This window comes from Oncorhynchus clarkii, chromosome 7, assembly GCF_045791955.1.
Source record: "Oncorhynchus clarkii lewisi isolate Uvic-CL-2024 chromosome 7, UVic_Ocla_1.0, whole genome shotgun sequence".
In the NCBI taxonomy this organism is placed as follows: domain Eukaryota; kingdom Metazoa; phylum Chordata; class Actinopteri; order Salmoniformes; family Salmonidae; genus Oncorhynchus; species Oncorhynchus clarkii.
Genome location: NC_092153.1, coordinates 39247215 through 39511286, shown reverse-complemented (window position 1 = coordinate 39511286; position 264072 = coordinate 39247215). Strand labels below are relative to the sequence as shown.

Below are 264072 nucleotides of genomic sequence, written 5' to 3'. Positions count from 1 at the left end.
TGAATTTATTTGCAAATTATGGTGGAAAATAAGTATTTGGTCAATAAAAGTTTCTCTCAATACTTTGTTATATACCCTTTGTTGGCAATGACAGAGGTCAAACGGTTTCTGTAAGTCTTCACAAGGTTTTCACACACTGTTGCTTGTATTTTGGCCTATTCCTCCATGCAGATCTCCTCTAGAGCAGTGATGTTTTGGGGCTGTTGCTGGGCAACACAGACTTTTAACTCCCTCCAAAGATTTTCTATGTTGTTGAGATCTGGAGACTGGCTAGGCCACTCCAGGACCTTGAAATGCTTCTTACGAAGACACTCCTTCATTGCCCGGGCAGTGTGTTTGGGATCATTGTCATGCTGAAAGACCCAGCCACGTTTCATCTTCAATGCCCTTGCTGATGGAAGGAGGTTTTCACTCAAAATCTCACGATACATGGCCTCATTCATTATTTCCTTTACACGGATCAGTCGTCCTGGTCCCTTTGCAGAAAAACAGCCCCAAAGCATGATGTTTCCACCCCCATGCTTCACAGTAGGTATGGTGTTCTTTGGATGCAACTCAGCATTCTTTGTCCTCCAAACACGACGAGTTGAGTTTTTACCAAAAAGTTTTCTTTTGGTTTCATCTGACCATATGACATTTTCCCAATCTTCTTCTGGATCATCCAAATGCTCTTTAGCAAACTTCAGACGGGCCTGGACATGTACTGGCTTAAGCAGGGGGACACGTCTGGCACTGCAGGATTTGAGTCCCTGGCGGCGTAGTGTGTTACTGATGGTAGGCTTTGTTACTTTGGTCCCAGCTCTCTGCAGGTCATTCACTAGCTCCCCCGTGTGGTTCTGGGATTTTTGCTCACTGTTCTTGTGATCATTTTGACCCCACGGGGTGAGATCTTGCGTGGAGCCCCAGATCGAGGGAGATTATCAGTGGTCTTGTATGTCTTCCATTTCCTAATAATTGCTCCCACAGTTGATTTCTTCAAACCAAGCTGCTTACCTACTGCAGATTCAGTCTTCCCAGCCTGGTGCAGGTCTACAATTTTGTTTCTGGTGTCCTTTGACAGCTCTTTGGTCTTGGCCATAGTGGAGTTTGGAGTGTGACTGTTTGAGGTTGTGGACAGGTGTCTTTTATACTGATAACAAGTTCAAACAGGTGCCATTAATACAGGTAACGAGTGGAGGACAGAGGAGCCTCTTAAAGAAGAAGTTACAGGTCTGTGAGAGCCAGAAATCTTGCTTGTTTGTAGGTGACCAAATACTTATTTTCCACCATAAATTGCAAATAAATTCATTAAAAATCCTACAATGTGATTTTCTGGATTTTTTTCTCTCATTTTGTCTGTCATAGTTGAAGTGTACCTATGATGAAAATTACAGGCCTCTCATCTTTTTAAGTGGGAGAACTTGCACAATTGGTGACTGACTAAATACTTTTTTGCCCCACTGTATATATACTGTATGTAATATAAGTATACATATATGTATACAAACACACATGTATGTATATACACACACACATATGTATACATATACACATGCATAAATGTGTGTGTGTGTGTGTGTGTGTATATATATATATATATATATATATATATATATATATGTATGTGTATATATGTATATATATGTATGTGTATATATGTATATATATATTCCTGTAAAAACACAAGTCAACTTTTAAGTTCATTGGTCCCCCATATTGTGTGTTGGTGTACACTATGTGTGCGATCTGCCTTTGTGCACCATTTAACCCTGATTCTCCTGTTTCCTACCTCCCAAATCACCCCTTCCCTTCTCCCTACCTTCCTGCTGCTACCCAAGTCCAGCACCTTGAACATGAACTATTTTCAACATGTGGGGATTATAGGAGCGGTTTTATTTAATAAGGATAAAATAACAGCAACAAAAAAAAACAGAAAGAAAAAGTTGAGGAAGCAAAAGATAGACATGACACACACAGAGTCCGGCCTTCATCACTTACTGTATGCCTTCACATCCCTGTCTTTTCCCCCGCCACCTCTCCTCTCTCCCAGCCTCCGAGCTTTCATTATGTCTGTCTTTATTTTACTGCTGGACTATTATTCTTGTACAGACTGAAAAATGTATTATTTTGTACAACTTTATTGAAAAAAAAAAACTTGTAGAAGATCCCTGTGCCTTGATCACGACTACGTGTAAAATGAGCTAAGATGTAAGGTATGTTTCACTGCGCTGTACAGCTAGGCAGGCCTCAGCCGCCCCCTGTGATGGTGCACCCTGGGTAGGGGTGGGGTCGGGGGATGAGGCTGCCGTCTGTTGCTTAGTTTCCATTTTCCCACATTTGTTTGTTCGTTTATTAATTTGTTTTTCTTTACTTTCCTCTGGTTTATATAAAATAGGATTTAAAGAAGAACAATAAGCAGACATGCCACCCTAATGTTGTAAAATATTGAACTCTACCACAATTTAATATATATAAAATATATTTCAGATTGTATATTTTATGTACACTGAGTGTACAAAACATTAAGAACACATTCAAACATTCAAAACAACCTCAATTTGTAGGGGCATAGACTCTACAAGGTGTCAAAGGCATTCCACAGGGATGCTGGCCCATGTTGACTCCAATGCTTCCCACAGTTGTGTCAAATTGGCTGGATGTCCTTTGGGTGGTGGCCCATTGTTATACACATGGGAAACTGTTGAGTGTGAAAAACCCAGCGGCATTGCAGTTCTTAAAAATCTCTCTTTCACCTGTCTCCTCCCCTTCATCTACAATGATTGATGTGGATTTAACAAGTCACATCAATAAAGGATCATAAGCTTTCACCTGGATTCAACTGGTCAGTCTGTCATGGAAAGAGCAGGTGTTCCTAATGTTTTGTACACTCCGTGTATATGTTGTCTATAGTATCTCCGTTGTGAGCTCTCCCCAGGCTGTCTTTGCTTTTCGTCACCGACATCAGCCTACATTGTCAGAGGGGGAATCTTTTTATTTATTTTTTAAAGCTTTAACTCTTCTTTTTTTTTAATGGAGAGGCAAATATCCAAATGCAAAACATTGCTTGTTTCTACATAAACCAAACTCTTTGCTTAAAACAATGAAGAAAAAGATTTTGTGCAGAGGCTCAGTCCCATTTCTTTTTGTAAGCTGCTATTTTCCGTCATCTCCACATTCTTCAAACTGAGCCTCCTTTATGGCCGCAGCCTTGCCCTACTACCAGATCACAACCACGATGACCCTCTCTGTATTAAGGAAAGTTACAGTACCCCAACGGCCCGGACACCTTCAGCCATATGACTATACTCGGTCATGGCTCTGTCTCTTACTAGCGCATAGCAGTATTTATGTATTTATTTGTCAACTTTTGCCAGATTTGGACATGAGAGTACACCAAGCCCCACTCTTGAGGCATAGCCTTGCCCTTTTCAAATAGTGGCACTGTGACAGTGGTGGGAAACCAGGTTTCAGCTATTACGTTCATTTAGTATGTTTACCTTGATGTCTCCTCTGTTTTCCTAGCCTAACTCACTGCAGCAGTAAGTGAGTGTAATTTTAGCACCAAAAACCACCTGGCGTTTTCTATTTTTACATGGAGTGTTTTCAATGTATGTTGCTTTTCCATGTGTCTAGTACTTCCTGTACATTTTGTACAAAGACTTCAATTACAGCTGTAAAAGCAGAGTGTTACACTGTCTGAGTAAATGGGATGGGAGGGTTTGTGGGATAGATAATGAGTTCACCCCATCGAAGCTGTAAATTCACTTACCATATGTGCTGGTGTTAGGTGAATGAAAGATGAAAGAACAATATAAAGATGTTGACTATAACCAGTGGTCGGCTATAGAATGGCTTCTTCCAAAAACAACCCCAGGTCCTTAACCTCTTTGGGGTTTGCAGATCTGAAGGGACTGGATAGGTGTAAAACTAGGTTATTATACTGTGATTCTCAACTAGTCTTCCGATTGGTCTAGGGGAGCTTTCGGGTTATGTCCACTCATTTCATAACTGCAAGACTAGAGGGGTGAGGGGTTGTTTTTGGACAGAGTCTCAAAGACAAAGGCTCTCTATAGCTCTATGGTGTCCTGAATTGATGGTGTATAGATGATCATCAATGCTGTGAGGCAGTTATAATCTGTTTGTCCAGTCAACTGTCAGCTTGACAAACAAGATCAGCAAACCTTCAAAATGGCCTTCATGGTAGATAACAGTCTCTGTTGCATGTTGCCACAGGCACATAAGATGCAACATTTAGGAACGGGTCTATTCTTCAGTAGTCTGAACTATTATAACTTTAAAACGTAAGTGTGGAGGATGAAACTAGTCTTGTTGCTCTCCTGGCAATTACTTGAACAAAGAACAAAACAGATATTTGATCAGCTGAATATTAGTGTATTATGAGGCCAAGAGTGCAACTAAAGCGACTTTCATTCCCTGATCACCTTTTCTTCATCTGTACTGATTTCAAAACATTGGAGCGCTCATAGCAAATGCCCAGTAGGCACTAGGCAGGTATCCAACACAATACATTCACCTCTGTTAAGATGAAGTAGATGAAGGATTTAAAACTATTTACATTCATCCCATGTGATGTGTAAAGAAGCGGGTTTAATTGAGTGAAAGCTAAACATATGAATGAAAGTCGATTTAGTTGCACTCTTGGCCTCATAATACAATAATATTCAGCTGTTTAAATATCTGTTTTGTTCTTTGTTCAAGTAATTGCCATCACAATAGTCACCATAGGGTCATCATTATACAACAATCTTCATTATACTCAGTCTGGCTATTTTGCCTAACTTTGACTTTCTCAAGTTAAGACCAAAGTTCCTCGGAACAACAATTATTTTGAAGGCAGAGGACACCCGATTGACTTTTTACTGGTTGTCTCACAACCTAGCCAAAAGATGGAGCTAATCACAAGCCCAAGCATCATCTTGGAAGAAAAAAAAAGTTATTTCGAAGTCCCGCCCACTGGTCCCTCGACTGGTCGTCACTAGTTAACACAGCCACTATGTCATAATTATGACTAAACACCGCCCCTTTCTAAAATGTATCTAATTAAAATCTGATTTTAAACCTAACCTTCACCCTAACCGCATTGCTAACATCATGCCTAACCCTACATTTAAATTAAGACTAGCGTGTTTCCAATAGACACAGCCACAATCACAAAGTCAAAATTGCCTAAAAAAAAAAACGGCTTTGGGGGTGTTAATGTAGTTATAAGGCAGTGTGGTTATGTTTAAAAAAATCGGATTGTAAAAAAATGTAAGAAAATCAATTGTAGAAATATGCGGGGGCTTTTACTTGGTGGCTGTGTTAACTAGTGACAACGGCTGTAGTGGGCTGCCCAGGCTTCCAGGCTTTGCGGGTGAAAACATGGCAGGCATGAGTGCGGCGGGTCCTCGGTCGGCCTCTGCCGGACTGGTTCAACAAGGACTTAAAGAAGCCCTGATTGATACGTTAACGGCTATCCTGTCCCCGGTTCAAGAAGTGCGAGCAGCCGCTGAGGAGCAAATAAAAGTGTTGGAAGTGACAGAGGGTAAGTTAAGCATGGACTCTAGTATTGCTAGACCAGCTGATGTTAAGAGAGTGAAATGACATGATCGATAAATTCCATGCATATGATGGGTCTGTATTGAAAGATAAATGCTAGCTACTGTACAGCAGACAAAACATTACTGTCATGATGGCTTGTTCTGATAAAACAATATAAGATGTTCGATTCTCTCCAAATGGCTAGCAAGTGGCGCAAATGAGTGTAGTTAGCCTATTCCCAACTAGCTACCTAAGTTAGCGGCTAACAAGTTAGTTAGCTCTCTCTCTCTCTCTGTGTGTGTGTGTGAGAGTGAGAGAGAGTGTCTGCCTCCAGCATTCTTGATTGCTAGCTAATTTAGCAGCAATTTGATTCCACTCTGTGTTGTTGTAACTAGCATCCACACACATGATGGCGGATCAATTCAACCAGGGATAATCTATTTGAACTGCCTCCAATTAAAATGGCAAGTTAACTAATACGTGCAACTAATAGTTAGCTAGGTGGAACTGACTATAAGCAGCCAGTAAGACTTGATAGCTAGCTAGTAATTTTCATTCGTGAGATCTTATTTCGAGCTCAGAGCCCTGCTTGCCACTTGGAATTCTAGAAGGGTGACCGGTGGTAGGATGAATCGATTGTCAAGGCTTTGAAATCGTTTTAGGGTCGCTATTGCAACCATTCGATCTGGAAAGTTTTCCGAGAATATGATGCCTTGCGGATTCCGGCCTTTGAAAACTGACGGCATCAGTCGTTTTGACAACTATGCTTTTTTCATGTTTTAATACCCCCCCCCCCCCCCCCCCCCCCCCCCCCCCCCCCCCCACCCCCCGGAAAAACATTGTTTCATCTCAATACTCCACAAGCCCTTACCCTACTATCCTATGCGTGTTGAATGACTAGCTACCATATTCTTATTTAGCTATATAATAAAGTACAGTAGCTACCCTAAACCAGTTTGCCAGTTAATCCAAAATAGAGTGGGGGGGGGGGGGGGGGGGTGAATATAGAGACAGTGTGTACAGTGCCTTTGTCTGTGGCGTTCCTCTCTGACATGGCTAAAAAGGCTGATTGTGCAGGCTGTCTGTCAGGATCCACTGCAGTGTCACAGCAGCAAGAATGGGCCCAGCAGGCCTCTTTCTGTGGGAGCTGCTCTATGTATGGAACATTGTCTCCTCGACTTTGATGTCACTCAGTTAAAGCTGGGGACAGAGTGGTGGGTCGTTGCAGGGAAGAGGGGATGAGTCCGACTGACGAGCATAAAACCCTTTGGAAGAGTTCTCCAGTGCTTTTTGTAAATGTTCAAAGGTGCTTAGAATTGTCGATGAGTCGGTCATGAGTCAAATCATATGGACATTTTGTGTCCCCCCTCTCCCCCATGACATGGCTAGTGTGCTTTCAAGAGTGTCTGTATGCCTGATGATCTGTCCACTGTGTTGATGTTGCTCAATTTGTGTTGTAGAGTTTGGAGTCCACCTTTCAGAGCTAACTGTGGATCCTCAGGGAGCTCTGGCCATTCGTCAGGTTAGTTAGCAGAACATTTTTAGTTATATGGTGTATGACTACTTCTCAGCATCTCCTTCACACTGCTATATCTATCATTCAATTAATTCATTATACTGTATGTGTTCAGTTGGCCTCAGTCATCCTGAAGCAGTATGTGGAGACCCACTGGTGTTCCCTGTCTGAGAAGTTCAGGCCCCCAGAGACCACAGACCGGGTAAGCAAAGCGACATGTCATTCTTTCAACTAGCCTAGTTGAAATGGATCATTGTCAATGGCTAGCTATTTCAAAACAGTGAGGAGGATTTAATAAACAGCTAATGCTGCCTAAATTACCCCCTCTCTCACTCTCCCCCCCTCTCTCTCTCTCTCCAGGCCAAGGCAGCCATCAGGGAGCTTTTGCCTGGGGGTCTCAGGGAGGCCATCAGTAAGGTGCGGTCCAGCGTGGCCTACGCTGTGTCTGCCATCGCCCACTGGGACTGGCCCGAAGCCTGGCCTCAGCTCTTCACCCTTCTCATGGACTTGTTGGTCAGCGGCGACGTCTGCGCAGTGCACGGGGCCATGAGGGTCCTCACAGGTAAGGACACACGCATCCCCAATTCCAAATTGACCTCTCTTCTTGTGCTCCGTTTCTATTTGCTCCGTGTATTCACTTCATCCCTCTGGCCTTTTCTCAAAGAGTTTACACGTGAGGTGACAGATACTCAGATGCCTCTGGTGGCCCCAGTAATTCTGCCTGAGATGTACAAGATCTTCACCATGATGGAGATCTACAGCATCCGTACCCGCTCCAGAGCCGTGGAGATCTTCACCACCTGTGCCTACCTTATCTGTGCGATAGATGAGCTGGAGAAGGGTGCGGCCAAAGCCCTGATCTTCCCCGTAGTGCAGCAGTTCACGGAGGCATTCATTCAGGCCCTGCAGATGCCTGATGGACCCTCCTCAGACAGCGGCCTCAAGATGGAGGTCCTCAAGGTGAGAAGATGACCACAGAAGGATTTATACTCCCATGGACCTATACAGCCAGATGTTGTAGTTTTGGGATCCGGAGGCCAAATCTTATCAGTTGTCCTGATCCATCCAACTCTCCACCTTTTTACCTCGTCCCCAGGCTGTGACTGCTCTAGTGAAGAACTTCCCCAAACCCATGGTTTTGTCCATGCAGCAGATCCTGCCCATTGTCTGGAACACCCTGACAGAGAGTGCTGCTTTATATCCTTCACAATGCAACTATGTCCTCTGCTCTTTCATCTAGAGGTCGACCGATTATGATTTTTCAACGTCGATACCGATAACGATTATTGGAGGACCAAATCAAATCAAATTTTATTTGTCACATACACATGGTTAGCAGATGTTAATGCGAGTGTAGCGAAATGCTTGTGCTTCTAGTTCCGACAATGCAGTAATAACCAACAAGTAATCTAACTAACAATTCCAAAACTACTGTCTTGTACACAGTGTGAGGGGATAAAGAATATGTACATAAGGATATATGAATGAGTGATGGTACAGAGCAGCATAGGCAGATACAGTAGATGGTATCGAGTACAGTATATACATATGAGATGAGTATGTAAACAAAGTGGCATAGTTAAAGTGGCTAGTGATACATGTATTACATAAGGATACAGTCGATGATATAGAGTACAGTATATACGTATGCATATGAGATGAATAATGTAGGGTAAGTAACATTATATAAGGTAGCATTGTTTAAAGTGGCTAGTGATATATTTACATCATTTCCCATCAATTCCCATTATTAAAGTGGCTGGAGTTGAGTCAGTGTCAGTGTGTTGGCAGCAGCCACTCAATGTTAGTGGTGGCTGTTTAACAGTCTGATAGCCTTGAGATAGAAGCTGTTTTTCAGTCTCTCGGTCCCAGCTTTGATGCACCTGTACTGACCTCGCCTTCTGGATGATAGCGGGGTGAACAGGCAGTGGCTCGGGTGGTTGATGTCCTTGATGATCTTTATGGCCTTCCTGTGACATCGGGTGGTGTAGGTGTCCTGGAGGGCAGGTAGTTTGCCCCCGGTGATGCGTTGTGCAGACCTCACTACCCTCTGGAGAGCCTTACGGTTGAGGGCGGAGCAGTTGCCGTACCAGGCGGTGATACAGCCCGCCAGGATGCTCTCGATTGTGCATCTGTAGAAGTTTGTGAGTGCTTTTGGTGACAAGCCAAATTTCTTCAGCCTCCTGAGGTTGAAGAGGCGCTGCTGCGCCTTCTTCACAATGCTGTCTGTGTGAGTGGACCAATTCAGTTTGTCTGTGATGTGTATGCCGAGGAACTTAAAACTTGCTACCCTCTCCACTACTGTTCCATCGATGTGGATAGGGGGGTGTTCCCTCTGCTGTTTCCTGAAGTCCACAATCATCTCCTTAGTTTTGTTGACGTTGAGTGTGAGGTTATTTTCCTGACACCACACTCCGAGGGCCCTCACCTCCTCCCTGTAGGCCGTCTCGTCGTTGTTGGTAATCAAGCCTACCACTGTTGTGTCGTCCGCAAACTTGATGATTGAGTTGGAGGCGTGCGTGGCCACGCAGTCGTGGGTGAACAGCCGATACCGATTAATCGGACGATTTTTTTTATTATTATTTTTTTTGTTGTTGTAATAATGACAATTACAACAATACTGAATGAACACTTATTTTTTAACTTAATATAATACATCAATAAATTCAATTTAGCCTCAAATAAATAATGAAACATGTTCAATTTGGTTTAAATAATGCAAAAACAAAGTGTTGGAGAAGAAAGTAAAAGTGCAATATGTGCTAACGTTTAAGTTCCTGGCTCAGAACATGAGAACATATGAAAGCTGGTGGTTCCTTTTGACATGAGTCTTCAATATTCCCAGGTAAGAAGTTTTAGGTTGTAGTTATTATAGGGACTATAGGACTATTTCCCTCTATACCATTTGTATTTCATTAACCTTTGACTATTGGATGTTTTTATAGGCACTTTAGTATTGCCAGTGTAACAGCATAGCTTCCGCCCCTCTCCTTGCTCCTCCCTGGGCTCGAACCAGCAACACAATGACAACGGCCACCCTCGAAGCAGCGTTACCCATGCAGAGCAAGGGAAACAACCACAGGCTCAGAGCGAGTGACGTTTGAAACGCTATTAGCGCACGCTAACTAGCCAGCCATTTCACTTCGGTTACACCAGCCTCATCTTGGGAGTTGATAGGCTTGAAGTCATAAACAGCGCAATGCTTGATGCACAACGAAGAGCTGCTGGAAAAACGCACGAAAGTGCTGGTTGAATGAATGTTTTCGCGCCTGCTTCTGCCTGCCACTGCTGAGTCAGATACTTGTATGCTCAGTCAGATTATATGCAACGCAGGACACGCTAGATAATATCTAGTAATATCATCAACCATGTGTAGTTAACTTGTGATTATGATTGATTGATTGTTTTTTTTATAAGATAGCACAGTTTTACCAGCAACTTACCTTGGCTTACTGCATTCGCGTAACAGGCAGTCTCCTTGTGGTGTGCAACGAGAGAGAGGCAGGTCGTTATTGCCTTGGACTAGTTAACTGTAAGATTGTATCCCCCGAGCTGACAAGGTGAAACTGTCATTCTGCCCCTGAACGAGGCAGTTAACCCACCGTTCCTAGGCCGTCATTGAAAGTAAAAATGTGTTCATAACTGACTTGCCTAGTTAAATAAAGATTAAATAAAGGTGTAAAAAAAAAAAAATCTGTAAAATCGGTGTCCAAAAATACCGATTTACGATTGTTATGAAAACTTGAAATCGGCCCTAATTAATCGACCATTCCGATTAATCGGTCGACCTCTACTTTCATCTTATTGTAGCTCGTTGTCTTCGTTCCCTTTTGGTTCACATCTGTCAATAATGAGCTGTTATCTTCACTCTGCCTTAAAAAAACATTTTTTTTAAATTAAATGGGAGCTAGCGAGCCCACCTAGCTGTAGAGAATGGTCGATGTCCTGAGAATGGGGGTTTCCTTAACCGGGTGTGCACTTATGTCAGAACAGAAGTCAACTACACAGAGGAGGTAGACGATCCCATTGACTCTGACGGTGAGTACGTCCTTATCCCATTCACATCTTTACTGGCTGTATATGTACTTTTGTTTTCTCTCCAATTGTCGAATAAATGAAATCAACCTACGTGACACGGGCTGATCTCGATATGAGTCGTCTTGGTTGAGATTCGAGGTATTTATTTGTGTGCATTTTTCTCCCAGGTGAGGTTCTGGGCTTTGAGAACCTGGTGTTTAGTGTCTTTGAGTTCATCCACACGCTGCTGGAGAACAGCAAGTTCAAGAGCACAGTGAAGAGGGCTCTGCCTGAACTGATCTACTACATCATTGTCTACATGCAGATCACTGAGGATCAGGTACAAACAACCTCACCCGTGTGTGTGTGACATTTTTAAGAGAATCAGTGTTTGTCAACAACAAAAAAAAAAGACATCATTTGGTATCGTGTATGTGTTCTTCATCCGTAGTAATTTCTCTGTAGATCAAGGTGTGGACGGCCAACCCCCAGCAGTTTGTAGAGGACGAGGATGACGATACCTTCTCCTACTCCGTCAGGATCTCAGCCCAGGACCTGCTGCTGGTGAGAACTTCACGTGGGACACTAACAGTTTGGGCAAATCTGAAATGATACCTTATTTCCCCATATGGTGCACTCCTTTCTGTGGCTCTAAGTTTTAACCCCTCATGAAAGAATATCCCCACACGCAGACTGCTACCATTCCATGTGTAGGTTCTGGTCGATGTGACCTTTTAGGAGACGTCACAAAAAAAAATAAAAAAATCCCCTCAATTCAACTGTCCTCTTCCAACAGGCTGTGGCGACAGAGTTCCAGAACGAGAGTGCGGCAGCGTTGGCGGCGGCAGCGACAAGACACCTGCAGGAAGCGGAGCAAGCCAAGAACAGTGGCAACGAACACTGGCGAGGACCACACACACACACCGGCTGCATGACAATAGACAGCGGTTGTCTCTCAGAAGTCATTATTGGCTTCCTCTTCTTGTCTCCTGTTTGTCCTATGCACTGACCTGAAAACACAGGCTAGGTGAAATCAGAATGGATGCCTTTCAGGAATTTGCTTTCATCTCTCCAGGTATTTTTTTTTTTAATGTCCGTGCAGACTGAGGAAAGGAGACAAGGAGGAGACCACTTGACTATTGAGATGCACCCCATAGCTAAACAATCACCATGCAGTCAGACTCTAGGTCTGCTCTCTCCTCACCCCTGTGTTATCCCGTCCTGCAGGTGGAAGGTCCATGAGGCGTGTTTGTTAGCTCTGGGCTCAGTGAAGACCATCATCACAGAAAACGTGAAGAACGGCCGGGTTCAATTTGATATGCACAGCTTCCTGGCTAACGTCATCCTGGCTGACCTCAACCTCGCAGGTTAGTCTGTCTGGGATCTCTTGCTCAGCTCCTGGGCAGCAGTGTTTGGTTACAGTGCCTTCGGGAAGTATTCAGGCCCTTTTACTTTTTCAAAATTTTGTTAGGTTACAGCCTGATTCTAAAATTGATGTTTTTTTCCCTCATTAATCTACATACAATACCCCATAATGACAAAGCAAAAACAGGTTATCAATTTTTGCTAATTTATTAAAAATAAAGAACTTAAATATCACATTTTACATAGTTAATCAGACCCTTTACTCAGTACTTTGAAGCACCTTTGGCAGCGATTACAGCATCGAGTCTTCTTGGGTATGACGCTACAAGATTGGCACACCTGTATTTGGGGAGTTTCTCCAATTCTTCTCAAGCTCTGTCAGGTTGGATGGGGAGCGTTGCTGCACAGCTATTTTCAGGTCTCTCCAGAGATGTTCGATCGGGTTCAAGTCCAGGCACTGGCTGGGCCACTCAAGGACATTCAGATACTTGTCCCGAAGCCACTCCTGCATTGTCTTGACTGTGTGTTTAGGGTCGTTGTCCTGTTGGAAGGTAAACCTTTGGCTCTGTCTGAGGCCCTGAGCGCTCTGGAGCAGGTTTTCACCAAGGATCGCTCTGTACTTTGCTTCGTTCATCTTTACCTCGATCTTCTGGAAGGTTCTCCCATCTCCACAAAGGAACTCTAAAGCTCTGTCAGAGTGAGCATCGGGTTCTTGGTCACCTCCCGGACCAAGGCCCTTCTCCCCTGTTTGCTCAGTTTAGGTGGTTCCAAACTTCTTCCATTTAAGAATGATTGAGGCCACTGTGTTCTTGTGGACCTTCAATGCTGCAGAAATATTTTGGTACCCTTCCCCAGATCTTTGCCTCAACACAATCCTGTCTCTACAGACAATTCCTTTGACTTGATGGCTTGGTTTTTGCTCTGACATACACTGTCAACTGTTGGATCTTATACAGACAGGTGTGTGCCTTTCCAAATCATGTCCAATCAATTGAATTTACCACAGGTGGACTCCAATCAAGTTATAGAAACATCTCAAGGATAGTCAAAGGAAACAGGACGCACCTGAGGTGAATTTCGACTCTCATACCAAAGGGTCTGAATACTTATATAAATAAGGTATTTCTGTTTTTTTCTTCTTTTTTTTTTTTTTTTTTTTTGCTTTGTCATTATGGGGTACTGTGTGTAGATGGCTGAGGATTTAAAACTAAATCTATTTTAGTATAAGGCTGTATGTAATGTAACATTGTGGAAAAAGTCTAGGGGTCTGAGTACTTTCGGGAAGGCATTGTATGTTCTTGTCTGACAGTGGTCAAGATATCAATGAAGTGGAGGGTGGCGCAGTGGTTAAGGGTGCTGTACTGCAGCGCCAGCTTTGCCACCAGACTCTGGGTTCGCACCCAGGCTCTGTCGTAAACCGGCCGCGACCGTGAGGTCCGTGGGGCGACGCCCAATTAGCCTAGCGTCATCCGGGTTAGGGAGGGCTTGGCCGGTAGGGATGTCCTTGTCTCATCGCGCACCAGCGACTCCTGTGGCGGGCTGGGTGCAGTGCGCGCTAACCAAGGTTGCCAGGTGCACGGTGTTTCCTCCGACACATTGGTGCGGCTGGCTTCCGGGTTGGATGCGCGCTGTGTTAAGAAGCTGTGCGGCTTGGTTGGGTTGTGTATCGGACGCATGACTTTCAACCTTTGTCTCTCCCGAGCCCGTACGGGAGTTGTAGCGATGAGACAAGATAGTAGCTACTAAACAATTGGATACCACAAAATTGGGGAGAAAACGGGGTAAAAATAAAAAAAATATATCAATGAAGTGGAGAAACTATAACCTGCATACATTGCAGCAGTGGACTCTGGAGTTTTGAACGTGGCTCACGGTACAGTATGTGCCTACCTAGCTTAACTGTAAGTCGCTCTGGATATTGAAATGTAGCTATGTAGCTAATGTAGCTAACTCGTTCCCCCCCCAGCGGCCTCTCCGTTCCTGCTGGGCCGTGCCCTTTGGGCAGCCAGCCGCTTCACAGCAGCCATGACCCCTGAGCTCATCCAGCAGTTCCTCCAAGCCACCGTCAGTGGCCTGCACGACAGCCAACCCCCCTCGGTCCGCATCTCAGCTGTACGCGCCATCTGGGGGTGAGTGAGATCAACACCTTAAAGGGAAAATCCATCAAAAACGCTAATAAAATATATATATATTCGTTATATTCGTATTTTTTTTAAATATAAAAAAAATAAATCATTCCACAATTGATACATTACCAAAATGTTTTCCATATCAGCAGTGAAGTTTTAACGATATTGGACATTCGAGAAGTAGTGTCACTTGCGTCATGATGATGTGGCCAGTGACTGTATCAACAGTGGACTAATGGGTGACGTTTAAGAAAGCTTAAACTTCTGTAGTTCACACATACTGTACAGAGCAGCTAGAGGTTCTGTCCCTCCAGTCATAATAACAATAAGCTAGATCAAGTAAAAGCAGTGATGGCATAGATGGATGGATACATGCCTCTCGAGTTTGTCACACAACTAGCATTACAACAAAAACAACATCACAGTAAGTGTGTATGTATGCAGGTGGTAAATGTGTGCGTACGTGTGCTCTTCTCAGGTACTGTGACCAGCTGAAGCTGTCACAGAGTACCCACGTGCTGCAGCCGTTCCTGCCTGCTGTTCTGGACGGGCTGGTGCAGCTGGCAGCCCAGTTCAGCTCTGAGGTTCTCACCCTGGTCATGGAGACCCTGTGTATTGTCTCCACTGTGGACCCAGCCTTCACCACCAGCGCAGAGAACAAGATCTGCCCCCTCACCATCGCCATCTTCCTCAAGTATAGTAACGGTGGGTAACTAACCTTGGCAGTTGGCACTCATTTAGTTCCTAATTGAGTCCGATAGACCGATTTTGAGGTATTACTGTATGGCTTACATCTATCCAACCTTTCAAATGAAAACTTGTGCCACCATATCTAACTCTCCTGTCCTCTCCCCAGACTCAGTGGTGGGGTCTCTGGCCCAGGACATCTTTAAGGAGCTGGCCCAAATCGAGGCTTGCCAGGGACCCATGCAGATGCGCCTCATCCCCACCCTGGTCAGCATTATGCAGGCCCCCCCTGACAAGATCCCCTTTGGCCTGTGTGCAGTAAGTCCACTGTGTGGAAGTCCTTAATTTACATCAGCATTATGCGTCAAGACTAACTCAGTAGCCTTGTGGTGAGTGTCTGCTCTGAGATTGGAAGGTGGGGAGTTCGATCCCTGGCTAAGTCATACCAAAGACTGTTAAAATGGGGCCCGCTGCATCTCTGCTTGGCACTCCTAAGAGAACAACCGATAATGATTTTCTAGGGCCGATGGCTGATATTCAATATTATCAAATGTGACATTTTGTGTAACATTTCCCAGAGACGGCCATGTATGCATACATTTTTAAATCAAACAATATATTTGGCTTTGGTAAAAAAAAAAAAATCTAACTGCATAACATAATGGTAATAGTTGTATTTGATGAACTGGGTCAATTTTAAGATTGCATAAGCCTACTCACTATCCAGGTGACTGCATATTCAGTAGGAGTGTGTCCACGTATTGAGTTATTGATGACGATCTGTTTGCCTTCCATTTGAAACTTATATTCAATCCAAAATCAAATTTGATGGTCGCATACACCTATTTAGCGGATGTTACTGCGCGTGTAGTGGAATGCTTGTTCCTAGCTCCAACAGTGCAGTAATATCAAACAATACACACACATCTGAGTGAAAGAATGGAATTAAGAAATATATAAATATTAGGACGAGGTGTGTGTGTGTGTGTGTGTGTGTTCGTACGTACCAGTCAAAAGTTTGGACACCTACTCATTCAAGGGTTCTAATTTATTTCTACAGTGTAGAACAATAGCTAAGACATCAAAACTATGACATAACAGACATGGAATCATGTAGTAACTCAAATAAGTGTTAAATAAATCAACATGTATTTTAGATTCTTCAAAGTAGAAACCCTTTGCCTTGACGACAGCTTTGCACACTCTTGGCATTCTCTCAACCAGCTTCATAAGGTGTGACTTGTTAAGTTCATTTGTGGAATTTCTTTCCTTCTTAATGCATTTGTGCCAGTCAGTTGTGTTTTGACAAGGTAGGGGTGGTATACAGAAGATAGCCCTATTTGGTAAAAGACCAAGTCCATATTATGGCAAGAACAGCTCAAATACGCAAAGAGAAATGACAGTCCATTACATTAAGACATGAAGGTCAGTCAATCTGGAGCATGTCAAGAATTTTGAAAGTTGCTTCAATTGCAGTCGCAAAAACCATCAAGTGCTATCATGAATCTGGCTCTCATGAGGACCGCCACAGGAAAGGAAGACCTGGAGTTACCTCTGCTGCAGATGATAAATTCATTAGAGTTAGGAGCCTCCAGAAATTGCAGCCCAAATAAATGCTTCACAGAGTTAAAGTAACAGACACATCTCAACATCAACAGTTCAGAGGAGACTGAGTGAATCAGGCCTTCATGGTCGAATTGCTGCAAAGAAACCACTACTTAAGGACACCAATAAGAAGAGACTTGCTTGGGCCAAGAAACATGAGCAATGGACATTAGACCAATGGAAATCTGTCCTTTGGTCTGATGAGTCCAAATGAGAGATTTTTGGTTCCAAACATCGCATCTTTGTGAGACACAGAATAGGTGAATGGATGATCTCTGCATGTGTAGTTCCCACCGTGAAGCAATGGAGGAATAGATGTGATGGTGCTTTGCTGGTGACACTGTCAGTGATTTATTTCGAATTCAAGGCACACTTAACCAGCATTCTGCAGCGATACACCATCCCATCTGGTTTGCGCTTAGTGGGACTATCATTTGTTTTTCAACAGGACAATGACCCAACACACCCCCAGGCTGTGCAAAGGCTATTTGACTAAGAAGGAGAGTGATGGAGTGCTTCATCAGATGACCTGGCCGCCACAGTCATCCAAATGAGATGGTTTGGGATGAGTTGTACCGCAGAGTGAAGGACCATATACATTGATTGTTTTAAAGCAAAACGGAACAATTTAAAGTAAAATATATTGTAAGTCCTGTTCAGCAGGAATAGCCAGATGCATTGTCTCAGGTAGCTTACTTTTATTCCGGTAAAACACCATTTTCAACATAGAAAATGACACCGGTTGTCACTCAAATAATAATTCCTAGTATCGTGCAAGCCGTTTTAGGATTTGATTGCTGAAGGTGCCGCGCAGATGTGCAAGACCAGGAACAGGCCGCCTACCTTGCGTTGATCAGTGCACGAAGCTGGACAGATTGCGCAGTGTGACTAGGCTGCTGATATTACCTGGGGTTGTTCGGCATCCAAAATTACTTGTAGATCAATGACTATCAGCACAGTTACATGTAGTTCGAAACTGAAGGTGTTTTCAGAAGGTAGAAAGAATGTAAAAAAGAATTGTGGTGTTCCAGCGATTTTTGTTACGTTTTGAATTGATTTTCTGACCGAAGTATGCTACATTTGGATCAGTTTGTTGTCCCCGGACCAACTTAGCCTGACAACTCACACAATTTAGCATTTCGTTCGCTACATACATAGTCTGAGACTACAACCATTGAAGTCGTTTGTGGTGACAAGGGACGTTGTCCTCAGCGATTGGATATTCTCTAACCAATCAGATGATCACATTTTCTAACCGCCGCTTTACCTATGTATGTTCGGACTCTGGCCCAACCCATCGGTTTCTGGACCAATCAGACGGCCCGGCCGGAATGTGTTAGCATTGAGTGACTGATCGGGGTGGTACTCGGATTCATACTCATTGCAGAGAGTATACTAATGTCTGTGGCATGGCATAGCGTTTGGCCGGAGCAAGGAGTCTGGGTAGCCAGGCAATGGACCAATACACTTGTATCTTTAAACCTTTTGAATTGGGGTCTGATTTATCGTGAATCGTTACATCCCTATTGACTGTCAACTTTTAGGGTCCCAGTCAGTCATATTTTGACAGTTGTCTCCTGTGCCCACGCCCCCCCCCCCCCCCCCCCCCCCCCCCCCCCCCCCCAACCTCCCTGACAGACAGCCATAGACATCTTGACCACAGTGGTCAGATACACCAAACCCCCGCTCTCTGAGATGCTGGTCTGCCAGGCCTTCCCTGTGGTGGCCCAGTGTACCCTCCGCACAGATGACAACACCACCATGCAGGTACACAGACTGAGAAGGGCCCAAATATGTTAATCCCAACTCTATTTTGTATACCTTTTTTAAAATATTTTATTTCTCTCCTGTATATATCAATTCATGGAAATGAACTCAAACCCCCTCCTTTTCAGAACGGTGGCGAGTGTCTGCGGGCGTACGTGTCGGTGGCCCTGGAGCAGGTGGGCCAATGGAGGGACATGGAGGGCCACAGTGGTCTGTGGTACGTGATGCAGGTGGTCAGCCAGCTACTTGACCCTAGGACATCAGAGTTCACTGCCGCCTTCGTGGGCCGCCTGGTGTCTACGCTGATCGCCCGCGCCAGCACCGAGCTGGGAGAGCAGCTGGACCAGATCCTCAGAGCCATCCTCAGCAAGATGCAGCAGGCCGAGACACTCAGTGTCATGCAGGTAGAACAAAATCTCTCCGTCTGTCACTCTCTGGAACTGACCCCTCTAAATCCATCGGTGGAATTCAGTGGGTTCTGGGATGTTGAGGTGTCAACATGTCAAGCTTCCAGCATTCAATTGATTTTTATCTGTTGTATAGCGCCTTGCATCATGGTTATTCAGTGATTGCTCTTTTGCCACCCATATAGACTCTGCTAACATTGGACTCCTCTCCCCAGTCTCTGATCATCTCTCTCCTCTCCCCAGTCTCTGATCATGGTGTTTGCCCACCTGGTCCACTCTCAGCTGGAGCCTTTGTTGGAGTTCCTGTGCAGTCTGCCGGGCCCCACGGGGAAACCGGCCCTGGAGTTTGTCATGGCCGAGTGGATGAGCCGACAGCACCTCTTCTATGGACAGTATGAGGGCAAAGTTAGGTGAGAGCTTAGGGTTGGCCCTGGAGCATCCACTCTCCCCAAGATGGATGAAAAAGTAGAATATGACTGTTGTCCACCGGTTGAAGCAAATGTGTGTTCCTCTCTGTACTCCCCTTTCCACCTTTTTATTACTAGGGATTTGAACTGTTAAACGCTAAGAATCTATTCATTATTTTGTTTGATTATGACGTTTGTTTCCCCTTCTCCTGTGTTGTCCCTGTTTTAGTACGGTAGCCCTGTGTAAGCTTCTGCAGCACGGCCTCAACACAAACGACAAGCGTCTCCAGGACATCGTCGTCAAGGGTGAGGAGCTCTTGGGCCCCGACGAGGGCATCCGCACACGCTCCAAATCTGCCAGGAGTAAGACCAATACAGATATCCTCTTTGTCATTAGCTGTTTATCTAAGCATTTAGTCAAATATAAGAGAATCAACGACAACAAAAATTCTATACATTTGCCCAAGAAAATTACATTGCCTATATGAATGAATGCTCCCATTCTCTGGCCTAGTGTATGATAAGGAATGTATTTGCTTCATTGTTAATGTTTTTGTTGGTGGTCTACACGTTGATGGTATGCACATATTCGTGTTGCTATAAGGTCTCGGTCTCATTTTCTCCAGATCCAGAGAAGTGGACCAACGTTCCGTTGCTAGTGAAGGTCTTTAAGTTGATTGTCAATGAGCTGTCATCAGTGGTGGAGGCCAACGCAATCAGAGCTGCCGCAGCAGACTGGAGTCCAGGTGATGCGTTGCAGCTATGTAACAGCCGCGCATGTCAATTTCTCTCTTTGGCCTTGAGGGGATAGTTCAGACAAATTTACAAAATGATATACACTGAACAAAAATATAAATGCAACGTATAAAATGTTGGTACCTTGTTTCATGAGCTGAAATTAAAGATCCCAGAAATGTTCCATATGCACAAAAAGCGTATTTCTCTCAAATGTTGTGCACAAAAGTATTTACATCCCTGTTAGGGAGCATTTCTCATTTGCCAAGATAATCCATCCACCTGACTGTTGTGGCACATCAAGAAGCTGATTTTTAAACGGCATGCTCATTACGCAGGTGCACCTCGTGCTGGGGGAAATAAAAGGGTCACTCTAAAATGTGCCGTTTTATCACAACGCCACAGATCTCTCAGGTTTTGAGGGAGCGTGCAATTGGCATGCTGACTGCAGGAATGTCCGCCAGAGATTTGAATGTTAATTTCTCTACCTTAAGATTCCTCCAATGTTTTGGAGAATTTGCCAGTACTCCCAACTAGCCTCACAACCGCAGACCACGTTTAAACCACGCCAGCCCAGGATTGCCACATCCGGCTTCTTCACTTGCGGGATCGTCTGAGACCAGCTTCCCCGTACCGGGTAGTATGGCGTCGTGTGAACGAGCTGTTTTGCTGATGTCAACGTTGGGAACAGAGTGCCCCATGGTGGCAGTGGGGTTATAGTATGGGCAGGCATAAGCTACGGACAACGATCACAATAGCATTTTATCGATGGAAATTTGAATGCACAGAGATACCGTGAAGAGATCCTGAGGCCCATTGTCGTGCCATTCATCCGCCGCCATCACCTCATGTTTCAGCATGATAATGTACACAATTCCTGAAAGCAAAAAATGTCCCACTTATTCCACGGCATGCATACTCACCAGACATGTTGAGCATGTTTAGCATACTCTGGATCGACGTGTACGACAGCGTGTTCCAGTTCCCGCCAATATCCAGGAACTTCGGACACAGCCATTGAAGAGGAGTGGGACAACATTCCACAGGCCACAACCAACAGCCTGATCAACTCTACGCAAAGGAGATGTGTTGCGCTGCATGAGGCAAATGGTGGTCACACCAGATACTGACTGGTTTTCTGACCCACGACCCTACCTATCTATGACCAACATTAATATCTGTATTCCCAGTCATGAGAATTCCATAGATTAGGGCCTAATGAATTTATTTAATTTGACTGATTTCCTTATGAACTGTAACTCAGTAAAATCTTTGACATTTTTGCATGTTGTGTTTTTTTAATATATTTTTGTTCAGTGTATTTTTATTCCCTTACTTAGAGTTGAAAGCAGTTTTGAAAGCCGTGTCAGACTCATGTCTTTATTTGGCCGGAAAATACCCTCCTGTCTCTTAATCGTATGACCTTGGTGTTGTCTGTTGAAAATGTTGTCTCTGATAACTGTATGTATTTTTTAGTATTATGAAATCAATTGGGCCCCATTTGTATCTGATCCCGAAGTGTTTTTTTGTTACTGCAGATTCAGTAGGAATGTGGGAGGAGGAGGAAGAAGAGGAGGAGGATGAGGAGGATGAAGGGCTGGCCGGGCAGCTTCTCTCTGACCTCATCGCTTCCAACAAATATGGTGAACTTCCCTCTCAGACTCTTCCAGATGTCTACTCAATCAGTGCACTAGGCAAGCAGATGTTTTGTAGCTCTATCTGCCATGTTTCACAGGTATCAAATAGTTTTTTGTCCCCCCCCCCCCCAGATGAAAACTACTATGAGGAGGATGAGGAGGAGGATCCAGATGCCTTGAAGGACCCCATATATCAGATAGACCTCCAGGTAATGCTAATCTACTCATTTTTAAATTTAGATCTCACAAACATGACTAGTTAGGGCAAATGTGCTTGTGCTTTTTTTATTTGTCCTTGAGGAGATTGATCAAGTTAAATTGAACAGATTTCAATGGTCTGTGGCGTTTTGGGGTTGTATTTTAATGTCTTAACTTCACTTTTTAAATAAACGTTCTTGTGCTTTGTGTTTTTAGGCCTACCTGACAGATTTCCTGACCCAGTTTGCCCACTCTCCGTGCTACAGCATGTTCTCTGGCCACCTCAACGATGCTGAGAGGCGAGTCCTGCAGTCTATCAGCATCTAAACCTGCCCCCATCACCCCCTTCCCTACATCAACCCTACCATAACTCTCTTGTCCAATCCCTCTCGCTCACCAGCCAATTACCAACCCCTGAGTGGGGGAAAGGCTCTGATTGGCCAGGTGGTTGTTGATGCTTTACCTCCATCTCCAACAGAGGAACATGAACGGACAGGGGAGAAGAGACAGACTTGCACTTACCCATGAGAGTCTTCTGACTGAAAGGATGGCCAGGAAAAGACTGCAGATTTGTGAAGGTTGAGGTTAAATTTAGGGGAGTGAGGGACACCCAGGTTTGTTCCGAGAGAGGACTGGGAGACAGTTGTGGAGTGACCTCCTTAGTGTCTCCTCGCTCCTTTGCCCTATTGGACTTGTTGGGATGTGAGGGGGGTTGATGTTTTACAACGGGAGAAGCAGGCAGGGCAACTATGATATATGAACTGTCTTTACTGTGTCCCATTTGTAACTCAATCCACTTATTTTTGTGTGTCTGTAAAAAAAATATATTATGTAACCTTCCAAGAGGCAAAAGAGACTTAATGATGACGGAAAGACTAAATTAACATTGGCGGCCTTATTGACTTCTGATTGGGATGAAAACCTTGAGGTCTTCCGGTCCCCACTAGTGTCTGGGTGGGTATGAGGGATTCACACTGTTTCCATGGTGACTCAAAGCCATGTAATTTCGTTGTACCCACTGGAGTTGGAATGAAAGTCTAAATAAAAGTCCCAACAGGACACCATTTTAAGTTTCCATTGTTATTTGGTCACTTTCCCAGGAAGTGAAAATGTGATTTACAATGAATGGAAAGTTGCCATACACAATTCTAAATATAATTGTTAGTTCTTAGTTGACCCTGCTTGTAAATGGGGGCTTTTGTGGAAGAGAATGGAAAATGCAGGACAGTTATTACTATTTTTGGTGTTTTTTGTGATTGCATTTATTAAAAATTTGCATCAATAATAGAAATATGCAACACCTGAAAGAATTGGAAGAACACAATTTTGAGGATTGGATATAAAACAACCATTGTACTGGAAATACTGATTTTTGTTCTGTAAACTACTGGCCTAGGATAACTTACTTTTAGGTGGTATGCTGTATTCAAATGAGTAATGGTCAGCTCAGCTGTCACTGAAGCCAACAAAGAGGTTTCTCATCCTGTGTGCTGTGAACAGAATGCTATCTTCTAAAAATGCCAGTTGGAGTAATGTGCAGTGCATTATTTCCACCAGGAGGCCGGGGAGGCGCTAAGGAATCTCATTGGTCTCATCTGACCCCTGGGTGAACAGCGTCACAGGCGATGTGTCATTCTACCCAGATCTTGTTGATCACTAACCTCATTCCCTCCCGTCTGTCATGCAATTCCACAACTAGAGCATGATTATAGAGAGATTATCATTTGCAGCGGCGTATGGAGCAAAATAGCTGTTAAAGCTGCCAGTGGTTTTGCTCAAAAATCGACTTTTTCATCATTTTGGACAGTATGTTCACAGTAGGCAAAATGTCCCTTATCGCTATGGCTCTGCCAGTGATGACCGTCCTCCTCTCCTCCTGGCAGGGTAAGTCTTGACGATGGTTCTTGGTTTTTCGAACAGGCCGCGGCACTACGATACATTTCTGGATACAGTTTACACGTGTTGCAAGAATGTATCCATAAATTGTAGCGGTAGACGAATCCACTAGAGACATGGGGCTAATGTATCCAGATAATGCCTCGACGTTCTAAGGGGTGTCCAGACATGATGCATTTTTTCCGGATGTGTCACCTATATTTATTATAGACCTTAATGTATGTTTTGTGTTTTTATTTATTCAAGAATTTCCAGTGCTTGTCTCGAATGAAATGCGAAACGCACGATAGCCAAATAGTCTCACGCCTACATAGACAACTGTTATTCTGGCCTATATTTGGTCATTTTATCTCGAATATATGTGCCGTTCATTAAGTATACATAATGTTTATTAATCACAAAATAGTCTAACCCGTATTCGAACCCAGTGATGTCAAAGCAATGAATAATTGTCAGAAGTGATCAGGGGAACATCAAATTTAAATTTGATTAGATACACGAAATCAATTGATCAATCCATCGACTGTTACATTATTCATTTAATTATATTTACAGTATATTGCACTAAATGGGGACTGACCTAATTTAAATGAACATACTTTCATATGACATGGACTCAGATTCCTTTGTAGTTGGTTCTAGTAATGGGCATTCCGAGTATTTTCGGTGAGCCGGCCTATTTGGCTCCTTTCATGTAAAAGAGCCGTCTCATTTGGCTCCCGAATGGCTTTTCGTTCAAAATCGATCGATCTAGGACCAAAGAAAAAAATGCAGATCTCTAAAGTAAAGCCCCCAAAGTAGGCTACCATTATGTCAGATCGTGAAATGCGCGTTCACGTATTGTTTTTGTCCTGAGTACTGATTAGATCACCTGGATAATTTATTTTTCATTTTTAAGGATCTGCTAAATGAGCGTGGACTAGAATGATTCGCTCTCCCCACTATTTACAGTTTCTGTAGTGAGGATTCACCCTCATTAGATACTTGTAACTAATCTACAGGTAATCGTTGTTTTGAGCTCAAAGCAGAAGTAACTATGTAAAATGAGGGAGCCAAACGAACGGCTGTTTCACCGATGCTATTCGGTTCCCGACGTTCAAAAAAGAGCTGTTAGTTCGCGAACCAACACATCCCTAGTTGATTAATCTGTAGTCACTTAGACCAGAAGGAAATTACATTAATTTGGGAGGTAGTGGGGCACCTATGCAAGTGGCATAATTACCTATAACCCTTTTATTTATTTTTATTTCACCTTTATTTAACCAGGTAGGCCAGTTGAGAACAAGTTCTCATTTATAACTGTGACCTGGCTGATTACACTTGAGACTACTCAGTGGACTTAATATATTTAGTGAGACACCAAATAGCCCATTGGCTCCATCTCAACACATAATTACTGTGTAATTACACTTGGAGGTTGAAGAATGACACAGTAAAAATGTTCAGTGGTTACATGCATTAGGCTGTCCTGTAGGGCCTGACGCTATATGTCCGTCAGGTGCATTCAACTCTGACCCTATGAGATCCGGAGCCTGCTGGGTTTCTGTTCTACCCTCAAACTCAACTCTGGACCTTGAAGCCAGTTCCACTGCATTTTTTTTATTTGTTCCCCTCCAATCAGGGACTGATTTAGACCTGGTACACCAGGTGTGTGCAATTAATTATCAGGTAGAACAGAAACCCAGCAGGCTCCGTATCTCGTAGGGTCAGAGTTGAATGCACCTGACCTATGTATAGCATCGGGCCCTATACAGGGCAGCCTAACGCACATAACCACTGAACATTTTTACTGTGTCATTCTTCAACCTCCAAGTGTAATTACAGAGTAATTATGTGTTGAGATGGAGCCGATGGGCTGTTTGGTGTCTTACTAAATATATTAAGTCCACTGAGTAGTCTCAAGTGTAATCAGCTTTCTTTTGCCTCCGTCAGTCCACCCTTCTGAATCTGTCTTGTCTGGCTCTGTCTGTTTCTCCTTGTCGGTATCTGCAGTAGGTGCCACTGATGACTGCTTGTGGTACGTGGATAAGAATGGTACGTGGCACAACGGTATCCCCTGTCCCCCGATGACCTTCTGTTGTGGGAATTGCCACAAGCGCTACTGTTGCCTGGACGGCCTCAAGAGGATCACTGAGAGGGAGCAGAAGCGTTGCGTGCTCTTCCAGTTCAGGTGTGTGTTTGCGTGACTGGCTCACTAAATGTCAGAGTACACATGGGTCATATTCTGCTAATTGATTACATTGCTACCCTCAGCACTATATTTCTCTCTGAGAAACCGCCCAGAAGCGGCCCTCTTCCAGGGGGGCCGGAACTGATTGAATCGGCCCTGAATCGTGTGCCGGACTCGGCCCGGAGTCAAAATGAACGATTGCCCAGAATCGGCCCAAGTACATCGTTTCCGTCTAACAGAATTCAGCTGACTTTGCCAGCATCTTACCAGAATCCACCCAGAAGTGTCCAGATGCTAATTTAAATAAATGTATATAAAATTACCCGATTTTAGTAATTTTAAATATTACTACTATACATTTTATACATACAAATAAACCCATCCACAAAAAAAAACATTTTATCCTGGAGGAAACACCATACACCTGGTGACCGTGTCAGCGTGCATGCGCCTAGCTCGCCACAGGAGTCTCTACAGCGTGATTGGACAAGGACATCCCGGCCCTCCACGAACTCGGACAACGCTGGGCCAATTGTGCGTCGCCTCATGGGTCTCCCGGGCGCAGCCAGCACGGACCTCAAACGAGCATCTGTAGAAACACAGTTTTGTACAGTTAAATACTACAATACTACACAGGACTCTTAAAGAATGTCTTTAAAATGTTAATTGTATTTTCTGATCACAGAAACAATGAGGATTGTAAAATTATGAAATGTTAATTAGATAAAGCAACCCATGTAATTATCCGACAGAGAGTCGCCCCGAGCCTCAAGTAATACATTTGGGCCAGATAACTCACACCGGAATCGGCCCGAGCTCAATCCCTGCATCCTAGCCATAAGTAATACTGCCGAAGGTGGCCCAGGCTCGGGCCACATGATGTCGGCCGAGTCTGAAGCTCGATCCAGTGTGCTAGCTGGGCATGTATCAATACAGTTTAGTGGTCACTCTGTATTCCCTCTCGGAGATTGGTGTAATGTTGAGGTAAGTGACCTTGCATCTGAGAGGACACAACACTACAGATTTTTTTCACACCATAAAAAGCTTTCATCATCACTTAACACCACTGAGCACACTGGGAGCAGTAACACCCAACTGGAGATCAGGGTGGTTTCCAGTAGGGAGAAGATGTGATTTTAAAAATGTATTTCACCTTGGAGTGAAACGGAGGTACTTTTTTAAAACTTTGTGGTATCCAAATGGTAGTTACAGTCTTGTCTCATCACAGCAACTCCCGTACAGACTCGGGAGAGGCGAAGGTCGAGAGTCGAGCCCAGACTCGAACCAGGATCTCTAGTGGCACAGCTAGCAATTGTGATGCAGTGCCTTAGACCACTGCGCCACTCGGGAGGCCTTTAACTTGTCTTTGACTCATTGTTTTTGCTTTCCGTTCGTCCTAATGAGCATGACCCAGTTTGAAAACACCATTAAGGTGAAGCAGAAGAGTCCTCTGCACCTACTACTATACTGAAATAAATATAAACGCAACATGCAACAATTTCTACGATTTTGCTAAGTTACAGTTCATATAAGGAATTCAGTCAATTGAAAAAAATTCATGAGGCCCTATTCTATGGATTTCGCATGACTGGGAATAAGGATATGCATCTGTTGGTCACAGATAGACAAGGCATGGATCAGAAAACCAGTCAGTATCTGGTCGGCCCGAGCTCAATCCCCGCATCCTAGCCATAAGTAATACTGCCGAACATCTCCTTCGCATAGAGTTGATCTGGCTGTTGGTTGTGGCCTGTGGAATGTTGTCCCACTCCTCTTCAATGGCTGTGCGAAGTTGTTTGATATTCTCGGGAACTGGAACACGCTGTCGCACATGTCTATCCAGAGCATCCCAAACATGCTCAATGGGTGACATGTCTAGTGAGTATGCAGGCCATGGAATAACTAGCTTCCAGGAATTATGTACAGATCCTTTTGACATGGGGCTGTGCATTATCATGCTGAAGCATGAGGTGGTGGATGAATGGCACAACAATGGGCATCGGGATCTTGTCAAGGTATTCAAATTGCCATTGATAAAATGCAATTGTGTTCATTGTCCGTAGCTTATGCCTGCCCATACCATAACCCCACCGCCACAATGGGGCACTCTGTTCACAACGATGACATCAGCAAACCGCTCGCCCACATGATGCCATACATGCGGTGTGCTGTTGTGAGACCGGTTGGACGTACTGCCAAATTTAGTAAAACAATGTCGGCTTATGGTAGAGAAATTAACATCCAATTCTCTGGCAACAGCTCTGGTGGACATTCCTGCAGTCAGCATGTTAATTGCACACTCCCTCAGAGCTGCACATTTTAGAGTGGCCTTTTATTGTCGCCAGCACAAGGTACACCTGTGTAATGATCATGCTGTTTTAATCAGCTTCTTTACATGCCATACCTGTCAGGTGGATGTATTATCTTGGCAAAGGAGAAATGCTCACTAATAGGGATGTAAACAAATCTGTGTGCACAGTTTGAGAGAAGTAAGATTTTTGTGCGTATGGAACATTTATGGGATATTTTATTTTAGCTCATGAAGCATAGGATCCAACACTTTACATGTTGCGTTTATATTTTTGTTCAGTGTATGTTACGGGAGGTCAGAGATCTGGCAGTGTGGTGCCAGGACAACAACTTTTCCCTCAACGTCATCAAGACAAAGGAACTGATCATGGACTACAGGAAAGGGAGGCCCGAGCATTCCCCCATTCACATCGACAGGGCTGTAGTGCAGCGGGTCGAGAGCTTGAAGTTCCTCGGTGTCCACATCACTAAGGATCTATCATGGTCCAAACACACCAACACAGTCGTGAAGAGGGCATGACAACGCTTCTTCCCCCTTAGCAGGTTAAAACGATTTGGCATGGTCCCTCAGGTCCTCAAATTATACAGCTGCACATTTTGAGAGCATCTTGACTGGTTGCATCACCGCTTGGTATGGACTCTGCTTGGCATCCGACCGCAAGGCGCTACAGAGGGTGCACCAAGTCTGGAACTAACAGAACCCTGTACACCCTCCCCTCCCCCCAGTGATAAGACTAAATAGTTAGTCTGGATAGCAATTTGGTTAACTATTTTACTATTTGCATTGACCCTTGTTGCACTAACTTTTTTGACTCATCACATATGCTGCTGCTGCGGTTTATTATCTACCCTGTTACCTAGTCACTCTATTCCTAGTTATATGTACAGTTGAAGTCGGAAGTCCAACACTTAGGTTAGAGTCATTAAAACTCGTTTTTCAACCACTCCACAAATTCCTTGTTAACAAACTATAATTTTGGCAAGTCGGTGAGGACATCTACTTTGTGCATGACACAAGTCATTTTTCCAACAATTGTTTACAGACAGATTATTTAACTTATAATTCACTGTATCACAATTCCAGTGGGTCAGAAGTTTACATACACTAAGTTGACTGTGCCTTAAAACCGTTTGGAAAATTCCAGAAAATGATGTCATGGCTTTAGAAGCTTTTGATAGGCTAATTGACATCATTTGGGTCAATTGGAGGTGTACCTGTGGATGTATTTCAAGGACCACCTTCAAACTCAGTGCCTCTTTGCTTGACATCATGGGAAAATCTAAAGAAATCAGCCAAGACCTCAGAAAAAAATTGTAGACCTCCACAAGGGAGCAGTTTTCAAACACCTGAAGGTACCACGTTCATCTGTACAAACAATAGTACGCAAGTATAAACACCATGGGACCACGCAGCCGCCATATCGCTCAGGATGGAGACACGTTCTGTCTCCTAGAGATGAACGTACTTTGGTGTGAAAAGTGCAAATCAATCCCAGAACAACAGCAAAGGACCTTGTGAAGATGCTGGAGGAAACGGCTACAAAAGTATCTATATCCACAGTAAAACGAGTCCTATATAGACATAACCTGAAAGGCCACTCAACAAGGAAGAAGCCACTGCTCCAAACCGCCATAAAAAAGCCAGACTACGGTTTGCAACTGCACATGGGGACAAAGATCATACTTTTTGGAGAAATGGTCTGATGAAACAAAAATAGAACTGTTTGGCCATAATGATCATCGTTATGTTTGGAGGAAAAAGGGGGAAGCTTGCAAGCCGAAGAACACCATCCCAACCGTGAATCACAGAATCATGTTGTTGTTGTGCTTTGCTGCAGGAGGGACTGGTGCAATTCACAAAATAGACGGCATCATGAAGAAGGAAGATTATGTGGATATATTGAAGCAACATCTCAAGACATCAGTCAGGAAGTTAAAGCTTGGTCGCAAATGGGCTTTCCAAATAGACAATGATCCCAAGCATACTTCCAAAGTTGTGGCAAAATGGCTTAAGGACAACAAAATCAAGGTATTGGCGTGGCCATCACAAAGTCCTGACCTCAATCCTATAGAACATGTGTGGCAGAACTGAAAAAGTGTGTGCGAGCAAGGAGGCCTACAAACCTGACTCAGTTACACCAGCTCTGTCAGAAGGAATGGGCCAAAATTCACCCAACTTATTGTGGGAAGCTTGTGGAAGGCTACCTGAAACGTTTGACCCAAGTTAAACAATTTAAAGGCAATGGTACCAAATACTAATTGAGTGTATGTAAACTTCTGACCCACTGGGAATGTGATGAAAGAAATAAAAGCTAAAATAAATAATTATCTTCTATTATTCTGACATTTCACATTCTTAAAATAAAGTAGTGATCCTGACTGACCTAAGACAGGGAATTCTTACTAGGATTAAATGTCAGGAATTGTGAAAAACTGAGTTGAAATGTATTTGGCTAAGGTGTATGTAAACTCCCGACTTCAACTGTACATATCTACCTCAATTACCTCATACCCCTGCACATCATCTCGGTACTGGTACCCCGTACCAAGTTATCGTTACAGATTGTGTATTTATTAATTGCATTATTACCTGTTATTACTTTTCTATTATTTCTCTATTTTCTTTCTCCATTGTTGGAACGGGACCTTAAGTAAGCATTTCACTGTTAGCCTACACCTGTTTTTTACGAATCATGTGACAAATACAATTCATAACGCTTCTTAGTTTAAGAGTGCTGATATAGGATCAGTCACCTCTGACCATGTCGTCGTATTCATTATGATCTAAAAGGTCAAACTGATCCTAGGACAGCACCCCTATACTATAAGACGCTTTGTGAATAGCTGAGCTGAGGCAGAGATGGGACTGGATAGCAGTTTATGAACCTTGGAACTATGGGGTCACAGGGTAACTCTGTGGATGAAACAGTTGGTAATTGCTGTGTTGATACTTTTGCACGTAATGTTAGAATGAAGTAGATCATGTGTTGATATTACTCTGTGGAAGCTTTTAGAAAGAGTCTGAGGTGGTTTCCCCTCCCTTCCTCTCCTAGCCCTACCACCATCGCTGGTATTGCTTCGTCCATCCTGCTCTTCGTGGCTATCATTGCTACCATGGTGTGCTGCTTCATGTGTTCCTGCTGTTACCTTTACCAGCAACGACAGCAGCGTGGCAGGACTCCCTATGACGGTAGCATGATGGATAATTGCTAACAGAATGTGTTAATATGACAGATGATGTGTGTATACAATGTGGTGTTTTTCGCAAAATTGTCATTTGGAATTGCAGTTGGGAAGGGTTTGAAGTCTGCCTGCTTTTGAATGTTATAATGTCAGACGGAGTTATAATGTCAAAATAATTTGGGACTTATACAAGGCGAAAATGGGGATGGGGGGGTTCTTTGAATTAGTGCGATCATCACAGTATACCGTATTCCTATATTGACTCAATTATATGCTTCAACCTCAGCCCAGCACATCCCAATGGCCAGCTACCCTGTGGAGCCCATGTATGACGCTTACGGCAAGCCGCTGGTGATGGGACATCCTGATTATCAGCACCCTGGTTACCCAATGGCACCTCAGTATTCTGGCATGCCCCAGCCATACCCCATGATGCAACCCGGGCCATTCCCCCCGTACCCCATGGCAGACCCTGGCTACCCTCAGGGAGGTAAGAGGACAACCTGAAACACCTTTATGATCACTACTGAGTGATGTGATTTGTAGACGAATGCCATATCAGTGTCTGAAGAGTAAACACAATCCTGAAGCACATTTTTTAGAAAAAGACAGATAATTGTATTCTATGTCACAGTTGAAGCTTTTACTGTTGTGTGTGTTGCAGCACCCCCTCCTTACTCCCCGCCACAGTACACTCCCCACCCCGGTCACTGATGGGATGAAAGCAAGTACTGTACATGGAGAGGAGAAACAAACTAAGCACTGCTTCAAGATGAGAAGGCGACCACAAGAAGGCAACCATGGCTCCGGCTCTCCTAGCGGTTGCCTCGTGAAAGATAACCAGAGGCACTTTATTGTCCTTTATTTTCTACGTCCTTTAAAGGAACAGGAGCATATGCTGAGTTGGGGGTTCTCCTGTCTGTCCTGGCACTGAACTTGATTCCTACTGACAGTCTAATGTGGAAAATGTCACACCATTCCAAAGTGAGGTTAACCCACCTGCATCCTTCATCCGTGCACTTACTCTGACATCTATCCCTCGCAATTAGCGTAACCCAAGACGGCGTTCTTCAAGGTCACATGCTTTGTTTGACATGAATTCTCTGCTTAAGACGTTTGACTTGAGGAATGGTGAACGTCTGTCTATCACATGTTTGCTTGGCTTTAATCCGGTAGTGGACAGAGCGAGGGTCATACCTGAAGATAACAGGGTGTGCATGAGAGCTGGTTGACTCTTATCTGTTGTATTAAAGTCAGAATGCTCAGAAGAGTTGACGGCTCCTCTCGCTCTGTCAGACCCCTTTTAGTCAGCTCTCTGTGGGGATTTCTTTGTTAACTCATGCTCAGCTTGTCTTCTGTAATAGATTAACATTTACTTTATATATATTCGAACGTCAGTTAGACAGTACATGTTCTGCTACATACCAATTTGTCATGGTACTCAAGTTGTCAGAAATACGTTTATTTATGAGTGGAATCTGTGGGAATGTTAATTTTCAGTAATATATCCAGCCAATATTTAACTTAAATAACACATCTGAGCCTCGTGTCATCGTGAATTCAAGGAACTGTTTCAAGACACATTTTGTCGACAATATTTGAACATGTCTTATTATTGTTGTAACAGACACAACTTTTTTTAGAAATGTTTGACCATGAAATGCTTCGAGCATTTCCTCACACTGTCTTTATTTTTGGCTATGATCTTTTTCTCTGAGCCATTGTTGTGCCCCTTGTAGGATGTTGGAACTGTACAGTAGAGCCTGACGTGTTGAGCATGTTGTACAGTTTACTATTAGTAACCACTGAAGGGCTCGTCCCAGGTCAAATGTGTCGGATCAGGTGACATTCTATTTTACCCACCCTGAGATTCTTAACAGATTTTTCTATGGAATCATTTTGAGAGTTTTAGCATATTTGTTCAGAGAGGAATGATGAAGCAATCGTGCAATAGATATACAGATTCTTCTTGGCCAGCCCGTGTTTAAACGTGTCAATGTAAAACAGTGACATACTCTTATTCATAAACCCTATTGATATTTTATTATTTGAATTGGATTACTGTAATGTTTATTGTCAACATGTAAAGTGTACATGTTGTGGGTTGAGAACGTTTGAACTGTTTAGAATTTCTGCATACATTTGACCTAGAGTGTGAGTCTTACTAATAGATCAAGTTGACCCTGATTTTAAACAAATAACACAAAAACAATTGTACCCTTTAATTTCTTTATTGAGAAAATTGATCCAACATTACATTTCTTCGTTGGAAAAAGTATGTGAACCTCTTAGATTAATCATCTGAATTAAGTGTATTAAAGTAGTCAAAAGTGTAGTATTCGGTCCCATATTCCTAGCATGCAGTGACTACATCAAGTTTGTGACTTTATAAACTCCTGGGATGCATTTGCAGTTTGTTTTGGTTTATGTTTTGCCCAACAGAAACGTGGCGGCTTGTCTTTTTGGAGTCACTTTTATTTTTAGGTAAGAATAGAGCATGTTTTTGAACGTTTCCACATTCATGTGGATGCTACCGCCATGATGGATAATCATGAATAGATCATGAATGATGTTAAGTGAGAAGGTTACAAACGTCTTATCTACTCAATTAAAAATACAATTACTCCAGTCATCATTCCCCATTCGGTTACTATTGGGAAGAACATCATCCAAAACCCGACAAAAACAAACTGCAAATGCATCCAGAGTTTTTGTAGTCACAAGCTTGATGTAGTCATTACATGCTAGGAACCAAATACTATACTTTTGACTACTTTAATACACTTAATGCAGATGATTAATCTAGAGGTTCACATACTTTTCCTAACAAAGAAATTGAATGTTGGATCAATTGTCTCAGTAAAGAAATTTAAAAGTACAATTGTTTTTGTATTATTTGATTTGGTTCACATCTATTATGACATTTTAGGTAAAAATGTAAGCAGAAATACAGAAAATCACAAGTTCACAAGCACATAATTGAAAAAAACTTTCTAAATTTTGAATGCAAATTTTTTTTGGTGTACATTTTACCAGAGCGTAAATCACATTTGTTACTAGTAGAACAGTTCCCAGCTCTTACTTGTTGGTTGTCTGTTGTTTAATGGATGGTAAGACATTGTAATACAATAAGTGCTATGTTTTTTTTCTTTCGAATAACATAAATTATAACTTTGAAATGTAAAATCCAGCAGACTACTGTCGTGTATTGCATGGTGCACTTTCAAATAGTTAACAAACAAACAACCCTTTTGATGTCAATGATATCATTACTGTGAGTGTGTGGAACTTGAGTTTATTAGGAGAAGTTTGGGTGATGACGCCCTCTTAGAGGTGGATTCTGAATCTAGTTGGAAGGCAGAAAAGTAAGTATTGGCTTTCAAACCCAGTCAATTTATAATTGAATGAATCAAATTGCGGAGGCTATGACAGTAATGCAATTTTACTACAGCATTTTGACCACTAGATGTCCTTAAAATTGATACTTTGCAGCCAAGTGAAAAATCTGTTTTACATTAAAAAATATATTTGTGAACTATGTCCTATGAACACGATGTTGCACTTTGTTGTAACAATTTTCTTACGTATTTTGTAGTCATTAGCTTGTTATTAGTTATTAGCTCATTCAACTATGTCATAAAACACCTCAATAGAATAGACACCTCTTCAAAGCCTACAAATTCAACTTTCATTGTTTAAACAAAAATATATAATTGTCTGTGTTCATTGAACACCAAACCCTCTTGGAACTAATGCTGTAATCATGAAAGAGGAAGTAGCACTGTGTTATACCATGCTTTGGCATTTCTCATAAACTCAGCCCTTCCCATTGCCTTTAAAGGACTATGTACCCTGCACTAAATATGGACATGCAGTTTCAAAGGATTTCAAAGAATGTCCCAGCCTTTCAGACCAACTTTCATGATAGACTAACACACTCCATACTGGTACCCTGACTGCAAGCCCAGTCTCAAGTCCTCCCTCTTAGCACCAGGATTGAGGCCTCTGGTGGCTTCTCAGTGAGACGGACACCACCTTCGGCCCATGGGGAGATTCTGCAGGCTCCTACACTAGGAAAGCACACTTTTCTAAAGGAGACACCGTACAGCTTGTAGGCTACGAACTCTTTTCATCTGTTCTGCTGTGAGGGTGTTTTCTTCTCCAGCCAGAGGCGACCATGTCCAGGAGGAAGGTGAGGGGACTGACGCGGACGGGGCGGCAGGTGAGCGAGGACCCTGACCTGGATGTCCTTTTGTCCAACCTGTCCCCTGAGCAGATTGAGGAGCTGGAGAAGGAGGTATTGGTGGCCCCCAACCTGGATCCCAATGAGGAAAGAGCCATAGAGCAGCCTGCCACTAACACTGTCCGGGACCGGGATGCTAAGCTGGACAGCCGGGAGTGTCCAGGGAAGCTCAGCCAAAAGGAACAGTCTATTGAGGTATGATTACTAAACGTCGAGTCATACAGTGGAACTCCCCCACAGTTCATGTTTATTATGTGTGAGACAGAGTTGGCCTGAAGTCCACCTTGTGAGATGTTTTACTGACACAATCTGTCACCTTAATTGTTTATCCTATGTTTTTCTACCCGGTTGATCCCTTACCTGCCTCTTTTGCTAGGGTATGTTTAATCTCAGGGATACTGACAAAATTGATTGTGGTGGAAGTTAATCACATCCTCTCAGACAGACATCCGCTCCACCCGTTTCACTTATTTACTCTTATACGGTAACAAGCCTCATTCTGGTCAATAGGACTGGCTGTTGGAAACCAGATAAAGAAATTACAATTCAAAAATGTCTGAAAGATAGTTCCTTTACGTTCCTGTTCCTTAAACGGGTATTTTAATGATCCTTCTGAAATATTCCCCTGCCAACTGGATGTTCCAGCAGTTCATAAACGGTGCTCCGCTGCTGTTCGTTCTTATGGCAGGAAAAAAAACACTCACGTATACCTTTCACATTCTTCGCACAAGTCCCCTTTGGTAAACAGAGAAAATGCTTAAAGATGCAGCCATCAAAGCAATCTTGTGCACAGTGTCACCTGATTTTGCTATCGCTTTGTAGTTTATAGGTCAACGATGAGTTTGAGTTTGTTTTTAGTGGACAGCTTTTTTTGACGCAGGGCCCCGCCGGGTAGGGAAAAACAGAGCCAGGGGATAACTGTTGGACGTGTATAGAGAAGAGCACTTCAAATGATGGATCCGGGGCTCTGTGGAGCTCCTTAATCCCGGCATGATGGAATTCCTTGGTTGATTGCTCCTGTGCTGCTCAATGCCTTTTAAGGAAACATCTGCCAGGGCTGCAGTCTCGAGCAAACCAAACAGATGGAGCAAGGCTCACAACTGAAACACTCAGAGTAGCTGCTCCGCAAATGCATTTCTGCACTACTAACAGACTCCCCCCGTGCACACTGTAAACACGCGGTGTCTATCGTCAAGTTTACATTACACGCTGTGGTCTTATGTCATGGCTTATGTCGTACTGTGCTCTCCATGCCAACAAGTTATGCTTCACACATAGACAAGTTGAGCACAAACAAAGACTCGTTTGAATACCTGATATTTCTCGAGAACACGAATGAACTAAATGCATGTTTTTGTGTAAATCGTTAGAAACAGCAAAGGCAAGGTTAGGTCATCATGGACACAAACTGATTTGTAGCTGGTGGACAGGCGTATGATTAGTCATGTTGATAGGGCTGTTGGTGGTCATGCAGTGATGACCATAACAGGCAAGGCACATTACGACTGAGAACACATCACTCTAATTGGATTTGACAGTAGAAAACGATTAGATTCTTGTGTAGATTATTGAAAGTCATGTAAGTGTATGCTTTTCCGATTCACTTCATGTGGAAACGTCCCTATGTCATGTTTCTTCTCCTGCAGGGGGAACCCAAGAAGGAGAGCCGGAAACAAGAGTACCTGAGGAAGATGGGCCTGAGTCAGGAGGGGAAAGAAGGAAGGGGGATCAGAAGGCAATCAAGTATCACAACAGAACGAGTGAACAAGATGGAGGAGAGAAATGACAAAAGACCAGACCGCACTAAAGAGGACAGGGTCAGCCTGTCCAATAGATATAGGACAGAGGAGAGCAAAGACAAAGAAGTGAAAGAGACCCCTAGAGAAAGATTCAGGAGAGAAGAGAGGAAGGACGCTGAAGTGAAAGACACAACTGGAGACAGATCCAGGAGAGAGGAAAGTAACGACAGCGATGTAAAGGATACAACTCGAGAAAAATACAGAAGAGGGGAGAAGAGGGACGGTGATGTTAAAGAAACGGCTAGAGACAGATTCGGGAGACAGGAGAGTCGGGACCGTTTAGAGAAAGGGGATGCCAAGGAAAGGGAGAGGAACGAGGACAACAAGCTTATGGAGACAAGAGACAGGAGGTTGAGCACCAGTAATAAGACAAAGGAAATGATCTCCAAGTTACAAGAGAAGAAAGAAAACGAGGCGATCAAGGGGAAAGAAAGAAAAGAGGATATGAAAAAAAGAGATGAGAACAAGACAAGGGGACTTGTGTCAAAGTTTGTGGAGAAGCAAAGTCGGGTTGAAGAGAGTCAAACAGACGATAAAAAAAACAGAGTGGAAGAGAAGGACAAGCCAGGGAAGGACAAGTCTGACTCGAAACTTGAGAGACAACAGTCGCCAGCCGAGAAGGAGAGCGGAAGTGAGAAGCAAGTGGAGAAGGAAGATCCCAAGGAGAAAGCGAAAGAAGACGGTAAGGAGAATAAGAAAGATGTGGGGTTAAAGCGTAAGGAAAGTATAAAAGAGAAAGATAGGAGGAGTATTAGAGACAAGGAAAGAGAAGAGAAAAGGGAAACTGAGGAGAAAAGGGGAAAAGATGCAAACGAAGGACTAAAATCCAGCAAGGGTGAGGAACAGCGTGGGAATTGTGTGACGAACAAGAGCACACCGAGCAAGACCAAAGTAGAGGAAGAAGAAGACGAGGACTCCAGCATGTTCAGTGACCTCATAGAGCAAGTTTGCAGCAACGACCCCACCATGACAGAGCTCAACGTGAACAACTCGGAGGTCATCAAGGCTAAAACACTCATCCAGTTTGCAGAGGCCTTGAATAAAAACACCCACATTAAGACTTTTGCCCTGGCCAACTGCCGTGCTGATGACCACGTGGCCTACGCCATTGCGGGCACCTTACGCACCAATACGTCTATCACAAGCATCAACCTGGATTCCAACCTTCTCACCCCCAAGGGTATAATGGCCCTGATCCAGGCCTTGCAGAAAAACACTACACTCACCGAGCTGCGCTTCCACAACCAGAGACACATCTGCGGAGGCAAGACAGAGATGGAGATGACCAAGATACTGAAAGACAACACCACCCTCCTGAAGCTGGGCTACGGCTTTGAGCTGGCCGGCCCACGCATGACCATGACCAACATCCTGAGCCGCAACATGGACAAGCAGCGACAGCGGCGCCTACAGGAGCAGAAGCTGGCCCAGGCCAACGGTGAGAAGAAAGGGATGCTGGAGGTGCCCAAGACTGCTGGGGGATTCCTCAGGGTTTCCCCCAAGGCTTCCCCTAAACCCTCCCCACACCCCTCACCAATGCCCTCCCCAAAGTTGACTCAAAAAAGAGGACCAGGAGGGGGCCCTCCTCCACCCCCTCCTCCTGGGGGCCCACCCCCACCTCCACCCCCCATGCTGGACATAGACTCCCTGCGAAACTCCCTGACGCCCGCATCACAGAGGAAGATGGATGATAAGGCCAACAAAGCCGGTGGTACGAACTCTAGGGACCAACTCCTGGACTCCATTAGGAATACCAATATGAAGAAACTGAAGAAGGTAAGATGGGGCAAAGATCCATTGCTGATAGACATTGAAAGAGTTAGGGTTGGCAGGGATGCTCAGTCACAGATTGTAACACATTTATACGTAACTTCAGAAAGTATTCACACAACCCTTGACTTTTTCCACATTTTGTTGTGTTACAGCCTGAATTTAAAATTGATTACATTTAGATTTTGTGTCACTGATCTACACACAATACCCCATAATGTCAAAGTGGAATTTTGTTTGTAGAAATGTTTTAGAAATGAATAAAAAATGTAAAGCTGAAATGTCTTGAGTCAATAAGTGTTCAACCCCTTTGTTATGGCATGCCTAAATACGTTTAGGAGTAAAGATGTGCTTAACAAATTGCATAATAAGTTGCATGGACTCATTCCGTGTTCAATAATAGTGTTTAACATGATTTTTGAATAACTACCATATCTCTGTATCCCACACATACAATTATCTGTAAGATCCCTCAATCGAGTAGTGATTTTCAAGCACAGATTCAACCACAACGACTAGGAAGTTTTTTTCAATGCCTCACGAACAAGGGCGCTGATTGGTAGATGTGTAAATAATTCTAAAGCAGATGCTGAATATCTCTTTGAGCAAAGTTATTAATTAGGATTTGGATGGTGTATCAATACATTCAGTCACTACAAATATACAGACATCCTTCCTAACTCAGTTGCCGTATAGGAAGATAACTGCTCAAGGATTTCACCATGAGGCCAATGGTGATTTTAAAACGGTTACAGAGTTGAATGGTTGTGTTATGAGAAAACTGAGGATGGATCAACAACAACGTAGTTACTCCACAATACTAACCTAAATGACAGAGTAAAAAGAAGGAAGCCTGTACAGAATAAAAATATTCCAAAACATGCATCCTGTTTGCAACAAAGCACTTAAGTAATTCTGCAAAAAATATGGCAAAGAAGTTACATTTTTGTCCTGATTACAAAGTGTTATGTTTGGGGCGAATCCAACACAACACATCACTGAGTACGACTCTTAATATTGTCAAGCATGGTGGTGGCTGCATCATGTTATGGGTATGCTTGCCATCGGCAAGGACTTGGGAGTTGTGGGGAAAAAATAAACAGAATAAGCACAGGCAAAATCTTAGAGAAAATCCTGGTTCAGTCTGCTTTCCAACAGACACTGGGAGAATAATTCATACTTCAGCAGAACAATAACCTAAAACACAAGGCCAAAGCTACTTAAATTTGCTTTGAAAATCTATGGCAAGACTTGACAAAGGCTGTCTATTAATGATCAACAATCAATTTGACAGAGCTTGAAGAATTTTTAAAATAATAACTGTCAAATATTGTACAATCCAGGTGTGCAAAGCTCTTAGACTTACCGAAAAAAGACTCACTGGTGTAATCGCCGTCAAAGGTGCTTCTACAAACTATTGACTCAGGGGTGTAAATCCTTATGTATATTGGTTCCATTTTCAATAAATTTGCTAAAATATCTGAAAACATGTTTTCCCTTTGTCAGTATGGGATATTGTGTGTAGATGGGTGAGAAAGAAATCTGTTTAATCCATTTTGAATTCTGGCTGTAACACAACAACATGTGGAATAAGTCAAGGGGTACGAATACTTTCTGAAGGCACTGTATATGCATACAGTATCCATACACTCTCCCCTCTCTTCCTACAGGTTGCGGTACCAAAACTGTTGCAGTAATCCCCTGGAATGGAGAGTGAAAGCCAAGGAAGAGGAAGGACACAGATCTCACGGAGGATCGAAACTCCAACACATCCCACGCACAGACTGACACCCAGTCTTACCACTGTGCTGCGGGATGGATAAGGCAGGCAAGCAGAGAGTGAAAATTGAGATTTCTATTGGATGTACAGCCTTCACTGTGCCACGAGTTCTCTCCTCAAACTTAACACTGGACTGCAGGGACCCCGTGGAGGGAGAAGAGGGCAGAGTTTTGCAGCAGGACGTGCCCTGGGGTCCTAGTTGTCTGCCATTGTCTGTGTTGATGCTTTTCCTGTCATTTGCACTAGATTATGAAGCAGTTCATAAGGTGACAAAAGCATATGATATGTAAGATGTGGGGGCGTGTACAATTCTATAAAAAAAAAATATATACAAAACTACTTTAACATTCATTGAAATATTGGATGGTAATTTGACATTTTATTTGTTTGTGGAGGGAATCACTTGGAATTTTGCCCAAACTGCTGATTCTCCATGGCATATTATCAGGGAATTCAAATGGGGTTCGATTTCAGCAATTCACAGGGGGAGAAAGGGTGGTTTGTAATGTGTGTCATTGCCATATCTCAAGACTGACATCTCAGGCAAAGTTTTACACATAAAAAGCAACCTAGAATCCCAGTCTTCTTAGAAAGACTCAGGAAGGAAGTAAAGTTTTTGGGGGATTTAAGTATGGTCAACCTTTAAGTACTAACAAAGTTATACAACAACGTTTAGTAATAACAATGTTATTTATAAATATATTTTCATACATTTTGCTCAAAATAATGATTCTAACATAGAAAGAAATGAGAATGTCAAAAGCAAAGAAAACAAATCACAGAATACTATATACAGCGACAACAATGCAAACATATTCCAGGCTAGATGTCTTACTACAAGTCAAGTCTTACGACTAAAGATTTTAAAACAGTTTATTTTATTACCATGGCAGAGCAAAATGAATGTCTCTTTCAGTGTGATGATATTGTACAGAGCGGTTTGCCACTCTAAAAGTGACTATTGACTATTGCATGCATAATGTGGTTTCTGTTTCATTTTGGACTTCATTAATATGTTACAGAGCCTATAAAAAAAGTAATGGTATGTTTGCAATTAAAAGTGTCATATAATACACTTTATTATAATAACTTCACAATCAAGTACATCTTCAAAAAAAAATAACATGAAGATACAGGATGGAGACACATCTGTCCATTATTTGATGGTAGTCTAATACAGTACAGTAGGCAACTGATACATTTACTGTATTTTGTTTGAATGTTTAACCTGTACATACAATATTTTCCTTTCAGGTGGACATTTCCTCGGTTTTCAATGTAATATATCTTAATAATACAATTTATACTGCTTGAGAAATATTAAGTTGTCTATGTCAGTCTGTCTATTGATTGGTTGACGGAATCAGAAATTATTTCCAAAATCTATATAAGATATGTTGTCTCAGTAGAGCCCTGTAACCTGCAAAGATATTGAAACTGATGTGAGAGGACATTTTGTGACCAAATGCACAATTCTGTGTGCCACGCCAAGTATAAGATGTCAAATAGATTATAATGAAAGGTTTGTGTGCACACACACAGAGCAATGAAGTGTACCTTAGCAAAGCTAATGATCTAATGCACTGTTGTGTGTGTGTGTATTTCAATCTGATTTCCATTTCTGCACACGTCTGGCTGACAACACTAAATGGAATGTGATCTTTAGTGAGAGAGAGTATACACTGTTTCCAACAGATTCACACCTACAAGATCATGTCCTTCACACAACTGACAAAAGAGAGGGAACTTAACTATCTACTTCTAGTAGTGAATATGTGTTACCATGTTTTGACATCTGACACTGGGGGTTGAGAGGGATAGCGACAGGCCAGTTTACGTCTTGACTGCCTCGGCATCCACGAAATGCCTATATTTGGTCATTTCTCAATGAAGACTTGCACAGTGATTCATTCCTTTCTTGTTCTTAATAATGGGAGGTGGGCCAGCGGTCTGTCTGGCTCTCCCCATGAACACTGGGCTGATGGGGAGAGGGAATGGAGGAGAAGGGGGGGTGGGGGTGGGGGGGGGGGGGGGTAGTAGGAAAAAATCTGAAAAGATGTAGATTATTGGATTAAATGCAAACAGTGGGCTATTCCTGAATCTCCTAAGAAATTATTGCCTTTTGTAATTACACTTCATATGAGCTTTTCCTAACCTCTGGCCTGAATCATTTAAATGAGAGAATAAAGAAAGAGTTTGGTTTTTGGAGAGCATTTAAACAAAAAGTACTTGGAGAACTAGCTGGAAAACTAGAATATCAATTCAAATCTAAAAGGGACACAAGTTGTTTTCTGGCCATAGGGCCCCGAGTTTTTCCTTTGCTTATTTCTATTTTAGTGACAAGTTATCCGTGAAGATAAAACAATAGAAATAAAAAATATATAGCTGTGAGCAGCAATGAATGGGGTTCACAGGATGACAGAAAGGACACAAGATCAACTGAATAACAAAGCAAGCACTCTATAATGTAAGAAATATCTTCCTTTATGTGCAATCCAGTATAAATACAAAATCTGGAGTGAAGCTGACATATGGTTCATGAGGAGAAGAGGAATGCAGATGATTTTGTGCATTATTGCCATATATGCAAAGAATTAGTTAATAGTTCCTTTTTTAAAAATATAAATACCAAATTCAGTGTGGTTCGCCTTAGGGACGTCCATGATAGCGATGACAAGTTTCAAGTGGAGTGGATTTACAGTGGTTTAAATGGACATTTGTAAATAACTCAGCCATCTTTTGACCAATCCCTTAGCTTTTCTCAAACAAAGTTTAGTGTAATTTTATCCTATAGTTTATGAGAATATGTATTTTTTTAGCATATTAGCATATGTGCTAATATGCATCTACTGGTGTAGTGTGGCCATCTTTGAATCCGAAAGACCACATTTTTACTTTTAGTCAATGAGAAGATTTTTTATGGTTATTTTAAGCATTAGCGTTACATAGTCAAAAAGGGGAATTGTTAATAGTTTCCTTATTCTTTCCAACAAAATATGGTTCATGGTAATGTCTTTGATTACCTGAAAAAGTTCCAAGTTGATAAGCCATTGTGAAGTGGAATTACAAAGGATTCAACTAACCAAGTCTTTTCTGTAAAGCCCTAATAAAGATAAAATAATGCACAAAGAAAATACGTTTTTATTTATTTTGTAATGTTTGGGTGGCAGGTAGCCTAGTGGTTAGTGTTGGGCCAGCAACTGAAAAGTTGCTAGATCAAATCCCCAAGCTGACAAGGTAAAAATGTGTCATTCTGCCTCTGAACAAGGCAGTTAACCCACTTGCCTAGTTAAATAAAGGTTAAATTTAAACATTTAAAAAATAAAACATGTCATCTTCCTTCGGTTGTTTGGTGCTTTCAAGATAACTGGGAACTCTGTAAAAAAACGAGGTCAAATAATGACGTCAGTGATCTCAGGTTAGAAAGTCAGAACTCTAGAAAGTGGCCCGAGCTTTTGACTTGAAATTCCCAGTCCTGAAAGCACTGAAGTCGGAGATTTCCCAGTTCCAAGTTGTTTTGAATGCACTGAAGTCAGAGATTATCGAGTTCCCAGTTGTTTTGAACGCGGCAATTACGTCAGAAGGGAACAGTGAAAGAACAAAATGGAGGAATACGCACGGGAGCCATGGTGAGTGAAAGCATCTAGTGAACTAAATTGCAACACAGTGTTGCTGGTGTCGTAACAGCACAGCGATATAATCTGTTAAAATATACATGAAATATATATTTAATCCAAACGAATATTTTAAACCCCTAAACCGTCCGACTCCGAAGATGCTAGCTAGCTGAGTTGCTAGCCCACTTCAGTGACCTTGTTGAGCGTTCAGACGCTGCAGTTTGATATGTCAAACGTTTAGCTGTAATTTCACGTGTATATTGTGTGATACACATTATTCACCACAAATTAATATGAATAATTCCCACATATGCTTAATAACTAGCTAATGCCCATGTAGTTAGCCCTGCTGCTAGCTCAATCAATTTACAATGTATGATGTAACGACACGTCTGCATGCTCCCTCATACGAAAGCATATATATGAAGTAATTATCAGACACCGATAGTAAGTTAATGATAACCGTTAGTCCACTCGCTAATGTGATATGCTAGCAATTGCAAGGGCTAAAGTTGCTCAGATAATGTGCTGTGTTATTAGCTACCTTTCAAGATTCTACAGTTGCAAGTTAGCTAGGTAACTAACCTACTAGCACAACTTTGCTACTAGTGTTGTCACGATACCAGGCCAAGTATCGCGATACAATGGGGAAGGGGGCATATTTCAGATATGGAACGCAACGCAATGTGCTTTACAGGAGTAAAATAAAAGCTGAAATATTTACTACAAGGAATAACTAAAATAATGACACAAACTGAACAATTTAAAAGCACCCTAAGGAAAAGCAAAGCTAAAAATATGTTTTAAGATATCGTTTAAATATGTCCACAGTTTTAGCCCCCCTCAGGTTCTGCGGCAGGCTATTCCAGAGGCTGGGGACATAATAACTAAAGGCTGCCTCCATGCCTCTTGGGCATTGGGATAGTTAAAAGGCCAGTACCAGAGGAACTGAGGGACCTACTGGGTACATAACTTAAAAGCATGTCTGACATGTATTGGGGAAGGAATATACATACAATTAATTATGCATGTCCTTGTGGCAGTAAGAGGAAAACACAGTATGAAATCTTCTTTACTCTTCAGTTAACACACACACACACTTTCCCTCACACACTTGGTGGTACCACCGCCTTCGCCCTACCAACACGGTCAGAAGTCACGTGTCTGAAGTCACGTGTTGCTGACAAAATCGTGGGGGACTTCCAGAGAGTGGTGAGGAGATCAATAAACCCATCAACTTTGGGAACACACCCGCGACTTGAGTGATGCAACTCATATTCTCAATTTCAGTAATAAAAAGAGCAAGAAATTCAAATGAATGTCGTTTTACGAAATATAACAGTAACCGTTAAACATTTAATTTAATTAAACGTGTCAGGTCTCGACATCATACATAAACAAATGCACATGTCGTATAAATAGGCACGCCACTCCATTATTTTGTGTGAAATTGTGCAAACCAAAAAATTACGCCGTGCCTTATGGGATTCCACTTCGCTATGAAGCCGGCAGCGGTGCAGGCTCAGTCAAAGTGCCTACCGGAGGGGCTAATTAGCCCCTACACCCTCGATAATTTTCACTCCCTCCGCTTTGGGACACTTCTGCAAATGAAAGAGGCGAGGGCAGAGAGGGATTTGGGATTTAGCCACTCTGTCTCCCTCTCTCAAAAGCACACACACCACTCTCTCATCCACAAACATACACACACTACTCCCAACTTAAAAATCAATCCACAAACGATACCCCATAATGACAAAGCAAGAACATGTTTTTAGAAATGTTTGCAAAAAAAAACAGAAATACCTTTACATAAGTATTTAGACTCTTTGCTATGACACTTGGAATTGAGCTCCTTTTTCCATTGTTCATTCTTGAGATGTTTCTACAACTTGATTGGAGTCCACATGTGGTAAATTCAATTGATTGTACATGATTTGGAAAGGCAGACACCTGTCTGTATTAGAGGTCGACCGATTATGATTTTTCAACGCCGATACCGATTATTGGAGGACCCCCCCAAAAAAGCAGATGCCGATTTAAAAAATACAAATGCTTTTTATTTTTTTTATTATTATTTTTATTTTATTTATTTGTAATAATGACAATTACAACAATACTGAATGAACACTTATTTGAACTTAATTATTTTTTAAATTATTTTATTTATTTGTTATTTTACCAGGTAAGTTGACTGAGAACATGTTCTCATTTGCAGCAACGACCTGGGGGATGAATGAGCCAATTGTAAACTTAATATAATACAATAAAATCAATTTAGCCTCAAATAAATAATGAAACATGTTCAATTTGGTTTAAATAATGCAAAAACAAAGTGTTGGAGAAGAAAGTAAAAGTGCAATATGTGCCATGTAAGAAACCTAACGTTTAAGTTATTTGCTCAGAACATGAGAACATATGAAAGCTGGTGGTTCCTTTTAACATGAGTCTTCAATATTCCCAGATAAGACGTTTTAGGTTGTAGTTATTATAGGAATTATAGGACAATTTCTCTCTATACCATTTGATTTCATATACCTTTGACTATTGGATGTTCTTATAGGCACTTTAGTATTGCCAGTGTAACAGTATAGCTTCCGTCTCTCTCCTCGCCCCTACCTGGGCACGAACCAGGAACACATCGACAACAGCCACCCTCGAAGCAGCGTTACCCATGCAGAGCAAGGGGAATAACTACTCCAAGTCTCAGAGCGAGTGACGTTTGAAACGCTATTAGTGCGCACCCCGCTAACTAGCTAGCCATTTCACATTGGTTACACCAGCCTCATCTCGGGAGTTGATGGGCTTGAAGTCATAAACAGCGCAATGCTTGAAGCACAGCTGCTGGCAAAATGCACGAAAGTGGTCTAAGGCACTGCATCGCAGTTGTGCCACTAGAGATCCTGGTTCGAGTCCAGGCTCTGTCGCAGCCGGCCGCGACCGGAAGTCCCATGGGGCGGAGCACAATTGTCCCAGCGTTGTTCGGGTTAGGGGAGGGTTTGGCCGGCAGGGATGTTCTTGTCGCGCTCTAGCAACAGCTGTGGCGAGCTGGGCGCAATGCACACTGACACGGTCGCCAGGTGTACAGTGTTTCCTCTGACACATTGGTGTGGCTGGCTTCCGGGTTAAGTGGGCATTGTGTGAAGAAGCAGTGCGGCTTGGCTGGGCTGTGTTTCAGAGGTTGCGTGGCTCTCGACCTTCGCCTCTCCCAAGTCCGTACGGGAGTTGCAGCGACGAGACAAGACTGTAATTACCAACTGGATACCATGAAATTGGGGTTGAAAAGTGGTACGTTTTTTTTCTTCTTTTTTTTAAATAAACAAAGTAATGAGTAAAGGGTTGGAATTCTTATGTAAATGTGATATTACAGTTTGCTAAAATAAAAAAATAAAAACCTTTGAGTGAAGACTGGTAGGGGATGAGTCTGGCTGATCACAGCTGCCACACGTGAGCTGCGCCTGAAAGTGATGTGGGCATTTTTGGACTGGTGCATACAAGAGACTAGTTGCTTAACACATTTTTATCACAGGCGACAGCTGGATCTTTGGATCGGTAGGGCCGAAAAGTGTGGTAGTGTCATATAAAACGGCACTATGGTATTCTAAAATGTTGTTATAAATATCATTACGTTTTGGTACCGTGATATTACCGTGGTACCGGTGTACATTGCAACACTAGCCTACCGTTATCTAACATTACTAGGTGGCAATCACACACTTTTAATAGCCAGTTGACACAAGCCTTCAGGCTACTTTACACTAGCTAGCTATGTATCATGCATTTAAATGCACCTATGACTGAAGCAAACTGGCTTTACCTGTGTGTTTATCTGCCTGTTTGTGTTCATTGACGTACTGTGTTTTTTCAGTCCGTGGAGAATCGTGGACGACTGTGGGGGTGCTTTCACCATGGGGGCCATTGGAGGAGGGATCTTCCAGGCTGTCAAGGGCTTTAGAAATTCACCTGCAGTAAGTTCAGCCATGCCAATAAATTCCCCCATGTGCAAAAGGACACTGAACAAAAGTATAAACGCAATATAAAGTGTTGGTCCCATGTTTCGTGAGCTGAAACAAAAGACCCCAGAAATGTTCCGTACGCACAAAAAGCTTTACTCTCAAATTTGGTGCACACATTTGTTAACATCTTTGTTAGTGAGCATTTCCCAAGATAATCCATTCTCCTGACAGGTGTGGTATTTCAACAAACTGATTAAACAGCATGATCATTACACATGTGCAACTTGTGCTGGGGACAATGAAAGGCCACTCTAAAAGGTGCAGCTTTGTCGCACAACACAATGCCACAGATGTCTCAAGTTTTAAGGGAGCGTGCAATTGGCATGTTGACTGCAGGAATGTACACCAGAGCTGTTGCCAGAGAATTTAATGTTAATTTCTCCACTACAAGCCGCCTCCAACTTCGTTTTGGAGAATTTGGCAGTACGTACAACTGGCCTCACAACCACGTGTAACCACGCCAGCCCAGGACCTCTACATCCGGCTTCTTCACCTTGTTGTCGTCCCAGCCACCCGGACGGTTTATGAAAATGCTGTGGGTTTGCACAATCAAAGAATTCTTGAACCAACTGTCAGAAACCATCTCGGGGAAGCTCATCTGTGTGCTCGTCATCCTCACTAGTATCTTGACCTGATTGCAGTTCAGTGTCGTAACCGACTTCAGTGGGTAAATGCTCACCTTCGGTGGCCACTGGGACGCTGTAGAAGTGTGCTCTTAACAGATGAATCCCGGTTTCAACTGTACCGGGCAGGTGGCAGACAGCTTGGATGGTGTTTTGTGGGCGAGCGGTTTGCTGATGTCAATGTTGGGAACAGAGTGCCCCATGGTGGGGTTATGGGTTGGGCAGGCATAAGCTATGGACATCGAACACAATTGCTTTTTATCGTTGGCAATTTGAATGCACAGAGATACCGTGATGAGATCCCGAGGCCAGTTGTCGTGCCACTCATCCGCCACCACCCCCCAAGTCACAAGGATCTGTACATAATTCCTGGAAGCTGAAAATGTCCCAGTTATTCCATGGCCTGTGTCATGTAAAAATCTAGACGGAGTGAAAATGTTTCCAGTCAATAATTGAACGCGTCTGTGTGGATTACTGAGCTTGTGAAGCTGTTTCTCTCACACCCCCTCACCCTGGATTTGGCTAGGTAACAAGCATAATTAGCTGGTTGGCTTGTTCTTAGAGGTGTGCAGTCTTAACTTGTTTGCATAGCTAGCTAACTAAGAAATGTATGCACTGTCAATCGAAAACGTAGTCGCCCAAGTCTTTGCAATGGCAAAAAATCTCTCCTCACATAACCCTCAGCACTTTGACATGCGATTCCGTGTATTTACATGCTGACCTCACACCTCAACAAGCTTGTGATTGGTCAAAGTCAATACTCCTGGCCACCATTGATTGACAGATGTGGACATGCGGATTTGCTTCACACCCAAGATTTGAGGGAGGGTGTGAGAGAAACATCTGCATGTGCTCAGCTATCCACATAAAGCGATGGCATGCATTTATTGAACTGGGATCTTTTTCATACTGGGAGAAATTTCATAGCATGACGTCACAATCAGAACGGTTGGAAACTAATTCACGCTAGGAAGATGTTTACATGACAGCATGTATACTCACCAGAAATGCCACCAATTGAACAATTTTGGGATGCTCTGGATCGACGTGTACGACAGTGTGTTCCAATTCCTGCCAATATCCAACAACATTGCACAGCCATTGAAGCGCAGTGGGACAACATTCTACAGGCCTATGCGAAGGAGATGTCGCTCCTGCATGAGGCAAATGGTGGTCACACCAGATACTGACTCGTTTTCTGACACACGCCCCTACCTTTTTTAAGGTATCTGTGATAAACAGATGCAAATCTGTATTCCCAGTCATGTGAACTCCATATATTAGGGCCTAATGAATTTATTTCAATTGACTGATTTCCTTATATGAACTGTAACTCTGTAAAAAAAAAAATGAAATGGTTGCATGTTGTGTTTTATATTTAGCTAGCCTATGGGATAGGAAGGAACAGTTAAGTCAATTAGAGAACTGTTTGACTGAATTTTGTACTGTGCTGAATGGGTTGGGTATAATGAGGTGTGAAGAATGAGGAGTTTTGATGCCATCTTCTTTTTGTTCTCAGGGGATGAGCCACAGATTGAAAGGTAGCATGACAGCCATCAAGACCAGAGCCCCACAGTTGGGGGGTAAGTACACGTCAAGTTCAAGCCTATTTGGCTCTTTTGTTCTCAGACTGCAAGTCATTGTTCCTTGCTCTGTCTGAAACCGCGTGAATTATGTTATGTTGTATTGTAGGTAGCTTTGCAGTATGGGGAGGCCTCTTCTCCATGATTGACTGTGGGTTGGTAAAGGTACGGGGGAAAGAGGACCCCTGGAACTCCATCACAAGCGGGGCCATGACTGGAGCCATCCTTGCAGCAAGAAGTGAGTGATAGTTTCACATTTTAAGACAGGCATTGCTGTGAAGGGGCCCTCGCGCTGTTTTTCTGTCACACTTTCACACACATACTCATACAAACAAAATTGCCCTTATACAGCTATCTTACAATAACCTTTGCACAAAGTTCACCATTGGTTCCTTGTTGAACACACTTAATGTATTTCCGCATGCTTAACATACAACATGGGCTTGTAAATTCAGGGCATTCACGTAGACCCAGTGTTTGTTCAATGTGAATTTAGTTTTCTTTTGTTGATTTACTGTAAAGACTAATTGCTAGTCTGTTGTACTGATTCCTTTATTGTTTGTCCTCAGATGGACCAGTGGCCATGGTAGGCTCTGCTGCAATGGGAGGTATACTACTGGCATTGATAGAGGGAGCTGGAATCCTGCTCACTAGATTTGCTTCGTCACAGTTCCCAACTGGTCAGTGTGCCTCTCTGAGGAATGCTGTCTTATTCTGTAGTTGATTTACAGGGCTACAATGAAGGGTTATAGGGAGTGCAAATGTTTTATTTAATTTATTGAACCTTTTATTTAACCAGGTAAAACCCATTTGAGGTTAAAAACCTATTTTGTGAGGACGACCTGGCAAGAAAGCAAAACAGGGAAATAGCTGCGCGTCCATAAAACATTACAGAATACAGAGTATACACAAAACACAAAGTGTCACAAGTTAAAGATACAATTGAAGATTAGAAACAACTGCAGTTATCACAAACGGTGTTGTCGATCAGAGTCTTAAAAACAGGCAAGGACACTAACTCCCCTAACTTTACAACCTTCTGAAGCATGTTCCAGGATGACAGGGCATTATGGGAAAAATATTGTCCCATCTCAGTTCTAGCCTTAGGAACATACAAGGACAGTGGCAACTGTGAACGAAGACTATATTGAGTGACTGATCTGGTCAGTAAGGAACAGAGATACAACGGGAGTTGTCCCATCAATGCTTTGTTGACAAAAGTGTAGGAGTGCTTTAGCCTCCTGGTGGAGAGAGAGGTCCATTGCACCATAGCATACAAATCACAGTGATGGGTAAGTGAACTTGCATTTGTAATAAATCTTAAAGCACCATGATTAACTGTGTCCAGAGTTCAAGGTACTTGCTGAGGCCTTCATATAGACAATATCACCATAATCCAGCACTGATTTAAAAAAAAAAAAAAAAAAAAGTGCTTTGAACAAGTTATTTTCTGACTTACATTGAAAAGCAAGATTTATTCATGAAATAGAAACTCAATTTCAACTTCAGTTTCGTAGTCAAGTTATCAATGTGTTGTTTAAAATTCAACTTTTCATCTAACCACATCCCAAGATACTTAAAGGAGGAGAACCTATCAATTTGCTGGCCTGTTATACACTGCTCCAAAAAAATAAAGGGAACACTGAAATAACACATCCTAGATCTGAATGAATGAAATATTCATATTAAATCGTTTTTTCTTTACATAGTTGAATGTGCTGACAACAAAATCACATAAAAATTATCAATGGAAATAAAATTTATCAACCCATGGAGGTCTGGATTTGGAGTCACACTCAAAATCAAAGTGGAAAACCACACTACAGGCTGATCCAACGTTGATGTAATGTCCTAAAAACAAGTCAAAATGAGGCTCAGTAGTGTGTGTGGCCTCCACGTGCCTGTATGACCTCCCAACAACACCTGGGCATGCTTCTGATGAGGTGGCGGATGGTCTCCTGAGGGATCTCTTCCCAGACCTGGACTAAAGCATCCGCCAACTCCTGTACAGTCTGTTGGTGGATGGAGCGAGACATGATGTCCCAGATGTGCTCAATTGGATTCAGGTCTGGGGAACGGGCGGGCCAGTCCATAGCATCAATGCCTTCCTCTTGCAGGAACTGCTGACACACTCCAGCCACATGAGGTCTAGCATTGTCTTGCATTAGCAGGAACCCAGGGCCAACCACACCAGCATATGGTCTCACAAGGGGTCTGAGGATCTCATCTTGGTACCTAATGGCAGTGAGGCTACCTCTGGCGAGCACATGGAGGGCTGTGCGGCCCCCCAAAGAAATGCCACCCCACACCATGACTGACCCACCGCCAAACCGGTCATGCTGGAGGATGTTGCAGGCAGCAGAATGTTCTCCACGGCATCTCCAGACTGTCACGTCTGTCACGTGCTCAGTGTGAACCTGCTTTCACCTGTGAAGAGCACAGGGCGCCAGTGGCGAATTTGCCAATCTTGGTGTTCTCTGGCAAATGCCAAACGTCCTGCACGGTGTTGGGCTGTAAGCACAACCCCCACCTGTGGATGTCGGACCCTCATACCACCCTCATGGAGTCTGACCGTTTGAGCAGACATGCACATTTGTGGCCTGCTGGAGGTCAATTTGCAGGGCTCTGGCAGTGCTCCTCCTTGCACAAAGGCGGAGGTAGCGGTCCTGCTGCTGGGTTGTTGCCCTCCTACGGCCTCCTCCACTTCTCCTGGTGTACTGGCCTGTCTCCTGGTAGCGCCTCCATGCTCTGGACACTACGCTGACAGACACAGCAAACCTTCTTGCCACATCTCGCATTGATGTGCCATCCTGGATGTGCTGCACTACCTGAGCCACTTGTGTGGGTTGTAGACTCCGTCACATGCTACCACTAGAGTGAAAGCACCGCCAGCATTCAAAAGTGACCAAAACATCAGCCAGGAAGCATAGGAACTGAGAAGTGGTCTGTGGTCCCCACCTGCAGAACCACTCCTTTATTGGGGGTGTCTTGCTAAATGCCTATAATTTCCACCTGTTGTCAATTCCATTTGCACAACAGCATGTGAAATTTATTGTCAATCAGTGTTGCTTCCTAAGTGGACAGTTTGATTTCACAGAAGTGTGATTGACTTGGAGTTACATTGTGTTGTTTAAGTGTTCCCTTTATTTTTTTGAGCAGTGTAGTTCGAATTTGCAAGTGAGTCCATCTGTTTACTTTCAGGAAATAGAAAACCATAAACTTTGTTTTCCTTTCATTGAGCACAAGTTTCAATTGAAACTCAGATTTTATACCCTTCTGAGCTACACACTGTGTTCTGTCAGAAAGGTAGTTTTGGAACCAATCCAATGCATCAACACTTAAACCAACCTTTTTTAGTCTTCAACAGCTGGGCATGGCAACAGTGTCGAAGGCCTTCGATAAGTCAATAAAAAGTGATGTTCTGAGCATCCAGAATATCACCTACAACCTTACTAACAGCAGTAATTGTACTGTGCTTGGCTCTCAAAATTCAAAAGGCACTCGCACATCTGAGCAAACCTTTTGCAGGTGCATGACAACAGTTGAACAAGATGAATGAAAATGGAAACCGCACACTGCTCTTGATAGTATCACTGATCTTTATTTAATAAGCTTACGTTTCGGCCTCACGGCCTTTGTCAGAGCTTTTGTGAATTTTTTAAAATTAGCACCCTCATGTAGACCTAGCCCCACCCACATCCGTTCCACACATGGAAACGGGTTGGAGGCGAAGGAAATTGAGATAAAACTGAGTAATTTTGAAGAAAGTCTTTCAACTGTGAGTTCACAAGTTTTTCTCAAACTTTTGCCAAAGCAGACAGTTTAGATATGCGACGATAGTTATCCAACTGGATCTCCACCTTTATGTAAAGGCGTGACATAGGCTGCTTTCCAGACTTTTGGAATGGTATTACTCACCAATAAAATGTTTAAAATATGAGTGAGGGGGGCAGCAATGATCTCTGCACCAATTTTGACAAAATACGGGTTTAATTCACCCGGGCCAGCTGCTTTCTTAATATTAATAGATTTGAGTTCCTTTACAACTTCTGAAAGCTCAGTCTCAGTAAAATGAAATGGATGAACCATAGGCCGACATGTGGCAGTTTCATTCACCGCCTCATTTGAGATGTTAGGTAGGAGATCATTATCAAATAAATGCCCAGCTTTAGCAAAATGCTCATTGAACATGTCAAGTTTATTCTTCTCAGTCACATCCAATGAATTTGAGGTCAATTTCAGCGCAAGACCAGAGGAGTTTGTGTTAGCATTCATGGATTTAATGGTTTTCCATAATTTCGGCGGATTATTGAGGTTTGCCTTGGTAGATTCGTAGTAGAAGCCTGATTTGTATTTCCGTATTAGCACGGTGCACTTATTTCTCAGTGCCCTGAATAACTGCCATTCAGTCTGGGAATTACCCTTTCTGGCTTTGGCCCATTGTGTATTTCGTTTTTTGGATCAAATCAGATAATTAACCTGTAAACGAGATTGTCTCTACCTCTTACCTGGTACTTTTTGAGAGGGGTGTGTTTATAGAATGAAAATAGGAGAATACCTCTTCGATATCTGTAATAAGTGCAATCATATCCCAGTTGCATGCATAAAGTTCATGCAGGAATGCCTGCTCACCGAACTGCCTAAAATTTCATTTGACTATGAACCGAGAGGGCACGTCCAGAGTAATGATGCTAGCTAGATGGGCGGGCAGGTGTGGGCAGCGATCGGTTGAAGAGCATGCATTAAGTTTTACTTGCATTTAAGAGCAGTTGGAGGCCACAGAAGGAGAGTTATATGGCATTGAAGCTCTTCTGGAGGTTTGTTAACACAGTGTCCAAAGAGGGGCCAGAGGTATACAGAATGGTGTCGTCTACGTAGAAGTGGATCAGAGAATCACCAGCAGCAAGAGCGACATCATTGATGTATACAGAGAAAAGAGTCGGCCTAAGAATTGAACCCTATGGCGCCCTCATAGAGATTGCCAGAGGTACGGACAACAGGCCCTCCGATTTGACACACTGAACTCTATCAGAGAAGTAGTTGGTGAACCAGGCGAAGCAGTCATTTGAGAAACCAAGGCTGTTGAGAGTCTGCCGATAAGAATTAGGTGATTGACAGTTGAAAGCCTTGGCCAGGTCGATGAATACGGCTGCACAGTATTGTCTTTTATCGATGGCGGTTATGATATCGTTTAGGACCTTGAGCGTGCAATCCAACCTACAGTCGTCTGATACACCAACGTTTTTTAGCCAGACCAAACCCTGTAGATGAGAGTTTTTTGAGCATGTCACAGTAGGAGTCAAATGGTAACACAATGTGATCCTTCTGAAAGACTACAGCTGCTATACCATCAGTTAAAGTAGGGTGTAGCGGTATCTCTGGGTTAGGGAGATTTGTTTTTGATCATTTAGACTTTGCAATGAGCCATAACCCATGTAAAGCAGCAATAAAAACCATTTGTACAAAAATACACTTTTTTTTACCACCGAATCCAACAATTCACTAAAACAAAAATAAATAAATATATTCTGAGTCAATCTTTTGAAACCTTAAATTCCCTAAAAATGTTAAGCTGTTTCCTACAGGTCTAGTAGAGTTAGAAAGCAAGTGTGTGCCTGAGCGTTGTTGCCTTTAAAACGGTCAGCGCGTTCAACAGCCGCTGCAGGAATGTACCGACATGTATTTCGCCCAATGTGTGGGTCTGGTCAATGCACCCAGTCGCCTTGCAGTAGACTACAGCACAGTGAGGCAGAGCGGGCACAGTGGCTAGTCCACCCAGCAGGGGTATCCTGGGCTAGGAAGCCCAGCGCATCTAGACGTTATGTCACAGCGCAGATACCGACCTCCAGTTTCCACCGCACAGCAAGGCAAGAGTGGAGTCAGAAGATTCCGGTAGAATGGCGAAACACAGATTTAAAAAAAAAAAAAAAAAAAAAAAAAAAAACTGACCATCGAAGAGTATCCAAGGCTAGTCGGCCCAACGTGTCTGGACCGTCAGTCACAGCACAGATGTATACTCTCTCGACTTTCAGGAAGAGCACCACACCTGCTTGATCTCCTGTAGAAACCAGCAGATGTCAATTTAACGCTTTGATCCTGTAGGATTTTAGATTTTGTCTGTTGTTTAATGACAAGTCTCGCAGCCTATAACAGTTTTGCTAAGTAATAAAAACTCGGAACACTTGAAAGAAACAGTGTTACACAACACGCTCAGCAAAACTGCCATGCCGCCATCTTGAATTGGATAGTGTTATTTATATTGAACATGGACAAATGACTGCTTACTGCCAAGTCGTCTTATTAATGTATTATCTCTGATGTCATCTCTCAATTCTTCCCTTTTCTATAGGTCCCCAGTTTGCTGAGGAGCCAGCCCCCATGCCTGCCCCCTCCTATGGAGGAGACTACAGACAGTACCAGTGAGAAGTTCCTCTCACCCTCTAGGCCTTTTTGAAGTTACAATTAGGAAATTGAGGAAATTTTTACGCAATTACAATTGCACCTAACATTATGGACTGGGTCAGAGAACTGAAGGGCAAATTCACACTTTTTTTCCAGAGCCGATGTACAGATTTGCCTTTTACCATCCTCAGCCTTGTCAGTTGTGTTTAGTTCACCCTAAATTGGTTAAAATATCTGAACGAGGGAAAAGCTTGTGGGTTTGTGCAATCATACATGCATGTATACCCTGCAAGTGTGACAGATAAACTAGAGCTGGTGTTGAGTCAAGCTCAGTGCCATCGCTGTCAATGTCCAGTCAAAGATTGATTCTATCAAACTTGTATCATGTCTTTCATGTGTATATAAAGGCTTTCCTGCATGTATTTGGCATGTATTGCTTATTTGCCTTATTGTTCATCGTATCCTGTGCTTGTGCGTGCCGTTTTGTAAATGAAATAACTAGGCTGGTATTTCATTGAACGGTATAAAAGGCAAATATTCATTATGCTGTCCCTGAAATCTTAGGTTTTATAATGACTTATTTATTTTTTTGGTAGTTGATAATTAAATGCTTTATAGTTTAACACCAAGAGAGAAGCAAATTACTGCTGGCAAAGGATGACCTCAAACCTCACCAATTGCTCAGTGGTCCTCATGAAAGGGGTTGATACAATTTGTCTGAATGACAGAAGAATAAAAGTTGTCAAATAAAATGTCATTTTGTAGCTTTTGTTTAACTTTCAAATTATCACAAAGTGCTACTTTATTTCCCCTTAAACTTTTTGACACTGAAAAGATTTGAAATGGTCTTTGTTGGTGTATGGTTATTGAGTGTGCTCTTAAACATATATTTTAGGATTGTGTTTCAGCAGGGCTGGAGCAAAGCCTGCACACCCAGTACATCTCCTGGATGAGGGATAATAATAAATCATTCCACTTGGTTAATATAACCTCACATCTTTTCACACCATTTGCTTTGGTGTTGAGTGGCTGACGTTATTCAGAAGCTACTGGCATCTCGGCCTGGAGAGCTCTTTCTCAAGGACTAAAACCAGAAAACCCAAAGGTGTCACCAATAGAGGGCAGTATACACTAGAATATCCTGAAAGATTTGTCCATGTCAGTTTTCTTTTCAGTAAAAAGTGAGGTGGCGCACACCCAGAGATAATTATTTAGTGTAGAGGTGCTGACTAACAGCGAATAAACTGTAAGCTATAAAAATAGAGTCGCACACTCTATATATAAACTCCCAGTAATTTATTGGGTAAAACACCAACGTTTCGGCATCACTGTGCCTTCTACAGGTTAATGTCATGAATGCTTGAACCAGGTTATGTCCACAAACAGTGCAATTTAGTGCAACCAATGACAATAGTGAAGGGTGTGTTATAATTATTAGGTTGATTAGAATGAATTGAGTGAAACTGTTGAAAGACAATCGTTTACAGCATATAGAATATATTAGGCTATTCTCATATGGAACATAATTTGATATTGTACATAATATTAGCATCAACATACATTAGTGTTTAATTTCATTGACACATATTTCTAATTGTTTCCATTTTTTTTTTTTTTTTACATGTAATCTTTTGGTTCAACCATAATGCATTGTAAGCATCATCAACAGGGAGAACATATTGGGTATATGCTGATAAGCTGTAGAAATAATATATTAATTTATAAGACTTCGTAAAAAAAAAGAGAGAATAAAGAAGAATTGTTCATAAGAAGGACCTGAGATCAAAGTCAATATTCAGACCACTAGGGGTCAATGTTTTTAGACAGGATATCCAGTAGGACTCCCTCTAGTAGTAGGATCTCGACGTTAACCTGCTCTCTTTGGTAGAGTAATATGCTCAATGCCTGTATATTTGAGGGAGGAGATAGGATGGTTAGCTTCAACAAAGTAAGCTGCTACTGGATAGTCAAGTGTCCTTACACCTGATTGAGCTGCGGTGTTCAGCTATGTGTTTTAATTGTCTTTTAATTTGTCCTATGTGGGCCTTCCCACATGAACAGGTGATGAGATAGATTACTCCCTTTATCTTGCATGAGATGATACCCCTAACAGGGATTTTTCAACCTGTACGTGGATGTCTGAAGAAGGATGTTTTTGTAGTGAAATTGTACTGTGTGCATGAGCCATATTTGTAGTTCCCTTTTGGAATGGGTGTCAAGAGTGTCTGAGTGGGCTCAGGGGGCATGTCAGACCTCACCAAGCTATCCCCAATATTGTGACCACGCTTATAGACCACCAGTGAGGGTTCCTTGAAGAGGTGTGCAGTTTTTTTTGTCAGATTGTAGAGTACGCCAGTGCTTTTTCAGGATTGCTTTCATTTTCTCCGAACACTTGGTGTAATTAGTGCAGAAGATTGTTGCGTTGTTTTCAGTGTTGGTTAAAGTACTCAATTGTATACTTGAGTAAAAGTAAAAATACCTTAATATAAAATGACTCAAGTAAAAGTAAAAGTCACCCAGCAAAATATTACTAGAGTAAAAGTCAAAGTATTTGTTTTTTAAAAGTACTTAAATATCAAAAGTAAATGGAATTGCTAAAATGTACTTAAGTAGTCAAAGTCAAAGTATAAATCATTTCAAATTCCTTATATTAAGGAAACCAGACGGCACACTCAGGGGCACACTCAGACATAATTTACAAATGAAGCATTTGTGTTTAGTGAGTCTGCCAGATCAGATGCAATAGGGATGACCAAGGATGTTCTCTTGATAAGTGTGTGAATTGGACAATTTTCCTGTCAAAATGTAACGAGTACTTTTGGGTGTCAGGGAAAAAGCATGGAGTAAAAAATACATTATTTTCTTTCCGAATGTAGTGAAGTAAAAGTAAAAGTTGCCAAAAATATAAAAAGTAAAGTTCAGATACCCTCCCAAAATATTTAAGTAGTACTTTCAAGTATTTTTACTTAAGTACTTTATACCACTGGATGTTTTTATTATTTGGTTTAGTTTTGAGCAATTCTTCTCTTGGTTTTTGAGATATTTTCATAATTGCAGCATCAATTTTTTGCCTCTCATTTTCATTTATCTGTCATTTTCTTAGCATTGCTGTCATTGGTGGCTACATATTTGTTTAACCCTGCATAACTGGCTATATGGTCAACCATTCTTGGGGGGAAGGGGATACATACTATCCGCACGTAGCAGGGTATTGCGGTCTGTGGGCTTTGTGTATAATTCTGTATGTAATGTACCATTCTCTTTGATGATCCATAGTTTATTTTTCTCTCATCAGTCTGCATGGTGATATTGAGATATTTTATAGCTTATTTTCAGTGAAATGGACTACCAGGGGTTGTTTGCGGTTAATGGGCTACGCCCACTTTTCATCCTCATAATCCTTATCTCCAGCACCAAACTGTGAAAATGGCGCATATCTGTCATTTGTCATTAAAAATATAAGATCCTAAAAAATGCTTCTCTGTGACATCAAAGTGTCGGGTAGAACCTTTTAACACTATATTTCTGTAGAAATGCACCGTTTTCACATATGTAGACACTGGTTTGGTGCTGAAGATAATGCATATGAGGTTGAAAAGTGGTGGAGTTGCCCTATAACTTGTGAGAATTTTTCTTTCTTTATTTACCTGTAACGCACACCTGTCCTCAGCTACAGGCAATTTGAAATGCAGTTGGATAAAAAAATGATCTGTTTGTAGAGGAGCATGATAAAAAGTTGCCTGTCACCACTGTCACACACCATCTTCATTCTCTTTAGGCAATCTGAACATCCATCCATCAATGTGCCTCTAACTCTTTCTGCAGTAACTAAGTTGTCTGGGACTTGAAGACTTGTTACTATACTACTATGGCTACGGATAAGGCTGAATTAATTGTAGTAATAATGAGTGAGAAAGTTACAGAGGCATAAGTATCATATCCCCCCAAAAATGCTAACCACCCCTGTTATTGTAATGGTGAGAGGTTAGCATGTCTTCGGGATATTTGTGCGTCTGTAACTTTCTCAAGGACTATGTACACCCGATATGGATGAAAATACCCTCAATTTAAAGCTGACAGTCTGCACTTTAACCTCATAGCCATTGTATCATTTTAAATCCAAAGTGCTGGAGCACAGGGGCCAAAACACAACACTGCAAACCTATGCTTTACCTCCTGTATGCCACATCCTCATTTATATTCATTTGCTGGGTGCTTATATTAGTCCCATTTCAACACATGCACAAGTGTGTATTAATATGCATGTGAATTGGAAATATATATTTAGCATATCCCAACTTTCCCTGAGATAATATCGGAGAGTGGGACCACAGCCAGGGTCTGCCATTACCAACGGCGACCCTGGAGCAATAAGGGTTGCTCGAGGGCACATCGACAGATGTTTCACCTCGTCTGCTCGGGGATTCGAACTAAAGCAACCCAACACTCTAACCGCTAGGCAAGGCTACCTGATTTTGATAATAAGATTGACATATTTGCATAAATGCTTTGGCTGAGTTAACTGATTGGGTTTGTCAGGGGTCATAGGGCCATGATGTTGATGAAAAATAAATCCTGCATGGAACATATATCCATAAATAAGTGAATATTATAAAGCATTGCAATTATGAGCTGTGAATTACCCAATGTATTTTTTGTTGTTGTATTGTCCTCTACCACCACAAAAGGAACCAGTGCAAAATTTGACATTGCCCTTTTAAGAAAACCGAGAAATAGTTTGGAATGACGTCTACTGCGCACTGAGGCCGGGGACACAGACCGTGGCGGAGTGGAGCGAGCGAGAAACGGTGAGTGTAAAAAGGCTAACTTTGTTTTTTGCTAACAGGGCTGTCAAAAAGCCACCTGCGGAAACATGTTTGGCCAAACAATTTGAGATAAATTACAGAGGAATGCGTGGCACGGTGAATATGTTGCATTTAGCGACTGAGATTAGGAATTTGCACTCACTAAAAACTGCACTCCCATTTTTAAGTCAAGGCCAGGCGGAAGGGCAGGTAACGTTAGCTAGCTAAAGGGTTACGAAAAACAGTCTACATTTTGTTGGATAGGGTAGATAACAAACTTAGAATGTATTTTAACATAACTATCCAAAGATGTGCATGCTGGTTTATGTTTTGTATTGTGTGCGGAGGCTTAGGAATGCATGCAGTTAGCTAGCTACGTTAGTTCGTGAAGTCGACCAATCAGTCGCGTGCTAGTTTGCTAACTATTAGCGTGGTACCTAACAAGCTAGCTAGTGAACTGGCATTGGCATTTTTAATTAGTTTTACATCTACGTAAATGTGCTACTACACAAGTGTAGTCGTTACTCTATTTAGCTGTAACGTTATTCAGTTGAGCTAATCAAGCTCGGTTGTTAGCTAGTTGACCTGGGTCAACTGATAGTTAGCAAGAGAAATGAGCTAGCTGTCGGTTGTTAGCGGTGATTTAGCTAGCGGTGTTTGTAGGCTCGGGGTTTGTAAGCTAGCTGGCCAGGGTGCAAGCGGTAACGTTAGCTAGTTAACAGTAGTGCGCCAAATCATTAGTTTGGGACTGGATACCAGTTTCTTTAGCTAACATGCCACTCATGTCATTTGGCAACCAGGCTACCAAATCATAGTACAGTCACAATAATATTTAGGTTGACATGGTGGATGTCTGTTATTCTGATGAATACCGAACAAAAATATAAACGCACCATGCTACAATTTCAAAGATTTTACTGAGTTACGGTTCACAGAAGGAAATCGGTCAATTGAAATAGATTCATTAGGCCCTAATCTATCGATTTCACATGACTGGGAGTACAGATAAACATCAGTTGGTCACAGATACCTTAAAAACTAGGGGGGTGGATCAGAAAACCTGTCAGTATCTGGTGTGACCACTGTTTGCCTCTTGGGGCGTGACACATCTTCACAGAGTTGATCAGGCTGTTGATTGTGGCCTGTGGAATGTTGTCCCACTCCTCTTCAAATGGCTGTGCTAAATTGCTGGATATCAAATGTTATTTGTCAGGTGCGTGGCATAAAACAGGTGTAAGACCTTACCGTGAAGTGCTTACTTACAAGCCCTTAACCAACAATGCAGTTCAATAAATAGTTAAGAAAATATGAACTAAATAAACACAAGTAAAAAGTAACACGAGAAATTGATAACAATAACGAGGCAATATACAGGGGGTACCGAGTCAATGTGCGGGGGTATGGGTTAGTTGAGGTCATTTGTACATGTAGGTAGGGGTAAGGTGACTAAGCATAGATAATAAGCAGCGTGTAGCAGCAGTGTAAAAACAAGAGGGGGGGGGGGGGTCAATGTAAATAGTCCGGGTGGCCATTTGATTGAATTGTTCAGCAGTCTTATGGCTTGGGGGTAGAAGCTGTTAAGGAGCCTTTTGGACCTGGACTTGGCGCGCCGGTATTTCTTGCCATGCGGTAGCAGAGAGAACAGACTATGACTTGGGTGACTGGAGGCTTAAACTATTTTTTGGGGGCCTTCCTCTGACATGCCTAGTGCAGTGGTTCTTAAACTTTTTATAGTCCCGTACCCCTTCAAACATTCAACCTGCAGCTGCTTACCCCCTCTAGCACCAGGGTCAGCACACTCTCAAATGTTGTTTTTTTGCCATCATTGTAAGCCTGCCCCACACACACTATACAATACTTTTATTAAACATATGAGTGAGTTGTCACAACCCGGCTCGTGGGAACTGACATAGAGCTCTTATAGGACCAGGGCACAAATAATAATACATTTTGCTCTTTATTTAGTCATCTTACATATAAAACCCTATTATTCACAATTTTTGAATAACAAACTCCACAGGTTAATGAGAAGGGTGTGCTTGAAAGGATGTGCATAACTCTGCAATGTTGTATTGGAGAGAGTCTGTCTTAAATCATTTTCCACACACTCTGTGCCTGTATTTAGTTTTCATGCTAGTGAGGGCTGAGAATCCACTCTCACGTTGGTATGTGGTTGCAAAGGGCATCCGTGTCTTAACCACGCAATTTGCCAAGGCAGGATACTCTGAGCGCAGCCCAATCCAGAAATCTGGTAGTGGAGGTTGATTAAATTAAATTTTTCACAGAACTGCTTGTTTCAATTTTGATGAGGCTCTCTTGTTCAGATATCGTTAAGTGGACTGGAGGCAGGGCATGAAAGGGATAACAAATCCAGTTGTTTTTGTTGTCGTTCTGGGAAAGTACTTGTGTAATTGCGCACCCAGCTTGCTCAGGTGCTTCGCTATATCACATTTGACATTGTCCATAAGCTTGAGTTCATTTGCACACACAAAATCATACAATGATGGAAAGACCTGTGTGTTGTCCTTGTTAATGCAGACAGAGAAGAGCTCCAACTTAACCTCAATTTTCTCCCACATGTTGAATGTAGTTGCAGAGAGTGTCTGTAATCCTAGATTCAGATCATTCAGGCGAGGAAAAAACATCACCCAAATAGGCCAGTCATGAGAAACTCGTCATCATGCCAGCGGTCAGACAAGTGAAAATTATGGTCGGTAAAGAACTTTAAGCTTGTCTCTCAATTTATTTATTTATTTTTTTAAACATGTCAATATTTTGCCCATAGATAACCAGCGCACTTCTGTATGTTGTAATAGTGTTACATGGTCGCTGACCATATCATTGCATAATGCAGAAAATACACGAGAGTTCAGGGGCCTTGCTTTAACAAAGTTAACCAATGTCCAAAACGTATTTGAAGCTGTCAGGCATTTCCTTGGCAGCATAGAATTCACTGGCTTGTGTATGAAGCAATAATTATTTCAAAACATCTCCTGCCATGTCACTGATGCGCCATGAAACAGTGCAGGTGTAGCACTGCTGGTCATAGCAGTACTACCAGTAGAGCTGGTATGCCTGTCTATGGATGCGGGCCTTACTTTTTTTGAACCATTTATCCATTTTCGAGTGAACGGAATGAGCAGCAGCTACCTTTTGATTACATACGGACCTTTAGTGGAATTCCAGAGAGAGAGTAACAGTTAATGTGATTGGATGTTAATTATTTTATACCATAACCTCACCTCCACCATGAGGCACTCTGTTACAACGTTGACAACGCTAGCCTACACAACGCCATATGTGGTTTGCGGTTGTGAGGCCGGTTGAACTTGCTGCCAAATTCTCTAAAACTATGGTAGAGAAATTAACATTCAATTAAATCGTAACAGCTGTGGCATTGTTTGACAACTGCACATTTTAGTGGCCTTTAATTGCCCTCAGCACAAGGTGCAACTGTAATGCTCATGCTATTTAATCAGCATTTTGGTATGCCACACATCAGGTCAATGGATTCTCTTGGCAAAGGAGAAATGGTCACTTAAGAGGATTGTAAACAAATTTGTGCACAACATTTAACTCTTTCTTTTTGTGTGTGTGTGTGCATATGGGACATTTCGGCATCTTTTATTTCAGCTCTTGGAACATGAGACCAACAATTTACATGCTTGTGTTTATATTTTTGTTCAGTGTAGGCGAGGCCACTACTAAGCCACTACTCCCTTCTGTAGAACAGCTAATGTTAGGAGCGTGGCACTGGCAGGAATTAACGTTATAGCACTGACTGGATGTGTGGTAAATATTAGTTGCTCATTTCAAACATTCAGTCGCTAGCTAGGCATCCATGTGTTTGACAGCTTTCAGACTAGTCCCTTCAACTAAGCCAGCCTCTCTTACATTTCACATAAATTGAACATGAACCATTAAATGCTTTTTTTTTTTTTTACAGTACTAGGCCTGGTATGCAGTACTATTCTGCTATGCATCATACACCAAAAGGTTTTTGCCCCTGGGAGATAAAGCATGCATCACTGTCATCCTGTGGCCTGAATCTGCAAACATTAGGATAAGATCTAGGCTTTAACTTAACTTAACCGGCTTACGTCCCTCTCCTCAGAAGTTTCCAAGTCAACATTGCAGTTTGTGTCCTGAACAGGAACAGAGAGTGAAAAGCTATTTTGATGTTTCTTTCCGTTCTGACTTCTCAGACCGTAACCCAATTTCACTTCTGTTTTTTTCTCTATTATTTACATCTACACAAATTTGAATCGACTTGTTTCCAGTCCTAAACAATGTGGTTGTGAACATAATTTGAATGACTACTGTGTGAAGGGAAGTCAGCAAAGAGAGATGTGGATTTTAGGGATTTTGAGGGATTAGTGTTGCTGACTAGTTGACTCAACGCTTGAGAATAGGCCTACTCCAATTGATGAGGCAAAAGAAAGGTCTGAGTCTGTAACTTTCCTAATTAAAGCCACCTAATTTTTAGCATTGGAATGAATGACCATCCACATGACTAAATTGGAACGAGAAAATGAGAAACAAATGGGCTCGTGATTGAGTACTACTGGTAGCCCAGGAAACCGGATGTGTGGTGTCACAGCTCACCGTTAATTTAACGCCACATGTGGTGTTCTCAAATCCGTATCAGCAGTTCTTCGTTTTTTACATCTACCAGTTGCTACAGCCTTGGTTAAATACAATGACTTACTTGCCCAAAGTTTAGAGTGGAGGTGGCCCTTAACCTCAAAAATAACCCTAAAACCTCTAGGCCTGCTATGAGCCAGAAAAGTCACCACATTAGTTAGTAGCCTAGATGGAGATCATGTGTTTCTATGTTCTGATGGCAGATTTTCATTTATGGATTTCAATGGGGCTCTTAATAAAAAAGAAAATTGAAGGGCCCGTTTGGAATTGTGCAAATAAACTGTAGTTCATAAAAGGATCATTTAGATTCTGTTCTTCTGACCTTATGATTTTGTTTTTCCCCCCTGTCATTTCCTGATATCTTAGTTGGGGGATTTCTGAGGTGAAGTTGTTTGCGTAATAACGGAAGACATGAAACATAATCTCACCAATTTTGAAAAGTATTACTTTGAGTACATTAAGCACCTTTTCGGGCACTCTTAAATCCTGAACCACAAGTGGTTGACTCAAACTGTATTCAGTGCCTGCTTTGCCAGCAGAGGATGAGGGCAGCATAATGACAATTTCTATAATTAATATGCAAGTGCAAAGTGAGGCCTTGCATGATGGGAGTGTGGTTTCCACTGGCAACACTGGTCTGGAGAGATATAGGAACCTGCCTGTCAAATGTGGTGCTGAGTCAGGGCCAGGCGCAGTGACTGCTCACTATCATTGTCAACGGATTAGTAAATTCTCCTCACAATACCCCAAATAGCCTGCTGAAGTCTGAAGCTTGCTAAATGTCGGAGCACTAATCTGCTACTAAGGTATGAATATTTACGAAATGTCAACTGTTGTTTCCATCCTTAATCCATATAGTGTTTAGATTTTGTCTAATTTGTGACTCGGCTAAGAGGGGAGCACACTATGGAGTCTCTCGCTCTTTCTCAGCAACTCTTCTTCCCAGTTTAAGCCTTACATGGAAACATACCTCTGTCCATAGAGAGTGAGTTATATGGTGCTGATGTCATGGTTTCAGTGTGTTTGTGGTGCGTGGCTCACTCTCCTTATTTGTTAGTTACTACAGGGGAAAATACTTAGGCTATTTGTTTTGTGGGGAGAGATATTGAGGAACGACTAGGGGGTTGAGGTTCAGTTAAATAATTTCCTTACATGGCCTTGTGCGTGAAAGCGTGCCGTGCACGTAACGCAGTTAATGGACTGCCGTAGAGAGCACTGTGAACGTTTCTGAGTTGTAAGGGGCTCAGTCAGAGAATGCATCATTACTGGAGCAGGCTTTCTCAGGATAGTCACATCAATTCAAAAGTAGTTGTAGTTTACATCAGACTTTTTAAAGTTGTTTTTCATACATCATTTGAAGTGAAACGTGTATTACGCTACCAGTGACATTAAATCCACACCAGCATGCATCAACACTTATAATACTAATACCTAAGTCTCTGGACTTTACTGTCCTCCTCTACCTTTGCAGTTTTCACTTGTCATGGATTACATTTTTCACAGCTCATGACTTGTGGAACAAAAGTTCCACTGACAGGTAGACTTTCTTCTCAAAGTGCATAGACAAGTGGGAGTGTGTACTTTCCCTTGCTCCTAAAAATAAATAAATAACTCCTGTATGATGAGGATTAGTCTCTTCACCATAAATTATTCATTGGTCTCATATCCCATGGGGCTGTCTGTCTCTTGTGACTTTAGTCAGGAGCTGACGGTCTCTGTAGGAGGTGTTCCTGAGTATTTAGCCCTAGAGGGCATGTTGTCAATGGAAGGACCCCACAAATCCCAAATGGACGGCATTGTGGTTGTTTCTTAATTGTCTTGCGTTAACAACAGATGGCAGGGCCCCAGACTAACATTTTCCCCCGGTGACAGTGGTGCCACAAAGTTTTTCAGTTGTTGGCACCAGCCGATGACATGGTAGCTTTATTATTTTATTTTCATGTTGTGATTCAACTGTTATACTGATATATTTTACTGTTTTAATAGGGCTCCAGAATGTTCTGATAAATGTAATGTCCCAAAAAAGGTTGCAGTTGTAGCCTACCACCCAATGAGGCCTATGTAATGTGCCTAATTATTTTGCGCACTACGTATCTCAAAGCCATATCAAATATCTTGGTTGTAAAATGTTTGCTATTGAGCACAAAATTGAGAGCTGAAAAAAAAATCTAAACTATACTTACCGAAAGCTGAGAACCTCCTTTCTTCAACTGTGACAATGTGTTAGCTGTGTTTTTTATTTCTTTTTTAAATATTTTTTTTCTCCCCCGGCAAAGGAGAGCGGCTCACTCAACAAAGCAGCAGGCCCCAGCGAAACGGGGGCGGGCAGACACTTTCATGAGGATAATGTACTTTACGGTTTAACCAAATAATGGTTTAGCCTTCTAAAAAATAAAAAAAAAGTGACTTGAGTTAGGTGACCATGTAGAATGTGCAACTCGTACCAACCCAGTCTTTTAAACATTTCACTCGCACAGCCATGTCAGTCGCTAAATGCGACTAAATGGTCTGTCTTGAGCCCTTTTTTGTATACTGCAGCAAGATGGGAAAGATGGGCCTACAGGTTGACCCATTGGGCAAGCCCATGTGCTGCATGCCAATGGATTTCAGTTTCTGTATTCATAGACTGAGTCTGACATGGTGTGCAGCATGACGGCCAGATGGTTGTCCTAGGAGCAGGCGGCCAAACCCAAACTTCTCCCTTCACACCCACAGCTGGTTTGTGTTAGCTAGAGGATGGGGTCATAAACTCCTCCTGACCTGTTCCACTGGAGCTCCGCTTATGGGTGTTGCCATTGTTATGCCGCGACTTGTCCCGACCATACTATGATCTTATTGGGAGAGAACTGATATTTCTGTTTTTACAATTTTCTCTTTTTCTCCTGCCTGTGCAGACTGTTGGGCTGTCCCGTGAAGAGATCCTGCCATGCGTGAATACAAGCTAGTGGTGCTAGGCTCGGGAGGCGTGGGCAAATCCGCTCTGGTGAGTATTTCACTGGAGGTGGGCCATCTACATTTTTGTAATTTAGCAGATGCTCTTAACCAGAGTGACCGACAGTAGTGCTTGCATACATTTTCATAATTTTTCGTGCTGTCCCCCGATTGGAATTGAACCGACAACCCTGGCGTCGCAAGCGCCATGCTCTACCAGCTGAGCCGCACGTGACCATCTCGGCTTAGTCCAGATGTCTGTCTTATGTACCAACTAGCACAAGCCAGGGTTATGCAAATCCAGGCCTCAAGATCCACAGCACCATCCTTGAATATTCCTGTGTTGTGAGTTGTTGATCTGACTTGTTTGTGGCCCATGTTCTCTCTTACAGACAGTCCAGTTTGTACAGGGAATCTTTGTGGAAAAATATGACCCAACAATAGAAGACTCCTACAGAAAGGTACGTGTCCCGTAAGGGAGGAATTGCCAGGGAATAAGCTGATTGCTTTCAGCTGGTCTGTGGGTCAACAACCTGTTGTGCTCTTTCTTTCTCACCCTCTTGTTTTTTTTTCTCCACTGCAGCAAGTGGAGGTAGATGGACAGCAATGCATGCTTGAAATCCTCGACACAGCCGGCACAGTAAGTTAATGTTGCTCAGCTCCACAACTCTGTTATCCAGGCTAAACCCTGAGTGTATATTTCTTTAAAGACATGCTCCGGTACTTTGGTGACTAAGAAAATATTTTTTAACCCCCCCGCTTGAGGCTAGATGTGTCAATGTGTAGTTCATACATGCATAATCTATGAGCAGTCAATGAGCTTTAGCCCCTCGCATTTGAGTGACAGCTAGCAAGAGGCCTGCCCAGCATTATCCAATAAGGTTGCAGGGCGGACTCCAACGGCTCAATGGGCACCGCAGAGAGAGGGAGTGAAAGCAATGATGTTGTGCAAATATCTGTGACGATGTACGACAATTTCAGGGACCCTTTTGGCTCATGAGTGCTACTTTCAGAACTACTGGCTAAAAACTATTTAAAAGTACCAGAATCTCTTTAAATTATTTGCTGGGCTTCCAAGGCTAATATTGAAGCGCCTTGGGCCTCCACTGACAAGTCAGTTGAGCTGTGATGTCTAGCAGCAGCATAATGCATGTATTAAGTAGAACTCTTTTGGGGGGGGGGGGGCTTATGAAATTGATCAGGGGAATAGAGGTCTTATTAACTATGACATCAGAACTCATGATACTTCTTTCCCCTGCCTGTCTTACAGGAGCAGTTCACTGCAATGAGAGATCTGTACATGAAGAATGGTCAGGGCTTTGCCCTGGTGTACTCCATCACAGCACAGTCCACGTTCAACGACCTGCAGGACCTGAGGGAACAGATCCTCAGAGTGAAGGACACCGAAGATGTGAGTAGCTACCTTGGATTATAACTAGACCACATGATCAGGGGAAACTCCTGGCCCTAGTTAAAACCAACCATTATTTGCCACAGCACTATATAACATTTACCCATGATCATGAGCTAGTCTTTGCGGTGTGATGACAACTGAGCTCATGCAGCAAGAATGAGAGAAGGAAATATTATTACAACCCCTCCACATTAACCACGGTCCCATTTCTTGGCACTCCCTCCTTGTGTTTGGAGTATCGGAGTGACACTTCATAGTCCCCTGGCCTCAACAGATACTCACTCAGCAGGATGATGCCCTTTTTTGGTGATCTGTATAACACCCTTTCCTCTCAAGCTTTCTCTTTCCTGTACTCTCTCTCCCTTTCTGTGTGGGCGGGGCTAATGTCTCCGTGTGCCAATAAATCCCCCTGTTCTTTGTTATGACTGGCAATTTTTTATTTTTTTTAATCACTTGTCAGTTACTCGTTGTTTCCCAGCTGGCTTGTGGTCCGTGTGGTCTGGCCCGAGGTGGGTGATTTCCGACGGTTTCCACTGAAAGTCCCTAGTCATCAGAAACACAGGATGGGCCGGGGAGACTGTTTTTTTATTTTTTTTAGGCAGTTCAGATTAGAAAGCCATTGCATGATGGAGGTTAGGGATCGATTGTAGGATCACTGGCTGTCAACAGGGAAGAAGGCCCGTTCCATCCCTTTGCTCAGTGTTTTCTCTCGAAATACTCCCAAGACTCAACACTTGTGCATATCTGCCAACTACCGTACTGCAGCTCTCTGTGGTAGCTATCATTCTACTGACAATTTAAGCTTTTCGTTTCTTTCATTGCCCCTTGTAGGAATGCATGACCAACGGAAATGCTTTGGCCCCCCCCCCCCCCCCCCCCCCCAAAGAAGGGATGGATTCTTGGTTGAATTTGGGCAGGCCAGTGCTGCTCAGCCATTACCATTCCAAGTGCTTGATGGGAATGCCACACACCATTTACTACTACAGTGTTGGAGAATGTGGAGACGGCGGGGAGGGCTCATGGTCTAGCCAGGCTCGATTTTAAAGACACTATGTCCATACGGAACACACATGCTACAAAACAGAACCCACACGGCAAGGCTCTGAATAGGTGCTCAGAATATTAGTCCCACTATATAATACACTTTGAGGATTTTTGGTAGGATTCCTTTCAAGCTACAATGTGTTACAATGTAAACTTTCAGATTATGCAAGTGTTTAACTCCGTAGACAATTTTACCAGAGCAAACCTGGACACCAAATCCCATTTCCTTGAATGGTAACAAGGACACCCATAAGGTGGTGAATGAAGTGATGGGACTAGTATCGGCTTTTCTCATGTAAAAAATGTTTTCCCCCTTCCATCACACGACTAGCTTACACAAGAGGTCTTGTGACTCCTGCTGTCTAAGTCCTTGTCTGTTCAGCTGGAGTAGTAGGTTAATGCCTGACTTGTGATTTCGCCATGTGTACGTCTCGGTGTGGCTCATGGACACAGGCTTAACTTCCCTCCCTGCCTTCCTCCATGTTGCTGACTGGGGATGTTCTACAGCTACTTTCTTCCCTATCTGGCGTTAGCTAGCCTGGAAATGCATATACCTCCGGTTCTACTCTGACTTTAGGGCAACCGTCGTTCAACGGCCCCGTCTAAGGGTTTGTTTGGATTTGACACTTCACGGAGCTACCGCCATGGAGCTAGGCCAAACTGCTTCCTGTCGTCTGCCCTTACAGCCCTGTGAGAGAGGGCACTTGCCCCGAATAGGGTGAAGTTGCCCCCAGACACTGTTCTGAGTTCAGTTTTACGTTCCCGCATCATCTGCTCCCCCTAATGGTTAAAGTTAGGCTCTGCGGAGGAGAAGTTGATCCCAGATCTGTGTTTTTGGGCAACTTTTACACAGAGCTGCTGTTTTATAGACTTTTCAGTAAGGCATCAGAGTGGGGAGAGATTAGGGAACTCAACCCAGCATCCTTTATTCTCTCTCTGATCTCACCTTGATATGATGTACTGCTCCCCGGACACACACACACAGTCTGCCATGGTTTCATTCCATGGAGCAGCTGGAGCATGGAATGCAATGCAAACAGAGGGAAGCAGGCAGGAAGCCGATTTCTATCCTGCGTGGGCGGGGCTGCCATTGTTTCTAGACTAACTCCCTAAACAGCCAGAACACACTGTCAGGATGGGTGTGACAGACCCACACACATACACCTTGTATTGATTAGGGATGGGAATTGCCAGGTAGCTCACGATACAATATTATTACCATACTTATAGTTGAAGTCGGAAGTTTACATACACCTTAGCTAAATACATTTAAACTCAGTTTTTCATAATTCCTGACATTTAATCCTAGTAAAAATTCCCAGTCTTAGGTCAGTTAGGATCAACACTTTAGTTTAATGTAAAATGTCAGAATAATAGTAGATAATTATTTCAGCTTTTATTTCTTTCATTACATTCCCAGTGGGTCAGAAGTTTACATACACTCAATTAGTATTTAGTAGCATTGCCTTTAAATTGTTTCTTGGGTCAAACGTTTCAGGTACCCTTCCACAAGCTTCCCACAATAATTTGGGTGAATTTTGGCCCAATCCTCCTGACAGAGCTGGTGTAACTGAGTCCGGTTTGAAGGCCTCCTTGCTCGCACACGCTTTTTCAGTTCTGCCACACATGTTCTATAGGATTGAGGTTAGGGCTTTGTGATGGCCACTCCAATACCTTGACTTTGTTGTCCTTAAGCCATTTTGCCACAACTTTGGAAGTATGCTTGGGATCATTGTCTATTTGGAAGACCCATTTGCAACCAAGCTTTAAGCTTTAAGACTGATGTTTTGAGATGTTGCTTCAATATATCCACATAATTTTCCATCCTCATAATGGCATCTATTTTGTGAAGTGCAGCAGTCCCTCCTGCAGCAAATCACCCCCACAACATGATGCTGCAACACCCGTGATTCACCGTTGGGATGGTTCTTCGGCTTGCAAGCCTCCCCCTTTTTCCTCCAAACATAACGATAGTCATTATGGCCAAACAGTTCTATTTTTGTTTCATCAGACCAGAGGACATTTCTCCAAAAAGTATGATCTTTGTCCCCATGTGCAGTTGCAAACTGTAGTCTGGCTTTTTTTATGGCGGTTTTGGAGCAGTGGCTTCTTCCTTGCTGAGCGGCCTTTCAGGTTATGTTGATATAGGACTTGTTTTACTGTGAATGTAGATACTTTTGTACCTGTTTCCTCCAGCACCTTCACAAGGTCCTTTGCAGGTGCTTTGGATTGATTTGCACATTTCGCACCAGGGTACGTTCATCTCTAGGAGACAAGGCGTCTCCTTCCTGAGCGGTATGACGGCTGCATGGTCCCATGGTGTTTATACTTGCGTACTATTGTTTGTACAGATGAACGTGGTACCTTCAGGCATTTGGAAATTGCTCCCAAGGATGAACCAGACTTGCGGAGGTCTTCAAAAAAATGTTTCTGAGGTCTTTGCTGATGTCTTTAGATTTTACCATGATGTCGAGCAAAGAGGCACTGAGTTTGAAGGTAGGCCTTGAAATACATCCACAGGTACACCTCCAATTTACCCAAATGATGTCAATTAGCCTATCAGAAGCTTCTAAAGCCATGACATCATTTTCTGGAATTGTCCAAGCTGTTTAAAGGCATAGTCAATTTAGTGTATGTAAACTTCTGACCCACCGGAATTGTGATTAAGTGAAATAATCAATCTGTAAACAATTGTTGGAAAAATGACTTGTGTCATGCACAAAGTAGATGTCCTAACCGACTTGCCAAAACTATAGTTTGTTAACAAGAAATTTGTGGAGTGGTTGAAAAACTAGTTTTAATGACTCCAACGTGTGTGTAAACCTCTGACTTCTATATGTATTGCGATTTGATGTTCCAAACATATTGTTCACTATATGTCCGTCAGAGAGACAAGATGGAGCATGAGAACATTTGTTTTGTTCCGTCATGGAAATAGTGCTTGGCTCACTATTTTAATCAAGCAAAAGGATGAGAAATACTGGAGTTTTGGTGCTGACTAGCGCCCCCACTTTAATTTTTTTATTTAACCTTTATTTAACTAGGCAAGTCAGCTAAGAACAAATTCTTATTTACAATGATGGCCTAGGAACAGTGGGCTAACTGCCTTGTTCAGGGGCAGAACAGCACATCCGTGTCCGGTTCAAATCGATACTTGGAGTCAAAGTATCGATTTTATAATATTGAATTGTGTAACTATAGATTATTCAACCATATTTTTTTTTTGTTTGGTCCCGGTGAAATGCTTTAACATTTTTGATGTTATCCCTCATCCATGTCCTGTTCTCTTCTCTCCCAGGTGCCGATGATCCTGGTGGGGAATAAGTGTGACCTGGAGGATGAGCGGGTGGTGGGCAAGGAGCAGGGTCAGAACCTGGCCAGACAGTGGAACCACTGTGCCTTTTTAGAGTCCTCCGCAAAGTCAAAGATCAACGTCCTTGACGTGAGTACTGACAATCAAACTGCTGACTAGTGATATGAATTTATATGGTTAACTATGCCTTTATGTGTCAAAGCACTTAGCAATGGTTTTGTGTTTGCAGATCTTCTATGACTTGGTCAGACAGATAAATAGGAAAACGCCTGTGGAAAAGAAGAAAGCGAAAAAGAAATCAAACTGTGTCCTGCTCTAAAGGTCCCCTCCCCTCCACCCCGCCCTGCAGCAGCTCTGAGCCAGGTGAGTAGGTGACTAACAACACGGGTAGACTCTAATTACCTGACTGGTACACCTTAACCCTTATTACTGGACCTACAAGGAGCACAACATTCTTCTCAACTCACAATATGCCCCTGCAATTTGGGATTTGTTTAATCTATAGTTATTAATACATGCTTTGTTTTTTGTTTTTTAATGGCCACGACTACTATTCTGTCAGTTGATTTTTTTTTTCTCGTCATTTGATGGAATCGATAGGGCCTGAGAGCATTCATGGAACGTTGACTGCTCACTGTCATTAACTTAGGGTAGACTGCTCCCTGGACAGTAGACTGTGCCATCTGCTGGTAGTGGGGATGTGCATATTTCCCTTTTTAAGGCGACACAATACAGGAACGATTCCTTTTAAGTTTGAAACGGTTCTGTGTGATTTGTTTTGATTAGGCAACGAATCGATGCAATTTGATGGACTAACATTTGTTGCATAAACACTACTTTCCATTTTAAGTTCAAATCTTTTGCGGATGGCGCTCATGAGCTGGGCCTCTGAGCCAAATGTAGGCACCTGAGCTGAGCCATAAGGGATGCATCTACCACCCCACCACCACTATCAGATTAGGGGGCAGGCAATGTAGACAGTTTTGTCTGCCACTTTGGTTCTGAAATCGCCCACTAATTAACTTGTCGTTTACAATATATATTACTATGTGGCCAAAAGTATATGGACACCCCTTCAAATGAGTTGATTCTGCTATTTCAACTACACCTGTGTATAAAATCGAGCACACAGCCATGCGATCTCCATAGACAAACATTGGCAGTAGAATAGCTCAACTGAGAAATTGGTAGGCTACACAAGCTCACAGAACGGGACCGTCATGTGCTGAAGAACGTAAAAATCGTCTGTCCTCGGCAGAGCAGCCACACACAAGCCTAAGATCACCTTGCGCAATGCCAAACGTCAGCTGGAGTGGTGTAAAGCCCCCCCCCTCCATCGAATTCAGGACCAGTGGAAATGCGTTCTGATGAATCACGCTTCCCCATCTGGCAGACTGACGGACGAATCTGGGTTTGGTGGATGCCAGCAGAATGCTACCTGCCTGGCTACGTAGTGCCCGCTGTAAAGTTTGGTGGATGAGGAATAAGGGTTTGGGGCTGTTTCATGGTTTGGACTAGGCCCCTTGGTTCCATTAGTTAAATTCTTGATGATCCCGTGCTTCCGACATAGTAGCAACAGTTTGGGGTTAGGCCCTTTCCTCTTTCAGCATGACAATGCCCCCGTGCACAAAGCGAGATCCATAGAGAAATGGTTTGTCGAGATCAATGTGGGAGAACATGACTGGCCTGCACAGAGCCCTGACCTCAACCCCATCAAACACCTTTGGGATGAATTGGAACGCTGACTGCGAGCCAGGCCTAATTGCCCAACATTAGTGCCTGACCTCACTAATGCTTTTGTGGATGAATGGAAGCAAGTCCCCGCAGCAATGTTCCAACATCTAGTGGAAAGGCTTCCCAGAAGAATGGAGGCTGTTATAGCAGCAAAGGGGGGACCAAATCCATATTAATGCCTGTGATTTTGGAATGAGATTTAACGGGCAGATGTCCACATACTTTTGATCATGTAGTGTATATATGAGCGTAGCTTTGGTTTTCCCCCTCATCTCAAAATTGAATGGTTTTGGACTATTTACGGAGCGAGTTTATTTTCTGTCATATAAAAATGACCACAAACACGGATTGTTTTAAAACAAAACTACCAAAACTATTTCTGATGATGACCCTGAACAAAAATCTATTGTAAGCCCCGTTCAGCAGGTATAGCAAGATGCGTTGTCCCAGATTTCTTACTTTAATTCTGGTGAAACAGTTTAACAGTGCACGATAACAATAACCTAGAAAATGACATAGGCTTTATTAGTTGAGTGACAACCTAAATTCGCTCAAGCCATTTTCGCATTTGAATGCTGAACGTCCCGTGCAGATGTGCACGATCAGGAACAGGCTGCCTACCTTGTGTTGATCAGTGCATGAAGCTGGTCACGGTGCACAGTTTTTCCAGGCTACTGTTATTGCCTGGGATTGTTCGGCATGTAGATCAATGATTATGAACAGTTTGACACTAAAGGAGTGGATGCATCCGGTATTTTCGGAAGGTATAAAGAATATAATATGAGAAATATTAGTGAACTGGTGAAATTTCTGACCCATGCTTACATTTGGATCGGTTTGAGGTCTGCGGACCGAAGCACTCACTACTTACGCATTTGAATCGGGGACCCATGCATATCAGTGAATCGTTACACCAGACTATCAGCTAGGGATGTAACTGTCCACATACACATGACTATCTCATTCTTCACCAGGTTTATAGGGTAGTTAATCTGTTGCTCAATAGAGTCCTACAGTGAGGGGACAGAAGTCCAGCAGCCCCCAGTCAGTCTGTCTCCGGTCGGCTATGCCACCAAGAGCACTGACCCACCGTTTTAGACTAGTAGAGCAGCCAGACTGGGATGGACGGGGGAACGGCAGGGGTGGGGTCAGGCGGAGGTGTCAACCTAGGGGTCAAACAGGGAAATGGTTCCAATCGTTTTTCCACCCTTCATTTTTCCCTTTTGGGGATTTTAGAAACACTTCAAGTTAGGGCTGTGTTTTATGTAGGCTTACCCTGGCGTGACATTTTGATAAACATGTAAATCTCTCTAGGACAAGGTGACTTTATTATCAATATATTCAGCTCCATTTACTCTCAGATTAGAAAATTCTATTAACATAAAAGTAGGCATCATGCAAGTCTACAAATCCCTGCATCTCCGTCATCTGTAGCTGACACCTTTGCTCATAGTTATTGTCAATTTAAAACTTGCACAAGATGGCTCACAACTGTCAATTTTAAAGTTTTGACAAGTTAATAATTACTACATTTAGCCAACATTAGATATTTATTCTAGAGATTCTTACCTTTGCCTCTACTCGGCAGTCTCGTCCAGATCGTGGCATTTGTAGTTGTTTATGATAGCTAATTAGCATTTCATTTTTGGTGGGTGAATACAGGGGAATGTATTGATAAGTTACATTGTCCTAGAGGGATTTACACTGCTGTCAACATCGCGCCAGGGTAAGCCTACACAGAACACCGCCCTTATTTTAACGCTTTCTAAAATCCCCTATGGGGAAAAATGAATGGTGGGGAAATGATTGGAACTATTTCCCTGTTTGACCTCTGCATTTATTGGGTAGTAATGACTCCTACTGTGGTGCTCTATATGGCGAGGTCTTCTCCTGACTCCACATAGCCCTTCTGCCATATTTCCTATACCTGCCGTCCCTTCAATTCTGAATGGTTAGGGCAGTTGTCCCCATGCCCCTCTACTCACTGTATTACATGGCCAAGCTTCTTTCCCAAGCTTGCCTTGCCTACACAGGAATTAAATCATCAACATGTATCGATCACATCTTTACAAATGCTGCAGAAATGTGCTTAAAAGCACTATCCAAATCCATAGGATGTGTAGTGATCATAATATAGTAGCCATATCTTGGAAAACCAAGTTCCAAAGGCTGGGCCTAATATAGTGTGTAGGAGGTCATACAAGAAGTTCATATGTCGATGATGTAAAGAATATTTGCTGGTGTGTAATGTGTAGCAACCAGATGCTGAACTTGACGCGTTTATGAAATGACTTATTCCAGTTACTAACTTTTTTTATTTTTTTATTTTACCTTTATTTAACTAGGCAAGTCAGTTAAGAACAAATTCTTATTTTCAATGATGGCCTAGGAACAGTGGGTTAACTGCCTGTTCAGGGGCAGAACGACAGATTTGTAGCTTGTCAGCTCAGGGATTTGAACTTGCAACCTTCCGGTCACTAGTCCAAAGCTCTAACCACTAGGCTACCCTGCTTGGCGTAACCCTGGATTGTAAACTGTCATGGTCAAAACATATTGATGCATAAGATGTGGAGAGGTCTGTCCATAATAAAGCGATGCTCTGCCTTAACACTGTCAACAAGGCAGGTCCTACAGGCCCTGGTTTTGTTGCACCTTGACTACTGTTTAGTTGTGTGGTCAGGTGCCACAACAGGGCAGCACGGCTGGACCTTGGATGTACACAGAGGGCTAATATTAATAATATGCATGTCAATCTCTCCTGGCTCAAAGTGGAGGAGAGTGACTTCATCACTCATTTTATTTATGAGCAACATGTTGAATGCAAGACATGCCACAAGGGGTCTCATCAGTCCCCAAGTCCAGAACAGACTATGGGAGGCACACTACTACATAGAGCCATGATTACATGGAACTCTATTCCACATCAAGTAACTGACTCAAACAGTAAAATTAGATTTGAGGGGGAAAAAACAGATAATAAACACCTTATGGAACAGCGGGGACTGTGAAGTAACACACGTTTGCATACACACACACAATAACATACTCACTATACATGCACTTTACTACTGTAGATTTTTGGTGTAGTAAGGGCCTGAGGGCACACAGTGTGTTGTGAATGTATTGTAATGTTTTAACATTGTATAAACTGCCTTAATTCTGCTGTACTCCAGGAAGAGTAGCTGCAGCAAATGGGGATCCATAATAAATATACACTGATGGAGAGCAGAAAAATGCACTCCAACTGGCCAACAGAGGGCAGCACTTGCTCATTGATATATTATAGGACAATCCTTTGAACGAAATCACGTTTTATACCTTACGTTTAATCTTTGCCCCCCCCTTCCTCTCCCCTCTCTCCACCTATAGAATGCTGTAATGAAGAACTGTTGCCCAGATTGGACCGTGCCAGCATTCCCCCGCCCCCTCCCCATCAGCCATAAACGGTGAGGACACAAACAGCTGACCGCTGATTCGCTAGTATCAAAGCAGGACACAATGAGAGAGACGACTTGTTTCTATCTCACTCAGACTCCTCTCTGATCCGTCATCGGTGAACCCTGAAGGACAATCTTCATTCCCCACATCCTGAACCACCATGAACTCTGAAAGTCTCTGAAATGGGAACGTGTCCATGGTCCGGTCGACCGAAAGCCCACTCCTCCTTTTTGAGAGTGTAAAAGCGATTACCTACTAAGAAAGATAATAACTTCACTTCAGTATTTTACATCTTTGCAATATAGTGTATTTGGAGACATGGAAGTTGACTTCAGTTGTATGATTATAAATATCTTCAGACAGCATGACCACATCTGTTATTAAGTGTAAATGTTTTCAAGTGTGAAATCAAATGGAAGTAAGAACTTTTTTTTTTTATAGCCATACACCTGTTTCTCCATGCCAGTCATGTCAATGGTGGTAGATCAAGGTCCGTATATGTATTTTGGTTTCCCCTACATCCATGGACTTTCTCTTCTGCAAATATCTCTGATGTGACTTAATTTTATACTCAGTCACTGGGATATCATAGTTCCCATAATATATTCAAATGCCATTATTTTTTTTTTGCATAAAAATGCTTCAGAAGAATGGGTATTTTATAGAAGAAATATGCGGGGAAATAAGGATTGATTTCTGTCTCTTGAAGCTGAAATATATACTAAACCAACTCTAATAATGCTTCTTGTGTTTTTCTGTCAAATGATGTTCCAGCTTTTATGGATTAAATTTTAGTACATTTTCAGTATTTTGGTCATTGTATTTTGTGGATTTAACTCGTCTGACTTCATAATCGTACAGTATCATGTACAACCAACCCTATGATAATCCGAGCTAAAATTGGATGGGTACCCAGTGGAATGTCGTTCCACCACTAATTAGGAGGAAACCGTTGCACGGTGGCAATTTAATACAAAGCTATACACTACCGTTCAAAAGTTTGGGGTTACTTAGAAATGTCCTTGTTTTTGAAAGAAAATCACATTTTTGGTCCATTTTAAATGATGTAAAATTGATCAGAAATACCGTGTAGACATTGTTAGTGTTATGTAATATCTACGTAGGCATACAGAGGCCAATTATCAGCAACCATCACTCCTGTGTTCCAATGGCAAGTTGTGTTAGCTAATCCAAGTTTAGCATTTTAAAAGGCAAAATAAACGATCATTATAAAACCCTTTTGCAGTTATGTTGGCACAGTTAAACTGTTCTGATTTAAAGAAGCAATAAAACTGGTCTTCAGACAAGATGAGTATCTGGAGCATCAGCATTTGTGGGTTCAAATAGGCTCAAAATGGCCAGAAACAAAGACCTTTCTTCTGAAACTCGTCAGTCTGTTCTTGTTCTGAGAAATGATGGCTATTCCATGTGAGAAATTACCAAGAAACTGAAGATCTCGTACAGCGCTGTGTACTACTCCCTCCACAGAACAGCACAAACTGTCTAACCAGAAACTAGAAAGAGTGAGAGGCCCTGGTGCACAACTGAGCAAGAGCACTTCAAATTAGCCGAATTTAGCCGAATTACTGAAGAGCTCAGTGACTTTCAACGTGGCAGTCAAAGAATGCATACTTTCCAACAAGTCAGTTTGTCAAATTCCTGCCCTGCTAGAGCTGGACTGGTGAACTGTAAGTGCTATTATTGTGAAGTTAGAAATGTCTAGGAGCAGCAACAGCTCATCCATGAAGTGGTAGGCCACAAGCTCACAGAACGGGACCGCTGTAGTGCATAGCGTGTACAAGTTGTCTGTTCTCGGTTGCAGCACTCACTACCAAGTTCCAAACTGCCCATGGAAGCAACGACAGCACAAGAACTGTTCATCAGGTGCTTCATGAAATAGGCTTCTGTGCGGCTGATCGGTCATGGAAAACCAAGATCACCATGCGCAATACCAAGCGTTGGCTGGAGTGGTGTAAACCTCGCCGCCATTGGACTCTGGAGCAGGGAAAACGTGTTCCCTCGAGTGATGAATCACGATTCGCCATCTGTCAGTCCGATGGACGAATCTGGGTTTGGCAGATTCCAGTAGAATGCTACCTCTCCCAATGCATAGTGTAATGGTCTGGGGCTGTTTTCCATGGTTCGGGCTAGGCCCCTTAAGTTCCAGGGAAGGGAAATCTTGCAAACAATGACATTCTGCACCATTCTGCGTTTACAAGTTTGTAACAGCAGTTTGGGGAAGGCCCTTTCCTGTTTCAGCATGACAATGCCCCTGTGCACAAAGTGAGGTCCATACCGAAATGGTTTGTCGATATCGGTGTGGAAGAATTTGTCTGACCTGAATGGAGCCCTGATGTCAACCCCATCAAACACTCTTGGGATTAATTGGAACGCATGCTGCGAGCCAGGCCTTATCGCCCAACGTCAGTGCCCAACCTTACTAATGCTCTTGTGGCTGAATGGAAGCTTGGAAGTAGAAGTCCCTGCCGCAATGTTCCAACATCTAGTGGAAAGGTCACCCAGAGGGGTAGAGGCTGTTATAGCAGCAAAGGCGTTACCAACTTCCAAAAATGAATACCTTAGATTTTTGAATGAGATGTTCATCGAGCAGGTGTCCACATACTTCTGATCATGTACTGTAGCTTAATGTCACTTTAATTGCTCTCCTGACTGCTTGTTCAACCCTGTGCCTTAAACAAACGGTAACCATGTCACTTACCATGGTTGACCACCAGGGGGTACTCTGAGCTTAAAAAGGCTGTGCCTAATAGGCCTATCTATATACAGTGTCTCTGGTAAAAGGTTTATAGCCGTCTGACCATCCCCCTCACACCCATTTACCAAGAGGGTCTGGATTAGTAGACTGAAGGAGAATATTTGTGTGTAATTTATTCAGAAAACAGATTGTGAGCGTACATGTACAGTGCATTCGGGAAGCATTCGCACCCCTTTTTACCACATTTTGTTACGTTACAGCATTCTAAAATGGATTAAATAAATACATCCTCATCAATCTACACACAACCCCATAATGGCAAAGTGAAAACAGTTTTTTTTAAATGGGTGCAAATTTATTACAGAACAGAAATACCTTACGGACATAAGTATTCAGACCCTTTGAGACTCGAGATACACCGGAGGTAAATTCTGTTTCCATTGATCATCCTTGATGTTTCTACAACTTGATTGGAGCCCACCTGTGGTAAATTCTATTGATTGGACATGATTTGGAAAGGCAGACACCTGTCCATGTAAGGTCCCACTGTTGACCGTGCATGTCAGAGCAAAAATTAAGCCATGAGGTCGAAGGAATTGTCCGTAGAGCTCCGAGACAGGATTGTGTCGAGGCACAGATCTGAGGAAGGGTACCAAAACATTTATGCAGCATTGAAGGTCCCCCAAGAACACAGTGGCCTCCATTCTTAAATGGAAGAAGTTTGGAACCACCAAGACTCTTCCTAGAACTGGCCGCCTAGCCAAACAGCAATCGGGGGAGAATGGCGTTGGTCATGGAGGTGACAAAAGATCCCGATGGTCACTCTGACAGAGCTCTAGAGTTCTTCTAGGGAGATGGGAGAACCTTCCAGAAGGACAATCATCTCTGCAGCACTCCACCAATCAGGCCTTTATGGTAGAGTGGCCAGACGGAATCCACTCCTCAGTAAAAGGCACATGACAGCCAGCTTGGAGTTTGCCTAAAGGAATCTAAGACCATGAGAAGCAAGATTCTTTGGTCTGATGAAACCAAGATTGAACTCTTTGGCCTGAATGCCAAGCGTCACATCTGGAGGAAACCTGGCACCATCCCTATGGTGAAGCATGTTGGTGGCAGCATCATGCTGTGGGGATGTTTTTCAGTGGCAGTGGCTGAGAGACTGGTCAGGATCGAGAGAGAGAGGTGAACAGAGCTAAGTTCAGCGAGATCCTTGATGAAAATCTGCTCCAGAGCGCTAAGGACCTCAGACTAGGGCAAAGGTTCACCTTCCAACAGGACAACAGCCCTAAGCACACCCAAGACAAGGCAGGAGGAGTGGCTTCGGGACAAGTCTCTGAATGTCCTTGAGTTGCCCAGCCAGGGCCCAGACTTGAACCCGATCGAACATCTCTGGGGAGACCTGAAAATAGCTGTGCAGCGACGCTCCCCATTCATCCTGACAGAGGTTGAGGATCTGCAGAGAAGAATGGGAGAAACTCCCCAAATACAATGTTATTTGTCACATGCCGAATACAGCAGGTGTAGACCTTAGTGTGAAATGCTTACTTACAAGCCTTTAACCAACAATGCAGTTCAATAAATGGAGTTAAGAACATATTTACTAAATAAACTAAAGTAATTAAAATGTAAGAAAGTAAAATTAAAAAGTAACACCATGAAATGACATAACAATAACAAGGCTATATACAGGAGGTACCGGTTCGGGGGTACAAGTTAGTTGAGGTAGTTTGTACATTTAGGTTGGGGTAAAGTGACTATGCATAGGTAATAAACAGTGAGTAGCAGCAGTGGAGAAACAAAGGGGGGGGGGGTCGATGTAAATAGTCCGGGTGGCCATTTGATTAATTGTTCAGCAGTCTTATAGCTTGGGGGTAGAAGCTGTTAAGGAGCCTTTTGGACCTAGACTTGGCACTCCGGTACAGAGTACAGGGTCCGAATATTGATGTCAATATATTTCATTTTGTATTGTATGTATTTTTTGGTGCAAAATATTTTAACCAGTTTTTGCTTTGTCATTATGGCGTATTGTGTGTAGCTTGATGAGGGGGGGGGACAATTTAATCCATTTTAGAATATGGCTGTAACATAACAAAATGTGGAAAAAGTCGAGGGGTCTGAACCCTTTCTGATTGCGCTGTATATGAACTACATTCCTTTGAATGGGATGCACATCTTCCCTGTTGCACTGCAAGTCATTTCCAATCCCACATGGTTTGAAATTGCACTTTTGTTTACATGACTTACAAGTCTAAGTACAGGACTGCAGTCTATGGTTGTTGGTAAAGCAATGCAACATAAAAATAACACTATGCTCAAGTGTTTTTGTGGAACTCATCCGTATGAAACAGCTTCCTGACTTAATCCTTTGTTATTCATATAGAGAGATTAATACAGAAATATTTGTTTACTTGTATTTTGAAGTATGAAAAAACAAAGACATCAGCCAGACCCAGCGCTTGCTGACGTCCCAGTCTGCTGTATCTGTTTCCTAGTCAGGGTTCTTTGGTCACCTCCCTGACCAAGTCCCTTCTGCCCCCGATTGCTCAGTTTGGCCAGGTGGTCATCTCTAGGTAGAGTCTTGGTGGTTCCAAACTTCTTCCATTTAAGAATGATGGAGGCCACTGTGTTCTTGGGGACCTTCAATGCTGCATAAATGTTTTGGTAACCTTCCCCAGATCTGTGCCTCGACGCAATTTTGTCTCGGAGCTCTATGGTCAATTCCTTCGACCTCATTGCTTGGTTTTTGCACTGCGCTGTCGGCTGTTGGACCTTATATAGACAGGTGTGTGCCTTTCCGAATCATGTCCAATCAATGGAATTTACCACAGGTGGACTCCAAGTTGTAGAAACATTTCAAGGATGATCAATGGAAACAGGACACACATGAGCTCAATTCAAGTCTCATAGTAAATGGGCTGAATACTTACGTAAATAAGGTATCTGGTATCTGGTATTCTGTTTTGTATTAAGTTTACCCAAATTTCGGAACTGTTTTTTGCTTTGTCATTATGGGATATTGTGTATAGATCAATTTTAAAATAATGCTGTAACGTAACAAAATGTCAAGGGGTCTGCATACTTTCTGAATGCACTGTATATTAAAAGTGCGTCACAAATATATTTATGGATTATGTATGCTCTAGCTAGCACACATGAAGTAGTGAAACCTGATTTGCAAGCGCTCTGCGGTCCTTTCTCTCTGGATGCTTTAGGGTAGGTTAAAAATGTGACCTTTTGTTGAAAAGGAACAAATGCATCTTGTTTTACAGAACGGCACATTTTAACATTTTCTCAGACTACTGTACGGTATTGTATTCCCCTCTTTCTGTTTGCACGGCAATCCCTCCTTGACTGGGAATAAGTGAAGACCCTGCCCAACAGCCAAACAGTTTGGCCAGATGAATTCTCTATTTTAAAGAGGAACATCTACAGTGATTACTAAGCACCCCTCTCAAGGTTCCCCAGCCCATTATAAGATTACATGTAATAATGCCTCCCATTTTCATGGCTAGATCAATTAACAGATTAGTGACTGTGAACTATGGCTTGGGGAGCCTGGGCAGGGATAGAGATGTTCGGTGTGTCTAATGCACTTTCCGAAGAGATGGTGAATATGATCCTGACTGTAGGCAGATAAAGGCAGTTGGAAGTGGAGTATTAGGTGAGCCACGGGGGGGCTTTCTTTTTGTCTCTCACACACCATCATACTCTCTCGCTGTCTCACTCTCAGAAATATCCTCCAAATTCAATCCACACGTGCAACGCTGTGTCTTGGTGAGGATTGTGGCAGAAGATGGCTTCTTTTGTGTTGTTGTAAAGCGCTTTTCTCACACCAAAGGCACAAAAAAAAAACCATAATTAAAAAAGCAAGAAATATCAGTTGTCCTTGAAAGCTTTTCTGAACAGCAAGGTCTACAGCTGTGCCTTAAATGAGGACAGACTGAAGCCCTAATAGTGTTTGGAAGTGTGTTCCACAGCCGCAGAGCTGCGCAACTGAAAGCCTCATCACCCATAGTTTATAGTCTGTTGAAGTGACACTGACCTGGAGAAGCAAAGAGTGCATGTGGGGCAGGAGGGTAGAATGAGGTCAGACAGGTACTTGGGTCCAGGGTTTTGGATAGCTTGGTAGGTGTGAACCAGGATTTTGTAGATATTTTTATTGTTATGCTGCCATCTTATGGCTGTTGCTAAACTTTTGCATATTGTTTTGGGTAAATTTACTGGAACATTATCTCTGCAATATGACCTACTGTTGTCCTTAGGAAACCTCTCGCTCACTTTCCTGCCACTGTAAGCGGAGATGCTCATCAACTGTGGGGGAGTAATTGAACAGGGATGATGTCTTCCTCAGACATTTCTTCTGCTTGTGTTATGACTGCAAGGTCAAAATGCACTATAGGGCCCTATAGGGCCTCAACTCTGTACCTTGAAGCCAGTACCACTGCATTTTTTAATTGTTCCCCTCTTATCAGGGCCTGGTTAAGACCTGGGACACCAGGTGTGTGCTATTAATTATCAGGTAGCACAGAACCAGTAGGCTCTGGACCTATAGGGTAAGAGTTGAGTACCCCTGCTCTAGGTTGTCCAGAGTGGGTGAAAACACACTTTGGTGCTGACATTTCAGTTCCTTATGTTATAAAATGCATTTTACAAAGACAAATATGATTCTTCGTGTTCTAAATTGTTCAGTGGGTTCTTCCTCTAATATTAACATATGAAAAAGTTGTTTTTCGTAATCTAATACATTCAATAATTAGCACAGAGCTCAGTTTTCTCGCAGTGACTTGAGGATTTTACATGTGGTGGTTGTCTCCAAAGTTGTTTCCGCGCAGCGGCGTAGCCACGGCCTACCCAGTTCGATCTCAGGCCTACCCCCCCAAAACATCCAGAAATTACTCAATATACATTTTTATTTGTATTTATTTTATTACATTTTTAAAAGAAACACATGTGCGATTTATTTTCGACAGGTAATTTTAATATAATGTAACAAAGGAATAGTCCGTGACAATCAAGTTGGCTTCCGACTATTGTCATATACATATATATGTAAACATTCATACACATAGCTCATATATTATACAGAGCCAAGCCAAACCGCCTGACTCAAGTCATCTTACTTACCCCTGCTAAAACAGGAACCAGCTCACTCACCCAGCAATAAAACTAGGGGGGGGGCCTCAGCTCTGTTGTCTTACCACCCCAGGAAACAAAGACATTCCATCGCAAGAACACATACACCCAGCCATAAAACTGACCCCCTCTGTTCTCTTCTTTCATGACCCCCTCTGCTCTCCTGTATCAGATTTCCAGATACACAAATATCTCCTTGTATAAACACACATCTCAACCCCCTCTACTGGTCGGGTGCTCAGAACAAGACTCTGCTGTGCATCAATGAGGCTCCTGCTCTGGGTAGAGCAGGCCCGCCTCCATCTCTTCAGGACCAGTCAGAAGACCACCACGACAAGACTCCACCTACATCATTCTATGTATAAAAACTGTTGTAACCTTTGTCTAAGTCCCTTTTTCACCTGACTCACTTAATGAGTTATATGAACTAGGTCCGTGCACGTAAAACGGCAGGACAAGATATATTTTGACTCATTAAAACTGCCTTTTGTTACAACTGAAATCCACTCTGTCCAGCGTCCGTGATTTGGTCTCGACTCTCCAGTAATTGAACATCAACACTATTGGTTACATAAAATAAGAAATCATACGTTTCACCTGAACAATGTCACGTGGCTAAACTTTGTAGCGCATAATCTAGCAAGCTCTACCACGCTAGCTTACTCAAATTGACTCACCAGCTAAAGTAATTTAGTAGTTCTAGCAATGGCAAACAAAATGTAGATCGCTAGGTTTAAAAAAAAAAAAAAGACGTCTGGAGGAAAAGGAGTGTGTGCCAGAAAATTATTTGGATCAATCTACCGATAGCTTCCAGAATGAGACATTAACAGGTGGCGCCAGGATAGAAACAACCGCAATCGCCATCACAACCGCCAATGCCAAATTGCCAACCCCACCGTCTCCTCTCGTTCTTGATGCTGCGGGCGGGGTGAACCTGCAGTAGGTCCACCGACAGATTTGTCTGCTGTTGATGAACCAGCCTGTCAACCAAAGCTAGCAAAGTTCCCTTCAAGTATGATAAATGGCAAGTCACACTGCTTCTCTTCAAGGTGGTATGACCAGTTCGTCTGGGTTGAGTACAGTAAAGCAAAAGATACCATTTATTGTACGTTTTTGTAGGCACTTTCCTGGAGCAGATGTCGAATTCAGATTTATAAGAGATGGATTTAAAAACTGGAAACTCACAAGAAATGCTTGCTGCAAACACGAAAATAGCAAATGACATGCTAGTGCCCTTGCAAAATTTGAATCCTACAAGGCCACCCATGGGCCTAGAAGTCGTGGGGCTGTGTTGAACCAAGTACATGGTGTTGCAAACATGGATTTTATAGAAAGAAACCGTGCACATGTTAAAGTGGTCATAGATATTGTTCTAATGTGTGCAAAGCAGGATATTCCACTCAAAGTGCGTAGAGAAATCGAAGAGGCAACCATCTCCAGGAAGAGGGTTAGGCAGCCCTGCTGTAAACCAGCCACCTGAAACAAAGTCATACTGTGATGTAAGGGGTGGGAAGTTTGTACATTGTAAATCAATGATGTCCTCAGAAATGGGCGAGACCGTAGTTCATTAGAAGGCCACCTCTTGTTCCAGTCAGTTTACCCTCCACTGAGATACGCACACAACTACTGTAGCCTATATTATAGATTAAACTAATCAAAGTTTCCTTTAACCCTCAATGGTACTAATTAGTTGTGAGGTGTTAGAATCAAATAAAATCACATTTATTTATATAGCCCTTCGTACATCAGCTGATATCTCAAAGTGCTGTACAGAAACCCAGCCTAAAACCCCAAACAGCAAGCAATGCAGGTGTAGAAGCACGGAATGATTTGATTAATTCGCATGCATGGGAATCACTGTAAATACAGTAATTACAGTTCCTCTGTGTAATGTGTTTGATTACCTCATTTCACCCCAGTAGAGTTTTTTAGACCAGATGTGCCAGACAAGCATCAGACGGCTGGTCTGATGATGCGGGTGCAGGGGGTCCTGTTACATTCTGACGAATCCCTTCTATCCTGAGAGCCATTAGACTGCGTCATTCATTGACCTTTTTTTTTTTTCCATCTCCAATTTTGATATATGATCCCCTTTTTCCCCTCCACACAGCACTGTCTTGTGTTCTTTCTCTCTCTCTTTTGTCCTCTCAAGCTCTCTCTCAAGCTCTCTCTTTTTGGGGTTTTGAAATCAGCAAAAGCAATAGAACACAGCAGTCAGCAGTGATTAATTGGTTAATTGGTTCATCTCTAAATGTCAATACCTCATTAAGAGAGGCGCACTCTTCATCTGCTGTGAACCCATTCCATGATTACCTCATCCTCCCATAGTTGCTCCCCTTGTCTATCCGTGGGGGAGGATGGAGGGGGGTGTCCATATCAATTGCTCCCAATGCCTGCCTGCCTCAATAATGTCTGCCCTCCCTCAGAGGCCAATCTAACCGTGTCCTTTCCACTGTGATGTATGGCTCAGGCAATAGCCTGTACAGACCGTTCCAAGACTTTTAATCACTGATCATGGCAGTAGCTCAACGACGATGACACATTACAAATACTAAATGGTATATTGTCTCTGGGTTCCACAGGGAAACGTGATGTGGTGTTCACTCTGTTTGCCAGCTAACAGCCACCAGCTAACAGCCACCTACGGCTGAGAGCTGACCCTGGGCTGATCTTTGGAGTATTGCGGTCCTCTAGTGATTGACACGCTCTGCTGTTGGAAATGCAGATTGGCTTTACTACTCTCCCTCGTCCCTCTCTCACTCCTTCTCTACCTTCTCCCTATACTTTATCCCTCCACTTTATCCCTCCTTCCTTTCCATACCTCCCTCTCTTCCTCCTACCTTTCACTGTCCTCCCTCTCCCACCCTCACTCCCTCCCCATCTTCCTCTCCCTGAACTTGACTCAGGGCTGCAGACTTGAGCCTTGATTTAAACCCTCAACAAAGGCTACGTATCTATATCTGCTGCAGAGCTGCACTTAAATACTGGTGTCTCACCAGACACAGAATAAAACTCAATACTCACACCCACCCTCCTTTCTATGGAAACCCTATCCCTCTGGTATTGGTTTGTCTGCCTATGCTAGAGAGGCATGCCCTTTGCAGAGTTGTGTTTGTGGGTTGAGACTAGGACAGGGTAAGGGACAATGGGAAAACAGGATGGGGGCTGGGGCACGTTTCCTGAAATGAGGGAAATGCAGCTTGAAGCGTGAAATTCAAGTCTTTCCGAGTCCTTTTGGAAGTCTCTGCTCTGGTTCCCTGTTGTGCTCATCTGTTTTCCTGTTCTGTCGAGTTGCAGTCAGGTCTCTGGGAATAATGAATGGACTCCAGCTACGCTGTCCCACAGACACACACCCCCTGCCTCTGTCACCCTCTTCTCTCTGGTCAGGCATAGGAGGAGGAGAGGGGGGTGCGTTGAAACAGAGACAAAAATGATTTATTTTGTGGGGGGGGGGGCTGTGTTTTAGCTTCCAGCTGTGGACATAGATTTTGGGTTTATAAAAGATTTGGCTGGTGATTATTACCATGCTCTGTTGATTAAGTTATTCATGTTTAGGTATATTAGAGCCATAGTAACCTCTCCCTGGGCGTTTTACAATTTTGTTGTAGCCCTGAACTAGCTCATCTGATTCACCTATTCAAGGGCTTGGTGATTAGTTGACGAGCATGAATCGGGTGTGCTAGCACTGAAATTAATCAAATACTGAAACGGCTGAGGGTCCCGAGGAGACGTTTAAGAACCACTGCTATCGTACATCAACCCGTTGGCGTTATTAAGGTATACCCAAACATATCTTGCACATACAGCCCCCTGGACCTCTCATCAAAGTATGTGCTGCAGTGTCACTCTGAGTATGGCTTTATCCCTGAAACACACTCATTGTCAGTAGCTGCAGGTGTGAATGGGAAAGAGGAGTGGACATTGTTAACAACAAAGGACTGGATGGCTACTGTCTGAGAGGCAGTCATGTGTTTGAGTCATTCTGGGGGGGCCGAATGAGGATTTGGCAAACTGGCGTATGATCACAGAGTCTCTCCCCCTCACCTCTCCTCCCAGCTGTAGCTACATCAGAGATATTCACTCCCCATGCGGCGTGTGTGTGGCTAAGCATCAGAGACGTCTGTGCACCCCGCTGCTTGTCGGGGAATGGTCACAGACTGTATAACACAGAGCTCAGGGTTTACATTATGGGTAACCATTACATTAACATTTTAGTCACAGTACTTAGTAGTGAGTGCATACATTTTTCATACTGGTCCCCCGTGGGAATCAAACCCACAACCCTGGTGATGCAAGCGCCATGCTCTACCAAGTGAGCAAAACGCGACGACCTCTGCATAAGTCATGTATCACAGTAGACATACAGTGCTTTCGGAAAGTATTCAGACCCCTTCACATTCTCCACATTTTGTTACGTTGCAGCCTTATTCTAAAATGTGTATATATATACAGTGGGGCAAAAAAGTTTTGACACACCTACTCATTCCAGGGTTTTTCTTTTTTTTTACTATTTTCTACATGGTAGAATAATAGTGAAGACATCAAAACTATGAAAGAACACATGGAATCATGTAGCAACCAAAAAAGTGTTAAACAAATCAAAATATATTTTAGATTCTTCAAAGTAGCCACCCTTTGCCTTGATGACAGCTTTGCACACTCTTGGTATTCTCCCAACCAGCTTCATGAGGAATGCAGTCTTGAAGGAGTTCACACATATGCTGAGCACTTGTTGGCTGCATTTCAAAACCGCACTATGGATTTTATCCCAATAGCCAGAAGGAGGAGAAAAGGGAAGCATTGAACTACAGAAATTCAGCCGTGGTAATATATACATTTTGACAATAGATATTCCGCTGGTTAAAACAACTAGGATATTTATTAGTCCATCTACTAAGGTTGGATTGAATTAATTTGAGCATTCTGTTAAAGTTTCTCACAATGGTTTTATGTAAGGAAGGAAAAAATATTGATTCCCAAATATTTAAAATGGGAAACGATCGGGATTCTATAATTAGAGATGTAAGTCCTCCATCCAGGTCTTGAGCGGCAGTCGGGCCAATTTGGTTCGATTTATTTTATAACTAGAGATAAGCTGATTTTGTCTATGATATTCAAAACTTTTGGGAGGGATTGAGATATATTGTCGGCGTATAGTGAGATGACGTGATCTGTAGAATTGAGAGATATTGATGTAATTTCTTTCAATTGTAAAATCTTCTGGGCCATGGATTCCATAGACAATAAAAATAGCGGAGGTGAGATGGGATCACCTTGCCTGCTATCTCTAGTTATTCTGAAGGGAACCTGCACCGAATACAACTGGTGTAGACTTTATCGTGAAATGCTTGCTTACAAGCCCTTCCTAATGGTGCAGAGTTTAAAAATTAAACAGTAACACAAGGAATACAATAAAATACACAACAATGGAGCTATACAGAGGGAATTCCAGTACCAGATCAATGTGCAGAAGTACAAGGTATTTGAGGAGGAGTAGCAGCAGCATATGATGTGTGTGTGTGTGTGTCTAATGCATATGTATGTTTATTTGTATTGTGTCGGTATGCGTATGTATGTGTGCATGTGAATGTGTGTGGGAGTGTCAATGTAGTGGGTGTGAGTGAGTGTGTGTATGTCTGTATGTGTGTATATATAGGGTAGTGAATGTGCGTAGGGTTAGTTCAAGATATTTTGAGTACCATTAATTGACTATTTAGTAGTTTGGCTATTTAGCAGTCTTATGGGTTGGGAGTACAAGCTATCTTGGACCCTGTTGGTTCGAAAGCCGATGCTCTGGTACAATTTGCCGGATATTAGCAGTCTATGGCTTGGGTGGCTGGAGTCTTTGGCAATTTGTCAGGCCTTGCAAGATATAGAGGTCCTGCAAGATATAGAGGTCCTGGATGGCAGTGAGCTCGGCCCCAGTGATGTATTGGCCTGTCCACATCACCCTCGGTAGCGCATTGCGGTCAAGGGCAGTGCCTTTGCGATACCAGGCGGTGATGCAGCCAGTCAAGATTCTCTTGATCGTGCAGCTGTAGAACTTTTTGAGGATCCGAGGTCCCGTGCCAAATCTTTTCAGCCTCCTGAGGGGGAAGAGGTGCTGCCGCGCCCTCTTCACGACTGTGTGGGTGTGTGTGGACCATGTTAATGTCTTAGTGATGTGGACACTAAGGAACTTGAAGCTCTCGACCCGCTCCACTACAGCTTTGTTTTTTAAACAGAGGGATTGGTATATACAGTGAACAAAAAAATAAATGATTTTTTTTTCTAATGCACACAAAAAAAGTTTGTCCCGTGTTTTATGAGCTAAAATAAAATATAGAAATGTTTCATACTCACAAAAGCTTATGTCTCACAAACTTGGCAATATATTTGTTTACATCAATGTTAGTGAGAATTTCTCCTTTGCCAAGATAATCCATCCACCTGACAGGTATGCCATATTAAGAAGCTGATTAAACAGCATAATCATTACACAGGTTACCTTGTGCTGGGGACAATAAAAGGACACTCTGAAATGTGCAGTTTTGTCACACAACACAATGCCACAGATGTCTCAAGTTTTGAGGGAGCGTGCAATTGGCATGCTGACTGCTGGAATGACCAATAGAGCTATTGCCAGATAATTGAATGTTCTGAAACAAAGCTGAAAATGTCCCAGTTCTTCCAGGGCCTGCATACTCACCAGATGTCACCCATTGAGCATGTTTGGGATGCTCTGGATTGACTTGCACCGCAGCGTGTACCAGTTCTCGCCAATATCCAACAACTTTACACAGCCATTGAAGAGTGGAACAACATTCCAGTCAACAGACTGATCAACTCTATGCGAAGGACATGTCACGCTACATGAGGCAAATAGTGGTCACACCAGATACTGTCTGGTTTTCTGATCAACGCCCCTACCTTTTCTTAAGGTATCTGTGACCAACAGATGTGTATCTGTATTCCCAGACATGTGCAATTTATAGATTAGGGCCTAATGAATTTATTTCAATTGACTGATTTTCTTATATGAACTGTGACTCAGTAAAATCTTTGAAATTGTTGCCTGTTGTGTTTATTTTTGTTCAGTATAGTATTTGAATCATATTAGGTGAACTCTTATTTTGATCACACAATACAATTCTACTGTGTCCTGTTTCTGTCCTAGATGGTCAGAAACACATAAAGCAATTGGTACTGTTGTGTTTTTGGCTGTATCTGAGAAGGAGCCGAGGCTGACTGAGTCATCTGGCACAGCCATCAGAGCTCATAGTCAGTGCTTACGCCCCAGGGATAACCAACCTCCCTCTGAGCCTTTGAGCTCAACTCACTGCATGGGCTTTGGCCACATTATTCCCCCCCTGTTAAAAAAGTCAATTTTAACCCTAATGACTGCCTACCCTGCCCGCATGCTGCTCTCGTTTTGGTTGCTTTGTCAACACAAATAAAAAGTCACATGAAAGAACCTCTCATAAACAACAACGCTCCAATACAACATAACACAGCCCCCCTCCTCATTTAACTCCCGGAAGCCGCAGGGTCCATGTTGATGGCCTTTTCTAGAGCTGTGTAAACAAACAGCGAGACACTTGCCCCCCTACCTCTGCTCTGGTCTCCCCACTGAAGGGAACACAGCATGAGCATAGAGGGGAAGGAGGGAGGGAATCTGGGGGATTGAGGTTAAAGGGGGAGGGGTTAGACCAACGCCCTCTGTACTGAAGCTACAGTTCGGTTCTGCTGCAGTTGTGAGGAGGAAGACTGTGGCCTCTCTAATCCAGCCATGGATGGTAAGGCAGCTGGGATAGAATGATGGAAGGAAGGAGAACGAGAGAGTGAAAAAAAGAGAGGATGTTTAAGGAGCTAGGTTGGGGGTGGGGTGAGGAGTCGAGAGCACCCTTCTCACACGAACACATCTCCTGCAGAAAGCCAGCACTTCTCTCCTCTGGGGCTCAACAAGACATGGTACATTCACCGGAAACCCCTTCCTGTCCAATGATATGCTTCACACGTTGTTCGAATCAGATGAAACCATGTTGATACACACTGAGGTAACATGAAACCTCAAATCAACTAAATAAAATATTATTTGTGCATTTGCACTGAATAAAATGGGTGTAGACTTTACTGTGAAATGCTTGCTTACGAGCCCTTCCCAACGATGCATATTTAAAAAAAATAATAAAACAATAACACGATGAATAAAATACACAAGAATAAAGATATATACAGGGAGTACCAGTACCATATCACTGTGCAGGGGTACAAGGTATTTGAGGTGGAGATGTACGTAAAGGCAGGGTGAAGTGACCAGTAAAATAAAGAATAAAATAAACAGCAGCATATGATGAATGTATGCGTGTGTGGCAAAGGGTATATGTGTGTGCGTGTGCATGTGGGTTTGTGTTGAAGTGTCAGTGTAGTGATGATGGTGTTTCTGTGTGTCATGACCAGCCTGTCAAAGCGCCTCATAATTACACATGAGTGCTACCGGACGAGAGTCAGATTATTCTATTTCACAAAAGTTCTGAACCTGTCTAAAGAATGTAAATTAAAGATAAATATTTTTGCTATGATTATTATTATACTATTGATCGATTGACTATGACTTTTTAAATCATCCAGCAGAGCTATTTGCAGAGTTAGCTCCAGGTAAATGTTGCAATTCTTCAGCCATTCCTCAACATGTGACCAAAAACAAGCTACATATAGAAGGTACCAAAACAAATGATCTAATGATTCTATCTCTTCGCAGCAAAATCCGCAGAGCTGGGATGGTTGTATACCCCATATACAGTTGAAGTCAGAAGTTTACATAGACTTAGTCATTAAAACTCGTTTTTCAACTACTCCACAAATGTCTTGTTAACAAACTATAGCTTTGGCAAGTCGGTTAGGACATCTACTTTGTGTATGACACAAGTCATTTTCCCAACAATTGTTTACAGACAGATTATTTCACTTATAATTCACTGTATCACAATTCCAGTGGTTCAGACGTTTACATACACTAAGTTGACTGTGTCTTTAAACAGCTTGGAAAATTCCTGAAAATTATGTCATGTCTCTAGAAGCTTCTGAAAGGCATATTGACATCATTTGGGTCAATTGGAGGTGTACCTGTGGATGTATTTCAAGGCCTACCTTCAAACTGAGTGCCTCTTTGCTTGACATCATGGGAAAATCAAGACCAAGACCTCCACAAGTCTGGTTCATCCTTGGGAGCAATTTCCAAACGCCTGACGCTACCACGTTCATCTGTACAAACAATAGTGCTCAAGTATAAACACCATGGGACCATGCAGTCATCATACCGCTCAGGAAGGAGACGCGTTCTGTCTCCTAAGTTAATCTATTTTAAGGCAATGCTAACAAATACTAATTGAGTGTATGAAACTTCTGACCCACTGGGTATGTGATGAAAGAAATAAAATATGAAATAAATCATTCTCTCTACTATTATTCTCATATTTCACATTCTTAAAATGAAGTGGTGATCCTAACTGACCTAAAACAGGGAATATTTACTAGGATTAAATGTCAGGAATTGTGAAACACTGGGTTTAAATGTATTTTGCCAAGGTGTATGTAAACCTCCGACTTCAACTGTATGTAACATTCTATTAGTTGCAAGAATTTTGTACAATAATTTAAGTTTAGAAACTCAATTTTGAATCCGGTGTCGTTTTGTGTGTCAGTTCATAAAACATGTGCCATGAAATCGGTACATCAAAAATTTCTTCCCAACTATTTTGCAATCTATATTGCAAATCTATATTGCAATCTATATTGCTGTCAATTTTTTGGTCCTTAAATGAAACTGGAATACTTTTTTATTTATCACAATTTTCTTTAACCAATTTTGGTCTTTCAAGGATAGGGGGGCGCTAGCGTCCCACTTGGGCAAAAGCCAGGGAAAATTTGCGCAACGTCACTACAAAATATCTCAAAAGTTACCTGTAAACTTTGCCAAAACATTTCAAACTACTTTTGTAATACAACTTTAGGTATTTTTAAACGTTAATAATCGATCAAATTGAAGACGGGTCTATCTGTTTTCAATACAGGACAACAACAAACTGACGCTACTTTTCAAGTCTTGCGCAACTCTCAACAGTGTTACACTTTTCAAGATGGCCGTACTTCTTCATTTCACAAAGGAATAACCTTAACCATTTTCCAAGGACTGGTGACATCCAGTGGAAGTGGTAGGAACTGCAAACAAGTGCCTTATAAGTATAGTTCCCCAATGAAAGCTCATTGAATAGACAGTGACTTAAAAAATAAATAATTCTGAATGGTTAGTCCTCTGGGTTGTGCCTGCTACATAAGTTCTGTTATACTCACAGACATGATTCAAACAGTTTTAGAAACTTCAGAGTGTTTTCTATCCATATCTACTAATAATATGCATATCTTATATTATTGGCATGAGTAGCAGGAAGTTGAAATTGGGCATGCTATTTATCCAAAAGTGAAAATGCTGCCCCCTATCCCTTAAGAATTAATGCAGGGCCGACAAGTTCCTTACTTCCTTCCCCCTCCACTTACCTCTTCTATTTTTTTGCAGTAATGCTGCAATTAGTTGGTTGTAATTTTGGGTAGAGCATTTCCATATATTTTTATTTGCTGCATGTGTAACATAACTCCAACAGTCCTATTTATGACATCATTTACAAAGATTATACCGTTTTTAAACATTTTATAAAAAATAATGTTTTTTGATGAGTTAGTATACTTGAGTTTAACCATAATATTTGTTGTAATATTTGTTATGTCCTTTCTGGTGGATTAAACTGAAATTGCAACCAACTTTCTGTGGCTTGTTTTAAAAATAGCGATATTTTGGAGATTATTTCATTTTTAAATAACCGAAAGTGAGAGGTTTTAATCTGAATAAAGGGCCATTCTTGAACATGGGGTGAGCCATTCTTACTAATATGCAAAAGAACCCGTTTGGATTTAAGTTTAACTTTTTGTATGACTGAAGCCTTTAGTGAGAGGTCTAATGCTTTAATATTGAATAACTCCTTCCCCTCTGAATTCATATTCATTATATAAGCCTATTTTATTTTGTCTGGCTTACCGTTCCAAATACCATTTTATTGGTAAACTACACAGCAAAAGTTGTATTTTTTTGTGATCCAGTATGTAATATAGCACACACATCATAATTTGGTTGTAAAAATTAATTTGGTTGTACATGAATCATCAGCGCACAATGACACCTTTGTTTTTAAACCCTGGATTTCTAGCCCTTGATATTATTGTTGGATCTGATTTTAATAGCTAACATTTCAATGGCCAAAATAAATACATATGTAGATAGTGGACAACCTTATTTTACTCCTCTTGACAGTTTAATACTTTCTGAGATGTAGCCATTATTTACTATTTTACACCTAGGGTTACTATACATAACTTTAACCCATTGTATAAGACATTCTCCAAAATGTTAATATTCCAGGCCTTTATATATACATTCCAGTCATACTTATCAAAAGCCTTTCCAAAGTCAGCTACAGTGCCTTGCGAAAGTATTCGGCCCCCTTGAACTTTGCGACCTTTTGCCACATTTCAGGCTTCAAACATAAAAATATAAAACTGTATTTTTTTGTGAAGAATCAACAACAAGTGGGACACAATCATGAAGTGGAACGACATTTATTGGATATTTCAAACTTTTTTAACAAATCAAAAACTGAAAAATTGGGCGTGCAAAATTATTCAGCCCCCTTAATTAAGTTAATACTTTGTAGCGCCACCTTTTGCTGCGATTACAGCTGTAAGTCGCTTGGGGTATGTCTCTATCAGTTTTGCACATCGAGAGACTGACATTTTTTCCCATTCCTCCTTGCAAAACATCTCGAGCTCAGTGAGGTTGGATGGAGAGCATTTGTGAACAGCAGTTTTCAGTTCTTTCCACAGATTCTCGATTGGATTCAGGTCTGGACTTTGACTTGGCCATTCTAACACCTGGATATGTTTATTTTTGAATCATTCCATTGTAGATTTTGCTTTATGTTTTGGATCATTGTCTTGCTGGAAGACAAATCTCCGTCCCAGTCTCAGGTCTTTTGCAGACTCCATCAGGTCATCTTCCAGAATGGTCATGTATTTGGCTCCATCCATCTTCCCATCAATTTTAACCATCTTCCCTGTCCCTGCTGAAGAAAAGCAGGCCCAAACCATGATGCTGCCACCACCATGTTTGACAGTGGGGATGGTGTGTTCAGGGTGATGAGCTGTGTTGCTTTTACGCCAAACATAACGTTTTGCATTGTTGCCAAAAAGTTCAATTTTGGTTTCATCTGACCAGAGCACCTTCTTCCACATGTTTGGTGTGTCTCCCAGGTGGCTTGTGGCAAACTTTAAACAACACTTTTTATGGATATCTTTAAGAAATGGCTTTCTTCTTGCCACTCTTCCATAAAGGCCAGATTTGTGCAATATACGACTGATTGTTGTCCTATGGAAAGAGTCTCCCACCTCAGCTGTAGATCTCTGCAGTTCATCCAGAGTGATCATGGGCCTCTTGGCTGCATCTCTGATCAGTCTTCTCCTTGTATGAGCTGAAGGTTTAGAGGGACGGCCAGGTCTTGGTAGATTTGCAGTGGTCTGATACTCCTTCCATTTCAATATTATCGCTTGCACAGTGCTCCTTGGGATGTTTAAAGCTTGGGAAATATTTTTGTATCCAAATCCGGCTTTAAACTTCTTCACAACAGTATCTCGGACCTGCCTGGTGTGTTCCTTGTTCTTCATGATGCTCTCTGCGCTTTTAACGGACCTCTGAGACTATCACAGTGCAGGTGCATTTATACGGAGACTTGATTACACACAGGTGGATTGTATTTATCATCATTAGTCATTTAGGTCAACATTGGATCATTCAGAGATCCTCACTGAACTTATGGAGAGAGTTTGCTGCACTGAAAGTAAAGGGGCTGAATAATTTTGCACGCCCAATTTTTCAGTTTTTGATTTGTTAAAAAAGTTTGAAATATCCAATAAATGTCGTTCCACTTCATGATTGTGTCCCACTTGTTGTTAATTCTTCACAAAAAAATACAGTTTTATATCTTTATGTTTGAAGCCTGAAATGTGGCAAAAGGTCGCAAAGTTCAAGGGGGCCGAATACTTTCGCAAGGCACTGTATGAATACCAGGCCTGGTTTCCCAGATTTGCCATAGTGTTCTATTGTTTCCAGTACTTGTCATATATTATCTCCAATGTATAGTCGATGTAAAAAAAACGGTCTAATTAGGATGAATAATATCTGACAATACCTTTTAAATTCTATGCGCTATGCATTTTGCTAGAATTTTTGCATCACAACACTGAAGTGTAAGGGGCCTCCAATTCTTTAAATGGACCGGATATTTATATTTAACACTTGGGTCCTGTTTCAGTAATAATGAAATCAGACCTTCTTGTTGAGTATCTTACCATTGTTATAGGATTGGTTAAACATGCTAATACTGGTCCTCTGAGTACATCAAAAACGGTTTGGTATTTCTCTACTGGTATGCCATCCAGCCCAGGAGTTTTCCCGGACTTAAAGGCTTTAATTGCATCAAGATGGAGCCAAACGAAAACATATGCTTTGCTTGACCTCTGGAGTCTGCAAAATATTATTTGGGAGCAATGTATATGCCAATTATTTGATGTTCACTATATTTTTTATAATATATTACACTTGATCTTTCTTGTAAGTTCCTCCATATCTTTTTGTTTTTCCTCTACATATTCTGTTGCCTCTATGGTACAGTTTTTATTGCTATCTATCTGTAGTGTTAGTCCCTCTATCAACACTTTTGGTGCCACATTTAAAAGTGTCCCATACAATAAGGGGATCTGCTGTATGTTATGTCAGAAAAAAATCAGTTAAAAATGATTCTGTCCTGGTTAAAAACAAGTTGTCATTCAATAGGCTTTGATTAAATTTCAAGTCCACGTGGAAATTCTAGCTTATATGCCAATTATTTGAGCCTCCGCCATGAACAGTGGGGCCTCCGCCATGAACAGTGGGGCAAAAAAGTATTTAGTCAGCCACCAATTGTGCAAGTTCTCTCACTTAAAAAGATGAGAGAGGCCTGTAATTTTCATCATAGGTACACTTCAACTATGACAGACAAAATGAGGAAAAAAAATCCAGAAAATCACATTGTAGGATTTTTAATTAATTTATTTGCAAATTATGGTGTGCTCCATGTGCTCGCCAGAGGTAGCCTGACTGCCATTAGGTGCCGAGATGAGATCCTTAGACCCCTTGTGAGACCATATGCTGGTGCGGTTGGCCCTGGGTTCCTCCTAATGCAAGACAATGCTAGACCTCATGTGGCTGGAGTGTGTCAGCAGTTCCTGCAAGAGGAAGGCATTGATGCTATGGACTGGCCCGCCCGTTCCCCAGACCTGAATCCAATTGAGCACATCTGGGACATCATGTCTTGCTCCATCCACCAACGTCACGTTGCACCACAGACTGTCCAGGAGTTGGCGGATGCTTTAGTCCAGGTCTGGGAGGAGATCCCTCAGGAGACCATCCGCCACCTCATCAGGAGCATGCCCAGACGTTGTAGGGAGGTCATACAGGCACGTGGAGGCCACACACACTACTGAGCCTCATTTTGACTTGTTTTAAGAACATTACATCAAAGTTGGATCAGCCTGTAGTGTGGTTTTCCACTTTAATTTTGAGTGTGACTCCAAATCCAGACTTCCATGGGTTGATAAATTTGATTTCCATTGATAATTTTTGTGTGATTTTGTTGTCAGCACATTCAACTATGTAAAGAAAAAATTATTTAATAAGAATATTTCATTCATTCAGATCTAGCATGTGTTATTTTAGTGTTCCCTTTTTTTTTGAGCAGTGTAGATCTAAGCCCCTCTGTTTGTTATTCATCTTTACACAATTGATCCGTCCAATAAGAGAAATTGATAAATCCTACCATCTATCCAATTCTTCCCCAACCTTTTTGAGAAGAGGAGTATGGTTCAGTTGATATGTCTTCATAATTTCAGAAGGAATTTTCAATCCAATATATATAATTGTCTGAGGTTTCCAAGAAAACGGCTGGTCTAAGATTGGGTTCTGCATAGCTGCCCTGTTAAAAGGCATAATTATACTCTTCGATAGGTTTATTTTATATCCCGAAAAGGTCCCATATTCTTTCAGGATGTCAACTAATGTTCGGAGTTAAACTTCTGTTTTAGTGAGGTAAAGTAAAATGTCATCAGCATATAGCGAGACCAGATGTTCATGCTCTCCTATACGAACACCGTGGATGGATGAGATGAGATCTAGTGGCTCTATAGCCAAAGAAAAAATGGAGAGGACTAACGGGACAACCCTGTCTTGTGCCACGTGATAGGGGGAACTGTGAGGAAACGTTTCCATTCGTCAGGATCTGAGCTACCGAACATTTATACAGTAATCTAATCAGACCTACATACTTAGGTCCAATATTCATCCTCTTCAAACAGGTAGTTCCATTCTATGCGGTCAAAAGCTTTTCCGCATCTAATGAAGCCGCCACTACAGGTTCTTGGTCATTCTCTACATAATGCATAATACTAAATAATCTTCTGATATTATCAGGAGATGAACGGTTTCTTACCAAGCCTGTTTGGTCCATATCAACCAAGTCTGGAAGAACCTTATCTAGTCTAAGAGCTATGAGTTTCGCAAGAATCTTATATGAAGTGTTCAATAAAGATATTGGTTCATACGACCCACAAAGCAGAGGATCTTTCCCAGGTTTTAACAAAACTGTGATCAGTGCTTGATCAAGTGTGTCTGAGAGCTTTTCTCTCTCTATGGCATAATTAAACATATTGCAAAGAGGTTCAATTAGTTTGGGTAAAAAGGATTGATAGAATTCAATAGGGAATCCGTCCAACCCTGGTGGTTTTCCCCCATCAGTGTTGAAAATGGATTCCTTAATTTCCTCAGATGTAATCTCTTTCTCCAAGTGCTCTCTATCCTCATCAGCTAACGTTTGTAAATTGAGTTTGTTCAAAAACTCATGCATTGTAGCAGGGGCATCCCCTTCAGACTTGTGCAATGTTTCATAAAACTCCCTAAAGACAAGATTCATTTCCTCAGGACTGTGAACAACTGTGTTATTGGGTAGCTTAATACAGCAAATAACTCTACTAGCATCCTTTTGCCTTATCTGCCAAGCAAGCAACTTACCTGCTTTATCTCCATGTTCGTAGTAGTTTTGTTTTGTTCTCCTAAGAGCATTTTGCGCTTTATGAGTCGTCAGGGTGTTATTTTCCAATCACTTTGAGTCTATTCCTTTTCCAGATCTCTAATTTCGTTCTTCAAAATTACGTTGAGTGTATACAACTTTAAATCATGAAAGTATAAAATAGTAAACATCTCGTGAGCTAATACCCTGACCCTACCACAAACCCACCCAACTCCCTACCCAACTGAGGGAGTTAAAGAACCCATACCCTTAGACGCTAGTCTTTAAGCTAGATGTACCTGCTATGCATAGCATCGCTCGAATTAGGTTCATTCTAAATGATATGTATATGGAATTAGAAGTAGATTGACTGTTCCTTGTAACATGAAAATATTGTTAGTTTAGTAACAAAATACAATTTGAACCAAAGTGACAAACATCGGCAACAATAATGACCGGACTATTTAGCCCCACTGGAGCATGTCTCAACAACAACAACAAAAACAAAAACAGAGTTCATAGTCACCAACAGAGCCTACCCACACACCCAAATGTCAACCAATCGGCATTCCTCAATGCGCCCTGAAACCTGTGCCGCGTGGCGACAAAAGCGATGACCACAAACGCAGCGCAGGAAAAAAGACATCAAACTGTGAATTATAAATAAAAACCTTTACCAGACGATAACTATCATCCCTCAAATATAAAATAGGGACACGTAGTTAAACAATCACCATCCTCCTGAGTTCACCCTCCCCCCAAAATATTATATAGACACTCGTATGCACACACACAAGTGTTAAGCTATCAGCTAGCTGGCAATTAGGCGGCCAGCCAGTGAGTAGTTTATCCCTGCCTCGGTATCACTAACGCCAGCATACATCTCTAACAATAAACAAGCCAGCAAACGTAATAGTAGCTAAACTTCCCTGAAGTAATATAAACAACATAGTTAGGCTTGAAACCCAGTCAAAAGCCACATAACTATCTAACCAAACCCGACTGGACCTCTCTGCGTAAAATAAAAGTGTACAGCAAAAATGTAACTACCTGGCATAGTGTGGATGTAGCTATAGTTACACCCTTGTAAACGTAGCGAGCTGGCTAAATAGCACAGTCAACATTAGCTATGATCCAACTTTACCTCGTCAGTCATTATCGCGCTAGGCATCTAGCCAGCCAGCCATCTAGCCAGCCAGTTGATCATTTGAGTCATTTCGTTGTTTCCTCATGTGCTAACAGTTCACTATCAACTGTATCCAAGTTCAAAAGACAGTTCCTCATGATGTAGCAGATGTGAGCAAGTCAGGAAGTTCTTTCCTCGAGTAAGTATCTTCATCTTCAAGTCAAATGTGCCCTCACCATTCTTGGTTTTGATCCACAAAGTCACTTGGTTGCGCAGGCCGTATGCCAAGCCAGCCTGACGCAGAAGTGTCTTCAGTGGGGAGAAAGCCATCCTCCTCTTGGGAGAAAGATCCGGAAAGATCATGACTCTGGCATCTCTGTACTTGAGCTCTCCCTTTGCTCAGGCAGCAGGGAGGATGCGAACAGTGTCCTGGTACCATAGAAGTTTAATGACAAATGCCCTGGGTGCAACCTGGCCAGGCAGCCGCCTCCGTAGGGTGCGATGGGCACTCTTGATCTCCAGTGGGTGCACGGAAGGGGGAAGATCCAGAATTTTGGGAATCCATTCCTGTAGAAAGGAGATCACGTCTCTTCCCTCCATGGCCACTGGGAAACCTTGAAGTCTCAAATTCGAGCGCCTTTGGAAATGTTCGTAATAATCAAATTACTCATTGAGTTTAGAGTACTTCTTGTATTTTTGATCCACGTCTTTGCAGACATCCAGGATGGCAGCCTGGTGGTCAGCATGGTCTTTTTATAACTTTGTCACTCGTCCATCTCTATTCTGAACAATTCTGGTGCTTCTTCCAAGCTAGCATCCGCCGAGGCCGAAAAAGGGCTGTCAGAGGGGGGGCATTTTTCCATGCCTCATCTGAGGCTTTGACATATTGGGCATCTTTTGTTTTGGCGATACAATATATGTTTTAACTTCCAACTCAGTATTAACGAACAGGTAAATCGTGTCAAAATGCCTTAACATTTTTCAAAGTTCGAGGACGCTACGCAGACGCGTCTTGTTAGAGCTTCGCCATTGCCGGAAGTCATCACCCAATGACCACTCTGACAGAACTACAGAGTACCTTGGCTGAGATGGGAGAACCTGCCAGAAGAATAACAGTCTCTACAGCTTTTCACCAATCTGGTCTTTATGGGAGAGTGGCCAGACAGAAGCCACTCCTGAGAAAAAGGCACACGACAGCCTAGTCTGTCGTGTGCAGAAGGTAGCCTAGTGGTTAGAGTGTTGGGCCAGTAACTGAAAGGTTGCTTGATCGAATCCCTGAGCTGACAAGGTAAAAAAATATGTTGTTCTGAACAAGGCAGTTAACCCACTGTTCCTCGGTAAGGTGTCATTGTAAATAAGAATTTGTTTTTAACTGACTTGCCCAGTTAAATAAAGGATAAAACAAAATGGTTACTCTTTGGCCTGAATGCAAAGCACTATTATGTCTAGAGAAAACCAGTTACAGCTTGTCACACGTCTAACACCATCCCTACCAATATAACATGGTGGTGGCTATGGGGATGCTTTTCAGCAGCAGGGACTGGGAGACTGGTAAGAATAGAGGGAACAATGAATGGAGTCAAATATAGCCAAATCATTGATGTTTTAGGCTCCGTTTATTGTTCCCTCTATCCTCATTCCTAATTGGCATATATCACTCTACACCACTCCACCTGATAGTTGATGTGCGGTGAGCGTTCTGGCACAAAAATGGGTGCTGCACATTGGTGAAGGATGAGGTTAGTTTTCCCCTTACTATGTAAAGCGCTTTGAGTACCTCCGTTGGTAGAAAAGCGCGATATAAATACAATCAATGATTATTTATGAGAACCTGCTTCAGAGTGCAAACGACCTTAGACTGGGGCAAAGATTTATATTCCAACAGGACAATGACCCCAAGCATACAGCCAAAGCAATGCTAAAATGGCTCCAGAACAAGAATGTGAAAGTCCTTGAGTGGCTCAGCCAAAGCCTAGATTTTAATCCTATTGAAAATCGATGGAAGAACTTGAAGATTGCTGTTCACCACGATCCCCATCTAACTTAACAGAGCTTGAGAAATCTGCAAGGAAGAATGGGAGAAAATCCCCAACTCCAGATGTGCAAAGCCGATACAGACATACCCAAGACGACTCAAAGCTGTAATCGCCGCCAAAGGTGCTTCTACAAAGTATTGACTCGGGTGTGAATATTTATGTAAATGAGATATTGCATCCCAAGCATGCTAACCAATGTTGTGGTCAATTCTGTTTAAATTTCAGTCAATTTAGAATGTAAACCAAATTCAAAATTTTCCGGCATTGAATATAATTGAAATTATAATTGAAATGTCTGTATACTTCATGTTCGTGGTTGTACTGACAAAATACAGTTCAGCTGTAGAAATACATTAAAAGTTATTTCCACTAGCAGGCGTAGCAGGAAAAATGCTGTGAAACAAGAGGTTGTAAGTTCAAATTCCAGGCAGTAGCCGTGCGTGGGTAAAATCACTGGGGAAGCCAAGTCAGGGACAAAAATACATATTATACTGTTACCAATAAATATGCATCTTAAAAAAGTAGTAGGGGCGGGGCTCAGAAAACCAGTCAGCATCTGATGCGACCACCATTTGCCTAACTCAGCACGACACATCTCCTTCGCATAGAATTGATCAGGCTGTTGCTTGTGGCCTATGGAATGTTCTCCCACTTCTCTTGAATGGCTGGGTGAAGTTGCTGGATACTGGCAGGAACTGGAACACACTGTGATACACGTCGATCCAGAGCATCCCAAACATTCTCAATGGGTGACATGTCTGGTGAGTATGCAGGCCATGGAAGAACTGGGACATTTTTAGCTTCCAGGAATTGTGTACAGATGCTTGTGACAAATTTGAGAAATAAACATTTTTGAGAAATAAGCTTTTTGTGCATATGGAACATTTATGGGATATTTTATTTCAGCTCATAAAACATGGAACCAAACCTTTACATGTTGCATTTATATTATTGTTCAGTGTACAACCTACAGTACCAGTAAAAATGGCCACACTTACTCATTCAAGGGTTTGTCTTCATTTTTTAAAACTTTTTCTATATTGTAGTGTAAAATAATAGTGAATACATCAAAACTATGAAATAACACATATGGAATCATGTAGTAACCAAAAAAGTGTTAAACAAATCTAAATGCATTTTATATTTGAGATTCTTCAAATTAGCCACCCTTTGCCTTGATGACAGCTTTGAACACCCTTGGCATTCTCTCAACCAGAACTTGTTGGCTGCTTTTCCTTCACTCTGCGGTCCAACTCATCCCAAACCATCTCAATTGGTTTGAGGTCGGGTGATTGTGGAGGCCAGGTAATCTGATGCAGCACTCCATCACTCTCCTTCTTGGTCAAATAGCCCTTACACATGGTTTTGATGTCTTCACTATTATTCTACAATGTAGAAAATAGTCCAAATATGAGTAGCTGTATCCAAACTTTTGACTGGTACTGTATATGTTGTGATAATTGTGTTGTTCGCTCTATAGCATTTTTGTTCATATACCACCGTGATATATAGGACTAAGGCCGTGATAATAAGAAGACAACAGTCACAGAGTGGCAGAATAAATTCAACCACACGCGTTTGTTTCATCACAAAACCGTAGAGCAACCTCTGTCTGGCGAAGTCCACAAAGCATATAGCATATAACAAACAGTTACATGACTTACAGCAGGGGTATTCAATTCTTACACTACAAGGTCTTGGGCCTGCTGGTTTTCTGTTCCACCTGATAATTAATTACACCCACCTGGTGTGCCAGGTCTAAATCAGTACCTGATTAGAGGGGAACAATGAAAAAAAGCAATAGAACTAGCTTCGAGGTCCAGAGTTGATTTTGAGGGACCTACAGTATGGTCAAGACAATTTCCGAAACTTTCAGACTACTAAACAACTATTGATTTAGAACCACAAAGAGTTACCGATAGTCGCAAAGGAAACAGGATCTGCCTCCACTATTCCTGGAATAATTTCAACTTCAACATTTAAACATCAAATCACCTATGCTACGATGATGTGGCTGTCCATGGTACTGATTTGTGTGTGCGTGCGCATGTGTATGTGTGCGAGCAAGTAGAAAAACATGTTGACTTATCCTACTTGTAGAGGAACGCCAATGCCATCCTCCTCTCTTTCATATTGCCGAAATGATCTATGACCTTGTCATACATTACACTCTTTTAGCTTTTCTTGTCCCAGACTACCTAGCTAAAATGCTTACTTGCTAGCCTAACTTTCTTTCATGGGCAGTTTAGCCTACTACATCTAGCTACATCTTGAACTTCCATCCTCTCAGGCCAGGGGCACGATGTATGAATTGATGAATTTATGGATGGACTAGACAATCACTTTATTATCATTGGCCAGTACAGAGAATTAAGTAAAACTACAACTCCAAATCCCTATCTTCATCCGTGGCTAATATAGGACAAGGCAGATATTAGCTAGCTAGCCACCAGAGGACAACGACACAAAGAGATGCAACAATTCATGTTTTTTCTGTCAATTATGTTTTGCTTTTGATGTGATGTGATTTGTGTGGAGCCAAATCCAACTCAATATTAGGAAGATGTATATGGGCTGCATGATATGACTATAGGCTATTGACTTTTTTAAAAGTTACAATAAAAACTTGAGCTCTGTTCCTTGCCTCAGGCTGCACATCCTGTTCGCTCATCAAGTGATCATATTTTCATCCCAGACTTCTCAATTTAACCTTGTCTTTACTAATATAGAGAATTTGTTTAGATTTAGAAGGCCCTTTATCAAATAGGTAGGAACAGTGGCAGGGGGGAAAATACATGTCATCAGTATGCAATTGGAGGCCGCTTTCCCGCAGTGTAAATCATGCTGGGTAGGCTACTCCGGTTTTAGCAGTTGAGAAATAGGCCTAAATACAGTATCAGCTAGGAACCTCATCTTTTTAGTGGCAAACATCAAAACTCTGCTTTCACTTGGGATTGCATATAGAAATGTCTGTGCTTATAAGAACACTTCTTTAACTTCACGCAACAACCACTGTTTTATGGGCATGCAGTCTCTTGCTGCGCGACAGGTGATAATCTCGGAAACATTGATAGTAAGATGTTTTCACAATGAAACATATTTAACATATTTAATTAAACTGTTGTCAGCCCCTATCTCTGCGCGCTCGAGAAAGTAACGAAGGAGTGAGAGGAAGAGATGGAACATGGTGGTGAGATATTCTGTTAGCCTATTAATTATGAAAATAGAAAAAATGCCCTGTTACTAGGCTATTCAAATTCAAATACAAATTCATTATAATTGTAGGCTAACTCTGTAAGCCACCCTGCATAATCAATTAACCAACAGCATCGCCTAGGCCTAAACGTTTTCTCCCAGACTCATGGATAGAACATTTGGAGCATAGCTGTCACGCTCGTCGTAATGAGTAGACCAAGGCGCAGCGTGAGTAGAGTTCCACATATTTTTAATAAACCGAAACTCAGCAAAGCAAAATAAAACAAACAAGCACAAACGAAACGTGAAGCTACTTGTGCACACAGGCAACTATCCGTAGACAAGATCCCACAAGCACAATGAGGAAGATGGCTACCTAAATATGATCCCCATTCAGAGACAAAGATAAACAGCTGCCTCTGATTGGGAACCATATCAGGCCACATTTCACCTAGATGACCCACCCAAGTCACTATCACGCCCCAACCAACACAGAGAATAAACAGCTTACTATGGTCAGGGCGTGACAATAAAATAAGGTAACCAGTCTATCCAGTATGCATAATAATACAGTCCACACTCAAAGGTGATTACTAGAATTTGTTTAATTTTGGAGTATAGGCTGCTCGACCAATTATGTACCAAAGACATCTTAAATGTGTTTCTTTGTATGTTTTTCTGCCATGCGTAATATGTGGTAGGCTCTTAGGCTATGTATTGTATAACGGCACAATCTTTATTTTCATTCTTGTTTTTTGGGGCATACAGGCATATGCGTATGCATGGGTGTTCTCCATGCAACTTCTAAAATGCTTTGAATTCATCATCACCTTAGAAAGCGCTGTCCATTTCCTTGTGTTTGGCTTTGAAACAACATCCACATCAACCATGTTTTACACTTAGTTTCAACCTGCTTGTTGAAGTTCTTTCTTCAAATTGATCCCAGTGAGGTTCTAAAATGTGGTCTAATGGTGAATTGTAAAAGCATTATACTGTTTTGATGACAAGTGCTTGTGATTTTCGATTGTATTTGCACTGATGTCCGAGTGGTTAGAGGGACAATAGAGCACTGAGTGCCAGGCCATTAGCGACCTGATGGTCGATAGCAAGTTGAGTACTACCAACGCATGTCCAGAGTGCATAAGAAGAGATTACCGTGACTGTGGAATTTGACTGTGGTCATGACACATGACTGCAGGTGTGGCAGGAATATGGTCACAGCAACAGCCCTAGCGCCAGGACCTTTCGCAGTTGAGTTCACTCAGTTTAGCTCAATACTAATTGGCTATTATTTTAGTTTTTTATATCAAGGGAGGCCAATTTCTCGCTGGCTTCCTTTGCTAATGAATTCAATGCTATGGGCGACAACAATGTCATACACTTTTAGGCCAGACAGCCTCAGACACATGGGCTGCACATACTGAGACAGGGGGCTACTGTTTCGCTCGCTCGGATGCTTTCTCCTGTGAGATACATTGAGCCTCTTGCGAATGAAAGGAAAATGATGAAACACCGAGACGAAAGATACATTATTATTATTTTGTGTTTTGGCTGGCTTCCCTTGGCGTTCACGAATACACACCACTGATCCTAGCCAAGGACAAACTGAATAATAATTACTGTATAAATAAACATACACAATGTAGTCATGTATGTCAGTGTGTTAGATATGTAAGTTGGAAAAACTGCATGTTGGAAGCACTGTCAGTGTGTCATGATGACACATTTTTGTTTGCAGGGCATCACCTGTGAAAATGCTAATCCACATTTGGAAGGTTATGTCATCACGTGCACATCTACATGTGAAGCTTCATGTGAAATATCAACATGTGAAGTGTTCCAAAACACATGGTTTCACATGATTTCACATGATTTCACATGATTTCACATGTGCGAAATATGTGGAAATGTCACATCGTTTTTTTGTAAGGGTTCTCTCATCTGCTACCACCTCCACTTCCCTTCTGGGTGCATCTCAGCTCACTCTGGCAGGTTCAAAAACATTCTTCTGATGTGGCACCTGTATGCCCCTCCAAAGGTCACAGACAACATTGTGATACAATACGAGATTCAATATTTTTTTTTTTACTTAGAAGAAAGACTCATCAGGACATAATGGAGAGCCCTTAACCTCAGAACGCAATAAAAATACGCTGAGTTGCTATTAGATTTGTAAACCAGGAAGAATGAGGAATAGGGGCCCAATGGTTTAGACTCTCAAAAAACATTCGGTCAATATGTGGAGCAGGGCTGTTGCTTTCAATGAAAAATCATTGATATCTCAACACCAGGGACAATTCCATCCATCTTCTTAGCAGTCCTGTCACTCCACCTTGACTAAAAGGTCAATACGAACCTCCTCCGTGTTTTAAATAGATAGTGGTTTCAATTAAAGCTTCCATCGCATGAATTTTTCTTTTTGCAGCGGTTGTAGCCTTGTCTAATGGGTTGGTGTTCTAGGTTTGTGCACCTTAGCTGAAGAAGAGTAGAGCCAGCATTCAACCAGCACTGGCTCTCTCTGCATGCTGTGCTGTGACAGCCAGCGTCCTCACATATGCATGTACAGAGGGAAAAGGTTGCACTGAAAAACTAGTAAACGTCAACCATTAAATGTTTCATGGCCGTGCCGGAGCTGAACTTTCGGGATGCTGGTTAGCGGGAACAAACAAGCATGAGGCAGGAAGAGAGTGCTGTTTGCTGTGGCCGCATGAAACAGTCAGCTAATGGAGAGTGGAGAGGAGGAGGCATGGCATTTTCTCCAGGGTCTCCAGGTCTGCTATAAACAGAGTTTGTGTGTGCATCACTGAATCACACAAAAACATTCAGGCTTTTTTCCCCTGTGATATTTATAAACCTGGGAGCGGACGATAAGAGCCATCTCGACATGCGAGTCGAGCTGAGACCAGAGAGTAGTGTTCTCCTTCTCCCGGAGGAGCATCGGGATCGAAGAGGCTGCCGAATCACACAGTATGGCCTGTATTCAGGCCAAATGGAACTCAGTATCCGAGCCGATGATGCATTGCTAACATAGCGCTAAAACAGGGGATGCTTTATCAGGGTAGATTTGTAGTGTTGTTTGAGTGGCACTTAGCTGTTTATCAATGTTCTGCTACTACGTCTGAGAACCCATTTAATTTCAATCTGTTGAGGGAGCTGAACAGTAAATGGTCTGACTCATTGAGATTCTAGCCACATACATTTCTCTGGTCTCAGTTTAGCAATGTTGCATTGAGACTGTAGTGCCCTGTAAAAGCCATGCAGCCACAGCAGCAGCTGGGCTGGCTCATACAGTCAGAGCCTGAGCCATAGGGGTTAAGGTTGTAACCCGCATCTTTAATTTGAGATATATCCGGGGGACTTAATAACAGGCCTGTCTGACACTGATGTACACTGACGGCCATTCATTACCCACACAGCCCCTCCGCTCGCTGCCCTCCACCCTGTGCCCACCAACCTCCCACGCCAACCCCCTCCTCAGCCTGCCTCCTCACGGCCAGTGGTGAATGCCTCATCTCATCCCATCACAGAACCATCCTCCCAACCCACCATGCGGTTAGAACCAGAGGCTGCTGTGGGCATTGCATCGGTCTGCCGACTATGAATAGAATAGTAGAGGGAGGATATCAGCGTAGAGAGGAGAGTCCAGATGGGTTCTCTCTCTGTCACATCTTATCGATGTGGGTTATGATGAGGTAACGGTGGTCGTCCAGTTTACTCTGTGGGCTGTAGCTCCCGCATGAGTCCTGGTTGGGAGTGTCTCTATTTTTTCGGAGATTAAAGCCCCCTCTCCATCACTGCTGTTTTGTCTCTGTGACCAGATGAGGAATAGATGAGGAATTACAATCCCAATATGACTCTACATTCTAGAGGCTGTTGCTTTTTATTTATTTTTTACAAATGTGGCCGTGAACTCTATGCTGGCCATAAAGACAAACAGGAGTTGAGGGGTAGGCCATAGCTAGGGCCGTGTATTGAGCCTTCAGCAGTCTGTGCACGCATATCAATGAATAACCATTTAGGTAAATGACTGCACACACATTACACAAGGAGTTAGAAGGTCAGGATCTTAGGCACAGCGTTTGATCCTAGGGGAGTTGGGAGTAGGGTTTCAAAATTCCAGGAACTTTCCATTCGTTCCATGGTTTCCCAGACATCCTGGTTTTCCCTTGCTTATTCCCTCCCGATTCCGGGAATCCTCCAACTGGGATTTTGGGAAAACCAGGGAATTTATTGACAGTTCTTGCTTTGCGACCCCAGTTGGGAGTGGATCAAGCACGGTTCCATATTAAGGGTGAAGTACGAGTTACAAGGCAGGTTAAATGGCTTACCAGGATCCCCCCCATATTGAGACCTAGTACTACAAGGCTGTGCTATTGTCTACGAGCTGTACTGTAGGTCGGTCTCTTCACATGATCTAGGCTATTTATGGCCATATAGTGGGGCGGGTGACTAAGATCCTCTGCTCGCTGCGTGACGTAACCAGGCACGATGATGCTCAGCTCTGCTCGAGCTCCCGTTTGCTTCGCGGGGATTGGCTAGCCGGGATACTGATCCAGTACCATGTACGTGTTCTCCTCAAGCCCTCAAGTTCTTCCTCTCCACGGGGACCTACTAGAGCAGAAACGATGTTCCTGCATGCGTGAGGCAGCCAGCCCCCGCCATACTCCTTTCCCGAGGAGGTTCTGTGACATCAGACAGAATTGGGTCTGTGATTAGTAGTGGTGGGCATCAAGGCTCCAAGCCTGATGGATTGTGAGGCCGCAGTAGAACAACCAGGGTCCTGTTCTTTTTAAAGGGCACAGTGGAGGGATCCCCCAGGCCAGGCGTGCTGAGTCACACGGCTCCCAGTCAGCTCTGCCTACATGTCAACACAACCAAATGTCAACATTTCCAAACACACAGCTGGAAGCCTAGTTATATAGTGATAGTATAATGAGATACAAGTCTTTTTGTGGCAAACGGTAAAGATGCAGTTTGTAGAATGGGCGTGTATAGTGTTTATATATTGGAGAATGTGTGTATATTGTGCATACAGTGTACATGTTGCATGTATGGAGTTATGTATGGAATCTGCTAGTTGTGTCTGTACTGTGTTTATTATTTAAGATTTTGTCCTAAAGCTGAGATCTGCTTGAGGTGAAACAGCGCCACTAGTCGCCCCGATGCATTTGTTAAGAAGTACCTACTCTGCTGTTCTATCGCGCGGGCAATGATGTCTGAGGGAAGAAAAGCAGCATTCGTTGTTTGAAGTAACGTCTTTGTTGTTGTAATATCGCAAACGGACGTGGGGGTTTCACCACTGCGGATTCCAGCTTTAACGGTCTGTTCTTCATTGTGCACTGTAGTTGCAGATGGACCCATCTGGCAAGCTGATTTCTGTGTCTTTGCTGGAAGCCCTTAGGCAGCACAGTGAGTCCCCAGAGTGAAAACCCAGCTCCCTGTCATCCTCTCTACTCCACCATGCTGCTGCTAAGAGGAAATGTGAGAACCCGATAGTAGAGAACCCTACTGTGTAATAAGGTACAAGCAGATACATTGATTTGGGAAGGGCAAGCTTGACCCAATGGCTTGGAAAGCTTGGCCCCCTGCTTGTGAAGGGTAAGCTCGGCCCAGTGGCTTGGGAAGGGTAAGCTTGGCCCAGTGACTTGGGAAGGGCAAGCTTGGCCCAGTGACTTGGGGAGGGCAAGCTTGGCCCAGTGGCTTGGGGAGGGCAAGCTTGGCCCAGTGGCTTGGAGAGGGCAAGCTTGGCCCAGTGACTTGGGAAGGGCAAGCTTGACCCAATGGCTTGGGAAGCTTGGCCCCCTGCTTGTGAAGGGTAAGCTCGGCCCAGTGGCTTGGGAAGGGTAAGCTTGGCCCAGTGGCTTGGGGAGGGCAAGCTTGGCCCAGTGGCTTGGGGAGGGCAAGCTTGGCCCAGTGGCTTGGAGAGGGCAAGCTTGGCCCAGTGACTTGGGAAGGGTAAGCTTGGCCCAGTGGCTTGGGGAGGGCAAGCTTGGCCCTCAGTGCAGCGTCAATGTCAGGGGTGTGGTCTCCGTGCAATTCCATAATGTCACTTTAACCTGTGACGGAATGCACATCATTGACAGTAATTCACTTGCATGTTATCGATAGACAAGAATCTCTGCACATACAGCGGAAGCACTCCGCTCCCATCCTGTGGCACTTAGCGTGTATCTGGGAACACACCAAGCACCACCACAGTCATCAAGCTCGACAATCTCTCTTTCATTCACTACTGTACATTACTCCCTTAAAAGCCTCTCCTGGCTACGCTTCAGGATGCATGAACGCAAAGCGTAGAGGCAAACGTGTGGTGACAGCGAGTGGAGCCTGTCCGCTCAATCTGGAGGAGTCGCTCTGCTCAACGTCACAGCATGAGAAGCAGAGCGAATGGCTGAACAGAGTGGAGCGTGTCGTAAAACCAAAACTGAAAAAGCACCAAGAAACAGAAAAGTGGCCTTCAAAGACCTTAAAATGATCTCGCGCCAATAAAATCACACAACCGAGCAGCCAGTGAGGAGCCTGAGTCGTTGTCCTCTGTTGAACAAGTCAGTGTACCGTTGAGTAACCGTCAGCAGTGATGCTGGGTGTGAGACAATTTAGGAGATTATTTCCATTTTAATCTGGATTAATGAAGGGGGCTGAGGAGCTGCCTTTGGGCCGGGGCCATTTCATCTTTAGCGAGGAGGAAATAGGTCTCAGAGGGACGAGGGGATGTGTGAACGCAAACAGACACTTTAAAGTAGCTAGACAACCCACCGAGATAAGACCAGCTAAATACGAGGCTCAATTATTTAGCGTTCATGGGGTTTAATAGAACTGGAAGAGTTTGTGGGCGTTGGGGGAAATTGAGGCCTTGCCGGGGTGAGTTTTAAAACAATGGCCGCTGAGCCGAAGCCACAGGGGTCACTTCTAATCTGTGTTGTCGTTCATTCGCACCTCGGAGAGGTTGGAGAGAGAGACCTCTTCCTCTTCCTGCTCACCTCACATTCACCACCGTCCGGGTTCAGACTGAGGACTGCCAGGACGCACATTATCAAACTAGTTACTGTTTACTGATCACTATCACTCTTTCAATTTGTGTTGCTTTCTGAGGTTACTTTTTAGTTCATGCTTTTTTAGTTCAGGCGTCTTGGTTCAAAGCGTTTGTACATATGCTGCAAGTTGGTACAGATCTCTTAAATTGGAGAAGACTGCTCAGTAACATACTTCTAAGTGCAAAACTAGAATAATTTCCAGTATAGTTTTTTTCTTTGATGTGAGAATTGAAGTCAACAATACTTACCACCAAATACAGTCTCTCAGACTCATTTGCACTTCAAAGCATTTGAAATTGGGAGAAAAGTCTCTCACTTGTGTATCAACATACTATGCTGGCGGAAGACTCAACATGATCTTACATTTGTGAACATACGGATGGAATTCCTCACGTTGTTGAGAATTTGACAGCGAAGCAGATGAAATAATCTTATCATTCACGAGTTTCACCTGTCAGAGCCCCTGTCCGTCCTAACTCCTCTCGTTCTGGGGACCCGTTATCATTATGTGACACTCAGATCGGCATAGCCGTAAGTATTAGCTCAAAAGATGGCACATATTCTTCTGTTTCCCAATGTATTCAAACACAAGTAGCATAGAGCACTAGCCAGAAGCCAAAACATGTTGATATGTCAGAACATGTTTGTTTTGGTAATATGAGATTGTGTCTGTTCTGTTTTGCATGCATCCTTAAATCAAGAGAGAGTGGGAAAAAAATCAGATTGTAAAATGAACATGCACTGCAAGAGGCCAGATGGCAAATCCTAAAAGAATCGACCCAGATTTAACTCTTGCTTTTATCCCCTCTAACTTTACTTCCTTGGTCTGCAGTCTTTTATTTCCAAAAGTACAGCATGGGTATTTACATGCTATTGCAAATGAACTGTGGTTTGCTAGCCTGCCTGCCTAGCATATGTGTACGTATCGTGTGGGAGTTTTTTTTTTTTTGTGCAAAAAAAAGGAGCTTAGATTCTGAGCTTCTCGGAGCTGACAAATATAACAGTGAAATGTGAGCACATTACAGGGAGAGGAGACAGAGTTGTTGGTTGAACAGCTGAGGAGTCTATTTATTGAAAGACCAATGTTGGGATGTGGGAATCTGAGCCAACATGGATCCCAGGCAGCATGGCTAACCCCCCCCCCCCCCCAGTAACATGATAATCCCTCCACTCACTATAAACTAATGCTTTTAATATCATCATCTCTTCATTTCCATCAATACATTAGGGGAGGAAGGTCAAAGCTTAACTACTATAAGCTGTGAGGGAGGCTGCTTGCCTCTTGCAAGGGGTTATATGTGTTTCTTGCAGGCTTGTATACCGAAGCTGTGTGGGTTAAGCATTGTACCCCAGATCTGTGATCAGGCAGGGCTGTGGCCGGGGCTAGCCTAGGCAGGGCTGTGAGAGAGCGACAGCTGCCTAGCAAGAGGTTGGAGAATGGAGGGAAATGGGACGGGGGGTGGGGGGGGGGGTCAGCAAGCATCCATTGCTTCTCACCCAAAGGAAAACTGGAACCAGGAGAAAGGGATGACAGTTGCAGCTGTCCCCTCCTCACACACACACACACACACACACACACACACACACACACACACACACACACACACACACACACACACACACACACACACACACACACACACACACACACACACAGAAAGAGCCCCCCAGTTTCCATCCAACACTGCACCTGGAAGTGGACGACTAGCCTACTGTAGCAGCTCAACTGTAATCCTCCTCCCCCTTCCTATTCCCATGCCGATGACTGTATATTGTATTGCATCTCACGATCTACTACAGTCTTTTTCATCTGGAATGCTCACTGACCTGCTCTAAGAACGTCACGTAATGCTGCAATGTGTTTCTGTTAGCAGCTGTTGTGAATGTGTCTTTTTACGCGAAACAGGGCTTTATACTTGATACAGTAGTGTTCCATTTATACATCAATGTCAAGCGCATTGGCATCACCTCTGCTTTCTGTAAGGTGTATTGGACAATGAGCCGTGCACTGCCCTAATGGTGCCCTTCAGAAAGTAAAGCATTGGGTATACTATATACACTGCTCAAAAAAATAAAGGGAACACTTAAACAACACAATGTAACTCCAAGTCAATCACACTTCTGTGAAATCAAACTGTCCACTTAGGAAGCAACACTGATAGACAATACATTTCACATGCTGTTGTGCAAATGGAATAGACAACAAGTGGAAATTATAGGCAATTAGCAAGACACCCCCAATAAAGTAGTGGTTCTGCAGGTGGTGACCACACACCACTTCTCAGTTCCTATGCTTCCTGGCTGATGTTTTGGTCACTTTTGAATGCTGGCGGTGCTTTTCACTCTCAGAGATCACCAAGATTGGCAAATTCGCCACTTGCCTGTGCTCTTCACAGATGAAAGCAGGTTCACACTGAGCACATGTGGCAGACGGGACAGTCTGGAGACGCCGTGGAGAACGTTCTGCTGCCTGCAACATCCTCCAGCATGACCGGTTTGGCGGAGGGTCAGTCATGGTGTGGGGTGGCATTTCTTTGGGGGGCTGCACAGCCCTCCATGTGCTCGCCAGAGGTAGCCTGACTGCCATTAGGTACCGAGATGACATCCTCAGACCCCTTGTGAGACCATATGCTGGTGTGGTTGGCCCTGGGTTCCTCCTAATGCAAGACAATGCTAGACCTCATGTGGCTGGAGTGTGTCAGCAGTTCCTGCAAGAGGAGGGCATTGATGCTATGGACTGGCCCGCCCGTTCCCCAGACCTGAATCCAATTGAGCACATCTGGGACATCATGTCTCGCTCCATCCACCAACGCCACGTTGCACCACAGACTGTCCAGGAGTTGGCGGATGCTTTAGTCCAGGTCTGGGAGGAGATCCCTCAGGAGACCATCCGCCACCTCATCAGGAGCATGCCCAGGCGTTGTAGGGAGGTCATACAGGCACATGGAGGCCACACACACTACTGAGCCTCATTTTGACTTGTTTTAAGAACTTTACATCAAAGTTGGATCAGCCTGTAGTGTGGTTTTCCACTTTAATTTTGAGTGTGACTCCAAATCCAGACCTCCATGGGTTGATACATTTGATTTCCATTGATCATTTTTGGGTGATTTTGTTGTCAGCACATTCAACTACGTAAAGAAAAAATTATTTAATAAGAATATTTCATTCAGATCTAGGATGTGTTATTTTAGTGTTCCCTTTCTTTTTTTGAGCAGTGTATAATGCTTGTGGATAAGTTGCTGTGTTTGAGCGTCATATAGTGGTTCTGGAGAAGAGAAAGAGAGAGTCAGAGAATCAAAGTGTGCCTGCCTGTATGTTTATTTATTTAAAACGCTGACGGGCGTCGCGGTACAGATTTAGACGTACTTTTCCCTGAGTTGAAGCACAGGAGATGATTCGCTTCACACTAACCAAATAGTAAGTCATGCTACAGCACTTAGGCCTATAGAGAATGCAGGGAGTAGAGTAGAGCAGGTCAAATCCCAGAACTATTCTGAGAAAAGGGAAAGCTTGATCATAGTCTCACAGGGTATACTGTATGTGGTAAATCTGCTGTTACCATTATATAACAACAAAAAATACCCCCCCCCCAAAAAAAACGAATAACTATTTCAAATCTAAACATAGCCAGACAGACTAATTGGTTTGAAGTATGTTGGGGGTGTTAAAAAAAATCACCCAATAAAAACGGGTCACCGATCAAAGGGTACATTTATGTTCGGAACATACAAATTACATTTCCAGTCGAGGAACCAGAGTGGCGCGTCTTTTTTCAGAAAACAGTTTAATTTACAAAGAGTCAGTGACAGTTTTACACCCAGTAACACTTTGAGGTTCGCAGAACCACAGTTTTAACAACAGCGCTAAAAATGACAATTACAGTTGTAAATATGAAGAAGACAGGCAGAGAGGCTCTTCTAGCATAACAGGCTTCGTAGAGGCGGTCCGTCCACGTGTGACCAACTGAACATAATCCCACCTGAATATTGAAAAACCTGCCATATGTGCATAGCGATATTTAACAAATCAAATTCACGTCAAATCAAATTCATGTCTGTCGAATGCATGGATGGGGTGATGTTTCACATCAAATCAACTCCTCGAGCCACTCTTATTACTGAGAGCTGAGGATTGCATTTGCATACCATATGTCTTCTAAAATAAGATAAATAGTCCTCGTCACTTCAGTGATTTCACTGAGGAATTGATGTGGAGCTCAGCTCTGGGAAATAACGGTAAAGGTTGCGCCATACTGCTCTGTGAAATCTCCCCGAAACGCCTCAATTTCTTTCATAAAGAGAGCTAAGACCAACCACATATCTACTGGGTTCAATCTTCCTCTCTTTAAGACCCTTTAAATGAAATGAACACAATGGCTAATAGACTTTGTTGACGTCATTAACATGCTCATTAACACGTTCTCCTGTGGTTCTAGGCGCAAAGAGAAAACATATGGCTGACTTCATTAGGTATAGTACTGTATGTACATGTGGAAGGATTCACTGTAAACATTCTCCTCCTCAGTCCTCTGCTATCTTGAAATCTCCAGGCCCTGCTTAGCATTAGATACATATTACACACATATGCAACGGCCGCATCGCAGTTTAGGGTTGATTGGGAAAACGCTTGACAGCCTACGCTGAATGACTGCACCTCTTGTCTGTGCTGCTGGCTTGTCCTTATGTAACTGTAGGCAACCAGATGGCACACAGCTCTCTCTCTCTCTCTCTGCCATGTGTAATACGCTAGCCAGCAGAATTGGCTGTAGAGTCAAGATGTGCCATCATGTCTACAAGGCAAGAGATAACCCTATCCTGGAGTGGCTTTGTGTGTGTAGGTGGCTGGTGAACGGTGAAGGTGTAACGGAGGTGGTTTGGAGACCAAGGATATGTGACGAGTAACCTTGCCTGAGACCTGAAGACTTGTGCTAGCTCCCCAAGCTAAAGCCTAGGCTTTACCTCGGCGGGCTAGAACAGTCTTGTGGCGCACAGAAGATCCAGGTTCAAACCCAGTCGGTCACACAGGCCACATCCCGATCCCTGAGTGAGGTTGATGTGACAATATTAGACCCTTGTGTATTCATCCAGCTGTCTGACTCTGGGCAACGAGGCGAAGAAGCACCTGTGGTCATGTTTAGTGGCAGTTCAGTGACAACTGTTTCACAACGTCACAGATAAAACATTTACTAGAGCCCATGCAGTACGTGTAACAGCTGTGTTCTATTGCTAGATTGAAGTACGAGATGAGACATGAGGGTGGGGATACACTTGGGTGGGACCTACAGCAGCATTCAAACATAATGAAACAGAGTTGAGGTGTGAACCATGACGATGGAATTCAGAGCATTATCTGAGCATCATGTCTATATCGAAGTACCATCTATCGTATAAGTCCAGGGCACTTACGGACTCATTCAAACCCTAAGAATTTTTTTGGTGAACCCATCTATAAGAGGAAGTCCTGCTTACTCTCTCAGTCACAGGTCTTAGGTCTTAGGATTGTCAGACAAACAGTTGCCCTGATAATCTCTCTGTTGGGAAATAGTGTGGATGTTCATTCCTCAGTCAGTCCATTCTCTGAGTGGAGACAGACAGACACACAAACCTCCCAGAGCTCCCAGCCAAATCCCCAACACCTGCCACCACCCTGGAGCAGCGTCAGCATCAGACCCACACAGCCGTGTTGTAGTCAAACAAGGGCTGCATTTTCTCCACTCTGGCCTCCTGTCTCCACTCTTGTCTCCTGTCTATGTAAATCTCTGAGAACTGGCTCTGGCTCTGGCTGGGTCTCTCCTCAGCCAGCTGGGGACATGGCCGGCCCTTACCCTGCTGCTGCTGTCCTACACCTGCCCAGAACGGGAGGTAGAAGCTTCCCTTGGCCTGCTGCTTGGCCACTTTCTTGGGCCTCTTGAAGAGTTTGGCCTCCTGGCTCTCTGGGACCATCCAGCCTGGTCTCTCCTTCAGGAGCTTGTCCCTGTCGGGCCTCACACTGCGCAGGAACCTCTTGAAGATGTTGGTGGTCAGAGAGAACTTCCTGCAGATCTCCTGGGAGCGGCTGAGACGGAGAGGGTGGGCTGGGGAGTCGGGCCTGTCGGCTCCGTCTGCCCCCACACAAACACCCCCAATCATCTCCTCCTTCTCCAGCTCAGGCAAGTCCAGCCAGTTGCCCACCAGGTCGGCGAAAACGTTGTCCCCTAGGACCAGGGGCTGCCGGTTGCGGCTGCGGCTCATGAGCGAGGAGGTCCAGTCGCTGGAGTCGTCCATGCTGTCCTGGGAGTAGTCGCTGTCCAGCGAGGGGCCTTCCCTGGATAGGCTGTAGAGGATGCCAGGCAGATCCACCACCTGGGCTGGGTGAGCCGGCTGCTGATGCTGCTCTGGAAACACTTGGCTAAGACGTGGGCCACAGTACTCCACCTGTGGGGCCGTGTATCCTGACACTCTGCGGGGGAGAGGGAGAGGCTGGCTCTCACTCTCAGTCTCCAATGTCTCCAGGCTGGAGGAGGAAGGAGAGGTGCCCAGGCTGCTCCGGTGCCCCACCCGGCTCTGCTGCTGCTGCTCCTCCCGACCAGTTGTCCAGTCCAAGGGGGGCCTGTGAGTCTCATCGTGGCCAGGGCCGAGGGTAGGCTTGAGGCTGGGGATAGGGCAAGGGCCACATGTGTCTGCTGTTGGTGGTGGGGCCGCCCTTTGGATTGGCCTCCCTGAGATGTCTAGTTGCTCCAGCACTGTCTGCACTTGTAGAAGCTTGAGTTCCTGAAGAGCCCCCATCATGGAGTTCATCTGAGCATGGAGGCCATCTCCTGCCTCCTTCATAGACACCTGTAGGGAAAGAGAGGGGAGAGGGAGAGGGGGGGAGACAAAAACAACAGGGAAATGGCCAGTTAGCGTCACCCGCAAAACTCATCCATTCAAGCACTTCTATAACACATCTATAACCCTCTGTCAAACACTGACCAGTGTTTACATTGCCCCTCTACGGTTGAACTTAGTTAGATCACAGCACCGCTTAGGACAAATGAATGAACTCAAAGACGAACCAAAATGTACACATGGTACTAACATATTTACCCCTCACCAATAATGATTTGTTTTCCATATCTCCATTGGTGTTGCTACAGTTTATCTTTATTCTGTGCTTTGAGGCCACTCATGTTTTTTTGTTCGGTCACATGACCCGTTTTGAATGACAGGGCCCCCATATGGCTTGCGTATGTGAGAGGACCCTGTCGCTCAGCAGCTGTAGGGAGGAGTATCTCTGGCTTCATCTCTCCCACGCTCTTTCTTTTTCTCTCTCTCAAACTACTCTCTCTCTCTGTTCCAGCATCCTGTGGGACTGAGCTTATGTCATGTGACCAAGCTATAACCGTTTCCCCCGCAGCCAAGCAGTCCCTGAGGCAATAGCGTGTCTTTAAAAATGAAGCCATGCACCCGGACTTACTTTGAACTTGGCTGTTGATATGACAGACGTGTCTTCGGGAATTAAGAATACACCGTTGCGAATGCTCCTCCTTAAAACGCAAAACTGTGTGATGTTACAGAAATAGAACAACACTAAAAAAGCATTTCAATCCACGCTGATATCGTTTGGAGAATGCCATGTTGCAGTTGAACATTTGAATAAGGGATTGGAATAACAGATCATATTTCAGTAGTCTGACCAACTGTGCTTTGACTGTTTTCACTGTCTCTCTGAATAGAGACAGCCTTCACTCAAGGACAGCTAATACAGCTGGGTAATAGAATTGGTCCACCATACCAACAATGTAACATTGTTTGTGTGCACTCTATAAGATTGCTCCAACTCACAGTAGATTGCAAACATCCGAACAAGTTGGATAAAATGCTGTTCAATTAAATGAAATATAGAAAACATCAACTTTATACCTCGCTCTACACGTCCAAGATATTAAATCTATCCATCAGTCTAAGATCCTAATAAATCAACTTACCTTGTTATAACTTTTACACAAGTCTGTTCCTCTCTCTTGGCTGCTCTGTCAGTCCGTCTCTACTCTCCACTCTCACCTTTCAAACAGCCCTTCCTGCCAACCCCTATATGTAGCCCCTGCCAATCAGGGCCAGTCTCTGTCCTGGCAGCCAATCAGTTGTGTCTGTCTAGACGTTAATCCCTAACCGTGGGGGTGGGTTCACTCAAGCACGCATTATTGACAAAGACTGGGTGAGAGTCAGCAGCAGTGGAAGTGGTGTTTGGGGTAACAGCAGTGTGAGTTGGTGTGGGGGGGGTGAGTGTTATGGCGGCCTTGCCATATGTTTAGATGTCTAGAGGGATTCAATTATTGAAGAACAGGAGGGGGGATGGGTATCATAAGTAGCAAGGTCAATGATATTGTACTAGTTGACCGTGGTACACATAAGTGCCAAGTGGGAAAGCATTGGATCAGTAACTTCAGTAACTAACACACTAGCAAACAACAGACAGGAAAGTATCAGCAAGAAGTGATTGAGATGTGAGAGGCGGACATAATAATCTGCAGTACGTCCTGATGTATAACGTCACAACATATTTACAATATGTTAATAACATGTGGTAATACTTAATACAAAGAGCGATCTCGTAAATCATATTTTTTTAAAGAAAACCTGCAGGCCTACATCAAAAGAATAAATCAATATAATTTGCCTGAAAAATCATTCAACATTTTGCAGACACTCTTGTTTTAGAACTGATAAGACAACATGGTCAATCGCTCAACAGTTGCAAGAGCCACTGTACTGACCAACCCTAAACTAGCCTTTCATCCCTTCATATTCAAACAAAGAAAATGATGCACGAAGAAGCACTTGAAAAGGTCTCACAGAAGATCTCGTAATCCATACGCAGCTCAGCTGACATTTCCACCGAAAAATGAAACGCAACATCAGCAGAGAGACAAAAGGAGTCTTTGTTCCTGAGTAGCCATTATAGAAGGTGAGGGTAATTGGAACAATGAGGTTGTCTCTGTGTTCTCCTGCGGTTCTAGGCGCTAAAACATATGGCTGACTTCATTAGGTGTAATTAGCCGGAGTCTTTAGAAGCTGGTGAACAGGCTTTATATAATTACTGTTTACCTCAAACCACATCAAGGTTCAACCAGCATTGCCACATGGTGCACACGGTTGGGTTTTTCCCGATTATCTCCATAAAACAACATGTGGAATTGTCAATAACATTACGTCAGAATCATTCGAAAGATTACATCACAAGGGGCTGAAGTTGCCCTTCTACAGCTGTACTGCAACCTCTTGTCAGGAGATTCTACCATTCCTATTCACATGGAATCTATCTGGCTGACTTGTTCATGCATGCTTACTCCTCAACATGCAATCCTTCTTCCCTCCCAAATACACTCATCCGCTCCAATTATCCAAAAGCACACGGCGTTTACTCCATTTGGCTCTCTTAAATGATTCACAATGTCCTCAAAGGCTTCAGCCCCACTGTTGACTTCACTGTGCCAACTAAGGCACTTAATTGACCTCACATGACCCCAAAACTTTGCGTCCCAAATAGGTCAGACGAGCTGGAATCAGCTTTCTGCCTGATCAAATCAAGTCACATTTTTTTTTTGGACTGACTGTCTCCCCAGGGCAGTGTACTCTCAGTGTACTCTCCCACCCCAAATGTTTACTGTATTGTGTTGCAGAGACGGCTTGAGTCAGTGGTTCATAGAAATGTGCTGATAACAGATCTTAAACTCAGCAAAGGGAGAGGGAAAAGGTTCCTTTTTTGGGGGGGGGGGGACTGCAGTGCATCGAACACTGTCTCTCTGGTACCATTAGCTTATTAAAACCATATCTCAAATACTGAAGCTAAGTCAGCAGCTTTCTGTAATGTTAGTGTGTTAGCATCACTTCAGCAGTTTGATCCGTCAGGGTCTACCTGTAGACTGTAGACAGTTGGTTAGCGACTGAAAACGTATTAGGAAGTAAAAAGTGCAGGTTAAGGACAATCCAGCCATCCTCAGGCAACAAATGCAGTGATGCAAACGGACCGTAATTGGCAATTAAGTTCTGAATGCTTCAAATGTGGGGAGTAATCACTGGCAGTCCGGAATTAATGTTGGATGATTACCCATTAAAAGTTATGTCTCTGAAAAAGGCTATGAGGTGCCACGTCATATCAAGTGTGCAAAGGAGCGCTCAACAACTATCACACAGTTAACATTTGCGCTAGTCTTTGAATATGCATGAATGTGAATTAAGTCCCACCCAGCATAAATAAATTAACACTATCTTTGCACTCGGTTGAGATTAGGGTCGCGGCTCTTGAGTGTTCTCTCCTCATTCAGTTGAGGGGGAAACAAAATGTGAGCAAGCGTGACGCATTTGTTACGGTGAAATCTGTCTCCCTGGCCTCCCGGGTGGCGCAGTGGTTAAGGGTGCTGTACAGCAGCGCCAGCTGTGCCACCAGAGACTCTGGGTTCGCGCCCAGGCTCTGTCGTAACCGGCCGCGACCGGGAGGTCCGTGGGGCGACGCACAATTGGCCTAGCGTCACCCGGGTTAGGGAGGGTTTGGCCGGTAGGGAAATCCTTGTCTCATCGCGCACCAGCGACTCCTGTGGCGGGCTGGGCACAGTGCGTGCTAACCAAGGTTGCCAGGTGCACGGTGTTTCCTCCGACACATTGGTGCGGCTGGCTTCCGGGTTGGATGTGCGCTGTGTTAAGAAGCAGTGGGTTTGTTGGGTTGTGTATCGGAGGACGCATGACTTTCAACCTTCGTCTCTCCCGAGCCCATACGGGAGTTGTAGCGATGAGACAAGATAGTAGCTACTAAAACAATTGGATACCACGAAATTGGGGAGAAAAAGGGGTAAAAAAAAATCTAAAAAAAATAAGAAAAATAAATCTGTCTCCCTACACGCCCTACACGTCCACAGAACCCTAAACTGGATTCATTTAACAAATAAACAGCACCCAAACACATTTCTTTAAGTGGCAGTTCAGCCTGATAAAGGAGTGTCAACTAAACACATGTACTTCATGTCATGAATTTAAAAGATTCAGTGTTGATGGCCAGAGGTAGGAGAAATGAGAGGCCAAGGAAAGGTTATCAAACCCTGGGCTATTAGAGAGGGCATGTATCTCTCTCACACACGCACACACCTCTTATTGAGTATGAATGGTAGGTTGTATTGGTCAAGGGCACTACTGGGATCTGTATCCAGGGAATACAGACCATGCCTCTGTACTGCCCATATAGCAGAGCCCTGTGGTGGGGTGAGCCAGGGCTCTACGCTGCCCATAGACCAGAGGTGGGGTGAGCCAGGCCAAGCCTCCTGGGGCCCTTTAACACTGGGAGGTGGTCTAATGGGCAGTTTCCTGGCCCTCGCAGACCTTGTTTCTGCCTTAAATGATAAAGCTGGAAGGGAGCAGTGGGTTGCTTAAGCCTTAGAGAACATCAGCGACATCTTTGAAAGATTGTTTTTGAACAGAAGTCTGTAGATGTTGCGTGCTGTGCAAGTGCTCACCAAAATCCCTAACAATAAAAATAGAAGACTTTACTCGATCATTGTACTGCAAACGCTCAAGATAATTGTAATGACCTACTACCATGACATTCGTTATGTAGGTCTTGAGCAACTTGTTTATGTTTTCGGGGTTGAATCATTTATTTTTCACTGTGAACCGCTTCCATCCGGTCTCAACGATCGCATCATGCAAACCACCTGCCAATGTGACCCTGGGCAATTTTAGCCAAGGGGAAGGAAGGAAGGAACCGGCTGGAGAATGGAACCACAAGAGATGCTCCAAACAAACCAACTGAGACCACTGCTCCGTACCACCACTATCCCTACGCCCTGAAGGTAACCGAGAACAAGGAGTCTCCGTGAGCACAGTAGCTCGGTTCACCACCTCAGGACGTAACGGCATTGGCATAGTTGTTCTCTCAGAAGTTCCATGACCTCACAGCTCACACACACCCTCCCTAGAATAGCATTCCAAGCTGACAGATGGTTATGTTTGAAATGTCTCGAGGCAAATAAAAGATAAAGAAGAACCATAAAAGTGAAATTAGTGTTAGTATCGATGTCAAAAGCTTTGATATCCTTTGATGCGCTGAAGTTACGTCACCATGCAGATGTTCAGGAGGTACTCGGGGGGGGGGGGGGGGGGGGGGGCATTAGTTGCCTTGAAAAGGACTGAATTTTTGCATGACACGTGATGTGTCATCGCCGTTGTGCTTAGCCAATGTTGCATTGTTATACACCCAAGAATTGGTTTTGCCATACAGGACTTTCACGTGAAATCAAATCAAACTTAATTTGTCACATGCGCCCAATAGAGCAGGTGTAGACCTTACCGTGAAATGCTTACAAGCCCTTAACCAACAATGCAGTTTAAAAAAGTTACTAAAATATTTACTAAATAAACGAAAGTAAAAATGAATAAAAAGTAACACATTAAAATAACAATAACGAGGCTATATACAGGGGGTACCAGTACCGAGTCAATGTGCGGGGGTACAGGATAGTCGAGGTAATTTGTACATGTAGGTAGGGGTAAAGTGACTATGCATAGATAATAAACAGCGAGTAGCAGCAGAGTAAAAATAATGTGTGTGTGTGGGGGGCTTTCCTCTGACACTGCCTAGTATATAGGTCCTGGATGGCAGGAAGCTTGACCCCAGTGATGTACTGGGCCGTACGCACTACCCTCTGTAGCGCCTTATGGTCAGATGCCATACCAGGCAGTGATGCAACCATTCAGGATGCTCTCGATGGTTCAGTTGTAGAACTTTTTGAGGATCTGGGGACTCATGCCAAATCTTTAATCTCCTGAGAGGGAAAAGGTGTTGTCGTGCCCTCTTCACGACTGTCTTGGTGAGTTTGGACCATGGTAGGTCGTTGGTGATGTAAACTTGAAGCTCTCAACCCGCTCCACTACAGCCCCGTCGATGTTAATGTTTTCGATGTTTTCCTGTAGTCCACGATCAGCTCTTTTGTCTTGCTTACATTTTTGTCTCTGATCTCCTCCCTATAGGCTGTCTCATCGTTGTCGGTAATCAGGCCTACCACTGTTGTGTCGTCAGCAAACTTAATGATGGTGTTGGAGTCGTGTTTGGCCACTCAGTTGTGGGAGAACAGGGAGTACAGGAGGGGACTAAGCACACACCCCTGATGAGCCCCAGTGTTGAGGATAAGCATGGCAGACATGTTGCCTACCCTTACCACCTGGGGGCGGCCCGTCAGGAAGTCCAGGATTCAGTTGCAGAGGGAGGTGTTTAGTCCCAGAGTCCTTAGCTTAGTGATGAGCTTTGTGGGCACTATGGTGTTGAAAGCTGATGATAAAACAGTCCATAGCATGATATATATAACATTCACAATAAGATGATTAGACTTAGATAATTAGGCTAAGCTACAGTCCTTATTCTATTCCATTAGTTTCTATTCTATTATTTTCTATTCTATTCTATTGCTCTTATTCACACCCCCTTGCTTGTTCTCTGTACTGGTATAATGGTAAATGGGGATTCAGGGGAACCAGCGTAGGCAGACACAGACAGACATGTGGGAACTTTGGCATCGGCAACACCTTAGGGGTACAAGACACTCCAACAGATTGTGCTCTGCATGGTACAGGAGTGGACAGACTCAGGGAGAGTTTAAAAAAAAAAAACTTGCATCTGCTCTCTGTTTCTGCTTCATCACAGGGATGACAGACTCCCTCTTCTTTTGGGTTTGCAAACTGTGATATGGCAACCATCACTTCACACAACACGCCATACCATGGCTCCCTCCTGTTGTGATCAGAGTGCCAGGCCAGTTGACAGACGTGGAGCTAATTCAGTGCAGACAACCCAGAAGCCACAGAAGTGTCATGTTACAGACCGTGCATGCCTTGCCCTGGGCATGTGGGTTAAAGAACATTCTACCCGTTTGAAGAGCGTTCCAATAGGAGTTGTGCCAGTTAATGCTGCTTTGAAAATGCTGTGTGTGCATCTGCCAAAAGATCTGGAACATGAGCAGTGAGAACCCAGAATGTGGAGCGTACACTTCAAACTGAGAATACAGTTTTTTTCCCTGGGTATCTTTAATCACAGAGTCCCCAACAACGGCCCTATGAAAACAGAATAGATTTACAGCAATAGCCTATCTATTTCAGAAGACTGTCTTCAAAACCCATCACAGTGTCAAGGGAGTGTATAGCCTAGACATGCCTCTGTGTATGAAAGTTAGAAATATTAATAAAGCAATGTTAAAGCTGCAATGTGTAACATTTTAGGCGACACCTCCAAATTCACATAGCAATGTGATTTACAGACTGTCATTCTCATTGAAAGCAAGTATAAGAAGCGGTAGATCTGTTCTATGTGCGCTACTTCTATGCTTCCCTTTAGTTAAGTTTCGTTTTTTTTTTATGTCTTTTACTTTCGGGTTTTGTACACCAGCTTCAAACAGCTGAAAATACAATATTTTTGATTATTGAAAAATATATTTCACAGCGGTTTAGATGGTACAATGATTCTCTACACTTGCTTTGTCACATAAACTGAAATTAGGCAAACTGTTAGAATCTTTGCAACCAGGTAATGGCTGAGCAATTTCTGCATATTGCACCATTAATATAGGCAGCAGTTGAATATATGAAGTTTCATACCAAAACACTATATATCCATTTTCAGAAATGTTGATAAATTAGCTTTTATTGTTTAAAGAAATTATGAAAGATTGGTGTGCTTTTTCGACATCTAATCATGACATGGGGTTGTTCAACATGTATTTGTTTAAAATCTATCACTTATGTTTTCTTGCTAAATGCTATATATGCGCATCATTCTCAGATAAAGAAGTAGTACTGCTTGGTTTTACAGTCAAATGTAACAAATAACTAAAGAACTGTACAAATGCTACATTTGTGACATCAATGTTTAAAAAGTGTTTTACAAAATAATGAAATACAGTAATATGAGATCTGTATGTAAAACATGTACCTTTGACATTGTAGTCATTTAGCAGATGCTGTTATCCAGAGCGACTTACAGTAAGGGCATTCATCTTAAGATAACGTGAGACAAGCACATATCACAGTCAAATATATAGGATGCAAACATTCCATTCCAGCTAAACAATGGATATATAGCATTTTGCACACAAAAAAACAACATTTCATACACATCTAAAATCTATGAATGAAAAATCTGAGAACAGTAATTTTTTTTACACACACATGAAAGTACCCATAAGCAATCATGTCTGACTAAAAAACACTATTGCAGAAAATTGTTGGCCATAGCGTTTTGGAAATAGTCTTCATAGAACACTGAGCATCTCATGGAAAGAAAAGAGAGCAGGAAACTGCTTGACCATTCATTAGACTGTACCATTTCATCCCGTCCATCCCAGGCGCATGAACAACAAGAATCATAGGATCGAATGTTCGAACTGAGCATTTGATTTGCTTGAGTTAACTTATTTACAAACGTCAATGGAACTATGCCGTATTATGCAACCTCAGCTGTATAACAACTAAATATGAATAACTAAATATTATAATTGATATTTTCGTAGCTGTTTACTTATTTTGTGACCCAGTTGCATTGGCATTAAAAATGTCCAAAACACGCTACATCTGAATGCATATACTAAAATTGGATATCAGAACAACAGTTGAAGTAGAAACAGAAAACAAACATTGTATAATCAGAAAACTCAAATAAGATGACATACCAGTTCCTGCTTCAGACGTCTCAAGCAAGTATCCATATTTTTGCGCTCTGACATGTAAAGCTGTCGTTCCATTTTTGTAAACGTAAGTAGGCTTTTTCAAATAAAATACTTGCTCATTATTTCAAGCATGCCTATCACAAAAGTCACATAGTCTAAGCTATTCAATTGTCAGCGTCATGATGATGGAACAAGCTAAAAACGCCAAGCTTGTTCTGGAATGCGCGCCCTCGTCTAGTTTTGGATGTGGGATTCCAAAAGCACAAACTCTCGAATCTGTCGCTCTGTGTTGGGTATATTTACTCCAAATATGATTGATTGTTTAGTCCTAAAGATTATTTAGGTTTGCACGATTGCCTGTCGATATCTCTGACTTGTCATCCCCTGCTTTGTAACCCATTCTTCTTCTCATTCACGGGGAGCGCTTACGTTGACCACTCAATTTCCTCCAATGAGATTGCGATGTTTATTTTTCCTTGGCACTGTGCTGACGTTATAGCTGTAATGAAAAAAAAGAGAATATATTTGCAATGGACTTTATGAGTTATGGCCATGTGGTATTAAAATAACTCAATCTACATTTAATTTGAAATATAAAGTAGTTAGGCGTTGACAGTGTTTTAGACTAGAGAAAATACACATTTGAACGAACTAGCAATTGCACTGGCGTGTCGACACCTGCTCGTTTGAAATGATTGAAATGTAATTGTATCAGTGGAGACTGCTGAGGGGAGGACAGCTCATAATAATGGCTGGAATGGAGTCAATGGAATGGTATCCACATGGAAAATGCTTATTTGATACCATTCCGTTTACTCCATTCCAGCCATTATTATGAGCCGTCCTCCCATTGGCAGCCTCCACTGAATTGTATATATTCTCCAAGGACGGGATGCAACACTGGACCAAAAATGTGTACAACTCAAAGCCTCCACTTTCGATACACAGATGATGATTGGTTGGGTTGGGTTACGCATTGAATTGGTGTTCCTCAGAAAAATAAACAAAAAAATGCATAATTCACATGACCAGTGCTGGTGTCCTGCCACGCAAGTCATACACACAACATTTCCTAGTCATTGTATGCACTGCAAAAAGGTAGGAAGGTAGGTAGTGGCCTAGCGGTTAAGAGCATTGGGCCAGTAACCAAAAAGATGTGGATTCGAATCCCCAGGCTGACTAGGTGTAAAATCTGTTGATGTGCCCTTGAGAAAGACGCTTAACCCCAATCACTCCTGTAAGTTGCTTTGCTATATGACTAGAACCTCAAAGGGTCTGCTAAAATGAGCAGCACATACTGTCGGTTATCTCAGGAGGGCAAAGTATTGTCACCCTCACAGTCAGCAAGGAAGCACCTGAGCGACAGTCCTTTGTTGTGTGACCCGGATACAATTACTCATTGGAGGAATGAAGGGGTTTGATCCTGTAAATATCCTTCTCTTGCAGAATTGAGACACTTGGACCAGACTTCAGAAATGGAACTTGGATTTCGGAGCTCCAGAGCTCCTTGTGAATGACCTGATTCCATCTAAATTAGTACTGTTATCGTCTTGTATCTTCCACATGTTGGGCTTTCCCAGATGGATGAGAGGAGGAAGTAGCTCTGACTTCAATTCCAAAAGCAAGGAAAGGGGGCTGGATGTATAAATAAATCATCTGAAACATCGGTGTACTTTAGGGAGAAGAAGAGAGGCTGCCTTCAACACGCTGTCTCTTTTTATTAGACAGCTTGATTTCCCACTGTTGTTATTACAGTATTATGCAAATATGTTTGCATTCATTCGTGTGCAAGGAGAAGCTCTGTTACCCTTGTTGGGTTTATGTCTTTATGCAGAGTTTCTTGCCCAGCAGCGTAGTGTAATGTATGTTAAATATGACAACCTGACTTTCTTTTAATGAAGAATGTGAACCCATGCCTGACCCTGACCTGCAGCTGCCCTCCTGCATGTCCCCACTTCCCCCCAGCTGTCCCCAGGACTATGCCGTCTGTGGAAACTTATCCAGTGCCAGACCACACAGCACACACTACCGCAGACACATTCAGCAGCAGCAACTGTTCTCCATACACTATCCCACTGCAAAGCCAAAGAGCATGCTTTTATATAGCGTTAATTGAGTTGAGTATTGGGAAGTGCATCTTGTCTTCAGTTTCTTGCCAACCACCTGCTTCAAACCCAGTTCTATGTACTCGTCTTTCTGGTATTAAATGGGTCACTGCATCAGCCACTCCCCGTTTGGCGAGTTGAGGGTCACACTTAGTCAACAGTTTGTGCCCAGATATCAGCATGCTGCTTAGTTAGCATTCATTTGTGACGCATTGCAGTAGTAGCCTCTGAGTCTTTTTCAATTTATGTGCTCTGTGCTGAACTGTTGTGTGAGCTAGAACCAGGAGCCAGATTGTCATAATTTTACGTTGGAGTGCATGCTCACCCAGTTTGAGCTAAATTGGCCCTATTCGCCATCATAGTCTTGCCCAGTTTCTCCTCATCATCACTGACTGTTCCTGGATTAAGCGAATTGATAGGGACTGATCAGATGTTACCTTGTTTTGAAATGAATAGGATCTCCACAAACAACTTTCTAAAATGTAGGAACGTTGGCGCAATGGTTGAAGACAAGCCTGACCCCTTGTGGCTATAATGGGAATAACACAGTTTGAGATTGAACGAGAATTCTAACCATTTCAACCATGAAATGAATCATTTAAACCACAAAGAGGAAAAACACATGCAAAATATCTTCATATGTCTCTCCACTAGTAATAATTTATAATCATTGCCTCTGAATTTATGGTTTTCATTGAATTCTCTTCAGTTTTCTCTCTCATATACTTAACAAACTGATCAGTAGTTGTGTGGTCACACTGTCAAGTTAGCCACAATCTGACCACATAGAGTTGGAGATATGCAATGACTGCATGGCCGGTTCTACGGGTGGCAAAGCCGAGCATGGAACCCCCAGATGGAATTTGTGCCCCCATGAACTTAACAAATGGTATATGAATTACCTTGCCTGGTTTTGCCAATGTAGCACTGCTGGGCCTGCCAGTAGAGGCTATATGCCGTGTGTGCTCATTATCTGAGGAGGGGGGGATGTAAATATATTTAGTAGTTAAAATCCCAAAATGCATTCTGATTGGCAGTGGTGTAAAGTACTTAAATAAAACTACTTTAAAGTACTACTTAAGTAGTTTTTTTGGGTATCTGTACTTTTCTTTACTATTTATATTTTTGACAACTTTTACTTTTACTTCACCACATTCCTAAAGAAAATAATGTACTTTTTACTCCATACATTTTACCTGACAGAGTGGGAGGGTCGTCACATGGGTGTCAGGTAAAATGTATGGAGTAAAAAGTAATTTTCTATTCATGTATCTTTACTTTTACTCAAGTATGACAATTGGGTACTTTTTCCACCACTGTTGATTGGGCACCTAGCCATGCAATGTCATAAGGCACCGCTTTCATTACCTTGTTTAGGAAGCTCATTGGGTCCCAAGGCATTTTTTTCTCACACACAAACTAGGATTCCATCCAATTTGCAACAGATTTTCATGCAAATATTCTAAAATATCCACATTTACCCACCAGAGAAGAGTTTCCATCAAACTGATTTATGGTGAATGAAGGTCTGTGCGTGATGACATAGGGCATATAAAAACAACATTTGCGGTTTTCCATGTACCGAATGAAAAATACAAGTTAAATGGGTTTCCAAGCTAATTTTCAACACAAATGATGATTTTTGTCACAAAAACTGTTGTGTTATATTATAGCAAAGGCAACTACTAGTCTTGGCACGTGTGCTCTAGCCAACAGTTCGCAAACACAGTGCATCTGGGCCAAGCATCGGTCATCATTACACCAGAATAAGATATTTATTGGAAATGAGCATCAAGCTCATCACGGTGCACTTTCACCATCCTGTGAATTTCATCATCATTTATCTTTTCTGTTGCCTAATAAACTGTATGCATCCCTGACGAGTCATAGTAGGAGAACCACACAACATGTCATCATGTGACTCCAAGTTTACTTTGATATGATGGTTATTATATCAATATTTGCACATAAAAGCATTTCCACCAACATTTCTCGCATCTTTAATTTTTTCCAACACAAAAAGTTCCCACTTTGTCTAGCGTATTTTGTTTTGTCGACATTTGCAAATTTTACCAAAAAAAATCTGTTTCCATCAGGCCTGTAATTACATTTTTTTCCCCGACATTGTATAGTTCTGTTGGTTGGGAGTCTCTGACTACCTGAAGGGCCCATCATTGGTAACTTTTTGTATATAAAGTGGTTCTTCTGAGACTCCTCCACTACCTCAGCTCACTTATTAATTGGAGATCCAGAAATGTTCAGTCCCGCTCTCTGGACTGACTTATTCTGGGGGTCCTGTGGATCTCCACTGAGCTGTGGGGAAAAATGCTTTTAGTTTTTATGCCCCCAGCTCATAGAATAGCCTTCAGGCCACCTTGAAGCTAGACTAGCTGGTCTCCATTGGACAGTTTAGATACATTTTGAGGGAGATAATATGTGATAGTTGTTTGTTTTGATGAATCTTGCGGGTATTTATTGTATTGTGTTGTTGTTATGTTGCTTTATGTTGTATTGAATTGTGTGTTCGTGTTCACAGCGCTCCGTTAAGAATGAGACCCTGGCCTCAATGGTGACCTCCCTGTCTAAAGAAAAGTAAAACATTTAAAAGTAGTGGGAGAACCACACAACATATCATCGGGTGCCTCCGAGTTTACTTCGATATGACGGTTATTATATCAATATTTGCGCATAAATGTTTTTTTACACGCCATTTCTCGCATGATACATTTTATCGACACAAAAAGACACCTTATACTGTATGTTGAATTAACAAATTGTCTGTTGGCATTCATAAATTGCAACGCATATCCTGTTTCCATCAGCCCAGACTGTTTTCATGAGTCAGGTCATTCATCAGCATGAAATGTTTGGATGGAAACCTGGTTAGAGAGGGGGAAAGTTCACTTTTACAGACAGCTACAGCTATAGGCAACCTAGTAAATACTAGCATTGTTAAGTTTTGGTAGCGGCTTTAGGAGCCTAGAAGCAAATCTAATATCCACCCATCCCCCAAGCCACCTGCTGACCAACGAGATCGAGAACAGCCAGGGCTTAGCACCAGGATCACGAGGGTAACATCACAACCAGCACCCGCACCTCCGTTACCCTTGCCACTAGCACCTGAAGGCCTGTTGAATCTAACCAGAACTGAACTCGTGGAGGCAGAGTTTGTGTCTCACACATGCTTGCAAAGTGTACAAATCTATTTATAGATTTGCTCATACTGTGGAGCTGATCTGTGCGTGTCGGTAGGCGCAAATTATGTGTAGGCCTACAGCAACATATACAAGTGTATGTGATAGTGGGGCGCATATCTTTCTTGTGTATTCAATAAAACGACGGTTGTTGATGTGTACGGCTAAATTCAAAATACATTTTGTTTTACATTTGAACAGTAGTAGGACCAATCTACCATGTTTTATTAGGGCTATAAAGCAACACTAGTTTGAGCAAAAGAAGCTCACAAGCCAGGTTTGGCTGGCAGATGTAAATCTTTATCTGACACTAGTGTCATGATGTGGCCCTTTCTGGGTATAGATCGTGGCTTCCCCCTCTCTCTCTCCTACACCCAGGTTCTGTTATCTCAGGCCATAAATTCCTGGCGGAGACGTTCTCCCCCGGTCATGCAGAGAAAAAGACACAGAAAAAACAAAGGATTTCACATGGCCGAACTCCTAAATCCTCCAAATGGGAAAATGAAGCAAAATGTCCACTTGTGAGAAGGTGGGAACGGTCCGTGGACACTTAAGGGATGGGTATGATGAGTGCGTTTCATTTGGTGACCTCAGAGAGGACAGGAAACACACATAACTGTCACGGCTTTCTTCCTGGGAAGGAGAGGCGGACCAAAACGCAGCGTGGTTATAGTTCATGGTTCTTTAATCAGAAAAACTCAAACATGAACAAACTACAAAAACAATAACCGTGAAAACCGTAACAGTCCTAACTGGTGCATAAAACACAGAAAGGAAACAAATCACCCACAAAAATACCCAAAGAATATGGATGCCTAAATATGGTTCCCAATCAGAGACAACGATAAACACCTGCCTCTGATTGAGAACCACTCTAGGCAACCATAGACTTACCTAGACAACTAAACTGAACACAACCCCATTAATCTAATAAACCCCTAGACAAGACGAACACAATAAATCACCCATGTCACACCCTGGCCTAACCAAAATAATAAAGAAAACAAAGATAACTAAGGCCAGGGCGTGACAGTACCCCCCCCCCCCCCCCCCCCCCAAAAGTGCGGACTCCCGGCCGCACACCTAAACCCATAGGGGAGGGTCTGGGTGGGCGTCTGTCCATGGTGGCGGCTCTGGCGCGGGACGTGGACCCCACCATAGTCTTAGTCCATTTTTTATAGTATCCTAGGAACGACGACCCTCACTGCCGACCTAGGATTGGCAACCCTACTAAAATGGCCCCACTGGACTGAGGGGCAGCTCCGGACTGAGGTAGCTCAAGACTGAGAGGTAGCTCAGGCTGGTTGGCGGCTCTGGAGGATCCTGGCTGACTGGCGGCTCTGGAGGATCCTGGCTGACTGGCGGCTCTGGACAGGCGGGAGACTCTAGCCGCTATGGACAGGCGGGAGACTCTAGCCGCTCTGGACAGGCGGGAGACTAGCCGCTCTGGACAGGCGGGAGACTAGCCGCTCTGGACAGACGGGAGACTCTAGCAGCTCTGGACAGGCGGGAGACTCTAGCAGCTCTGGACAGGCGGGTTCCCAATCAGAGACAACGATAAACACCTGCCTCTGATTGAGAACCACTCTAGGCAACCATAGACTTACCTAGACAACTAAACTGAACACAATAAATCACCCATGTCACACCCTGGCCTAACCAAAATAATAAAGAAAACAAAGATAACTAAGGCCAGGGCGTGACAATAACTATATCTCTGAATGTGTACATTTCTCAATTATGGGGTTTGCATCTAATTCTTGTATAAAATTAATGAGTCTAGATGAAACTATTTGTGAAATTATGTAATGTGATTTAAACATTTAATGTGAAATAATTGTATTCCCTTTCAAGTTTAACTAAGTCATTGGCCCGCCCCCGTGAGTACAGACATGATCAGGCGTCATAGACCCGCCTTTTCTGCTGTTACAAATAAAAGACCCTCCTGAACAAATCCTCTTGAGACCACATGTACATCAGTGTAAACTGAGGGGGCACAGGTTTGAGTTTAGACTAAGCAAACCCACAGCGTGAGCTGTGATTGTGAATAGTTATAGAATTCCTAACCATACCACGTAGAGCATTGGCTACACGGCTGGAAATGGTTAAGCTATGATACTATCAATCCCTACATAATAAGAGCAAATCTTAGATACTAATTACTAGTCTGCAGCTAGAAATTATGTGAACCTGGGATGCGAATACCAACAACTGCCGAAACAGCTATTCTATGAGAACATTACTGAATGGTAACTCTGAAGTAACCGTTCTAACCATGAGAGACTTTGAACTTCAGGGAAACAGAGAGAAAGAGAAAGAGACACGGATGAACTGACTCTCCAGCAAACAGACCAGATTCAAACAGAAAGATCACGACACATGGGCGTAAATATATATTGATTGCAATTTTTTCCGAATGAGTGAGCCTTCTTGTGCAAAGGTTTAGCATTTCATTTAATATAATTATCAACTGTGGGTAGTGACCCTTTTGTCTTTCCAGCTCTTGCTCAGTCCACACCCACTTCCCTTTGTCCACCAAGCCGTCATATCGGCTTAGCCCACTAGGGAATCTTCCCTATCCTTCTTGGTAACATATATCTACTGTTAGTTTGTTTATGCATTTCTGTGATTATTTAGTGAGTTAGTAAATAAATGATTAAGCCAATTGGTGCATGGGTGATTCATAGTAAAGGCTGGGTTCGTGCAGATAACCAACCATTTACGACGTTTTACAATGAGACTGACATAAGGTAAACAATTATTAATTAATAGAATAGAATACACATACAGATAATTTTAAATCATTAAAATATCTGAAGAGTTATATTCAGAAATATTATAACTTTGTAATCCAAAGATTTTCCATGGTGCCCTGACATCCTAGTAAATGACATTTACATGATTAGTTTAGTCACGTAATAATAATTACAGAGAATTGATTTTCTAAAATAAAAGTCTTCACTTTTCATGACGCCAAAGACACGAAACTAGTTTATAGTCATTATGACACAAGCCAGGTTTGGGTGGCAGATGTAAATCTTTATCTGACACTAGTTTATAGTCATTAAGACACAATACAAAGTCACATGATAAACATCATCGAACAGAGAATACGGAGCAGACAGAAAAGCCCAATTGAAAAAGAACCAAACCTAAGGAGACGAAAGGTAAGAAACAAAGAAACAAACACTTTTTGAGAAGTGACCTTTTCCATTACTTCTCAAATGGATAAATGCGTCCATTAGCCTTCCAACATAACACAGTAATAAGACCACATCAGTGTTTACTGTAGAGGTTAGCCTTGTCTAATGACTTCGCTAAGCATGAAACAGTAGAGAGAATGAGTAATAGGCCTACTGTTCAAATCACATTACTAGGGGCAAAAGAAACTCCAGGCCCTAGTCCAGGCCATACAGTACAGTCTTGGCCAAAACTTTTGAGAATGACACAAATATTAATTTTCACAAAGTCTGCTGCCTCAGTTTGTATGATGGCAATTTGCATATACTCCAGAATGTTATGAAGGGTGATCAGATGAATTGCAGTTAATTGCAAAGTCCCTCTTTGCCATGCAAATGAACTGAATCCCCCAAAAAAATTCCCACTGCATTTCAGCCCTGCCACAAAAGGACCAGCTGACATCATGTCAGTGATTCTCTCGTTAACACAGGTGTGAGTGTTGACGAAGACAAGGCTGGAGATCATGATCTGTTATGCTGATTGAGTGTGAATAACAGATTGGAAGCTTCAAAATGAGGGTGGTGCTTGGAATCATTGTTCTTCCTCTGTCAACCATGGTTACCGGCAAGGAAACACGTGCTGTCATCATTGCTTTGCACAAAAAGGGCTTCACAGGCAAGGATATTGCTGCCAGTAAGATTGCACCTAAATCAACCATTTATCGGCTCATCAAGAACTTCAAGGAGAGTGGTTCAATTGTTATGAAGAAGGATTCAGGGCGCCCAAAAAGTCCAGCAAGCGCCAGGACCGTCTCCTAAAGTTGATTCAGCTGCGGGATCGGGGCACCACCAGTACAGAGCTTGCTCAGGAATGGCAGCAGGCAGGTGTGAGTGCATCTGCACGCACAGTGAAGCGAAGACTTTTGGAGGATGGCCTGGTGTCAAGAAGGGCAGCAAAGAAGCCACTTTTCTCCAGGAAAAACATCAGGGACAGACTGATATTCTGCAAAAGGTACAGGGATTGGACTGCTGAGGACTGGGGTAAAGTAATTTTCTCTGACGAATCCCCTTTCCGATTGTTTGGGGCATCCGGAAAAAAGCTTCTCCGGAAAAGACAAGGTGAGCGCTACCATCAGTCCTGTGTCATGCCAACAGTAAAGGATCCTGAGACCATTCATGTGTGGGGTTGCTCCTCAGCCTTGGGAGCTCACTCACTCACAATTTTGCCTAAGAACACAGCCATGAATAAAGAATGGTACCAACACATCCTCCGAGAGCAACTTCTCCCAACCATCCAGGAACAGTTTGGTGATGAACAATGCCTTTTCAAGCATGATGGAGCACCTTGCCATAAGGAAAAAGTGATAACTAAGTGGCTCAGGGAACAAAACATCAATATTTTGGGTCAATGGCCAGGAAACTCCCCAGACCTTAATCCCATTGAGAATTTATGGTCAATCCTCAAGAGGCGGGTGGACAAACAAAAACCCACAAATTCTGACAAATTTCAAGCATTGATTATGCAAGAATGGGTTGCCATCAGTCAGGATGTGGCCCAGAAGTTAATTGACAGCATGCCAGGGCGGATTGCAGAGGTCTTGAAAAAGAATGGTCAACACTGCAAATATTGACTCTTTGCATCAACTTCATGTAATTGTCAATAAAAGCCTTTGACACTTATGAAATGCTCCATAGTAACATGATAAACATATCTAAAGACACTGAAGCAGCAAACTTTGTGGAAATTAATATTTGTGTCTCAAATTCTCATTCTCAAAACTTTTGGCCACGACTGTATATACAGTGCCTTCAGAAATTATTCATACCCCTTGACTTATTCCACATTTTGTTGTTACAGCCTGAATTTAAAATAGATTCAATTGAGATTTTTTTTGTCAATGGCCTACATACAATACCCCATAATGTCAAAGTGGAATATTAAAAAATATATATATTTACAAATTAATAAAATATGAAAAGCTGAAATGTCTTGAGTCAATAAGTATTCAACCCCTTTGTTATGCAAGCCTAAAGTTCAGCAGTAAAAATGTGCTTAACAAGTCACATAATAAGTTCCATGTACTCACTCTGTGTTTAACATGATTTTTGAATGACTACCTCATCTCTGTACTTCACACATACAGATAATTGTAAGATCCCTCAGTCAAGCAGTGCATTTCAAACACTGATTCAACCATAAAGACCAGGGAGGTTTTCCAATGTCTCGCAAAGAAGGGCACATATTGGTAGATGGGTAAAAATATAAAAAGCAGCCATTGAATATCCCTTTAAGCATGGTGAAGTTAGTAATGAGGCTTTGGATGGTGTATCAATACACCCAGTCACTACAAAGAAACAGGTGTCCTTCCTAACTCAGTTGCCCGGAGAGGAAGGAATCCACTTAGGGGTTTCACCATGATACCAATGGTGACTTTAAAACAGTTAATAGTATAATGGCTATGATAGGAGAAAACTGAGGATGGAGCAACAACATTGCAGTTACTCCACAATACTAACCTAATTGACAGAGTGGTAAGAAGGAAGCCTGTACAGACTACAAACATTCCCAAAACATGCATCCTGTTTGCAAACAAGACACTAAAGTAATACTGCAAAGTGTTGTATTAAATTATTTGTCGTAAATACAAAGTGTTATGTTTGGGGCAAATCCAATACAACACATGACTGAGAACCACTCTCCATATTTTCAAGCATAGTGGTGGCTGCATCATGTTATGGGTATGCTTGTTATTGTTAAGGACTGTGGAGTTTTTCAGGATAAAAAAGAAACACAGGCAAAATCATCCTAGAGGAAAACCTGGTTCAGTCTGCTTTCCACCAGACACTGGGAGATGAATTCACCTTTAAGCAGGGCAATAACCTCAAACACAAGGCCACATGTACACTGGATTTGCTTACTAAGAAAACCGTGAATGTTCCTGAGTGGCGGAGTGACAGTTTTGACTTAAGCGGGATTTGTGATCCCCCCCACGGGACGGGACAGGGGGACGGGACGAGGGGGGTCTAATGTGTGCTAATGTGATTAGCTTGAGGTTGTAAGTAACAAGAACATTTTCCAGGACATAGACATATTTGATATGGGCAGAAAGCTTAAATTGTTGTTAATCTAACTGAACTGCCTGATTTACAGTAACTATTACAGTGAACAAAAATCATGCTATTGTTTGAGGAGAGTGCACAGCTATGAACTTGAAAATGTATAAATAAACCAATTAGGCACATTTGGGTAGACTTGAAACAACATTTTGCAATGGTTCATTGGATCAGTCTAAAACATTGCACATACACTGCTGCCATAATCTAAATTGCGCCTAAACTGGAATAATACATTGACCTTTATTTTGCATTTCAAAGATGATGGAACAAAAAATTAATTTAAAAAACGCATGTTTTTTTCTTTGTATTATCTTTAACCAGTTCTAATGAGTTATATTCGCCTACATTCATTTCACATTTCCACAAACTTCAAAGTGTTTCCTTTCAAATGATATGTTGCATGATCCAGGTTTGGAAAGCTCTTAACCAGAAAGACTCACAGCTGTATCGCTGCCAAAGGTGCATCTACAAAGTATTGACTCAGGGGTGTGAATGCATATGCAAATGAGATATTTCTGTTTTCTATTTTCTTTCTATTCCATTTTCAATACATTATTTTGTGATTATGGAGGACTGTGTGTAGATGGGTGAGATGTTTTATTCACTTTGAAATCATTTTGAATTCAGGCTGTAACACAACAACATGTGGAATAAGTCAAGGGGTATAAATACTTTCTGAAGGCACTGTATGCTCCAGGCCATAGACTATAATGTGAACCCTTGAGTATGAACACTGGTCAGCTTACAGTAATATATATATATATATATATATATATATATATATATATATATATCAGGCAGCATTCTTTATTAAAGGGTATGGTAAATGTGACAAGGCCTTAACCTGGATGGGGACAAAATGAGCATCGTTGAGACTCCCCCCTCCAAATACACTGAGTGTAGGAACACCATGACATAGACAGACCAGGTGAATCCAGTCAATGTAACATGTAGAGGAGGCCTGTTCACGTCATAGTAGGGCACTAACCAAGTTTCAATCCAACCTTTTTATGCGAGTAAAGTAAAAAATGTCATGACAGGCCTGATGGAAGCAGAACATTTGTTGGTAAACTTTCCAAATGTCGACAAAACGAAAAACGCTAGACGAGGTGGGATCTTTTTGGGTTGGTAAAATTAATAATGCGAGAAAAGGTGGTGGAAACGCGTTTATGCGTAAACATTGATATATTAACCATCATATAGAAGTAAACTTGGAGTCACTTCAATCAATATAGATGAAGGGGAGGAGACGGGTTAAAGAATGATTTTTAACCCTTGAGACAATTGAGACATGGATTGTGTATGTCTGCCATTCATAGGGTGAATGGGCAAGACAAAAGATTTATGTGCCTTTGAATAGGGTAAGTGCCTGACACACCGGTTTAAATGTGTCAAGAACTGCAATGCTGCTGGGTTTTTCCACACTTAAGTTTACCTTTTGTATCAAGAATGGTCCACTACCCAAAGGACATCCAGCCAACTTGACACAACAGTGGGGAGCATTGGAGTCAACATGGGCCTGCATCCCTGTGGAATGCTTTCGACACCTTGTAGAGTCCACACCCTGACAAATTGAGTCTGTTCTGAGGACAAAAGGGGGTGCAACTCAATATTAGGGAGGTGTTCCTAATGTTTTGTACACTCTGTGTGTATATAGGGGTAGTATACTATTGATATGATTTGAACTCATCTTTCTCGTGACATGGTCAGCAACAAGTTAACTTAGCTCTTTTTAATAATTACACATAGGCTCACCACCATGGACAATATAACTGAATGTCCTAACCTCTATTTAATACAAGGATGAGAACACAAAAGTCAATACAAAACATACCGATTCCTCAAATGCAACACAGTATTTTCATTTTCATTGTTCAAAAACCTACAGCGTGGAATAATCATTTTATACGTAAAGAACCAAACAAAATACTTGTTTATCTGTTATAATTTTGCTGCAGTTGTCACAAGCTATTCCAAACGCCAGGCACCTACAGCATGGACAACAGTTAATGTAACATGTAGAGGAGGCCTGTTCACATCCTAGTAGGGCACGAACCCGGTTTCAATCCAACCTTTTTCTGCAAATAAAGTACATGTCGGATAACATTTTTTGGGTAAACTTTCTAAATGTCAACAAAACAAAATATACTCGACAAGGTGGGATCTTTTTGTGCCGGTAAAGTCAACAATGCGAGAAATGTCAGTGGAAACGCTTTTATGCGCAAATATTGATATAATAACCATCATATCGAAGTAAACTTGGGAGTCATGCGATGACATGTTGTGTGGTCCTCCCACTACGATTTATGATGAACTTCACAAGGTGATGAGCTTGATTCTCCTTTCCAGCAAATATCGAGGGTCTTATTCCGGTGACATGATGATCAATGCTTGACTGCTGTTTGACAACAACAAAAAATTCTTGCTCTTATCCATAATAATCTCATCATGTAAACTAGCCTACCCGCACTAACAATACTAATCGGTAGAGTGCAAAATACGATGGAAACACATTGAACGTCAGATTTTTATTCGGTACATGAATTTGTGTGCGCGTAACAAGTTCGTTTGGTTGAAACACACCACTGATGGGGAAATGCGCATATTTTCTTGATGCAGATTTTTGAATATTCGCATGAAACTCTGTCGCCAATTAGATGGAAACCAAGCTAATGACATCCATGGTTGCATGGGACCATGGTGATTATACTGTCTTCCACAGAGCTGAAAAAACAACGACTAAACTGCTATTCTAAAGTCTTAAAAATTAGGACATTCTGGGAGAGAGAGAAAGACAGAGATAGAGCGCATGGGAGAAAGTGAGAGAGCAAGGGAGAGACAGAGACAGAGTAACAGCAATGGTACTGTAGTGAGTCTGATAAAATATTCTAGCAAAAAAATAGTTAGGCCATAAAATATTTGTCTGAGTAGTAATTTATGTTCCTTTGATTTTAAAGGGCGACTGAACTTCCTGCTTTGGCCTTGTTTTAGATTTGGTTCATTAAGAAATGCTAGCGGCCATGAATGAATTCAAACGTGAGTTGGTTTCAGGGTGTGGTTTGTTGTGTGTGTTCGCAGGTGGAAAGAGTTACACAAATGATTTAGGTAATTAGTTTCAGCAGACTAGTGTGCCTATCTCTGGGGATGGTTAGGGACCGTCAATGAAATACACAATATAAATGGGACAATATTTTCATGTTGCACATATTTTAGTTCTCTCATTAAATGCTTTCAATATTTGTATATGAATTTCTACAATTTATAATTGGTTTGAGGTTTTTAATTTATTGAAATTTGGAGCTATTCACCTTTAGAATGTTGTGGTCCCTAACTAGCCCCATAGGGATATCGAATGTCAAACTAAACTGACCATGGGCATTACCAAACCCAAGGAAAACTGTTATGGTACCCTTCATTCCAGAACATACATTTTTTTCCTGACATCTCACAAATCTGGATGAGACTAAATTAATGACCCAAATTATCCTATTCACATTTTGTCGTCGATTTTGATAGTAGAATAAATGTCTGACTCATATCGATCCCATTATAGGCCATTTTCAAAATGAGAAATGGCTTTTTAGGGGCAGTCGCTCTTTAAGGGCATTGTGGACTGATGAAAATCTAATCAGGTTTAAAAACCCACAAAAATATTAACATGTCATAAAAGTATCATCACACACGTACATACACAAACAAAAAAATCACCACAATCATATTAACCGACACACCTCGTCCACTGGAGAAGTGAAAAAACTCCAAAACTGTATCAATCAAGGTGAAACTAGATACGACAAACAGAAAACGCAAAGAAGACCAACCAAACTCGAGTTAAAACATTGATCGTTGTCTTCATCCTTTTTTGAACCTTGTAAGTGTAAGAAGAATATCTTTTACACATTTAGGGTTGAGCTGTAGCCAGATCAAGAAAATAAAGAGTAGGTGCGAAGTGCACAAAGACACAGTGACTTCCTTTGTCCTGTCAATTCCCGCAATTCAAACGTACTGGCCCGTTTTTGGGAAATGGGCACACAGTAGCCTACCATCAGCTGACTTGCGTTTCAACATTTCTCTCAGTATACAGTAGCCTATCCCCTGGCTTCTCAAAAGGCCAAGTACATTCCTTGGAAAATGGGAGTTCCCTCCCATTTCTCTTCCTCTAAACAGGCGACAGGGTCCTTCAAGGCAGAGTTCAAGTGAAAGTCCCCTTCACCTCTCCTCCTGCTCAGTCAGTCTGTCGATTGGGTTCGTCACACAGTCACAGAGCAGATACTTTGATGACATTGGAGCTGGCGGTGGTATTGATGCTGGGGGCCTGTGGGCCGGTGGGGGGTGGGGGGGGTCTGCGCTGGGGGGGTCCGTGGAGACCGCCCCCATCAGTGGTGTCGGAGGGGGCCGTGGGGATGCTGATGATCGCCGTGGTGATCTGACTCCCCTTGCAGTTGATCAGGCCCACATCGTCTGTCTTCATGTTGAGACTGGAGCGACTGAGAGAAAGAGAGGGTGAGAGAGAAGAATGAGAGAGTAATCAGACAGACAGACAGACAGACAAAGGGGGTGGGAAAATACTGTAAAAGTGCAGTCATTTTACAAACGGCCCAACAACTTGTTGTAACAAAAGCGATAGACGAGCCTACAGTGCCCTCTAGTGTATTCGATGGGGACTGCATGTGTGCATGACGCACATCTGTGCTGAGTATGATGAAGTTGCCCTAAGACACTGATCTAAGATCAGTTTAGTATATTAATGGTAAGGCATTTCCTTCATAAGTTTATTGTAGATGTGTGCCTAAGGAGAGTCAACTCCAACCTGTGTCCATGTGCCTGGCTGCCTGCGGTCTCTAACCTGGTGGTATGGGGCAGCTTATCCCCACACTGGATGTGCAGGGCGCTGAGCTCCTGTAGTGAGCCCTGCTGATGGCTGGGCTGGAGGGGCAGGCTGGAGTTGGGTAGTGGGGAGTTCATCTTCCCCCGGCGGGTACAGCAGGTGCCTATGGGCCCGTCCTGGCTGGAGAAGGAGGGGCTGTGGGAGGTGTAGCTCTGGATCGTGGTCTCCAGGCAGTTCTGCTCATACAGCTGCTCATCCACAAACTCATGGGCCTGCAAAGGAGGAGAGGGATCAAAAGACAGCTGCTGCCGGGTTGATTATATATTCACACTATATAAGTGAATATATAAGGTTTATATAGTGATATAATAGATGTTATCACTATATAAAATCAGACCTCAGAGGATGTGTGCCATGCTGGGTAACAGGTCAACCAGTGTTTCCCCTAGGATTGTTTTCAGCAGCGGTGGTAAAGTTAGCATTGGTGGGGTGCTCCGGGGGCATCCTTTTGCTGGGGGGAGAGAACATTTGACGGGTTTAAAGCTAGTTTCCAGCAATTTTACACATTTTGCCATGGGGCTGAGAAACGACAATCTGTTTTAAATCAAATGTTCTGCAATTCTACGCAGTTTGCCGTGTGCTTATGCCGTGTGCTTATGCTATCTGAGTGACTCAAACATTATAACAAAATTGATGGCCCCCAAGCCATGACATTTTGGACATTTTAGATTCTCCCTGCTGCACAAATTTTATTTTGGGGATTATTCTCAAAGATGATCTTATTTAAAAACATCTAGGTTTCATTATCTTTTCTACATACTCTATATTTGGTTTTAGTCATCCTAAAAACTATTTTCGGGGGGGGGGGGGGGTGCTGCTGCTGTGCTGTTTGTTGCAACTACCTGCTAAAGTAAAAAAAAACTTTTTTTACTCCCTCGCTTTCTTGCTTTAGTACCGGGATACCACCAACAGAGCCAGGCTACCAAGAGCTCAACTCCTACAACGCTCTCTATGGAACTACTAAAGGAAAGTGCTTATTTCCAGCGTGTGAGTGTGACTACAATTGTTGGCCAGTACCTGCTATAATTGTATGTTTTATATCCCCCTCGACTAGACACTGGGGACACGCCCGACACAGCTCTGAGAGGCTACACCAAACGCTAACACGCAGCCGGTCCGGTGCGTAGCAAGGAACAGCCGGCGACCTGCCACTGACAACAGACTCAGCCATCACCCGCCTCCCTGCACTTCTCTCTCACTCTTCACATTCAAAGAGACTGACAACATCACAGTTGTGCGAGGCGCTGGTAGGCGCGTCCGCGGCCATAGAGGGAGCATCTAAGTCCCTGGCAGCGCCGGGAAATGTTTGTTCTCTTGGACTGTCGGCATTCAGCAGTGAAAGTTCCTTTGAATTTGCGTGCTATTAAGTGTATCATCTGCGACATGTTCATAGCTGTCACGGGGAAAGGTCCATTTGTGAAAAATGTAGTGAACTTGATGCAGCTAAAGATAGGTTTATTAATCTTCATGAACAAATAAAAAAATTTGACCAAGCGCCTTGAACTGTACAAGAATTCCACGATCCTATCGGCATCTTCAAATGCTTCCTATCAAAACATCCAAGAAGATCATAATGGGACCTTCCTGGACTATGATCAATTTCCGTCACTGCACGCCTCTACAAGCTTGAACCAGAAAATAGCTGCTCATTGTTCGACTCCAGGTGAGTGTAAATGGATTTGTCTCGGAACCAGAGAGAAGAAGAGGAACTGTTCTCGGCACGCCTGCCTTTTTCCCCCACATCTGGACTTAAGACTTTGACATCGCTTTGAGCCCCTGTACCAGCTATCTTTTGCCGGGGACTTGGGTGTTCTGTCCATGGCTGTGGATGTCCCTCCAGCTACCTCTCCCTGTCCTAGTCAATCAACTGCCTAGGCACAGAATGGACCACCGCGGCCCCCCTCCGCTGGGCCGTGCTCTCTCGATCAGAGCTCTTTCCCTTCGGCTGTTGTGGCCTGCACGCAGCCGGCGTCTCAGCATCCCTCTTCACAGGTGCGTTATGTGGCTCTGGCCTCGCAATCAACTTCGAGACACGTCAGAGGCCGGATCCTTCCAGCTATTGTGATAGGGAGTTCAATGGTGAGGAATAGATCTGTACCCGGGGCAAAGACTTTGTGTTTTACTGAGGCAAAAGTTCAGGATATCACTAGGTTGCTTCCTGAGGCTGTGTGTCATGGTTCATGTGAGGGTCGAATGACATTATGAAGGGCAATTCACAACAGCTGAAGATGGATTTAAAATAACTGATTGGGTCACTACTTGACACCAACAAATATCTGGCCCTCTGCCCTCCCTAAACCGTGGCATTGAATGGTTCAGCAGACCTTTAGCCCTCCATAACTGTCTACGAGGCTATTGCAGCTCTCTATGAGTGTAACATTTATTTACAATTTTGATACCTTCTGGAAACAAAGCTTGTATTATAAGGAGGATATACCATCTGCTATATAAACAGAAGACAGATGGTGTTCTTTAATGGAAGCCTCTCCAACAAAATCCAGGTAGAATCAGGAGTTCCCCAAGGCAGCTTTCTAGGCCCCTTACTTTTTTCAATCTCTACAAACGACATGCCACTGGCTTTGAGTAAATGTATGCGGATGACTCAACCCTATACACATCAGCTACCACAGCGACTGAAATTACTGCAACACTTAACAAAGAGCTGCAGTTCATTTCAGAATGGGCGGCAAGGAATAACTTAGTCCTAAATATTTCAAAAACTAAAAGTACTGTATTTGGGACAAATCATTCACTAAACCCTAAACCTGAACTAAATATTGTAATGAATAAGGTGGTAATTGAGTAAGTTAATGATATTGTAAACCGTCTACTATTGATACCACAGTAGCTAGGATGGGGTAGAATTCTGTCCATAATAAAGTGCTGCTCTGCATTCTTAACAGCACTATCAACATAGCAATTCTTATAGGCCCTAGTTTTTTCACACCTACTGTTCAGTTGTGTGGTCAGCTGCCACAAAGAGGGACTTAGGAAATTGTCAATTGGCTCAGAACAGGGCAGCACGGCTGGCCCTTGGATGTACACAGAGAGCTAGCATTAATAATATGCATATGAATCTCTCCTGGCTCAAAGTGGAGGAGAGATTGACATCATCACTACTTGTATTTGTGAGAGGTGTTGACATGTTGAATGCACCGAGCTGTCTGTTTGAACTTTTGGCACACAGCTCGGACACCCATGCATACCCCACAAGCCATGCCACCAGAGGTCTCTTCACAGTCCGCAAGTCCAGAACAGACTATGGGAGGCGCACAGTACTACATCGAGCCATGACTACATGGAACTTTATTCCACATCAAGTAACTCGTGCAAGCAGTAAAATTTGATTTAAAAAACAGATAAAAATACACCTTATGGAACAGCGGGACTGTGAGGTCTGAGGACACACACTTAATATGTTGTGAAATCTGTTGTGAATGTATTGTAATGTTTTAAAAAATGTATAACCGCCTTCATTTTGCTGGACCCCAGGACGAGTAGGTGCATGGGGATTCATAATAAATACAAATACAAACATGTCTCCAAAAAAAAAGGTTTTGTACAGAGGAACCCTAATTTTCTAGTCATTGAGTATGGTTAGAGTATGGTTTTCTAGTCATTGAGTATGGTAGAGTATGTTTGTCTATTTATTGAGTATGGTAGAGTATGGCAAGAGTATGGTTTCTATTTATTGAGTATGCTAGAGTATGGCTAGAGTATGGTTTTCTATTTATTGAGGATGGTAGAGTATGGTTTTCTATTTGGTGAGTATGGCAGAGTATGGTCAGAGTATGGTTTTCTATTTATTGAATATGGTAGAGTATGGTTTTCTATTTGGTGAGTATGGTTAGAGTACGACTAGTGTATGGTTTTCTATTTATTGAGTGTGGTAGAGTATGGTCAGAGTATGGTTAGAGTATGGTTTTCTATTTATTGAGGATGGTAGAGTATGGTTTTCTATTTATTGAGGATGGTACACTATGGTTAGAGTATGGTTTTCTATTCATACAGATGTAGGCTCTTAATTTAAGAACAGTTTGCTACAGCAGGAAAATAATCCCGCAGCAACAGGAAATGTGAATTATTATGTGGATTATAATTCATGGACATTTTCGTAGGTGTTTGATACATTTTTCCTAAGGTAAAATCAAGTTTCAAAGTGGAAATTACAAACTTCAGAGGCCTTTTTAAACCTCAAGTTAAAAAGTTGTACATTTCCAGCACTGCAGGACAGTTCTCCTGCAACAGGGCGATCAAATGAAGATCCTACATCTGTAGAGTATGGTTGGACTAGAGACTCACAGTGGTCTTCTCCAGACAGTGCAATAGGTGGTGGTGTTGGCTCTCTAATAACGACATGCCCTTGTTGAGCTGCTGTTCCTCTTCCTCTGATCCCTTGGTGGACAAACAGAAAACACACAGAAACACAGAGAAAAAAAACATACAATGCAAACAAACATTGTTAATATTTGAGCTCCAGGTATTTTGTTTCATTATTAACATGGCTACCAAACAAACAGTTAAGACTGAAACATCAGTGGCACATAGTCTTTTCTGACAGAATCAAGCGCCTAGAGAATGCTGCATGTATAGAATTTCATTGTAACATCATGTGATGGCTGATTTAAATACCTCGTGGATATTGTTTTGCTTGTAAGGTTGTTGCTTCAGAGAGTTGAAAAATATAGAATAGACAGACAGAAAGAAACAAAAAGGCAGAAAGTGCTTTTTACTCATCTGGATAATTCTTTACATTTCTTTTGTGAATGACTCATCCTAGTCTCACAAAAATGACTGGACCTTGATTCAATTTCAATTGAACACATTTTTTTTGTATCTATCAGTTAAACATTTTTAACCTCTTTCAATAACAATCATGTTAAAACACATTTAAAAAAACAATATGCCGACACACCTCCTGTTTGCAACAAATTCGGCTAGGCACAACATTGGACAACAGCTGGAAATACTTGAGTCTCCATCAACAGTGATCTGTTCCATTTACTGTCAATCAAACTACACACACAGTCAGTCCAATGGTGGACAGTAACACAGCGTTTTATGTCTCTGAATGATACTCTTTGAAGTTCTCAGTTGGATGAATTCTTCTGGAAGTATAGCCTAGCTCCTGTGAGAGGGATACACTACAAGACCAACAATATGTGGACACCTGCTTGTCGAACATCTCATTCCAAAATCAAGGCCAATAATATGGAGTTGGTCCCCCCTTTGCTGCTAGAACAGCCTCCACTCTTCTGGGAAGGCTTTCCACTAGATGTTGGATCATTGCTACGGGGACTTGCTTCCATTCAGCCACAAGAGCATTAGTGAGGTTGGGAGGCATGCGTTCAAATTTATTCCAAAGGTGTTTGATGGGGTTGAGGTTAGGGCTCTGGGCAGGCCAGTCAAGTTCTTCCACAGAGATCTCGACAAACCATTTCTGTATGGACCTCGCTTTGTGCACGGAATCATTGTCATGCTGGAACAGGAAAGGGCCTTCCCCAAACTGCTGTTACAAAGTTGGAAGCACAGAATCATCTAGAATTTCATTGTATGCTGCTGTGATAAGATTTCCCTTCACTGGAACTAAGAGGCCTAGCCCGGACCATGAAAAACAGCCCCAGACCACTGTCACGTTCTGACCTTAGTTCCTTTATTATGTCTTTGTGTTAGTTTGGTCAGGGCGTTGGGGTGGGTAGTCTATGTTATTTTTTCTATGTTGTGTTTATGTGTTTGGCCTGGTATAGTTCTCAATCAGAGGCAGGTGTCGTTCGTTGTCTCTGATTGAGAATCATACTTAGGTAGCCTGTTTTCCCCATTTTAGTTGTGGTGATTATTTTCTGTTTAGTGTTTTTCGTCACCTCGCAGGACTGTTCGTTTGTCGCTTTGTTGTTTTGTTCAGTGTTCAGTTGTTTTATTAAAAATATGAACACTTGCCACGCTGCACATTGGTCTGAGCTCTCATACTCCTCATCAGAGGAGGACGAATTTCGTTACAGCTTATGCTCTGGTGCAGGTTGATTTTTCAGAATTGTTTGTTTCAATCTTATTCTACCCAAACATAAATGAGATACTTAAAAAAATAAATGTTTTACTAATCCAATCTGTTAGTAGGACTTATTGCACCTGTTATTGAGATGGCTGTTCCAGTTTATATGATTTAGGTAGTCTCAATAATCAATCTTCCCTGGCAGTCATTCTGAATGGTTGCGGGTGATTAAAAGTTCCAATTGTTGGATATCCTCACTCTGGTTGGATTCCAATTACATATCACTTTGTAAGGCAGCAAATTGTGACTTGCAGGCTTGATCTGGCCTGTAAACCAGAAGTTTCAGACCACTGTGTTAGGGTGTAACTAGGCCCCCAAAGAAAGGTTTTATGATACAGTTGAAGTCGGAAGTTTACATACACTTAGGTTGGCGTCATTAAAAATAGTTTTTCAACCACTCCACAAATTTCTTGTTAACAAATTATAGTTTTGGCAAGTCGGTTAGGACATCTAGTTTGTGCATGACACAAGTCATTTTTCCAACAATTGTTTACAGACAGATTATTTCACTTATAATTCACTGTGTCACAATTCCAGTGGGTCAGAATTTTACATACACTAAGTTGACTGTGCCTTTAAACAGCTTGGACAGTTCAAGAAAATGATGTCATGGCTTTAGAAGCTTCTGATAGGCTAATTGACATAATTTGAGTCAATTGGAGGTGTACCTGTACTTCAAGGCAAACTCAGTGCCTTCAAACTCAGTGCCTCTTTGCTTGACATCATGGGAAAATCTAAAGTAATCAGCCAAGACCTCAGAATTTATTTTTAAAGACCTACACAGGTCTGGTTCATCCTTGGGAGCAATTTCCAAACGCCTGAAGGTACCACATTCATCTGTACAAACAATAGCACGCAAGTATAAACACCATGGGACCATGCAGCCGTCATACCGCTCAGGAAGGAGACACGTTCTGTTTCCTAGAGATGAACGTACTTTGGTGCGAAAAGTGTAAATCAATCCCAGAACAACAGCAAAGGACCTTGTGAAGATGCTGGAGGAAACAAAAGTATCTATATCCACAGTAAAACAAGTCCTATATCGACATAATCTGAAAGGCCGCTCAGCAAGGAAGAAGGCACTACTCCAAAACTGCCATAAAAAAGACAGACTACGGTTTGCAACTGCACATGGGGACAAAGATCTTACTTTTTGGAGAAATGTCTTCTGGTCTGATGAATCAAATATAGGACTGTTTGGTCATAATGACCATCGTTATGTTTGGAGGAAAAAGGGGGAGGCTTGCAAGCCGAAGAACACCATCCCAACCGTGAAGCACAGGGGTGGCAGCATCATGTTGTGGGGGTGCTATGCTGCAGGAGGGACTGTTGCACTTCACAAAGTAGATGGCATCATGAGGTAGGAAAATGATGTATAATGATGATATATTGAAGCAACATCTCAAGACATCAGTTAAAGCTTGGACGCAAATGGGTCTTCCAAACCCCAAGCGTACTTCCAACGTTGTGGCAAAATGGCTTCAGGACAACAAAGTCAAGGTATTGGAGTGGCCATCACAAAGCCCTGACCTCAATCCTATAGAAAATGTGTGGGCAGAACAGAAAAAGCATGTGCGAGCAAGGAGGCCTACAAACCTGACTCAGTTACACCAGCTCTGTCAGGAGGAAAGGGACAAAATTCACCCAACTTATTGTGGGAAGCTTGTGGAAGGCTACCCGAAACGTTTGACCCAAGTTAAACAATTTAAAGGCAAGGCTACCAAATATTAACTGAGTGTATGTAAACTTCTGACCAACTGGGAATGTGATGAAAGAAATAAAGGCTGAAATAAAGAATTATCTCTACTATTATTCTGACATTTCACACTCTTAAAGTAAAGTGGTGATCCTAACTGAACTAAGACAGGGAATATTTACTATGATTAAATGTCAGGAATTGTGAAAAACTGAGTTTAAATGTATTTGGCTTAGGTGTATGTAAACTTCCGACTTCAACTGTATATGTATTGTCATAAATACTTTAATTTAAAGATAACATACTCACTTAGACACTCACTTGGTGTAGGCTACAGTACTAAACACCAAGGAATACAACACCCATGTTGCTAACAAACAGTCATGGGTTGTAACTACCATTCACTCGATAGGCAAAGCACTCTGGTAAATATGCAAATAAGGTTAAATTAATTCTCAAGTTGAATTGTATGTTCACTTAACCAAAAATGTAAAGTTCATTGAAGATACAATTCAACTTGAGAATGTATGTTGGTTCAGTTCTATGTCCAAAACTCACAGATCTATTGCAACTGGTTGCCTTACAATTGTACGTTGAATCAAAATCTTTTTTCTTTTACAGTGCAGTTATTCTGTCAGATGTGTGGACCCACGCAGCCCTGGCTGGCTGGCTGCAGTGACATGAACATAATTATAAGTGCCAGAGCACTGTGACTCATCACAGCCCTGGTAAAACCACTGACTAAATTAAGCCTCTGAAAGCGTTACCATTTTTATGATAATTTTGACACTTCCAAAACTCCCGTGGACGCTCAGCTCCCAAGTCATTTACAGAGGAGATGTGAATGGATTTCAGCCCGTGCCGCAGTTTAACAGAGTGTTGCTGTGAGCATGTCAGTTATGTTAGTTTGTATGGATGTGTGCAATTTGTTATTGTAATCCATCCACCACTACCTTAATGGAGAAGACGTGAAAAGATATGGGAGGTCTGTCCATGAACACCTGCTCTGACGCGCCCCATCTCTTAATTCATCCCACAACATGAATACTAATGCCTGATAATTGATAGGGTCGTTTTGAGCCATTTGCTAATGGAATATTTCAATGTAGCGGCCGGCACAATCCTGGTCAAAAACAAAGCATAACACATACAAAAGCAACACAAGCGTGACTGTAGCACTCAGAACACAATAACAGTTTTCCATCTCCATTTTCAACCATGTTTAATTCGGCTATAGAAAAGACAAATGCCTGGCTCAGCTTAATGACCTGTAGAACGAGACACAACAGACTTGTGAACTGAAACAAGATAACACAAAGGAGAGAACGAAAACACACAGCAGGTGGAAATGGGAGCAAGCCAAGACATTTTGTAAAGAGAGAGGAGGTACTGTCTGGTCCAGACAATCACAATGATCAGTTGAGCCAAATACATTACAGCCACATGGTGCCTCATTGAATCGAATCACTGCTGTTCGGCCTGAGATCTGAAAACTTGCGTTAGCCCCCCCCCCGAGCTAATGCTTGAGTTTCAGCTCAGCAGGCTAACTCAACCTTGTGGTACGCACCACTTGCGTGCATATCTCAAACTAGGTTTGGGCCTTCAGAGGTCCAAAGGGCAACCTTACCGTGAGCTCCAGCAGTTCGTTGAGGAGGTCGTTGCGTTTGCTCTGGAGGAAGCCCGTGCAGGAGCTGCCCGTCTGGGCTATTCTTATCCGGGCCAGTCTGGCTTTCTGCATAGGGAGAGGTTAACATGTCAAACCCAGGCAGGGATGAGATATGTCTTATCATCATCTAGTGGTGAGAATTTGCAGCCTCGTCATCACCCCTTCCCTGGATGATGTAAGTGTGTCACCATGGATTTGTCGGGCTAGAGTGGGCTCACCATGTAAACATTGTGGTGGTGATCACTTTCAGTCCTGTTCATATCACAAGGTATCAAGCTATCCATCAGTCTTAGTCTTACCCACAGCGAAAGCAGCATGTCTTTTATATAGCCTCTTTAAATCCTATCCATTTCTCTCAGCCGTCATGATTCTTTCTCCACCTTCTAGGACTGAATTATAAGTGAAGTTATTGGTTAAAAAAAAAGACTACACTGAGATCCCAGGGTACATCTAGTGTGATATTAAAGAGGAGATTCAAGTGTCTACTCTGAGACAAAAGACTAAAGTGCTTTTCAATCGTTCAAGGCGAGAGTACTTTCTTTAACCTTGGTCCGGGTGATTGCATTACACAAACACATTTTTAGATATCCCCCAAAAGAGTAGCATTGCGTTCCCTGAAGACTCTTGACATGTTAGGGTTTAGAGGTTTGGTGATTCAACCTGTGAGACAAGCTATGTTGTCCTTGGAGATTCTAGGGCGCCAGGCTATGTTGCGACTGAGCTAGCACCTATAGCCTGGTCCCAGATTGGTTTGTGCTGTCTTGCCAACTCCTATGTAATTGACAAGACAGCACAAACCGATCTGGGATCAAGCTAGCACCTCTATGCTGCTGCTACTCGCTCTGCCTGTCACCAGTGGGAAATAAAAGACAACTTTTAATTTAAATGAGCAGGCTCATGACATCTTCTTTACTTGACATGTTGATCAAAGGCTTCGTTCATCGCATGAAAGAATTAAATAAAAAACTCAAATGAAAGACTGGAGCAGTAGCTAACTGAGAGGAGTCTTTGAAAATGTTGGTTGACGTGTGCTGATGGTTTTGTAAAAAATAAGAGAATAAACTTTCAAACTTAATCCTGTTCAACTTCCTTCCGTATCGCTTCACTCTGTGCTGTCTGACGAGAGTGGATGGTTCACCGATTCAGCTGTGGCCATACTGCAGCCACAGCCCAGCCACAGCCCAGGAGTAAAATAATAGTAACCTCTGAGTAGTGTGTCTAATCTGATCTAATGGAGCCAGCATCCTTTCTGTCCAATCAGACGGGCAGCTCCAGTTCCAGGAGTTTCTCTGAAGGGAAGCCATTCTCCGTTCTGTGCTTGAAGTTTTCCTTCTCCCCTGGACTCCCTCGTCTCTCTGCCTCTGACGGCACACTGTTTCTCTCTGTGTGGCTCCACCTGACTTTGCCATTTCATTAACACTGTGACCCCAGACCATTCAGAGCCCGCTGTGCTCCTGGTGAGAGCCTCCCAATTAAGTCTAGCAAATAAGATGTGTGATTTGTGTTACACTACAAGAAAACCTCAGCCGCCGTGACTCTAGACTTCGGTGGCACGTCACCAGAGGCTGTCCAGGCTAGAGGTGACCCTCAGTTAAAGCAAAGGGGAGGTTGCATTAGGGGAGACTGCCGCACATTCTTCTTGATACCCTTCTCACATATTATTGTAATTTTCTATGACAATAGAAGAACTACCAGCCTATCTCTGTGCGGGAAGCACATATCTGATAGATGTATATTTAAATGTCTGTACGAGGACGAGGGAGATAGGATAGGATACATGAGAAGCTATTTTTTTCCCAGCTTTGGCCCCAGATGGCCAGCTAATTGTACTGGGAGCCTGGAGCAGCCCACTATTAGAGTGAAATGAAGATGGATGAGGGGGAGGGAGGGGTGAACATGGCTAATTTGAGAGACACCCGCTCTGGCTCGTCAGCGCACGTGGAGCAAGGTGCATGCAGTGCACCTCCCCTCCTGTCTCCGTTTCAGCAGCCTGGTATAAGTGAGTAATAACTGTTAGCAGATAGGGGGTAAGGGGGTAAGGGCCGTGAGGGGCACCAGGAAATTAGAGATTAACCACTGCAGCGTTAGAACTCTTGACAGGTTTCCACTGCAATTAACATAATATAAATCACGATGTTACTCACTGTAGAAGAACAGAGGAAAGTGTACACGAGCAATTTGCCTTAACAGTTGACCTCAGGAGTGACCATAAAAGCTCATCTGCATCTACTATTTTTCTTTAATCTGCCCGTACTCCCACAAGGTCATTCTAAGGACAGGTATCTGAAGAGGGAGAGGGCATCAAATGAAAGGAGTCTGTTTCTCAGTCTCCATGCCTCTTCCTGGACTCACCTGCACTCTGCCTTGATGGACTCTTATCTTTCTTAGGAAAGGTCAACCCCACGGAGGCTGTAGTGAGAGTAGTTAGCCACCACTAAATGCTTGGTGTGTGTGTTTGTGTGAGTGTTAGGGCTGACCACATTTAGTCGACTGGTGGATTGCTTGGTCGATAGGCTGTTGGTCGACTGAGATTTTTTTTAGTTGAGCAGTCACAACAACACAACGTGTTGTGGCACACGAGACACCTGTCTGATTCCTAGCGGAGGCCGCAGGGACGGCGCGGTCCAAGACAGGTATCGACAACCTAAGACACGAGTGCTGCAAGGGTATTTGATAAAATAAGTGAAATTGCATTTGTTTCGAAACTGCATTAGTTTTCCCTAAATTGCTATTGCTTTGGACCTAATGCATTTGTGACAGTATTCCTTAGAACTACAGTACGTGTGAAGACAATGCGTCTTGGGTATAATTTAAAATGTTGAGTTAAGAAGGGGAGTGGGGCTATGATGCACAAGGTGTGTCTCTCTCCAAAATGCGCTCTCTACCATCACTTTGTGTGCATTCATTGTTTCATAACTTCATTGTGTGAATTGTTTGCCCTTTGATTGTTAGCGTCTATGAATTCACCATTACATACAGTAAGTACATCACCAGTTGTACATTTACCGTTAATTCCCACCATTTTTATCAACAATGTTTCTTTCGTGTTACAGTCATTTCTGTTAATGCATTCAATATATTATTAATACAGTCGTTTACCGTTATCATTGTCAGAGTGGACACTTGTTTGAAGAGCTCGTAACCTATGCTACACTTGTGAGAATCAACGATTGAATTCCATTGTATTTTGTTTGGAGTGATCCTGTCCATGTTGAGTAGGGACACACACCTGATTACGTATAGAAGCAGGTTATCTGGCCTGCGCACAAATGTGTAAAGGTGCCCATTTAGGGATGTCTGAAAATATTTTGGATTAACTCACCACCACTAATGCGCTGTGGAACGTCTCAAAGTATTTTTTCTTCACCTCAAACAGCAAGTGAACAAAGTCTGTTTAGACATACATTAAACCAATCAGGATTTTTCTTTGCTGGTCTTTGGGGAGATACATCTAGCTAGCTAAGTCAGCCATTGGCTAGGCCATCAGAAGCTAATAAACTGTATTAGGGCAAAATTTGGCTGCAGCAGGTCTGTTGGCTAATTTGTTAGCTTCTCCCTTTTCAATAATAACTTTCAACAAGAAGTTTCGTTTAAAATGATCTGGTGAGTGCAACTGTTTTTTATTGCACGCGCTTGCTGTTGTTAGCCATCTCTTTGAAAATAATTTGTGTGTGTGTGAAACATTGTTGCATTTCAAGTGGAACTGACAGCATTTTAGCTAAATGAAATCTTATTAAAATCGGTTCATTTAAACCCCCAGGAAGAATATGACTCTTTTTAAAACATTTTCTGACAAGCGACCACTTAGATATGGTCATTTTCACATTTTCATAAATTCTTACAATTTTGGGGAATTACGTATGCTAAAGGCATTTGTGAAAGTTCTACAGCAATAGAGTGGGAAAGCGCTGTGCGTTGGACAATTAATAGACACTGTAGTAAATAAAACGAAATATAAACATCTGTCTTGTCCAGGACTGGAGTCCACACAGACCGGTGCGCTATAGCCAAACAGAACTACTGTAGCTCTTTATACAAACAAGCCATTTGCCACACGGCCTGCCATCATTCACTTTGAACTGGAATGTGTGTTTACAGGCAGTTGCAACAGCGCGACTTTATAGCATTAAAACGCATTTGCCAAAAGCCACAAAATACACCCGAATGGATTTCTGCAAATATGCAAACACCACGGGAGTGCTCTTACATTTGGGAACTTTACAGTCCTATTGATCAAACAACCATGAAAAGGTAGGCTCTCTCTCCCTCAGTTATGCATATCAACAACAACAACAAGATCAACAACTAATCCTAGCCAGAGCAAGATGAGCTAAAATCTAACGAAGGAACATTAGACAAACCCTCTCAAACTTGTTCAGCTAGTTGGCTGTCAACATTGCACTGATAAACGATGGGGAATTGTAGCCTCCTCGTCCTTCTGCAGCTTGCCTGCCAATGCAAGCATGTCCCAACCAAGCACACAAGCTAGCTACTTCAAGACACAAATGAGAGAACACCTCACCCTGACCATTTTACTCACACTAACAGAGCTGGTTAGGCTGTTTACATGTTATCTAGAGCGTTCTTGACTAACTATTACTTTTTGCCTATGTTTACTGATACCGGTCATATTCAGCGGGTGTTGCACGTTTGTAAATTCATCAGTTGTTCTGCACTCTAGTACACTCAGACGAGAGTGCTCTGAAATCGGAGTAGAGTGGTACATAGCCAGAGTGAATCTTCCCGAACGCAAGAGATATGCTAACTGGATAACAGCCGTTCAAGTTCTGGCTAGCTAACCACATGACATCTGCATCTCTAGCTGTGTATAGTCACCGAAAAACGATTTGAGGGGAAAAAGTCAGTCACTCATCCACTCCTCAATGGCATGACATCCTCCTAGCAGCTAGCCAGCTATCTAGCTAACGTTAAGCTCTGTGTTTTTAGCTCGCTACGTAAATAGATATGCTAGCCTTATGACTGACTTGTGATCATTGCCCTTGCTAGTTTGATTGTATTGACATTCCCAGCCTTAGTTACATTCGTCCGTTTTTGTCCAGAATATTGAGTCATTGAAAGTTGAAACATTGAAACTGTGCATCCCAAATGGAGGCAGCAAACAGGCCAGCTGTGATTTACAACCTGGTTGCAATATTTTTTGGACTACCAACAAATGTATTGGTGAATCATATTAAATCACGCATTGAACTGCATCCATCTATGCCTTAGTGTACGCCATGGAACATTGAGTCAAATATAACCTATTTTTATAACCTCTTTTTTTTATAAAAAAAAAAAAAACGTATTTCTCCATTATTTTACCAGGTAAGTTGACTGAGAACACATTATCATTTACAGCATCAACCTGGGGAATAGTTACAGGGGAGAGGAGAATGAATGAGCCAATTGTAAACTGGGGATAATTAGGTGACCGTGATGGTTTGAGGGCCAGATTGGGAATTTAACCAGGACACCAGGGTTAACACCCCTACTCTTACAATAAGTACCATGGGATCTTTAATGACCCCAGAGAGTCAGGACACCCGTTTAAGGTCCCATCCGAAAGACAGCACCCTACACAGGGCAGTGTCCTGTCACTGCCCTGGGGAATTGGGATATTTTTTAGACCAGAGGAAAGAGTGCCTCCTACTGGCCCTCCAACACCACTTCCAGCAGCATCTGGTCTCCCATCCAGGGACCGACGCTGCTTAGCTTCAGAAGCAAGCCAGCAGTGGTATGCAGGGTGGTATGCTACTGGTGAACTCAGAGTTGGTTATGTAGCATAAACTGGGAATTTGATATTTTTGACTGATATTATGATTGTCTGCTTGTTCCATATCGGCAAAGTATTTAAAACACTTAGTTCCACTTTAAACTTTAGGTCACCGGTTACTTTGTGCTTAAACATGACATGTTATTTGCAGTGGGAAGTAATAGTTGTACATTTCCAATGGTTGTGTTTTTGTATTCTTATGATTGGGACCTACTGGCTTATGTACATATTTATGGACTGCTTATCCTTTAACATCATGCTGTGTGTGACTGATGTCTTTCCGTCAGCCTCATACAGTGGTGAAGTGGTGCCTGGAGAAGTAGGTGTACTCAAATTTTGCAAAACAATTCCCAAAACAGGCTGCCAAGGAAAGGAACCCCGTGGGAAAAATTTTAAATGTTTCTTTTAATTTTTGTTATTTTAACATTTTTTTACCCCCCAATTTCATGGTGTCCAATTGGTAGTTACAGTCTTGTCTCATCACTGCAACTCCCGTATGGACTCGGGAGAGGCGAAGGTCGAGAGCCGCGCGTCCTCCGAAACACAACCCAACCGCACTGCTTCTTGACACAATGCCCACTTAACCCGGAAGCCAGCCACACCAATGTGTAGGAGGAAACACCGTACACCTGGCGACCGTGTCAGTGTGCACTGTGCCCAGCCCGCCACAGGAGTCACTGGTGCACGATGGGACGAGGACATCACTGTTGGCCAAACCCTCCCCTATCCCGGACAACGCTGGGCCAATTGTGCGCCGCCCCATCGGTCTCCCCGTTGCGGCCGGCTGCAACAGAGCCTGGATTTGAACCCAGAATCTCTAGTGGCACAGCTAGCACTGCGATGTAGTGTTTTAGACCACTGCGTCACTCGGGAGGCCCCAAATCCGAAATGTTTCTGTACATTTTTCTGATTTTTACTATCAAAATCACACTTAAATTATTATTTTCTTTAAATTAAAGAATGCTTAAACCACATTAATCTGATTGGGTGGGCCTTTCAGGGCCTGGCTCCCCAATGGGTGGGCCTGTGTTCACCCAGGTCCATCCATGTCTACGCCCCTGATGCAAACAGCTCATGATGACAATTGCGCATCACAAATAGCCTACTAACCAACACTTAAGACTAAACTTTTTGAATACCTGGTTAGCATACCCATTGTTGCCATTTACTGGTAAATATCATACGTTGAAACGTCTTTCCTACCCTACCGGCTACTGATGTCATTCTTCTGTGTTCTGCTCCATGCCAAAACCAGTTGAGAGCTGCATACTCCTGCTGCCTGCAGATGATATTCCTCTGAAACTAGGCTACAGTATGTGTGTGGCGCGCAAGTGAAGTATTCACGTGATTTGTGATTGTGCAGGCTACTTTGTGCATGATTTCTCTGTTGTACTACATACTTGATAAGTCCTATACCTCCACTACACTACTTTGATATGCATAAGTAGGGATTAAGTAGTGAGTATACGCAATGCCAACTGAAAAAAAAAGGGTATACGGTTTATACCTGCGTATGTATACCCTCCACTACACCACTGGCCCTTTGTGTTGTACAAAAAGTGCACTCATCTACATGAGTGTGGCGGTATTACGGTTGCTGTCCTTTCAGAATTCTTTCAGAACCTGTCATACACTGAAGGCCTATAGGTTCGCTTAAGTCTGTTATTAAGACACTAACGTTTCAGTCGACCGCAAAGCGGTTTCACACACTGACTGAATGGAAGCAGAGTTTTTTACCAAGATCGAGACACTAGATATGTGGTCTCCAGTACTACAACACTGGGGACAGCCCTGTGGAGGGTTCTCTCTCCAAGGGACTGAGAGAAAAAACAGCAGGGTGTGAACAGTCTGATGGTAAGTATTAAAGTACTTCTTTGCCGTCGCCATTAAACTAATGATGTTTTGCGTTAATGGTGGTTTGATTGTGTTATGCTGGACCATGGGCATGCAGATCCATTCTGCGACCCCAACAGTTTCCAGTATGGAACCGCTCACCTCTGTCTGTCTGCAGCATCAGGGGGGCGAGGGGTGTCGTATCCACACACACACCTCGCCTCCCTACAGCCGGAAGCGGGTCCTCTAATAAGTGAATGGTGTTCACCTGTACCTTCTGCGCACGCCGTTTGTCAGCTCTCTGGTTCTGGTGATAGATTCGGCTAAAGTTGGACACGATGACGGGAACAGGCAGGGCGATTACCAGCACCCCGCTCAGAGAACAGATAGAACCAAAGATCTTCCCCGCGATCGTCTTGGGCACCATGTCCCCGTAACTACAGCAAGAGAGAAAGAGAGAGGGAGAGGGGGGGATAAGAGAGGGAAGTAGGGAAAGATGAAGTACTGTATTGGATACATTTAAAATGCAGTCTACAGTTCTCACACCGTACGTGTGGCCATCCAAAGGGTTAGCTTCTGTGTGTGTGTGTGTGTGCCTGTGTGTTGAGATGCTCTCTACCGTTTGGCCAGGGGTCTAAACCCATATCAGCAACTCCCTATTTCATTCCCAGCCTTCCCTTTTGTTTCTTTCTATGCAATTACATGTTACTCTCTGTTTCCTAGGCTGGGGCTAATTTGATTACACAGGTGGAGGAAGCAGTGACAGGCAGGCTCAGTAAGAGGTGGGGAGAGGCAGCGAGATAGAGGCGCTATCTGGGCTGCTCAGGCAGGGCACAACAAAGTCATGCCAGCGGGCAACGTGCCAGGGAGGTGCCAGTGCAGGTCCCCTGTTGTGAGCACAGGGGAACAAATCACTTTATCAATGGGCACTTCAGGTACAAGCTCTCGTGAAGGCAAGCCATATCAGGTGTGTGTGTGTGTGTGTTTAGGGGGGTTAGGGTGTTGAGTGTTGGCAGACCTATTCAGAATCAATAAACCAGGAAAAGCCCTGTAATGCAAAAACCAGTTGTAGAGTTGGGAGAATGGCTGCAGAGACACACAGACACAGACCGGGTACATTACACTTGGTTTGACTTTCATCCTCTCATCTTATTTTACTAGAGTACTCATGCCAGACACATCCTTTGACTTAAAGGTCCAAAACAGCCATTTTTATATCAATATCAAATAACTTCTGGGTAACAATTAAGTACGTTGCTATGATTGTTTTCAGTTAAAATGGTCAAAAATAAACAAAAATAGCTTCTTGGCAAAGATCAATTTCTCAAGCAAGAATTTAGCAAAGACTGTCCGGGAGTGGTCTGAGTGCGGAGGGGAAAACTGAAAACTAGCGTGATGCCACCAGGCAGGCCAAAACTCCATCTTACCAAATTTCAGGTAGTCTTGTCAAAAAGCTCTGAGGTTGGAATAATACTGTGAAAATTATGATAATGCCGTTTTAGTGTAAGAGCGGTTTGAAAAGACTACCTGAAATGTCTGCTTGTTTTGGTAAGATGAAGTGCACTGGGCCTTTAAACTTTCCTCCCCTCTGCTTCCTGCAGAGATTGGACTCCTAACAGATAGCCCATAGGCTGTTGACTTCACTGCCCCTCAGGGGACTCTCCGGGCCTGAAGGAACACCACTGATGTGGGCGCTGGCATCAAACCTTTCCTGACGGGCATTATCTCACACGCCCTCTCCATTTCCAAATATCCTGTATGGCCTGTCATCTGCAGGCTCCCCCTGCCTACCACTCTCACTGTTAACCGCCCGCCGACTTCCAACCTCTGGAAAATAGAAACACAATTCTGCCAGCTGTAGAAATGTGTGTGAGCAAAACTGATGTTCCCTCAAATCCTTCCTATCCCTTCTTGCAGTATTTGAAGTTGACATTCTCCTTTTTCTCTGAGCTAAATGGATGGCAAAGGGTATGCTTTAATAATAACCAACAGGTACTCCTAAAAAAAGACAGCTTTCTTCTACTTTCTGTCTTGTGCTCCTTTTTCAGAGTCAAGCGTTTTAAGTCAAACCTTTTAAGCGCTCTCAGCCGCTAGGCTATCTGCCGCCTACCACCTTTCCATATAGCGCACTACCTTTGACCAGAGGTCTGTCTATGTGCAATTTATGGGCTCAGGGCTAAAGTAAAATATCCAGAATATGGTGTAATTTGAAATGCAGCCAGAGTCATAGAATCCTTTCCCATCAATCTCTCAGCTGTCAGAATGGAGTCTCAGAGCTGCAGCATCTCTGAAGCATCGAGACGGGCATGTTGTGTTGTGTCCTGGCTGTCAAGTGGTGGATCTCTCAGTCCGTGCTCTCTGTCTTTCTGTCTGTCACTCTATTATTGATGACACCCCCTCGGCTCTGTCTCTGCATGACATCTCTACAGTCAGACAGAAATGTGAAAAAAATAACCCCTCACGAATAGTTGTTTTCGCTCTCCCTCTCTGGGTTTAGTGAAAGAAAAGTAGGCATTTTGAACATTTCTGGCAGTTCTGATCGGGTCAGTTTAATTTCTTTACTTTTAGACTTCTTTTAGACTTTACAAACCAACCATTTACAAAACGGCAACAATTATATTGGAGGTGTCTTGGAACTCAGGGCTAAAGTAGTTCAAGGGAACTGTGAAACAGTAAAGTCAGTACTGTGAAGCAATTTGACTGAACTACAGTGTGATTTTCAGACACAAATACATGAACTAGCATCCATTCAACACAACCATGGAAGATGACAGAAGGAATTAGGAGAGAGATAAACAAACAGCTACACTGAGAGAAAGAGAGAGGGAGAAAGAGAGCTCCTAAACCACATTGTGAATGTCACTGGAATGGAACCTCATTATAATCAAGTGATTATAATTCATCAGGAAGTTAGCAGAAAATTAGACCTTTGAACATGCTAATTTATCCAACTCATACAGGTCAATAAAGTGAACATGTGGCAGAGCAAATGGTCTATGGTTAAGATTTTTGAGCGAATGAGCTTCTTCGAACATTATATTGGCATTGTGGGATGATCCATATTGGTATTTTGTATTGTATTATCTTTACAGAGGAATGAGATGAGGATGATGGGGACAAGGAAGTGAATTGTGAAGAAATGTATTCGGTCTGTGTCCGAATTTTATCAGTCCAATTTCTTGGTCTTCATTAAAGAAACGTCTGCAATTGTTTCCACGTCAAAATTGAAATCGTTTAAAGTGGGTTCCTCTTGATTGTATTCTGACGAACATTAAATTATCTAAATTGAATAGGTCACAGCATTTCAAAAAGAAACCGCACAACCAAAACAATCCATTTAACTCACTGATTGTTTGGGGACCGAATGAAAGCAGTGGAGATCGGTCAAACATAGTTACAACTGTGATGTGCTTAAAGATGCAGTCTGGGATCTTAAGCACTAACAAATTCGTAACATATTGGATGAAGTAGGACACAAATGTGCACAATTTTTAGGGACTCGTTTTTCCTCGTGAACACTACTTTCAAAACTACTAGCTGGAATTCTAAACTGCTCTGGAGCATCACTAATCAAAACTCTGTTGCCATGAGTGTGTCATTGGGATTTCAACTACTGTGACAAGTAATCATACATATTCACATACCATGAGAGTTACAACAGACTAGCATGAGAGTTACAACAGACTAGCATGAGAGTTACAACAGACTAGCATGAGAGTTACAACAGACTAGCATGAGAGTTATAACAACGACTACCATGGGAGTTATTATAACATAGACTAGCATGATAGTTAGAACATAAACTACGATGAGTTATAACAGACTGAGATGAGATTTATAACACAGACTAGCATAGGTGTTATAACATGGACTAGCATGAGAGTTATAGAATATCATGACAGTTTTAACAGACTACCAAGAGAGTTAACATAGTGCTAGTCTATGGTAGTCTAACAGACTACCAAGAGAGTTATAACATAAACTACCATGACAGTTTTAACAGACTACCATGAGGTATAACATGGACCACCAAGAGAGTTAACATAGACTAGCATGTGAGTTATTATAACATAGACTAGCATGATAGTTATAGCATAGACTACTATTAGTTATAACAGACTACCAAGAGAGTTATAACAGACTAGCATGATAGCTATAACAGACTAGCATAATAGTTGCCTATTTAAATAAGAGGTTAGATAAAATAAAAACAGTTGTAATATATGCTACCAAGAGAGTTATAACACAGACTAGCATGCAAGTTATTATAACATACACTACCTTTCAAATGTTTTGGGTCACTTGGAAATGTTCTTGTTTTGAAAAGCTACTTTTTTGTCCATTAAAATAACATCAAATTGATCAGTAACACAGTGTAGACATTGTTAATGTTGTAAATTACTATTGTAGCTGGAAACGGCTGATTTATTTATGGAATATCTACATAGGGGTACATAGGCCCCTATATCAGCAACCATTACTCCTGTGTTCCAATGGCACGTTGTGTTAGCTAATCCAAGTTTATCATTTTACAAGGCTAAGAAAACCCTTTTGCAATTTCACAGCTGAAAACTGTTGTCCTGATTAAAGAAGCAATAAAACTGGCCTTCATTAGACTAGTTGAGTATCTGGAGCATCAGCATTTGTGGGTTCGATTACAGGCTCAAAATGGCCAGAAACAAAGTACTTTCTTCAAGTCTATTCTTGTTCTGAGAAATTAAGGCTATTCCATGCAAGAAATTGCCAAGAAACTGAAGATCTCGTATAACGCTGTGTACCACTCTCTTCACAGAACAGTGCAAACTGGCCCTAACCAGAATAGAAAGAGTAGTGGGAGGCCCCGGTGCACAACTGAGCAAGAGGACAAGTACATTAGAGTGTCTAGTTTGAGAAACAGATGCCTCATGGGTCCTCAACTGGTAGCTTCATTAAATAGTACCCGCAAAACTCCAGTCTCAACGTCAACAGTGAAGAGGCGACCCCGGGATGCTGGCCTTCTAGGCAGAGTTGCATAGAAAAAGCCATATCTCAGACTGGCCAATAAAATAAAATATTAGGATGGGCAAAAGCAGACAGACACTGGACAGAGATATGGCTTTTTCTTTGCAACTCTGCCTAGAACTCTACCCAGACAGCTGTCAGTACATGGTCTGCTATGACCATTTCATCACTGGTAAATCAAGTCAGAATTTCTCTCTCTTTAGAGTTTAGTTTAGCTGTTATGCTAACCAGGTGTTAAAAAAAAAACACTACAGTAAGTTAGCTTGTAGTCTAGTGATTAGCATGTGTCGCATGAGTTTCAAGTTTAGGGAAAGCTATCTTATCACCATAAAAATGCCTCTTTATATTATGACAAACAAAGGATTGCATGCCTCTATCATCCCATTTGCAGACTAATGCAAGCCTACTATTCCTAATGTAATGAGTAGATTGGATTGTGATAATATAGGCTATTAATAAGCGCGTAGTCGCATAGGCTATATCAGAGAAGTTTCTTTCCGTTGCACAGGAAGACCTTGTCTTGAATGCAACCATGTAATCTAGGCCCGAGAAGGGGTCCTGGCTAAAAGGGATCAAGCTTTTGTCAAATTAACGTAAAGTCTTTTTTTTAAATAGCATTTTAGATAACCCTAACCCTTTTCCTAACCTTAACCTAGATGTAATCTTTATGTGAATGAATGAATGAATGAAATGAAACACAACCGAACACTTAAGTGCCCTGATGGTGTAGGTGACCTGAGGAAGTGATGTTCTAACATCAGGAGTGCTTTTCATTTGTTTTATGTCCTACTGTAGGTTCAACCAGCTGACCTCTTATCAAGACATCCATGTCAACTGGATTCCCACTGTGAAGATGAGCAATGCTGCAGCATCACTTCTACTTCGTCCTTTTCCAGATATGAAAGGAGACATCCCTCAGTTGTACAATTTGGTTTTCATACTGTATGCTGTGCTTTGGTCAACCTAAATGATTCTGTTGTGTCATTTGTGTAGAGAGCACCTTCACCTTCTCGCCGTGACAAAAATGCCCCTTTTAAACCATATGAATACATCGAATGTAATTTTGGAACGTGTAACATACTATTGTTTATGATGTTGTAAACATACTGTACTTTAATAATATGCTATATTGTTGTACGGTGAAAAGAAAAGTATTTTGTCATCTCTGCCTTGCCTAGCTCCATCGAAAAAGCTGTATTTTTTTTATAGCCCAACTATTTTCTTTCTTTTACAATTTAAACACATTTAGCATAGACGATGTAATTGTTGTGGTAGTCTGAGGCAAACCATCTTCATTATTACAGTAGCACATCCAAGTACCAATCAGACCTTTTGGGAGAAAAGTATCTGGTATTGAACTTGGTGGTAGTAGTTGTGTGTATGTTTTAAGATAAGGATTCCGTCATCTCCTGCTTCCATACTTTTCACCACCTAGATTACAAGGATTGGATTTGCACTAAATCCTTTCATGTCAACACAAGGCATGTACAAAATCCAGTATAAAAGGATTAGCCTCATATACATTATCTGCTGGTATCGTTTTTAAAATTGAGAACATATAGCTGAACACTATGTAAACGATGTGTGAGTTAAGCTATTCTCTGCTTCAGATGCACAATGTCAAGGCTGCATTGCAATTGTCCATAAGCCTAATGCCATCATATTGTAGGCCAGTGGTTCCCAACTCCGGTCCTCGAGTACCCCCAACAGTACAGTTTATTGTAGCACCGGACAAACACACCTGAATCAACTTGCCAACTAATCATTAGGCCCTCTGAGTTGAATCAGGTCTGTTTGTCCGGGGCTACAACTAAAATGTGTGCTGTTGGGGGTACTCAAGGACTGGAGATGGAACCCATTGCTGTAGGCCTATGGCTGCATCAGCTGCAAAATGGGTTCACATGGCTGATAGCCTGAAAAATAGTGACAATCAAATAACACTAATTGGAGAGCTCATGACTGAACAAAAATGTCATGTTCATTTGAGAATACAACACAGAAACCGACAAATTAGAGACAGATTCCCTTCCTCTCTTTAATGCAGGATTGTGATCTATGATTAATCAACATCGACACAAGTTCATCTTGAATAATAGTTCACAATTAAAACAAGTTAAAACACTTCAAAGAATCAACACTATTTCACATCATTTCCAAAAGTGTAAAAGTAAGATAACTTGTATGTAAAAGGTTAGACATTTGACTAACAAGACTATTATTACTAAAGGATCATTTCAGGTGAACAAAAAAAAAAGTCCAAAACAAAGGTGGCCAACCTCGCTCCACTGATTCCTGCTCTACAGGGGGGGAGGGGGGGCAGACTTCTGTTCCAGCCCAGCAATAGCACACTTGATTACTAACTAATTAGGTTTGTTACATTGAATCAGTTGTGTTAGTGCTGGGCTGGAACAGAAGCCTGGACACCCAGGGGGGGTTGGTCTGCTCCAGTTGTAATAGGTTTATATGTGTTACTTTTAAACCTTATTTTTTTGTTCACAAAATGTAGCTACACATATAATCCATGTACCCTTGTTCTCTTGGAACATTCATTGGTACCTCTTCATCTGCAGACAGGGTTTTACAGCTCTCTGTATCAGAGGACAGAAAACATCCCAAAAGAAACAGGCTGCACTATACTCAAATTAGACAGCACTGAATATCATGTATCATTTCTGGCTTCAGTTTTTCTCGCTAGGGATGGGAATTTAAGAATATGTTCATAATGTCCTCCCACAAAAGGTACTTGCCCTATCCAGAGTAGTTTACTCTTCCCTCTGAAAGCTGGAACTGCTAGCTAATCATGTCACCCTATTCCATGGCTGTTAGCTAGCTATCTAGCTACAAATGCATTCAGTTACAACGATACATAAAGATAGCTAGCTAACTAGCTAATATGAAGTTAGCAAACAGTTGGTATTTAATTCACGTAGCTAGCTATACGGTATGTAAAGTTAGCTAACTAGCGAAAATTAGGTTAGCAGCTCATTTGAGTTAGCCTGCAGACTAAGTTTCTATAGCAAGCTAGCTAGCTAATAATACATTGTTTTTGATAATTTTCTAAATATATTTACTTACTTGATTAGGTTCTCTTAATGCCTCCGTTTTCTGGGTCCTTGGAAAAACGAAATAAGTGGTCATTTTCCAAAAGTTTCCGATGGTAGCAAAACACAGCCAGCCATGTGGACCATTGGAGAACTTCCACCAGACTTTGGTCTTCCAACATGGCGCCTGGTGCGGTTGCTACAGTAGGTGATTTGTGATGAAACTGCAAGCCCTCTGTAATAGATTTTCCAGAAACAAATAGCAGATCTGTCTACATGAAATTAACATAATCTTGATTATATCAGTTGCTTGAAAATAATAATCACCGAAATAAAGGGCTTTCATCATTTGTAAGGGGTACGTACTGGCGGCAAAGAAGTCAGGCGCAGGAGATCAAAAACTGTGTTTACAACGGAGCAGTTTAATAATAAAAACCACCGGAAACAGAACAATCAATGAATGGGTACAAAACCCGTCGCACACCAGATAAATGTGCACATGCACTTACAATAAACAATTCCGGACCAGGACATGGGGGGGGTCAGAGGGTTAAATACACAACATGTAATGATGGAATTGAAACCAGGTGTGTGGGAAGACAAGACAAAACAAATGGAAAATGTAAAGTGGATTGATGATGGCTAGAAGACCGGTGACACCGAACAAGGAGAGGAACCAACTTCGGCGGAAGTCGTGACATCGTTAAAGAATTGGAACATGTGAAAGGATTGAAATAATAAGAATGTACTTTCGACAAAGCAAAGATATAATCCAAATGTGCGGGTGAAGAAATTATCACTGTCTGTTCTTGACCTTTGTGACATAGTTTACCCACAAAGAAATCATGATCATGTGTAGTATTTATTATAGAATTTCGTAGTAAATACTACAGTAATTTCCGCAAAAAACTAGTGTTCGCTAAAACACTAGCATTTTTTAATGATAGTAATACTACAGTATTACATTTAATACCACATCAATTTATGTCACCCATGAGTGAGAAACCTACATTCCAAGTATAGACCACATATTGTGTTCCTTACAGGTTATAGAAAAAAGCAGAAACTCTAAACTATTCATTCAGACTAGTCATACCTACCTACAGGTTATGAAAAAAATGCTCTTTTAGTATTTGTCCAGTAGGTTTCCTCAAGGAGAAAGCCCCCACTTATATGTCAAAGATAAGGCTTTTCGAAGAAAAAAAAAAGTATTAAGAAGGGCAGGTTGGCTCCATCTCAGTGTGCTTCAATCTATAGCTAGAGGACTCCTGATTTCTCCAGAAGTATAATTTTTGTCTTAATCTGTTGTTATCTAGTACTGTCTTTTTGCTAGCTAGGGCCATATACTCGAAGTGCTGACTGTCTTCTGAGTAACCTACTTGTTGTGTGATCTGCTGACTGCTCATACCTTGCAGTTGATTGTTGACACATGAACCAGGATTAAGGGAAAGGGCATTTTGTGACTGCTGTTTTGGCAATCAGTGGCTGTATTGGAGGGGGAGTTTTTCCCTCTCCTAGGCAATCAGCAATTAGTACCTGGCGGTGTGCTCTTCACCTCTGCTAGACAATTAGCAATTAATGTTAGTACTTCAGTCTCCCGTTTTTTCATCGGTGGCCATGTCAGAGGCGGCCATGTCACTGGCGGTCTCGTCGCAGAAACAAAGACTGTTCTGTCAAATTGTTCTGTCGAGTTCGAGGAAGGAAAGAGAGGAAGGCTCCAGACCACTCTGTTGAGTATCTTACCTAGTTAGTTTCAGATGATCTTTTGTAACTTTGAAATCTATGTGTGTTTCTTTATACCTGTTCGCTCCTCTCCCTGTAGGCTTTACAGACGCTCCCCAACCCTTGGCTGCAACCCTTCTAATTTAGTGTAACCTGCGCGCTCAACCCCTGTGGAATTCATGGTCTCAGGCAGTGTTTGGAACTGCCGATTTGCGGTTAAGAACGCAGAGTTCATCTCAGCCTGTTGCCCTACTGTCCCTATACTTTTTGGCCCCGATGGTGACTTGGATCCCCCCCAGAGAACACTGCTGCTCTCTCTTGATCTGAATCCCACATGTACTATGATAAACTCAATTTCCTGATGCTGGTTTAACATTTTACTCGTGCTCCTGGATAGCTCAAAGTTTTTTTCCAGGGACTGAGACATTTCTCCCCATTGAACTGGCCAATACAAATGGGCCAGAGAAGGGAATTGAGAAATCAACACATTCCCACCCCTCACACAATTGGTTGAGTTTCACGGGCCTACGAGAAGCAGGATAGTGGATTTGCCTTGTGGTTCCTGCAACTTATCTACATAGTACATCGCACCTCGCCTGGTGTTCAACCTTCCCTACCACTTCAAAGAGTATCTTAAATAATCCCCCCCCCCAAAAAAGCCATTTGTGAACTAACACTCGCACTTAATTCATCCCCCCCAAATAGCACTTTGCTGATAGTAAGGCCATTTTTCCTCAAAAAAGTAGCTATGCCTGAGATATGTGGTCATCCCACCTAGCTATTTTAAGATGAATGCACTAAATGTAAGTCACTCTGGATAAGAGCATCTGCTAAATGACATAAATGCAATGTTTATTTTTCATTCATCTTAAAATTATGCTAGAATCCTTCTTCCACTGACATTAGTTTTTCTGTAGATCGTTGATAAAAGGGCCTATTAAATCAATTTGAATCCCACTTAGTAGCACAATGAAATGGGAAGAAATCCACGGGGGTTGAATACTTACGATACCCACTGTAGGTCTGCTTCTAACAACAAAAAACTCATGAAGCTCCCGCACAGCGGTAACATGCGTTAGCCTGAAGACAAGATTAAATTGACAGTCTGATGATGAGAATATTAGCAATTGTTAAATTGTAGACCTATATGAAGAACCTGATGAACAGCGCCGCTTGGAATTGACACAAAGGCAAATCGCCTATACTTGCCAATCGCCTCTTAAAAATGACCCCTTGAGGTCTATTTCAAAATCGAACTTTTTGGCAGAATTACAATAATTCCATGTGCTGCATGCACCTGCACTCGCTACCCTCAAAGCACAGTAATACAGTGTATTTAAACTCCAAATACACCATTCCATTCTTTTGAAATGCATTTTCTTAAAATCATAATGTTCCTTAAGACCTGCCCTTAATTAATTAATAATGAATGATCTTTGTGATGGAATACTTGAATTCTGGGGTTTAGTGTTTTTTCGTTTGTACATAGAGCCTACAACAGTGGTCACGAACCGGTCGATCGCGATCTTCAAGGCATTCCTAGTCAATCACCAAACATAGCAGCTTGTCATGTCTATTTTAATATTCAGGAATATTTCACTTTCTATGGTCAAAGGAACAACATGAATTTGTGTTTGATGCAGATGCGGATGCAGTGAGACTAAAGTGTAGCCATCAGGTGGAAGACGATGCCTCCTCTCTCTGGTCAGTCTCACCGGAGGAAAGGAAGGAGAGAGCAGGGACCACAAGAGACTGACTCTCTCCTGCTCTCTCTCTCCGTCGGCTGAGACTAATGCAGTGTGTTCAAAACAATTGGGAACTAGGAACTCTGACATCTCCGACTTCAGTGCGTTCAAGACAACTGGGAACACGCAAAAAAACGAGATCCGACTGGGAAAAACAGTTTTGAACGATCATCCAACACGGAATTCCAAGTCGGAAACGCTGGCATTTTTCTAGAGCCCCAATTTTCCGACCTGAACACCATGACCATCAAATGCAGGTACCATCAGTCTTGTAAAAATAAAAAGATAATTATTTGCAAATTATACTCAGCTGTGCCTCGCAAGTGCTACACCAACTGATGACCTATTTTGATATCAAAGCTTGAGTTTTGAAATATAATGTTGGCCCGAGAAGAACAATATTGGCAGGCCAAGCATGTGTCGTGACTTTACTTTCATTAATCTGATGACTTATTTATCTTATAAACTAACTATGTTTAATTGTTACCCGATTTAAATGAATCATGTAACAATTAACACATTAGGAATTGGGGCAAAACGACAGTTGTTGTTTAAAGAGTTACCATCTCCCGAATTAAACGCCAAAAATGTCTTTACCTATCACATCCATAAAACAGTCAACATTTTAATCAGAGAGGGACAGAGACATAATACTTTGGGACATTTAGAAACTACTCTCATGTCACAAGTGTAGAGAGGAGTAGGCAGGAGGTAGTCATAGGTTTAGAACTACTGAGATTATTAAAGCACTATATATACAAAAACAGGACGAAACCCAAAATGCTAAATGATAAAGTACTCAGGAAATAGTAGGAGATTCCTCTCAGGAAAACAAGCAACATTTACAATTACCGACAAAGACAAATGACAGAGGGAGTATATATAAAGTCATAAGAGTGGGGATTGGAACCAGGTGTGTGTAATGACGAGACAAGTCTGGGGTTGATGAGTGAAGGGCGCTTGCCAGCAGCAGGTTCGGCAGCAGCTTGAAGGCCGGCAACGCCGAACGCCTGAGCTAGACAGGAGGGGGAGCCAAAGCAAAGGCTGGTGTGACAGTACCCTCACCCTGATGCGCTGCTCCAGCAGTGGGGTGCCGCCGACCTTGGGGACGACCCCGAAGATGCAGTGCGGGTCGGTCGGGACGACGCCTGTGGAAGTTCCTGATTTGCCCTTTCCACCTGCCCATTTGATTGGGGACGGTACCGGAGGTGAGGCTGACTGTGACCCCCAGTCATTCCATGAAGGCCTTCCAGACACAACAGGTGAACTAAGGACCACGGTCAGACACAATGTCTTTCGGGATACTGTAGTGCCGGAAGATGTGAGAGAAGAGCCCCCTGCGGTCTGCATAGCCGTAGGGAGACCAGGCAGAGGAAAACCGGTCCACAACAACCAGGATGGTGGTGTGCCCCGCTGAGGGGGGAAGGTCTGTGACAAAGTCCACAGAGAGATGGGAACAGGGTTGTTGTGGAACTGGCAGCGGGTGGAGTTTGCCATAGGGGAGGTGTCTCGGTCTCTTGCTCTGTGCGCAGGTGGAGCAGGGAGAGACATAAACCCGGATGTCCTGGGCCAAGGTGGGCCACCAGTACTGGCGGAGAGACAGCCGATAGTATGGGCTATACCCGGGGGCCCCGACACAGGTGTTGTTTGTGCCCAGGCGAGGAGATGGTCCCACACAGAGGGCACGTAGGTATGCCCCTTGGGACAGTGGGCAGATGAGGCCTCCTGTCTCAGTGCTCGACGGATGTCAGCGTCTACATTCCACACGACAGCAGCCACAATGCGGGACAGGGGAATAATGGGTGTCACTTTCTCCCTCCGATCCTCTGTGTCATGCACCCGGGACAATGCATCGGCCTTGACGTTCTTAGATCCCGGCTGGTAGGAGAGCGTAAAGCCAAACCTGGCAAAGAATAGGGCCCACCTGGCCTGATGCGGGTTCAGCCTCTTCGCTGCTCGAATATACTCTAGGTTCTGGTGGTCCGTCCAATCAAGGAATGGGTGTAGAGCAGCAGTCATGTTTTCAGCGCCTTCTTGACGGCCAGCAACTCAGTCACCCACGTCGTAATTCCGCTCAGCGGGAGACAGCTTCCGTGAGTAGAAGGCGCATGGACAGAGTTTAGGCGATGATCCAGTGCGTTGGGAGAGAACAGCCTCTACTTCAACCTCGGAGACGTCCACCTCCACGAAGAATGGCAGAGACGAGTCAGGATGAGCCAGAACAGGTGCGTTCGTAAAATGTTCCTTGAGCGCATGGAAGGCTTCGGCCTCCTCAGTCTAGAACTTCCCATCAGGAGGGAGGTGAGAGGGGCCCCCATGGTGCCGAAACCCCTAATGAAGTGCCTGAAATAGATGGCAAAACCTAGGAAGTGCTGTGCTGACTTTATGTTGGATGGAACAGGCCATGACCATACTGCACTAACCCTCTGTTCTTCCATCTCCACTCCTGCGGTGGATATCCGATAGCCCAGGAAGGAGACCGCCTGCTGGAAGAAAAGACACTTCTCCGCCTTGGCGTACAGGTGATACCCTATCAGCCTCTCCAACATGGACCTGACACGAGAGACATGTTGCTCACATGTAGTGGAGTACACCAAGATGTCGTCTATGTACACCACTACACAGCGACCCAACATATCTCTAAACACCATGTAAATGAAGGGTTGAAACAGAGGGTGCATTTGTCAGGCTGTAGGGCATTACCCTGTATTCGTAGTGCCCGGTGCTGGTGCTGAAGGCGGTCTTCCATTCATCCCCCTCTCTGATGCGCAGCAGGTTGTAGGCATTGCGTAAATCTAATTTGGTAAAGTACTGAGCACCGTGCATCTGTTCGATCACAGTGGGTATGAGAAGCAGGGGATAACAATTTAACAGGTGCCTTATTCAGTGTCCGGTAATCGATACAGGGGCGGAGAGGTGGACGAACGGAGGATCCTTGGGCCTGCGCCTCCTGGGCGTAGACTCCATGGCTTTGGTCTTTGCATGCCCTCGTGGGAGGGTGGAACCAGGCAGTATGTCGATAGTGTAGTCCCATGAGCGATGAGGGGGCAGGCAGGTGGAATGAGCCTTCTAAAAAAAACACCTGTATGTGTATTCCTCCAGCTTAGGGACGTGGGTGGCCTGGTCCGGACTTTCCACGGAGGTGGCACAGATGGACAGACACTGACACTCCTGTGACCAACCCAACAACCTCCTCTCTGTCCACGATATCCTGGGGTTGTGCAACTGTAACCAGGGGAAACCTTGAACTACGGGGTGTGCAGGAGAGTCTAAGATGAGGAAGTGATGCGTTCATGGTGGTTGTGAGCCACTGTGAGGGAAATGGGAATCGTGGTCTGGCACACCAGTCCTGTTCCTAGGGGACAGATGTCTTGGGCATGGACTGGGATAGGGGGTTGTAAAGGGACTAGTGGAATGCGTAATGATAAGGCCACTGACCGGTCTAGGAAATTGCCTGCAGAGCCTGTGTACACTAGGGAAGACCTCAGTGGGGGGTCAGGATAGTCCGGGAAGGTGACAGGAAAGAGGACGGGCTGGGTGAGCAAAGAGGAGCGCTCCTTGGCCTGTCGCTTCCTCGCCTGGTTCTCCTTCTGGGACAGGTGTTCCAGGGGTGGTCAGATTCCCCGCAGTAGGAGCAGAGACACTGTTGATGGCGATATTGACGCTCCTCTGGGGGAAGGTGCGTTGTCCCCCCCAATGGAGTTAGTCTCGCTGGAGGTTCCTGGGAGAGACCCGAACCCCCGGGATGGGCGACAATGGGGACGCAGTAGATTTTCCAGGCAGATGGCCATGGCGATGAGCTGGTCCAGCGTGAGGTCCTCACGCGAAAGACTACCTCGGTCTGGACTGCCAGTATCAACAGGGCCTGGTCATTCCAGCCAGTGGATGCCGCCACCGTCCGGAAATCCAGAGCGTACTCAGACGCTGTCCTGAACCCCTGGCGTAGACTGAGGGGAAGCTCACCTCCCTCTCGGCACTCTGTAGGGTGGTCGAAAACGGCACGGAAGAGTTGGGTGAAGCGCTCATAGGACTGCACTTCTGGACCGTCCCTCTCCCAGATGGCGTGCGCACACTCCAGAGCCTGGCCTGTCACCCCCGAGATCGTCACGGCATGACAGGCAAGATGGAGGTTACACTGCTGGAGAAACCCCCTACACTGAGCTGGGGTGCCGTCAAACCGCTCCGGGAGAGCCAGGTGGATGTTGCTGATCGGACCGGGTGATGTAGATGGTGGTGGGGTGGCTGGAACGACCGCGGGGAGCTGAGAAGGTGGTGGTGAAGCTGCTTCCTGTTCTCTTGGGTCGGTCATTCTGTCACAAGTGTAGAAAGGAGTAGGCAGTTGCAGGTTTAGAACTAATGAGTTTATTAAAGGACTATATATACAAAAGTTGGACGAAACCCAAAGTGCAAAATAATACTAGTACTAATAATAATAGTACTCAGGAAATAGTAGGAGAGATTCCTCTCAGGAAAACAAGCAACATTTACAATGACCATCAAAGACCAATGACAGTGGGAGTATATATATATATACAGTGATAGAGTGGGGATTGGAACCAGGTGTGTGTAATGATGACAAGGCAAGTCTGGGTTGATGAGTGAAGGTTGTTTTCTAGCAGCATGTTCGGTAGCAGCTAGAAGGCCGGCGACGCCGATCTTCTTAGAAAGGGTGTTGGGCCTTTCCGCAGCACGCTTGTAAGGCTCTGATTGTCCAAAATAGGTCTCCACCTTCTCTTCTACTGTTGCTCTCCTCTGCTTTCGCCCGGGATCCGGTGACCCGTCCTGTAGTCCTAAACAGGACTACACAGGACTACAGAGCTCACTCTGCTTCCACTCGCTCTGGAAGATGATTCTTTGAAGATAGGGTAGCCAGCCATGTCAATGGTTCTCAGTGGGTTGATGAAAGTAGCATACAAAAAGTGATTTGAGAAGAGTAGCAGAATGGTGCCACTTAAATATGATTTACTAAATACTTTACTTAGGACAGCTAATCAGCCATACCAGTGATTGTCCGGGAGGTGATTATCATCTCTCTTGTGTTGAGATTTCAGAGTTTAAACCACTTTGGACGTGAGCTGCAGCTCGACACCTTTCTGGACTTATACAGTGCCTTGCGAAAGTATTCGGCCCCCTTGAACTTTGCGACCTTTTGCCACATTTCAGGCTTCAAATATAAAGATATAAAACTGTATTTTTTTGTGAAAAATCAACAACAAGTGGGACACAATCATGAAGTGGAACGACATTTATTGGATATTTCAAACTTTTTTAACAAATCAAAAACTGGAAAATTGGCCGTGCAAAATTATTCAGCCCCTTTACTTTCAGTGCAGCAAACTCTCTCCAGAAGTTCAGTGAGGATCTCTGAATGATCCAATGTTGACCTAAATGACTAATGATGATAAATACAATCCACCTGTGTGTAATCAAGTCTCCGTATAAATGCACCTGCACTGTGATAGTCTCAGAGGTCCGTTAAAAGCGCAGAGAGCATCATGAAGAACAAGGAACACACCAGGCAGGTCCGAGATACTGTTGTGAAGAAGTTTAAAGCCGGATTTGGATACAAAAAGATTTCCCAAGCTTTAAACATCCCAAGGAGCACTGTGCAAGCGATAATATTGAAATGGAAGGAGTATCAGACCACTGCAAATCTACCAAGACCTGGCCGTCCCTCTAAACTTTCAGCTCATACAAGGAGAAGACTGATCAGAGATGCAGCCAAGAGGCCCATGATCACTCTGGATGAACTGCAGAGATCTACAGCTGAGGTGGGAGACTCTGTCCATAGGACAACAATCAGTCGTATATTGCACAAATCTGGCCTTTATGGAAGAGTGGCAAGAAGAAAGCCATTTCTTAAAGATATCCATAAAAAAGTGTTGTTTAAAGTTTGCCACAAGCCACCTGGGAGACACACCAAACATGTGGAAGAAGGTGCTCTGGTCAGATTAAACCAAAATGGAACTTTTTGGCAACAATGCAAAACGTTATGGTTGGCGTAAAAGCAACACAGCTCATCACCCTGAACACACCATCCCCACTGTCAAACATGGTGGTGGCAGCATCATGGTTTGGGCCTGCTTTTCTTCAGCAGGGACAGGGAAGATGGTTAAAATTGATGGGAAGATGGATGGAGCCAAATACAGGACCATTTTGGAAGAAAACCTGATGGAGTCTGCAAAAGACCTGAGACTGGGACGGAGATTTGTCTTCCAACAAGACAATGATCCAAAACATAAAGCAAAATCTACAATGGAATGGTTCAAAAATAAACATATCCAGGTGTTAGAATGGCCAAGTCAAAGTCCAGACCTGAATCCAACCGAGAATCTGTGGAAAGAACTGAAAACTGCTGTTCACAAATGCTCTCCATCCAACCTCACTGAGCTCGAACTGTTTTGCAAGGAGGAATGGAAAAAAATGTCAGTCTCTCGATGTGCAAAACTGATAGAGACATACCCCAAGCGACTTACAGCTGTAATCGCAGCAAAAGGTGGCGCTACAAAGTATTAACTTAAGGGGGCTGAATAATTTTGCACGCCCAATTTTTCATTTTTTGATTTGTTAAAAAAGTTTGAAATATCCAATAAATGTCGTTCCACTTCATGATTGTGTCCCACTTGTTGTTGATTCTTCACAAAAAAATACAGTTTTATATCTTTATGTTTGAAGCCTGAAATGTGGCAAAAGGTCGCAAAGTTCAAGGGGGCCGAATACTTTCGCAAGGCACTGTATGTTAATTCTTAAACCATCATTTTATGCAGTTCTTCAAAAGGGGGGATTCGTGAGGCTGACACGCTCTCTGACCTCACTCAAGGGGGCGGTGACTACTTACTTGTACAAAGTTATAGAAACAATTTCCTCTGATAGTTTCTAAGATCACATCCCTCGCTTAACAAAAACACTTTCATAATCGTTCATATTTCATAGGATGGAAACTTCATACATGTAGTGGGTATACTTTTCAAGCATTTCCTTTAAAACATTTTTAATGACACCACAAAATAACAACCCATATGACATTAGTGTTCTTTTAGGTCACCTCTGCCCATTCCCCACGTTCTATATTAGAAATATTGTTCCAGTATTCGCTTTAGAACATGTTAGAGTTTCGGCAGGAAAATATCTGTGTAAGACAAAGGCACATTCCTGTGTTAATTTTGGAGAGGGATGCTTAATGCCTTGATTTACAACAGGGTGTGAGCTGTCAACCCCCCACCAGTCCCTCCCCCCTTCTCCCCTGCTGTGGGTGAGAGAGGGTCTGGTTGAAGTCATCCATTGCCAAGCTGATCTGACCCATTTGGATCCTCACAGGACAGTCATGACACAAATACAGTAGCCAATATACTGGGATAATGTATTAGGCCTGCCTACTGCACAAAAAAAACAATTCATACAGAACAGTTTTTTATTATTAGGTAAAAGAATCTGAGGGGTAGATCTCGGGTTGCCTTTTTATTGCGAAAGTGATCTTTACTCAGAAAAGATTGGTGACAACTGGACTACAGTTACATAAACTATGCTACTGTGTTCTTTAACATACATTTTCTTTCATAGTCTGATGCTACCTAAGACCTTCATAAACACAATTAAATTATTATTTTTGCAATAGCAAATGTGAATTGGATTTATTAGACTGTGAGAATGTTGACAATCCAAAAGTCTCATTAGCTTTAATGGGGGTCCGTTGTGGCCAGGCTTGTCTAGTGTTAAACAAATGCAGAAATAAATCACTTATAAATGCCAAAATACCTCTTTTCGAAATTAAATATAGCAATCAACAACATTAAATGTATAATCTAATTTTATTCTGCTTGTGACACTTTTTTTCAATGGTATGATAAACGTTCTTGGGGGCCCCTCAAAATTGAAGCTCCACCCCAGAGTAGCCTAGAACAGGTCAAACAAAACTCCCCCACAGCGTTTTTCTTATTGGTTCCTTTTTCACTCCTCAAGGTACTGCCAACACAGAAACCAATCTAGTCCACTAAACGACCATCAACAAAGTGAACAAGCTATAAGTGAAAGACGACCCTAGGGGAATTACAGGTTACGTGCTAATCGTCTCCACCCCACCGTAAAATCTCTCCTTTCAATTCAGCAGAGGAGGAGGAGAGGGATGAGGGGATGGATGAGAACAGCAAACAGAGGAAAAACACACAGAACAGGACCTTGTGTGTATCTATTATTACATCATGTGGGGGATATTAGGATGTGTGCAACTCTTTCACCTTTGGGAGCCAGACTCATTCATCACAACCTAAGTGGGCTCCAAAAACAGCCTTGCTAAATTAGTGGCCAATGTAACACAGCTGTGTGTGGGTCAGCAGTGAGCACCAAGGACAGCTCCGCTGTAGGGTAAAGCAAGAGACACTGGAGGTCTGTGTATTGTAACCAACCAGGTATCAAACACAGGTCATTGGTGTGTCCCAAGAGCTAAGCTAAAGCTGAATCCTATAGGTTTTAGCTATAGAAGTCAACACAAGTTTTCTAGTTCCGTTTGACCTCCCTCTCTATGTCCCAAAAGCTAACAAACATCAACTGTATGAGTCAAGGCCAAGGGCACTACAGAAACAACTGGGTATCAATCCTGGGTTGTTAACTTACCACAAGACTCTGTCGGCTTGCTGAGCTAAAGCTTATACTCTGTTCTATTCCAATCCAATACCAATGCTGCACCAGCTCCTTAACGGAGTTTCCCCCCCATCAAATTGGAAGGCATGCTGTCACACCGTATTCATTGACATTGTCAGCTATGCAATCAGCCAAGGTAATGGAACATGGTTTTCAGAGAATGTGATGGAAATGTATATTTGTCTTTTGTTTTACTCTGAGCAGTGCTCCAGAAATGCCGTGCCAGGGTACGCCCAGGAGCAATGCGTGTCGGTGCTGAACCATGCACTATTGGTGCTACTGCCTTCTCTTAATGCAATGGAATAACATGACTGGGTGGTGGACTGAACTATAGTAAACTCAGCAAAAAAAAGAAACGTCCTCTCACTGTCAACTGCGTTTATTTTCTGAAAACTTGACATGTGTAAATATTTGTATGAACAAAACAAGATTCAACAACTGAGACAAACTGAACAAGTTTCACAGATGTGACTAACGGAAATGGAATAATGTGTCTCTGTACAAAGGGGGGGGGGGGGGTCAAAATCAAAAGTAACAGCAACAGTCAGTATCTGGTGTGGGCTCTTCGCTGGCCATGGCAGAACACTGACATTCCTGTATGGCTGGTAGCACTGTCATGCCGTAGGGTCATGTCAGGATGAGCCTGCAGGAAGGGTACCACAGGAGGGAGGAGGATGTCTTCCCTGTAATGCACAGTGTTGATATTGCCTGCAATAACAACAAGCTCAGTCCGATGATGCAATGACACACCACCCCAGACCATGACAGACCCTCCACCTCCAAATCCATCCAGCTCCAGAGTACAGGCCTCAGTGTAACGCTCATTCCTTCAACCATAAACGCGAATCCAACCATCACCCCTGGTGAGACGAAAACGTGACTCATCAGTGAAGAGCACTTTTTGCCAGTCCTGTCTGGTCCAGCGACGGTGGGTTTGTGCCCATAGAAGACATTGTTGCCGGTGATGTCTGGTGAGGATCTGCCTAACAACAGGCCTACAAGCTCTCAGTCCAGCCTCTTTCAGCCTATTGAGGACAGTCTGAGCACTGATGGAGGGATTGTGCATTCCTGGTCTAACTCGGGCAGTTGTTGTGTGATGTTCAGATGTACCAATCCTGTGCAGGTGTTGTTACACGTGGTCTGCCACTGCAAGGACGATCAGCTGTCCGTCCTGTCTCCCTTCACACAGATGAGCAGGGACCCTGGGCATCTTTCTTTTGGTGTTTTTCAGAGTCAGTAGAAAGGCCTCTTTAGTGTCCTACGTTTTCATAACTGTGACCTTAATTGTCTACCGTCTGTCAGCTGTTAGTGTCTTAACGACCACTCCACAGGTGAATGTTCATTAATTGTTTATGGTTCATTGAACAAGCATGGAAACCAGTGTTTAAACCCTTTAACAATGAAGATCTGTGAAGTTATTTGGATTTTTACGAATTATCTTTGAAAGACATGGTCCTGAAAAATGGACATTTCCTTTTTTGCTGAGTTTGTCTGTTGGTGTAATGACTATGTATAACAGTATCAAGGAAAAGCATTATACACTATCAAATGTTTCACTGACTATAAATGGGATGCATTTATCATCAATGCATAGCAACTACTGTCCCACAAGGCAGTGCGGTGTAGCCCCTCGAGGCAGGACAATGGCTCAATAGAAGAACAAAAAAAAGTTTGGCTAATTAGGATTTGAATACAAATTCTTCATCATTGTCAGTCATCTCATGGCGCTGTGCAGGTCACAGGATCCACACACAGCCAGAAACATCTAGCTCATTACCATTTTAAACATTAGCTGGGCTATTGGCAGAATGCCTGGCTACTTGATACATCATCATGCACCTGCTTCTATTTACTTAGATTATTGGCATATGTGCCATAATTTTGGCTTGTGAAAAACATCGTCTGTCTCCTCTTTAATCACTTGTTACCTCAGAATCCTTATAACTTTCAACCACAAAAAGCCTAACATGTCAATTTCCATATACCATTCTTTTATCATCCTCATTCATGTACATGCCCATCTAAAGGCCTACAGAAAACACACATTATCCCAATGATAATTCATTAGACTGTCATAGGACACTCTTCCTCGGACTTATCCAGGGTAAATCAGTGCAGTGCGCTATCTAATGGGACTAAGTCAGTGTGGTACATATCACTTAATCAGTGTATTATCTGGTGGGACTAATACTGAACAAGACAACTCCTAATTGCTCCAGATGATTGAACTCATAACTAATTAGTTTCTATTCTCCGTTTCTCTTCTTTCCTCCCCGGTTCTAATCTTTATCTTTTATCGAAAGACTTGTACCATACAAATCGACGACAGTTTGAATCTCTCCGCAACACGATGGGACAGTGAACCATAAGTAATTAAAAACGGGGGACTTTCCTCAGTCAGAGTTGCGTCAGGGGAAGTAGGGGGAGAAATGAAAACATGGCAATTAAGAGACAGCTTGTCCTGTTCTGCCTTTCTCTGTCTAATGGGATAATCTAGCAGCTTGACCTGGCTTGGCCACACACTGTGCTGATAAATAGTGTCCCCATTGAACTATTAGACGGGATACTCCACCCAGACATTTAAAGATGACGTCTTTACCTGCTCACTTGAAAAGGGAAATGAATCATGTTGTAAGAGGATGACACCACCCATATCAGTTGGACACTCTGATCCAGACTCACTCACAAGAATGTCTCTTGACTAGTACAAACATCTCTCTGAGAAACCATCTCCAGAATTTGAAATAGATGGGGGCAAAACTTGTTTAACTCCCTACAACTGGAAGTTTTAGGTCACCTCAGTCCACCGGCATCCAGAGACGTGGGCTGGGACAGTGGCTAGGAACCTGGGTAAAGTTGCAGGTAGGTGTTTGGGACAGGTGGCTGTTAGATGTAGATAGAGGTTTGAGGCTGTCGAGAATGCAGGTCAGTGATCAGGGTCCTGTGTCTGCTGCAGATGGTGGGGCAGACGGATACTAACAAGAATGGGCCATGGTGTTCTGGTGTTCGTTACAGCCTTATTCTAAAATGTATTTACAAAAAGAAAAGTACTCATCAATCTAGACACAATACCTCATAATGGCAAAGCGGAAAACAGGTTTTTCGAAATTATTGTAAACATAAAAATACAATAAATAAATACCCTATTTACATAAGTATTCAAACCCTTTGCTATGAGACTCGAAACTGAGCTCAGGTGCATCTTGTTTCCACTGATCATCCTTGAGTAATTTTACAACTTGATTGGAGTCCACCTGTAGTAAACTCAATTGATTGGACATGATTGGGAAAGGCACACACCTGTCTATAAAAGGTCCCACAGTTGACAGTGCATGTCAAAGCAAAAACCAAGCCATGAGGTTGAAGTTATTGTCTGTAGAGCAAATCGTGTTGAGGCACAGATCTGGGGAAGGGTACCAACAAATACTTGCAGCATTGAAGGTCCCAAAGAACACAGTGGCCTCCATCATTCTTAAATGGAAGAAGTTTGGAACCACCAAGACTCTTCCTAGAGCTGACCGCCCGGCCAAACTGAGCAATCGGGGGAGAAGGGCCTTAGTCAGGGAGGTGACCAAGAACCCGATGGTCACTCTGACAGAGCTCCAGAGTTCCTCTGTGGAGATGGGAAAACTTTCCAGAAGGACAACCATCTCTGCAGCACTTCACCAATAAGGCCTGGTGGTGGCCAGATGGAAGCCACTCCTCAGTAAGGCCCACTTGGAGTTTGCCAAAAAGTACCTAAAGACTCATACCATGAGAAACAAGATTCCCTGGTCTGATCAAACCAAGATTGAACTATTTGGCCTGAATGCCAAGCGTCACGTCTGGAGGAAACCTGGCACCATCATGCTGTGGGGATGTTTTTCAGCTGCAGGGACTGGGAGACTTGTCAGGATCGAGGGAAAGATGAACAAAGCAAAGTACAGAGAGATCCTTGATGAAAACCTGCTCCAGAGCACTCAGGACTTCAGACTGGGGCCAAGGTTCACCTTCCAACAGGACAACGAATTTAAAGCCAAGACAACGCAAGAGTGGCTTCAGGACAAGTCTCTGAATGTCCTTGAGTGTCTCAGCCAGAGCCTGGAATTGAACCCGATCGAACATCTCTTGAGAAACCTGAAAATAGCTGTGCAGCGACACTCCCCATCCAACCTGACAGAGCTTGAGAGGATCTGCAGAGATGAATGGGAGAACTCCCCAAATACAGGTGTGCCAAGTTTGTCACGTCATACCCAAGAAGACTTCAACAAAGTGCTTCAACAAAGTACTGAGTAAAGGGTCTGAATATCTATTTAAATGTTACATTTCCGTTTTATCTTACAAATATTCAACAATTTCTAAAACCTGTTTTTGCTTTGTCATTATGGGTTATTGTGTGTAGTTTGGTGAGAAAAACAACAATTAAATCAATTATAGAATAAGGCTGTAAGGTAACAAAATGTGAAAAAAGTCACCTTAATAATCTACATTGTGTCTGGAGTGAGCGAATACTAAATGAGACAATCCGAAGGCAGCCACAGTGCGGAGGCAGTGACTGGGACGATGCAATTGTTATTTACTTTAATGTACTCCAGTATTAGTGACCCATGTCATGTCCCCCTTTGTCCAGGGGTGAGACAGACCGCTGTCCAATCCACACCTGGCTTGTCCAGTCACCTGTCCCTCCCCACCCCCCTCTACCACTATTTCAGTTTGAATTAAAAATGCTCTCTTCAACCTCCCACCTCCCCTCATCTCGGTGAACGGGGAGAAAAGAGATGAACAGCTTCCCTGGGTTCCCATGCTGGCCTTTTAAAAAAGCTTCTAAACTAGGTTACAGGCAAAAGTAGGCTGCCAGCGAGGCTCAGGAGACCTGAGGAGCTACTGTTGTACCACTCCAGAGGGCCCCCATCCCACTTCAGGAGTTGACAAGGAGGGAACCAGATAGAGAGAGAGGTGCTGTGCGATACAGTATACTGTAAGCTAAGCTGTTGTTGTTGGATGAAAGAGAAGATGTGTCTCATGCAGGTTCACTCAGACATGGTCGTTAGGATACACTGTAGAATGTGGTAGGTACTGTCCACGGTAACAGAGGTGGATCGGTTGAACCACACTCACGTGACGAGCAACTTTGTCTGAGATGGGAAGACTTGTGTTTGCTCCCTGAGCTAAGGCCTAGGTTTTTAGCCCAGCAGGTTCAGCACTCTTGCATAAGACCTGTGTTCGACACCCAGTATGTCACACAACATCTTGACCCGCAGGAAACCCTCTGGGGCCCAATGGAGTCAATGTGACCTGTCCAACGACACTGTACATTTCACTATGCTGCCTGCTGAACCCCTTTTAGATTAGCCAATTGTTAAACAAGCTAAGCAATAGCCACCAATGCAGTAAACGTGAGGCCAAGAACAAACCGATAGAGAGATGTTGTAATCCAATCCCTTGATTGAAGTCTTGAGATGGAACAAAGCTCATCAAATGATAACCACTTCCCTTGTCTTAGCTTGTCTTCAGACAAACCAGGTTCAGATAATGTGATTAATGAAAAAAAAAAAAATAATTAAACAATTGTGCTGGAGAGCAGACTAAAATTCAGAATCTGAACACAAACAAGAAAGGAGCTTCAAAGCTCCATGTCTGTAGTACCGTGCATAGCAACGGCAAGATTCTGATTGGTCCCTGACTGCTTCTGGTTGTAACACCTAGTCAATCTCAACTCCAATTTAACAATCCCAGTCCCATACCCTCTTATGATAATCTCTTGTGGGTTTACTAATTGCAACATCCAATGCATGTTATATCACAAAGAGATTGGTTGCCTGTCAAAACAGAATACAAAATATACAGTCCATGGCTGTTGTGCCGTGTACAGATTTTAATAGACTAGAGCAAACCATGCTTGGCAAACCATGCGAACAGTGAAGAGCCACAGTGTTCAGCAGTGCCAGTCTGCCAGAGCAGAAGCCGGGATGGGCTGACTGGCATGAGGGGCGACTGGCATGAGCCCTAAAGGCATTGGGCCAAATCATCTAGCTTCTCATGGCAACATATCAAAGCCTCTTGCTTTTAACGATACGGGGCCTAAAACAACTTTGTCACTAGACGGTCTGCCAACACTTCATGCTCGTGTGATAAACAGATCAAAACAAGTCCCTCTCTTTCTACAAAAAGCCTGGCTGGGGATGCACATCACAATAAGTGTGGATTATACCACTATAAAGGGGAGGAGAGAAGTTCGATTTGGCATGGGAGTTTATAGTACACCACTTGTGGGTCGCGGAAGGGGTCCAGGTGGGTCGCGGGTTGACATTATTAGTGCATTGCAAAAAAAAAAAGAAAAGATACATTTAAGAAAAACACTTTCAGTGTAAACTTAGAAAGTATTTAGAACAGATAATGGACCAATGTACAGAATGTTTCAATAATAGCCTATAATCTTTGAGAACTTACAATCAACAAAATAAAAGCTAGACAATCAGGCCCCCATTGATGTTGTTATAATGTTTGAGAACACAGCATTAGCCATGTCAGAATGTGTAGAATTGTAATAAATTAGCTTAAAAACATATATATATTTTATATCTCAGCTCTAAGGCAAAATTAATAGAATGGCATGAAATTTGCTTTAAAAAAAATATATATAATAATAAAAAAATAAAAAATAAAAAAAATAATCAGCTCCATGGCAGGATGTGTGGAATTGCAGGAGATTAGTTTTGAAACGGCAAGCTGTCCTCTCTGCTGCCAGGATGATATTTTTTACTTATTCTTTGGTCTGTGTATGTCTTTTCACTGCTAAAACCTTATGGGGGTTCGTGACTCAAAAGACAATTCAATTGGTGCGTCACGAAGCAAAAAAGTTTGGGAGCCCTTGGTATAGGGGACAAAAAGGAAATGTGTGGGAGTACTCCTATCTTCCCCATCTTCCATCTCAATACGTTAACATCTGCCCCCTCCATGAAAAGAGACTCCAGATTCATGTTTTCTACTGGGTTTTTAAATGAGTAAGGGAGACAGTGAGAAAGGTTTGAAAAAGTTTTAATGAGTAAGTTGGGCATGAATAACCCATGTTAGGCTTGTCTCTGAGGGACCCCAAACTGAGTGACCTCTGGTCATTATCTGTAAAATTACATATATCATTTTCTGACAGCTCTAGATACAAGAGCAGTGAGACTGAGGGCTCTATTTTTGTCTGGCGCTAAGGCGGCGCAAGTGTAAAACGCACGTTAGTTTGCAATGTTGTCAAGTTTACACTGTCCCTAACGCTAGGTTCGGCAATTTACTTGTCTAACAACACCTCGCTTGCGCTGAGGTGGGAAGGGTGGCAATACTTTAGGTGTGTCCTTAAAAATAAGTGCAAAAGTGACAAGTTCATGAAGTGCTCATGGGAAGTTCCGCGTAAAGACATTTAGGCCTACGTTTGCACATAGTGCCATGGAACGAGAAAAGCAATTTATGATATTATGCTTCTGACCCGATCCTATTTATACATATTGTCGTTGGTTTGAAAAACAGATTGTCATTCATTTAATTTTATTTAAAAACAATATAAAAAAATCTAACTTATTAGAAAGATTAACCGTCCATGGGTTTATGACGAGAACGTACATCGCTCAAATGCAATGCCATTTCATCTGCTATTTCTGGAGTGCAAATATAAACATCATGGAACCATTTTACATAAGACATTACATTTGGGAGCAGTATAACAGTGAGTGGACATTCCCCCTTTTTCTTCATATTGGATCTTTATCCAGCTGTAGAGAAAAGTTTGGGATGTGCGTAAAACCCTCCATAGTCTAAGTTGCCCTGTCTGTATTATACGCCCATAGGGAGCAATTATGGTGCCTGGAACTGTATTTAGACAGAAGGTTAGCGTTTTTCATCATGAATCTTGTTCTGGAGGCAGCTCTGCAGAATGGTCACTAGCTAACACATCCACAAAGTCATAAAATCAGATTTTAAATTTATCCCTAACCTTAACCACACTGTTAACCCTAATGACTAACCCTAATTTTAAATTAAGACCAAAAAGCTAATTTTTGTTTTCATGTATTTTTACAATATATTCAATTTTGACTTTGCAGCTAGCCCTTCTAGCGGAAAATCGCCCAGTTCGGCCTCAAGGACAAGACTCCCAACAAATGTCAACCTGCATTTAGAGAAAGCCTATTTAAAAACAAGTTGTTTCATTTATATTAGAATTTGATTATAATTATACACTGTCTTTTCATTCCTTATCAATAGTCTAGTGAGTATAATCTTGCTTAAGGACTACGTTTGACATGTCCATGTCCAGACTGCAATTTGCAGTAGTTCTAGCCCCTAAATCAGTGTGAATGCTATAGCCTATGTTTAACAATGTATTTCCATATTGAAGCAATACAATTAGAACAATGTGGACTGCAAACATGTTCAAAATATTTAGCAAAATATGAAGCTGGCTATTTAACAAACTAACATTGAAATTGGAGTTGATGACAAAATACATAAAATACTGTAAATACACAACTTGAAGCAACCACTATACAGTGCCTTCAGAAAATATTCACACCCCTTGACCTTTTCCACATTATGTTGTGTTACAGCCTGAATTTAAAATGGATTATATTTACATTTGTTTTATCACTGGCCAACACACAATACCCCATAATGTCAAAGTAGAATTATGTTTTTATAAATTTTTACAAATTAATAAAAATGAAAAGCTGAAATGTCTTCAACCCCTTTGTTATGTCATGCCTAAATAAGTTCAGGACTAGATTTTCTTAAAAAGTCATATAATAAGTTGCATGGACTCACTAATAGAGTGCAATAATAGAGCTAACATGATTTTTGAATGACTACCTGATTTCTGTACCCCACACATACAATTACTCAGGTCCCTCAGTGAATTTATAACACAGCTTCAACCACAAAGACCAGGGGGGTTTTCCAATGCCTCTCTAAGAAGGGTACCTGTTGGTAGATGGGTAAACAAAGCAGACATTGAATATCTCTTTGAGCATGGTGATTATTAATAACAATTTGGATAGTGTATCAATACACCCAGTCACTACAAAGACACAGGCGTCCTTCCTAACTCAGTTGCTGGAGAGGAAGGAAACCGCTCAGGGATTGGGACGCCAATGGTGACTTTAAAACAGTTACAGAGTTTAATGACTGTGATGGGAGAAAACTGAGGTTTGTAGTTACTCCACAATACTAACCTAATTGACAGAGTGGAAAGAAGGAAACCTGTAGAGAATACAAATATTCTAAAACTTGTATCCTGTTTGCAACAAGGCACTAAAGTAATACTGCAAAAAAATGTGGCAAAGCAATTCCCTTTTGTCCTGAATACAACGTTTTAGGTTGTTTGGGGCAAATCCAATACAACACATTACTGAGTACAACTCTCCATATTTTTAAGCATTGTGGTGGCTGCATCATGTTATAGGTATGCTTGCAATAGTTAAGGACTGGAGAGTTTTTCAGGATAAAAAAGAAATGGAATAGAACTAAGCACAGGCAAAATCCTAGAGGAAAACTTGGTTCAGTCTGCTTTTCACCAGACACTGGGAGATGAATTCCCCTTTCAGCAGGACAATAACCTAAAGCACAATACCAAATCTACACTGGGGTTGCTTACCAAGAAGACAGTGAATGTGGCTGAGTTAGTTTTTAATTAAATCTGCTCAAAAATCTATGTCAAGACCTGAAAATGGTTGTCTAGCAATGATCCCGACACCTAGAGAGAGCTTGAAGAAATTTGAAAAGAATAAATGGGCAAATGATGCACAATCCAGTTGTAGAAAGCTCTTAGAGACTTACCCAGAAAGACTCACAGCTGTAATCGCTGTCAAATGTGATTCTAACATGTATTGACTCAGGAGTTTGAATACTTATCTAATAAATGTAGAGTATATTGGTGTTTTATTTTTCAATTTATAATTTTTTACAAATTGTAAAATTTTTCTTCCACTTTGACCTTAGAGTAGTTTGTGTAAATGATTGACAAAAAATTACAATTTATATACATTATAATCCCACTTTGTAACACAACAAAATGTGGAAAAAGTCAAGGGGTGTGAATACTTTCTGAACACACTGTATTTAGCCCCGGAGCAAGTTCGGATTGGCAGGTGAGGGGCCTAGCCTCGATACACCCACAACTTATTTATTCATCAAAACCCAACCATTTTGCACCACCACCACTACGGCTCCCATAATTACAGTTGTGAAAATTGCCAAACCACATCGGACACACCCTCTAACCTCTGACGCTACAGCAATTGCTAAGATTTACCTTTGTGTTAGGTTTGTTAAAGAGCCCACAATGTGATCATATCAGTGTACTTTCCATATATCTCTTTCCCTGCAAATGAAACTGATTGCCTAATGGAGAGTAATTCAACATCTGTGGCAAAACCTGTATTTCAGACAACAATATTATCGTCATGTAGGTTTATTAAAGGGCTTACTGATATATACACTCAGTTTATTAGGTACACCACCTCGTTCACGAAAATGTTTCTCTCCTATAGCCAGTGAGTCACGTGGCTGTGGCGTGCTATATAAAACAGGCAGACAAGCATCGAGACATTCAGTTACTGTTTGATTGAATGTTAGAATGGGCAAAACTAGTGACCTAAGTGACTTTGAGCGTGGTATGATCGTCGTTGCTATTCGCGCCGGTTCCAGCATCTTAGAAACGGCCGGCCTCCTGGGATTTTCACACACGGCAGGGTCTAGGGTTTACCGAGAATGGTGGGACAAACAAAAAAGATCCAGTTAGCGGCAGCTCATTGATGAGAGGTCGAAGGAGAACGGCAAGAATTGTTCAAGCTAATACGTGGGCCACAAACAGGCAAATATTGGCACAGCACAACAGTGGTGTGCAGAGCGGCATCTCAGAATGCACAATTCATCGGTTATTGTCACAGATGTGCTATTGCAGCAGATGACCACACCGGATTCTACTCCTATCAGCTAAAAACAAGAAGGGGCTCCAGTGGACACATGATCACCAACACGGGACAATTGAGGAGTGAAAAAACATTGCCTGGTCCACCGAATCCGGGTCAGGATTTGGTGTAAGCAGCGTGATTCCATGGCTCCATCCTGCATGGTGTCAACGGTGCAGGCTGGTGGCGGTGGTGTAATGGTGTGGGCAATGTTTTTCTGGCACACGTTAGGTCCATTGATACAAATTGAGCAATGTTTCCATGCCCTGAAGAATTCAGGCTGTTCTGGAGGCAAAAGATAGGTGTACCTAATAATAAACCACTGAGCATACAGTAGTTCTGGGGGCAACATGATATATGAGTCAACATACAGTGGGGAGAACAAGTATTTGATAACCTGCAAAATCAGCAGTGTTTCCTACTTACAACGCATGTAGAGGTCTGTATTTTTTTAATCATAGGTACACTTCAACTGTGAGAGACGGAATCTAAAACAAAAATCCAGAAAATCACATTGTATGATTTTTAAGTAATGAATTTGCATTTTATTGTATACCTGATATTACCTATGGTTACCATGGTGGCAATGCAAAACTTTGCCATTATTTTCCAAGTCTTGTCAAATGTGATATATGTTTCATATCTCCTTTTTAATAGGTGAATGGCACTACGTCAACCCTGTGCTTGCTTGGCTAGTACTTGCCATGCAAATGGAAGAACATACACTTTTGCCACAGTATCATTTAGTTGTCTGAATTCTGCATTTTGGAATAGCCAGCAGGCATTCATATTGCTCAATCACTGTAGCAACTATTCTCTAGAGTCAGGGCTTCCCAATTAGTACTTCTAAACCACTTTCATTAAGACTCCGTGGTGTATTTCCATTGAAGAGAGAGACACAGCTCCAGGCTCAGTGTTTCAGTAAACTGTGCCATCAAGCTCATTCACTAATCCCTGCTAGTTCTTTAGAAACATCACAGCGAGAATATAATTCTTTGAACAGTGTCTGTGGATTCAATAACAACCGAGATATGTACAAGCAATGTTAGACTACAATACCACTTGTGGTGAAATAATGGATGAACTTTTGTTTCAATTAATATGTCAGTATAATGGAACATCTTTATAAAGCGACAATCAAATCCTCTACAAAGTGCGTCTTGAGGTAGCTAACATCAAAGGAAAGAGAAACCTATACACTGCTCCTCGGATCACTTATTTTATTCAAATGTATGCGCCTGCCTTATGGCCTTCACTTTTCAACCGAAAGCTCTGACAATGACCAAAAGGCTGACACGCACATTCTGAATAAAATAAATTATACGAGCAAGAGCAGTGTGCAGATTTTTTGTGGTTGAAGTTATTGCATTGTTCCCACATACCTGCAACGACATAGCCTGATTGACATCAAAACATTAAAAAAGCTCAGATAAAACCTGTAACACATTACACAGTGTAAGATGACAGTGAATCTGATACAGTTGTCAGAAGTTTACATACACTTATGTTGGAGTGACTAAAACTTTGTTTTTCAACCACTCCACTAATTTCTTGTTAACAAACTATAGTTTTGGCAAGTCGGTTAGGACATCTACTTTGTGCATGACACAAGTCATTCTTCCAACAATTGTTTACAGACAGATAATTTCACTTATAATTCACTGTATCACAATTCCAGTGAGTCCGAAGTTCACATACACCAAGTTGACCGTGCCTTTAAACAGCTTGGAAAAATCCAGAAAAGGATGTCATGCCTTTAGAGGCTTCTGATAGGCTAATTGACATAATTTGAGTCAACTGGAGGTGTACTTGTGGATGTATTTCAAGGCCTACCTTCAAACTCAGTGCCTCTTTGCTTGACATCATGGGAAAATCAAGAAAAATCAGCCAAGACCTCCGAAAAATAAAATAAAAAGTATGGTTCATCCTTGGGAGCAATTTTCAAATGCCTGAAGGTATCATTTTTATCTGTACAAACAATAGTACGCAAGTATAAACACCATGGGACCACGGAGCCGTCTTACCGCTCAGGAAGGAGACGCGTTCTATCTCCTAGAGATAAAAGTACTTTGGTGCAAAAAGTGCAAAGAAGCCACTGCTCCAAAACTGCCATAAAAAGCCAGACTACGGTTTGTAACTGCACATGAGGACAAAGACCGTACTTTTTGGAGAAATGTCCTTTGGTCTGATAAAACAAAAATATAACTATTTAGCCATAATGACCATCATTATGTTTGGAGGAAAAGGGGGAGCCGTGAAGCACAGGGGTGGCAGCATGATGTTGTGGGGGTGCTTTGCTGCAGGAGGGACTGGTGCACTTCACAAAATAGATGGCATCATGAGGGAGGAAAATTATGTGGATATATTAAAGCAAGACATCAGTTAAAAAGCTTGGAAGTTAAAGCTTGGTCACAAATGGGTCTTCCAAATGGACAAAGACCCCAAGCATCCTTCCAAAGTTGTGGCAAAATGGCTTCAGGACAACAAAGTCAAGGTATTGGAGTGGACATCACAAAGCCCTGACCTCAATCATATGGAACATTTGTGGGCAGAACTGAAAAAGCATGTGCGAGCAAGGAGGCCTTACAAACCTGACTCAGTTACACAAGCTCTGTCAGGAGGAATGGGCCAAAATTCACCCAACTTATTGTGGGAAGCTTGTGGAAGGCTACCCGAAACGTTTGACCCAAGTTAAACAATTTAAAGGCAATGCTACCAAATACTAATTGAGTGTATGACCCACTGGGAATGTGATGAAAGAAATAAATCCTTCTCTCTACTATTATTCTGACATTTCATATTCTTAAAATAAAGTGGTGAGCCTAACTGACCTAAGACAGGGAATTTTTACTAGGATTAAATGTCAGGAATTGTGAAAAACTGAGTCTAAATGTATTTGGCTAAGGTGTATGTTAACTTCCGACTTCAACTGTATGTATCAGTGGTGTTCAGCTGTAGACGACTAGACAAGGAAATCAATGAGGAGTAAAAAAATATATATTGCTGCTGTGCTGAGTGACAGTGGCATTTGAAAGTGGTAAAGCCTGAATTAGTTACATAAAAGGTTTCACAAAACCAAGGATTTTGTCGCTGGTGCCCCAAAAGACACATGTTGAGGTAATTCCTCATTACCATCTGGTTGGAAATGTCATTAAAACAAACATAATTTGTTTTGCCATTTCCCTCAGCGACCAGCTACACAGCAGAAATAAGTTTTAAGTATTAGGCATTAGGATTCACAAGCTGCTCAATATTCCCTGAATAAATTATAGCTGACATTTTACTGAAGGTGGTGATACAGTAGATGCAGGCAGGTCTGTGCTACAGCAAAATAAAAGCAAGTTCTTTAAACAATATATTTTTTATGCTCCAGTTGTAATTACTAAATGGATCTAATTGCCACCTTTGGGCTGGCCATAAAAACAGTATTGTTTTCTTAGTAGTTCTTTTTTTAAATATATTTCTTTAACTTGAGTAAATATTTTCTTAACTCTTATTTTCTTAAAACTGAATTATTGGTTAAAGGCTTGTAAACATTTCACGGATACACCTGTTGTATTCGGCGCATGTGGCAAATCAAATAAAATGTTATTTGATTTCCTCACAGAACATGAATGAAGAGAATCAGGTGATGTGGGTAAAATGCTTTGGCCAGTGGAAAATAAAAGACAGACTCTTCCGTCGTAGAGGAAAGGCAATGTAGCACTTTGCCATTTCTCCCCCACTCGCCGGGCAGAGCCAGAGAGACACTTCACTAATGGTGACAGTGCACCATATCTGACATAAAAGGACACGTTTCCTTTCCTTTTCCTTTTTTGAAATTGTCACCACATGAAATTGTCTCACTCCGAACTCCCTCTGCAAGGTTATATTCCCTTTTGAGTGACTCCAGCCATTACCCCTATCCACCTGTTCCATTTTCCCTGTAGCCTGCTGCTACATGTAACTGCCAAAATAAAGCAAACACCAGCATAAAGTGTCTTAATAGGGTGTTGGGCCACCACCAGCCGCCAGAACAGCTTCAATGCACCTTGGCATAGATTCTACAAGTGTCTGAAACTTCCTATGTGGAAGCACCCCATGCTTTTAATATACTTTGTGTCCCTCGTTTCCTCAAGTGTTTACTTTATTTTGGCGGTTGCAGGTAGACTGGGCGGCGAGGTATCGCTCGAGTTACAACAAAATGTAATATAATATTGAGGATAAAGCTCGGAATGACACAATGTCATGTGTACAGCATCTTAAGGCCTGCATCACTATACTGAGAGCTTTGCCATTTCTAAAAGGACATATTTGGGTCTTTTTGGAGCCTTTGTTTATGTTTTTTTCAGGGCCACCCTACTACACAATGAGGATGAGGAAGGGATTTCCTTTTTGGGGTAAGTTTCTCAAAAGCATGTGAAATGACAAAAGCTGTATGGACCCTTCTATAACTTTCCATTTACATAAAAATAGATATTTGGTTGTAAAAAATGAAACTTCTTTAACTATGTCAGTCAGCTAGCTGCAATAGTTAGAGCTAAGCAACTGATCAAGTCAGTGCACTGGTGACCAACGTCCTTGCACAGAATTATCAGGAGATAGTCACTGTTTCGATTTGATTTTCTCACAATTGCAAACAACAAATTACTGTCACAATATTTGTAATAATTTGGCAAGTTACTTTGTCTATTTCATGGAGAGTCTTACGAGAGCGCAGTGACGTAAAAAATTAGAAACTATGTTCTCATTGTTGAATGGTGGATGCTCGGGAATATTACAATTTGAAAATGAGTTCCACGTCCTACAAGACAGGTCGGTTGAGGGAAGAGTGTCGTGTAGGAGTGACGCCATTTGTCGGAAGACAATGGGGACAGGTAGCATATTGTCAGGCGCACCAATTAAATGGATGTGCTTCTGGTCACAGCACAAAGTAAACGGGATTGTCCTCAGGCGCTAAAAAGGAGCACCCAGAGCTTCTGGAATTGGCTTTATCAGGCACTCAACAGATGGCGCTAAAGAGAAAATTGCAATGGTAAATAAATAATCATAACAGTCATTGGGAGCCTGGGACCTAATAAACTGGACATCCCACAACATTTGAAGGACAGAGGGGATACACTACCTAGTACCCTCTCGCGGACCTGGTAGGACAACAAAAAAAAGCATGGCTCTATGGCTACCCAATTTGCAACACTGTATTTTGTTACCCCTGCTATTCATCATATTCTAGCTAGTTGACAGGGTGACATGTGTGGACTAAAACAGCATAAAACTGTGTGTATCACAAAGCATGATCAAATTAATTACCCAGTCATTTTGAGAAACATTCAGAAATAATTCGGTCACATTCCTTTGTCAAATTAACAGGTAGCTACCGTTAGCTTGCCAATTTCAAGTCTATCTGAACTAATATCTTTAATTCTGAAATAACTGAGTTTAACTTAACTGGCTAGCTCATCATCGTTTGTGACATTATGCTCAAGTTTTTTACATGTAAAAATGCAGTTCCACATGTGAAAGCTCGAATTTCACGTGAGACCACAAATGACATTTTCACGTATGGGAAAATATCAAATATACACTTAGGAGAAACGGGTAGCCCCGTGTCAGCACCACGATGGCCAGAAACTCTCAGACGTTCTGTAGCTCAGTTGGTGAACCATGGCTCTTGCAATGCATATACAGTATAGTGGGTTCGATTTCCGGGACCACCCATACGTAGAAAATATATGCACGTATGACTAAGTCACTTTGGATAAAAGCATCTGCTAAATGGCATTTACTATAAAAGAACATGTAGTCAGATGACGAGATAGCAGCTGGAGTAGCAGTGTTCTCTGGGGTAATCCATGTCTCAGATGCTCTCGAACTATGAGAGAACATGTAGTCAGATGACGAGATAGCAGCTGGAGTAGCAGTGTTCTCTGGGGTAATCCATGTCTCAGATGCTCTCGAACTATGAGAGAACATGTAGTCAGACGACGCGAGAGCAGCTGGAGTAGCAGTTCTCTCTGGGGTAATCCATGCCTCTGTGAGGGCCAAAAAGTGTACAAACTAAGGGGCAGCATAGGCTGAAATTAACTCAATCTTCTGGACCGCAGATTGGCAGTTCCAAATGCTGCTGGAGACCAAGAATTCCACATGGGTTGTGCGCGTAGGGTACACTAAATTAGAAGGGTTGCAGCTAAGGGGTGGCGCTCGTCTGTTAAACTTACAGGAAGAAGAGCGAACAAGAATAGAAAACAAACACATAATTGAGAAAGAAAAAAAAACAGCAACCTCCTGAGAAAGGCTCTTTGGCTCATCAGAAAGGAAATCTTTGTGATGGCAGAGATAATCCTGGATAATGTGGGGATTGGGACAAAGTGTTAGCTCTCATCCCTGAGAGGAATTCTAACCTAAAGACAAAGCGAGACTCAAGAGCTGATCCTGTGGCATTTTCAGGAGATTGAAGTGTGTGCCTTCAGGTTCAGTTCAGCTTTGTGATACAGTGCATTTGGAAAATATTCAGACCCCTTGACTTTTTTCACATTTTGTTATGTTACAGACTTATTCTAAAATTGATTCAATCGTTTTTTCCACTCAGTCTACACACAATACCCCATAATAACAAAGCAAAAAACGTTTAGAAATGTTTGCACATTTACTACAAATAAAAAACGGAAATATTACATTTACATAAGTATTCAGACTCTTTACTCAGTACTTTGTTGAAGCACCTTTGGCAGTGATTACAGCCTCGAGTCTTCTTGGGTATGACGCTACAAGCCTGGCACACCTGTATTTGGGGAGTTTCTCCCATTCTTCTCTGCAGATCCTCTCAAGCTCTGTCAGGTTGGATGGGGACTGTCACTGAACAGCTATTTTCCGGTCACTCCAGAGATGTTCGATCGGGTTTGGGCTCTGGCTGGACCACTCAAGGACATTCAGAAACTACTGCATTGTATTGGCTGTGTGCTTTTGGTTGTTGTCCTGTTGGAAGGTAAACCTTTGCCCCAGTCTGAGATCCTGAGAGCTCTGGAGCAGTTTTTCAACAAGAATCTCTGTACTTTGCTCCGTTCATCTTTCCCTCGATCCTGGCTAGTCCCCCAGTCTCTGCCTCTGAAAAACATCCCCACAGCCTGATGCTGCCACCACCATGCTTCACCGTAGTGATGGTGCCAGGTTTCCTCCAGATGTGACGCTTGGCATTCAGGCCAAAGAGTTCAATCTTGGTTTCATCAGACCAGAGAATCTTGTTTCTCATGGTCAGAGTCCTTTAGGTACCTTTTGGCAAGCTCATAGAGGGCTGTAATGTTCCTTTTACTAAGGATTGGCTTCCATCTGGACACTCTACCATAAACACCTGATTGGTGGAGTGCTGAAACTATGGTTGTCCTTGGAAGGTTCTCCCATCTCCACAGAGGAACTCTGGAGCTCTGTCAGAGTGACCATCGGGTTCTTGGTCACCTCCCTGACCAAGGCCCTTCTCCCCCGATTTTTTGTTTGGCTGGGCGGCCAGCTCTAGGAAGAGTCTTGGTGCTTCCAAACTTCTTCCATTTAAGAATGATGGAGGCCACGGTGTTCTTGTGGACCTTTAATGCTGCAGAAATGTTTTGGTACCCATCCGCAGATCTGTGCCTTGACACAATCCTGTCTCTGAGCTATAAAGACAATTCCTTCGACCTCATGGCTTGGTTTTTGCTCTGACATGCACGGTCAACTGTGGGACGTTATATAGACAGGCATGTGTGCCTTCCAAATCATGTCCAATCAATTAAATTCACCACAGGTGGACTACAATCCAGTTGTAGAAACATCTCAAGGATGATCAATGGAAACAGGATGCACCTGAGCTCAATGTCAAGTCTTATAGCAAAGTGTCTGAATACTTATGTTTTTTTTTCTGAAAAATGTATAAACATCTGTTTTCACTTTGTCATTATGGAGTATTGTGTGTAGATTGATGAGTAAAAACAATATTTAATACATTTTAGAATAAGGCTGTAATGTAACAAAATGTTGAAAAAGTCAAGGGGTCTGAATACTTTCCGAATGCACCGTAGCTGCAGTTCCTGACCTTAAAACATTACATTTCCTATTACATTTGTGTGGTAGTGAGAGCGCCTTCTCTTCTCACAAATAAACATTACATTGCCAGACAGTATATGAATATTTGTATTAAACTGTGTATTACAGTGGATTCCAGAGTATACAATTTGGAGGGGGCAGAACTGTTCAGAAGAGTACGGACTCCCTTCTCTCTCTCTCTCAACCCCTTCATCACTCCTTTCCATCTTTTCCTCATTTCATCCCACTCAGTTCAGAGGTAGATAAAAAAAAAAAAGATTACTATTCACAGCTCTTTGCCGACCCAGCAGGGGAGTCTGCAGCCAGCCTTGCCCCACCTGGCCCCGATCCCACCCTGGTTTTGAGGCCTCACTCCGGCCCCTTTCATGCCTGGCCCGACCTTTTCCACACACAGACAGGAGGAGAGACTAGCTGTCTTAATCTCTGTACTTTCACCGAAGTGTTTCCTTTCTTCAGAGGAGAGAGGGCTTGGTAAAAGCTTCTTGAACTGCATTTCTGGTTTGCAATTGAAGGGTCCAATAAATTAAATTCTCTGTGAACCTGATGTTCTGTATTCCAGTGGCAAGAGAGACACAGACAGATCGTGCTTGTGAAATGTTCAACTTCTGTTTTTAATGAAGAGACATTGAGATCATTTTACTACTGGTAAAGGAATGATGCAGAGAACAAAATAGATCTATTCTAAAGCACTTTTCTGAGCATAGAAATATAATCTATATAGAGATTCTATTTCTATGGTTCTAAGGGCTTTGATGTAGGTTCCAATACATATTAATTCAATGAGATGTAGCTTTTGTGTGCCTGTTACAAAGTCAAAAATGTTGTTAAATGTGCAAGGTCATTTCGGTGTCAACCAGCGGTGGCAACAAATAAAGAGAACTGGAACTACAAATATTATGTTATGCTCTTTTGAATTGTGTGCGTTCACTGAAATCAAATCAGCCAGTCAACCTATCCACTCTCCATTGCATTGACTACATTGCCACTCTTCAGGTAAATTTCAATCTGTGAATCACCTTTGTTTTCCCGTCTGGGCTCTGGCTGCTTGCAGTTTCCAGCTGTTCCGATCTCTGCGCAACCATTTGCTTACTGCAATCAGACAGGGTGAGAGGAGAGCCATAGCAGATTCCACAATTACATCAGGCCACTTTGAGAGGCTTTACACCTCCTCTACAGATACATGAAAAACGTTAGAGCAACAGTCAGGACCAAGGCTCAACAACATATTTTTAACAAGCAGTCTCTAAATCAGGGATAGGCAACTTTGATGGGTGTGACAACCACAAAAAATCTGAACTCATCATGAGGGGCCGCAGTGGCTAGCAGGTTTGCATACCCTTATCCATACCAACACATGCAGTAAGAGCTGGCCCTAGCCTTTTGGGGGCCCTAAGTGAAATTTTGTTGATCATATTGAAAACTGATATCGGTTTGAGAGTGAATAACAGAATCAATTGGGCCCCTGGTCGGTAATTCACCCATGATTACTACAAGTTTAGATACTGTAGCTGCTTAGATTAATTTACCAATAAATTTTTTTTTGGCTAATTACAGTAAGTGACTGTCAGTGACTGACATAACAAGAGAAGAACTGCTTATTCACAAACAAATTAAGAAATTGCAGCTTGTGCATTCTACTATTCTAACTCTGAACAGTAAGTTGAGACCCCGACTGAGTTCCCCCCAAAAAAGTTTACCAGTAAACTACCAGAATTTTTGTAACTTTCAAGGAATATATATAATTTGATCAGATGATATCTAGTGGCCTTTTTAGGTACTTCATATTATCACAGGTGTCTGTAATTATCTCTGTCCCTCTGTGTGGCTTTATCATATGTAAAATATATAAACATCTGATAAGATTATTTAAAATAAAAAATAGAATGACAAAGCTGTAAAATGTTATCCTAAATATTAGCCATAATATTAGTGAATAATGTACCAATTGAGTTTAATATGAGGAAGTTTAAATACACTTATGTTGGAGTCATTAAAACTTGTTTTCAACCACTACACAAATGTCTTGTTAACAAACTGTAGTTTCGGCAAGTTGGTTACGACATCTACTTTGTGCATGACACTGAATTTTTCCAACAATTGTTTACAGACAGATTATTTCACTTATAATTCACTGTATCACAATTCCAGTGGGTCAGAAGTTTACATACACTAAGTTGACTGTTCCTTAAAACAGTTTGGAAAATTCCAGAAAATGATGTAATGGCTTTAGAAGCTTCTGATAGGCTAAATGACATCATTTGAGTCAATTGGAGGTGTACCTGTGGATGGATTTCAAGGCCTACCTTCAAACTCAGTGCCTCTTTGCTTGACATCATGGGAAAATCAAGAGAAATCAGCCAAGACCCCAGAAAAACAATTGTAGACCTCCACAAGTCTGGTTCATCCTTGGGAGCAATTTCCAAACGCCTGAAGGTACCATGCTCATATGCACAAACAATAGTACGCAAGTATAAACACCATGGAACCACGCAGCCGTCATACCACTCAGGAAGGAGACGCGTTCTATTTCCTAGAGATGAACGTACTTTGGTGCGAAAAGTACAAATCAAATCCCAGAACAACAGCAAAATAAATGTTGAAGATGCTGGAGGAAACAGGTACAAAAGTACCTATATCCACAGTAAAACGAGTCCTATATCGACATAACCTGAAAGGCCGCTCAGCAAGGAAGAAGCCACTGCTCCAAAACTGCCATAAAAAGCCAGACTACGGTTTGCAACTGCACATGGGGACAAAGATCGTAATTTTTGGAGAAATGTCCTCTGGTCTGATGAATCAAAAATATAACTGTTTGGCCATAATGACCATCATTATGTTTGGAGGATAAGGTGGAGGCTTGCAAGTCGAAGAACACCATCCCTACCGTGAAGCACGGGGGTGGCAGCATGATGTTGTGGGGGTGCTTTGCTGCAGGAGGCACTTCACAAAATAGACGGTATCATGAGGTAGGAAAATTATGTGGATATATTGAAGCAACATCTCAAGACATCAGTCAGGAAGTTAAAGCTTGGTCGCAAATGGGCCTTCCAAATGGACAATGACCTCAAGCATACTTACAAAGTTGTGGCAAAATGGCTTAAGGACAACAAAGTCAAAGTATTGTAGTGGCCATCACAAAGTCCTGACATCAATCATATAGAACATTTGTGGGCAGAACTGAAAAAGCATGTGCGAGCAAGGAGCCCTACAAACGTGACTCAGTTACACCAGCTCTGTCAGGAGGAATGGGCCAAAATTCACCCAACTTATTGTGGGAAGCTTGTGGAAGGCTACCCGTTTCGGGTTTGACCCAAGTTAAACAATTTAAAGGCAATGCTACCAAATACTAATTGAGTGCATGTAAACTTCTGACCCACTGGGAATGTGAAAAGAAAAGCTGAAATAAATCATTCTCTCTACTATTATTCTGATATTTCACATTCTTAAAATAAAGTGGTGATCCTAACTGACCTAAAACAGGGAATTTTTACTAGGATTAAATGTCAGGAATTGTGAAAAACTGAGTTTAAATGTATTTGGCTAAGGTGTACAGTATGTGACTTCAACTATCTTTTTATGCACACATGTTTATTGTACTGTCAATGTGTCTTTGTTGTAAATGTTTTGGTGGCAGTTGTGAAAAAAGACTTGCAGAATTAATTCAAAATAATGCCATCACTGACTAGATGCTTTTTTCATAAATTATATGTTTTTTTCTCTCTTGAACCATATGGTCTATCCACTAGAAACTCATGGACAATATGGACACATGTATAAAAAATGAATACTATGTATGAATAAATTGTTTTAAGTTATTCAAGTAAAAATGACCAAAGTTACCATAGATTGCCATAGATTACCGGCTAATTACCTAAATTAAAGAAGATTTCGGTAATTTTTTGGTAAATTACCTGTAGCTTTGCAATCCTATATGTGGAGGATTAATAAAACATATAAACATTTAATTCATCCCTGCCTGAGAAACCAGGTGCCTGTGGTGTTGTGGTGGGAACGTATTAACTTAATTTAAACATCCCTGTGTTTCTTTTTGTTCTCTTTCACAAAACAGATTTCTAGCGGAATGAAAAATGTCTGAAGGTCTCTCTCTCTGCATAGTGCCATGTGTCGTTGATTAAATAACAGCCTCCACAATGATATACAAGGGGCCAAGAAGCAGTAGACAAAATGTAATCATTAACAAAGCTGAAGCGGTCAATGTTTGACTAGTCTCTGTGAAATCTTAATTTGACCAGTATTGTCGTTTAGTCCATAATGTTACTTGATCGGTTGTATGAAAGAGAGAGAGCGAGAGCAGAGAGACACTTATATTAACATTCCCCCTTCTGAGATTGAATTATTTAAAACGAGCAATACACAAATAATACCGCATCGGTTTGGTTGCCTAGGCCAGTGGTTCCAAAACGGTGGGTTGGGACCTACTTGTGGGTCGCGGCATGGGTACAGGTGGGTAGCGGGATGACATTATTAGTACATTGCAAAATAAATGTAAATACATTTGTGATGGAAAAACGCTTTCAGTGTAAACTTAAACGAAATAGAAAGTATGTAGAACAGATAATGGACCTATATGGACCTGACCTGAGCCCTAGGACCATGCCCCAGGACTACCTGACATGATGACTCCTTGCTGTCCAGTGTCTTCCTGACCGTGCTGCTGCTCCAGTTTCAACTGTTCTGCCTTATTATTATTCGACCATGCTGGTCATTTATGAACATTTGAACATCTTGGCCATGTTCTGTTATAATCTCCACCCGGCACAGCCAGAAGAGGACTGGCCACCCCACATAGCCTGGTTCCTCTCTAGGTTTCTTCCTAGGTTTTGGCCTTTCTAGGGAGTTTTTCCTAGCCACCGTGCTTCTACACCTGCATTGCTTGCTGTTTGGGGTTTTAGGCTGGGTTTCTGTACAGCACTTTGAGATATCAGCTGATGTACGAAGGGCTATATAAATATATTTGATTTGATATATTTTTCAATAATAATGTACAATCAACTAAATAAAGCCTCCATTGATTTTGTTATGTTTGAGCGTAAGAACACAGCATTAGCCTTGTCAAAATGTGTAAAATTGTAGTAAATTAGCTTAAAAATGGCAAAATGTTCTGTCAGCTCCATGGCAAAATGTTTAGAACTGCAGGAAATTGGCTTAAAAACTGCTAAATGTTCTCTCAGCTCCATGGCAGGATGTGTTGAATTGCAGCAGATTTGCTTTGAAACTGCAATGATATTATGTACTTATTCTTTGGTCAGTTTTTTTCCCCCACCGCTCAACCCTTATGGCGGGGACTTAAAAATACAATTAAGTTGAGTTAGAATCAAGCAAAAAATATCTTATAACTTATATGTACAATTTCAACATGAATAAAATCTTTATTCTGCATGACGTCTAATGAGGTGTTGCAGCAGGTCCTCTTATTGAGGAACAAAACTGGGCAAAGATACTGATTGGTGGGTCACAACGCAAATAAAAGTTTGGGAACCCCTGGCCTTTTTATTTTAATACTACCCAGGCCTGTCAGGCACTCTGTCAACCCATCTCCTTCTGCTTTAACAACTAATCATCAAACATAGTTAATACATAGTGCTATTAAATTACACACGGCTGTTCATTTATTTTGTATTCAATCTTGGTTTACAGGCAGCTGAGGGCCATTCCATTTCATGTGTGCATTTCTCCGGCCTTTCTGATGAAAATTATTAACAACAAAACACAAGACTGTTAGCGCTAATGCAATGTGACAAACCCAATGATAGGTGGGGTCAGCTTGAGTAATGTCATTTAATGGGCATTGCTCAGCATCAGTTTAAATTGCTTTAGTTACTGACTGATGTTATATGGCCGTGCAATTACTGGGCTGCTGGCTAGCACTGAAACAAAGCTGCACTGATTTGAAGCCAGAACACGGAAATCCACAACCAGCTAAATACATTTTTCAACTACCGGGACTTAACAACTTAAAGAACCCTGGCTAACATGGTTAGTTTGGCTAGCTTGTTGCTACAATCCAAGCTCTACATACCAATTGCACGTACATATATTGGCTCTTGGTACAGCATGTGGTGCTACATTGTGTGGTAGAGAGAGGAAAGAGCTGGAGATGCATGGAGAGATGGAAATGGCTGTGAACTGAGAAACACCAGTGAGCTTTCCTATTACTCGGGGGGACCAGCCAGTCTCCATGGGATGTCCATTAGAGATAGGAGGCGGCCAGTGGTGATGACCAGGGTCAAGGGCACAGATGTACTGGAGCAATTGGTAGATTGAACAGATTTAACCAAGTCTAGCAGGGCCGATGTTCTGACAGAGAGCCTCAAACTCATTATCCAGGTACCTCTCAAGCATACCTCTCAAACCAGTGCATAATGGCTCCAGTTTTGAAGCTGGATTCGTTTTTGTTCATTTGTACTCGGATACAATCAGATAAAGCATCTTCTGTTTTCTTGGTGAAAATCCAATTTGCTTCTTCTCTCTTTGACATAAATAAAATATATTTTCAGTAACGTAAGTCATGTAAAATGGAATAGAACCAATCTTCAGTCAGAGCGGTTTCCAATTAGACTAGAGAGGCCAGGTACAAGGGCAAAGGCATTTCATTAGAACGTTGTGTAGGCTACCATATGATCACTCGCCTTAGATTTAGATCAAATCTATCAAGGTCCGACTCGATTCAATCAAACTCAAAACATATTACCTAGTGATATAGTCATGCTAAGTCCCAAGCCAGTAATGCAAAGTATTGCACCTAGGTTCCAATATGTGCGCAGGTAACACCTATGCTATATCTCTACAATAACGTGTTCCATGACAATAACATCCAGCTTTTTTATAGTCCATCCTCAATGCATACACATTATTTCAATGCTCATTATCTAAAAATACACGACTGGGTTCAATAAGTGTTCAATATGGTCCATCAAGCAAAAGCGAGCAGCTGCTTCAGATCAAGTCCTCATCTGGCTGTGTGGCTGCAGGCCCAGGGGGGACCCAGGGATGAGTTAACTCCTGGTGAACAAAGACTGACTCCACTGCCTGAGCTGATGAGGTGTGCTGGGCTAGGTTGGAGGGCCGGGACGATACCAGTATTGCAATACTCATTTGTATCGTGGCAAGGAAACAAAACAGAAAGCGGATTTAACTTATTTAGCCCTACAGGGCCCTAATATTGCCCTAATGTTGGAAACAAACTTCATATGTATTTATTTTCTAAGCTATAGAACACCATTTTTTACATACAGCAGGTTTTTAAAGGACCAAATAGTTTGGTCTGTTTCCTGTTTTCATTTTTGCCATGGAAGAAATATTGCAATACCGGTATTGTCACAGCCCTACGAGGTTGTGTGCCTAGGAGGTTGTGAGGTAGATGTGCCACTCCGTCCCATGTCCTACCATCCATGTCTTATGTAGGTTAGATGAGATGTAAAAGGTATTTCTGTATTCTGTACCTCACAGTGGTGAAACACCTCTGGGCGACATTCAAAGACATCTCTAAAAACACTTATTCTCTATGACTCATGTTTTCCATATTGTGCATGTTGCACCTGTAATAATTCACTGTTACTGAAATAAGACCAAACGGCCGTCCATGAGTCATATATAGAAGAGTAAATGTGCGCCATTTCAGGTAATCTGACAGAGATAATAAGAATCAAAGTTCATGGGATTTTACAGTGAAATAGATTTCACACAAGAAACCCGAGCACAATATACAGAAGAGCTAATTGACATTGCTTTGTCTGAAAAACACCACGTCGTTAGACTAGATGATTCCGATACTACAGTGTCTGCCTACTTAGCAGTCAACAAAGGGGTGGGGGAGCAAAAACAGAGGTCCATCAGGAGCTACATTCATGCGTTCAAATTTCCACCACTCTAATCTCGGCTCCTCCATCAACACATTGTAATCTTTTTCAATCTGCATACATTATCTATTATTTTACTCTGTGTCCTTCAGACTCTGCCTGTCGCTAATTGAAAATGTGCTTTTCACTCCATAAGAAGTACAGCTTCTCCCCAGACACATGATCTATCTACCAATCATCCTAGCACAGTCTAGTCATACCACATCTGGGTTCAAATAGTGTTTGCTTTCTTTCAAATACTTTAGCTGTGCTTGATTGAGCTTGACTGGTGGTAGCGAAGAAATGGAATATTCCCAAAATTACAAATCCTGTTTATATCTGGCATTCCCTGCAGACTCAATCAAGCGCTCAGAGTATTTGAAATTAAACAAAGTACTTGAACCCAGGTCTATGGTCTGTAGTCCCACACATAAAAAAACCCACTTATCACATTGCTGATTTGTAAGAAATGTAAATAGCAACCATTTATCAGTTCACTTCATTTGTCAGTATACAGTATGTGAGAATAATTGTAAAATGTGTGTCTCATCTACACCTATGAAACAGGACTCATCCATCCCCCACATAAACACAACTGCTTTCTGAGTACTATTTTTAACACATACAATTAGAAAGCCATTTTAATTGCTGTGTCTCCCACCGCATGCAGGAAAAACCAAGCGCTCCGTTTAACCGATTTGCTTACAACTGCTTGAGTTCACTTTAATCTTGCACTCTATTGGGACGTTAATTGAAGCAAAGAAAAACAACACAATCAGTTTTTGTTTAAGAATAACATGATAGAAACGGCCTTTAAAAGCCTAATTAGGCATGTACATTATATTGCTGCAAGGCAAGACTAATAATTCATGCAAATAACAGAAAATAGCTCATCAATTGCCATTGAACCTACCATTCAAAGAAGAGGAGCCACCAGATTCACTGTGGTCCTGATACTAAGTCGATGTGTGTTTGGAAAAGCAGCATGAAGAATCTATTGTCGTCTCTTTGCTCTACTGGCATGGCAAATAAAATAAGATACAATTGTATTGGTCACATGCGCTGAAAAAACAAGAGGAGAAATGCTTACTTACAAGCTCTTTAAATGAGAAAAAGGAGAACACATGAGAAATAAAACACACAATAATTAAGCTATATACAAGGAGTACCAATACCATATCAATGTGTAAGGGATACATGGCAATCGAGGTAGATATATACATGTAGGCAGGGGTAAGGTGAAAAGGGATCAGGATATATAGTAATAAGAATAAAAAGCAGCAGCGCATATGGTAGGTGTATGTGTACATGTGTGATAATATGGTTGTGTGTGGCGTCAGTACGTGAGTGGGTGCGTCATGCAGGTGCGGAGCTAGGGTATTAGCACAGTGGGGGCAGAGCGGTCTCGAGGGGCCTTCATGACCAAATTTTTTTTTTTTAAAGGATAGCTGATATGGCCTATCATAAATGCAAATTAATCATCATCTCATATTGAGCCATGCAAGCCTTTGTCCAATAAAACATACAGAGAGAGATATAGTATCACTTTGCCAGACATGTGTGCATTGAAAGACACAAAAAAGGAAAACAAATTGCCAGTCGGATGCAAATTGCAATACAATGTTTTAGCACTAAGGACAGCACACCTCCCTCTGCAACTGGATCCTGGACTTCCTGACGGGCCACCCCCAGGTGGTAAGGGTAGGTAACAACACATCCGCCACACTGATCCTCAACACAGGGGCCCCTCAGGGGTGCGTGCTCAGTCCGCTCCTGTACTCCCTGTTCACTCATGACTGCACGGCCAGGCACGACTCCAACAGCATCATTAAGTTTGCCGATGACACAACAGTGGTAGGCCTGATCACTGACAACGATGAGACAGCCTATAGAGAGGAGGTCAGAGACCTGGCCGTGTGGTGCCAGGACAAGAACTTCTCCCTCAACGTGATCAAGACAAAGGATATTTCATGGACTACAGGAAAAAGAGGACTGAACACGCCCCCATTCTCATCGACGGGGCTGCAGTGGAGCAGGTTGAGAGCTTCAAGTTGGTGCCCACATCACCAACAAACTAACATGGTCCAAGCACACCAAGACAGTCGTGAAGAGGGCATGACAAATCCTATTCCCCCTCAAGAGACTGAAAAGATTTGGCATGGGTCCTCAGATTTGCAAAAGGTTCTACAGCTCACCATCGAGAGCATCCTGACTGGTTGTGTCACTGCCTGGTATGGCAAATGCTCAGCCTCCGACCGCAAGGCACTACAGAGGGTAGTGCGAACGGCCCAGTACATCACTGGGGCCAAGCTTCCTGCCATCCAGGACCTCTATACCAGGCGGTGTCAGAGGAAGGCCCTAAAAAATGTCAAAGACTCCAGCCACCCTAGTCATGGACTGTTCTCTCTGCTACCGCACGGCAAGTGGTACCGGAGCACCAAGTCTAGGTCCAAGAGGCTTCTAAACAACTTCTACCTCCAAGCTAGAAGACTCCTGAAAACCTAGTCAAATGGCTGCCCAGACTATTAGCATTGCCCCCCTCTTTTACACCGCTGCTACACTCTGTTGTTATCATCTATGCATAGTCACTTTAATAACTCTATCCACATGTACATATTACCTCAGCTAACCGGTACCCCCGCACATTGACATCATATTTTCAATGGTTGCACAGTTGAACAATAGTTATTTTCTCACTTTTGGGTGTGATGCATTGGTGCTCTGTCCTACGAACAGAAGAGGTTGGTTTAATGATGTGTCTTGACCCACCTTTGAAACCCTGATGCCCTGGCCAAATTTACATCCAGGTCATTAATCAATCATCATTCCTAACATATTACCACTTACCAGATTATATCAACACACTTACCACTTCTCTGTGATAGTCCAAATATGGTGTGAAATTGTAACAGTAAAACCTTTAGTGGGTGAAACAGTGGAGGAGGTATCATCTCACAACGTTGAATGTTTTGGTCTTCATACCTGTCACGTATACTCCCTCTCCGGCCTCTAGGTCATCAGGCTGCTGATTATCCCGCACACCTGTCACCATCGTCAAGTGCACCAGCACCTCATGACACTCATCAACATTTAACATGGATTGGCAGAATTTTTCTTTTAAGCCAAATCTAATGGTTCAAAATGGGAACACTTTACCTACTCGGTGCGCAGTGCTTCTGAATCAAGTGCACGTACTCCCAATAGCGCAACACGAATAATAACAAAATAGGAGCGTAAGCCTTTATTGTTGGCTTTTCTACAGAAATGTTTGGTGATCGACTACGAATTCCTTGAAGATCGACCAGTTGGTGAACACTGGCCTAGGCGATGATGTTGGTTCATTGAATGTGCAGGGCAGCTTACAGAGATAGCATACAATTATAGTGTATTTGATTTTGAATAGCCAAGTAATAGGACATTATATTTTCCTAATTAATAGGCTGATATGTTACCTTTAGCTACAGAATATCTCACCACTGTGCGTTTCTATCTCCATGTGTTTGATGTATTTAATACCATTGCACTAATTCCGCTCCAGCCATTACCATGAGCCCGTCCTCTTGTGTAACCACCATATACTAAACAGCCTTAATGTTACATGGTCAGGGGAAACTGCTGGCCTTAATTATGACCGTTCAAACAGACTGGCACTCAGCAATAAAAGTTCACAGACCAGTCAGTATGATAATCTAGACGTCCCTAAAGGTCACATGGCTAATTAGCTCTGCTCTAGTTTATGACTATGGATGGGACAGCAGGTAGCCTAGCAGTTGGCCCAGAGTGTTGGGCCAATAACCTAAAGGTTGCTAGTTTGAATCCCAGAGCCGACTAGTTAAACATCTGTTGATCTGTCCTTGAGTAAGGCACAACCCTAATTACTCCAGGGTTCACCGTCATTGGTGTGTCCATCCCAAATGTTAAGATGTGATTGGTTGTCTCTGAATAGACGCACACCGACAGCAAGACTCATCAATGGCATTTCATAGTATTTGTGTCCAGACACCCTCAGATACATGGGCTACAGATATTAAGACAGAGGGGAGCTGTTTGTCTCACTCGAATGCTTTCTCTGGTGAAATAGATTCAGCCTCTTGCAAACTGAAGTAAAATTATGAAACACGGATAGACACAAATGAGAAATGATTGTAAAAAGTGTGTTTTATTCACATTTTTAGGTAAGCCTGGCTTTCCTTGACCTCTATGAATAAACACCACTTCGTAGGCAGAATGTCATTAAACTTATGGTGTTTGTAATACACTATATATACAAAAAGTATGTGGACACCCCTTCAAATTAGTGGATTTGGCCATTTCAGCCACATCCGTTATTGACAGGTGTATACAGCCAAGCAATCTCCATAGACAACCATTGGCAGTAGAATGGCCTTACTAAAAAGATCAGTGACTTTCAACATGGCACCGTCATAGGATGCCACCTTTCCAAGAAGTCACTTTGTCAAATTTCTACCCTGCTTGAGCTGCCCTGGTCAACTGTAAGTGCTGTTATTGTGACGTGCAGCAAGGAGCAACAACGGCTCAGCCGCGACGTGGTAGGCCACACAAGCTCACAGAACGGGACCGGTGAGTGCTGAAACACGTACTGTGTAAAAAATCATCTGTCCTCGGTTGCAACACTCACTACTGAGTTCCAAACTGCCCTTGAAAGCAACGTCAACACAATAACTGTTAATTGGGAGCTTCATGAAATGGGTTTCCATGGCCGAGCAGCCACACATAAGCCTAAGATTACCATGCGCAATGGCAAGCATCGGCTGGAGTGGTGAATAGCTCGACTCAATTGAACTCTGGAGCAGTGCAAATGTGTTCTCTGGAGTGATGAATCACTCTTCACCATCTGGCAGTCCGATGGAAAAATCTGGATTTGGCGGATGCCAGGAGAACGCTACCTGCCCCAATGCATAGTGCCAACTGTAAAGTTTGGTGGAGGAGGAATAATGGACTGGGGTTGTTTTTCATGGTTTGGGCTATGCCCCTTAGTTCCAGTGAAGGGAAATCTTAACACTACAACATACAATGTGTGACGACCCTCCCACTCTGTCTGCCTTATTCTCTCTTTGTTCTTGTTTCCTTATTCGGATGCCGGTGGGCGGAGTTGGGAGGGTAGTCAGCTACATGGGAAACACCTGGGCCCGGTGTGTCCCAGGATAAATACACCACTTCCCCATTCATGGAAGAGACTCTCTCCATGCAGACACGTTTATAGATTTTGTTGTGTATCCTGGTGGTTTTTGGTTGTTTGCTTTGGCACCTTTCAACACCCTGCATTATCACATCCGTGCATGCAAAACACTCACTTGCACTACTGATTACACACACACCATTGTATATTGTACTTAGTTTACTTTATTTAATAAATATATGTTTTGTTACTCCTTATCTCCACGTTGTCTACCTTTTGTTACGGGCTTTGAGCCAGTTCGTGACACAATGACATTCTGTGCTTCCAACTTTGTGGCAACAGTTTGAGGAAAGCGGCCGTTTCCTGTTTCAGCATGACAATGCCCCCGTGCACAAGGTTTATACAGAGATGGGTGTGGAAGAACTTGACTGTCCTGCACAGAGCTCTGACCTCAACCCCATCGAACACCTTTGGGATGAATGGGATTGCCTCCTGCGAGCCAGACCTAATCACCCAACATCAGTGCCCAACCTCATTAATGCTCTTGTGGCTGAATGGAACCAAGTCTCCGCAGAAATGTTCCAACATCTAATGGAAAGCCTTCCCAGATGAGTGGAGGCTTTTATAGCAGCAAACACAGGACCAACCGAATATTAATGCCCATGATTTTAGAATGAGATGTTTGACGAGCAGGTTTCCACATACTTTTGTTTATGTATTGTATATGTCCCTTTCCATTCAAATAGCGGGTGCACACTTCAGAGTGCACTGTTCGGATACTGAACTTATTTTGGAGTAGACGAACATGCGCAGGTAACTTAATCTACTTTTTAAAGTGATTTGTTTGAACACAACCAGTCAGATGAAAACATCATGACTAGTTGTGTTCATGACACATTAAAAAGTTATATATTTTTACAATTAATTTACGTCTTTACTACAAACACCATAACAAATGTTTGTGCATGCTCAGAAGCGTGGAGACATAAGAGGTCCCGTAAAAAAAAATTATACCCCTCGAATGTCACGGTATAATTCGCACTCTGGGTGTCACTGTCAAGTGAATTTACTGCTGTATGCTAGTACTATTATATAAAATCATGACCTTGACTGCAAACACTGTAACAATACTTTTTGAATTGATTTATGATTTATTTTAACAGGGAAATGTACCAAACCTCAGCTGAAGAATTGAATGCGTTGAACCATCATAATTATATTTAAAAAATACGCTTTGCATTGATCAAGCTTCAAAATGTTATGGACCCCCTAAACTGGATCTGTGCCCTACCTTGGCCACCCCATTCAAAATGTTCTGGACACGCCATTGGTTTCTGTCAATAATGGCTGATCCCTGGCCTTGACCCCACTTTCCTAAGATTTTTCTCAGGGGAGGGGGATATGCAAAAAAAAAACATTTACATTTCACACCACCCACTGTACAGGTTACACACTTGTAAATGTGTGAAACTGGACAAATATTAGCACAACCTATTTGAACTTTTTATGCACTGTTGAACCTCCGCAGGTGTCTGCTCCCTCTCTGGATTTGTAGACTTCTGGAAGGAAAAAATGCATGCACATCCCACTGGTTTAACTGCTTGACAAAAGTCTGCAAAACTGATACAGCATGCTCCAATCCATGATTTCAGTCACTGTTGAGAGCATGTCAGAGTTAGAGATATTTGTCATGTTTTCAATAAGCAGGCCTCTTAAATCACAACGCGGGCATCATTACTCTCACACTATCGGAAGACGCTAATGTCGCCTGTCTTCACTCTAGCATTTAGCTGTGCTACTCAGCAAGGCTTACTTCCTGAGAGAGGTGATGGGTTGACATTGATCTATGGGTAAATGGGGAACAAAATGGAGTCGGCAGATCCGCTGCAAGCCAGGTGCATCAATGGTTGAGTGGATGAGCACATATTGAGTGGCCATGTTACATGATGACTCACCCATTGAGAGGTTCCAGGATTAGCCATCAATGCCCATCTGGCTTTCTGCTTATTTGGCTATATCCTGGCTATATGTTTGCTCTGTGTAGCCATGCATTAAATAGGTGTGTTTGGAGACAGTGGAAACAGATGGCTACTAAACCTCATTATATGGATACATACTGTAGAGAGGTGGGGTCTAGGCTACAGGTAGAATCAATGACATCATCTCACTGTCTAAAGAGACCACTTACTTTAGAACCACAGTCATTTATTAACAAGCATGTATGAAATGTATAAACGACATGGACAATAGGGAAAAGACATGGAAAATATGGAAAAGACATGGAAAATAGGGAAAAGACATGGAGAAAAATAGGGAAAAGTGACAATGACCAATGACATAAACAACAGCGAAAGGAAAATTGCATTGTGCATCTTTCCTGACAGGAGAAAAAAAGACACGGTGATTTCGGAATGTGCCTGATGGTTCCAGAGTAACTATTTCAATAGAATGTTAATGATGTCACTGTGACATCTGTCGATAGTTGCTAAATTTGCTCTGGCTATCTACTCCGATTTCAGAGCACTCTTGTCTGAGTGTGCCAGAGCGCAGAATAACTGACGAATTTACAAAGACTCGACAACCGTTGAATATGTCCGGTGTCAGTAAACGTTGGCAAAAAAAACGTAATTAAATTGTTGTCAGAAGCACAGTTGCAGTCACCAACGCTCTGGGTAACATAAAAACAGCCTAACCAGCTCTGCTAGCGCGAGTAAAATGGTCAGATTGAGCTGTTCTCTCATTTGTGTCCGGAAGTAGCTAGCAAGCTAGCCAACATTAGCCGGTTAGATTGGGTGCTTGACTGCTGTTGTTAGGCCAGAACATTCGGATCAAGCCTACTTTTCGGCCAGAGCGTCCAGTTTGCGCTCTGAAGCTCCATGAGCGAAACGCTCTGAATTTACAAACGGCCAATCTGACAACGCTCTGAGTATACGAACGCCCAGAGCACACTCTGGCACTGCAGATCAAATGTAAGAACAGACACGTAGTATAAGCCAGCCTTTAGTCTAGAAATCTTTGATTGGTTAGTACATAGGCTCACATATGAATCCTTAAAGAGATGGGTGTGGCTAAAGCTTGAAACGGTGTGAACGATGCTAAATGGGTGTAGACAAAGAAGAGCTCTCCAGTAGGTACCAAAAATATTCAAGGGCCATTTTCTCAAAAGTGAGGTCACAAGTTTATCAACTTTCTAAGCAGGATTGCTTTCCCATTGTTCCTCAACTGTAGTGTATGATATACACTTTTCTAGCTCTCTATTTTTATCCAATGTAAAAAACACTTTCAAGTGTTGCTACATAAGATCGAATCGAGCCGGTCGTTCACATATACTAAAATATCTACACAAGTCACTAGCCAGACAGTAATATATCATGAGTTAGAAGATTATGAATATTTTAGTAGAATATATCCAATATACAAAGCTAGCTAACTAGCAGATTTACCTCAATCATCAACATCAATGAGCAGCTGATAGCTTACCCTCTTTTCCCCATTCATGTCTTTTCAAAATCAAAAGGAAGTTTGTTCTGAAGTGTCTGTCCTGAGAGATATAAGAAAGATCAGGAAACATATTTTTTAAATTGTTTTTACATGTATATTAACCCCTTATTTTTGGCACTAAACTGTCTCCCAATATACTTCCCCGGTATCAATAGAAAATATTTATGGGACCTTCAGACATGTCTTTTTAGGCCTGTGGGCATCCTAGAGCGAAACAACCTACATGTACAGTGGGGAGAACAAGTATCTGATACACTGATTTTGCAGGTTTTCCTGCCTGTTTTCCTTCCTTATCATAGGTACACTTCAACTGTGAGAGACGGAATCTAAAACAAAAATCCAGAAAATAATATTGTATGATTTTTAAGTAATTCATTTGCATTTTATTGCATGACATACGTATTGGATCACCTACCAACAGGTAAGAATTCCGGCTCTCACAGACCTATTCGTTTTTCTTTTCTTTTTTTCCCCTCCTGTTCTCCACTCATTACCTGTATTAACTGCACCTAGGTTACATCTCCCTGTTTTATGATTAGGTTGACAACATTAGCAAAACGTTCACATTGCAACTCTTCCTCAAGTCTTTGCAATGGTTGTTTTACAACAGCTTTTGTGTGGTATGCTTATTCTTTTAGCATTGATATGTTCTAGACTATTTTGAGACACGAAGGAGTATCAGGTGCGTCCATCTTTTTGTGAGAAATTACACTGGTCACTCAAACCATTTAGAAAGTATAAACAGCCCACACTTTAGATAAGGCTATGCAAAAAATAATTAACTAATAATTAATGAATGCTTTATAAGGACCTATATAATGAATGGATAAATAAATAATCAATTATTAACAAACTATTTACAAATCCATTACAAATGTGTTATTACCTGGAGTTATTATAAAGGCGACCTAAAATTGTTAGGAATTTTGATTATACGAATGATTAAAGTCTTTTTTAAAATTTATTTAGCACCTGCCCCCTAAAAGGTCTGTGCACAGCCCTGTGTCTCCATGACGACCCCTCAATCCAGCTGGGACGCTGCAGTCTAAACACACAGAGCCACAGACGACAGACACGGGCTCTTTTAGGATCAACATGAGTTATTGGAACAGTAAACAGCGTATCTTAGGGAGTTATCTAAGAAAAAAAAAGTGTCTTTGTGTCAATCTTTCCCTGTCTGTTATTCTGCAGTGAAACTAGGTCTCCTCAGTGATACTGTAGCTTGTGCTATAAACCGATAGGGGGTAAGTAGGTGCTGCGGAAGTTTTTTAATGAAAGAGATCTGTCTATATTCATCCCTTCAATGGACACCTCTGGTGAGCTTGTGGTCCTGTCGAAAATGCTGTTTTATCTAATTTAGTTCTGTCAGTCCAACTGATTCATCATTATGGGATCAACTATATATAGAGCGGTTTGAAGCTATCAAGTAACCTCATAAAAAGGATGTCAAGGATATTCCAGGATAAGAAGACTGAATGCCGCTGAGGAAGAGAAAGATATTTCAAGATATGAGAGGAGCAGAAACATCCACAGGCCACCGGCTCAACAGGTAGCTGCTCATGTATCAAGAGCCACAGAGACAAAAATAAAATAAAAACTATTTCCCCCAAAAACAAATCAAACACACCAAAGTGTTACTCATTTGAAAATAATTCCTGAACATAAACAATACACACTAACAATGTCTGAAAAGAACATTTCATACACAGTGCTCACTTCAGCTAGCCATTACCTGCATCGAATAAGCTGGCTCACACCTGTGAAAGCAAATTCACAGCAATATTGAAAATTCAGGTACTACTGGCTAGCTTGCTTCTCTCGTTTAGTACACCTAACGTTCAATAATTTCATTGGCTACACTGACCAGCTACACCTCATGGTGCTATGGTCAAAAGAGACTCAAGACCGAAAAAACAACGCTATTCACACGGTTGTCTTCAGCTAGTACTTGCTAGATAAGCTATTAGCCAACTAGGTAAACACTAGCTAGTTAACACCAAAAGCCTTGCACAGGAGTATTATGGACCCTTCAATGGGAAACTAACATGCTCATGCAGCTCTCGAACCAGTCCTAAGAGTGTTGTAAGGTTTTACAGAGTACCCGGCCTGTGCTAAGTCTAAGGAGTGCTGCTAGTCCTCACGGCTAACCCCAGCTAGCTAACCATTCTGGATATTGCTAGCTTAGCTCTTGTATTTAGTTTACCTAGCATTGAGTGCTTTGTGCTTAATTTATTTTTTATTTAACCTTTATTTAACTAGACAAGTCAGTTAAGAACAAATTCTTATTTACAGTGACGGTCTACCAAAAGGCAAAAAGCCACCTGCTGGGATGGGGGCTGGGATTAAAAATTAAAAATTAAATAAGAATATGGGACAAAACACACATCACGACAAGAGAGACCACAACACTACATAAAGAGAGACATATAAGACAACAACATAGCATGGCAGCAGCACATGAAAACATAGCATGGTAGCAACACAACATAACAACCACATGGTAGCAGCACTACATGTTAACAGCACAAAACATGGAACAAACATTATTGGGCACAGACAACAGCACAAAGGGCAAGAAGGTAGAGAAGCAGCCACAACTGTCAGTAAGTGTCCATGATTGAGTCTTTGAATGAAGAGATGGAGATAAAACAGTCCAGTTTGAGTGCTTTTTGCAGCTCGTTCCAGTTGATAGCTGCAGCGAACTGAAAAGAGGAGCGACCCAGGAATGTGTGTGCTTTGGGGACCTTTAACAGAATGTGACTGGCAGAACGGGTGTTGTATGTGGAGGATGAGGGCTGCACTAGGTATCTCAGGTAGAGGGGAGTGAGGCCTAAGAGGGTTTTATAAATAAGCATCAACCAGTGGGTCTTGCGACGGGAATACAGCTATGACCAGTTTTCAGAGTAGTATAGTGAGTGCAGTGTCCTATAAGGAGCATTGGTGGCAAATCTGATGGCCGAATGGAAAAGGATGTCTAGCCACTCGAGAGCATCCTTACCTGCCGATCTAAAAATGAAATAAATAAATACATCTCCGTAATCTAGCATCTGTAGGATGGTCATCTGAATCAGGGTTAGTTTGGCAGCTGGGACGAAAGAGGAGTGATTATGATAGAGGAAACCAAGTCTAGATTTAACCTTAGCCTGCAGCTTTGATATGTGCTGAGAGAAGGACAGTGTACCATCTATCCATACTCCCAAGTACTTGTATGAGGTCACTACCTCAAGATCTAAACCCTCAGAGGTAGTAATCACACTGGTGGGGAGAGGGGCATTCTTCTTACCAAACCACATGACCTTTGTTTTGGAGGTGTTCAGAACAAGGTTAAGGGCAGACAAAGCTTGTTGGACACTAAGAAAGCTTTGTTGTAGAGTGTTTAAAACAAAATCCGGGGACGGGCCAGCTGAGTATAAGACTGTATCATCTGCATGTAAATGGATAAGAGAGCTTCCTACTGCTTGAGTTATGTTGTTGATGTAAATTGAGAAGATCGTGGGGCCTAGGATCAAGCCTTGGGGTACTCCCAGGCAGTGTTTATGACAGGCAGTGGCTATGACAGCAGATGTTCTGGCTTTATGCACTGCACTCTTTGAGAGAGGTAGTTAGCAAACCAGGCCAAAGATCCCTCAGAGACTCCAATACTCCTTAGACGGCCCACAAGAATGGAATGGTCTACCGTGTCAAAAGCTTTTGCCAAGTCAATAAAAATATCAGCACAACATTGCTTACAATCAAGGGCATTGGTGACATCATTTAGGACTTTTAACGTTGCAGTGAAACATCCATAACCTGAGTGGAACCAAGATTTCATACCCAAGAGAATACTATCGACATCAAGAAAGCCAGTCAGTTGATTATTGACAAGTTTTTCCAACACTTTTGATGAACAGGGCAAAATAGAAATTGGCCTATAACAGTTAGGATCAGCTTGATATCCCCCTTTAAATAAAGGATGCCCCGTGGGTGACTTCCAAGCAATGGTAACCTCGCCAAAGAGGAAAGATAGGTTAAAAAGGTCAGAGAAAGGCTAGGCGATGATAGGGGCAGCGACCTTAAAGAAGAAAGAGGTCCCAGGTCTCCAGGTCTTAATAATTGAGCCGGCACCATTATGCGGTGATCCGGTCCACGAGACGGCTTGAAACAGGCTAGCTAACACGACAAGTTTGGCTTCTGCCTGTCAGGCAAACCCAGCCCGTTAGTCACTGCAACTTGCCCCAGCCTCACAGTTGGGAGGGGGCAACAAGCTGGACTTGGGGGACAAAAACTCTCAGTGACACAGCATACTGCCAATACCCAGGCTTAGCTCTGGAAAAGAGGCAAACCTGGAGCTAAACAGACAAATTAAAAGGCACACCTGGAGCTTAACAGTCATTCACTGTGGCCGTAGCAACGTTGCGCCCTCCCAAACTCCTTAAGGGGGAGTGTGTAAAGCCTAAGGCTTCCTTGCCCTACCCTGTCTCTCGTGTTTAACGTAAGCCGTCTCTCCTCATCGCACAATTCCCTTTCATGACACTTTCATGACATTTTTCATATGGGAAGATGGAAGATATGCACTCTTACCTCCAAGTGCCATCCCCCCTTGGACTCTCCCCTCTAAACCTTCTCAGGTTCTAGCCAGGGATGGAAGTCAGCATGTCAGCTTTCCCTCCGGTCTCTTCTGACGTACGGAGCTGGATGACAGATTGCCCCTTTCCCTTGCCTTACGGCCATGTCTACTATAATTGTCTATTGCGTGAGCAACAGTAAAAACTGGCTCACGTGGGCAACTCCTTGATACTGCCACCAGGAGGTGCTATCACTTTACGTGAGCAAGGCAGGGAAGAGAGCTGACACAATGCCCCGTTTTCATAACGATAAACAAGGAAACAGATTTTCCGGGGGTTCCCTCTGAAGACCACCGTAACCCACTGGGTTTCTCTGGATCTTTCTGTTGGCAATCTTATGGCAACATAGCTCTATTAATATGGAACTCATTCTATCGAGCTATAGGACGGTCAGTACAGTATTCCTTTACTTGATCCCAGGAAAAAGGGGGGCTTAACAGAGCCCAGCCCAGACAGCTATTTGGTACACCCCAAGTCCACTACGCTCTGACGTTCTTTTTCTCATCCCATTCCTACCTGTGCTTGGTTCACACAGTCAGGTATTTGCTGGCTCTACCTTCCCTTTTGGGAAAGAGTGGCTGGGGAAGGGCTCCGGCTGGGGTATGACCAAGACAGAACGGACACATACATAGCTGATCTTTTTCTAACAATTAGGACATCTGTGTAACGAGCATGTTTCCAGTGATACGGTATAGCCATACCTATCAGACCTGGGATAACTATAGATTTAACAATGCTTTGTGGAAAGTACATTTAAAAAAATTGGGAACAAAAAAAGTTAAGTAACTACTTTTTTAAACTGTTTTAATAGAGATCTGAGAAAGCAACTACTTAAAAACAAATATTTGAATGCAGATCTCAGGAAGTGACTACTTTTCAGAAACTATTGGATTGGTTGCCTTCAACTACTGGCAGGGCTGAATCTGGTACTGCATGTTGAAGATAGAAATAGAATGAATAGAGCACACACAACCGTCTATACTATTCCAATATATCTGACAATCATATTTGATCTCCACAATACATTTCTACCTGAACATTCTGTAAATGTCCATTGCCCCAGGTGTATTTTACAGATAAATATAAATATAAATAAGTATACTACATATGTAAAATAACTTGATGTCAAGTGTTACTGTATAACCTTATGTCTCACTCATACGTGTATGCTTGTATGCTCAGTCAGATTATATGCAACACGCTAGATAATGTCTAGTAATATCATCAACCATGTGTAGTTAACTAGTGATTATGATTGATTGTTTTTTATAAGAAAGTTTAATGCTAGCTAGTAACTTACCTTGGCTTACTGCATTTGCGTAACAGGCAGTCTCCTTGTGGAGTGCAACGAGAGAGAGAGGCAGGTCGTTATTGCGTTGCACTAGTTAACTGTAAGGTTGCAAGATTGGATCCCCTGAGCTGACAAGGTGAAAATCTGTCTTTCTGCCCCTGAATGAGGCAGTTAACCCACCGTTCCTAGGCCCTCATTGAAAATAAGAATGTGTTCTTAACTGACTTGCCTAGTTAAATAAAGATTAAATAAAGGTGTAAAAAAAAGAACGGGGAAAAAAAAAACACGGTAAATCGGCGCCCAAAAATACCGATTTCCGATTGTTATGAAAACTTTAAATCGGCCCCAATTAATCGGCCATTCCGATTAATCGGTCGACCTCTACTTTAGACTATATTAAGATTCACATCTAAAAGCCCTCAAAACCATGTGCTTATGATCATCATATGTTTAGACTAATTCAACTAACTGTTGTAGTTTTTGGTTCTTCATCAAATATTTGCTAGCTAGCAAACATTTTTTTTGTATATATATTTTTTATAACTTGCATATATTCAAATACTTTCAAATATTACTTGGTTTCAAAATATTTTTAAAAATGATTTGTTTTTCTGAGACCTATATTTGAATATCAATTAAAATAGTTGCCTATTAGTTGAAACCTTAGAGTTCCTTTTTATGTCTCTATTTTGGTTTGGTCAGGGCGTGAGTTGAGGTGGGCATTCTATGTTTTTTTGTTCTATCTTTTCTATTTCTGTGTGTTTGGCCGGGTGTGCTTCTCAATCAGAGGCAGCTGTCTATCAATCAGAGGCAGCTGTCTATCGTTGTCTCTGATTGAGAACCATACTTAGGTAGCCTTTTCCCACCTGTGTCTTGTGGGTAGTTATTGTCTGTTTAGTGTTTTCTGCACCTTACAGGACTGTTTCGGTTTCGTTTATTCATGTTTTGTGTTTTAGTGTTCAGTCAAATAAAAATCATGAACACGTACCACACTGCGCTTTGGTCCACACCTTCCTCATGCAACGGTTACCGTTACACAAGTATTTGTGTATTTTCAAATAAACTGAAAAATACAACTATTTTCTGCCCAGGTCTAGACACCATGACTCAATACTGGAACACACAAATTGGTTTCATCCTTATGAGTACATGCAAATTGTTTCCTGAGGTGGTTGTCCGTGGCAACACTTTTGACATTGAGGGAAACTGCTCAGCTGATGAGAGCACATAGATGAGAGAGGGAGATTTGTCTCCGTCACTGCTGGAAATGGGCAGCTGAGGTTTTAGACCATCTCATGGACATTCCACATGCTGCATGGATCCCATACTTAAGTCATGTAACTAATTGGGTTGAGTGGGGAAAGTATTTACTAAAACAGAATTGCAAGTCTATTATAAAGAACAGGCAAATTACAAGCACTGTCTGTCTCTTTTCCATTGCTGCCTTTATAGAAATTTGATTTGTTTTTCAAAAACTAAAATGCCATAAGGAAACGTGATGGGCCTCAGTGTGCCATAATTGTTTTGTGTCGACCATCTCCGTTCAAGCTTTTATTGGATTTACCCACCTACGTAAGTAGATTATGATTAAGCAAAAATAATAACCAGCAAATTTCAGGTTGCCGTCTATGGCCCAGTTTTTCATCCATCAGGCTTGCCAGATGAGCGGCCATCTAGTATAACAGCCAACTAGTTAAGACTGAAAGCATCGAAGCTTCAGGCGGCGTAAGATGACAGTGAGACCTGTGTCCTCCTCAATAGCAATTCATATTTATATTAACATATCAAATCAAATTTTATTTTATTGGTCACACACACATGGTTAGCAGATGTTAATGCGAGTGTAGCGAAATGCTTATCCATTCCCACAGCAGCAAATGCCACTAAGATGTGATTTTAAACAAAGAAGATGTAGTCTAAGAAATTCATGCTTCAGGCTCCCTGAAGCAGTCATGAGAATGGATGGAGCCCAGCAAATTAACTTTGTCAAATGATACCTTTAATTTGGGTGAGGGAGAATGTGAAAGAAATTGAGCTTTCAAGATTTCATATAGAAAATTGGACGTACCTTCATGTGTCGGGCTTTCTTAGCTTCCTAATGCGAGACAAACTATCTTTTTCGATATTCCACATTACAAAAAAAAGATAGAAGAGCATACCCAGTAATGAGCCAGTCTTTTGTGGGCTACGGCAACAAACTTAGACAGAGAAATGTCGACATGGATGAAAAATCGAACGTCTCTCGTCTCATCTGTTGTATGGAGATTGATCTAATCAGCACAGCGATCCTGCCAGACACCCATTAGCCACGCGGCACTAGCTATCGGTATTGTTACAGCGTCTTCACAGGACTGTGTCATGACAAACAAAGCCACCAAGCAGTATCTTCTGGAGGAATAACTCGCCTGAGAAACTAGAGAGCCTCAGTGATCCTCACAGACACAAGGGTCACAGTTTCATACTGGACATATCTATATAATTGGCATATACATTAACAAATGCTGCTGATTTACTTCAATGTACTGTGGAGAATATTGAGATGGCAGATTGAGGCTTCGTGTGGCCCTGGACGGTAGGATCCTGTCTATGTGATGTAAATACTAATCTTCATTTTTTTTTCTTTGCTTTCTCGGTTTCTCTCAGCGCATGTTTGATGGAATTCTAGCCTCAGACTACTTTCACCATCTAAAATACTTGTTGTTAGGAAGCGACCTGAAATTTAGCTGCAAGCACTTATCCAATACGTTTGTAAACACTTGAATTGCAATAGCTATGGATACTAATATACCACCAGACACATCCAAAACAACTTAATCAGCTAATTCTAATAGTCAAAATCTCCGGCGCCAACTGACAGATGGCAGATATTGTGGTCTTTGTTTACTATAGAGAAATCTATCAATTCAAATGTGTGCTCAGGAGTGGACGCAAATAATGGTGATTGGCCAAGCACACTAGTCTGATCCAATCAGAAAGGCCATTACTGTTCACAGATCTTAACGCTTGACCATGAATGGTCGAATGAGACCGAGCCACAACATCATATCCATTTGGCCATAAAAGAAAATCACTTTATTTGAATGATAGAGGGAAAAAAACAAGACATTTTACATATGCAAAATTCTGCATATAAATTGATATTTGACGCCAACTCCGATGAAGAGGACTTATGAATCTCTGGCTGTATTTATGATGGTAACGAAAAGCCATAAGCTCACCATGAATAAACATGACGGCAGCATATAATAACATCAGGTAGGCATATGCCCCAGGGGCAGAGGTAAACACACAAACAAGGCTGAGCAGAGAAGCAATAAGTAATTGCACACACTACAATCACCTATCCATGTAATGTACCCATGGGATGGATGAGTTTTGGAACTGTATTAAAAATCTTGTAAATTGGGCAATTAGATTTATGAATATACATAATGCATTACACTGATGTAGTTCAATCTACAGGGGGAAAATGAAAATAGCCCTAGTGCATAGCAGTGCATATTTGTTCTCTTCAAGGTGCTGGCTGTGGAAAGATGAATTTTGGTTTATCGGGTGTGCTGTGTTGAATAGGAATTGTATCTATCTGAGAGTAAAATCATAACTTTAAAAATGCTCACAAAACTTGTACAAATTGCACAAAAATGTGCACAAATATGTGTGTTGCGCATGCGTTTCTCAAATTAGGGTTTGGCCCTGAGAGACGAAAAGAGACCCAAAAGTTATGAGGACGATCAGTCCTTTTCATTACCACTTCACATTGATAAATCTCACTACACAGTTATCATCCTTACTACAAACAACAAAACATCTAGTTTATTTCAGTTTACCTGACAACAATATCTTTATGAAACCTGAAGGTTCCTTCCTTCAGACTAGCTCACTAGCTCAGTCCTTATGCTTATCCATACTGTAGCAGATGGGAGGTTACCAGGTTTCTACCTTCTCTGTACCTGGGCTGACCCCTGCCAGCTGTTTGGAAAGATAAGGCTCCAACTGAAAATAGTCTGTCTATTTTGGGCTAAGCCTGCAATTCAAGGTGCTTGATGCTATAACGTCAACATCTTGAAGGGAAAAAGCCAGGGTTGGGCTCAATTCAATTTCAACTCAAGGAAGTTCTTCAAGAATTGAACAGTCCACACAGAAAAATAATGGGTGATTTCAATTGATAAATTGAATATCAGTTCATTGGATTTCAATGTATCTCTCTGAACTGACTGAATGGGGATATAATTGGTCCCCATCTGGCTGTTTACAGTATAGTTAACTCCCTTCTTCATCCCAGTCTCTGGCATGACCTCTGCCTGTCTCACCAAGCCAACAAGCATCTAGTGAGAGCACAGCTGATCTTACATTCAATCAAACAAAGAGGTGCAATGGGTTGGCACTCAAAAATGTTGCATAAAGCTTACTTCATTATTCAATGTTTCAAATGTTTTACTGCATCAGGGATAGCGTACACAGGCATTTTGGTTTTACCTAGGTCAACCAGCAGGTTGATGTGCCTCACAGAGTGGAGTCTAACATTCACAACGGCAGATATACTTTTGAGGAGGTGGGAAAAGTTGCCCATTCATTCCCACCGAAGGTCTGAAAATCCATCAGTCACTGGCCCAATTTTGCATGCAACACAAAGCAAACCCTCATTACCTACAGCAGCAATCTGAATACATTAACCCCATCTTGTCTCTCACAGACTCAGACACTGTAAACGGTGGAGGAGGTAGCTAAGGAGGCCAACCTGCTGGTGCTTTTTCCATATACAGTTGGTACCACAGGTATTATATCTTTGTGAAGTACATCAATGCATATGCATTGACTATGGTCAAGATGTATTCTGTGACCGTAGAATACTATATCATGTTGACCTTCCAACTATGAAAATGTCCTGGCGTGTTAATAGAAATTGCTGACCTCTACTTTGACCAGCTGACCGTATGGTGACAGAGGGGATGGCAGGTGTGTGTGCATGTGTATGTGTGTATGGTAAGGTTTTACAAGTTGTAGGTCCATAGCGCCAAGCCTGAGTGAGGAGAAAATGGAGAGCAGCAGGCCACAGGTCGTTAAAGATTCCAGTCAGACACAGCTATCGTTGGTATGTATAATTATTTTAAAATGAGTTTAGGTGCTAAATGAACCGCCGACTGAGCTAAATTAAATTCCACAGCCATCGTTAGAAAGGTCCCCATTAAAGAGCCCTGTGTTGGGAAATTGGCTCCAAGTTTCTTGGCCAGATAAAGGGGATACTTCTAATTTCCTACTAGGCTTGCTCATTCTGATCCGCAAGGCTGTAGGGCAGCAACACGCACCATTAATTCCATTTGAAGGCAGGTTGCCATCACGGATCATTTAGCTTTGTCCCGTCCCCCTAATGATCAAGGTGAAACTTCTTCCTTGTGCTTATTAAACATTGTGTTTCATCTAGCTATTGATACACTGAATTATTTACCAATGGTGTATGCCGTTCAAAAAGACATGAAAGAAATAAAGCCATTCACAGATTGCTTTTGACCAATCCACACCTTCCACCTTCTATTTCCACTCACTCATTCCCTTTGATTCCTCTTCATTCATGCCCTGGCCACATTGGCTTTCATCATAACTAACCATGAGATGATTGCTTTTCTTTCCCCACCCCTGGCTAAAGGCTGTCACGTTCGCTCAGCGCAGTGTCTCAGTGCCGTGGGGATCAATGGTCAAAAAGGCAATTCACCTCATTTCCATAAGCAAAACATCTACGACCAACGTAGAAGTCAGACAGACGCAGCATGCCACTTGTCTTTTTTAATGTTTTTTATTTTACTTCCCTTTTCATGATTTCCAATTGCAATCTGACAACCGATTCAGCTTGCAGGCGCCTAACCCGCCACAAGGAGTCACTAGCCCCCCACCCCCCGGCCAAACCCTCCCGCCCTATAGGATTCCAGGTCACAGCTGGCTGGCTGGCTGGCTGTAGTGACACAGCAACACAGTGCCTTAGACCGCTGCGCCACTCGGGAGGAAACACTCTTTATGGTTTAAGGTACACTGTGGGTGTTGCTGAGACTTGGTAGGGAAAAACACAGAGGTTAGAAAGTGTGTGTGTGTGTGCGTGCGCGTGTGTCTTCGGTCTCTATTAGATCCCTCATTGGTTAGGGGACTCACAATAACAATCAAGGGGCCTGTGCAATGTTCACACAGCACATGAGCGGTCCACTCTCACTCTCTTTCTCTCTCTCTCCCTTTCTTTCTCTCTGTCATCCACAACCATCCAATCCCATCTTTAATTCAGCCAGATCACACCAGATCAACTTCAGTATTCAACATTTGTCCAGGTCCCCAGGACGTCGGGAGATGCCTTCAATACAGTCCACTAGAGATAACGTGAGATCCTACAGTGGGGCAAAAAAGTATTTAGTTAGCCACCAATTGTGCAAGTTCTCCCACTTAAAAAGATGAGAGAGGCCTGTAATTTTCATCATAGGTACACTTCAACTATGACAGAAAAAGATGAAAAAAAAATCCAGAAAATCACATTGTAGGATTTTTAATGAATTTATTTGCAAATTATGGTGGAAAATAAGTATTTGGTCAATAACAAAAGTTTATCTCAATACTTTGTTATATACCCTTTGTTGGCAATGACAGAGGTCAAACGTTTTCTGTAAATCTTCACAAGGTTTTCACACACTGTTGCTGGTATTTTGGCCCATTCCTCCATGCAGATCTCCTCTAGAGCAGTGATGTTTTGGGGCTGTTGCTGGGCAACATGGACTTTCAACTCCCTCCATAGATTTTCTATGGGGTTGAGATCTGGAGACTGGCTAGGCCACTCCAGGACCTTGAAATGCTTCTTACGAAGCCACTCCTTCATTGCCCGGGCGGTGTGTTTGGGATCATTGTCATACTGAAAGACCCATCCACGTTTCATCTTCAATGCCCTTGCTGATGGAAGGAGGTTTTCACTCAAAATCTCACGATACATGGCTCCATTCATTCTTTCCTTTACACGGATCAGTCGTCCTGGTCCCTTTGCAGAAAAACAGCCCCAAAGCATGATGTTTCCACCTCCATGCTTCACAGTAGGTATGATGTTCTTTGGATGCAACTCAGCATTCTTTTTCCTCCAAACACGACGAGTTGAGTTTTTACCAAAAAGTTATATTTTGGTTTCATCTGACCATATGACATTCTCCCAATGTTATTCTGGATCATCCAAATGCTCTCTAGCAAACTTCAGACGGGCCTGGACATGTACTGGCTTAAGCAGGGGGACACGTCTGGCACTGTAGGATTTGAGTCCCTGGCGGCGTAGTGTGTTACTGATGGTAGGCTTTGTTACTTTGGTCCCAGCTCTCTGCAGGTCATTCACTAGGTCCCCCCGTGTGGTTCTGGGATTTTTGCTCACCGTTCTTGTGATCATTTTGACCCCACGGGGTGAGATCTTGCATGGAGCCCCAGATCGAGGGAGATTATCAGTGGTCTTGTATGTCTTCCATTTCCTAAAAATTGCTCCCACAGTTGATTTATTCAAACCAAGCTGCTTACCTATTGCAGATTCAGTCTTCCCAGCCTGGTGCAGGTCTACAATTTTGTTTCTGGTGTCCTTTGACAGCTCTTTGGTCTTGGCCATAGTGGAGTTTGGAGTGTGACTGTTTGAGGTTGTGGACAGGTGTCTTTTATACTGATAACAAGTTCAAACAGGTGCCACTAATACAGGTAACGAGTGGAGGACAGAGGAGCCTCTTAAAGAGGAAGTTACAGGTCTGTGAGAGCCAGAAATCGTGCTTGTTTGTAGGTGACCAAATACTTATTTTCCACCATAATTTGCAAATAAATTCATAAAAAATCCTACAATGTGATTTTCTGATTTTTTCCCTCTCATTTTGTCTGTCATAGTTGAAGTGTACCTATGCTGAAAATTACAGGCCTCTCTCATCTTTTTAAGTGGGAGAACTTGCACAATTGGTGGCTGACTAAATACTTTTTTGCCCCACTGTATATAGTACCACAGCATGAGTATGAGCGTCTTCTTTTATGGGGAATCCCGATGGACAACGTCATCGAATAGGCCGTCATCGCGACCAAGAAATGCAGGAGAGGACTACGTAGGAAGACGGCAACACCTGAAGTCCCTGTCACATACACAGAGTAAGACGCGGTAGTAAACCTGTCCAACAGGTCTATCTATATCTGATATATATCTGATATCTGCCGTATGTAATGGACTATCATTTGTCCCAAGATCACAGGCCAGAGTTACAGACTTTCCAAAGTTTTTCCGCAGTTTGAGATTGACTGAGTTTTTTGGTAATGGGGTTGCTCCCTACGCACCTGCCAATGTTAATCTATTGAACAATATTAATAACCAGACAGGAAATAGTGCTCATGTTTTTCCCATTGATAACCTGAATGACAATGAACCTGACTGTCGCCCTGAGGACAGGACAAGTGAACATACATATTTTAAGAGGAAAAACGCATTTTTACCACCCAAACGAAATCCCTCTTTTGAAACATATTGCCGCCTATTTGAGAAAGATGTACATAATCTCCTGGCTAAGAAATAAGAATACAAGGTATGCCACAATATGTCCAAAGCACAGAAAGAATCTCTTATGTAACATAAAAATGACTCCAGTATCCAGTTATAAAACCTGCAAACAAAGGAGGTGCATTAGTGATACTAAATGCAGCAGACTATGAACAGGAAATTCTGAGACAACTTAGTAATGATGCATTTTACAAAAGACTCCCAAAGGACCCTACTAATCAATTCAAGTCTCTGATCCATGACAACTTGTCTAAAGCTTTGAATGATGGGGAAATTACAAAGACAGAATATGAGTATATGAAAGTTGACTGCCCAACCACACCTGTCATATATGCTCTACCCAAAATTCACAAGAGCATGACACCACCTATGCCAGGCAGGCCCATTGTGTGTAGTAACGGATCTCTGACAGAGAATATCTCTACCTTTGTAGACCATATAGTGAAACCCTGGGCGATCTCCCTCCCCACGTATACTAGAGACTAGAGGTCGACCGATTAATCGGAATGGCCGATTAATTAGGGCCGATTTCAAGTTTTCATAACAATCGGAAATTGGTATTTTTTACACCTTTATTTAACTAGGCAAGTCAGTTAAGAACACATTCTTATTTTCAATGACGGCCTAGGAACGGTGGGTTAACTGCCTCGTTCAGGGGCAGAACGACAGATTTTCACCTTGTCAGCTCGGGGGATTCAATCTTGCAACCTTACAGTTAACTAGTCCAACGCAATAACGACCTGCCTCTCTCTCGTTGCACTCCACAAGGAGACTGCCTGTTACGCGAATGCAGTAAGCCAAGGTAAGTTGCTAGCTAGCATTAAACTTATCTTATAAAAAACAATCAATCATAATCACTAGTTAACTACACATGGCTGATGATATTACTAGATATTATCTAGCGTGTCCTGTGTTGCATATAATCCGACTGAGCATACAAGCATACAAGTATCTAGTATCTGACTGAGCGGTGGTAGGCAGAAGCAGGCGCGTAAACATTCATTCAAACAGCACTTTCGTGCGTTTTGCCAGCAGCTCTTTGTTGTGCGTCAAGCATTGCGCTGTTTATGACTTCAAGCCTGTCAACTCTCGAGATGAGGCCGGTGTAACCGAAGTGAAATGGCTAGCTAGTTTGCGCGCGCTAATAGTGTTTCAAACGTCACTCGCTCTGAGCCTTCTAGTAATTGTTCCCCTTGCTCTGCATGGGTAACGCTGCTTCGATGGTGGCTGTTGTCGTTGTGTTGCTGGTTCGAGCCCAGGGAGGAGCGAGGAGAGAGACGGAAGCTATACTGTTACACTGGCAATACTAAAGTGCCTATAAGAACATCCAATAGTCAAAAGTATATGAAATACAAATGGTGTAGAGGGAAATAGTCCTATAATTACTATAATAACTACAACCTAAAACTTCTTACCTGGGAATATTGAAGACTCATGTCAAAAGGAACCACCAGCTTTCATATGTTCTCATGTTCTGAGCAAGGAACTGAAACGTTAGCTTTCTTACATAGCACATATTGCACTTTTACTTTCTTCACCAACACTTTGTTTTTGCATTATTTAAACCAAATTGAACATGTTTCATTATTTACTTGAGGCTAAATTGATTTTATGATTAATATGATTTTATGTATTATATTAAATTAAAATAAGTGTTAATTCAGTATTGTTGTAATTGTCATTATTACAAATAAAAATAAATAAAAAAATCATCTGATTAATCGGTATCGGCTTTATTGGTCCTCCAATAATCGGTATCGCTATCGGCGTTGAAAAATCATAATCGGTCGACCTCTAATAGAGACTCTACTGATTTTATTAATATTTTGCAATCTGTGGACCAGTTACCTGAAAATTGTATTCGGTGTACTTTTGATGTTACCAGTCTATATACTAACATCCCCCATCAGGGAGGCCTAGAGGCCCTCATGTTCTACCTCAATGAGTGTCCCCCTAATGCTCTACCCAGCACCGATTGTATTGTGGACATGGCTGAACTGATACTAACCTCCAACTATTTTCTCTTCAGAAGAGACTTTTTCCTCCAGACCAAAGGGACAGCGATGGGGAGCTCTAAGGCTCCTAATTATGCTAACCTATATCTAGGAATGTTTGAAAAACAGGTGGTGCTGAATCCAGACCTTAACCCTTTTCTCTCCAATATGCTCCTAATTCTGATATATTTGGATGACATTTTCGTGATCTATCCAGGGACACAACTTTTAGAATTCCATGCTTATCTAAACGCTATGAATGAACACCTTAATTTCACCATTAACTATGACCTATCACAAATCAGTTTTCTTGAAGTGATAGTTATTAAGGACAAAACCTCCCTCTCTACAGATCTCTTTAGGAAACCTACGGACAATAATAACCTCCGTAGAGGTGACAGCTTTCATCCACGTCCACATTAAAAGTCTCCCTATAAGTCAATTCAGTCGCATCAGAAGAATATGCAGCTCTGATGCTTCTTATTAGAAACAGACCACGGACCTCACACAAAGGTTTAAGGAAAGGGGGTACAAAGACAATTGGGTAAAACATGCCAATGATCGTTTTGAAAGACTAACACAGTTGGACGGCCTTCAACCAAAAGTTAAAGAAAAAGCAGATCATGTCCCATCATGCTTCACCCAATACTCACCATTGGGGAAGGCATTTAAGATCATTATCAGGAAGCACTGGTACATTATTGATACTGACCCACAATTTAAACCCATTTTTAAACATCCCCCACATATGATCTTTAAAAGACCCCCAAATGTGAGAGACAATGTGGTTAAATCTGATTACCCACCAGAGAAAAGGGAAACTTACGGAGGGTAATTACAAATGCGGCCAATATGCTCAATGCAGCTTCACGTATAAGTGCAACTAATTTACCCACAACCCCCCACACAGGACAAAGATTTAAGATAATTTTACCTGCATGTGCGCCAATGTTATTTACATGTTGAAATGTCCTTGTGGTCTGTTTTACGTAGATAAAACCCATAGAAGCCTTAAGACACGGATCAGTGAGCACCGCAGCAATGTACAGACAGGTGAGACAACAAATCCGGTTGCTGTTCATGTTGTACAAGCTGGACATCCTATTAGTTCTCTGAGATACATTGGAATAGAAATGGTCAAGAGATCAAGCAGTGGAGGGGACATTGAGAGGAAACTTCTTCAAAGGGAATCTTTCTGGATCCACAGGCTCAACACATTGTCTCCTCTTTTATAGTTTCAATATGTCCAAATATTTTTTTTCTTAAAAAAAAAAATCCTAATTGAATATTGTATTACATTCCTTGTGTATGCTCATATATTTTGATACATTGAATGCTAATATTGTGAAACCTATGTCATACCTTTTTAACCTCCTGTTTCAGGAAGTGATGTCACTGAACTGCCCCTATATATAGGACATTCCACCCCCACCTGGTATATGGATGCCTGATGAAGACCTAAGGGTCAAAAACGTTGTTGTAAATAAATATCACCTGTGAGAATGAGGAGCAGTGTGCAGCGGTTTCCTTCCTGTTTTCCATGAGTTTGGCCTACAACCCCAGCACCTGCGGAAAGTACCTGGATGTGCGCACGTTCTTCAGCTTTTGTGTCATAAAGAACTACAAACGCCATGATGATCTGGACGAGACTGCCGAATTTGAGGCAAAGGTAAGAATCTCTGGATTAAATATCTAATGTGAGCTACATTTTGTAATGAATAAATTCTGTGAAACTGTCTTCTGCAAGTTTTAAATTAACACAATACTTGTTAGCGAAGGCGTCCGATAGAGATGATGTGCAGGAGCTGGCAGGGATTTGTATTCTTGCATGATGTCTACTTTAATGCTAATTAGCATTTTCGAATATTGATAATAGTCACCAGAGAGATTTACATGGTTATCAAAACTCCACGCCAGGGTAAGCCTACAAGAAACACAGCCCTAACTTTAAGTGTTTCTAAAATTCCCTATGGGAAAAATGAAGGGTGGAAAAACAATTAGAACCATTTCCCTGTTTGACAGGCACTGATTTAATTGTTTTCTTGTTTAACCCTATCCCGAACCATAAACCTTACCTTAACCAGTCGCAATGAATGCCCAAACTTAACTGTCAAAATGTTGCATTTATCCTCCCCCTGGACAAATGTTGAATACTGAAGTGAGACGTGATACCTTGTTGCTTTAAATGTCTCAGAAAGACACTCAACACAGGAGAGAGGGCTAAACGTCTCTCTGAAGCAGATTATATATAGCCAGTGATTAAGGCAGATGGGAACATGACCTACATGCATAACAACATTCCTCTCATTTCCGATGCTCTGCCACAGAGTACGTTGGTTCAGGACTTTACAACTGGGAGAATCAAGCTAATTATAACACCAGAGTCATGGTGTAGTTCACAGCACACCTTATTATTAATATAGCACTCATTATTGGGTTATTGTTTTGGGGAGTCAATGACACAACCCAGTGAACCTCTCGTGCTTGGCCTGCCTGTGCCTCGTCATCTGTGCTCAGGTAAAACGATTGCTCCCCACTCCACTCGCGGGTCCATCAGATTGCATTTTTAAACAGATATCACACTGTTGATGGGCCCAAAAAAGCCACACTCCCCCCTGGGAACCACTTGGGGATGGGAGAGAGGGGGAAGAGAAGAGAAAGGGCTTCCTCCATCCCCATCAATCTTTTGGGTCCAGTCCCGTTGCTGCTGCTGCTGGCTGCCAATGCCTGGGAATCTATCTATCCGGCAGGCAGATGGGAGCAGCTCTTGCTGGGATTCAATTGAGATCCTTTTATCAGCCACCTGAAGTTGATTTAACAGCCCTGTTCCTCTGAAGCCGAGGTGTGTTTATCCAGCCTTACCTTCCCTCACATCCTTCCCCCATCACTAGCCAGCCCCCTGTACATCCCATTACCCAGAAAAGGCTGCGCTGTCTTCTCTCTGACAGCGATGGAGGAGGGTGGCAGTCAGCAACAGAGAACAGACAGGATCAAAAGTGGTTGCCAAAAAGGGTTGCATGGATGTAGTTGGACAGGTATATTCCTGAATAGGAAGGGTCTGAGATGGAAGGTGGATAGTCTGTCCTTGGAGGGGTTTGAGAGTCTGAGGAAGGTTATATACAGTGCATTCAAAAGTATTCAGACCCCTTGACTGTTTCAAAATGTTGTTACATTACAGCCTTATTCTAAAATGGATTGAATTAAATGTTTCAATCTACACACAATATCCCATAATGACAAAGTGAAAATAGGTTATTAGACATTTTTTGCAAATGTATTAAAAGTAAAAAACAGAAATACATTATTTACATAAGTATTCAGACCCTTTGCTATGAGACTCGGAATTGAGCTCAGGTGCATCCTGTTTCCAACTTGATTGGAGTCCACCTGTAGTAAATTCAATTGATTGGACATGATTTAGAAAAGCACACACATGTTTTTATAAGGTCCCACAGTTGACAGTGCATATCAGAGCAAAAACCAAGCCATGAGGTCGAAAGAATTGTCCATAGAGCTATGAGAGAGGATTGTGTCAAGGCACAGATCTGGGGAAGGGTACCAAAACATTTCTGCAGCATTGAAGGTCCCCAAGAACACAGTGGCCTCCATCATTCTTAAATGGAAGAAGTTTGGAACCACCAAGACTCTAACTAGAGCTGGCCGCCCGGCCAAACTGAGCAATCGGGGGAGAAGGGCCTTGGTCAGGGAGGTGACCAAGAACCCGATGGTCACTCTTACAGAGCTCCAGAGTTCCTCTGTGGAGATGGGAGAACCTTCCAGAAGGACAACCATTTCTGCAGCACTCCACCAATCAGGCCTTTATGGTAGAGTGGCCAGATGGAAGCCACTCCTCAGTAAAAAGGCACATGGCAGCCTGCTTGGAGTTTGCTAAAAGGCTCCTAAAGGACTCTCAGACCATGCAAAACTAGATTCTCTGATCTGATGAAACCAAGAGTGAACTCTTTGGCCTGAATGCCAAGCATCACGTCTGGAGGAAACCTGGCACCATCTCTACGGTGAAGCATGGTGGTGGTAGCATCATGCTGTGGGGATGTTTTTCAGCGGCAGGGATAGGAAGACTAGGATCAAGGGAAAGATGAACAGAGCAAAGTACAGAGAAATTATTGTTGAAAACCTGCTCCAGAGTGCTCAGGACCTGGGGCAAAGGTTCACCTTCCAACAGGACAATGACCCTAAGCACACAGCCAAGACAATTCAGGAGTGGCTTCGGGACAAGTCTCTGTATGTCCTTGAGTGGTCCAGCCAGAGCCCGGACAATCGAACATCTCTAGGAGAGACCTGAAAATAGCTGTGCAGCAATGTTCCCTATCCAACCTGACAGAGCTTGTGAGGACCTACAGAGAAGAATCCCCAAATACAGGTGTGCGTCATACCCAAGAAGACTTAAGGTTGAATACGTTCAGAATGCACTGTATGTATATTAACCCCTTCACAGTGTAGGAAACTGAACAGAGGAAAATGGAGAGACAAACGTAATACAGTCTGGTTGGTAAACATGATAATCACACATCGCCTACTACGTCTTCCAATAATGGTGTCAGAGAGGGTATCAGTGACAGGAATGTATGTTTTTGATTTTTTTTTTTTACAGCTACTGTATTCTATGATAAAACACAATGCATTATTAACCAGGCTGGGCTCCTTCCTACTCAGTGATGTATGGTTCCATTCACACGATGTAGAACAGAGCCCTCCATCGCTGTCGTAGGAGTCAGGCTCCGCAATCTCCCTCTCTCACACTCACACCCCACAACACACACACACACACATCACACAACTCACACGCACAAGTACACACACACACACAAGTACACACCCAAATTGCTTCTTTAAAAAGAAAAGTTTTCTTTTTTACAACCACATCTACATTTTGTATGTAAATGGGATGTTATAGAAGGGTCCAGAACACTTTTTTTGTGATTTCACTTGATCAACACCCCAAAACAGCAGAATCACTTCCTTATCTTCATTGTGCAGTATGGGGGTCCTGAAAAACGCTCCAAAAACACCCAATTATGTCCTTTTAGAAATGGCAAAAGCTCTCAGTATTGTGAGGCAGGTCTTTAGATGTTGTAAACATGAAATTGTGCAATTCCAAACTTTATCCGCAGCAGTATATTCTCTTTTGTGCGGCTCGAACCGCTTCCCCTATCCAGCTGTTCCATACTCTGTGTAGCCTGCTGCTACAGGCCAAAATAAAGGAAACGTCAATATTAAGTGTCTTAATAGAGCGTTGGGTCACCACGAGTTCCCAGAACAGCTTCAATGCGCCTTGGCATAGATTCTACATGAGTATGGAACCTGTGTGTGGAAGCACCTGCTTTCAATATACTTTGTATCGCTCATCAACTCCTTTATTTTGGAACTACCTGTAGAATGGACGGCGAAGTATCACTCAAGACACAAATCAATGTAATATAACGCTGCGGATAAAGTTTGGAATGACACCATTTCATGTGTACAACATCAAAAGACCTGCATGATTATACTGAGAGATTTGGCCAGTTCTAAAAGGACGTATTTTGATGTTTTTGGAGCCGTTGTTCATGTTTTTTTCTTGGCCAACATACTGCACAACGAGGATGAGAAAAGAAGGGAAATCCCCCAAAAGGTGTCTGGACCCTTCTATGACAAACCATTCACATCAAAAATAGAGATTTGGTTGTTCAAAAATAAAAACTTCTCCTTCAATAGAAAATCTGGGTCCAATCTGGGATCCATACTAGTGGTGAAACTGCTCAGGTTCAAAGATTAGGAGATTCTCAGGAGAGCCAAGTGCCTGAAGGGAACCAAAATCTTCATCAATGAAGACTTCTCAGAAAAAAAGTATGTCTAAGAAGAAAGAAACTGCTGCCACGACTAATTGAAGAACAAAAGAAAGGCAATATCGCGTACCTGAAGTACGATCAGCTGGTCGCTCACCCTCCCTCTCGTAGGTATATGGCAAGTGACTCAGCTATAGTACATTGATTGGACTCACAACCATACATGCATATTTACTCTATTTGTTCATCTGTTTCCCCTAACCTCATGACCAAAAAACACACATTGCTCTACATGCCATAACCCTCTGAAGACCGCAGTGGTGTTACGTGGACTGTCTCAATGTGCATTCCATAGGAAGTGCACCCCTATTGATAAAACTAACACAAATGTATGGCTGTATGGGAGGCACGCATTTCAATGTTTCAGTTCCGACTGTATATACAATTCCCGACTGTATATCTCTCTTAGTTGGGAAGATGCCAAACCCTGATAACGAGATCTTTAACCCGTTAGATATTAATGAAGCGAACAATAAATATAATGATTGTGTTGATCCAGATTCACATTTCCTGAAACTTACTAGAAATAATTATATCACTTGTGATTGCTGTAGTGTTACGCAATTGAACAACCTGTATAGCAGTAGCTCATTCCAGGACAAGCTTGTTTTCATTTGAACGTCCGCAGTCTTCCTACAAAATCAGGACCACCTTGTTCATTATCTGTCTTCTCTCAGTCGTGAATTTCCCATTGTTGCCCGTTCAGAAACATGGTTGACTGAAGAGACAACCTCGCTTTATGACATGTCCCCTTATCATGCTGTTCACCACTGTAGAACCTCAAGAGTTGGAGGAGGAGTGTCCATTTTCAACTCTTTGTGAGAGAGGGACCTCACACTCACATCTGACATTGGTGTTGAATCTCCTTTCATAGAAAGGCACTCCTATTCCTTTTCTTGCGGTAAGAAAGTGGTCATTGGATGCATCTATCGGCTAGTCGATTCTGACATTTGGCAGTTTTATTGATATCCTTGCATGAACATTGGATTTGATTGATAATGATGATACAATGTTTTCTATTGGGTGATTGAAACATAAATGTATTTAAAAGTGAGAATCACTCACTGATATCTGACTTGTTGAATGCTTTATACTCCCTCTATCTGTATTCCCTCATATATAAGCCCACAAGAGTGACCAATTCATGTGCCACCCTTATTGATCACATTTTTTACAAATTATTTGAATAATGTGCCTAATGCAGGTATACTTTATACTGACATTTCTGACCACTTTACAATTTTCCACTTCTCGGCAGCTGGGAATGAACAGGTGGGAATGATTAGTAGCATTACATGTACAATATTTAACAAAAGTAATTGTGAGCGCTTTAAGATGTTGATCAACTCTGTACTTCACCATTGCGTTCCCTTAGTTAAAAGAGAGCAGCAGAAGGGTTCTGGAAACCTTGGTTTAAACACTTCTCAAAAAACCCTCAGTTAAAAAAAAAACAAGACGTATAAAAAGTTTCTCACAAATCCCTTTCCTCTGAATTCTGCCAATTACAAAAAGTATAAGAACAAATTTACACACCTACTTCGGGGAGATCCCCAAAAATATATTTTAATAATAGAAATTCCAGAATAATATAGACAAAATCCTCAATCAACTGTTGAATAGGAAAAAGGGATCTACAACTATCCCATCTCTATATATTGTTGGAAATAAGAACTATAGTGATCCTGGTGTTATTTCATGTGAATTTAATGACGTTTTTTGTGAATTGAGGAAACTGATGGAAATCCCTTGGATTACGTTAAGGGACATTTGCGTTCTCTTCTCCAGTTTGATCATCCTGATGTTTTTTTATTTCACCTTTATTGAACTAAGCAAGTCAGTTAACAAATTCTTATTTACAATGACGGCCTACCCCGGCAAAACCCTAACCCGGACAACGCTGGGCCAATTGTGTGCCACCCTATGGGACTCCCAATCACGGACGTTTGTGGCACAGCCTGGAATCAAACCAGGGTCTGTTGTAATGCCTCTTATCACTGAAATGCAGTGCCTTAGATCGCTGCGCCACTCAGGAGCCCATGTGATGGAGGTAATTGGTAACTTAACAAAAGATATCAGCAGCAGGTCATGATGAGATTGGTGCCTCTAGTGAAATCAGTGTCTTCCTCGATCACTGAGCCTCTAAGGTATATTTTCACCAAATCTATGCAAACTGGTATTCTTCTAAAATACTAGAACAATTTGTATATAAGAGAATGTTGAAACATTTAAAATCAACACTGTATTCTATATAAGCACTAATAGGTTTTCGTAAAAACTACTCCACAGATATGTCTCTTTTGCAACATGTGGGTCAAATATTTACAGCCCTTAACAACAATGAATACGCTCTTGGCATCTTTTTAGATTTATCCAAAGTGTTTAACACGGTTGATCATGAAATATTACTTTCTTATATTTCGTTTTTCATGATTATACATATAATTGGTTTATAGTTATATTTATGATAGACAACAATTTGTTTATGCAAATGTCTGTGCATCTACCAGGGTCAAGATATCCTGTGGTGTCTAACAGGGTTCGATAATTGGACCTTTGTTATTCCTATATCAATGACCTTGCTGCTGTGTCTTCTACCTTTACTTCCCATTCTCTTGCTGATGACACCAATTTGATTTTATCATACAATTATTTTGATTGACTAATAAACGAAGCCAACCCAGGCATGGACAAATTGTATGATTGTAAAATCTTTATTGTATCCACAATTTTTTTTTTTTTTAAGTCACAAGTCGCATCCACTAGATTCCTCTGAGTTCTAATTGCTGAAAAATGATACTGGAAAGATCATATTCAATTTGTCTGCAGCAAAGTGATGAAATCTGTTGGTATCATCAGAAAGATTTGCGGTGTGGTTTATCAGGCTTGCTTCCTAACTCTATTCTGTAGCTTAATTTACCTATATCTAATTTACTGTAATATTGTCTGGGCCAGTACACATGCCTCTTACCTCCACAAATTACTTATCATACAAAAGACATTTGCAAGACTAGCCATCTCCTCTAATTACCTGGCTCCATCTACACCTTTGTTTAAGAAACAATATATTGTTACCTGGCTCCATCTACACCTTTGTTTAAGAAACAATATCTTGTCTATTTACAACATTAATCAATGGATTCTTCCAGGCTAATTCTGAAATCCATCTATATAACACAAGACACTGCGATAACCTCTAGCCTCCCCTCTGTCACACCTCACATAGTCAATTCTCTAATCAGATACAGAGGTACCGTACTCTGGAATTCATATCTTCACATTGCCAAAACCTCATCATCCCTCAATGTCAACTCAGTAATCTCCTCCTTATAGCCCAACTCTCACACACTCACATCCACACATGCACACACGTTTAATTAACATATATACCGTTTTTCAGTTCTTTGTGTTTGCTGATCGATTCATTTGTACTTTTATGATTAGTGTTTTTTTAAAATCTGTTTTAACTTATGTTTTGTATGTAGTTGTGTTGTGGTGTGGTTTTTATATAAGCCCTTGGGCTTCCAACCACACCTGCACACCTCTTTTTATTTCTTTCTTTCTTTGTTTTTATCAGTGTCGTTGTTTATCACTTATTTGATTATTTGATTTGGTGCAAATAAATGCAACCTTAAACCTTAAACTGTAGACACTAATAGTCATTTTTGCCCGGTAAAGGTCTTTCTAGTATTGATAACGGAGTTGGGATGGGGAGGAATATTTACCACACATACAGTATACTGTATTACCACAGCTGATGGTATGCCGATGGGGTCCTCCAGCATAGCCTACTGAGAGGCCCTGATTTTAGCTTGCCAGAGAATGACCGCATATGCATTCTTTGTACATGTAATTCCAAGATAAGGGAAATAAATTAAAAAGACAACACTATCTCTACTTCCACAAATCTTAATCTGAACACCTAAATTGGAAGATTTACTGGTGACTTGTGTTTGGGGGGTAGATGGTTGCTTGGTTTGCATCCATGGTTCTTACATAAAAAGACAGATGGGAAATGGGTGACCTCATCACCTGAGCATATGCCCCTTCAGCAGGTGAGCAAAGTGGCAGGCTTTAGAAACGCTGTGTCGGAACAAGATGGTCGAATGACTACTGAGTTTCCATGGTGATCCATTCTGTAATAATGGGAAGCCTCACTTAGAGTAAATTATAGAAGATTGTGTGCATCAATTAACTTTCATTTAAAAAACATTTGGAGGAGAGCAAATTGATTTGTTAGACAGGCAACTCAAATACCATATATCCCCAAAAAAGTGTAACTTTAAAGAGATACTTCGGGATTTTGGCAAAAATAGTATGCTAGCGGATACCCATAGACTTCCAATCATTGCGCTAACACTAGTTAGCATTGGCTTGCGAAACTACCTCAAACTTCCTTCATACTGGACACAGACATAAAAATGGTATCCACAAGTTCATCCAGAGTGGGATCGCTGCAACTTAGAGTTATGATCCAATTGTAAGCATTAGCAACAGATCAAATGGGAAAACAAACAAGTAATGGCGGCAGAGGGGATGTCTGCCATTTTATGGGCTCTTAACCAACCGTGCTATTTTGTTAATTGTTTCGCATTGTTTGTAACTTATTTTGTACATAATGTTGCTGTTACCGTCTCTTATGACCGAAAAGAGCTTATGGACATCAGAACAGCGATTACTCACCTTAAACTGGACAAAGAATTTTTCTTTGAGTCGAACGAGAGGGATTTACTCCAGACAACCGACGAGGCTCTCATCCCAGGCATTCGTAGGAGAAAAATATGGAGATATCGCGGAAGGAGATCAGGGTGCCTTGTAAGGATCCGGCGACGAATGGCTAATCTGCCTTTGCCATCAGTACTATTGGCCAACGTACAATCGCTGGATAATAAAGTGGACAAACTACAAGCACGTATATCCTACCAACAGGACATTAAAAACTATAATGTTTCCTCGAGTCGTGGCTGAAAGACGAACAGCAGCCTCTGGTAAAACAAACAGTGGCGGTCTATGTATATTTGTAAACAACAGCTGGTGCACGATATCTAAGGAAGTCTCGAGGTTTTGCTCGCCTGAGGTAGAGTATCTCATGATAAACTGTAGACCACACTATCTACCAAGTGAGTTTTCATCTATATTCTTCGTAATTGTCTATTTACCACCACAAATTGATGATGGCACTTAAATCTGTTTTACCTAATTTCTACAAGCATGTTGAATGTGCGACCAGAGGGAAAAAAAACTCAAGACCACCTTTACTCCACACACAGAGATACGTACAAAGCTCTCCCTCACCCTACATTTGGCAAATCTGACCATAATTCTATTCTCCTGATTCCTGCTTACAAGCAAATATTAAAGCAGGAAGCACCAGTAACTCGGTCAATAAAAAAGTGGTCAGATGAAGCAGATGCTAAACTACAGTTTTGCGACTGTTTTGCTAGCACAGACTGGAATATGTTCCAGGATTCTTCCGATGGCATTGAGGAGTACACCACATCGGTCACTGGCTTCATAAGTGCATCGGTGACGTCGTCCCCACAGTGATTGTATGTATTAGAGGTAGACCGATTAATCATGGCCAATTAATTAGGGCCGATTTCAAGTTTTCATAACAATCGGTAATCTGCCTTTTTGGACGCAGATTACGGATGATTACATTGCAATCCACGATGAGACTGCGTGGCAGGCTGACCAATTGTTACGCAAGTAAAGCATCAAAATGACCTTGTGGCTGCAAGAAGCCAAGGTAAGTTGCTAGCTAGCATTGAACTTATCTCATAAAAAACAATCAATGTTCACATAATCACTGCGTTGCATATAATCAATGCGGTGCCTGTTAAGACTTCGGGTTGCCACCCGTTCGATAAAATACGGAACGGTTCCGTATTTCACAAAGACTAAAAATTTTGTTTTCGAAATGATGGTTTCCGGATTTGACCATATTAATGACCAAAGGCTCGTATTTCTGTGTGTTTATTATTTTATAATTAAGAATATTATATGATATTTGATAGAGCAGTCTGACTGAGCGGTGGTAGGCAGCAGCAGGCTTGTAAGCATTCATTCAAACATCAGCGCTTAGCAATGCTTGATGCACAGCACTGTTTATGACATCAAGCCTATCTACTCCCGAGATTAGGCTGGCAATTCTAAAGTGCCTATAAGAACATCATATAGTCAAAGGTATATAAAATACAAATGGTATAGAGAAAAATAGTCCTATCATTTCTATAAAAACTACAACCTAAAACTTCTTAACTGGGAATATTGAAGACTCATGTTAAAAGGAACCACCAGCTTTCATATGTTCTCATGTTCTGAGCAAGGAACGTAAACATGAGCTTTTTTACATGGCACATAATGCACTTTTACTTTCTTCTCCAACACTTTGTTTTTGCATTATTATACCATTTGTATTTCATTAACCTTTGACTATTGGATGTTCTTATAGGCACTTTAGTATTGCCAGTGTAACAGTATAGCTTCCGTCCCTCTCCTCGCTCCTCCTTGGGCTCGAACCAACAACACAGCGACAACAGCCACCACATCGAAGCAGTGTTTCCCATCCAGTGTTTCCCTAGTTAGTGCAGAGCACTAACTAGCCAGCCATTTCACTTCGGTCACACCAGCCTCATCTCGGGAGTTGATAGGTTTGAAGTCATAAACAGCGCAATACTTGACGCACAACGAAGAAATGATGGCAAAATGCACGAATGTGATGTTTGAATGAATGTTTACACGCCTGCTTCTGCCTACCACCGCTCAGTCAGATACTTAGATATTTGTATGCTTGTATGATCAGTCAGATTATATGCAACACAGGACACGCTAGATAATATCTAGTAATATCAACAACCATGTGTAGTTAACTAGTGATTATGATTGATTGTTTTTATAAGAGTAGTTTAATTCTAGCTAGCAACTTACCTTGGCTTACTGCATTCGCGTAACAGGCAGTCTCCTTGTGGAGTGCAACGAGAGAGAGGCAGGTCGTTATTGCGTTGGACTAGTTAACTGTAAGGTTGCAAGATTGAATCCCCCGAGCTGACAAGGTGAAAATCTGTTGTTCTGCCCCTGAACGAGGCAGTTAACCCACCATTCCTAGGCCGTCATTGAAAATAAGAATGTGTTCTTAACTGACTAGCCTAGTAAATAAATATTAAATAAAGGTGTAAATAAATCGGCAAATCGGCGCCCAAAAATACCGATTTCCGATTGTTATGAAAACTTGAAATCGGCCCTAATTAATCGGCCATTCCGATTAATCGGTCGACCTCTGGTTCATTCAGTATTGTTGTAATTGTGATTTATTACAAATATATATATATATATATATATATATAAATCGTCCGATTAATCGGTATCAGCTTTTTTTGGTCCTCCAATCATCGGTATCAGTATCGGCGTTGAAAAATAATAATCGGTCGACCTCTAGTACGTAATACCCCAACCAGAAGCCATGGATTACAGGCAACATCTGCACTGAGCTAAATAATAATAAAAAGTAACACAATAAGAAAAACAAGAACAATAACTACACGGCTCCGACGCTTGTCGGATGTGGCAGGGCTTGCAAACTATTACAGACTACAAAGAGAAGCACAGTCGCGAGTTGCCCAGTGATACGAGCCTACCAGATGAGCTAAATTACTTCTATGCTCGCTTCGGGGCAAGTAACACTAAAACATGCATGAGAGCATCAGCTGTTCCGGACAACTGTGTGATCACGATTTCCGCAGCCGATGTGAGTAAGACCTTTAAACAGGTCAACATTCAGACGGATTACCAGGACGTGTACTCCGAGCATGTGCTGACCAACTGGCAAGTGTCTTCACTGGCATTTTCAACCTCTCCCTGTCTGAGTCTGTAATACCAACAGGTTTCAAGCAGACCACCATAGTCCCTGTGTCCAAGAACACTAAGGTAACCTGCATAAATGACTACCGACCCGTAACGCTCACGTCTGTAGCCATGAAGTGCTTTGAAAGGCTGGTCATGGCTCACATCAACACCATTATCCCAGAAACCCTAGACCACACCAGTTTGAATACCACCCCAACAGATCCACAGTTAATGCAATCTCTATTGCACTCCACACTGCCCTTTTACACCTGGACAAAAGGAACACCTATGTGAGAATGCTGTTCATTGACAACAGCTCAGCATTCAACACCATAGTGCCCTCAAAGCTCATCACTAAGCTAAAGACTCTGGGACTAAACACCTCCCTCTGCTACTGGATACTGGACTTCCTGACGGGCCGCCCCCAGGTGGTAACGGTATACCCTGATAAAGACAGCCTGTCTGTCAAAACGTTGGTTATTAAATGATTGCATCTGAACTCCTAGAGTGTGCGTCTCTCATTTAATTTTTCAAGTGTTCTACTCCGCTAGCCAGCACCTTGCCTAAACAGGCATGCGTTTCTTTCACCTCTAGGTAAGAGTAGGTAACAACATATCCGCCACGCTGACCCTCAACACAGGGGCCCCTCAGGGGTGTGTACTCAGTCCCCTCCTGTACACACTGTTCACTCATGGCTGCACGGCCAGGTACGACTCCAACACCATCATTAAGTTTGCAGATGACACAACAGTGGTAGGCCTGATCACCAAAAACAACGAGACAGCCTATAGGGAGGAGGTCAGAGACCTGACAGTGTGGTGCCAGGACAACAACCTCTCCCTCAACATGCTCAAGACAAAGGAGATGATTGTGGACTACAAGAAAAGGAGGACCGAGCATGCCCCCATTCTCATTGACGGGGCTGTGGTGGAACAGGTTGAGAGTTTCAAGTTCCTTGGTGTCCACATCACCAACAAACTAACATGGTCCAAGCACACCAAGACTGTCGTGAAGAGGGCAAGACAAAACCTATTCCCCCTCAGGAGACTGTAAAGATTTGCCATGGGTCCTCAGATCCTCAAAAGGTTCTACAGCTGCACCAGAGAGAGCATCCTGACTAGTTGCATCACTGCCTGGTATGGTAACAGTCGGTGTACTCAAGAGGGTAGTGCGTACTGCCCAGTACATCACTGGGGCCAAGCTTCCTGCCATCCAGGACTTCTATACCAGGCGGTGTCAGAGGAAGGCCCTAAAAATTGTCAAAGACTCCAGCCAAGCAAGTCATAGAGTGTTCTCTCTGCTACCGTACGGAAAGTGGTACTGGAGCACCAAATGGCTACCCAGACTATTTGCATTGCCCCCCTCTTTTACGCTGCTGCTACTTTCTGTGTATTATCTATGCATAGTCAGTACCTACTTGTATATATTACCTCAATTACCTCGACTAACCGGTGCCCCCGCACATTGACTCTGTACCAGTACCCCTTGTACATAGCCTCGAATAACCAGTGCCCCCGCACATTGACTCTGTACCAGTACCCCTTGTACATAGCCTCACTATTGTTATTTTACTGCTGCTTTTTAAAAACTGTTTAATTTATTTCACCTTTATTTAACCAGGTAGGCTAGTTGAGAACAAGTTCTCATTTGCAACTGCGACCTGGCCACGATAAAGCAAAGCAGTTCGACACATACAACAACATAGAGTTACACATGGAATAAACAAACATACAGTCAATAATACAGTAGAAAAATCTATATACAGCTTGTGCAAATGAGGTAAGATAAGGTAAGACAATAAATAGGCCATGGTGGTAAAGTAATTACATTATAGCAATTAAGCACTGGAATAGTAGGATGTGCAGAAGATGAATGTGCAAAGTGAGATACTGGGGTGCAAAGTAGCAAGATAAATAAATAAATAAATACAGTATGGGGATGAGGTAGATTGGATGGGCTATTTACAGATGAGCTACGTACAGGTGCAGTGATCTGTGAGCTGCTCTTACAGCTGGTGCTTAAAAGTAGTGATGGAGGTAATAGACTCCAGCTTCAGAGATTTTTGCAGTTCATTCCAGTTATTGGCAGCAGAGAACTGGAAGAAGAGGCCGCCAAAGGAAGAATTGGCTTGGGGGTGACCAGTGAGATATGCCTGCTGGAGCGTGTGCTACGGGTAGGTGCTGCTATAGTGACCAGTGAGCTGAGATAAGGTGGGGCTTTACCTAGCAGAGACTTGTAGATGACCTGGAGCCAGTGGGTTTGGCAACGAGTATGAAGCGAGGGCCAGCCAACGAGATCATACAGGTCGCAGTGGTGGGTAGAATATGGGGCTTTGGTGACAAAACGGATGGCACTGTGATAGACTGCTTCCAATTTGTTGAGTAGAGTGTTGGAGGCTATTTTGTAAACGACATCGCCGAAGTCGAGGATTGGTAGGATGGTCAGTTTTAAGAGGGTATGTTTGGCAGCATGAGTGAAGGATGCTTTGTTGCGAAATAGGAAGCCGATTCTAGATTACATTTTGGATTGGAGATGTTTAATGTCAGTCTGGAAGGAGAGTTTACAGTCTAACCAGACACCTAGGTATTTGTAGTTGTCCACATATTCTAAGTCAGAACCGTCCAGAGTAGTGATGCTAGACGGGCGGGCAGGTGCGGGCAGTGATCGGTTGAAGAGCATACATTTAGTTTTACTTGCATTTAATTAAGAGCAGTTGGAGGCCACGGAGGAGAGTTGTATGGCATTGAAGCTCATCTGGAGGTTAGTTAACACAGTGCCCAACAAAGGGCCAGAGGTATACAGAATGGTATCATCTGCATAGAGGTGGATCAAAGAATCACCAGCAGCGAGAGCGACATCATTGATGTATACAGAGAAGAGATTCGGGCCGAGAATTTAACCCTGTGGCACCCACAGGTCCGGACAACAGACCCTCCAATTTGACATACTGAACTCTATCGGAGAAGTAGTTGGTGAACCAAGCGAGACAGTCATTTGAGAAACCAAGGCTGTTGAGTCTGCCAATAAGAATGTTGTGATTGACAGAGTCGAAAGCCTTGGCAAGGTCGATGAATACGGCTGCACAGTAATGTATCTTATCGATGGCGGTTATGATATCGTTTAGGACCTTGAGCATGGCTGAGGTGCACCCATGACCAACTCTGAAACCAGATTGCATAGCGATCTGTTTAACTTGGCTTTCAAAGACCTTAGAAAGGCAGGGTAGAATACAGTGCCTTGCGAAAGTATTCGGCCCCCTTGAACTTTGCGACCTTTTGCCACATTTCAGGCTTCAAACATAAAGATATAAAACTGTATTTTTTTGTGAAAAATCAACAACAAGTGGGACACAATCATGAAGTGGAACGACATTTATTGGATATTTCAAACTTTTTTAACAAATCAAAAACTGAAAAATTGGGCGTGCAAAATTATTCAGCCCCTTTACTTTCAGTGCAGCAAACTCTCTCCAGAAGTTCAGTGAGGATCTCTGAATGATCCAATGTTGACCTAAATGACTAATGATGATAAATACAATCCACCTGTGTGTAATCAAGTCTCCGTATAAATGCACCTGCACTGTGATAGTCTCAGAGGTCCGTTAAAAGCGCAGAGAGCATCATGAAGAACAAGGAACACACCAGGCAGGTCCGAGATACTGTTGTGAAGAAGTTTAAAGCCAGATTTGGATACAAAAAGATTTCCCAAGCTTTAAACATCCCAAGGAGCACTGTGCAAGCGATAATATTGAAATGGAAGGAGTATCAGACCACTGCAAATCTACCAAGACCTGGCCGTCCCTCTAAACTTTCAGCTCATACAAGGAGAAGACTGATCAGAGATGCAGCCAAGAGGCCCATGATCACTCTGGATGAACTGCAGAGATCTACAGCTGAGGTGGGAGACTCTGTCCATAGGACAACAATCAGTCGTATATTGCACAAATCTGGCCTTTATGGAAGAGTGGCAAGAAGAAAGCCATTTCTTAAAGATATCCATAAAAAGTGTTGTTTAAAGTTTGCCACAAGCCACCTGGGAGACACACCAAACATGTGGAAGAAGGTGCTCTGGTCATATGAAACCAAAATGGAACTTTTTGGCAACAATGCAAAACGTTATGGTTGGCGTAAAAGCAACACAGCTGAACACACCATCCCCACTGTCAAACATGGTGGTGGCAGCATCATGGTTTGGGCCTGCTTTTCTTCAGCAGGGACAGGGAAGATGGTTAAAATTGATGGGAAGATGGATGGAGCCAAATACAGGACCATTCTGGAAGAAAACCTGATGGAGTCTGCAAAAGACCTGAGACTGGGATGGAGATTTGTCTTCCAACAAGACAATGATCCAAAACATAAAGCAAAATCTACAATGGAATGGTTCAAAAATAAACATATCCAGGTGTTAGAATGGCCAAGTCAAAGTCCAGACCTGAATCCAATCGAGAATCTGTGGAAAGAACTGAAAACTGCTGTTCACAAATGCTCTCCATCCAACCTCACTGAGCTCGAGCTGTTTTGCAAGGAGGAATGGGAAAAATTTCAGTCTCTCGATGTGCAAAACTGATAGAGACATACCCCAAGCGACTTACAGCTGTAATCGCAGCAAAAGGTGGCGCTACAAAGTATTAACTTAAGGGGGCTGAATAATTTTGCACGCCCAATTTTTCAGTTTTTGATTTGTTGAAAAAGTTTGAAATATCCAATAAATGTTGTTCCACTTCATGATTGTGTCCCACTTGTTGTTGATTCTTCACAAAAAATACAGTTTTATATCTTTATGTTTGAAGCCTGAAATGTGGCAAAAGGTCGCAAAGTTCAAGGGGGCCGAATACTTTCGCAAGGCACTGTAGATATAGGTCTGTAGCAGTTTGGGTCCAGAGTGTATCCCCCTTTGAAGAGGGGGATGACCGCGGCAGCTTTCCAATCTTTGGGAATCTCAGACGATACAAAAGAGAGGTTGAACAGGCTAGTAATACGGGTTGCAATAATTTCGGCAGATAATTTTAGAAAGAGAGGGTCCAGATTGTCTAGCCCGGTTGATATGTAAGGGTCCATATTTTGCAGCTCTTTCAGAACATCAGCTATCTGGATTTGGGTGAAGGAGTAGTGGGGGAGGTTTGGGCGAGTTGCTCTGGGGAGCGCAGAGCTGTTGACCGGGGTAGGGGTAGCCAGGTGGAAAACATGGCCAGCCGTAGAGAAATGCATGTTGAAATTCTCAATTATTGTGGATTTATCAGTAGTGACAGTGTTTCCTAGCCTCAGTGCTCTCTCAGTTCTCAGGAGGTGCTCTTATTCTCCATGGACTTTACAGTGTCCCAGAACTTTTTTGAGTTTGTACTACAGGATGCAAATTTCTGTTTGAAAAAGCTAGCCTTAGCTTTCCTAACTGCCTGTGTATATTTAAACTGCTTTAAAAAGTTGCATATCACGGGGGCTATTCAATGCTAATGCAGAACGCCACAGGATGTTTTTGTGCTGGTCAAGGGCAGACAGGTCTGGAGTGAACCAAGGGCTATATCTATTCCTAGATCTACATTTTTTTAATGGAGCATGCTTATTTAAGATGGTGAGGAAGGCACTTTTAAAGAATAACCAGGCATCTTGTACTGACGGGATGAGGTCAATGTCATTCCAGGATACCCCGGCCAGGTCAATTAGAAAGGCCTGTTCGCAGAAGTGTTTTAGGGAGCGTTTGACAGTGATGAGGGGTGGTCATTTGACCGCAGACCCATTACGGATGCAGGCAATGAGGCAGTGATCTCTGAGATCTTGGTTAAAAACAGCAAAGGTGTATTTGGAGGGCGAGTTAGTTAGGATGATATCTATGAGGGTGCCCGTGTTTACGGATTTGGGGTTGTACCTGGTAGGTTCATTGATCATTTGTGTGAGATTGAGGGCATCAAGCTTAGATTGTAGGATGGCCAAGGTGTTAAGCATGTCCCAGTTTAGGTCACCTAGCAGCACAAGCTCAGAAGATAGATGGGGGGCAATCAATTCACATATGGTGTCCAGGGCACAGCTGGGGGCAGAGGGTGGTCAATAGCAAGCGGCAATGGTGAGAGACTTGTTTCTGGAAAGATGCATTTTTAGAAGTAGAAGCTTGAATTGTTTTGGTACAGACCTGGATAGTAGGATAGAACTCTGCAGGCTATATCTGCAGTAGATTGCAACACCGCCCCCTTTGGCAGTTATATCTTGGTGGAAAATGTTATAGTTAGGGATGGAATTTTCTGGGGTTTTGATGGTTTTCCTAAGCCAGGATTCAGACACGGCTAAGACATCCGGGTTGGCAGAATGTGCTAAAGCAGTGAATAAAGCAAACTTAGGGAGTAGGCTTCTAATGTTAACATGCATGAAACCAAGGCTTTTTTGGTTACTGAAGTCAACAAATGAGAGCACCTGGGGAGTAGGAGTGGAGCTAGGCACTGCAGTTCCTAGATGAACCTCTACATCACCAGAGGAACAGAGGAGAAGTAGGATAAGGGGACGGATAAAGGCTATAAGAACTGGCCGTCTAGCACGTTCGGAACAGAGAGTAAAGGGAGCAGGTTTCTGGGCACGATAGCATAGATTCAAGGCATAATGTACAGCCAAAGGTATGGTAGGAAGAGAGTACATTGGAGGTAAACCTAGGCATTGAGTAATGTAGAGAGAGATATATAGAGACGTTTAAACCAGGTGATGTCATCGCATATGTGGGAGGTGGAACAACATGGTTGGTTAAGGCATATTGAGCAGGGCTATAGGCTCTACAGTGAAATAAGACAGTAATCACTAACCAGGACAGTAATGGACAAGGCATATTGATATTAGGAAGAGGCATGCGTAGCCAAGTGATCATATAGGTCCAGTGGTGGTTGGGCTGGCTGGTTACGCAGCGATTCAGACAGTTAGCAGGCCTGTGCTAGCAAGCTAGCAGGCCGGGTCTAGTAAGCTAGCATAAGGGCCTTAGAGGGATGGGGGAAAAGTCTGTTTTTGCCTCCTCGTGCTGTGACATCGATAGACCAGTCGTGGAATTAGTAGGGTTCCAAGTAGCAGAAGGGTCCAAGTCCAGTTGGCAAAATGGGTATAGTAGTCGCAAGAAACTGGCCAGTGGATCAGCTAACAGTCCAATATGCTATAGATAGCTAGCAGGCCGCAGTTAGCAGAATGGGCCTTCAGGGGATTTCGCGCCTGAGGGGTCTGTTGGGATCCTCGGGCAGATTATGTCGGTATTCCAGTCGTGAAGGATCGGCGGGGTTCCGTGCCCCGTACCGACAGTAGAAGGGGTCTGGATATTGTAGCCGAGGAGAGGGCTTCAGGAGTAGCCCAGGAGCCCTAGCCGGGAGATGGGTCTAGCATGGGCTAGCCCCAGGCTAGTTGGTGCTTGCTCCTGGACGGAAACGTTAGTTATTTATTATTATTTGTTACTTTCATTTTTGATTTTTTGGGTATTTTTCTTAACTGCATTTTTGGTTAAGGGCTTGTAAGTAAGCATTTCACTGTAAGGTCTACACCTATCGTATTCGGCGCATGTGACAAATACAATCTGGTTTGATTCGAAAATGTATTCAAAATGCTTGCCCTCTGCTGGTGATTTGCAGGATAAGCAATGATACAAGTAAAAGGAGGGATGTGATTGGCTACAATATTTCAGTATTAAATGGGACACAATTTTAAAACTAGCAGAGATCCCACTCTGTAACGTTGATATGCCCGTAGAGTATATTAGGTCCGACAATATATTTAAAAATATGCCAAATTAAAGTAATATCCTTTCAAATGTTTTTATGCTTTTAGATACAAATGTCAAATATATGTCAACAATCTTTCCTCCAAAGGATCATTCTATGGATATTTTTTTGGAGGGGGAACCAACACATTTTGGTATATTTTTGACCTTATTTCTTGAGGAATCACTCATGAAGCAACTGGTGGGTACAGAAGAGAACAGAACAGGAACAGGGTTGAACGGCTATTTCCCCTGGCACTATTTCCTGGGGAGAGACTTCCTGGCTGCTTGGCGAAACAAGCGTCAAGGTCACTAACTGGCCAGTGAAGAATCAGACAGGCTATAACAGCACCAGTCTACCAGGGAGACATTGGTTGTCAGAGGTCATTCTCCTTGACTAACAGAATGTGGAGATGGACAAAGCCCAAAGAGAAGCTGGCAGAAACAGATAAAGTATAAACGGAAGGAAAATAGTTGTAAAAAGTATTACATCTACATACTGTACGTACCTATAGATGTAACATTGAAAAGAATGTACAGTTATTTTTTTTAGAACAAATTAAAACCAATCATTAATCTAGTGAGAAAAACAAAAACCCTTTCACCGGCATTCAGGATCCCAATTCTTATTACAATCATTGTTTTCTGGGATTATGTGTCCCAGAGCATACCAGATTACGGACATTTTTTAAATGACATTAGACACAAAACACCCACTAGACAAAGACATAAAAGGAACACACAAATCTCCTGCTACCCTCGCAAAACATTCAGGCAAGCGCACACACATGGACAAATGCCCGCAGGAGCACAGGCACGTGCGTGCTTACACACACACACACACACACACACACACACACATACACACACACTTTCCCAGGAGCTACTGCATTCGGCCAGCCCACAGTGAGGTAAACAATTTGCCATTAGAGTTTATACTAGTAGGTCAGGTAGGTACTGTAAATGTAGTGGTGGCTCTCCACCATTACTCAAATGGGCAGCAGCATCATACATACACCCACTAGTCTATTGAAGAAGTGAGGAAGCTGTTGGCATTTATCCATATTCCATTTTCCACCACACAGCAGAAAACATATCCAGGACATCCAAACAATAGACCAAGGTATTACGTTTGCAGTAGAACACAGGCAAGCATTTTGGCACCAGATCAAATCTGCTAATCAACTTTTTAAGGTGCATTCATCATGTTGAAGTGAATTATGGTTGTATAACTAACTAAAGCCTCTTCAGAAGACGTTTGTTGTTTGAATGGTTGACTTCTTAACTTTTTTAGAATACCAAAACTCCCAACATGAGTCAATATTTGTGATTTGGTGATGCCAAGTAAGGTTTTGTGAGAGCTCCTGATTTGAAGATAACATTTGTGAACCATCTTGAGATCTCTTGGGGACAGCATGCATCATTCCAATGCAGAACACACAATTTGTTTTATGAACCACACAAGTGGAGAGAGAGAGAACCCAAACTGCTGAGAGAATGAGAGGGAGAGAGAGCGAGGAAAAAACAAAGAGATTGGAAGAAAGATAAAAAGAGAGGAAGAGAACGCGAGTGAGAAAGAGAATGAAAGTGAGACGGGGAGATAGAGAGAGAAAGAGGGAAATAGGGAGGACTTACCCCAACGTGGTCATTGTGACAATGGTGTACCAGAAGGAGGCTGGAATGCTGGTGAACTTGGTCGACGACGACCCCTTCTCTGCGTAGAACATGACCGTGGCAAAGATGATGATGGCCATGGTGAGGGAGAAGAGGAGGAAGCCCAGCTCGGAGGCGCAGCTCTTCAGCGTGTACCCCAGGATCCTGAGGCCCTGCGAGTGGCGGGAGAACTTGAAGATGCGGAACACACGGAACACTCTGAGCGTGACGAAGGCCCCGCTCACATCCTCATTGTCTGTCATCACCAGGCCGATGTAGTAGGGGAAGATGGCTACCACGTCTATTATGCTCATCACACTGCGCATAAATTGGTAGCGGCTGGGCGCGGCGAACAGTCTCATGAGGTACTCCACGGTGAAGATGAGGACGCAGGCTGTGTCCATGCAGAAGAAGGCGATGGTATAGCGCTCGCCACACGGCATATCCTTCTGTGAAGGCGTGGCACCGCAAGGTACCGTCTCTATCACGTTGGTGAGGACTGAGATGGCGATGAAGAACCCGGTGACATAGTAGAACACAAGGGCCATGGTGGAGGTGTGAGGGTTCTCAAAGGCCCTCCACATGGTCTCTCTGTATGTCATGTTGGGCAGCTTGCAGTCCTTGTTGTCATCCTGGTCATCCTGGAGACGCTCCGCGTTCTCCCGCTTCCGGTCCTTGTACTCTTCGTAGCAGCAGTCGCCGATGATCTCCGGAATGATGCCGAAGAAAGTTAGCTCTTCGTCATAGGCCGAAATGCACTCGTAGCGAGGATAGTGCAACTTTCCCGTCCGGTAGAAGTTGAGAATGCTGCGGAAGGAGTCTGGGTCCCGGTCGAAGAAATACTCCTTTGTCTCCTCATCGTAAAAAAACTGTTTCTCTGAGCTTCCCAGCAGGGTGTCTGGGTAGCGGTCCAGTGTGGTCCTCCAGGTCTGGAAGCGTCGTCCACTCACGTTCAGGATGATCAGCTCGTCATGTCTCTTTCTGTGGTCTCTAGGAGCAATGGGCATGGGGCAGTTGGCCACAGGCATCCAGCCAATAGCTGCTGCCCGTGCAAAGGGAAGCCATGCAGCCACTCCTGCCGCCATGGCGACTCACTCTGTGTTCCGGCTTGCCTTAAAATTACCTGCCATCTTGAGCAGAGAAAAAGACAAAACACACAATCAGTAACAACTCATGAATACAACATTTCCATGATAAGGTGATTGCATGGTACAGTGCTTTCAGAAAGTTTTCACACCCCTTGACTTTTTCCAGATGTTGTTGTGTTACAGCCTGAATTTAAAAAGGCTTTACATTTAAATAGTTTGTCACTGGCCTACACGCATTGTTTTTGTTTGTGGAAGACAGACGGAAGACTGAGGGACCGGACCACCTGTGATAATTAGCGATCTAGCATGCTCCGAACAACTGTGCTTAACGGAAGAAGGCCACCAGAAATGTGCTGTCATTGAGCAAAACTGCAATCTGAAACTGTGATGAATATGGTTAAAACAGTGTACACTCACTCGGTGGCCAGTTTATTAGGTCACCGCCCAATTCCTGAAAAGGGTTCGCTCCTACAGACACTTGGCCATACTGTTTGATTGAACATTAAAATGGGCAAAACAAGTGACCCAAGCAGCATTGAGCGTGGTGGTATGATCGTCTGTGCCAGGCACGCTGGTTCCAGTATCTCACAAATGGCCG

General features: G+C 42.5%; 7 protein-coding genes and 1 non-coding gene across 12 annotated transcripts; 6 read left to right on the top strand and 2 right to left on the bottom strand.

Moving 5' to 3' along the window:
• Nucleotides 1-5316: 5316 nt before the first annotated feature.
• Nucleotides 5317-23065, top strand: LOC139413277 (importin-9-like). Of its 2 annotated transcripts, none has more exons than XM_071160470.1 (22): nucleotides 5317-5524; nucleotides 6981-7042; nucleotides 7152-7238; nucleotides 7397-7598; nucleotides 7701-7996; nucleotides 8133-8233; nucleotides 11016-11074; nucleotides 11242-11393; nucleotides 11519-11617; nucleotides 11850-11956; nucleotides 12281-12420; nucleotides 14385-14547; nucleotides 15026-15252; nucleotides 15404-15552; nucleotides 18478-18606; nucleotides 18735-19010; nucleotides 19257-19423; nucleotides 19650-19783; nucleotides 20047-20166; nucleotides 21694-21798; nucleotides 21925-22001; nucleotides 22207-23065. In XM_071160470.1, the coding sequence occupies exons 1-22, from the start codon at nucleotides 5362-5364 to the stop codon at nucleotides 22315-22317; spliced, it is 3126 nt and encodes a 1041-aa protein (XP_071016571.1). In that variant the 5' UTR covers nucleotides 5317-5361; the 3' UTR covers nucleotides 22318-23065. The 2 variants fall into 2 exon arrangements, with proteins under 2 accessions (XP_071016571.1, XP_071016572.1); XM_071160471.1 differs by having other exon boundaries at nucleotides 5341-5524; nucleotides 19650-19726; nucleotides 22207-23049.
• Nucleotides 23066-23602: 537 nt separating this feature from the next.
• LOC139413275 (protein shisa-4-like) lies at nucleotides 23603-34739 on the top strand. The gene is made up of 5 exons (XM_071160462.1): nucleotides 23603-23874; nucleotides 25879-26056; nucleotides 31420-31556; nucleotides 31836-32039; nucleotides 32214-34739. The coding sequence occupies exons 1-5, from the start codon at nucleotides 23799-23801 to the stop codon at nucleotides 32261-32263; spliced, it is 645 nt and encodes a 214-aa protein (XP_071016563.1). The 5' UTR covers nucleotides 23603-23798; the 3' UTR covers nucleotides 32264-34739.
• Nucleotides 34740-35483: 744 nt separating this feature from the next.
• LOC139414231 (leiomodin-1-like) lies at nucleotides 35484-42459 on the top strand. Its single transcript, XM_071162128.1, has 3 exons — nucleotides 35484-35987; nucleotides 37439-39367; nucleotides 41032-42459. The coding sequence occupies exons 1-3, from the start codon at nucleotides 35727-35729 to the stop codon at nucleotides 41056-41058; spliced, it is 2217 nt and encodes a 738-aa protein (XP_071018229.1). The 5' UTR covers nucleotides 35484-35726; the 3' UTR covers nucleotides 41059-42459.
• Nucleotides 42460-44396: 1937 nt separating this feature from the next.
• Nucleotides 44397-57801, top strand: LOC139413274 (mitochondrial import inner membrane translocase subunit Tim17-A). Its single transcript, XM_071160460.1, has 6 exons — nucleotides 44397-44770; nucleotides 48624-48723; nucleotides 50914-50977; nucleotides 51087-51215; nucleotides 51547-51657; nucleotides 57327-57801. Exons 1-6 carry the CDS (start codon nucleotides 44745-44747, stop codon nucleotides 57398-57400), a joined length of 504 nt encoding a protein of 167 aa, XP_071016561.1. The 5' UTR covers nucleotides 44397-44744; the 3' UTR covers nucleotides 57401-57801.
• Nucleotides 57802-61969: 4168 nt separating this feature from the next.
• On the top strand, nucleotides 61970-82014 carry LOC139413273 (ras-related protein Rap-1A-like). 2 transcript variants are annotated; one of them, XM_071160458.1, is made up of 8 exons: nucleotides 61970-62187; nucleotides 69723-69811; nucleotides 70152-70220; nucleotides 70343-70399; nucleotides 71030-71170; nucleotides 75516-75659; nucleotides 75760-75893; nucleotides 80634-82014. In XM_071160458.1, exons 2-7 carry the CDS (start codon nucleotides 69755-69757, stop codon nucleotides 75847-75849), a joined length of 558 nt encoding a protein of 185 aa, XP_071016559.1. In that variant the 5' UTR covers nucleotides 61970-62187; nucleotides 69723-69754; the 3' UTR covers nucleotides 75850-75893; nucleotides 80634-82014. The 2 variants fall into 2 exon arrangements, with proteins under 2 accessions (XP_071016559.1, XP_071016560.1); XM_071160459.1 differs by lacking the exon at nucleotides 61970-62187 and adding an exon at nucleotides 67505-67634 and having other exon boundaries at nucleotides 80634-81510.
• Nucleotides 82015-121894: 39880 nt separating this feature from the next.
• LOC139414229 (PAK4-inhibitor INKA2-like) lies at nucleotides 121895-134195 on the bottom strand. Of its 3 annotated transcripts, XM_071162127.1 has the most exons (3): nucleotides 126075-126152; nucleotides 125564-125633; nucleotides 121897-124944 (listed from the first exon to the last, which is right to left on the bottom strand). In XM_071162127.1, the coding sequence occupies exon 3, from the start codon at nucleotides 124936-124938 to the stop codon at nucleotides 123793-123795; it is 1146 nt and encodes a 381-aa protein (XP_071018228.1). In that variant the 5' UTR covers nucleotides 124939-124944; nucleotides 125564-125633; nucleotides 126075-126152; the 3' UTR covers nucleotides 121897-123792. The 3 variants fall into 3 exon arrangements, with proteins under 3 accessions (XP_071018227.1, XP_071018228.1, XP_071018226.1); XM_071162126.1 differs by lacking the exon at nucleotides 125564-125633 and having other exon boundaries at nucleotides 121895-124944; XM_071162125.1 differs by lacking the exons at nucleotides 125564-125633; nucleotides 126075-126152 and adding an exon at nucleotides 133794-134195.
• A 13703-nt stretch (nucleotides 134196-147898) lies between these two features.
• On the bottom strand, nucleotides 147899-263471 carry LOC139414228 (A-type voltage-gated potassium channel KCND3-like). The gene is made up of 7 exons (XM_071162124.1): nucleotides 262369-263471; nucleotides 167559-167727; nucleotides 159646-159750; nucleotides 154906-154938; nucleotides 154576-154668; nucleotides 150232-150485; nucleotides 147899-149872 (listed from the first exon to the last, which is right to left on the bottom strand). Exons 1-7 carry the CDS (start codon nucleotides 263469-263471, stop codon nucleotides 149644-149646), a joined length of 1986 nt encoding a protein of 661 aa, XP_071018225.1. The 3' UTR covers nucleotides 147899-149643.
• Nucleotides 176445-176499, top strand: LOC139414508 (U7 small nuclear RNA). Its single transcript, XR_011634885.1, has one exon. It is a non-coding gene; the product is annotated as a U7 small nuclear RNA (small nuclear RNA).
• Nucleotides 263472-264072: the final 601 nt, after the last annotated feature.

Excerpts from the sequence above, each read along its gene's own strand:
- LOC139413275 (XM_071160462.1), top strand. The coding sequence starts at position 23,799 with ATGTTCACAGTAGGCAAAATGTCCCTTATCGCTATGGCTCTGCCAGTG. Across the intron at positions 23,875-25,878 it reads CCTCCTCTCCTCCTGGCAGG|TAGGTGCCACTGATGACTGC; the intron begins GTAAGTCTTGAC and ends CGGTATCTGCAG. Across the intron at positions 26,057-31,419 it reads TGCGTGCTCTTCCAGTTCAG|CCCTACCACCATCGCTGGTA; the intron begins GTGTGTGTTTGC and ends TTCCTCTCCTAG.
- LOC139413273 (XM_071160458.1), top strand. The coding sequence starts at position 69,755 with ATGCGTGAATACAAGCTAGTGGTGCTAGGCTCGGGAGGCGTGGGCAAA. Across the intron at positions 69,812-70,151 it reads GCGTGGGCAAATCCGCTCTG|ACAGTCCAGTTTGTACAGGG; the intron begins GTGAGTATTTCA and ends TCTCTCTTACAG. Across the intron at positions 70,221-70,342 it reads TAGAAGACTCCTACAGAAAG|CAAGTGGAGGTAGATGGACA; the intron begins GTACGTGTCCCG and ends TCTCCACTGCAG.
- LOC139414231 (XM_071162128.1), top strand. The coding sequence starts at position 35,727 with ATGTCCAGGAGGAAGGTGAGGGGACTGACGCGGACGGGGCGGCAGGTG. Across the intron at positions 35,988-37,438 it reads AAAAGGAACAGTCTATTGAG|GGGGAACCCAAGAAGGAGAG; the intron begins GTATGATTACTA and ends CTTCTCCTGCAG. Across the intron at positions 39,368-41,031 it reads ATATGAAGAAACTGAAGAAG|GTTGCGGTACCAAAACTGTT; the intron begins GTAAGATGGGGC and ends CTCTTCCTACAG.
- LOC139414228 (XM_071162124.1), bottom strand. The coding sequence starts at position 263,471 with ATGGCGGCAGGAGTGGCTGCATGGCTTCCCTTTGCACGGGCAGCAGCT. Across the intron at positions 167,728-262,368 it reads GTCACAATGACCACGTTGGG|TTACGGGGACATGGTGCCCA; the intron begins GTAAGTCCTCCC and ends CTCTTGCTGTAG. Across the intron at positions 149,873-150,231 it reads AAGCTGCCCCATACCACCAG|TCGCTCCAGTCTCAACATGA; the intron begins GTTAGAGACCGC and ends TCTTTCTCTCAG.
- LOC139414229 (XM_071162125.1), bottom strand. The coding sequence starts at position 133,865 with ATGGAACGACAGCTTTACATGTCAGAGCGCAAAAATATGGATACTTGC. Across the intron at positions 124,945-133,793 it reads GACGTCTGAAGCAGGAACTG|GTGTCTATGAAGGAGGCAGG; the intron begins GTATGTCATCTT and ends CTTTCCCTACAG.
- LOC139413274 (XM_071160460.1), top strand. The coding sequence starts at position 44,745 with ATGGAGGAATACGCACGGGAGCCATG. Across the intron at positions 44,771-48,623 it reads GAATACGCACGGGAGCCATG|TCCGTGGAGAATCGTGGACG; the intron begins GTGAGTGAAAGC and ends GTGTTTTTTCAG. Across the intron at positions 48,724-50,913 it reads GCTTTAGAAATTCACCTGCA|GGGATGAGCCACAGATTGAA; the intron begins GTAAGTTCAGCC and ends TTTTGTTCTCAG.
- LOC139413277 (XM_071160470.1), top strand. The coding sequence starts at position 5,362 with ATGGCAGGCATGAGTGCGGCGGGTCCTCGGTCGGCCTCTGCCGGACTG. Across the intron at positions 8,234-11,015 it reads CTGACAGAGAGTGCTGCTTT|TTATGTCAGAACAGAAGTCA; the intron begins ATATCCTTCACA and ends CCGGGTGTGCAC. Across the intron at positions 11,394-11,518 it reads TGCAGATCACTGAGGATCAG|ATCAAGGTGTGGACGGCCAA; the intron begins GTACAAACAACC and ends ATTTCTCTGTAG.